Source organism: Diplotaxodon limnothrissa, linkage group LG19 (assembly GCF_057381915.1).
Source record: "Diplotaxodon limnothrissa isolate DT_005_m linkage group LG19, D_limnothrissa_male_GT1.1, whole genome shotgun sequence".
NCBI classification, from domain to species: domain Eukaryota; kingdom Metazoa; phylum Chordata; class Actinopteri; order Cichliformes; family Cichlidae; genus Diplotaxodon; species Diplotaxodon limnothrissa.
Genome location: NC_140614.1, coordinates 18,500,807 through 18,789,164, shown reverse-complemented (window position 1 = coordinate 18,789,164; position 288,358 = coordinate 18,500,807). Strand labels below are relative to the sequence as shown.

At 40.4% G+C, this 288,358-nt stretch overlaps 8 protein-coding genes across 12 annotated transcripts; 3 read left to right on the top strand and 5 right to left on the bottom strand.

Annotated features, from left to right (window-relative positions):
- Nucleotides 1-15,332: 15,332 nt before the first annotated feature.
- Nucleotides 15,333-99,871, top strand: daam2 (dishevelled associated activator of morphogenesis 2). The gene is made up of 26 exons (XM_085342381.1): nt 15,333-15,574; nt 29,452-29,738; nt 42,269-42,358; nt 55,712-55,786; nt 61,460-61,554; nt 71,352-71,685; nt 72,308-72,418; nt 72,968-73,071; nt 73,484-73,550; nt 73,645-73,762; nt 73,893-74,031; nt 76,577-76,635; nt 76,755-76,939; nt 77,044-77,349; nt 78,161-78,268; nt 79,632-79,661; nt 82,413-82,519; nt 84,341-84,425; nt 84,958-85,064; nt 85,808-85,896; nt 88,309-88,477; nt 89,415-89,522; nt 89,745-89,805; nt 90,110-90,241; nt 95,973-96,143; nt 96,233-99,871. Exons 2-26 carry the CDS (start codon nt 29,571-29,573, stop codon nt 96,443-96,445), a joined length of 3,231 nt encoding a protein of 1,076 aa, XP_085198507.1. The 5' UTR covers nt 15,333-15,574; nt 29,452-29,570; the 3' UTR covers nt 96,446-99,871.
- Nucleotides 99,872-105,100: 5,229 nt separating this feature from the next.
- Nucleotides 105,101-115,419, bottom strand: mocs1 (molybdenum cofactor synthesis 1). Of its 5 annotated transcripts, none has more exons than XM_085342428.1 (11): nt 115,206-115,419; nt 113,987-114,098; nt 113,506-113,673; nt 111,998-112,162; nt 110,606-110,667; nt 109,036-109,147; nt 108,823-108,935; nt 108,344-108,454; nt 106,965-107,085; nt 106,832-106,879; nt 105,101-106,594 (listed from the first exon to the last, which is right to left on the bottom strand). In XM_085342428.1, the coding sequence occupies exons 1-11, from the start codon at nt 115,398-115,400 to the stop codon at nt 105,525-105,527; spliced, it is 2,277 nt and encodes a 758-aa protein (XP_085198554.1). In that variant the 5' UTR covers nt 115,401-115,419; the 3' UTR covers nt 105,101-105,524. The 5 variants fall into 5 exon arrangements, with proteins under 5 accessions (XP_085198554.1, XP_085198555.1, XP_085198556.1 ...); XM_085342429.1 differs by having other exon boundaries at nt 105,101-106,591; XM_085342430.1 differs by having other exon boundaries at nt 113,987-114,095.
- Nucleotides 115,420-146,250: 30,831 nt separating this feature from the next.
- LOC146612011 (voltage-gated potassium channel regulatory subunit KCNF1-like) lies at nt 146,251-147,570 on the bottom strand. Its single transcript, XM_085343245.1, has one exon. It carries the CDS (start codon nt 147,568-147,570, stop codon nt 146,251-146,253), a length of 1,320 nt encoding a protein of 439 aa, XP_085199371.1.
- Nucleotides 147,571-156,002: 8,432 nt separating this feature from the next.
- Nucleotides 156,003-164,388, bottom strand: atp6v1c2 (ATPase H+ transporting V1 subunit C2). The gene is made up of 13 exons (XM_085342800.1): nt 164,257-164,388; nt 163,804-163,871; nt 162,016-162,098; nt 161,740-161,802; nt 161,478-161,572; nt 160,322-160,413; nt 160,123-160,218; nt 159,973-160,041; nt 158,453-158,545; nt 158,274-158,361; nt 158,101-158,198; nt 157,897-158,020; nt 156,003-156,092 (listed from the first exon to the last, which is right to left on the bottom strand). Exons 1-13 carry the CDS (start codon nt 164,386-164,388, stop codon nt 156,003-156,005), a joined length of 1,191 nt encoding a protein of 396 aa, XP_085198926.1.
- A 4,296-nt stretch (nt 164,389-168,684) lies between these two features.
- nol10 (nucleolar protein 10) lies at nt 168,685-185,649 on the top strand. The gene is made up of 21 exons (XM_085342660.1): nt 168,685-168,807; nt 169,905-169,950; nt 170,047-170,145; nt 171,260-171,337; nt 171,422-171,459; nt 171,573-171,709; nt 172,126-172,191; nt 172,294-172,354; nt 172,839-172,924; nt 173,131-173,209; nt 173,629-173,778; nt 173,883-173,949; nt 175,219-175,271; nt 179,347-179,473; nt 181,030-181,109; nt 181,223-181,321; nt 181,958-182,050; nt 182,194-182,370; nt 183,941-184,257; nt 184,468-184,570; nt 185,034-185,649. The coding sequence occupies exons 1-21, from the start codon at nt 168,742-168,744 to the stop codon at nt 185,172-185,174; spliced, it is 2,163 nt and encodes a 720-aa protein (XP_085198786.1). The 5' UTR covers nt 168,685-168,741; the 3' UTR covers nt 185,175-185,649.
- Nucleotides 185,650-200,344: 14,695 nt separating this feature from the next.
- On the top strand, nt 200,345-205,454 carry odc1 (ornithine decarboxylase 1). Its single transcript, XM_085379244.1, has 11 exons — nt 200,345-200,459; nt 201,268-201,416; nt 201,724-201,861; nt 201,972-202,145; nt 202,289-202,461; nt 202,540-202,756; nt 202,842-202,925; nt 203,042-203,204; nt 203,313-203,428; nt 203,507-203,721; nt 203,816-205,454. Exons 3-11 carry the CDS (start codon nt 201,760-201,762, stop codon nt 203,952-203,954), a joined length of 1,383 nt encoding a protein of 460 aa, XP_085235370.1. The 5' UTR covers nt 200,345-200,459; nt 201,268-201,416; nt 201,724-201,759; the 3' UTR covers nt 203,955-205,454.
- Nucleotides 205,455-206,548: 1,094 nt separating this feature from the next.
- LOC146612007 (G protein-coupled receptor family C group 6 member A-like) lies at nt 206,549-210,801 on the bottom strand. Its single transcript, XM_085343593.1, has 6 exons — nt 210,623-210,801; nt 210,246-210,540; nt 209,329-210,141; nt 208,763-208,975; nt 208,570-208,684; nt 206,549-207,477 (listed from the first exon to the last, which is right to left on the bottom strand). The coding sequence occupies exons 1-6, from the start codon at nt 210,784-210,786 to the stop codon at nt 206,549-206,551; spliced, it is 2,529 nt and encodes an 842-aa protein (XP_085199719.1). The 5' UTR covers nt 210,787-210,801.
- Nucleotides 210,802-233,214: 22,413 nt separating this feature from the next.
- LOC146612006 (uncharacterized) lies at nt 233,215-263,425 on the bottom strand. Its single transcript, XM_085342467.1, has 108 exons — nt 263,371-263,425; nt 263,256-263,272; nt 263,141-263,156; nt 262,940-262,961; nt 262,753-262,825; nt 262,451-262,594; nt 262,161-262,357; nt 261,349-261,452; nt 261,141-261,259; nt 260,871-261,038; nt 260,455-260,654; nt 260,244-260,356; nt 259,985-260,091; nt 259,610-259,777; nt 259,194-259,393; nt 258,983-259,095; nt 258,730-258,836; nt 258,445-258,621; nt 257,991-258,199; nt 257,799-257,893; nt 257,666-257,691; nt 257,431-257,452; nt 257,310-257,337; nt 257,117-257,201; nt 256,850-256,996; nt 256,551-256,762; nt 256,360-256,463; nt 256,152-256,270; nt 255,882-256,049; nt 255,466-255,665; nt 255,255-255,367; nt 254,996-255,102; nt 254,620-254,787; nt 254,206-254,405; nt 253,995-254,107; nt 253,736-253,842; nt 253,361-253,528; nt 252,945-253,144; nt 252,734-252,846; nt 252,481-252,587; nt 252,196-252,372; nt 251,742-251,950; nt 251,550-251,644; nt 251,417-251,442; nt 251,183-251,204; nt 251,062-251,089; nt 250,869-250,953; nt 250,602-250,748; nt 250,303-250,514; nt 250,112-250,215; nt 249,904-250,022; nt 249,634-249,801; nt 249,218-249,417; nt 249,007-249,119; nt 248,748-248,854; nt 248,372-248,539; nt 247,958-248,157; nt 247,747-247,859; nt 247,488-247,594; nt 247,113-247,280; nt 246,697-246,896; nt 246,486-246,598; nt 246,233-246,339; nt 245,948-246,124; nt 245,494-245,702; nt 245,302-245,396; nt 245,169-245,194; nt 244,965-244,986; nt 244,844-244,871; nt 244,651-244,735; nt 244,384-244,530; nt 244,085-244,296; nt 243,894-243,997; nt 243,686-243,804; nt 243,416-243,583; nt 243,000-243,199; nt 242,789-242,901; nt 242,530-242,636; nt 242,154-242,321; nt 241,740-241,939; nt 241,529-241,641; nt 241,270-241,376; nt 240,895-241,062; nt 240,479-240,678; nt 240,268-240,380; nt 240,015-240,121; nt 239,730-239,906; nt 239,276-239,484; nt 239,084-239,178; nt 238,951-238,976; nt 238,741-238,762; nt 238,620-238,647; nt 238,427-238,511; nt 238,160-238,306; nt 237,861-238,072; nt 237,670-237,773; nt 237,462-237,580; nt 237,192-237,359; nt 236,776-236,975; nt 236,565-236,677; nt 236,306-236,412; nt 235,930-236,097; nt 234,642-234,718; nt 234,378-234,540; nt 233,964-234,163; nt 233,753-233,865; nt 233,500-233,606; nt 233,215-233,391 (listed from the first exon to the last, which is right to left on the bottom strand). The coding sequence occupies exons 1-108, from the start codon at nt 263,423-263,425 to the stop codon at nt 233,215-233,217; spliced, it is 13,704 nt and encodes a 4,567-aa protein (XP_085198593.1).
- Between the last annotated feature and the right edge of the window lie 24,933 nt (nt 263,426-288,358).

Here is a 288,358-nt window from a genome sequence, read left to right as displayed (position 1 = left end):
CAGGCCCAGGATCCTCCAGCAGCCACCAGGCCCAGGCTCTTCCAGCAGCCACTAGGCCCAGGATCCTCCTGCTCCACCAGGCCCAGGAGCGTTAAGATGCCGCCTAAGAGGAGCAACGTTAATGAGGAGGAACTGGAGGACATAAAGAAATCCCTAAACTTTATGTCTGAAGAAATAACAACAATTTCAAAACAACAAAAACTGATACTCAATTTAATGGATGATATTAAAGAACTAAGAAGGCAGAGCGAGGAAAAGGACAAGAAGATTGCTATGCTGGAAGGACGGGTGTCAGATCTGGAACAATATTCAAGAGTAAATGATGTGATAGTGACAGGACTGGAAACCAAGCATCAGACATACGCACGGGTAGCAGCAGCAGAGAGAGGGGAGCCACCCGAGCAAGAGCTACGCTCTTTGGAAGAGCAGGTAATGGCCTTCTTTAAAAGCAAAGGTATAGAAATGGACAGTAAAAATATTGAGGGATGCCATCCTCTTCCGAGAAAAAATCAAATACCTGCCATTATCATTCGTTTTGTTAATAGAAAACAGAAAAAAGAACTGCTCAAGCAAGGAAGAAAGCTAAAAGGTACAAATGTTTATTTAAATGAACACCTAATCAAGAAAAATGCAGACATTGCAAGACAAGCAAGAATATTAAGAAAACAGAAGAAAATACAGTCAACTTGGACGTCAGACTGTAAAATATTCATTAAGTTAAATGGAACACCAGAGCAGGCTAAGGTTCTAGTCATCAAAGAGATGACGGAACTAGAAAAATATAACCGATAAATGCAAAGCAGTGCTAAATATGATGTGACCGTCCAAGTGCACAACCAACGCAGATGTCTGACAATTTTCAACTAACAACTCATATAGATATTGAAAATAAGACATTGATGTATGACAGCAACATAGATCCTGATTGTAATTTCTTTAACAATAAGACAAATGAATGCAATTATTATACAAATGAGCAACTTAAAAAGGAATTCAAGGTAGAACAGGGTATAACAATGGTTCACTTTAATAGTCGAAGCTTATATGCAAACTTTCAATCCATCAAAGACTACATAACACAGTTTGAACAGCCATTCAATGTGATAGCCATATCGGAGACCTGGATAACTCCTGGAAAAGAAGAAGACTTTAAAATAAATGGATATGAATTCCTTCATGTAGACAGGATCAACAAGAAAGGAGGTGGGGTGGCACTTTACATTGATAAAAACCTAAAGTACAAAAGAATGGGAAGAATGACAACTGTTATTGATGGAGTGATGGAATGTTTATCAGTGGAAATAATTATAGAAAAAAGGAAAAACCTAATTGTCAGTTGTGTATATATAGAACACCAGGATCTAAGATTGAGGTATTTAAGGATAATATGGAGGACTTATTTACAAATATAAATCAGAAAAGAATGTTTATTTGTGGGGACTTTAATATTGACTTATTGAATCCAAATCATAATAAGAGTACAGAAGAATTTATTGATTCCATGTACAGCATAGGTTTATTTCCACTGATAACAAGACCGACCAGAATAACATCTCATTGTGCAACTCTATTAGATAATATATTTACAAATATAATAGAAGGAAAGATAAAAAGTGGGCTGTTAATCAATGATATAAGTGACCATTTACCAGTCTTTGCATCGTATAATTGCCATTATAAAGTGAACAACGATGGACATAAGATTATTTACAAAAGAATAAGAACAGAAAAGACCTTAAATTGTCTTAGAAATGAACTTTTAAAGCAAGATTGGAATATTGTATATGAACAAACAGAAGTTAATAAAGCTTACGAAGGATTTTTAAGAACATTTAACACATTACTTGATAAAAACTGCCCAGTAATTGAAATCAATAGGAAACACAACTATGCAGGAAGACCATGGATGACAAAAGGACTACAAAATGCCAGCAAAAAAAAGAATACCTTATATCGAGAATTCATAAAAAAGAGAACAATAGAAACTGAAATGAAGTATAAAACTTACAAAAATAAATTAACTAATATAATGAGATCCTGTAAAAGAGAGTATTACATTAAAAGGTTAGAACACAATAAAGATAACACAAGAGATATATGGAATGTATTAAACAGAATAATCAAAAATGAATCAAGGAATAATGATTACCCTGGGTACTTTATAGAAGGGACAAGAAGTATTAATAACATGGAAGAGATAGTAAATGGCTTTAATGAATTCTTCGTAAACATAGGGCCAAAACTGGCAGAAGAAATAAAGGTTGATGGAATAGAAAGGGACACTGGTGAAAATATTGAAAGGAATAGTAGCTCAATGTTTTTAAGAGCAGTGGAAGAGAAAGAGATTTATGACATGGTTAGAGGACTTAAGAACAAAACCAGTACAGACTGGAATGATATTGATATGGTAACGGTAAAGACAGTTATTGATGGTATCGTAAAACCATTAAAATATATATTCAACTTGTCGTTTCAAAAAGGAGTTTTTCCACAAAAAATGAAAGTTGCTAAAGTTATTCCCATTTACAAAACCGGTGAAAGACATAATTTTACAAACTATAGACCAGTGTCAATACTCTCCCAGTTCTCTAAGATACTGGAAAAACTCTTCATAAAAAGATTTGACAGTTTTGTGGAAAAATATGAATTAATGACACATAGTCAGTATGGGTTCAGAAACAACAGATCAACAGCTTTGGCACTGATAGATTTAATGGAAAAGATAACGGAATGTATGGATAATAAGAGGTATGCGCTCGGAGTTTTCTTAGATCTAAAGAAGGCGTTTGATACTGTTAATCATGAAATTCTATTAAAAAAACTGGAAAAGTACGGGTTTAGGGGAGTGGTTTTGGAATGGTTAAAAAGCTATGTAGGGAATAGGCAACAATATGTACAAATAAATGAATATAAATCTAATTTGATGGATATAGCTTGTGGAGTACCTCAAGGTTCAATACTGGGTCCAAAAATGTTTATTATGTACTTAAATGATATCTGCAGAGTATCGGAGATTTTAAAGTTTGTAATATTTGCAGATGACACAAATATACTGTGTGCAGGTGGGGAATTGCCACAGGTTTTGGAAATGATCACACAGGAATTAACGATATTAAAGAAGTGGTTTGATATAAATAAATTATCATTGAATCTCGATAAAACCAAATTTATGCTGTTTGGAAACCAAAAGAAAAACATCGAAGTAGAAATATGTGTTGACAATGTATATTTAGAAAGAGTAAATGAAATAAAATTTCTTGGGGTGATCATTGACCACAAGCTCTGTTGGAAGCCACACATTACTTATGTTCGGGGGAAATTGGCACGGGGCATTGCCGTCCTGGGAAAAGCAAAGCATATGTTGGATCAGAAAGCACTGCACATTTTATACTGTGCTTTACTACTGCCATATATGAGCTACTGTGTAGAGGTCTGGGGAAACACATACAAAAGTAACACACAAACAATAACTATAATACAGAAAAGGGCCATTAGATTAATAAATAATGTAGGGTACAGGGACCATACAAATGCACTCTTTGTCAAAATGCAAGCTATTAAATTCCAAGACTTGGTGAAGCTTAAAACAGCGCAAATAATGTATAAAGTCAGAAATAAATTGCTTCCCAAAGAAATCTGTAAATTGTTCATAGAAAGAGAAGGTGGGTATAACTTAAGAGGGAAATGGAATTTAAAAATACAAAGTGCTAGAACAACTTTAAGAACTATGTCAATCTCAATTGCAGGAGTTAAATTATGGAACAGTCTAACAGAAGAAATAAAAGACAGTCAAAACATAAAACAGTTTAAAGTAAAATATAAAAACCTAATTTTAAATAAGTATAAGAATGAAGAAAACGGGGTTAACCCAGGACGGTAATGTTGCTGGTAATGGTGTTGCGGTTCTTTTTTGGTTGTTTTTTTGTTTTTTGTTTTGTTTTGGTTTGTTGTTTTTCCATAACTTGTGTATCTGCAAATATACACATTCTGTATTTTTCATATGAAAGAAACTATACTGTGGTGGGGCTTGCTAATTTCTTGTTTTTGATTTATGTATGTTATGTTTTGTTTTACTTCATATGTTTATATGTTTCATATGTTGTTTGTTTAATTTAAGACAAAAAAAAAAATTAAATGAATGAGAGGTAAAACTTGAGGGGGTAGGGACAAATAAGTAAATACTTCAGCCTACTCCTTTTCAAACAAATAATGGAATGATATTTTGTAATGATTGTGAAGGCACATGTTTGAAATGTTTGAAATAAAAATGAACTGAACTGAACTGAACTGAACTGAACATACACCCACCCTACCTGACGTGACCTTGCTTTCCTGACATTCTTTCCAAGATCTGGGGAAGAGGAAAGGTATCTGCTGATTGGAGGTTTGGCCCATGAAACAGAATGGATGGAAGAAGCCCTGCTGTGATTCATTTGCACACACAAACTGTCTTAGAGCGCCACTGACAAAGTATTAAAACAGGCGGTGAACATAAATCTGTCTGAATTCGTTTGGCTACTGGTCAGTGCTGTGCAGTACATTTCCCAGACTTGCCTTCTCTTCCTTTTAATCTTCATTAGAAGCAAACCTTCAGACATGATGGTGCATCGGTTATTTTTACTGTAGTGTATTCCTATCTGTGGTGTTCGACATTGCAAACACCTCTCTGGCTTGGGTTCCCTTTTTCACAATTGTCAAAACTCTTTAAGCTCCCCCGCAGAAAAGGCCTTCAAACAGGAAGCTGTTGACAGGTGAGGTCATTTAAATCACCCCCCCCCCCCCCCTTTTTTTTTTTTCATTGACCTACTGCATCCTTCCTTTCATTACATTCACAACAATCAATGCTCATAATTATTGAAATGGCTCCTTTGGACTGTGTTTTGAAAGGTTACCGAGTTCTCTTATATCACACCCTGCATCGCAACTTGGGGTCTCAGTGCTCCACAGTGGCCACCGTAATAATGCCAGTTCTCACTGCACGTCCTGGTGCTGTGGAAAGAAAAAGAAAACTCAGACTCATTGTTCTGTGAAGGAAACTCAGATGCAAGGAGAGGAAAGGCTGCAGGGGAAGAAGTACTGACCCACATTTTTGCTACAGTGTGCAATGGGATTCGAGGCCCAACCTGACCATTTAACTTTAATAGCATGTAATCGGAACAATGTGTGTTGATTGTATGCCGCCGGAGCAGATTAACCCAGATTTGTAGTGCAGGGGTCAAGGGTTTAGTTTTTTTTTGGGTTTTTTTCCCCAGTAGGTTTTCATCCCATGGGTGCCTGTGAGTCAGACACCTGTATATTGTGTGAGAGCTTCTCTTTACTTATAACTTGAACCCATATATCTGCAGTGATATACACTAAGGCATGAGTGAAGAAACATCTGCTTTGAATTTAAATAAATACAGTGACTTGGTGATGACTATAGTTTTTCAGTGTTGGTGGATGCTACATATGACTAAAGTGAGGATGGGCCTGACACTCAGGGAGCTTACATCTGCTGAACACTTCTGATTGTGTTAAACATTTCTGTAACTGAATGTATTTTACGTAACGGTGAAGGAAAAATACCCAAAAGAACGTGTCAAAACTGGAATAGTGCTTGCAGCATTGGTGGTGTATTGGAGAATCTGCCATCAATATCTGGGAGTGCATGTGTGTCCACTGCAAGGTCAGAGGTGCAGAGAGACCTTGGACTGCATGATTTCCTTTTGGTATCTCAGCATTAAGACCTGTCGTAGATGACACCCCGGCACCAGTTGCTAGGGATTGTTGGGAAAAACTGTATTTCCACACTGGTTGGTAAGTAGCTGTTGGGTGATGTTGGCAGTTGCTAGGAGAAACTGGACACAAAAAAGTGTCTGGTACTGCTCAGCAAAACTTGTAATTGGGTGACCTCAGAAATCTAAAAATCATTGTTTGCATGGAAGATGATGACTTGTGTGCAAGCACTCATTAAGTACTAAAGTAAAAGTTGTGCCCTTTGAAACATGTTGGTTGCACCAGTAAGGCCACTTGGAAAGTTATCAGACTTTTTGAAGTTATTAACATTTTGAAACAAATTATAAATTGTGAAAAGCTTGAAACAATTTGAACACTTGCCAAATGCAGTGCAGAGAATTTGGACATTCAAGTTGTCCTTGATACAGCATATGGCTTCAAAAAGCTGGTAAGATAGTGTAAACATTGAAACATGAACGTTCTATCCCAACCAACTTTAACATGAAAATAGCTGGTTGTAGGCTTGTAATTCCAACATGGATTAAAAGGGTTTGCGAGGTGATCCATCAAGCATGTATTTAGAATCATCCTGATCCCTTTATCTGGGATTTACACCAAATAAAAGTCCCTGGTGACGATTTGTTGTTGAACATACAGGGGAAACAATATAGTTTACAAAAAAATTAAACGCTAAAGCCATCATATATTTGTTCTGTCGAACATGGAACCTGTTAGAATAGAAGAACTGCCTCTATTGAAATGTATGAAAGGACTGCATATTCTTCAGAGTGAACGTGGCCTCATTTTTTTTTTTTCAAGTAAAAGGAATGAATTTAATCACTGGAAAGTCCTAATCAGCGTCTATGTGTAGAGTGGGCAGATTACAGCTGATGAGCATTGTAGAGAAAGACTTGTTTGTTAGCTTGATTTCATAAGCATGGCGGGTGTTTGGGTGTGTGTTTGTGTACACTTTTAGCTGCAGAACATAAAGCACGCAGCGCTCGATGGTAAGCATGTGTTACTGAGTGACCAGATGGATTTCATGGGCACATGGGGCCGTGCGTGCGTCTTCTGCTACAGGAGCTACCCCGGGCTCAGCTGGCTTTAATCAACACAATCATTTAGCCCTCGTGCGGGCAGTCGGTGCATACTGGAGCCCCTCAGCAACACTCCCTTTCACCACTGCTCTCTCAACATCCCTCTGCACCACATGGTGTGATAGCATATATATTTACATTGTCTCTCTTGTGCACACAGCAGTAACAAGATACACATGCGCGATTCTACACTCATTCTCACTCTGTTCATTCACTCAATCCAAACACCTACACGGCTTGTAGACTATACTCAGCTTCAGGGATAATCAGAGGTTATTATAACTTTAAGAAATCACTTATAATTTCTGCATGTTATAACCATTTAGGAAAAAATGCTGAATTATTATGAAGTTAGAGTAAAAGTGAGTGCATCCTGTAAGACAAGTAAAGCCATAATATTATTGCTATTATACTCCTAAAGCTTGCACACATACCACATTATGTGACCGCACACTATTAAGATGTGTCCATAATTTAGTTATTATGCTGCTACGCCTTATTAACTCCTGACCATAAGTTATTGATCCTGTAATTTTTTCCACCCACCAGATGATAGTCGTGATGCACCAAGATCAAATGTCGGTGTCTCAGGATAACTAATAATAATTAATATTGATGTGTAATAAACAATTTTGGATTGCTGTTTCCTATTTAATGGGCTATTTGGGATTTTTTGTGGTTGAACACTGATTTGGATGTTGAATACTGGCTGGAGTTTTGAAGCTTCAGTATGTTGCTCAATCAGGCTTAATAGTAGACTCAGTGATTCATTACTACAGAAACAAATGACTAATTCAACTGTTTATAGGTTTCAGCTTGTACCAGATTGAATTTGAATGTTTTAGGCTGTAGTGAGAGGGTATGTAGGGTGAGAAGTTTATTCTGCAGCCACAATATGTCTTTGTCCGCTGTGACATAGATGGGAAATAGAATGGATTGAGAAATTAAGATTGGGTTCCTATCATTTTAGCCTGGGTGTAATCTCCTCTCACTTGTTTGTATATGTCTCATAGCTTCCTGCGGACAGGGCTGAGTGTTGCTTATCAGCCGAAGCACCAGGACAGTCCCGACCCAGCCCTGAATGTATGCATCTTAAGGATGCTTTGCCTCGGTATCTAAACCGCTAAAGGATGTAACCCACTGGACAACAGTGTAATCCATGTGACCGTACGCTGCAGGATAACTTTTACGGCGCCCCCTCTCAGCTGGGGGACAGGATGTTGCAAAGGAAGAGCTGCTTGATTTAGCGGGGGAAGTAAATCAGTGTTACAACATGTTCGACCCTTCCCACCATATAAGAGGCAGCTGGACAAGGAGAGTCACTGTGTGGTTGGATGGAGCACGAGGCACGTGTGGTTCACTGACGCTATATAGTTCTCCACATAGACCTGTTGGATGCTTGTGGAGAAAAATCCTTAAAATCTGGTCCGTGCTTGCTAACTTTTATCCTCATCTGCCCATGAATGTGTTGACAGGTGTTCTGCTGCCTCTTAAATTTGCTGTTGCTTCTTGTTTTCTGAAACATTAAGACGTGATAACCACTGTTATTTGTGTTGGAATGAACAGTGGCTCAGAACAGACTGTTCTAACTTACTGTAGTGATAAACAGGAAGTGTTTGTTATTACTCTCTTATCCCGGGAGAGCTCGGAAGATGGTTTCACTGTGGTATAGTGCAACACCCAGCTGGGGCGTCATTCCAAGCATTACATTAAGCAAGACTGAGAGAAAAAGTTTTAAAAATGTCATTTATTCTCAGCTGCGGATCTCGCCGTAAACTGTAGCTTTGTTGGAGCCGTCGTGGCGAGCCCAGACCAAAGGCTTTGAGAGTAAAATTGGTGGGCTATTTTTAGGCAACCCACTTCCTCTGGTTTGTGATTAAAATCTTTAGAGAGAGGATGCTTGCTTGGTCACTTTGGCTTCAAAGTTTTGGTCAGTTGTTGCTTTTGCTGTCACAGCATGATGCAAGTACATAATTACAGCGGTATTTGATTTATGTGTGCACCAATCATTGCATCTCCTTGGGCACAACCTATCATTAGCTAATTAAAACATGGGAGCATGCTTTCTGTTTGTTTGAAGCGCTAACGTGATCACTGCACTGTCCAATGCAACGTGACCTTGGCTGATCAGACAGCACTGTCTGTGACCAGTGCTGCCAGTGGGTTCAAAGAGTTTCCCAGCCTTAACTAGAGGTGAAGGGTCAAGGAAAAAGGGTATGAGGCCTTGGATGCAGACGCGCACCTGTTCACATGGGGCCTCTGTTAGCGGAACAGATGACTCCCAGATGTTTTTATCTAGACACTATGACAGTCGTGACCATGTATGTCTGTGGGGTCAACCCCTTAAACTGCACTGTTTAGAATTGGACTTATGGTTACATTCACATAACTCTGACATTCACCGCCGTACATGGGCCTGTGTTTGAAGGGTGTAAAAGCCTTGATTTATGTTGCTTTGAATGGATACTAAGAAGTGACATTAAGGCACCTGGAACAGCTCAGGTGAAGGTGAAGTTTTGGGTTCAGTGAGTGGTCAGATTTGTGCTTTTTTATTTTTATTTTTTATGAATGGCAGGATAAGGAATTTTGATAAATTGTAATGTCATACAGCCACAGGAGGAGAGCCCCATGTTGCCAATATAACAGCAAGAGGAATATATCAAATTTGATTTTAAATGGAAGCATCTGGAAAAAGAGCAAAGGCCTTTCTTGTCTTCTTTTGTCATTATTTTTTACTGACAGCCTCTATTCTCACTTTTACAGTTTACACACCTGGACTCATTTTGGCAAAAAAGAGCTGTGAGAAGTGAAGCCGCCTTAAAAGCATGACCTTTTATACATCTTTGTATTTTCCATCTCATATTTCTAAAATTGAAGAGATTTGCTTGTACTGCTATAGACTCGTATAAGCTGATGTTTGGCACCAAATACTTTAAAAAGATTTTAAAAGAAGCAGAAGAAGATGGCAAAAAACCCCAAAAAATAATACTATAAGCAAGTTGCTTAGATGGACTGTACATCTTTCCAGGTAAGAGAGGGGGTAGAAGTTTTTTCTGATTTCTGCTAACATATACTTGAAATATAGTCACATAAAAGCACATTGGGGTTAGCAGATGTGTTTTTTAAACTAAATCTTTCCGTAGTGAACTGTATTTCACTCATACAGTGTGTGTTACTCAGAGACTTCCAATGTTAACTTGGAAACTTTGCAAGCTTGTTATATAAAGATGTCATAAGATGTGCGACTTATTGCAATATCTGATAAATGCCTTCAGCAGTCTTCAGGCTATTGATTGTAGCGTGAAACCAATCATTTGCTTTTGGGGGGGACAAAGTGTTGCTTGCACACTGACGTCAGTGTGAGAGTGGCTATTGCCAGAAATTCACAAATGGTTTGCAAATAGATGTCTCCCATGTTGTTTACCCAAACTTCAATATCTAAAGTCTTGGTCACACCTAGAAACGAGTTTTCAACACCAGATGGTAAGGGGGGGAAAGTGCATTTGCAGAGAGGTTGGTAAGTGGTTGCTGGAAGTTGCAAAAATTATAGACTGCCAGGGGGTAACTGGCTGGTCTCAATCTGTGAGACTGGGGCTTAACATCCTGCCCATCTTAGGAATTGGATAAAGTAGAAATAGCAAGGCTAATGATCTCCCTACTCAAAAAGTGCATCCATCTGGTAATCAGCATGTCCATGGCTCCAAGAATTCTACTTCTCCTCTGGTCCAGTTAGCAGTGTCCTTTCTATCCTTGGTTAGTTTGAGTTAAATTTGAGACAGCACAAATAGAATTATACAAACAAAATAATAATTAAAAATGAAAAAAGGAAAAAAAACATTAAATGCAAAAAGTGAATTAACCTACCAGCTTAAATTCTCATATTTCCAGAGTAAACAGCTGAAATTGTTAACCAGTCAAGAAGAAGAAACGCGCCATTGGCGCATTTCATTATGGTTACACTATGACATAATTTAGAAGTTATTCAAAGTCCAATAGCGACGGCCTTCATGCCCAGAGATCAAGGTATTACATCACTGGTTAACATGATGAAGCTGTCATGAGTCAGTCAGTGGAAAGCTAGACCATTGTCTAAACATGACAGCATGTAGCTGGCACATATCCAAGCAGACACTAGAGCCACTGTGGAAGCAGGCAGTTGGTTGACCTTTGACCCTGCCCAGTCTGCCTTTTAAACAAAAGAGCCATTCAGATACAGACTGCTTTTGCAGAACACAAAGGGGGGGGAAAAGCACTTGGTACAAATGAGAGGTAATTGTGTTGAAAAGCGTGTTTACTCTCATTTGAAGTTGGTAAAAGCAGGTGGATTGTCAAACATTTGTGATGGAAAGCCACAAAGAGTCGAGCTAGAAGAAGAAAGCATGAATTCATGCAACAGGGATATAAATAATAAGAGCAGGAAGAAATGTCACCATAAAAACAAAGTGACTTAAGTTAGATTTATGGTTGACTGCTTTGCTGTGATTAGGTTGCTTTTGTGCAGAGGCTTTTGAAAGATGGATAGTATACCGTTCCCCTGCATCATGATTTATAGCTAACATACAATTACACCATGTATAAAAATGTGCACTCATATTTATGCTGTCAAGAGTTCAGGGTTTTGAACAGCAGAAGTATTTTCTCAGGGGCAATTTATTTCTGCGTGGGTGTGAAAGAAAGTGCAAAGTGCTGTCACAAGGAATTCCTCGCCTAAACAAAATACAGTTAAATGAGAGCTGCCTGGTCTAAAGAAGCCCTAAATAATACATTAAGGAACAACACATCGTAAAGCATGACCGTTTGCCATGTTAGCTCTGGCAGCTGCTGGCTTGGAGCGCTGCACCAGCCACTTCTCTTCAGTGACAACCCTGGAAAGAGTCCTCCTGATGCCAATATCTGTAATTTCAAATGCCTCTTTACAGGCTTTTCTCTGGCTGTTATCAGGTTTGACTGCTGCTGCACGTTAGAGGGGTCTGCAGGAGAAAGTGTGGTTTATGAGCCTGGAGGAGACCACCTTGGGTGACCCACTTCTTCTCATCCAATATTCCATTCACCTTTCGTCCAGCGTAACACCAAGTGCCAAGTTCCCTTTTTTTCTTTCTGACTAAATTTAGCACTTGTTGGCCAGGCTGTGACTGTTTCTGTAATATGATGGTGAATTCTTTCTTAAAATATTACTTCATGAATGCTCCATATAGCGGGCACAGAAGGGTTTAGACCAATGATTTTAATTGTTAGACAGACTTTTGACAAATGATTTGAACTACTCTGTTCCTTTTTTGAATCAACCTTCACTCATTTCAATCTCTATAAATTCCTCAGTATGCAAATTTCTTCATTTCCTTTAGTTATAATTATCTTGAATGAGCTAAAATCTCATTTTTAATTCAGTTGATTTCCTTCAATACTTGAGATAATTTGTCCATTAGCTCCTGGTCATGCATTACCACTCCCTGGGGTACTCCTAATTGGGAATCACTGATTTGGAAAGCAGCTCAGGAAGTTTCGCCCAACTGACTGACAAGTGACAGGCAGATTTTAGGGGTAGCTGTGTGTCTTTTGGCAGCACACAGCTCAGCGGAGGAGAAAGCTCCCCGCCTCTCTCTTTGCAGCTGGTTTATCAGTCATGACATTTGCCATTCACTGTGGGTAAAGCCTAACCCTGCTTGAGTTGATATGAATATCCCAGGGTGAGGTTTACTGAAGCCAAGTTAGTAGAAGCTATGATCTGGAGTCATTTGTAAATGTGGAGGTACACATGAGTGTCTAAGCTCCTCTTTTCTTTCTTCCTGTAACATGTGTGCTATTCAGGGGTAATGAAAATCAGCAAACCCTCAAAGAAAAGGAGAACAGATGGAATAGAGAGCTTGTTGGATCTTTCACCCTCTCTCTTTTTTAGAGACCATGATTTTTATCACATGCATGCCAGGCCCATTCCATTTGCGTCAATTATCAGGCTGTGATGGATGATACAAGGGTTACTGGTACACTCAGCAATACTGGAGCCTGTGCTTACCCCAAATAACCCCGGAGGAATAGGCTATCTTCCCTCATTTTGGTGATGGAGAAGTTACCCTCTAGAGAGAGAGAGAGCGAAAGAGAGAGACGGAATGGAGAAGTGATGCAAACTAATGTCACTTTGACACTAGTGAACATCATGGAAACAAGCTGGTTCTGGCGCTCAGCTGGGTTAATGGATGTGTCCCCAGGGCTTCTTCAGGAATGCACCCAAGCATTACCGCCAGCAATTTGGTGTCATCTGTCTTCTGTCCCTAGAGAAAGATGATAAATGTTATTGTGACTGCCCCTTTCTCCACTCTTTAGCATATCAGTGGCTCCAGTTTGAGTGTGTGAATGTCTAAACAATAGTTTCAGTGGGTGGTGGTTCTGTCACAGAGAGTATAATAAACATAATAAATGAATCTAAATAAATATAAAAGTATAATACCAAAAGTATAAAAAGAAAATGTGCTGGATTTTAAATGTGCTGATTGCCAAAAATGTATCTAAGGGTTCAGTCCTGTAGGCCTAGAGACAGGATGGCGAACCCTTTGCAACCACAGGTCGCAAGGGAATAGACAAATGGTTGCTGACTATACAAAAGAACTCCTTTTGATTGCTTTGGTCTCTAGATACAACCGACATATTTCAAACTATGTTTGACTACAGCAATCTGCTAGTGACCAAAGCAATGACAAGGAGGTTTTAGTGCAGCACCATATACCTCTTTTCAACCATTTTCACACAGTAATTGCCAGCAACCACTAGGCAACTGGTTGGAGGTGTAATGGATACATTACACCTCTCCCGATTGACCTGTGGTTGCCGGGGGTTGCTGACTGGTCTCTAGGCCAGCCCTTTATCACTAAATCTAAATATGTGATTTTTTTTTTTTTCTAAATCAAACAATGAAAAAATAGATTGGGGGGAAAAGTATTTGGTATACTCTAATGGCCCCCAAGTAACAGTCCTTGTTTAGAATGTGGTCACTTGCTCTCATTTACAGTATATGCATGCATTTATACTGAAGTCAATATTAGAGACAAGCCAATACTTTTTCCAACTTGGTCAGCAGACAGGCAGTCCCATGAAAGATAAGACGACGGCATATGACCTCAGTCTGCATGACCCATGCCTTTAAAGTTACATCAATAGTATTGATGAGTCAGTTGTGGTCAGGAAGCTGTCGATGTCTAAAGATCACGATTGACATGTCAATGTTTTTTCAGACATATTGATCACTTTAGAATGCTCATACTCAGACTTGTCAGTGATGATGAAGCATACCATACTTTATCATATAATTATCTCTACAAGCGATGATAGTTTACTAAATGGATATTATGCTGCATACAATACAGATGTTTTGTTGAGGTAAATTTTCCAGTTAGCTGTAGTGCTTCTAAATGTAATGTTAGATGTAATATTATTTTATTTATTTATTTTTTTTGCAATTAGAAGAGTGGCCCCCTGCTGATAAATTAATGAAACTTGGATTTTTGTGGTCTTTGACTTTATTTTCTGGTGTTAATCTGGTGCTAGAAGCATTGGAAGCACAGTTGATGGGAAAGGGCGGGGCGGGGGGGCCATAAACTCTGATAAACTGCTGCATAGGTGTTTTATTTTGTCTGGCTGAAGGTTTGGGTGTAAGGAGGGGTGGAGATGAAGAGATGATGGTTTCTGTCTTTCACAGGAAGTCTCCGGTGTCTTGAAGTTTTTGTTCGCACTCTCTTGCCACTCATGTTATCACAAGTAACATACTTGAACTCCAATTCTCTGAACCCTCTGTGGTGTGGCCCTCCAGCTGATTTCCTCCCCACCCTTCAGCTCCTTTCCACCCTTCCACACATTACATTTGGCTGAGCTTATACTGCGAACTTGACCAAGCCAAGAGATCTTTGTGTATCAAGGTTTCTGACTCACCTTTTTCTCAATGAACACTGATGACTAAATCACAGGGAAATCCTTTTCCTGTCTGTGTCAAAGGGGTAATTCCTAATGGACAACGCCATATTTGGCACATCAGTTTATGGGCGTGTGTGCTTTTATGCATGTGTTAAAGATGAGAGGACGGGGCAGGAAAGAGGTTTCCTTTGGGTACTGTGTGAGATATCCCTACATCGACTGCTCATTTAGACCTAAATGTGTTGGGTGGAGTTGGAATTGCGGGCAGGCATAGGAAGCACAGGCCGTTGAGGGTCATTTCCTTTTAGCTTGCCCTCTCCCATGGCCTCTCATAACAGACACGCACAGATACTATAGTATAAGGTAAATGCATGTATGGTATATTCACTGAAAATCCATAACATTTTAGCTGACATCCACATGGATGCTGTCATATGCTGGAGCTGGAATCCAGAAGGGGAGGGGAAGGTAGATTAGTAATCCAAAGACAGAGAGACTGTGAGAGAGCGAGAGAGACAGAGCAGGAGAGGGAGGGGAGAGAGAGAGAGAGAGAGAGCGGGGACAATGTCAACAGCTCAGCTCCCAGCACAGTCAGCTGAAATCTAGAGCTCAGCTCAGAAGCTCGGAGAGGTGAAGCAGACGAAACTAAACGGCGTCTGTCAAACTCTGCAAACCCATGGAATTTGGTCATGAAGCTCCAAAAAGCAAAAACGGTTGCGTAGAAGCAGAAGATGCGGGATTGCTTTAAATTTTTCTTCTAACTTTTTTTTTTCTTTTGTGGAGTGCTTTTTTTTTTTTTTCATTTGCTAGTGAGGCAACACAGAGACGGTTCATCTCTTAGTGCAACCGGTCTGAAGTGGGTAAGTAGGCGATACTTGATCTGGATACTGATACTCTTAACCCTTCCCGGTCATTGTGAGTATTAGCTATTCGGTAGTCTTGTTCACCCATGACAGGCTACAGATGCTCATGCTGCTTAGTCCAGGCAGGAAAATTTGAAGATTTCTGCAGGCAATAAAATAAACATCAGGTAGGAGTGCTCATAGAGAGGAAGGGGGAAAAAAGACCTGGTGGGCAACAAGGGCTGCTGTTCCCCTGTGATAAAGTTTCCACATTTTGTGCTGTTGTGATTGGAGGGAAGGGCAGTATTTTACAATCGTTTTTCACTACAGTGGCTTTATAGCTCATAAACGGGAGCAAAAGTTGGGTTGTGAAATGAATGTGGTCTTGATGTTTGGGCTCGTTCTCCAACGGTGCTGACAGGACATCTTGCTGTACCCACATGTGTGCTGTTGCACTGTGTAAGAAACAGTTTTGGCTTAATAGTGATGCTTTTGGGTTCAGTTTGACATGAGATTCTAGAAGTTTTGGGAGTTTCATGATTTCATGGATGATCGGAGGCTCAGTGTTATTGCTGCTGCTGCAGATGTGAGTTGGAAGACATCAACATTTAGTTTCAACCAAATCACATTACAAGATGTCTAATGCACATTTCAGGGGAATTGTTCACATTTAAAAGACTGAAGGGTGATGGGATAGTATCATATGTAAAATGGATGCTATTTTGGGACCTAGATGATGAGTGATCACACATCTTCATCAATCACACAGTCATCTTCCATTCCATATTCCTCCCATGCAACCCATTATAGACACTGGGGGCTGAGTATGTATGGAAGACAGTTCTTTTTAACTGACAGTCCTTTCAAAGCTTCCTTAAGGGATGCCAGTACATGGCTACATGGCCCCTCAGAGCGGTGAAAATACCCAGCTTTACTCTTTTGGCTCGTCTGTCAGCTGTAAATCCTTTGCATGCTTTGAAAGCATGGTCATGTGAGTTCATTCACCAGCCGTCCAAATTTCCAACTAAGAAATTGATTAGGGATCCTTTCTTAGTCTCTTAACATCCCTCAAGGTTAAGGTTAGGACTAGGCATAGGCGTGGGATTTGGTGAAGGTTTACCCCTTTTTAAAAAAAAAAAAGAATTTTCATAGAAAACTCAAAATGAAAACCTTGCAAGAAACAACTTGTCCCAGAACATGTAAGATGTCATTTGAAACCGGCTGTTTGGCATGTGGCTAAAACAAACTTGACCCTAACCTTAGATGGATTGTTGGTGACATGATGGACGTAAAGGGGGTTAGGGTTTACTGAGGCATAAGTTTTATTTATGGAAAATCTTCCAACTAGATAATATAGCATTTTAGAGTGATGTTTTCTTTTCTGGAGACTTTTATACAGCTAATGCAGCAGTAAAAGCAATATGAAAAAACACGAGACACATGTTATTTCGGTAACACTCATGTAATTCATCCCTTTTGGTGTTTTGCATTTTAAGGTCACTGAACCAGAGGCAAAACTCATTTATATAGTCAAAGGGCCGTGTGTGTTTTTCTTTGATGTCTTTTTGCAGTGTGAACAGGATAGTATTTATTTCCACCACATTAAAAGCTTACTCTGCAGTCTGCTGGAAGACCTACATCCATGTGCGCTGGGGGGCAAACAGAGCGACAGTACTAAAAGATTCAGCGTGCCGGGAGAGCATTAACGAAAGTGTACATATACACCCTCTGCTGCCGTCAGCGCTCTCGGGGCTTTTCATATTTTATCGACCATTACGGATGCATGAACTGCTCTCTCAGGCTTAGAGGGAGTGTGAGGGGGAGTTATTAAGCAAGGGTTGGCCTTTTATCGCTTCAGCCCTGCTGCTGACTGGCAGCTCAATGGCCTGCTCATTAGGATAGGGACAGAGAGAAAAAAGAGATGAGCTCTGTAAAGTTGCTTGGACGTCAACTATCTGATCTTTTGGCCAGGATCATCTTCATGTTGCGTTCACATTAGAGTAGTTACAGTGTCTGGGGGGCAGAACCCTGGAAGATTTTAGGAAAAATGCTGCTAGTCCTCTCTCCCCTTCACTGGAAGTCCCCACACAGTGTGTGTCAAATGCTGCTATTGTATTTGTGCCAGTGACACACTTTCTGGGGCTTATGATGTGTAAGCATATCTCCTCTTTACAGTGCTTCAGTTCAGTACAGTATTACCGCAGGCTATTTTAAAAAGTGCTCGTCACTTTGGAGAGCTGTTCCTGTCTTCTTTGCTATAACTGTCTCGGCGGAGCATTCCAGACATTACCCAGAAGCCCTATGTCCTCTATGCTGCAGCTGTTGACCTCTCACCCAGGCAAGATTAGTAGCCATTCACATTGTAGTGCAAAGCATGAGAAGTCAGATCATTGCAAGGTGACAAAGGCACATCTACTTAATCGGAGAGCGCAGTTGTGAGCTGTAACATGTATGAAAACAAACTGGTTCAAGAGAACAATCTCTCTCAGTTTTACTGATGGAAATCGCTCATCCTCTCAAGAAGACAAGACTGCAGGGTGTTTGAGGAGCACAGTCTCTGAGAATTTCTGCATCTTTTCCCTCTTGAGAGTCATGGTAACTAGCTCTAAGATTTTACTAGTGCCAACTTTGTTCCCACTTATAATAACACGTCTTTAGCTAGACTGGGAGCTCGTGACTCTGGAACGTTCCTCCCAGATGAAATCAGAAAGCGATTTGACACGGCAGGATGGCGTTTTGGAGTTTGAAGGGAAGGGATGCCAAGTATTGGATTTCATTCTGAGCCCTGTTAATATGTGGGAATGTCAAGGACTTTGGAATGTGGCGTGGCTGACTTTCTTCTCATTCCCAGTATTAATAGCATAGATATCCCAGTGATCCGGTCTATTTGACGAGCAGAGATGTGCCCATTGGCTTTTTGTAGAAATGGGTCAACAGCATGGCTGTATTTTCTATTGCTGGCCTCTGTGCTTGATAGAACCTTCACCCGGAGCCAACATTAACATCTGCATTGTTTGAGTCTCACAAAACAACTGGCAGACTGATTTTTCCTTGTGCAACGTGGATGTCTTGCAGAATACAGTTACTAATCAGGGTTGAGCGACTGGATAAATGTATCTATGAATGTGTCAGTGCATTGCTGTTTTTATTTTTTTCCTTGATATTTTTCCATTAATTTTTATCATTTTTTGGTTTTGTCTTCCTGAGGGTGGGAAAAAGCAAACTGTAAAAATGTCTTTGAAAAGGATGCACTCTTCCAGTATATACGTTTGTGGTGCTAAACTAAAGTGTTGCAATTCTAGTACAGAACACCCAACAGTAAAAAAAAAGACAGGACTTTTGGGTTACCTGATGTACCTGATGTAGTTTTGCATCTTTGTTGACATGGTTGATCATTTTGTAAGTGCTGTCCTTTTGGTATTAAACACTGAGCGGAAAAAGTCTTTTACTCTACCAAATCTCCAAAATGTGCAGACAGGCTTTCAAAGTCATGTTAATCCCTTGTTAACGTGGCCCAAGATGTCTGTTGCTGGATGGCTTCTTATTTCAGCTTTTTTTTTTCTTTTTTCTTTTTCATGTAACCCGTGTCTGTGGTTCGTGGCTTCTGTGAAGGGGTTTACCATGTTTCTAATAATTTGCTTCAAACTGGAACTGTACATGGTTGGGTACTTAAAGGGTGCCCTGCACTGCTCTATGGAGCTGCTAGATTTGTTTTGGTTAAAGCAACAATTTAAAAGCACACTTGTAACAACCCCCTGGCAATTTATGTGGCCTGCACTGTTATAAATGTTCCTTGCATCAGGGAATTGCATTTTTTTTAATGAATCAGACTAAATGAAATGGCTATTAATGACATCCCTGGAGGATTGGAAAAATCTCCTACCCCCTCCCCTTTTTCCAGTGGTTGAGTTGAGGCATTTCCGCTTAATGGGTGAGATGGGTTACTGTGCCTCATGGCCTTGTTAAAACCAACTATGCTTATATGTTTGTTTTCAATGAGGCTAGAAGCTAATAGGACCTCTGAGAGAAAGAGATTAAAATTTACAATGTGATGGACTGATTGATCGGTAAAATGGCACAATGAGGACACCATGGGAAAGTCTGACGATTCTATTGTCTAGAATAACCAATTAACAGCATCCGAGTCCTCAGTTGACATATAGATGTAAAACGTAGGCTGCTCTAAGATGGTCTGTCAAGTTCATACACATAACCAGTAAAGACTCTATAACCATGGGCCAAATCCATATAATTACCCCATCCTTGCATTGGCTGTCTGACAGAGCTGTTTGTAAACAAAATAAAATGAAAAATGCCTCTGTCTAAATTTGATTGCTTTTGCCTTGGAGACAGTCTGGAAATATTTAAGCAACACTATTAACCACAAACCATTAAAGTAATTAATAATAATTGTGGTTGTGGGCAGTTTAAGTGGAGGTACTTTGTTTTCTTGGGGGGGGGTTACTGTATGGAAGCTACTTAAAAATGCCTGCTTTGTGTTATTCTGTGTTGTTCCATCTTTGTTAGTTTGTTGCGTCCATTGTGAGAAATGTGAGGGCGGCCATGAAATTCTTTGTACTTGTGGGTCATGTGTTTCAGAAGTGTTAATTCGCTACGAATTTTCCCAGTGAGTCAGTCTTGAGCCACACTACAGTCATGTGAGAAACGAAGTCTTTTGAGGCAGTGGGCCAAAAATGACCAAAGTGGAGATGTTTGGTCATAATGCAAACATCACAACACAGCACATCATACTAGCTGTCAAGCACAGTGGTGGAAGGTTGACAGTTTGGGCTTGTTGTGCAGACACAGGAAATGTTCATCTTGCATTCATTGACTTGATCATGCATTCTACTGAATACCAAAGTATTCTAGAGTCAAATTTGAGGCAATCTGTTTGACAGCTAAAGCTTTGTTGAAATTGGGTCATGCAAAAAGACAATGATCCCAAACACAAATACAGCAGAAAAGAAATAATAAAGCAGAGTAATTGATAAATAAATGAATCAAGGTCTTGCAGTAGATTCCAGAAATTCCAGATCTGTCCAGTTCAAATGCTGTGGCAGGACCTTAAGAGAGCTATGCATAAACAAATGTGTGCAAACCTCAGTGATTGCTGCTTAAGGTGGGTCTACATGCCACTGAATCATGGGGTTGTAGTTCACTTTTTACATAACTGCATAGAATCCTTTCTTTTTCACACGACTGTATGTCCTGGCTGAAGACACAACATCTTTGAATCAGTCATCAGCTGTCTTGCAGCTTCCCTTATCTGATCGCAGGACAGAAAGGAAGTGACTAAAGGGAGGACTTAGCAAAGAAATCAAGAAGGTTGTGAAGGAATTAGTTAAATTAGTAGGGGGTGAAGGGAAGGGTGGGTTTCCTATCTTCCGATTCTGAAGTCCTTTCCTGAAAGATGCACGTAGGCATACCAGCACAGACAACCCTAATCTGTAATGACCTTAAACTCTTGATGGCCATGTGTAGATCAAGGCTTGACTGTAACATTGTAGAGTCCATGAATCTGGCTTCAGTATTGTGTGAGTGAAAATATAGGAAGACTGTGTTGTCATCAAAAGTCACTCTTTATTTCCCTGTGCTCTCTGATAGTCAGATTGGACTTCACTTTATACAAAGCCAGAATTTATTTGTTTTTTTTTAAAAAGGAAAAAGGTGGTCAAAAGGTGACCAAAATCATGGACTTCCTGCTAAGTTCTGAAAATATCCAACTGTGAATTAAATCAGCTGGTGGGTGTACTCTGTTGTTGGTTTCAGAATAAACTAGTCATTCTGTTGCTTCTAGCTTTCTCTCTGAGTGAATCTTTTCTGTAGCCAAAAATACAGCACAATCTCCATCTTTAAATTCCATGGTGGTATGTCTTTGGTTATCTCTGTCAGGTGACTTCTTCAGAGCCCAAAACATGCTAATTAAGGACAACCGTCCTAATAGAAAAGGCCATTAATACTGGACAGGGAGAGCATGGTGTCATAGCTAAAAATAACTGTCCCCTTGAAGATCAGATGCACATTCACTTGCAGTGTTCTGACGGAGACTGCGCTAACCTACCCCATTGGGCCCCAGCAGAATTGTTCCAACCAAATCTGACCCATTGTCCAGGTCCACATGAGAAAGCCACTCGGTGTACAGACTCTCATGAAAGCGCTGTTGGCCTTCCAACATGAAATCCCTCGCAGAATGTGTGCTTTCAGAACAAGCACAGGAATGCAGCGCATGCAAATGTGCCGTGAAATAATGGCAGCTCCTCCGCTGTCAGCTCTGGTCATTTGTCAACTGAGGCTCTGCTAACCATGGAGCTCTAAACTGGATTTAGATGGGTGATGTCATGCTTCGGGAATGCATGTCACAATGTGTGTGGTGTACTGTGTATTTCTAATTTACAGTTTACGTTATTTAGATCACCAGTGGATCCTGTCTGTTATTCAAGCCAGTTGTTTCAGATTAATCATTATTTATTTCTATAATCTGACCACCCATGGTGCTAAACTGCCTGTAATTGAGGAAGTGATGCATTAATAAGATGACTTTAATCTCTGTTGGCAGAAAGAACAAACTTACATTTACATGTTTGCATGTATGTCTCTTGTAATGGGGGCGGGGGGGGGGGGGGGGGGTTCTTGCTTATATGTCACTGTTAAGTAAATGATTACAGCATAACCCCTCACTCTAACAGAATAAGATGTATGTGGTGTACATGCCCTCCCCGGGGCAGGAGCATGGGCCGTGGGTGGGCCACATCCTTGAGAAAGTGAATTTTCAGTGTCCCAGGTGATTTGGTTTGCAGCCAGTGGTTTTAGTGTGGGGAGAAAGGAATCAAAGGACAAACAGGCAGACGGTAAAAGGGGTTAGCAGGGCATGCTGCACAGGGCATGTCTGGGGCAACAACAGCCAAGGCTTAATTGTCTTCAGCGGCTGGGGTGAATCGCTACTTCCTGTTAAATTAATCAACACGAATAGTTCACATCCATATACAAGGACAGATGCAAGTTTTATGTATGAAAATATGACTACCAACAAATATGGAGACATGCAGCCAGGACAAGATTTCTGTTGCATTATCACACTTTGTGCTTGCACGTTCAGTTAACTTTTGTCAAACATTTGCTCTTCATTGTCATGAAATCCAGTGTAAGCATTTCTTAATTTCTGTTTATCTAGCCAAGTCTTTTCTTTTTTTAGAAAGATGGAATTTTTGGATTTTCTATGTTCAGCCGTCCCATTTGGTGATTGTTCTTGGAGCTAACCTCAAGTGGTTTCTTTCTTTACTATGATAAGTAATCAAGATGAGGTTGATTGAGCCATGTTTACTACCTCCCAGTAGATGATGCATGTCATTTCCAACACCAATTGGGAAACTCTATAATTAAAATTGTAATTAGAGTGCCACTGGAATTGAATTGAATCATGGCTGTTCCTCAGCATTTATTGGTGTCACTACATCAAGTAGGACATAAAGTGAAAAAAACCCCAACCTAATCCCACCTTTGCCATCTCTGTCCCTGCAGCTTGCTTCAACAATGCCACTTTTTCAGTCAATGGTTCATCTTGTTCCTGTCTGTGCCAGCGTGACACTGCTCTCCCATCCCTGGTACTGGCTTACATAAGCCCGCCTCCTGCATGGCCCAGCACCCCAAAGGAATGGTCCTCATTTGTGGGACCCAGAAACAATATGTGTGCAGCATAAATGTGCACCACACTCTTCCCTCTGATCTTTTATTCATTGCCTCTGTAAAACATAGTCAATGGCCTATCCTGCTTGTTATTTGTCTCGACTAGTTTTATTGTCGCTTTTTTCTCCTCCACCAAAACGCATTTGACTTCCATTCTTTCTCTCTAAGTATCTCAACTAGAATTCATGCATCCAATGCATCCATCAATGTGTTCACAAGCAAATGACAAAGATACTTGCAGATGTAAAGGTGGATAGAGGGGAAAAAAAAGAATGACAGGGGAATAAAAGAGTTGCAGGAACTCACTGTAGCATCTTTAAGGAGCGTGTATTGTGCAGAGTAAAAATGACCTCTCGGAGTAAGTGGACAATTCAGCTTGGAAGAGGAATGGGTGAAAAACAGATCTCGATTTTGATCTCATTTTGCATTTGGTTCGAACAGCTTTGTGTTGTTTGGCAGATGTTGTGGAGAGGGTTGAAATTATGCAGGCACAGATGTTTGATCTCTGCACAGATAGCCAGTGCTTCTCTTCTTCGGTCTTCTGCACACACACAAAATCCTGCAGCAGCAGCAGCAGCATGTCTCTCCTCACTGCGTTCCCCTCCTCCTCGTCCTCCTCGTCCTCCTCTTCCACTGACCTACTTCCTAACACTGTGGATGAAGGATGAGGTAGCAGGCTCAATGAGAAGTGGCAGCAATAGTATCTCCGTTCTTCCTCCCTTCTTCCTGTCTTTCCTTCCCTTGTCTCCTTCCCAGCTCTCTCTTTCTGCTCAGACCCTTCAGAGATACGGGAGCAGGTTTCTCACTCTCCTTGACATCTCTTGGTTTAAAGTGTCTGCTTACATTTGAATCTTATATTTGATTTTATTGCATGAGTGTCTGGCTATATAAATGGCATACAGCAGAATATGTCTGTTTTCATGACTTTTACAGACATGGCTGTGTGCGTACAGAAATTCTCTATCTTGACAAGCAGTGACAAATCTCTGCGCAACTATTCCCATTTCGACACAGATGTTTTGAGTCTGTAGAGGTCCACAAACCATTTGCTCTTCAGTGAAAGCTTCCTTTTCCATACATGCATCTGTTTCCCAGAGATGAGCAAAGGCGTGTTAGGAAGTCTCCGTGTGATTTAGGGTCGGCATTTTGGGTACAGCTTCATCTGTTTCCAAGAGAAGAATATGGACTCTCATAATCTTCTTAATAGTAAAAGTTTATCATTATAGTATTTCAAGTTTTTGGTTATTCTAAGTTTATTTTTATCCATGCTTTCCGCTCAGGTTTCAATTGTTCAGTTGTAATTGCAGGGACAGCGATGTGGCTTTAAGCGACATGCCCATAAGTCCAGGGCATCCATGTTGGTACTTCATTAGTAGGTGTTTATGTGGATGTATAGGAGCTGGTATAAAAATAGGGAGCACAGCAAAAGAAAATAAATGTTAGATGATAATGTTTCTTTTTAGCCAACCATGCATTTAAATAGATAAATCACTCCAAAAAGTTCATATTTTTCTGTTTCACACATTCCTTTCTTCCCAGTTGTGCTACATATTGGCTGCCTTCTCCTACCAAGCTACTCAAACCAAAACCAACAAACAGACTGAAAGCAAGAGAGAAGCAGCCTCATTCTTACCAGCTCCTCTAAAACTGTGTTTGCGTTTCCTTTCAGCTATACATTAATAAGCTAAGCAATAAGCTAAACATTTCCCGACTGTTGCCCAGAAAGAAAGCAAAGTGTACATATTGAGATATGCTCCCAGGCAGAAGTAACAGCTTGTCAAGGATGGAAAGCATTTAAATGGAAGGAACAGAACAGCAGAGAATGGGGATTAAAGATGGATGGAGTAGATGGTGAGCAGTGGCAAGGACAAATGACAGATGTTACTGCCAGAGGGGGGTTGATGAAAGGACTCCGTTCACCCTGAAAGAGAGGAATAATGGGAGATGACAGGGAGTGAAGAAATGAAAAGCTGGGGGATGAAGTAGGGCTCTCAGGTCACATATGGCAGTGGACACGGTCAATTTGGATTGTTTGTGTGGTGACTCCTTCATACAAAGCATAGTAAAGGTTACACAAATAGTCACGGGTATAGTCTTGGTTCTTTGTATTTGCCATACAGTATATACAGTATTTTTTCTGTGTATATAATGTTTGGATTCCTTGGCCCACTTTCCCGGGGCACAGGCTGGAAGCAGGCCAGCAGACCTGGTGCTGAGTGAAGACTGGCTGCACGTGGGGCTCAGTGGGAGAGTGAAGATAGAAATGCACACAGAGACACTGGACAGTGCATTTTGCTGAATGGCTTTAAAACCCCTGTAGAGCGGCCTCTTTTCCATTAGGCTCGGCCAGCTGTCGGCAGCAGCTATAACTAACTCCATACAATAAAGCTTTGGCACTGTGCTTATATCTTATACTAATAAAATGATAACAAGCTGTCACTGTTACAGTCTGAGGTAAACCAATCTCCTTGATTTATCTCCCTGATGGGGCCTTTATTCAAATTTTGCCACCTTGCCTTTTTAAAGTGCTGTTCTCTCTCATTTTTCCTCCTAACTCGCCACTATGAATTCTCATCTAAGTCCATATAAGGCGTGATCAAAAAGTGCTTGTAAAGATCATCATCTTGTGCAGCTCTGGACCATTTTCTGTACAGCTACTATTCTTCTAGCCTTTACATGTCCAGTTGTGTTTGGGCTTCTCCGATATGTCAAAACGTGATCATTCAATTTTATTTTCATTTTCAGGAAGTTGCGGGGAGGAAAATATGGCTAATAGGGCAGGTGGTGAACAAAGATTGTGTTGATGTGGGTAGAAAATAGGTTTCAGTGCACTCACAGCTGGCACCACCACATTTCAGGACATTTTCTGTGAGTGCTCCCCCTCAGACGTTGCAGTAGAACTCCACATTGACAGTTTCCCCCTTTACAGTACACAATGCTGTGATGAGCATGCTCCTGGCTCACATCATGTGTTGCCTTCAGGCTTAAAAAAACTCTGGACTCTTCAGGTTGAAACAGAAGTTGCTTTTTCCTCTCAGTGAACTTGCAGAGTGCTCAGTGTAAGTGGTTTGAACAGGGCTTCCAAGGAGCAATCTAAAAAAATGGCAGTGGAGCTGAAAGCTGTACAGACATGACACAAATTGCACAACAAATGGAAATATTTTGAGGATATTCCTGTTCCAGTGTGTGGTGACTAAAACATCTCTTCTGTTTTGTACACTTTACTGGCAGAGTATTACAGGTATTGTTTGTATGTTTAGAACTGTGGCTTTCTTTGTAGTTATACATATCATTCCATGATGTCCTTCAAAGTAGGTTGTTTATCCTTGAATTATATGTTGTGTAGCGTGTTGAAGTATCCCTCATATATAAAATATATGGACTCGGCTATTTTAAATATTTTTCCTATTGTGCATCTTAGTTATGTTCACATGGTGTGTGTGTAAGTGCAAGTGGAATGTCATGCATAATAACTGGAGAAAGCTTGAAAAAGTGCATTTTGGGTAAACCTTAAATTTGAAACATGGTAATTGGACTGGTTCTTATATAAGGCTTTCCTACTCTACTGGAGCATGCAAAGCATTTTATACAACGCGCCTCATTCACCCATTCTCGCCCATTTATACGAGCACTTTTTTCTCTGTTTTTTGTCCAACATTCATTCTCTGATAAGCATAAAGCAACTTGGGGTTCAGGATCTTGCCCAAGAATACTTTGACATGCAGACTGGAGCAGCCAGGGACTGAACCAGCAACCTTTCAAATGAATGGATGGACTTTTTTTTTTTAATGTAGTCATATTTTACCATTCTTGAATTTGGTATACAATGTACATAATATGTATAGATCGGATATATCACATCACTAAGGGGATTTTGGCTTGGATTGTGACTCTTAGAGTGGGTGTAAAAAGGATTTGGTTGTTATATAGGATGATCCAAACTGATCTAGAATAATGAATGGGAGATATCAGAGGTGAATAGGTGCACATAGCTCATTTTTAACCTTGAGCCAAGTTCAGTCCCCGCCTGATTTGAGCGGCGGCGGACTCTGGGATTGTCACCTCGGCTATCATAACACACATGCCGCTGTAGAGTTAAATATACTGCACACACAGGCACAAGATGCCACACATGCTGGAATTCACATTTGAAGCGCTGATGCAATGACTACCAAACAGTCCAAGTACTGGAAGGTGAATTACATGGAATAATTCCGAAATTAAGCCCACTGTTGGACACACAAGCATTTCCATGTTCAACAAACCAAAGAAAACTTTAAGTTGCTTTTTATTTAAAATAGCCTCCGGCTCATTCGTAGGTCTGCTCCTTCTGCCCTGAGAAGGATGACAGGTTCAAGGAGGCGGAAAAAACAAATGAACAAAAAAGATGAAAAGGGCAAAATGGAAATGTAGTGTTTTCTCTGTTCATTTTTTCCCCTTTAAGCGCTTGTCATGGGTCCAGGGCATTCATAAAGAATTTACCATGTGGCTCATTTTAGACCGTGCGGTGAGAACTCCTTCACTGAGCAAATCTGCATGTGAGAGAGTCATGATGTAGTAGATTGTGGCTTCTTCTGGAAACTGAGGTCATAAAGTTTCACTGCCATCTTGAACAGATGTGTGCAAAGCTCCAGATATTATTTAATGCTTGTCAGGATATGTGAGAATATCAATAGAAGCATAACACATGGGAGTAGTTGCTTAAAAAAATCTGGTCCTGCTTCTGCTTTCCAAACATCTTGGACACTTTTTGTAGTTCCCATAAATGGCTCCCAAATTGATTTCTTGGTCAAATGTTTCTGCTAGATTTGCATGCCTAAGGGTTTTGCACAACAGGCCCGAGGTCCTTTCATTCACAAATGCAGTTAACTGTTACATAAAGAAGCGCTCTGCCAACTGTGTGTGCATCTGATAGGACATAATACAGTGTAACGAGTGTGTTATTCACGCAGTGAAGACCACCCGGATTCTTTTCGTAGCATCAAGGAAATCCTCCAGGATGTTTTACACCATTCGATCCTCGCTCATGTTGGTAGAGGGTGTCACTCACTGTTGTCTAAGGGGGGGAGGCACTGCCAGGGCACAAAGACACACATGCACACAGGCAACAAATGCTGCACAGTCGCTATTGTACTCATGGACAAGAGCTTTCTTTGTTGTGGCATAAGAGCAACTAATGTCAAGACTCCTGTTGCCACACAGCGAGAATATCTCTACAATCCTTGGGACATGTTTTTAAGGACACAGTAAAGGCAATCTGGATAAAGAATAGGCTTGGATAAACTGTAAGTTAATGTGCATTTCCAGTCATTCTAGCAGTTTCTGTACATGGAACTGTATTGTTTATTTATGTGGTGGCTGTTGCTGCTCATATCTTCCTGTATTTATGCCAAACAAACAGGGCTCCGGGAAACATAAATGGCTTAACTTCCTGTGCACTACAAATAATTTCTTTGCAAGGAAACATCGACAGGAGACACAGGGCGTGTAGACCATCATAAGGCCTTAAAGATCTGGGAACATTATGAATCCTGTGCTGTATTTGACTGAGAATCAAATCAATAATTTATTGTGCGGGGAAAAATGTCATGCTCACTTGTCTTAGCGTGTTATAAATCTTGGACTGTAGGAGAGCAGCTTCACATGATTCACAGCACAGAATAACGTTTTTTTTTTTGTTTTTTTTTTTGTCTTATAAGATTTAGCATCTTGGTTCCTTCTTTGACTTAGACAAGCTGCTTTAGCTCCCTCAGCCCTCACCTGTAGTTTGAGCCAACTCTATTCTGATTGGCTGCATCTTTAAAACAGAAGGTTTGAACAACTGGTTGGTGGGGTTGTTGTGGTCACATTTGAGGACTGAGATGGAAGAAAGTGCAATCACTGTGTTGCAGATGTTGTAGGGGTACCAGAGAGTTAGGAGATTTTTGGGGTTAGGGATTAGGATTAGGGATTGATTTAAAAAATGTTTCCATTTTTCCCTGTTTCAATCCAAAAGTCGAATAGTTTGGAATAAATTATTATAGATTAAAGGCACTGCACGGGCCAGTGCACATCACTTATAACTTCCCAGATGCTGTGTTGCTCACCAGAGGTCACATGCTGTCCATCATTAAACTATTGAAATGTGTTGGTTAAAGATCCAGGAAACTTTAAATCCACTTTAAAGTAACTGAGAGCCATTTGCTTGGTCTTCTCTCTCTCTTTTCCAGATGATGCAACCTAGATAGCAGCCTCATCCTCCGCTCCACTCCCCCTCCCTGCCCCTTGGCCCCTTCCTCTATCTTCCTGGACCTGCACCGCCACTGCCACCTGTGTTACCACAGCCATCATGCCCCCCAGGAAGAGGACACGACAGGGCCTGGGCTTCCTGTGCTGCTTCGGCAGCAGCGAGCCCCCGGAGATCAACCTGAAGGACACCGTGCCACTGCAGCTGCTGGAGTTCAGTGCGCCCATGCCGCCTGCTGAGGAGCTGCATGCGCGTTTCTCCGAACTGGTGGTGAGTAAAGATAGATTCAACTTGATGAATGATTAAGTAAGCTGTTTTCACACTCACACAGGGCTGCCCTGAACTTTTCTAGGACTTCGTTTTGGATGTTAGTTTTTGTGATGCTGAATTGCGTTGATTTGTGAAGCAAGTAGGCATCACGTGCAGTGCCCCCTGCAGGCTCTATCAAGCCAGCATCCTTATCTAAACCAATATATAGAGTTGCAGGAGTACATCCTGATGATCAAGTGCAATCAAGGAGGGTGTTTCCTCTGGATGCTGCAATGCATTAGTCTTGCAAGCATTAAACGTCCAGGGGCTTCAGCAGGGGAGGAAAATTTATGAAAGTTTTTCACCTCTAAGCAGTTTGGAACTGAAGAAGCTTTTTGGATCGGAAATGAAACATCTTTAGAAAACTTAACAAAGTCTATTGTCCTTCTTATCAAGCTCTTAAGACTACCATAACCTGGATGACTGAGAACCTACACAGAAAACATTTATCCTGCTTTCAGACTGCTGTGCTTCCCATGTTTGTTTTTTGGTGGAGTTGAATTGGCTTTTAAAATCCCATGTAAAAACTGGAAAAACAGAGTGAAACACTGCTGCAGACAGTTCATGCACCAAATAGTAACATAAACTTATATATTAGTCTCCATGAAAGAGATTTGTGTGCTATTTAGTGGTTTCTCAGTCTCATGGCTGTTGAACAGAAGCCTTGCCCTTCTCCAAACATTTTACAAACTGGATAGTTTAAAGTGAAATCACATCTGTCATAAGAATTAATCCAGGATTTGTCCAGCCCAGTTCTTTTTCTTTTCCTGCTGCTCATTATACCAAACAATACGAGATCAGTGTCTCGAATTAGAAGGGGATTTCTTACAGAGGATGCCTTGATGGTTGGGTGAGGCCATGTCTCAATCGCCACTACAAATTCAGAAGCTCATCCTCTCCAGTATGCAGCCCACTCTTGCACTACAGTCCCTATCGTTGTTGGCAGAGGTTGATGTCTGGTCTCTGTGCCAGACTAGGATAACTGTACTTGCATGTGCCCATGGTGTGGACATGGATCAGGTCACAACTGCGTCAATGGAGAAGGCTGCTGTTCGTTTCAGCTGCCCTGCAAACAGGTCATGGCTTTACAGCTTTGCTGTTTCTGTCTCTCCATTTGCTCACTTCCAGTCTCTTGGTTGGTTTTGTTCCTGTCTGCCTCCATCACTCTCCTCAGATTTCCTGCTTCTCTCTGTCTCCCAACAATGTGTTGACTGGTGTGGCCACAGGACTGCTTCTGGCACTGCTGAGTGTTTGGGAATGCTAAACTTTACTGCCTGCAGGATATATCACTCCACTGTTAAATTCAATTCAGGGGATCAATGGAACTTCCGTTTATGATAAGAAAATTATTCAAGCTTATCAAAGCAGATGTTTCCCCAGTAGTGATTTTTTTTTCAAGCTAACTCACAGCATTATGCCCTGAATTTGTTCTTTAATAATGCATGAGCCATTAAAGCTTAGCTGCCTGTAGCTGCAGCATATTTATTGGCTTGATTGATGAAAATTCAAGCTTAAAAGCAATCAAGACACTGATTATCTCAATCAGGAGAGAGAAAAGCCTTTCATATTATACAGCTGTGAGGTCAACACAGTAATTTCTGAGGGATTAACAGGTTGCCCTTTGATATGCTGTACATGGCCGTACAAAAAAGTACTTAAACAAATTAGGCTTTGACATTAACGAAACCTCTTTAATGCCAGCAGAGACCAGTATTTCTGGGGTAAATTAAAAACATGCCGTCATATGGGAGCACTTAGCCAAATCATGGCAGTTTTTATGGTTGATAGGACTAAGTGACCCACAGCTTATTGTGCGGTAAATATTTCAGCTAAAAATGAAACTTACAGATTGATGTGCTGAATGAGAAGTAGGGAGGAAAGATTCGTCCCTGAGTTTAAAACCACTTGACTAGTTCAGAAAGATGATTCAGGGTTTTCTCATCGGACCAGGGCTCGTCCACTTTTGAAAAAACTGTAGTTCAGATAGTTGTTAGAGGGCCACTTTTGATGGCCTGTTTGTGCCTCACTGTAGGTTTCCATAACTAGATGCAACACTTAAAAATGCTTTGTGCAACAATGCAAATTACATTTTTTATGTTAGACACTTTTAAATTGGCAACATTGGCACATTACTTGGGGCTACAACCCCAATTTGAGGCAAGTGAAGTTATAGCATCTTTGAACAAATATGTTAATAAAATAAAAATGTATTTAACCGACTAGCATTTCTGATACCACCTATAAAGAGCAGCAATATTTGAATGCAAGTCGACTACTGTGCAGATCTCTAATTGAGAAAAGGTGCTGGATGATGAACAGAAACTTTACATCCTAGGATTTTCCAGGAACATCTAGCCTATAAAAGTGTCTGCAGGAAATTCTTAGGTAGACAGTCAGGGAACACGTTTTTTTTTTTTTTAAAGTTACTCTTCACATATTAGCAGTAAAGAAGCAATTTACACATGAAACTTGTGTTGTAGTTGTGCACACAGTAGCTTTAATATTTAGAATGTCTTAAAATTCAATAAAGAAAAATGATGCTCCAAAATAATGATCCCTCAGCCTGTAATAGCTGGATTCATGTCTAGTCTGACCAATGTACGACTGATTCTACCTAATAATGTTCATCTGGGTGAGCTATTGGTTCTGCACATCTGTTTTACTGATCCAGGAACCGACATGCTGACACAGATTTAACTGGGCATCCAAAAGTCTGTAGTACCAGACCTCTTGGAGTCAGCCAGCCCGGACACACTGATTGTTACTCAGGCAGAGAACTGATGTGGAGAGAGGTGGACCTATGTTGCATGGTAGGAAATAAAGAAAAATGAAGAAAAACACAACATAGTATGTTTCTGTGGCAACGGGCAATGGGGATTATTGTTAAATGAAAGCCTTTCCTGAGAAGGAGAATGAGACTCAATGGAGCCTCTGGAGTGGGAGCTACAGATCTGGGCCAAACGGAGGAGTAAACCACCTCCATGTGTCCTCACATTCATAATGGAGTCTTCTGCTGTGTCGAGAGACACGCGGTGCACACTCGGCTTACAGTGTGTGTGTGTGTGTGTGTGTGTGTGTGTGTGTGTGTGTGGGGAAGGAAAAACTTCAGCTGACTTTTGGACTGCTGTCCAGTTTTGGATGACAGTGGACTAGAATAGATATAACAGACGTATAACTGTGGCGATGAACCCTATTACCTCTTATGACATGAACAGTATTTTGGCCACTGTTGAAAGAAACGATATGAATTTGTGGCATTTCAAACCTACAGTATCCATGCCTACTTTCAGCAGCAGAATGATGTAAAAATATAGCAAATTATGCACAGTTTAATACTGTACATGCTGACATCTCTAAGGAAATATGAGAAAATATTACTAAAAGGCAACTGTACTTATTTTTGTAATATGAGACTGTATTTTTCCTTTGAGTGCAGAGACTTGTGATAATAAAATACAGTAAATTTTTCAAGTTGTTATTAATATTTTTTCTCATGTACAATATTTAACTGTTTACAAAAAAATATACAAGAAGCTTCTCTGCAGTTTTTTTTTCTTTTTTTTTCTTTTTTATAAACACATGAGAATAACAACTCATGCAAGTAGAGTTTAGTTTTTGTAAATCCAACAATGTGCTTGGAAACATTCCTCAGAGATTTTTGTCCATAGTGAAATGATAACATCACATAGTTGCTGCAGGATTGTCGGCTGCACATCCATGATGAAAATTTCCTCTTTCACCACATCCTATAGGTGCTCTAGTGGATTGTGGGGGCCATATAAGCACAAAGTCTTTGTCATTGTCAGTAAACCAGCTGATATGACATGACCTTTGTGACATGGTGCGTTATTCTGCTAGAAACGGCCATCAGAAGATCTCATGAGATGAGCATTGTTGTTGACCACATCCATCCCTTTATCACCTCAGTATACCCAAGTACAGTAAGAAGTAATGCTGTGATGCAGGCAAGGGCTCATCAACTCTCCCAAAGCCATGTTCAAAGTCACTTACATTACTTTTTTTCACCATTCTGATGCTCAGTTTAAACTTTAGCAAGTGATCTTGACCATGTCTATATGACTGAATTCACTGTGTTGCTCACATGTGTTTGGCTGGTTAGATATTTACATTAACCAGCAGTTGAACTGGTGAGTATGGCATGTATTGGATGATTATGTCACTTATTTTGTGTTAAGACTTTGATGTTGTGTTTGTGGGACTGCCTGCCAAACAACAAATAATCAAGTGAGACAAGGGTTCATAAACCCTGGCAAATCTGACTGGGACGTTTCTTACAGTCTTTTTTTTTGTTTTGTTTTTTACTTTATTAGAAGCCTCTGCCAACATTCCTGCTGTTTCATGATAAACGCAGGTGCTTGGTAATGTAGAAAAACAGAGAAGACATATTGTCTCCAGTTTATAGCTCACTAAGCTAATTTTTGCAGAATAAGCACATGTGGGATCCATCCTTGGTTACCTTGAGTAAACACGGACTCTCCTTTTTGAAATGTGGAACATCTCAACCCGGAGAAAGCCTGTAGGAAAAAAAACGTTTCCAAGTCTCTCATGGAGCCTCCTGTTCATGATGAAAAACTCAGCAAACTCATGCAAATGAACCTGGAAGCAATCCCCATGGATTCTGACACAATAAGTAAAGACCACATCTGAAGGGACTAATGGATCACATCAGTTAAAGTACACATTTGCAGCTGGCTGCACAGTTTCCTGATAGCAAATGCGCTGCAGTTCTGGGTTCTGTTTTTTTGGATCTGGGTGCATTTTAAATGGCTTTTTTCCACCAGTGCTTCAGGACTCTCACGCATAGTTGATATGTAGGCCATGTGGGTTGTCTGGCTGCGCACCAAAAACATTGACAGCTTTATTTTTGTTTATCGGGGCAATTCTCCGCTAACAACTTTTTATCAACAAACTTGAAATTACTCTCGTATTTGGGTAATTGAAAATGAGCTCTCCCTAATCATGTTGGGCACATTTCTCAGTGGTGGCAGTTCACTAAATCAAAATGAAAGTTTGGTTTCTACAAAGAGAAACCAAGTGTGAGGTTGTTTGGGGACAGCTAGACTTGGATTTACAAGTGTCAGCTAATAACAACAAACATTTGCCGTGGAAAGGTCAGCATATGGTGACAATGTGTGGACACATATGCAGCTACAGAGCTCTACTGAACCACGCCAAAGAAAAAAAATTGAGACAATAGAGAAAATGCCACTTCATCATCGACATAGTACTATTTATTTTTGCATACAAGTTGCAAAAAACTTGCATGCCACTCAGTGTGCTGTTATCCATGTGTTTTGAGCTGAGATGAGAGAGGATATTTATACAAATTGGTGCAACTGGATCAGGTCTACTAGTCGAACATCTGGCGAGTGCAGTTCTGGCAGGGTCAGATTAGTGTGCGTCTCTCTGCCCTCTTTTTGTCTGCTTTGTGTTTGTCTCTCTGTGTGTGGGAGCCTCGTTCCTTCTTTCTCTGTCCTGAGATTTGGGACAGTTTTAATCCAAACCGCACTGATCAGTCGTCCAGCTGTCCGCTGTCAGTCAATACATCTGGATGAACCAGCCTCTATTATCATCCTCTCCATGTGACTCTCAGTTGCTGATTTTAGAAGCAAGTAAATTTTGCAGTGGCGAATTTGTGTTTCCAGGAATAGCAGACTCGATAAAACATAAATGCTCTCTCCAGTGTGGCTTTTGAGCCCGGACACAGATCAGAAATGAATTGCATAACAGGAGGGAATGGAAATGTTCTTGTCCCTCTGGGCCACTGGGAGTGTGTTTCCTTCCCAGTGCATGCCCTGGATGCACCCTCTTTCCTCTCCTTCCTCCCTTCCTTCTTCCTATGCATTTCTCTGTGGAGCGATCTACCCATTTCTGATGCTCTCTGTTGTGAAGCCAGTGCTCACTGTCCTGTGCCAGTCTCATTATAAAAGTGGTCAAGCCCTGTTTGTATGAGGGGAGAAGCTGTAGGCTACTAACAGCTACTGACTGACTCATCAAAGCAAGGATACTCTGACTCATCTCAATGCTGCTAAGTGGAGCGAGCCTAATATGTGATGGTTTGTAGAGATGAATGATGTGACCAAATTAATTTCTCACCACGTCTTAAGACTAAAAAAGTCAATCTTTGATCTTTTCTTTGTTGTTGTTAATAACAGTACTGGTCTTTAGGAGTAATCAAGAGGCTGCGTCTGGTATATGAGGCTGACATACACACACAGGTAAACTCACTGAATCTTGTTTGGTTAATAATGGCAGCTATAGCTTCCTGTGGGTCCCCTTGAGGCCTCATATGACTTCCTGCCATCTTGCACGTCTTTCTTCTGCCTTCCTGTCTCGCCCAGAGATTGCTGGAGGATATATACGCACTGTGTGTGTGTGTGTGTGTGTGTGTGTGTGTGTGTGTGTGTGCACGCGTGTGTGTGTGTTACACCAGACTAATCCTCTGAGCCAGCACTGTAAGACTTTACATGAGGTAAAGACATTCATATCCACTCTGGAAATGCCACCTCATAGACGCACATGCATTGGAGAGGATGTCATTATTGGATTCCACATTTCCCATTTAGGTGGAACCCCACACACTTTCAGTCACAAAGACACACCCACTCCCACTCCAGTGCCAGTCATTCACACATTGTAACTCACTGACCTCTCATTCTTCCTGCACATTTTGCTTCCCTCCGGTTTCAGTGTCACGCCTATACTCCACATGTACACTGGTCATTTTTTTTTAAAGCAGAAGAGGTCTGCTTTAATGTTTTTTTTTTTATCTCTTATTTGCTATTCATGTTAAATAGACCAAAGTTTCTAATAATGAGGTGAGCGTATGTATAGTACAAGTAATGAGCCAAAAGCTCAGACTTCGGATTGCAGGGGTGGGGAAATCCAAGCCTCAAGGGCGGGTGTCCTGCAGGTTTTAGATATCACCCTTACCAAGCCTCTGGAGAACTTTAAGACATGTTGAGGAGGTAATTTAGCCATTTAAATCAGCTGTGTTGGATCAAGGACACATCCAAAACTTGCAGGAGTTCTAACCCCCCCTTTATTCTGTATCATGGGGCTTCACCCACCTGCTCTCCAAGCATTCTGTTTGCAAGGTAAAGCAGAAGATGGTTGGCTTAAAGTGGGAGGAGCTACAATGTCTTGGATCCACTGAGGGGCTTCACCAAGAGCCAGAATGAGATAAATAGGGATAATTTTGACCTCTGAATAATGCCACGGTACTCTAGAGTTCAAGAATAAAAATATGGAGCTGGAAATGAGCGGACTGGGTCCACTTCAAAGTAGGCATTTCCTCCTCTGTTCTTTGTCCACACGGCACCATGTCGACATGTATACTCAAGCATTAAGAACGTGCCAAACCAACAGGCTTTGATGTAGCCCTAACCCCAAAACCATGTCGGCCTATTAGTTAAAGCACTGACACTATGACTACACAAGGAATATTTTTAAAAGGTCAGTTGTTAGTTAAAAAATGTCTTTCCTTACCTTTTTCGCTCCCATTCTCTGGTCTGTACCCTCTGCCTCCACTCCCACACTTAATTTCTCTTCACTTAATGTTCTCCTGCAGCGGTACGGCTTTCATAGTTTCATACACAGCTTAGACTTCAATCGCATGACTCATCCCTCTGTCCTATTTTACATTCTTCCCATATGGTGGAGATAAATAATTCAAAGTCCCTGCAGACGTGTTTGAATCATCTGACGTGTGTTATTTCATACAAATTAATTTTATGTTGCTGTAGAAGTCTCAATATGTGCCAAATGTTTAAAGATATCTTCATCATTACGATTGCTGGCAGTATTGGAAAACCTTCTGCATCTATTTGCTTTAGGTTCGCTTAAGTTTGTGCATCACTCCTAATCTGTTTTTTTTTTTTTTTAAAGGAATAGTTGTGTTGTTGTCAGTTTAAGGTTAGGACGATTTAAATAATACCTTTTAATTAAGTTCATTTGTTCCATTACATGACTGGCATGGAAACTGAGTAGACAGGAAGTTTGGGTGTTTGCAATCCCCATAAAACACTGAAATCTACTTTACATCCATTTTACACATTACATTTTACATATTTTCTGGAGACTCTCTCCTCTCATACTGATGTCATAAAATAAAATACTGCTATATTCATATTCATATCTGGATGTTTAAATAATGCTGCCACTGGGGAAATGAAATGATTATTAAAGCAAAGGTCATTGCCTTCATTAGCTATGATTAGTTAGCTAAAAGCTAATGCACAGCTTGCATAAAAAGACCAGGCTACAGAGTAGATCACTGCAACACATAGGCACGGTTCAGGCGCTCTTTCCAGGCCTGAAAAGTGTGGAAGTGCCTGAAAACCTGCACTCTTGCATTTTGTCCCATGGTCACCTTTAAAGGATGAAGGAGGCTACACAGGGTGAGCATTCAGTGTCCCTCGATAACACAGTCAGTTCTGCCCTGCTGTCATGGTATCTGGATTCAAAGCACCATGATGATGATAGCAAAAACTGTTAGTTTGAGACTTCGCTAACTTATGGGTCACAGCAGCTGTGATCCAGATGTCATGTCACCTGACATCTATGATGAAGGAACTGTTCGTTCATTGCACCTTACTCTGTCCTTTTTATGCCTTGTTTCTATATTTGTTCTCATTATGCAGCTCTTAAAAATCCAGTTTTCTTCATTTGTATGCTGAATATGGAAATAGTTTTGCTTTGAATAACTGTCTGGGAACTTCCACTCCTTTTCATTTTATCTCAGGACATTTGAGAAGCCCAACAGTCTTTAGAAACAGGAAATTGAGTGACAGAGCTATCTGTCTGCATGCCTGCATGACACTCGGCGATTGCAACTGTAGCACTTCTTAAAAAATAAATACATTTGTCATATTATTAGATGGGGAGCTCGGGGTGAAATATGAAAGAAGGGCTTGGGAGGCCTTAGGTATGTATTTTCCCCTCTCAGACAGCAGGTGTAACAATATTAGCTTTGCTTTTGTTGAATTTCCAACTGAAGCTTGCTGGAGTGAGAAGACTGGGGTACTTCATGAAGTGGAAAGTAGTTTGGTTTTGTTTTGGAAAAATGAGAAAGGGACCGCATGCTCTTTGGGTGTTGTACTGGTCAGGAGATGCCATGTGATGTGGATGTGGTATTGGAGCACATTTTAAAGGTGATGGAGGGGGGGAACACGATGGGAAATTGCATAACTGGAAAGTGAAAAGTCCTCCTTACAGCTGGCATGACATGAACATTCCTACACCCAGTCGATGTCCTCATTTTCAACTTCATCTCTTTTTCCCCTTTCCTCGATTCTGACGCAGAACAGCACCGGCAGAGCCTGAGAAGTCAACATTATCCTGTTCATAAAGTCTTATGTAATCAATGAATTATATTTAAATGGAATACTATTGTAATCTATGCTCTTCTCACATAATTTCTTTCCATATAAGACCTTAAACTGAGAGGCCTGAGGAGTCTATACGGAGAACACAAAATAGCACAGAGGTCAGCTATGAACTGAGACAGGCTCAACTGCCATCTGGTTCAAATCCACGGGTCTCATTCTCATGATTTCCCCACCGGCTCTCTGCATTAGCTCCTCCAAAGACCAACAGCTTGGACAGCAGGGCTTTGACCCGGCGAGCAGGCGGCAGGCCAGAATGAGCTGCTTTCTTGTAGCCCATGGTTTCTTCCTTTCCACACTTGTTTTTGTGTCTGCTTAACGAATAAAGACCCAAATGGTGACAGAAATATCAATTTATGTCCCATTTTACAAATGAAAAAATATTTTTTCTTTTTAATGTATGTAATAGCAAATTAAGCCATTTATTTAAATGTGAGTTATGTTTTTTGATTTTAGCTGGGGCTCTTTCTGTTTAGAGTTTGTAGTCTCCCTGTACTTGCACGGCACAAGGACGTGCATTTTGGTGATTCAAAATTGCTCGTAAGTGTGAATGTGACTGTCAGGTCTCCACACTTGTCACTGTGACATTGTTCACAAGGTAGGTGCAATTAATCACCAAATAAATAAATAAAATAAAATAAAAAATACATACGGGTAGAGTGTGCTACAGACCAGAGGACAAATATGTAAATCAGATTTTGGGGTGAGCTTCCCCCTTGATACAGCCGGCCCTGTAGACCCACGATGATGAGCTCTGGGTGTGAATCATGCTGCTGAGATGAAAGCCACTTGAACTAAAGATTCTAAGGCTTCATTGTGGTTTCTACTTGTAATAGACCCTCTTGAAATTCACACCCATCGGATTTTCCCTTTTTTTTTTTTTTTTTCCTCTCTAACCCACAATAATGCTACTGCTGGTTAGCCCATTGAAAGGACGAGAGATGATGTCATCCTTCATAGTGTCCGATTCTTGGAATGCGGGCCACCTCAGCCCATCCTGCTGAAAAGCGATGAAAGCAAACCCTGCGAATCTGCTGGTCGGCTTTAAAGAGGCCCCACCTCTGCCACTGGTGGTCATCTTCATTCCAGGGGCCCCAGGAGGCTCGCCCTCTTCTCGTTTACGTCATCGTAGCAAAACTATTATGGTGAGATTAGCCTGAGCCGGAGCACAAAGCCCTGGTGATGTAGCCTCTAGTTGTCTCTTCTGTGCCAGCCCATTTCCAGAGCCACATAGCCTCCGGGTCTCTAACCCGAATGCATTTCTCTTTCTGCGTCCTTCCTTCATCTGACTCCCCTTCCTTTAAACTTTTCCTCCCCTGGCACACAGAGACTCATTTCCTGGGCTCATATGCATTTCAAAAGGTGCAGGAGGCTCCTTGTACTGAGCTGAAGAATTGAGTAGAGCAGCAGGATGAATATTAAAACACTTGTCTGTGGGAAGGAGATTTAAATGTGGCTGTGTAAACTCGACTCATTGCTTAAATGTCTGTGTTGTTATAGGGATAAGGAAACAACAGGGCTTCTAGGAATGTGTCCTGAGGGACGGGTTGATTATATTATGTCAGTCTTTAAATGCTACTGGGCTGTTATGTTTGTTTATTCTTAATCACTGTTTTTCTGCACATTTATTCTTGATGAGCTGCAATAAAAACACGAGCCTGTTTTGAAATGTTGGGATGTGTGCTGTGGTGAATGTTAAAAAAAAAGGAACGCAATAGTTTGCAAATCATTTGGAAGTTCTTGTTTGTTTTCTTCAAGAACATAAAATGTTGACACTGGGGGAAAAAAAATTGCTGCCATATTTTGGAAAGTATTTTTAAATGTGATACTAGAACAAAACAACAAGGCAATAAAGGCTAGAAATGTCTGTATTGCAAACCATCACATTTTATCACTACATCCGCAAATGCAATGTCAACCTCTAGCATGGAAGCTCACCTGAGGCTCGTTTCGGGCCTGAGCTCATTTGAGGTGGAGGCCAAGTGGAAAACTGTCCTCTAGTCTGACCAACCAGAATCTTAAATTCTATTTGACAGTCAAAGATGCTGAAGAGAAGCAGAGCCTTGTTATTAGCTTACAATTCAAAGTGTACATTATGATTGTATGGGGTGGGGGTGGGTGTTTATGCACATTGAATGAGTAACTTGTAAATGTGCGAAGGCACCATTAATGCTACATGGCTGCCCATCCAGGTGATGTGTTTTTCAGGGATGACATTGTGTATTTGAGACATTCTGGATTTCAGCAAGACCATACAAAACCTTCTGCTTGTATTCCAACATGCATGGCTCTTCATTAAAGGAGTTCGAGTTCTAAACTACTTGCAATCCATACTTGCTTGTAAAAAGTCTGGCTGTGATAAAAACTGTGATAAAAAGAAGCAGCTGAAATACTATGTCAAATTGAATGGGGGGAAATTTGGCTAAAGAACTTCAGCAAATAGTCTCCTCAGTTCCCACTCATAGGGTATTATTATAAGAAGATGTGATGACATGTAGTGGGAAGCATGCCACTGTCCCTGTTACTGAAATATATCAGTAGCATCAAATTCATTCCAGGGATATTTTATTCCAAGCATATTTGCACTGCACAAGACATAATGTGGATTGCACAACACTGGTCACTATATTCTTCATTTCCAGTTAATACTTGTACAGCTGCTGTTATTGTGTATATATTTATTTATATTTCTTCATACATTCTTATATAGTTCTATATTGTGTATTTTGTTGTACAGTTATTTTATTTTCAACTTTAATTTATATATTTTATCTTATTCTTTCCCAGTTAAATTTACCCTTCATTCTAATTTGTGTTGTACAGTTATTTCATTTTTAACCTTAATTTATATTTTATTCCTTCCTAGTTAAATTTACCCTTTTTAATTTTTCATATTTATTTCCTATCTTATTCATAGCCTTTTCCTTTTTTGTTTTCTTTAGGTCACGAGCAGTTGTCCAAGCATTTCACTACATATTGTACTGTGTATGACTGTGTACGTGACAAATAAAATTTGAATTTGAATTTTGAATTCAAAACAAAAACAAACTTTTTTCCTTCTTTTTTTGTTGTTGTTTTTTGCAGGATGAGCTGGATTTGACAGACAAGAACCGGGAGGCCATGTTTGCTCTGCCCGATGAGAAGAAATGGCAGATCTACTGCAGCAAGAAGAAGGTGAGTTGGCCTCTGCCGTCCTTTTTCGTACATGGGCTCTGATCTTTGGCTGGCCCTATATTGACTGGCTGCCTGAACCCACAGTTTAGGGCTAAACTGTCAGCAGTGAATGTTATTGAAGGCAGCCTTTTAACAATTTTCAATCAGCTCAGCCACACAGGCCACCTCTTTTCCAGCTTCTCATTTCTGCATTGACGTAAACATATGGACATATTATGCCAGCTATAGATTGCACAATATTTTCTGCAGGTTGTGGTTACATGCCACAACCTTTTTAAGGCCCTAATTCTCTATACGCAAGCAAGCAATTTCCTCATGCTGCCTATGAATTGTCCTCATACCGTAGACCACAAGAAAAAAATGGTTAGCCCTCTCTTTCACCCCTTTCCCCTCGCCAAAACAACGCTCGTTTTCTTCATACCCTTTAGCGTGTCTCTCCACAACAACTCTGGTCTCACTTTGTGGTCAAACATCCACCAGGAAATTACATTGTGCTTTAGGAGAATTCAGCCCCATCTCCATCCCTCAATTGCAAATTGAATAAATAGTTGTAAACCCTCTCCTGTGTTTTTTTTTTTTTTTTCTTTGCTGATTTGTTTTGTTGGCCGAGCGTTTGGTGTTGGAAGCAGAACTAGACCACTCCTTCCACTTTCCTGAGCATGCAAGCTTGACTTTGCTGATGTGATATGCTCTGACAACCTTTTTTAAAAGGGGTAAACACACTGCTTTGTGTGTGTACGCGTGTGTGTCTGTGCGCACCTGCGTGCGTAAAAGTCTCTGCTTGTATTGAGTTACTAGGAAAAAGAAGAGTAGTGGAACTGTGGTGTGTTCAGAGGGATGTCAAGGCGAGGATGGAAACTGGAGCACCGCGACAGTTTACAATGAAATGAAATGAAATGCCAGTTAAATTAATAGCAGAAGAAGTTGTAATCTTTTTATTTTTGTTATTATTGTTAAACCCTTATAAAACGATATTAAAGTCTTTATTTATTCATCTATCTATAGATGGAAGAGGCATATACTGTCATGGTCCTGGGCCATGTTGGCCCAGTATTCTTAGTTTTCTTGTATGTTTGTATTTTGTTCCCTATTTAGGCCATGTTTCCTGAGTCGCCCTGTTATGTTGTTCCCTGTGTGCTTTCCCTTTGTGACTCTCACCCCCTGTGTGCCCCTCTATGTATTCATGAGCCCTTGTCCCCTTTCGTGTTTTATTCCATGTTTTCCCCAGCCTGTTATGTCTGTGTTCTCCCCGTGCTCTCTCCTCCTGCCTGAACCTCTGTGTACTTCCTGTTTGACTCTGCCCGTCTCCCGTCAGTGTTATGTTCACCCCGCCCTGTCTCGTTATGGTTATCTGTGTCAGCTGTGTTCCCCGTGTGTTCCCACTTTCCTCGTTAACCCTCTGTGTATTTCTGTCTGCGTCTTCCTCTGTTCGGCGTCGCGTTCTCCCTCATGTTGTGTGTTATTCTCCCCGTGGTTCCTGGTACATCTCATGTTTAGTTTTTCCAGTTTAGTTCAGTACTGTTTTGTGTTTCACCTTTAAGCCAGCATTAAAACTGTGATCTTTAAGTTTATCCCCGTGTCTGTGAGTCTGCATCTTGGGTCCTTCTCCTGCCTGCCACACAACGAATCATGACATATACAATACATGTGTATGTGTTATCATTAGGTTTATTTTTGTGTTCACATTAGTAAGGGCCAGTCATGAACTAGATCTGTGGCGTCTGTCGCTTCGGTCCTGAAGGGTGATAATCGGGGAATAACCTGGTTTGCCCACATCATCAGTGTAATTCCCCCTTCTTATTTCATCCAGTTGAAGGACCGATGAGCTGATGCCATGGCAAAGCATCTGTCATCTGTCCGTTCTGTCACAGTTCACAATAAAACTTGCACACACTGATCCCCTAATGGGTCTTCATCCAAACTGTGCTCTTGGTCAAGGTTACATCTCTCTTTTTATGGGGACATTTCCATTTTTTTCACAAGAATCAATACTTCTACAGTATTGGTCAGATTTTACTGAAACTTCCACATAATTATCATCAGAAGAATAAAATCATGCTCATAAGTGTGTTCACTAAGCTGGGAAAGTATTAGATAAGAACATTTGAAAAAGTGATACAGAAAATGAGATGTACATATGATTCCTGGTACATGTGTATAAATTCAGAGTTGAGGGCCATCAAGAAGCCATTCTTAAGGAAAGGAAGCCAAACTACACAAGAACAAAATGAAAGCAGCAGGTTTGACAGAGTGCTAAATACAAATGTGAAATTTTTGGTTTGTCGGAGTACGGAGGATGTAAGGAGAGAGGTACCACAGTGAGTGTGTACAGCCATCTGTAAAACATGGTGGAGTCTGTGTCGTGGTTTGGGGCTGCATTTAAGTCAGTGGCATTTGAAATTTTTTCAAAACTGATGAAATTATGACAATCAGATTTTAAGCTTCATTTTTCAGCATGACGACGATTCCAAACACACTGCCAATGCAGTAAAAAGCATATCTGAATAGAAAAAACAAAGGATTAACACTATCGTTGCTCAACCGGGCTCACCACAGCTCAGATCTCAAAGGTATTGGAACACTGTGGGATCATCTTGACAGAGAGCAGAACAAAAGGCAGCGGACATTCAATAAGCTTTGACTGTTCTTCAAGAACCTTGAAGAACTAGGAAAGGAAAGGAAACACCCAGTGACATATATTTAAAATGCCATCTGAGTAAAACTGTAAAGATATGGGTGGTAGAGATAGTACATGTAGATCTGAGACCTGCCTGTATTCTTATTTGGTAGATCTACAGCAGTTGCTGTGCTATGATATCATATAAGAACTCTGATATAACCTTAGTATGCTTTGCACTTTAAATACCCTGCGTAGTAAGGAAAGATTTGAATTTCTGGCAGAATGTGAACCCACATAAAAGTTTTCTAATCCTCCGTATCAGTTATTGAATATCTCACAGAATAGCCACAGACATTTATAAGGATTCACTGTACAGTTGTAGAAGGCAGTGGAAACAAAGTGTTGGCAGCAGCCTGGGCATATTGGAACTCAAATGGTTTGCACTGTGCGGGTTCAGATGTAGGATATATTAGTTTGTCATTCCTCCCTCATCTCTGCTAGTCAGAAATAATTTCCTTTGTGAAGCTAAGGTAAAAAAAAAAAAGAAAGAAAAAAGAAATCAGCTGTGTATCCAGGCCAGGAAACAGAGAGCAAAACCAGGGTAACACTGAACAGCGGAAAGCCGGAGGAAAATCCAAACAAACCCTTTATTCATGGATAGAGGCGGCATAATGGAGAATGAGGGGGAAAAAACAACTGGTGTGCAATATCAGAATAATGACGTGTGTGTGTGTGTGTGTGTGTGTGTGTGTGTGTGTGTGTGTGTGTGTGTGTGTGTGTGTGTGTGTGTGTGTGTGTGTGTTGCCCTCACATGCACGCAATCGCACAAACATGAACCACCATATAGGAAGGAAAAATTGCATGTTATTCAAACACAAGTACAACATACAGCGTTGCCCTCTGTTGCAGAGAATTACAGCATGACAGTGATTTAAACAGAGAGCAGAATTTCCCCTCAGTCTCCCCTCTGAGACAAACACTACTCCCCTTGTTTCCTCCGGCCAACTGTCGGATCCAGTTGTTGTGGTTAGATAACACTTGGAGGCAGCCACCGAGGGTACAACAGACTAACTTTGTTCACCTGCAAAACAAACCGGTTAACACATTTGCAGCAAACTGTAATTAACAGTTCCATTTTGGCGCAGTCTTTTACTTCAGCTGAAGAACTGAAAGCTTCTTTGTGGGACAACAAATACGACTACGGGTCTAATAACAACAACAGATAGCCATGGATCACTTTACTGGGATCTCCTGTACTACAGCTTTCTCATGCAGTTATCTAATTGGGCAATCATGCGGCAGCAGGGCAATGCCTGTAATCATGGAGATGCAAGTCAGGAGCTTCAGATAATTACTGTTATTGCCAAATATCAGAATGAGGAAAAACATAGTGTTGTGGATAAATTTGACCTCTCCTGATGGCAGAAGCTCAGCCTGGTATCAACCTCTTGGCCTGTAGTTCATCTAATGGCCACTCAAGGCTAGCTCCAAAAGTGAGTCACTCCTAGGCTGTAGGCATCATGGGTGGTGTGGCACTCGGTGCTATTTTGACATGAGAAAACACATTTTCTCAGCAGCAGTGTTGGAACTGATGGCCTTAACGTGACCCTGTGAAATAACATCATTGTTTGTTGGTAAATTTAGGGCTATTCATTTAAAGATAAACTCAGTTTGTTATCACAGATTTCATCATAAATGCTCCTGCTGTGTAAACAGAGAGCTGAACGAGATCATAAAACAGACAGCGCCAAACTTTTTATGGACTTGAACACTTGCGGTGAAATAATGAGATATATAAATAATGGAATTCAAAACATTATAGCGCAAAAATTTAGATTAATGCAACCTTAGTATTAATGTTAGGTGGTTAGGCACTTCTCCTGTAACAGGAACGTGCAAACTTTCATGAGCAGTGATCTAAGAGAATTGGACGTAATTATGGTCTAGTGAAGAGTTCATCAGGCTTTACACTGATATCTCTGCTTCTGATCTCAGCCACCCAGTTGGCCACAGCTGGAGGTGCTGGGCGTTTATTGGTGTGTTTATCTGCAAAACATGGAGAGAGGGATTTGTTTTTGGTGCTGAGTACAAGTGAAACAGAAATGGCATGTGTAAATCCTTGAATAAGAGTACTGCATTCCTTGCTTGTAGTCGGGTTTGTGTGTGTGTATGCTTGTTTTTGCAAGCCTGACTTGTATCCTGCAGCCCTCAGGTACAGAACACGATGTAATATCCAATAGCTCCTGATAAGTGTTCAGTGCTGGGAGCCAAACAGGGTCTCCTGACTCCTATTAGCGCTGCACTGACACACAAACACACACTCACTCATGCTGTTTTCAGCTCATGATCACACAACATGTCCCTTTATCCGGGAGAAAACTAACAAAAGTAGTTACAAAACTGCTTTTGTTAACAAAACTGCCCTAAATTTCAATTAAATTAGGCTTTTCTGTTTGTTCCCCCAAATCACCCAGCTGGACGGTGTGCTATGATCTCCTGAAATGGCTTTCCCGTCTGTCTCCAATTATTAGCCACATGTGTTGAATCCCCATCACTTAATGTGACCCCAGGCGAAGAATTCTGCTTACTCTTAACATTTGCTACCTGCAGAAGTGTTACATAATCTTTCAGAATTCAATATCCTGTCCATTTCCTGCCTCCTTAGGTGAGACTTTATATCGCGGCTTCCTCAGATAAATATTCACCTCAGACCTACCGGTTCACTGGAATGTCGAATGATCCTCTCTCATTCCACGGGCGGTAACATATTGTCGTGACAGCTGGAGGAGAAAATATGGAGAAAATATTGACTCAAATAATTGCTATGGATAGACATGTAGGCATTAAGAAACTGCCATTGTAGTTACTGGGCAGCCCATCGCTTATGTCCTCTACTGTACATTACAGGAGCTACATGGAAAAATTCAGTGCATGCACTTATTTAATAACACTTCCTGCACAACTTCTGCCCCCCGCCCCCCCCAAAAAATGATGATGCACTAGATGAAATGGTGAAATAGAGATATAAATGTATATTTGATTCAGTGGATATGTCTTCGAAGCTTGACAACCCCCACCCACCCCCTGCAAAAAACCCAAAATGTTGCAAAGAAAAATGAATATGAGATGGAAACAGTTTGACATACTACTGAACACTTGAATCGACTGAGCTCGGCGAATTAACGTTTTTGCTGATGTTTTGTTGCAAAAAACACGTTTTGAAATCAGTCTTCTGCAGTGTGCTCCTTTTTGCTTATAAAGTTGTCTTTGAAAAAAGGGTATTTCACTCAGCACAGAGCTGCCTGCTGGTGCTGTCGGGATTTTGGATGGCTCATGAGAGTCCCCACATTATAGCCAGGGTCCCCCAGGGCCTCTCTGAGCAAATGGGAACAGAGTGTGAGGCGCCTCACAAGCAGGCCAATCGCCAGAGAAACTAGAGACCGCGTGGAAACATGTTAGCATGTCTCTGTGAGCCAATCTATAGATTCTGGCCCTGTCTCAGAACCAGAACAGTTGGACGGCATTTAAGTGAGTGACTGTGCCAAGATGGTTGCCAAAGCCAGGAGAAAATAGTTGGAAAATGTGAACATGCAAATGTGCTGTTGTCAGATGTGTGTTGGGCAAAACATGCGAACACGAGTGATGCTATCGGTTTGTCTTAGTTTGTAGCATGGTGCTATTTCTTTGTACCTTCCTCCCACACTCCTGCTTATCTTTAAAATTAAGAGCATTTGGTATAAGGTTGCCATTACACTTCAAAGTGCTTTGTTTTTAACTGTGGCCAATTGAGTATTTTGAATTCCACCCCCTGTTGTACGTGAAGTTCTGACTTGAAAGGTATATATGCATATAAATCAGTGAGCTCAATTATCATTGTCAGTGAAACTTTTTTAAGAGGTTTGAAATCTTAAAGACTGCTCGCTACATGACAGCAGGGAGGCTGAAATATGTAATTTCATCCTCTCTTTCAACAGGTGCCTCTGCAAACAGTACAGCCTGCCAAACAGACAGGGAAATAATCCTGAACGCTGGTTTTAGGCGGGTATTAGGGCCTTCAGAGAAACGATATATACCTCAACAGATGGTTGTAACAAGAGGAAAGGTTTACAGATACATACCTGATACACTGTTGGGGATTCCTGTCCTGCTATGCTTCAACCTGGGGTGTAAATCATAGTTAGTGTCACCAGACGTGGGTAATGTGTAAGTGTGTAACTGCTGCAGCAGAGTGATGGAATTGACCTTGAACTGCTGTGACTGAGTACACAGCTGGAATGTTTTTACCAAGGAGGGGACCAGAAGATCACTTGCATATAAAGATGTGCACTTACTCTCAGGGATTTGGGGTCACTTAGGAATGTTGTTGTTGAAAGAAAAACATCAAACTTGCATGTTTTTTGGCTGGGGAGACCTAAAGGAAACCACTGCCGTCACAGGGAGAACATCTGGTTCAAATGCAGAACGTTCTCAATATGAGGGAACAGTGCTAATAAATCATTTTAATGACATATGTAGGTAGATGTAAATATTAAAAGTCCAGATGCATATTAGGCTCCCTTACATCATTAGAAAAGCTGAATTCTTTGCTTATCATCTCAAATTATATTACCTTAAAAGTCACGAGACTATTCTTTTTCTAAGAAATGAAACTATTCCTTTGCTTTGTTAACACAATGTGCACTACTCACTTTACAGAACAGCATAAACTGGCCCTTACTGATACAACAAAAAAGGCTAAGTGAACATTAGGAAAACCTAAAACTGCTTATCTATTTTTCTCCACACAATCATCTCTGGACTTTACAGAGGATGGTCCAAAGCAAAGTGAGTGACAGTCCTCGGGTCCTACTAACTGTACCAGCCTGGGTATTGTTAATAATCATGCCCATCCCTTTATGACCACGTTGTGCCCATCTTCTGATGGCTGCTTCCAGCAGGATAACAAGTCACAATGCTCATGTCATTTCAAATGGCTCACTAGACTGCAATTCAGTAGAGCACCGTTGGGATGTGGGGAAACAGGAAATTTATATCATGTTTGTGCAGCCAATGGAAAAAATCTTGGGGGAACGTTTTCAGTATCTTGTTGAATCGATATCATTAAGAATTACTGCAGTTCCGAAAGCAAAAAGGGAGTTTGACTTGGTACTAGTGTGATGTGTCTGTGAGATCAATCAAGAATATTTAATTTGGGCTGGTCTATAGCTGAACCCTCAAAGATGCTCTATATGCCCAACAGTTTCCAGCTTTTTTAAAACAAAGCATAAGAGTAATTTTAACGTGTATTAAGCAAACTTGCATTAGTAAAGACAGCATGTCACTGGCGCCCATTAGTAATGCATCCTAAAATTGGGCTTATGGGAGTTTTACATAAACGATTTATGATGAATGACTTTATTAAACATTAACAGCAGGTTTGATGATATCTTGCTATATTTGTTTCAAAGCAAAGACATTTAAAAGTGACCCCAGACATTTGAGTAGTAGTGTAATGCAATAAGCACATTCATGCAAATGTTTACTCATGAAGACAAACACAATCTTCTCTTTCATATCCAGAGCCTGCTGTTCGCACCATTCAATGGTAATGAGCACTAATCTAGGAAGTCTGGCGTCTTATCACAAGGTTTTAAACAGTCATCAAGTGTGATTAACTTCCAGAATGATTTGATCAAGCAAGCAGAGCACAAGAACAAACTTACCATCACTTCACCTCTTAGAAATGTCGTGAAAGGGGCAGAAAATTGAGGAAGTGTGTGCACTGATATGACTAGACTGGCCGAAACAAACCTCATGCTGTCACTATTTTTCATTTGTCCAAAAACACGACGCAAATTATAGTACTTTACTTTAAGCTCATGAAACTGCCAAAGTAAATGTTACATTGGACCGTTTTTGAGGGTGTGTTGACGACTGTTATTCGGCTCGAGGGTCAGAAGGAGGCAGTTAAGTTGTTAATCTCAGCGTCAGGATCTGTCTGGCATCGCGTCCTGAATGTGTCAGCAGAACACTGGAAAACACAGTCTGAGTAGCACACTGAGTGCTATTGTTTTTGTTTTAGCCTAGCTTTAAATCCATGTTGGCAAAGAATGCTGGGGATCAGAAACAATGGTTATTATGAGGCCTGAAATCCACTTTAACCAAACTTAGACATAAGTATAGCTGCTAGAGCGTATGCGATTCATAAATAAGTGGAAATGCTGATTTTGCAGCTCTTTTTTATGCCCACATTTGAGCTTCAATTAGTTTCTGTAGATAATAAGAGGATTTTATATCTGGTGCTGGTCCCAGAAAAGAGTTTTTGTGGCTTAATCAACAGAAATGGGGCCACCATGCAAATATTGAAGCAGCATTTTAAATTATGGAGGGAATGGGTACTATAAAATATAGATTTTTTTTTTTCACATCAGGAAGGAACACAGAGACAACTGACTGCTTTCTACTGCAAGAATTCCTTTGAAGTTAATAAAGTTAGACCGAAAACAGACAAAGCATTAACTTTTTTTTTTTTTTTTTAAATAGAATTTATTCTTAAACTGATTTACGGCCTTGTAAAGTTGTATTCTTTTGTATTGGATTTATGCAGGTTTAATACCTTCATGTGCAGAAAATCTGCCTATGTGAACCTCTCTAATGCAGTGTTTGACCCTGCATAAAAAATCATTAAAAACATTTTCCCTGAAATTTGCAGAAGAAGAAAAATTCTAATATCCATCCATCCATCCATCCATCCATCCATCCATCCATCCATCCATCCATCCATCCATCGTCATCCGCTTTGTCCGGGGTCGGGTCGCGGGGGCAGCAGCCTAAGCAAAGAGGCCCAGACCTCCCTCTCCCCAGCCACCTCCTCCAGCTTGTCCGGGGGAATACCAAGGCGTTCCCAGGCCAGCCGAGAGATATAATCTCTCCAGCGTGTCCTGGGTCTGCCCCGGGGCCTCCTCCCGGTGGGACATGCCTGGAACACCTCACCCAGGAGGCGCCCAGGGGGCATCCTTGTCAGATGCCCGAACCACCTCAGCTGGCTCCTTTCGATGTGGAGCAGCAGCTGCTCTACTCTGAGCCCCTCCTGGATGGCCGAACTTCTCACCCTATCTCTAAGGGAGAGGCCAGCCACCCTTCGGAGGAAGCTCATTTCTGCCGCTTGTATCCGCGATCTCGTTCTTTCGGTCACTACCCACAGCTCGTGGCCATAGGTGAGGGTAGGGACGTAGATCGACCGGTAAATTGAGAGCTTCGCTTTTACACTCAGCTCCCTCTTCACCACGACGGACCGGTGCAACGTCCGCATTACTGCAGCTGCAGCCCCAATCCGTCTGTCGATCTCCGGCTCCCTTCTCCCATCACTCGCGAACAAGACCCCGAGATACTTGAACTCCTCCACTTGGGGCAGGAACTCATCCCCGACCCGGAGTGGGCACTCCACCCTTTTCCGGCTGAGAACCATGGCCTCAGATTTGGAGGTGCTGATCCTCATTCCCGCTGCTTCACACTCGGCTGCGAACCGTTCCAGTGCGAGCTGGAGGCCTTCACCCGATGAAGCCAACAGAACCACATCATCTGCAAAAATCAGAGATGAGATTCTGAGGCCACCAAAGCGAAAGCCCTCCGCCACTTGGCTGCGCCTAGAAATCCTGTCCATAAAAATTATGAACAGAACCGGAGACAAAGGGCAGCCCTGGCGAAGCCCATCACCCACCGGGAACGAGTCCGACTTATTGCCGGCAATGCGAACCAAGCTCTTGCAACGGTTGTATAGGGATCGAATGGCCCGTAGCAATGGGCCAGACACCCCATATTCCCGCAACACCTCCCACAGGACACCCCGAGGGACACGGTCGAATGCCTTCTCCAAGTCCACAAAACACATGTAGACTGGTTGGGCAAACTCCCATGCACCCTCAAGTATCCTGGAGAGGATAAAGAGCTGGTCCAGTGTTCCGCGACCAGGACGAAAACCGCATTGTTCCTCCTGTATCCGAGGTTCGACTAACGGACGAACTCTCCTTTCCAGCACCCTGGCATAGACTTTCCCAGGGAGGCTGAGGAGTGTGATCCCCCTGTAGTTGGAACACACCCTCCGGTCCCCTTTCTTAAAGATGGGGACCACCACCCCGGTCTGCCAGTCCACAGGTACTGCCCCTGATCTCCACGCAACATTGCAGAGGCGTGTCAACCAGGACAGCCCTACAACGTCCAGAGCCTTCAGGAACTCGGGGCGGACCTCATCAACACCAGGGGCTCTGCCACCAAGGAGTTGTTTAACTGCCTCAGTGACGTCGCCCCCGGAAATTGGCGGGTCATTCCCCTCATCCCCAGACTCTGCTTCCTCCTCGGAAGACGTGTCAGTGGGATTAAGGAGGTCCTTGAAGTATTCCTTCCACCGCCTGACAATTTTCTCAGTCGACGTCAGCAGCGCTCCGCCAGCACTATACACAGTGCAGGTAGAGCACCGCTTTCCCCTCCTGAGACGTCTGACGGTTTGCCAGAATCTCTTCGAGGCAGTCCGAAAGTCTTTTTCCATGGCCTCTCCGAACTCCTCCCACACCCGAGTTTTTGCTTCAGCCACTGCCCGAGCCGCATTCCGCTTGGCCTGTCGATACCTGTCGGCTGCCTCCGGAGTCCCACAGGCTAACCAAGCCCGATAGGACTCCTTCTTCAGCCTGGTGGCTCCCTTCACCTCTGGTGTCCACCATTTGGTTCGGGGATTACCACCACGGCAGGCACCCACCACCTTGCGGCCGCAGCTCAATGCAGCAGCTTCGGCAATGGAGACGCTGAACATGGTCCATTCGGACTCAATGTCCCCGGTCTCCCTCAGAATGCTGTTGAAGCTCTGCCGGAGGTGTGCGTTGAAGATCTCGCGGACTGGGGCCTCTGCTAGACGTTCCCAGCACACCCTCACTACGCGTTTAGGTGCACCAGGTCTGTCCAGCGTCCTCCCCCGCCACCTGATCCAACTCACCACCAGGTGGTGATCAGTTGACAGCTCAGCCCCTCTCTTTACCCGAGTGTCCAGAACATATGGTCACAGGTCTGCTGATACGATTACAAAATCGATCATCGACCTACGGCCTAGAGTGTCCTGGTGCCTAATTCTAATATTTATGTAGATATTTAAAATATACTTTAAGCTTTGGCAAAAACGTTATCATGCAAAGCTGTTCAAATTTGAGTTAATTCGGCACACTTTAACTTTCCAACTATTGTTGGCATACACACAGTAACAAAAACAACAATAATGCTCCACCAGTACACTAGGCTTAAGCTAAATAAGACCAGATGTGAATGAGGAACGTGGTCTCTGTACTCCCCCTTGTTTTGTTTGTTTGTGGCATCATGCATCCTCGAATTGGCCAGGACAAATTGATCTCAGGCAGAGCTATTTGAAAACAATTGTGCTGCACACTTCATTCCTCTGGGCAGTTCTTCTTTTGAATGAAGAATCTGAAATGTTGTGACCTAATTATTATAGACTGGCATGCCTGATCTATTTAGTCTTCATGTGGATGTTGACGTTTGTGGCCGAGGTAGAAAACAAAAGGGAGGGGCGGGCACAAACAGGAAACATATGGTCCAAAATAGAAAAGTCTGGTCCCCAGTGTGATGATGTCTTCTGTGGAAAAGACACATGATTGACAGAAGCAAAAATATTCACTCAGATTATTAGTATTATTTTTTTTAATATTTTCAAAAACTCATAATCTCATATCGCATACCCTACCCAAGAGGCTTTAGCTTGCCCACAGTTGCTGGGGATATGCAAGCCACTTTACAACCCACCTCCACCCCAGCAGTTTCTCTCTTAATTAATGCCATGTCTGTTGTGTTTAATGTCAGCTTTAGCTGCTTAGTTGGCAGCATTAATCAGTGGAAATAATATCTCACTACACAAAGTATCTGTCCTACTGATAATAACTTCCTTTCCTGACTGATGGAAAATAATATTGATATAATAGATGTGTTTCTTCACAATGCTTGGCTTAATAATCCAAATGTGGATCTAATAAATAAACTGAACTTTAAAACCAGCTGACTCTGGTTAAGTTTACTTCTGCACCCTAACTACCAGTATCAAGCTTTACTCATAGCTGTTTAGACTTGTTGCTGAATATGAGGCGTTTTCAGACGTTTTGTGCTAATTTAGCAGAGCCAACATGCTTAAATGAAATGCATTTGATTAGTGATTGTAACGTCTGTTCAGAAAATGATGGTTTGTGTTGGTAATTGTCATAACCAGTCATTACCATTAGTGAGTTGGCTGCTGCATTTCTAAACACCAGCTGCAATTGTCAAAGTAACAAAGGGTCTGTCTCCTATGGTAACTGGAAAGAAGATTTCAATTCAATTCAGATTTATTTATACGGCCTAAATCACAACATTTGCCTCAAGATGCTTTATATTGTAAAGTAAATAATAAATAAACAATAAATGGAAAAGTGCTTTTACATCGCAATATGATGCAAAGTGGAGGAATAAAATGCATAAAATATATTACCAAGCAACTACCATTAGCATACCGTCAATGCTTTGATAACCCAGGGTCTGCTGCCGGTGCTCAGGCCAGCTGACTGACATCTGAAATCTTGATAAAAGGAGCAAGAACCAACATGCTTAATTTTTGCTTCATAAAAAGAAATGGAATTTCTAACTGTGATCAGCATTTTAGCTTTGTGGGAAAGCGAATGTTTTTTGACTTGGTATTAAAGCACTTTCTTTGTGTCCATGTGCAGGAGCAAGAGGACCCCAACAAGCTGGCCACCAGCTGGCCCGACTACTACATCGACCGCATTAACTCCATGGCGGCTGTAAGTTAAACTGATTCTCCACTATTTTTAAAAAAGATAAGAGAAGACATATTCTGCTTTTGCTTAGTTTGCATCATATATGTACCAGGTACTCTCTTTAAACATCCATCCATCCATCTTCATCCGCTTTGTCCGGGGCCGGGTCGCGGGGGCAGCAGCCTAAGCAAAGAGGCCCAGACCTCCCTCTCCCCAGCCACCTCCTCCAGCTTATCCGGGGGAATACCAAGGCGTTCCCAGGCCAGCCGAGAGATATAATCTCTCCAGCGTGTCCTGGGTCTGCCCCGGGGCCTCCTCCCGGTGGGACATGCCTGGAACACCTCACCCAGGAGGCGCCCAGGGGGCATCCTTGTCAGATGCCCGAACCACCTCAGCTGGCTCCTTTCGATGTGGAGCAGCAGCTGCTCTGCTCTGAGCCCCTCCCGGATGGCCGAACCTCTCACCCTATCTCTAAGGGAGAGGCCAGCCACCCTTCGGAGGAAGCTCATTTCTGCCGCTTGTATCCGCGATCTCTTTAAACATCTGTCATAAAATGCCATAGAAATGGTTGTATGATGGTCATCTCAGGAATGCATATTACCCTAATAACTACCATTCAAGCATTGTGTTTGTGAGGGGCCAAATCTGCTTGCTTCCGACCACGCATGAAAAATATCAAGGGCCTATTAAGGGAACATAATAAGTCCCCTTTACAACAGCTTTAGGAGCATTGATGGTACTGAACTCTAGTTAATGCAGACCCCACAGAGGTCACTGTTCGCTCAGCCGTTCTCTCTTAGATATCTTGGCTGGCGTTTTATCATCTCCCTGCTGACTGCTTGTTATATTCACACGAGCACATTCCTTCGCTGTGACCCCAGCATTCACACACACTGCGATGACAAACAGGCCATTTCGGCGCTCAGCAGTTCAGTCAGTGGGAAATACTGTCAGACACATGGAGCAAAGCCAGGATGACAATATTCGTTAGTTCTAGACCGTGTGTCTGCCAATAAAAACGGTGTGATACCATCGCAGAGTTCGCTTCTGCTGTGATCCCCATGTCGCTTTAGACAGAAGTGTTGTTATATGATGTTGTATTATATCAAACCGACTGGTTCGTGCCAGCAGCCTCTCACCCCGAGTCCTTCTGTGAACGACAAGCTGCCTCCCAAATGTTTTGAGATCTTAAAACATGACATTTTAAGCGAGTCTCTTGAAAGGTGACACATAAGCACAAAATGTAGAGACTAGCCAAACCGTCCGACATGTTTGCATTCATAAATCTTTCCAGTGTGAGGTAGAACAAACGGTTGAACCTTAGCATACCATAAACACCGAGCTGAAACGTAACGGCATTTAATATCTGTTTATTGCCCTGCAGTTTGTCGAGCGTAGCTGTCGTCGGTTGCAATTTTTGCAGCTGTTTTTGTTTACTGCCTCCACTCCAGAGATGAGAACTGCTTCTGAACAGCACACTGCTACCTGAGCTGAGCGTAGAGGTCTGGAGAAACGATTTTTCAGTCTCTTTAAGGCTCAGACGCTTGACAGCACGCACACACACTCACACAAACCGTATTTTAAGTAGAGCAGGGAGAAAGTGCTGATTTGTGAGTTGCCAAGAATTTGAAATCCACCAGGGCTGTAGTGGAGCCACTGTGCTATTAGGTGTCAGACGCTCTGTCAGAGTTATGTTTCAGATGTTCTTTTCCTGTTTTTCCTGCAAAACACGGTGATTTTAAAAAGTCTACTGTACAGTACCAGAAGTTTTAAAAAGTTGACATCTATTGAAAATGCAGCCGCCCTTGCTTGAGACTTTTACAAAAAATGTGTCTGGAATAATATCAGGGAGAAACCTGGTTTCAAGCACAGTAGCGTCAGCTAATATTACATCAGTGGGTGACATGCATGAAAAAGATTTTACAACTTGTAGCAGTCTCCTTTTTGCACAAGCAGACCTACTTTAAGCTCCATTATTCACCGACTGATTTCCTCCCCTTCCTCTCCAACTGCATTTGGTCCACCACGGAGCTCCAAACGATCTTCAACATCATTTTAAAATTTGGAGGCACTCCACTCCTACCCCGTGACCTCATGTTTTGGCTCCGGCGCGATCTCACCGGGGTCGGCCCCTACACAGTAGCTGAGTTATTGGATGATCTCATTTTGCCGCCCGGAGAGATTACTGTACAACCGGCATCTTGATGTTCATTCATAAAATTGTGTCAGAGCCCTGAGGTTGTTCGTGGGCCACCGCGTGATAACTCAAACGCCCTTGTGACTCTGACAGGAGTTTCTGTAGCCCCGCTGTGCCCGAGTTGTATGCAGAGCTTCAGATCTCCCAGCTGGATCGTTTTTTCTGCAGAAATAAAGAAAAAGGAAAATGCATGAAGGTCTCAAACTTCTGGAAGTAATCACAAGACTGATTGATGGGATGAGATGAACTTTGATATGAACTGAGGTTCTGTGCTTTTTAGCAGGTTGATTAGGTGACACATTTTACAATGTACAGGATTAATTGTATTGCAAATAAACTGCATCGTGTTTTCATAATGTTTCGATTGGAAGCAGTATATCTTTGGAGCCATTCAGAATGATCTGTTAGCTAAATCTCTTTTATTACATTTATTTCTGGATATGATTTCATTAAGTTATTTTTTAATTAGTGTCCTCTGACCTGTAGTGCTATTTTCCAAATACTGTATTAATGTGAGTTGCTCAGTTTTAGAGATCTTTTTTACAAAACAGTCTAGCTCTGAAAAGCGGAGCCAAAGCAGAAGTATTTTAAACTTGCATGCTTTCTAGTTACCAGCAGGGGGGGGCTATTCTAGTCCGCTTTCAAAGAAGCGTATGAGAAAATGACCCTGCTGCTCGCATTGCCGGTGACTACGGCAAATGCTTACACGATGAGTTTATGGTCTCAGTTGCTAGTTCCAAGTCTGAATATGTTTATTTTATAAATTATGGTTCTGTTTACATCAAATACAATGATAAAGTTTGGGATTAGGTGACTGACAAGTTGCTACCATATGAGCGTGCAGTGTCCCTGACATCTGATGTTAGGTATTAAAAGAAAAACAGTCACTTCACTGCTTAAATGCAGGCTATGATAAATTACGAGAAATTTTTTTTTAGTCTGACGAGATATGAAACATAAACATATACGTTTACTTTTAATGCAACTTGACGTAAGCCTTCCAAATATCTTCTGATGGTGGAAGATACGATGGCAGCTGGATTTCACTAAATTATTTTGTTTTAGTTAACAAAATTTAGTTTGTCTTGGTTTAGATTAAACTCATCCCTTCTTTTTTTTTCCTTTTCTTTTCTTTTTCTTGGTTGATGCGTCAATGATCCACATGGCCCACATTAAGACTTCGATTAGTAGCATTCATCTTTGTTAACGACGCTCTTATGACTAGCTTAAAGGCATAGTTCTGGCTGGGGGGAGGGCATTTCCCATCATAAGGATTTAGGGAAGTACCGTCTGCTGGTTTACCAACTGGCTCTAATGATATCCTTATGTGCATGTTGGCCACAGGTACGGGTGAGCTTACTAATAGCAGATGTAGGAAGGAGCCATTTGGCTAGACTCACTGACACGGTGAACTGGCTCACAGCACGACCCAATCATTCACTCAGCCCAACACTTGTTGTGTCCAACTTCCCATTGACTATGAACACGCTCATTTAGAGCAACAGGAGCCAGAGCGTTTGGCACAGGGCTCCTGAACCATCTGTACTTGAGGCTAAGTCGACACGATGGATGTTTTGAGTGTACCGTTTCTATATTAAACACTCTCGCACACTGGACAGATCTGAGCTCTTGTTGGAAAATCAAACATTGGGTCAGGATTCAGTTAGATATGTCATGGTAGCTAGTTGGCAGTCTATAAAATAATTCTACAAACGGCGGGTGGGGGGTTGTGTGTTACTTTTTAAAGGGACAGTGCACCCCCAAATCAAATTTACCTATTCTTCCTCCGGTCTTTTATTTTTGCCTTGGTCTAAGTTGCCCAATGGCATTTGTCTATGACTCCTCAAAGCAACAAAAAGCTGCCTTAGTAGAACCAAACAACAGTGTCTCTTTCCAAGGTCCACAAACCTTGTTATACTGCGCTTTTAAACGCTTTCACACACACTCACACATCTGGGACGATTTGAGGTTAAGCACTTGTGCAAGCACCACTTGCAGACTGCAGGGGCTGGGTATTGAACCATCAAGCTAACTTTTAGGTTGATGGTTTTATTTGTTTTGTTTTTTTTGTAGTGGCTTGATCATCACAAGACAAGACTTATTTAGAAATGAATGAGCGAGCTGTACCAAAATTTTAAGGTTTAAAGTTTGAAAGCAATCGCAAACAAGTATCTTTTGAGGGAAATGAATGGGCAGCACTGTGACTGGCTGAAACATGCACTGTTTGGCCTCGGTGCCTCGGGGGGGTAATTCTTCCAAAAATATTCAAAAACAAGCATTTTGTAGGCTTGTAAAGAAAGATTTAGAGTCATTTCTGCTCTTCAATACTTAAGAAAATTAAACTCTCACAGACTGTGGCAAAATGTAACAAATTGCAAAATGCCTGGCTACGCCTTCATTAAAATCTCTGTAACTTTGCTGTGTTTCACTTCAGCAGCATCAGTCTTTGTACAGATAATGTCAATATGTTGATTCATGATGTTGTGGAGTTTATTGTGTACCGCAGGATATGTCCAAAGGTTTTATATGCTATAAAATACAGGAAAAAGAACAGAAATTAGGCAAGGAAAAAAAATTGTATTTTTCTATTTTCCATCCTCAGCTGCTTTGACAAACTAGCATCTGCTGTAATATTTACAACGCTGATGAAGTCTCACAAGTGTTAGCTTTATTTTGATACCAGGATTGTTTATACAGAGTTTGTAATTGCAGAGAAATACTTAATTCATTTTGGGCAGGAACCTCAGAATAGGTGCTTGAGTTCAAGGCAACTGGACTTCATTTTTAGGTTCTTGAAGAAGCCCTACATATTTAACCTCTCGTGGGGTTGTCACCTTAGACCAACTTCATCATCCACATCATCTTTTAGAACCAAAGAAGCCTTTTGCATGAGAAGTAAAATGTCTTAAAAACCTCAGAAAGAAATGCAGCTGCCTTCAGCTCAAGGACATAAGATCAGCCATTTGTTTTGTTGATTGGCTCTTTGCATTCAAGGTTGGGAGAACCACATCCTTAAGAATTTGAGTTGTTTAAGTCCATATTTCTCTGTTGTAATGTCTCATGTCAGGTAACATACAAGTCATGGTGTATTTCTTGCAGAAAACATATGCACAATGGTAATTGAGAGTGAAATCTCGTGCAGTGTTCCCAAAATTGCCATGTGGTTGCGTGCATTTGGTCTGTATCAACAGCCTACATAAATTAGCTTGTTGGACGAGAGATTCGACTGAACCACAAAAACCAAACAACCCCAATCAGTTGATGTTGTTTGTCTTCAGTTTTTGGTTTGTGTGAAATTGATTTTAAATTTTATTCTGAGCGGCATTAAAAAAGTCTTAAACCCAACTTTCCTCGGGCTGTAGGAGCCCTGCTCTAATTAAAAATGGAAAGTACCAAATTACTACCAGCAGGTAACATTCTCACTTGATGTAGAGTTGGAATTGAACTCTATGAATCTGTTATTTGTCCAGTGAAATCTCCATTTCTCTTCTTATCTGCAGATGCAGACTTTGTTTGCCTTTGACGAGGAGGAAATGGAAATGAGGAACAAGGTGGTGGAAGATCTGAAGACGGCACTTCGGACTCAGCCAATGAGGTGAGTGAAACTTAACTCTTCCATGTGACCTTCCCTTGGGCTGCACACAGCGCTGAGCTCTTTGCTCCATTCCTACAATTTAACTTGTTGAGGTTATACCACACACCGTAATCTGATTTAATAATGGATCTCGTGCTGCAGCGCAGTCTGTCTCTTGTCATGCTAAATGAGCCTATTCTTTACTTCAAACTGAAAAGTGATTAATTAAAGAAATTTTCAGTCGTCCACATTTACGCTATGGTCATTAGCGGCTTTTGGCCTCACTCGTCACCACAAAGAAATATTCAAGGACACTGGGCATCCCCCCAACACAAACCGCCTACGTCTCCCAGTCGGCACCTCCTTTGGAGCTGTCCATCAGCCCGTGCCATTCTTATGAAGCAGTGGTCTGCCCCAAAATGGGGGGTGTTGAGTGTTCTCAAGGACGGCTATAAAATGACAGGCCTCATGTGCAGAGTGACAAAAACTCAGGGCAGCTCTCACGTCTGGGTCGCGTCTGGGTTGTGTGGGTGTATTTGTAGGCCAAGTGTGTGTGGTTGTGTTTGCTCCATGTGCCGACATGTGGGGATCCAAAACAGAACAAAGCTGGTGAGAAGCAGACTCAGAGGTCTAGACAGAAGACAGGAAATCGTTTGAAACTTTCTGTTTTAGACTTTCTGGCCTTGAATGTGAATCTTTATTGGAATATTATAAGGATACCAGAAATTATTGTCAGTTCCAATAGCAGTGAAATCCCACTACTGATGATATCATGCCTCAATAAAACAAGTCAGTCCAATTTAACTTTAACAGATCTAGACCTCTGACTTTGAGCTGCTTAGATAAGTCTAATGTCTATTTTCTGTCTGATATAATCCTAATTATGAGGCACAGATGGAACAGTGGAGCTATGCTGGTAAGCTGGCACCAAATCAAGATAAACGGGGTTTACAAAGAATGATTTAATCTATGGTATTTCCTTATTAGTTAATGTAAGTTGACAGATAGCAGCTGAACAGGTAAAACATTACAACTAACTGTTTTATCATTTGCAGTTTTAATTTTGTATTTAAAAGAAATCTTCTGCTTAAGTCAGATGGGTTCTAAACATTTTTTTTCTTGTTTATCGTCATTAACATATAGCCTAATCAGTATTTATGTGCAAACAAACAAACTAAATGCAAGTCTCAAAGAGTCACTGTAGCTGAATATGGTGTTTTTAACATAATGTAAAAACAAAAAAACAGTAACATTAAGAATATATTTATAAAATGGACAACAACATGCTATATTTAAGTAATTAGTGGAATTTGCAGGTACTGGCAAAATTCTGGTAATAAAAATCACTGAGGTTTGAACGTGTGATATGATGATTGAAATAATTTGTTGGCAACTAAACAGGACAAATATATTTGTTGTGCTGCTGAATGAACAAATACAGATATATAGTAAACACTCTGTGACTTCTAACTCTTACTTACTGACCACACAAAAAAGAAAGTAATATGAATGCAAAGGTGCGCTCGAAGGTTCTGGATAAGTAAGGATTTATAATATATTTAAGGTCAGAGTTACACTTTTTTTCAAAGCTAATTAAATAAGATCAGCCCTGTTCATGTGGTAGACATCCTAAGCTGTATGTAGCTGACAGGGATGGGCTTTGAGTGTGCTCATTAAAGCTGATTTACAGCCTAAACCTGCTCTGATGATCTCACACTCATCCCACATGGGGACTACCGATGCTCTCTGTGTGCTCAGTGAAACTGAACTTTGAACACAGTTTCAGACACTGATAACCAGGAAAGAAAATCCTAATTAGTGGAAAAACTTCTTGCTGAGCTATATGTACTTTATGCCATTACCTGCTGTTGCGGCAAACAACATATCTGAATATATCGTCACAGTTTTCCTCCTTTGACATATTCAGGGTAGTAGGAATACTTATCCAAGTCTGAGGTAACAGGATTTGCACATTTGTGAAAATGCCATTTTAGTGCCTTGGGCTAATTTATTGAAGAAATTTTAAAGGGTTAGATGATGCAGTGCATTATGAAAGGAGTAGGTTTTCAGGAGGGGTTTGCACAGTTCATACTGCATTTGCAGTACATGATGAAAAAAATGTTGTAATTGTAGCAGGAAAGCAGGACGACTACTTGTAAACTTAAATTTACTTCAACATAAGCATCACTTTGGTGAGATGGCTATCTAGTCTCACAAACACTTGATAACGTTTACCCAGTGTTTATTTGGGAAGTACAGTTAATCTTCTGCAATTTTACAACCATAGTTTCTCTAAAGGCCAAACCCCAAAGTATTTGGCACTTGCAGAGCAACTCAATCCTTGAGAGGCCAAGTTAGGTTGTCATCTCTCTGCCATCATTACCACACTGTTGGTGCTGAGTTATTCCAGGTCTAAACTGACCCCCAGCTGGGCCTAATCATCAGGGAGGGTTTTTTGTACTGTTACGATGTTTTTAGAAACGAGCTACAACTAGCTAATGAATGTCATTAGCTTGGTGTTACCGTAAACTGTTTTTTACACACATAAAGCAGCCTGAAAGAATTAGAACAACAAAGTAGAAAAAAGAAGACCAGGTAAATGTTATGACTTGACACTTTAATTTGCTCAGTCCACTTTTCCATGATAGCGGTAGCCTAAATGATTCCCTGCTTGCTCCCTTTCTCCTATGCTAGGCAACTGTTGTGACTTTGCCACATAGTATGTTACATAAAATAAATGTAGATTTTTTTAAATACATATATTCAAGTGACACCCCACCTGATACCCCAGTGCAGTTCCACGTTCTCCTGTTTTTATTTTACCTAATTTATAGTTTAAGGCTTTTTTTTTATATGTCTCTTTTTCTCTATTCATTTCCTCGTAGTGTTGTATTCACTTATTTTACCTCATCAAAGGTGACTTTGCCAACACTATTCAGAGTCCACCTGCTCCCATGCTGTTCACAGAGTGAGTTATTGCTCATTAGCACGCAGATGTTTTAAAGTAGTGGAACAGCGATGCGGGCAGCAGGTGTGTTGCACAGAATATGGGTGTTCAGGGAAATGTCCAGCCAAGCATGGGCTTTGTGATGAACGGGCAGTTAAAGCGAAATGATGACTTTGTGCTTTGCTGTCTGGGATACATAAAGCAGAGCCTCACCTGCGCTGTGTGTCATTTCCTTGTCCCGTCGTGAATGTATAGAGTTTTTACGGCCTCATCTTGTGAGACACGGTGGTGTCTGTGCGTATTCGGCTTTGACTCATGCCCAGCTTTGGATGCCTGCCTGAAACTGCCTTGCTCCCTCCCTCCTTCACTTTGGAGAGGCAGCTGGGCCTGGTTGTGAAGAGGTGCCCTTGTTGCTACTCATGCTGCTCTGCAGGGCCACGGGACCCAAACACATTGTAGACATGCAGGGTGCCAGGCAGAGCACATCATCAGTAGGCCACCCACTTTCACTCACAGGCTGTTTTGCTGGTGACATGTTTCAATCAAGTGTTTGTTTGTGTGTGTGAACGTTATTTTAAGACTTGCACATTCTTTCTTCCTGACATTGCTACTTCAAGAGGACAGAATAATCTGGAAGGATCTTTTTGATCCTGGTTGATTTGGCTGTAGTTTCAGTTCCTGGAACAACAAACATGGATTTAATACTACAGGCCACAGAATTTGAGAGCAACAAAACAAACTGTTGTCGTTTTAATAATGAACTCAGCCTAAACGCAGCCGTAATCTGATTTCACAGTCTGGAAATACATCAGCTCGTCTGCTCACTTCAGGCTCTTGGGGCACCAGACAATTTGTCGGGGTCTCTGTTGCAGCCAGCAGGTATCCATGCCAACATTTCTGGCTTTTGCACCAGTCATTGTTTACCAAGACAGATAATTTGAAAATGCCAGTAATCACTTAACTCATCATTAGACAATAGTTGATCACTATCCAGTGCATTTCAGAAAATACCATCCCTGCTTTGCTCTTCATGCAAACTGATTTTCTACAAGAAAATGCAATGCAGAAATCTTCTGCTGCTTAAAATCTTTGGTCTCTTGCCTACAGATCACAGAGTTCAGTGGATGGAGTTTATTAAATGGGTAAGAAGTTGGTGTAGACTCTATCTCTTGTTTGTCTCTTGTTCCTGAAAGAGATCAAACTGATCTGCTGTCTTAAATTTTATAGATGATCAATAATGACCAGTAGTGGTAAACTCATTGACCAATATGTTGTGTAGCTACAGAACAAGGAAGTATATTTTTTGGATGAAAGCTACTAGAGACACACTAGCTGATTATAAGATACAAATATATGTAAATAACCCAAGGTTTCTGGGATCAAAGTGCTGGAAATAGAGGAAGTATGAGATGATGGTCTAGTAGTTGTGGTTGCTAGAGCATGGTGAGGTTTGTGGCTTTTGCTAGACGTCGTTCTAGATCTCATTAAGCACCAATTTCCGTTGGACAACATGCACTTAAATAAATTCCTAAATGTGAATTTTGGACTTGTTTAATTCCACAAAACCTAATCTATCAAACTAGTGGAAAGATGAGACCCAAAATCTAAAAGAAAAAACGACCCATGCATAAGTTTGTCCATGCCTTAAAATGTCAAAGGCTTAGTGTTTATTAAACTGAAGTTGGTAGGCTGGTGCAAGAAAAATGAAATCACTCAATAACAGAACAATTGGACTGTATCGATGCCTCCCTGTAAGAGGAGACCACAGGCGAAATATTCTTTCCCCTGTGAGTGATGCTGCACTTAATTTGCCATTTACCAGAAACCTTTTTTTGATGGTTGGAAACTAATTTAATGGCCCAGATGTCTTCATTCAAATATAAATGTGATTATTTCTAAGCAGCCATAAAAAAGGAGGCATTTTGAAAATGATTTCTTCCCCTCGAGTTAGCAGCTTATCACGCGTCCATGCCGGTAGTTATTGTTTTGTTTACCAGCTGTCAAATGGAGCTTGAAGCATCACACTGCGGTTGTGTATTTACTCACGTAAAGCTGAATCTCAACTCAAGTGGGCATGTGAGGGTAGACAGGCAAACACAAACTGCTGCAGCTATGTAGTTAAATGAAATATACACATTCTGGTGTGCATTTCCAGTTAGCGTCCAAATATTTGAATGTTTACTTGTGGTATTTTAACTATGCAGTTGGATATACTTTCATAATCACTGTTGATTTGTTGAGTCATCTGCACATCTGCACTGATGTTTATGTTCATGTTGATGAGCGTGCTTTGCGCTTCTAAGACGTGACCCTCCTCCATCATTGTCATTTCCGTTGCGACATAACTGCACGAGGACAGGAAACTGAGTTATCGTGGAGGTCACTGAGGCCATTCTGGCCCACAATGCATTGCACTCCCAGGCTCATGTCAGCAGAGCACTGTAGTGCTTCCCAAGGCGGCTCTCTGTGGACATTGTTTCTGCAAATCTGTTCCAGCAAGAATATTTACTCGAGTCGACTGCAGCCTTTCACCCTGCTCTTGTGTCAACAGCTCTTTGGATGTTTCGCTGCCATCACATACAAATATTATCCTTCAAAACATTTTGTCGACAGATCTCTCAAAGGTTCCGCTCAACAGAGGGTGAACTTTATATCTGTTTTCACATATTACCAAATACATTAGTGGGGGAGTAGAGTCTCACACCTTCAAAGAGTCTCAGATGGCGTGTTTGCTTCTCTTAGAGCGCTGATTTCTCTCCCTTTGGTACTTAGTAGTTCAACAGGAAATGGAAAGAAACGAGTGATGGCCAGGTGGACCATGCAGGCAGATTTGAACAGATGGAGAGTGGGGAAAAAGTGGAGTTGAGCACAGGGGTTATACTTCACTTTCACTTTAATCCCAAACGGCAACCTCATGGGTTAAAGCCAAAATGAAAAGACAAGAACTGAACACGTTTCTGCTCTTAGTGCCTATTTTTAATATAGTTATGGTTTGCTGTCCGGTTAAATGTACAAGCAAACCATGCAAGAAGTCTGTACTCTAGTTTTGGTAAGTGAAATTTTAGTATTTTATGTCCATGAAAAAGAAAAAGTAGTTGAGATCATCTTTTTTGCAAGCAGAAACCACATCCTCAATTAGATTTGACAGCATTTTTTGTAAGATAATAGCAGATGGAATCAGCATGGATGTGAGGCTAGGGTCTGGGAAATGCCTCAGTGAGGACTGGTGGCAGCTCATGGGCTGGGCCGATCCCCATGTACTAAAAAGGGGCGTGAGGGAGGGCGAGTGAGTCACGAAAATGAGAACAAGTCTTCTACAGTGCAGGAAAGCATACATTACTGGAGAACCAGAAGAGGAGTGTATGAGGTATGGTCCCAGTCCTGAAATTGAGATAAATTATCTTTAATACTTATACTTTATAGTTAATTTCCATTAGGTTTCCATTGAATTACCCTCTTTTGACCTACAAATACAAAGCTAATGTCTGTTAAAGAGAAACACAACTAATTTTACTTTTAGAAACCTGTTTGTAAGTATTGTATAAAACCTTTCTTTCCCCTGGGCAATGCTGGGTCTAGTCCATTAAATTACCCCACATGATGCCATTTGAGACATCATCATTAGTTGGGAAATAAAGGCTTCAACTCTGTGGGTGAATTAGAAAAAAAGTGATCTTATCTGATCGCCCTCGAACACTGCTGTGGTGTGGTCACATGATTTGTACTTCATATGAATTGAGTGTAAGGAGACAGTTGCCTTTTCTCACATGTGGCATAAAGCAGGAGATAGTCAGGTACATTTTCGCAACTGGAAATACTCCTGCTTCATGTAGGCTTGCTGTGGTGCCCTGGTAGATTTAGCAGGAGGTGAGACACATGAACTCAGTCATACACTAAAAATCTTTGAACAGATCAGAAACATCACACTGACTTTGTACAAGGAATCTTTGATCTGTATAATTTGTAGAAATGTTTGTGTGTGGAAAAAGTCACACACATATACACATGCAAGCACAACCAGTAAACCATGATATACTATATATGTACAAATCACAGGTGTGCACCTCAGATAGGGTTTGTATTGTAACTTCTATCTACATATGTGACAGTTTTATGCTCAACCCTTCATTTACCACATCGAGTAAAATGCGAGTAATGTTGATTATCGTATAACTTCTCCTAAAAGCCCTGCAGACACCTTGGTCACGGTTTAATCAGCACCTCTGGAGAACCTCCCGGGCTCTCGTTGTCTTTGGAGACCTTTTATAGTCGAACATGACGTGTGAAAATGCGTCTGGATATAGATGAGTGGGTGTCTGAAGGAGATGGTGAGTGTGCGTGTGATTAAGTGAGGGGTAAACGAGAGTTAGAAAGGCACATGATCACTTGAGTTTGTGTGTGTGGAAGTGTTGGCCTTTGATAAGTTTGTGTGGTTAGGCTTTGAGGCGAGAGCGAACTGTCGGCCAACTGTCTGCCACACACGGGTCATCCACAGTTCAAAAAGGCAGAATGTCTTGCAGCGAAAAATACGTTTGGTTGGAATGAAATTTAAATTTGAGCATCTGGATTAGCTTCCACACCGTCCTCTGCCTCTGGCTGAGGGGTTTTTATGCTTTTTAGATCAATACAGATACAAATTACAATGTTGTTTTAAAGATAGCAGCACTGAAACTCATTTAATAATGTAAGATAAAGCAAATATCTTAGGGCTTTTTTCAAATTTAAATCCGAGACTTTACCTTTGACCATCGCAGGCCTTGACTTTTTCCTGCTACTCTGTCGCTTTTGTTTAGCCTCATTCTGTTCCAAGTTTTATTTCTTGCTTCTTTCTTTCTTTCATCTGTGTGAAGACCTATTTGTGTGTGTATGTGTGTGTGTTTGGCTCAGCGTCAGTATTGTTCGGCAGCTCTGCCTGTGCTCATATTGTATGCAGTTGTTGAGCTTTCACTGCGGGTTTTGAAGTATGCAGCGGTTGTTCCAAGAGCAAAGGGGGGAAGACAGAAACCCGTGCGCGCCAGTCGGCTGAGCGTGAATGTCAGTGGAGAGGAGAAGACAAGAGGGGACTACAAAGTCAGAGGATATGGGATCCATTGATTCAAGTGCTCACTGGAGAGAAAATAAAGTGAGGAGGAGGAGAGAATTGTTGAATGTCAGCTTACTAGGTTTAGTAACGGTCCAGAGGATTAGTCACTGTTGAATGTTTTAAAGAGACATGCATGTATATTTTTACATGTATCTGCTTAAGCGCCCGCACGGGCATCGGGTTATGCTGCAAAGGTTATGTCGGTGCATACTGGGAAGCGAAGTGAAGCTGGCAGTGAGCGAAGTCTTGAATCTCGTCCACTCTTTTGAACCCAAACTCCAAGAACAACATCTGTCACCCTCAGCTTTCCATACATTAATCACAGCGATGTTCAGCTTAATTTCTCTTCCACTATGAAAGCTCTTTCTCTGAGGTGGGCTCTCGGTTCGTGGACAGGCGCGTGGCCGGCCAAAGGCTTGTCACTGATATAATGTGGAACTTAAAACAGTTGGCTTTGTTCTGACTTCACTGCTTCCACTGTCTGTGCTACATCTGACTCAATTCATATCTCATACGTTGGATTTCTTTTTCGTCACCGTGGTGCTGAGTGGAGACTGCAGCGTCTTCGCTCAAACAGGAAAGTCTGCTGAAAGGTTGCACGAGTGTTCTGAATGCATTGCCAAGAGAGGCTGACTGTATGCATGCGTGCATACTGTATGAGCCTGCTGAAGATCAGAGGATGATATCTCTTTAAGAGATTTACTGGACGTGCCAGGTTGAGTTTCTGTGAGTGCATCTGCTGGAAATCTGGGATTAATCATGTGTGAGCAGAGGAAGAGCTCTGGCCTCGTCATAAAGGATAATAAATAGATTTTTCTGCATTATATTTTTTCACATTTCTTTTGTGCCAAGACAGCAGTGGGAGGGGAATGGTCTGCATACTTCTAAAAGCGTCAAAACAATGTATTTGCTACAATGAATGGTAATAAATCTCAGCACCCTCTTGTCAGACTCTCGCTCTTTCCTCTCTGTCCCTTTGTCTTCTTGACTCCATGCTTCTTTCCTCTTCCTCTCCCCTTTCTTTTCTCCTTACAATCCCTTGTTTGTTTGAAGTAATTTATGAGGCCTATCAGGAATCTTAGCGAGTGGGAAGGTCATTTACAGTCCAGCCCCCACTGTGCTCGCTGGATGTGACATCCCTCACTGTTTACATGTCCTGCCTGCCACTCAACCAGTCTGCTTCTCATCCACAGAGGTCAATAGCTCACTGCTCTCTAATTAGTTCAGCCACTTGATGGTCAGCAGGAGAGAAGTGTCAAAATTGAGGATTTTTTTTCCTTCAAATGAGATAAATGTTAAAGTGAAGTCCATAAAGATATGTCCATAGTGAATCCCCAACCTTTTTCATCCATCTGTGAGCACAGAGGCACAAACACTTTCACTTTCATTATATTTGTCCAGTGCCAGTTCACCACTACTGGCCTCTAACAGAGTTTTATATTCTATGGCTACACTAGAGGGAGAAGAAAAACAAAAGATATGATCCCCTGTGAGCAAGACTTGAGTTTGCTTTAAAAAAGAAGAGAGAAAAGTGGAGCGCAGGAAAACTGTGATTAACAAACAGAAGGCAAAAACACAAACTGCAGGAGAGAAGGCATGGGAAGGGGTCTGGAGGAGAAAGGCCCAGTGTATCACCGGGAACTATGGAAGCAGAATTTCACTGTGTTGTTAAAATATGGGTTAGGTTACAGTTTTAGTATGAACCTTTGTCTTTATATTGTGCGTTGGTTGTAAACTAGCACACTGGCTCAGTCTTTACCCTGCGCTTTTCCTCCTGTCCTCCATTAGGTTTGTTACGCGTTTCATCGAGCTGGACGGCCTCACCTGCCTCCTCAACTTCCTGCGCAGCATGGACTACGAGACGTCGGAGAGCCGCGTCCACACCTCCGTCATCGGGTGCATCAAGGCGCTGATGAACAACTCGCAGGGCCGTGCACATGTCCTGGCCCACCCGCAGAGCATCAATACCATCTCACAGAGCCTCCGGACAGAGAACTTCAAGACCAAAGTGGCAGTACTGGAGATTCTTGGGGCGGTGTGCCTGGTGCCAGATGGACACAAGAAGGTGCTTCAAGCCATGGCACATTACCAGAAATATGCTGCTGAGAGGACTCGCTTCCAGGTAAGAGAAGCTTCTTTTGTTAGTATCTGAGGTTAACGCAGGGCCATGTCACGTGGCACATTCAGGCTTGAGGAGCCTTTGCTGACAGTGTGAGGCAGACATAGATTATGGGTAAAGGCAGACAAATATTTCTGGGTAATGCTAAAATAAATCAAGCTGCGGTCATTTTGATAAGTTGGAGAATTGTGCCTCAGACGGCTGGCCTTGGGTTACGTCAACACACGTGCGTTATTAAAGGCAGGTGAGGACATCTTAAGTTATGGAGGTCACAGTATGTGTAGTGCTTTAGTGACTAGCAGGACTGAATCAACAAACCACATCTCATACATCCCCTGGGGTGTGCGGTAAATCATGCCACCTTGGCTAAGCTAACACCACAGGAGCTGAGTGATTCAAACTTACGAGGGCTTTTAATGTTTCTTTGAATTATGATTAAGATACTAAAGAGTGCCAAAGGTCAGTTTAAGAGGCAAAGAAGGGGGCAAGAACTGAGAACAGCAGCCCTGTGCTGCTTGCCTGTTAAATTAAATATAGATTGAAATTACTATCCAATTAATTTCTTTTTTTTTCTCCGATCAAACGCACTTGCTGACTAACTTTGCCGTCTCCTCTGATCTTCCAGACGCTGCTGAATGAGCTGGACAAAAGTACAGGACGCTACAGAGACGAGGTCAACTTAAAGACCGCCATCATGTCTTTCATTAACGCCGTGCTCAACGCTGGGGCTGGAGAGGTCTGCATTCACAGCCTCATGCCTGTTAAACACACTCTAAATAACTGTATACAAAACTTAAGGAGTGTAACTCTCATGGAAAGAGATTTCTTAAATACTTGTAAGAATAGTCACTAAAGCATCAGGAGAGGCTGTTTTTTATGGTTCACAAATAGTAAAGTTTGTTTCATTCTGAGCTTAAAGGTAAATTGAGTGAAATATACGATAAAGTGCAGCCATGCTTTGACTATAGATGCAGTGGCATGGCTTTTGTTTGTGGATCATCATGAACAACATAGATGGTGTTTTCCTCTAAGAACTGTTGACTTTTTAGTTAAAGATTTTGTACCGAGTAAACACAAATAAAAGACAGGACCTGTTAGATAGCAGTGGGTTTTGGAATCAAAGTATTCTTTTTGTAATTATGCTAAAATGCTGCTTAAAGATGATATATACCAAGATACATGCAACACTTTTAAGATTCTGAGGTATCTGATGTCCCATTAAATATGACATATGGATTTATTACAGCTTCGTGTCCTCTCTTATTGTTTGATCCTTTATGTTCAGGACAACCTGGAGTTTCGCCTCCATCTAAGGTACGAGTTCCTGATGTTGGGCATACAGCCGGTCATCGAAAAGCTCAGAGAGCACGAAAACGCCACTTTGGATAGGTGAGTCACTGATGAAGAAATGGAAACTAAATCTTTGATGTGTTTTTAAAAATAACAAAACATCCCACCCTTTTCATTTAATTTTCCTAAAATGGAGTATCACTGCGGTACTGTTGTCTCAAACAGGGTTTATATGTTTATATGCTTGATTAAGATAATAGACGGGAGATCCAATCAAGACCAAATCAGATATAGTGAATCATGCTACCCTAGTACAGTCTAGGAATAGAAATAAGGAGCTGGAAATGAGGAGAGTAAGCCCTCTTTAACATTTGAAACTCTACAAAGAAATGCATTGTCCCCCAATGTTTACAAGCAGTTATTATTAACAAGTAATAAAATTCTAAAGGTAATTAAATAAATACAGAAGTTTGGGATCAAATGAAGGAACATTTTTTATCTCTCTGTTTAGGCATTTGGATTTCTTTGAGATGGTGCGAAACGAGGACGACTCTGAGCTGGCCAAAAGATTTGATATGGTGAGTTTTCCCTGGTTTGACATTAGTGTGTTCCTTTTAGATTGTAGGTAATTAAACAGCTGTGTGGTACCGATTCCTTCTGTTTACTCAACAGACCCATGTAGATACTAAAAGTGCTGGTGCCATGTTTGAGCTGATCAAGAAGAAGTTGAGCCACACTGATTCCTACCCACACCTCCTCTCCATCCTGCAACACTGTCTGCAGATGCCCTGTGAGTACTCACATTTACCTGGGGAGAAAAGACATCAAGTATTTCTAGGCTATACTTTGCTTCAGTGTTCATCTTTTTATATTGAGCTTTTTGAGCTTTTTATTCATGAAAAACCCCCCTAAAAAAACAGATAAGCGTAGTGGTGGCACCCTGCAGCACTGGCAGCTCTTAGACCGGATCCTCCAGCAGATCGTCATGCAGGACGACAAGGGAGAGGACCCTGATATCTCCCCTCTGGACAACTTCAATGTAAAGAACATCATTCGCATGTGAGTGAAATCTCTCATTAATCAACAGTGGACACGTGATCGCTAATGAAGCTTTTTACTATAGTAATGTATTTATATGACAGGATCTTGATTGATACCCTGCCAGGGCTGCTTGTACCTCATGCCCACTGGGAAAAGGTTGGAAATGATTGTTGCAAGTGATGATTCAAGTCAATCAACCACTCAATGCCTTTTTCAAAAGCTTCTCCTCATCCCCCAGTACTGTAAACACTCCAACTTTCTGAGAAAATCTTGTAGTTAATGCATTTAATCAGCATCACTAGCAACAGAGATCAAAGCCCTGATATCATGTGTTTCTTCTATATCAAAGATTGGGAGAGATAAACACTGGAATATGGTGTTTTAGTACAGAGGAGCATATACATATACAATAAACCACAGGGTTTTGCAGGCTATTGCAGAGGAGCACGTGGTAAAAGGGAGCAGGGAATGTAATTTTACAGGAAGCTGAGGTGATGTGAAGGTGGCAGCAGGGGGTCTTGGACTGAATCGGAGGAAACCTTGCTCTGTGCGTGAACTGGCATGGAAGTGGAAGCCAGAGATCAAAAGGAAATTGTTCTAATCGCATTAGGAGGGCTGTTGGGCCAAGTCAGCCATGTTTAGGTGCAGCGAGGCAGACAAGGGGGAAGCGTTATGGCTTGGAAGGAGAAGGTTTGCACAGCCAAATGATCATTGCTAAGTCAGGGTCTCGGTACATGACAAGTGCACACTGAATTTAGAGCTCTGTCTTTGCTGTAACTTGGTGCTGTCATTCTTCTCTTCAGTTCTCCTCATTTTTGTTATTTTTAAAAGCAAGCTTACCATAACAGATGAATGTGTTTAGTCTTTGTGGTGAAAGCACCATAAAACATGTAGCTTGGTGAAGTATTCACCCACTGTTGTTAGTGCAATCAGCACGCTTGAGCAGAATTCTTTCCAGTAGCGATCAGAATGCAAACTTGGATGCTGCATCTGAGCCTGGATGCCCATTGCTATCAACTGAAGATGCATCAGAATGGTTGAAACCTTCCCCTCACTTTACATTTGCTGCCAGCCTCTTCTTGTTTCCATAAACTCACTTCAAATAAATGTTGCCTGGAAAAAGCGTGCATAAGCTGAGATTTCCTTACCGGATCGGCTACACGCAGGAGGTCCTGACGGTTAACGGGTAAAAACATATGACTAGTGCCGTGTTAGCTCAGATGGTGGAGCGCATGTTAAAACAACTGTTAAAACAGCCGGGAGACAAAGTCATTCGTCATCTGTGGTCACTATGACGACGGCTCTGAATACTCACACGTGTGCCCGACCCCAGAATTGACGCTCTTGTACAAATCACATTTTTCCACAGTCATGCAAAAATGTTTATTTGACCAGTCAAGAAAAACTGATTGTGTCTTTTTGTTTTAATCAGTTGGATCCTTTTAAACACGACCACTTTAAAGGCCCCGAAACTGACTAATGCCCAGTTTGCTTTCCTGGTGTGAATTGATGCCTTTAAGTGTGAACCATCATCACAGTGGTATTATTGTCCTCTGTGTCATTCTATGGAGGACCAAAAGTGCCAAAATTATCCAAAACTTCCAAAACTATGAAAACCAAATAAATAAATATATGAATAAATTACAATTTATATTTACAATCTAAATCTTTACCTGTTGTTTTTTGGTTTAAATTGTTGAATAGATTATAAAAAATAATGAAAAATAAATGAAAGCAATATTTTAATTATTGTAACTATTGTATTTTAATATAATCATAGTTACATCTATTTTCTTAATGTATTATTTAACAAGTTAAGTTTAAAAAAACAAAAAACAAAATTTAAGTGGGTAAACTGATAAATTCACGCAAATAAATCAAAACACAGCAATTAATGGAAAAATAAATTTCTTCTTTTAAAAAATAATTATGTTTTTAATTATATTATTTATTATTACAATCCTATTTTTGGTGCATTGATTGTCTAATATTTTATGTATTTAGGCTCCTTGTTAAGAACAGCTTTTCTGTGAGTAGTGATGATGCAACATGTTTTTCTCTCAACTCTAGCCAAAGCTACCAGTGGAGCTCAAGGTTTCACTTTCCACTATTTCTCCTACAATTAAAAAAAAAATCCCACTAAATACAATATATTTATTAACTTACACTTATATCTCATATTTGTGTTTTTTGTTTACATGTACAATAATCGGCAATGCGCATTCCTTACCTCCTTAACCTTAATTTTAAAACTAAACATAACCTCAATCTGAGCCAAGAACCAGGAGTTAGAACTCATAACAGATAACTGACAGGTTTTATTTGAGCACTAATGCTGTATAACGATGCTTAAAAGAGGAAACCGCAACAAACCGGTCAATGCAGGAAATAAATCTCAATCCCTCTCGCAAAGATGAAGTAAAGCAGAAGTAACCCTGATCAATGGGTTTCTCAAATGTCCTGTATTGACATGTTTGGACTGAAGTTTCCTCTTATATGCAAGAATTCTTTGCAGACCAGTGTCCACTTTCTCTGTGCTTATTCTTGTCTGTCTGCCTCACAGGTTGGTCAATGAAAATGAGGTGAAACAATGGCGAGAACAAGCAGAGAAATTCAGAAAAGGTAAAGCTAAAGTTCACCAGAATCCATCATGGTTTTATCTTTCTTCTTGCCTGTATTCACTGTTATCCAAATCTGCTAACACCGTGCCAACCCATTGCTCCACCACTGTTTGATTTTAGAGCATGCAGAGCTGCTAGCTAAACTGGAGCGGAAAGAGCGGGAGTGTGAGACCAAAACGCAGGAAAAAGAGGACATGATGAAGACTTTGAACAAGATGAAGGATAAACTACAGCGTGAAGGTGTGGAGCTGCGCTCGGCCCGGGAACAAGTGCTAGACCTGTCGTCGCGCATCAATGACATCGCTGTGAGCTGCTAATGTTTAATGTTTAATTTATTCATCAATTTAAAGTAATTTGTAATCCCTTTTTTACGGTTTATTTAGTAACTGATCTTTCATTTGACCTCCAGCAGGGCGGAAATGTATCCTTCCCACCTCCCCCTCCTCCTCCTGGCGGCCCTATGCCTCCGCCTCCACTACCTATGACATGCGGCTTTCCTCCACCCCCACCTCCTCTACCATTCAGTTGCCCGCCTCCCCCACCTCCACCTCCTCCACCTGGGGCACCACCTCCTCCACCAGGAGCCCCACCTATTTTTGGAGCTCCGCCTCCTCCCATTCCCTCATCGTTTAACTCGATGAGCAGCATGCACTCCAAGTCCATCCCTCAGCCTTCACATCCTTTGAAGTCCTTCAACTGGGCCAAACTAGGAGAGGTGAGTGAACATGGAAAACTGCATTGTTAAACTAAAGGGTGGGGGTCATTCAAGCCATGGTTTTCCCAAAATTACATAAAAGGGTTGAACTATCGTTTGTGTATAAAAGGTGAACATGCCCGGCCATTAATTTTCTGACATATATATGTTTGTATATTGTTGTCAAAATAAGAAAATTTTCCTCTTTAGTACTTCTAGTATTACTTCTACTACTCTGAAATAGCAAAAATAAATATGAAGTGGATATGAATTATAATAAAACTCAAATCAGCACTTAAAGTGGACGTATTCTGCTTTCGCTGTCTACATTATCATTTTTGGACTCTTCTGGGCATAGACTGTATATAAAAGATGGAAAGATGGAGTCTCATTTTGAAGGCTCAACTTTGGCGTTCTGGTAACTTGCATATCTGCTTTGTGGAAATGTATTTTTTGGAACTTCTACATTTGCTTTTTCAGCCTCAGAGGTTTTCTTTTCTCCTTTTTTATGTAACACTGCATCTTCATTTCAGTTCACCTTCAGTTCATCATATTCTAGGTCCCATCTACCACTTCACTCAGCTTCTGTGCTCACAGTCTAAGCTGTCTGCCTCAGCAACCATGTAAGGATGTCCCCACTCTGTGACATCCCACAGAGGAGAGGATGAAAAAACATCCTGAAGTGGAGTGTTTAGAGCAGTCTGAAGCCTGAAAATTTTGTTTGTACATATGCTGACCTCATATTTTGAACTGTAACAGTTTTAAAATGAGCAGTTGTGAATGAATCAGTGTATATGCATGAACCTCTTATGTCACTCCACCCTGTTTTTAGAACATGGTCAATGGCACCATCTGGAGCGACATTGATGATCTGAGAGCTTTCAAGATCCTCGACCTGAAAGACATAGAGAAGATGTTTTCAGCATATCAGAGACAACAGGTTTGGATTTGTTTGGAAGTGGCTTGTAGTTTTATGACTTGGAAGTGAGTGTGAGAGTGTGTGCGTATAAGCAATTGTTTTGTGTGTGTGGAGTACCATATTGGCCTAGATTCTTGAACTGTGTGTATTACTGAAAGTGTGTGTGACAGGCTAAAGGGTGGGTTGTGTAAAAAGGAACTCTTGAGAGCGCCAAGGTCCAGCTCCGGGCTAACATGAGCAGCTGTTCACTGCTGAATGCCTTATTGTAGAGATGCCACAGAGCTGCTGCTTTGCACTAGTGTCTGCAGAGCATTTGTGTGAGACCTTGACTGGTTCTTCATGGGCTCATGAATCAGGGCGACATGTAGGAAACCGCTGAAGTCACGAGGAGTCACGATACAGGAAACTTTTTACCAAAGCTAAAATAAAGAGGGCATTCACTAAATCATGGCACTAACTAATAGGATAATTGTCTTGGTGGCAACACCATACAGTGCGGCGCAATTACACCCCTCTGTGCCACAAACTAATTGCACACCACTTGTCATGTGGTAATACTGGGTGGAATTACACCAACTGATATATTACACAGATTTAAATATGTTTAAGTGGAATGTTAATTTGCTCTAATTAGTTGGCTCAATGCAAAGTCTCTTTTGAAGCATTAAAATTGTTGAATTCCTTTGTAATGTATTTTACAGTGTCGCTTAAAAGCCTTCTGACAGCCTTAAGCCCATCCTCTCTTTGCAGGCTTTTATTAAAGAGGAATGGGTCACTTGAGGTTGTTTCTGACAGTGATTTACTGTGGGTATTTATTTATACAGAGCAGGTTTTTATTGGCACAGGCCAACGGTTAAATTCAGATCTCTATGGACGTAGCCACATAAAACCCAACATCTTCCTGGCTTTGACAACTCGATTCCATTTGGCTAGATTTGATTCAGCTGGGACAGTATTGCAGTGTTTATTCATGGCATAATTACTTATTTTAAGCTTGTCACTGGTCCTTCTACTTTAAAAATGGGCTTTTGTTTACATTTGCCCTCGGTAGGATTAGTTACCGCAGTCATTTTTCATGGTTGTGTTTTTCCACGTCAAGGCAGATGTAGATGCAATCAAAAGAATTCATTATAACAATCATGACCTCTTTGAGAAGACAGAAACCAAATTTATGCAGTACAGAGAGGTTTAGATTCATGAGCCCCTGATGACTCGGACGGTAGATGATTTTTCTCACAGAGGGCTTCCCGGCTTCAGCTTGTAGTGTGCGTAGTTATATTTCTTTGCTCTAGCCACCACCTTTTTTCTGCTTGATGTGCTAATCTTTGCATGTGTTTTCAATTTTTTTTTTGTGTCTTTCTGCACTCTTCGACTGCCTGGGCAGGACCTGCTCACTAACCAATCCTTCAAACAGGTGAGTTTAAATCCTCTAGCTTCTCAACCATCTTTATTTCTCTGTTATTTTCTCTTCTGCAACAAAGAAGCAGCCAGCCAGCTAGAATAGTGTAATGAATGGGTTTGAATGTATGAACTTTGATCGGCATACTTTAGCATCAAGATTTTGAATATTAATGATAAGTCATACAGTGTAAAAGTTATGACATAAAATTATCCTGTGCAGTTTCCTAATGCCAAAGCATTCTCATAGCTTAACGACAGAACACATGCACTGCAGCCCTGAACGTTTCTTAACATTATTATACCTAAATATGTTAGAACAAAAACATCAGTCAAATCAAATATCTCTCTAGCATTGTGTGGAGTTGATATGCAAAAACCACAGACTGTATATCAAAGATGGATGTGGCCATAGTGATATCACCTTTTGGCTTTGGGGACATTGTAAAGCTGTAAGATTAGCATTGCCATTACCACCATGCTGGCTTTTTGGAGCCAGAAGTTACTATATTTAGATGACAGTGGACTAATATGTTAGCAGCAAATGCGAGCTAGCTTGTTTGCAATAGACAGACCCACATATCTGCTAATTTTGCTAACAGACTAAGGAAACATTAAAACCAACCAGAACTGCTGTATGGTCCATACAATTGCACATCCAACAATCATATTAATTCCTAGATATTTATATTAGTAATTATCCAGAAGGCACCAATTTCACAAACATAGTGTAGCAAGACAGCTACAAGCATCCATTACCTATGTGGGCATATACCTCTCTAACAAAGCCGCCAATATCCAGGTGGAGAAGTTATTAAAAAAAGAAAAGAAATTAGGCACTGTAAAATTTTTATGAACCATTTTTTTTACCAAGCTGTACACATGTTTATGTTTGCTGTAAACTTAAATGGTTTAACATGCAAGTTTTTGCGGTTTGACACACTGTGGGAGCTAGCGATCACTAGTGGCCACTAGAGGCCACTAGAGGAACTGCAATTTTTTGTGTTGGCTTTGTTTTCAGCTTAATTCTAGGCTCTAGTACTACAAAGGCAGTAAAGAGAGGCAGAGGGCGTGGTGTTGGTCCAAATCAGATAAATGACTTTTAACCAGGAAACACAAGTTTGTGTGCCATTCGAGATCTTATCTTAATTACTTTTTTTCCATTCTCTGTTTGGTCAGTTTAGGCACCAAAGTGGTCACCTAGTATAAAAACCTATTGATTTTGTGTTTTGTTTTTGCTGAAACAGGCTTACGGTTTCTTTAAGATAATTGTTTTGGTTTTATGGCCCATGGTTTTGCAGTTTCCGTTCAATCTCACTGCCCTTGTTAGCACCATTTCCAGCCAAAGCTTTCTTCACCAAAAGAGTCTCGGTGAGTGGAGTAAAACCAAATTTAGCAACAACATTAACCAGTGAGCACGGTGGAGAATTTGGGGGGGGGAAAAAATCCTCAGAAAAATTAACTAAAAGTGGTCTTTTTTTTTATTTTTTTTATTTTTTTATTTTGAAGCCAGTTGGTCTCAGGTTTCTCCTGGCATCTCTCTAGAAGTGCAGAAAACTTCCAGCAAACTATCTTATGTCATACACGCTTCATAAATCAGATTATTTTCCACTGCTTTAAACTAAGGTTAATAATTCTCCAGTGTTAAAGATATGATTTTCATCACTGGATAATATAATGGTGCCAATACAAATGAGTAGAGGGTCCACATTAATCCCAATCATCACTGCCTTATTACTCCTTATCTTGCCTTTTTGTTATTGTGTTGATTACCATAATTACAATAATCATCTTTAATTTCTTTAATTATTCATTATAATCTCAGCTGGAAAAAGCCTGAATATGCAATTGTAAACGCCACATTTCCATCACTGTTACTTCATAGCTGTTAGAAAAGATAAAGTCTCCAGTTACACTTGGTTAAGTTGGCACAATAGCTTTCACCGCTTGTGCAGAGAGGGCTTTAGCAGTTTTCAGTGAATGGGAGTTGTCCCCCTAACCCGGTGCCAACCTCAGTTGGCTGCCAGGCACCTTGGGTCAGCACGGGCATGGAAAAACGACACTTTCTTTACAAGCCACATCTGTTTTACAAATGTCATACTCAACGACCTCAGGAAGAACATTTTCTGGCAGGGAGGAAAGCAGATCGGACCATAAATAGAATGCGTTTAACATGCAGTCCTCTCAGACATGTGTTCTTTCCCCTGGTGCATTTTAATACTACATTTGTGCAGAGCTTACAGAAATATCTGACTGGCTTACATCAAGCTATCAGCCATGTTTCCTGTTGCTCTGCAAAGTTTATAGGTTTGCCTGCATTGGATTTGCAATGGTGACTCACCAAAAAAATGTCCTCGCCCAAGACCTGCTGTAGAGTTTATTTATTTTTTTGTTCCACAGCTTGTGTCACATGTTTTCATGCCCCTTCCCATCCTGAGTCAAGGAGTTTATAATGTTTAATGAGATGTGCGTTATGGCCTCAGAAAACTGCAAAAACAGGTCGGGGGAATGACTAAAGTGTTTGGCCAGAGTGCAGCCTTTTAGTCTGAGTTTGATAAATGATTAAACAACTGCAACAAACTGTCTTTGGTAGTTTAAAGCAGAGTTTCGTGAATCTGTTCTAAATTATCACATTGTTAAACGCTCAGAAGGGGTCGTCTCTCAACCAGCTAAAGATGTCATGCAGATGCGAGGAAAAGACGTTACAGTGTGTACGCTTTGCATTTTATGCGAGCAAAACGTAATCTGTTTTTCTGTCTTTCTGCAGAAAGAGACTGGCTCGATGGATGACATATACGTCAGCACGCGGAAGGTCAAAGAGCTGTCAGTCATTGATGGCAGACGTGCACAGAATTGTGTCATCCTGCTTTCAAAGTAAGGGGCTTCGGCTTGAATGATTAATCATAGTGTATCGCATCATCAGTAAGCAGCTGATTAGCATCTGCTGTGAGATCTCGATGCGCTGCAACTTGCAAGGCTGCCTTTTGAGTTACTCTTATACAGATTACACTAACGTATGACATACATGTCAGTCTTCTGTAAATGCTGTAACAAATTGTAACTGTTATGCTAAAAAAGTCCGGCTTTATTTTTTTAATTTTTCTCTTGAATTAGACTTATAGATCCAGTTATTTCAAAGCTAAAGGTTTGTTTGTCCTCTCACATATACATGTATCGCTGACACCGGACTCTTCTCAGCATGCAAATCTCATATGAAGAATGTTGGCTTCATATTTGATTATTTTCTTCAATGAGACGGCTTTTATTTCTTTCTTTATTTTAACGAGCTTGAGAAGGTCTTTCATGCTTTTATTACATCCAGTCTCCACTACAGTCTGGAGAGATTATTGGTTTTATTTTGAAGTGTGCAGGCTTATTTCCTGATAGTTGAGAAGTAAATGTAGGAATATTTTTGCCTATGGTGACAGTGTTATATTGGATACCTCCTCATTAAATTAAGCAATAATTTTATAAAAAAATATTTAAAATATTATAAACAAGTGAAACATATAGCCTCAGGTTATTTCTCAGACCTGGAACACTCTTAAGCCTGGTTCGCTTAGGTCATTAAACCAGTAGCTTTTTAGTCCTGATTTCTAGATTCATGCCTAGTGTAACTCTAACTGGACCTTTTCACTTAGGCCTTTTTAATCTTTTCTTTTTACTCATATTCAGATCTTCTCTGGAAACCTATCTTTTCCAGCTAATTCCTTCAGCTTAGGTCCAACATGACTGTTTCCAAGACTTTCCCAGCTTTTTTTTTCCTGGACTACTTGCAGCATGTTTGTTGTTTTTATTTTATTTTATTTTATGTTTTTGCTTTGTTGTATTTGCAGTGGTTCGAGCTCACTCAGCCACAGTAATTATCTGCTAATTAGTTTTATAGTGCTGAAGAAATGGCCTCAGTGCAGACCACTGATAAATAAGTAACATTAGGTCAGGGGTTAGAGCACTAACTCTGTGTGGGAGCTGCTTGGAATGATGGCCTCATGCATCTAGAGCCAGAAATGTGTTTTTAATGGACACCTAGGCCATCTGTGAGTGTAACTCAATCCATACATCTTTATCTGAAAGCATTATATAGCTAAAGCAACATCTTGGAAAGTAATGTTCTGATTTCTACTGTGAAAATCCGGTCTATTATTACACATTCAGCTACAAGCAGACTCTACATTGAGTCGCTTACATTATATTAACTCGCATTTATTCAACCCTAGTCCCCCACCCAAGGGCTTTTGAATCCCTCTGCATCTGTACCCGAATCAATTGTCATCATTTAAGATCCACTTGGCAATATGGCTCCTATTTGTCTGTCTCCTAATAGCGCTGGTCCGAAGCCCTTTTGAGAATTTAAGCTCTACCCCCCTCTACAGATCAATACATATGCTTTCTGAGCTCTTTGTGTGTCTGACAAAACATCAGCGTGGTCCCTGAACTCCTTTTCGAGTCAATAGCAAATGACCCTGGGCTACAGACTAGACCCAAATGGGGTCAGCAGTTGGTCAATAAGGGGTTTGCTGCACAGACTAACAATGCTGTTATTGATTGCAACCCGGCTCAGTGATCAGATGCACTGAAAACAGCTGGCAGTGTTCCCGGGGTTTGTCACTGGTCCAGGCTGGTATTATGAGCAATGAGCTAGTCCACTAGTAGTTCTTTTACTGTAATAAAGTTGTTGTTTTTTTTACCCTTTAGATTAAAAATGAGCAATGAAGAAATCAAGAGGGCAATCCTGGAGATGGATGAGAGAGAAGAGCTTGCTAAAGATATGCTGGAGCAGGTATGGTCCAGTGAAAATAAGCTTTTCAGGTTTTTTGCGACTGGTTGGGTCAAAACAATGTCCCTATACTTGCTTTATTATGGGAAGAAAATGTAATTATTGATGATAATCAAGCTTCAAAGTCTGAGGCAATGTAAAAAAAAAAAAAAAAAAGTGAATAAAAGCAGAATGCAATAGTTAGTAAATCTTAATAATATATTTAGTTGGGATTGGTGCATTATTGTAAAGTAAAATAACAAGGTGAAACATTTCGCAAAGAGTAGAAGTAAAAAAATGAGACGTTGTTCACTGCATGGAGTTTAACAATAATGTGTCTAAATGTAAAATAAAGAAGAATTTGCAGATTATCTGCAGTTGCTAATTTCATGATTAGATTAAGAGCAGCCTGTGAAATCTTTGTACACAAGGCACAAAGCTACAATCTGTTGTTAAATATTGTTGCTCCACGGCATTAAAACAGACCCAATTCTGTCGTTTAAAATGCTGCCAACAGTCTTCTGCGTGAACTTTTGGATTCTTGTTGTCTTTCTAGCTTTTGAAGTTTGTCCCAGAGAAAAGTGATATCGACCTGTTGGAGGAGCACAAACATGAGCTGGAGAGAATGGCCCGAGCTGATCGCTTCCTCTTTGAGATGAGCAGGTAAACATAGTGTGATACTCAGCTTCAGGTAACAACATCCATGCTAGGTTAGGCGCATAATTCATATGTTTCACTGCAGTTTTAATTTACTAATTTTAAAGGAACTTAATTTCTAAGAAGCTGCAACAGATTTAATGCAAAAAGAAAAGATCATCCAGTCAGGGAATGGGTGCTAAATTGATAGCTTTCAATGCACGGAGACAAGGGTGGAATCCCAAACAAGCCTCAAGCTTGGGTGTGATTCTTTTTTTTAGCTGAAGAAACTAGTCTTGTTTTGACAACTGTAGTAACACCAATGCCTAAATCAATGCCTTTTTCCTGGATGCTGTTCTAGTTCTCAGAACTCGTTTTTTCCTGACAGACAAATCTATTTGTTTCCTTTTAATGAAATATCACCTTTCTGCTTTGTTTCCTCTGCTACTACCCTTTTGACCACATATCCGCTGGTCTGAGGAACACATCTGGGAATTAGTTAGTTCCTTTTTTTTGCAATTTAATATCCTGAGTCCCTCTTTGAAATCCCCCCCACCCCCTCCTTTGGTGAACTTTTGAGCAAGTTTAACAAATCCATTTGTCAACTCTCCATTTTGATAGGCGTTTATTGGATGATAATGCAGTGAAAACTGAGAGAGGGAGTTTTGCACAGTTGAGTGACTTCTAGCTTTGAACTTGGACTCCCCTGGAGACAGATGTAACTCACCTCCCCCCATTTCCCCCCTCTGTCACTCTTTTCTCCTCAACAGAATTGACCATTACCAGCAGAGACTGCAGGCTCTGTTCTTTAAGAAGAAGTTTGCAGAGCGTCTTGCTGAAACAAAGCCCAAGGTTGAAGGTAAGAACAAACATAACCTTACAGGCCACTGTAAGGTTATGTAAACATGAACTTTGTTTCTTGGATCCCCATTTTTGTATAAAACACATCAGTGACAGTTTCACTCGTGCAAACGGGAATTCACCTCCATTTGTGTTGCCCTGCTCAAACTTGTGCCAATGCCCGGTCATTGCATTGGCTTTCTATGTGCATGAAAATTTTGCTTCATGTTTTCATCAAGGCTTTTCTTGCTACTTCTCTCTGCACCATAGCTGCACATGTGCGCTGATGTGAGGAAACCAAATCCAGCAGGGATTTAAATTTTGTGGCAGCTAAAGGAAAAGAGAAATATGGTTAAAAAAATGTTTAATTATATGAACAGTGAAAAGCAAACAGTGAAAAATTAACTAGATTATTTGGCTTTTAAAACAGAACTGTAATGCCAGTGCCCCTCAGTGCTGCTGCTGAGTAATGAGAGGAAAAACAAAAACACACACAGTTGCCATAAAATGGAGTTATGTATTTGTGACCTATTTTTACAGATTATGTTGAGCAAGAATGGAGCTTGCAGCTGATTGCTTCAGATGAGATGGGGTGGAGACAGTCATAAAATATTGCATAATGGCAGCTTTTCCTTAGAAAGCCAGAAATATTAGTTGACCTTAGATTCGATTCATGCATCAGAACTGTCGTCAAACAGTCTTTTGACGCAGTTTGACAGAAAAATGGAAAAGAAGATTACATTTTCGAGCACTTATTTTCTTTTTAGGGCACACAGTTACACACCCAGAAACAAAACAACGTTTCCCACACTAGAAATGTCATCAGCCGCGAACACCAAGACCAAAGCTTTTTCACAATCCTACCTTTGAGTTAAATTTGTGTGTGCGTGTGCATGATGCGAGAGGACGGTCAACTATGTATGGGTTTTTTTCCCCCATCAAGCCAGCTTTCAGGTTACCAGGGAGGCTGTTTTGGAAAGCTGGCCTATGTTAAGAGGGGAGAGCGTCTCTTGTAAATGCTGCAGCTAACTTCAAAGAGTGAGGGAAAAGGCTTCCAGTGAGGTTCATAGCCATGTGTGCATGCACGTGCATGCACAGGGTGTGTTGTGACTGAGTCTCTTTGAGCCAGATCTACTTTAAAGACACTGCTCTGCTAATCCGGAATGTTTTTTCTGGCCTTTGATGAGCATCACATCACTTATGAGAGCAACGTTTTATTTGCTGACTGGTAGTTCAGCTTGTGTGTGCTGTGAGACATTTGTCAGATTGTCTGGGAACAAGTAAAATGTTACAGCTAATCACCAGTGATTGAAGTAGGAGCCAAAAAGCACAAAAAATCCTCATCCTCCTAGTGGTGAAAATCAATTGTCAACTGTCTTTAATGTCTTGCACAGCTTGCAGAGATTGTGTTTTATGTAGCATTAACACACATAATGAATACGGGCAAAATGCTTTTATTAACCACACATACAGCGCGTGTGTAACACTGTTACTGTTACTTAAGTGACATTTTGCATGTCATGTCCACAGTATTTATTCACTTTGGTCACATTCTAAAAATGTCACCGGTGTAGTAAAACATGCTTTTTAGTCATAAACAGCAGCTTCACTTCCGGTCCAGATCTCTCTGGATACAGACTTTATTTGTTTGCTTTTTTTGGATCCCCTCTTCTAAAATGAATTCGGCGCCTCTGCTTCTGATCCCTCGATGGACTGGAAATAAAGTACAGGCATCCTGTGAGTTGGTGGATCCACTCAGACCTCCAGAATCCCAAAATATTTGCAAACCACAGTTTGTGGATGACCGTAATAAAGTGTTCATCCCCTTTTATTATTCATGTTGCTTTGTCATATACTCTGCATGAGTCTATATTTCCCTGGACCACCCAGCAGGTTCAATAGAAGCCTTTCAGAACCCTGACAGCAGAGCCAGAAGACTGATTCCCATGCTGCATCACAGCACAAAGAACTGCAACAATAACAAGATGAAACTTGTTAATGATTTTCACATTCACACTGAGGTTTCCTCTGTGGAGACAGGGAACCACCTGCACTTTGCCAGACCTTGCAGCTCTCTGGAGGAAAGAGGCTGACACTACAGAGTTATGTTTGGAATATTCCCTCCCTCTGCTGTTTTATGGATGGATGGAAGGACTCGATGGGTTTCCCCACCGAGCTGCCCAGTTTTTTTGGGAAATATTGATCACTCATCATGAAGGATGTTAGAAATGAAGGAAAGGATGGTGATTTTTAGGTTGTATGCGTGTCTGTGGGTTTGAGTAGAGTAACAGAATGGAAGGAGATGGTGAAAGCCCAGAGTGTTATGTAATATGAAAAGCTGAGAGTGCACACATATCAGTCACCAGCTAAATGATGTCTCCAGCTGCAACCCTCTCTCTCTCTCTCTTTCTCCCTCTTCATTTTCCTACAGCCATCCTGAACGCGTCCAAGGAGGTGGTCCGGAGCAAACGTTTGACTCAGGTCCTGGAGGTGGTGCTGGCCTTCGGCAACTTCATGAACAAAGGCCAGAGAGGCAACGCCTTCGGGTTTAAGATCTCCAGCCTCAACAAGATCGCTGACACCAAGTCCAGCATAGACAGGTGGGCTGTCTTCAGTTAATCCACTTTGTTACAAGTGTTGACTTGTGCTGCGGGCCTGCTTGTTTATTGGAGTGACTACATTTGGATAAGTGCTTTAGTTTATTTGGATAGGTTAGTTGACAGTTTTAGCAATCTCGGTTAGCAAGTTGCATTTATAGGACTTATGGGTGCATAAAACGGATAGAAATGCTGAATAAAATCCAAGAATATTTCACTTTCTAAAAGCTGACAACAGACTTCTTGGATGGTCTGTCAGTACAGTTACCCGCACAGCAAGCATTAAAAGTTGTAGGTGCATTAAAAATTATCTAAAGAACACCAGCAGCACAAACATGCTCCCGAGATCTAGTTCAATGGTCTAACAGGCTGAGCTGAATCCTAGCAGGCAGCTAGCAACCACAGCTGGCTGTGTTTCCATCTACCTGTCAGTCAAAGAGCCCACGGCCCTAATAATTCAAACCTTAAGCCCTAATACAACTGAAACAAGTACATTTGTTTCCTTTTATTAGTTTACTTTACACCTTTGCCTTAGGATTAAGTATCTCAGCTCTGTCTCATGTTCATGTTGCAATTGCTTATCTTTAAATGGTAAAAAAAAACCTCTCAGATACTGATGTTGATTGTGCAAAGTTATACTAAATCCTAACTCAAGAGAGCTACTGCTTGCATCAGTTGCATGCACAGAACTGTGCCATGCTCAGCGGGTGCACTCACTGAGCACATCTATCAGTAAATATCATGTACTGCAACTCTTGTGCCAGTGCAATTTCTGTATATGTTGATGTATCTTATAGTTAGTATGGAAATAATAGCAAAGACCTGTGTTTTAAATAAAGTGAGCAAAAATAAAGGAGGCTATTCCTTATCCTTCCATAAATTACTTTGGTTAATTCTGTTTTGCTTGATTCTATTTTTCTTTTTATTTATTATTCGATAGGAACATAACCATGTTGCACTACTTGATCATGATCTTTGAGAAGAACTACCCGGACACGCTTCACATCCAGCAGGACCTCGGCAGCGTACAAGAAGCTGCCAAAGTCAAGTAAGTGTGCAATATTTCACTTGAGGGAAAAGAGCATTTCTCCCTCTGACTGCATGTGGTTACAGTAGGACCGTGTCAGCTGTTACTTGAGTAAAATTGTTTATGATTTTTAATATGTTGAGGAAATTCTTGATAAAAAGCAACAGACAATGTGAGTTGTGACACACATAAATAAACAGCTAACAAATGTTGTCTTCATATTTGTCTTTCCTTCTTCTGCAGTTTGTCAGAGTTGGAAAAAGAAGTGCATAGTATCAGAAGTGGACTGAAGGCACTGGAGGCGGTAAGTTGTTGTGCGTTTGTGTCACGCTCCCTCCCATCGGTTCTTCTCCTGTCTGTAATTATGTTTTCGAGTAGTGCAGAGATGGGCAGCAGGGCGAGGTGTTTAAATGCTGGTAATGTTCCACGCTCTGCGACACAGAAAGCGACATGTCATGTTTTCTGCCACACGCGAACACGAGCGCTACAGCACAAATACGCTCATCCGAGTTCCAAGAAAGCTCAAGTGAAACTAATTGTAATGAAGCATGCTTCAGCCTCAGAGACCGACCAATCACACGCCTCTCGTCTCGTTTTACCCGCATCAGGAGCTGCACTACCAGCAGAGCAGGACGAGGGAACGAGGGGATAAGTTTGTGGCCGTGATTGGTGACTTCATCACGGTGGCTGGCTTCAGCTTCTCTGAACTGGAGGACCAGCTGAGTGAAGCCAAGGACAAGGTAACCAAATATTTAACCGCTCATATTTGGGTCGTACTGTAAGTGTAAGTTCATATGAGCGTGTGGGTGGCGAGGCAACTTGCCAAGCTTTCATGTCAGAAAGACAGAATAGCAGGAAAGATGAAAATTACAGAAACTGATGGGGGGGAAAAGAAACTTCTGAGCATCCCTCTTTGTCCAGCGGGATGACTTTAGGCAGGTCGGGGAAACCCAGCATTGAAAGATTACCCCGTACTCCCCCCACGTCTTCTCTTTGTGTCTGTCTCTGAATGTTAGTGTTTTAAATCCACACACTTTTCTTTTTTACCACTGGGACAAATGCCCTTTGAACCATGCTGTCTCATGTATTGATGTATAGCAGGAGGTATGTAAGTTGAAGATATCAGTGGGACTTTGAGAATCCCAAAGTGTTGAAAAGATTTATGTGAACGCGTTATTTAATTTCCAGGCCTTGGGAGATCTGCTGCACATTTAGCATGTCGATTCTGGCACACTGAAACCTTATGAATCTTAGTATTAGCACATTTTATCATCAAAATTGTCTTCAAAAAGCCAACAAGTGGCATCACATTGTCCATTTGCATATTTTACATACAGTCTATGCCATGAACCAATTGAAAGGAGGACGTGTGTTTCAGGTTGAGCCTCGTCTTTGCTTAATTATTTGTTGAAGGAGGAGGTCAGTAAAAAAAAAAAAAAATGGAGGGAAAATGTTCTAGTTGGAATGTCACTGGAAGAGAAGGGGAGGATTTGGGCACCGCTGTAAAACAAAAAGACCTGTGTTCACCAGCCCAGACTGTGCCTGTGTGGTTGTTAAGTGGGGAGTCTGACACACTGATTCAGTGCTTGTCGAGGCCCTCTGACGCCCTGTTAAGTTTCCAGAGGAATAAAAAGATGGAAGCGTGGGCGTACGCTTCATCCTCAACAAGGTAGAAAACGACTAAATGGAGCAGGCAGCCTGCTGAGGCTCACACAGCATCCATGGCAACAAGCATGTCTGCATGCATGTCAGCGATGGAGATACACACAGTGGAAAAATCACTAGAAAGGATTACGGTTGTTCTTGTGAGTTATAGAGAGAGACGTTTCAAGAGGAGGGAATGGAATTATTTCAAAAAAGCCAGGATTGGTTTATATTAACAGTCAAAGATTTTATATAAAGATAAGCATATTTACCCCGTTTCACCCTTCTTTCTAACTCTAATATGGTCATTAATTTACAAAAGAAACATCATGTTGTGTTTAGTAAGACTTGAAACTAGCAGTGGAGACCTTTTTAACTGTTAAATGATCTTACAGAACAAGGTACATTTTCCTAAAGGCTTCTACACGATCATATTTTTACAACCAGACGAGACACCCCCTGCTGGCTGTTAGAAAGAATGCTTGTTTAAAAAACTCAGCACTGGCTTACATTTTCAGACCCATAAGTTAAGAATCAAAGCTTCATGTTTTGTCAAAAAAAAGTCAGAGAGAAAGCCAAGTGAATGAAAAATCAAAAGATTAAAAGAATTATGAGCAATAGTGGTAAAGGTGGCCTGTTGAAAAAGTTCAAGAACTAATGTGAATTTGGCCACCAAAAAGAACATTGCAGACTGTTCCTGGTCATCAATCTGCCTTCATAACAGAGCTTTTCAAGTCACTTTCATTGTTCATACAACCAAACCAGAGTCCCTGGATGTCTGGGTCCATTTGTTTTAAATGACGTTTTTTCTTTATACTGCTGCTAAACCTTCTCCAACGCTTTCTGAACTGTAGTTTTAATACAGTGCCTGTTTTGCCATCTTACAGGTACTTATTAACTCTGTCTATTAAGTCTTTAAAGATCCACATAATGACCACCCTGTAGAGACATGATCAAATTAATCCATCACAGCATTTTTCACATTTGCCTGTTGTTGTTGTTGTTGTTGTCATTATTATTATTATTATTATCCATCCATCAATCCTCTATCGCGTATCCTTTTCAGGGTCGCGGGGGGGCTGTAACCTATCCCACCTGTCTTAGGGCGAGAGGCAGGGGTACACCCTGGACAGGTCGCCAGTCTGTCGCAGGGCTAACACATAGACACAGACAAATTATTCGCGCTCACATTCACACCCACAGGCAATTCAGAGTTTCAAATTAACATATCCCCACTAACTGCATGTCTTTAGACTGTGGGAGGAAGCCGGAGTACCCAGAGAGAACCCAGGCACGGGGAGAACATACAAACTCCACACAGAAAGACCCCGACCTGATGATGGAATTGAACTCAGGACCTTCATGCTGTGAGGCAACAGTGTTAACCACCGTTATTGTTGTTGTCGTTGTTATTGTTAAAGTTAAAGGGTCTGCTTAAGCTTAACTTACCAGCTAGTAGACATATTTTGCTCTTTGCAGTTCTGTTAGAGCCTCTGACTATTTTAAGAAGTAAACAATTGCTAAATTATTTTGAGTCTGACTGGTTGCAGATATGGTAGACTCAAAATCAGAAGCATTGCTCAGATTGTAAGCATATATACCAAAATGAATGAAAGTTGTCTAGAACCTTTACTCATCTGGAAATACACCAGAAGATGTAACACTGATCGTCTTGCTACAAGTTTAAACTGGGAACCTTTAGGTTTCATTGAGCTGTTTTGGTGCCTACATGATCTTAGGCCAGCAGGTTGTTGTGGCTGATCAGTACTTGGATTTTGGAGTATCTGATGTTTAAGCATTGGAGGATGCTTGAGTCAGAGCCAGCACTCTTTTGAGTAGCCAGAGTTTTTCTCAGAAGTAATGTTTACTTTCTAAGTGCCTCTTTAGCTTGCTTGGCAGCATGTTCGTATTAGCCAATGCCTCCAGACAAATGACTTGGTGAGGCTGACTGTGCATATGCATCCTCCTCTCTGTCAGTTGGGGCTTTTTAGTGTGTCATGCTGTAATAAATGCCTCCATTCAGCAACTGTACTTACCCTAGGATTTCCTTTGACTATTTTTGTAATTAATTAATTAATTTTAAGGTGCATAAATTGCCTCTAAAAGCTGAGTACTGACAGCATTTATCACTTTTTGTGAAGCTGTATCATCTGCTTCTTTCAGCTGCTACCTTTAGGGTAGGGTATCTCTCTGATGTGCTCATTTCTAATGTTGTCCAATCTGGTCTCCAGACTCTCCTCCCTACTCTCACTAGAGATCATAATGTCATCTGCAAACATCAGAGTCTACAGAGACTTCTGCCCGACATCATCTGTCAACCTGTCCATCACTGTTGCAAACAAGAAGGAGCGTAGATCCCCAATGTAATCACATTCCCACTTTGAACCCATCTGTCACTCCTAGCATACACTTGTCCTTATACATGTCATACCCCAGTCTCACCTAACTTTCTCATAGAGCACAATGATTTCTCCCCTGGTACCCTAGCTCTAGATCCACAAAGACACAAAGCAACTGTTTCTGTTCTTCTCCATCAACATCTCATCTTCCAAAGCAAAAATTACATCTACGGTGCTTTTTCTAAGCATGAAAGCACACCGCTGCTCACTGATCATCAAAGGAGGACCGATCATCTCGTACAGGGTTTTCATGTTGGATAAAATATGATTTATCTAATGTGTAAACAGATCAGTCATATAGGTTTTCATAGAGTATTTTTGAACAACAAACACAGTTTTATTATTTATTTTTTTAAAGTCGTAATTTAAAATCTATTATTAATAAAAATAAGGCACAATAAATAATCAGAGAATGCAAAGAGATAATTGGCTCTCTCACAGAGCTTGCCTGTGTTTATTTTAGTGGTTGTGTGAAATGAGCTGCACAGTGTTGTAACTTCACATTCTTCATTTTATTGTGTGTGCAGGAGTACGTGTGTGTGTGCATGCGCGCGTGTGTGTGTTTACTCATTTAGCTCAGACCCAAGGGGACGAGAGGAAACAGATTTGACCAGACACATAATTACTAGGAGAGAGAGAGTGATGACGGTGGGGTTGCCATGGAGACTAGTACCATAATGACAGGATGGTTTTATCACAACACGAGGACCATTTACAGTATGATGCTAACCTCATATAAACTAGAGTCATGTTTACTGTCACTGAACTCTCCCTGAAGATGAGACAGAGGATAATAGCACAGTGCAGAAGAGAACAACAGAGGCTGTTTTTACCTAAAGGGTTTAACATGTACCATTTATTGTTTATTGTATTGAAATAAATCAACCAAAAGAGTAAATATATGAAGATTCTTTGTTAGTGATCTGAGATGAGATATATTTTATTTACCGTAAAAGCTGGGGAATTTTGACTTTAAATGTGACTCTGTGAGAATAGGAAGGAGTGAAACAAAAATGAATATGAAAGCAGTGATGAGGATGAAACTTTAATTTAGTGATGAAACTTTTATTAGAAGCTGGATCAGATGACCCTGAACCATCCTTAAGTTATGCTGCTATAGGCTCAGACTATTGGATGCTCCTCTTGATGCACACTCTCCTCTTTTCATTCTCTTTGTCTTCAGCATGGCATATATTTTCAACATTTGCCTGCTCCCATAGTTTGATTTCATTCTTTGTTGTTTTTGTTTTCTCTTCTCTTTTTCCCCGCATTTCCCACCATTCAAGTACTTACAATAAAAAGCACCATGAGATGGTTTGGTGCTGTATAAATAAAATAAAGTTCAACTGAAATTTAATTAACGAATGAGAGAGTACACTAATAACTAAGCTGAACTGGATTTTGAGAAATCACATGCATTTTCTTCAGCTGAGATTTCCATGGTGCCTTTAGCGATATCTAGGAAGTCAAAGTATGGATAAATACTCATGGTTTGGGTTTGGAGTTTTTCCAGGAGATCATGTTTTTCTCCGATGTTAAAAATGCATTGGGTTCATTCCCCCGTGCCCTTGACCTGGGCACAGGAGAATGAACCCTCAAAAGCCCCCAGGTGGCTTTTGAGGACTTGCTTCTCCTAACACTTGGGATGTTTTACATTTTCCCAATGGAGATAAATAAAGAATAACTACCCAGCTTGTTCTGTTCCAACCAAATGGCCAAAAAAAACCAGCTTCAAATGCGCTTTGCAGATTGTGCTTGAATGTAGCCTCACCCTGAGTGTATTTTGAAACTTTATTTTTGCAAAATTTATAAAAGTGCCCAAATGTTTGGGTTTTTTTTTTTCTTTCAGATGATAGAATGAACAGCTGCTACCCTTTTAAAGAATACTGACTCTCACTTTCACTCTTTCAGTGTGGCCTGTTTATCGTCTTAAACCAAATACATGTGTGACAGTTACGCTTTATGAAATCCAAATTTTTCCACAAATAACCTATCGCACATTATTTTGCAAAACTGGTCAGATGTGTTGCTAGTATCTGCCTCAAACCATGGCCTCTGCGCAGTACAGATTGTATCTTGTTGTGTTTTAGGACTGTGACTGGGCCTGTGTGTATGTGTGTGCGTGTAGTGGTCTGTAGTACTGCAGCACAAAGCTCAGTGTGGGAATGTAGAGCGTGTTTGGCCGCAGGCTTTGTCCTGGCGCAGAGCACCGAACAGCTTGAACAGAACTGGGTGGACATACGGTGGTCAAATCATGCAGTCATTTCTTACTCGTGTATGTGTGTGTGTGTGTTAATTTCCAGCATGAATGGCAGTAGATGAATTTGAAGAGCAGGCTCATATGCTCATGTCCAGCCTGTATAATGACGCATTTGGTTTCAATGTGTTTAAAATTGTTTATTAATGACGGTATATGTGCTTTGTGCAGTTTGCCAAATCTCTGAAGCACTTTGGGGAGGAAGAAGGGAGAATGCAGCCGGATGAGTTTTTCGGGATCTTCGACACCTTCTTGCAGTCGTTCACCGAAGCACGACAGGACCTCGAGAACATGCAGCGACGCAAGGATGAGGAGGAGCGGAGGGCCCGGATGGAGGCGATGGTGAGACACAGAAGCAGAGAATACACCTGAGGCAGTGATGACAGTTAATATTTTTTTTTCCAATAACTCTGTATTCTATTCCTAACCAGCTTAAGGATCAACGGGAGCGGGAACGACGGGCCAAAAAGAGCGGCACCACGGAAGAAGTCGGCGGGGAGTTTGACGACCTGGTTTCAGCTTTGCGCTCCGGCGAGGTCTTCGACAAAGACCTGAACAAGTTCAAGCGAAATCGCAAACGCTCTGTCAATCAGCTGGCGGAGGGTGGCGGCCGGGAAAGAACCGTCACCAAGGTTAACTACTAGGTCGGGGAACAGGAATAAAAAACCCCCACCTTAAATCTGCCATTGCGTTGAGCTTTTAACACCTTTAGTCCAGGTTGTGGGACAGTGACCGCTGACATTGTAGAGGATGTAAATAACAGCTGGATTGGACTTGCAAGAACGGCCGAGCCGTGTTGAAGGATGCAGCGCTCTCCTCTGATTGGTCTTGTAAAGCTATTTCCACTCCGTCTGTTCTGGATGTTACCAGGATGGACAAGTGGACACACCACTGTGACACATTAGCCCATGTCATTTGACCATATCCTTTAACACTGTGCTCAAGGCTCTCACTGTCTATCACCCCAGTCTTTTTCACTTTTCTCCCCCATTCACACATCCTCTGCAAGCTCTCCGGTGCTGAAAAAGCTCTGTCATTTAACTACTGGGCTTTAAAGCACACGGGACATTGGGATCGGACAGTCACACTGTATATAGTCACGAGGCAAAGACAAAGGATTGGTAAAAGGACTATGAAGCGTCTCCAGGCAGATTTCAGGAAAAAAGAAGCTGAAGGGAACTAAAAAATAACCTCGACCATCAGGTGTTCCCCAGAAAAGAGACTTCTCAACCACAGAAAGTCAAGGAGTCGACACGTCCCAGAATGATTTGTAGGCTTCTGAAGGAGTGAAGAAGGATCCAGATTCATACCAACATTCTCCAGGAAGGACGTGTCTATCCCGATGTGCTCAAGGAAACTTCTCAGCCTGATCCACCTGATTTAAAACATGACTGTGCCACATGGGTCAGGCCTCACCTTCACTCTGACCAACATCGTTCTGGCATTAACAGTGCCAAAGGAAAGAGAAAACTAATGTAAATGTATTAATACAAAACATACTGCAATTAGGCATTGATATATATTTATATTTAGATGCAGACAAGCTAATTGCAAAGAGGTCTTTTTTTATGTTTTGGGATTTTTGTACACGCAATGCATTATTTGTTGGTGTTGCAAGTTGGCGTTGAAGTGAATTTCTATACATTTTGCGCTTTATGTAAAAAAAGGAGAAAAAAAAAGAGGTAATCGCTCACACTTTTCACATCTGTACGTCTTGTTTGCACTGCAGCTTTTTTGTAAACTTTACACTCAGAAGTCCACAAGCCAATGACAGCGTCCTGTATGTTGTCAGATTATCTGTAACTAACATAATGAAGGAATGCCATGAAATTCATTTAAAGGCACAAGCTGCAGTTCCTTTACTGCAGTAAGGTTAAATTCTCACTCTATTCAGTATCTCTCTGCTTTCTTTTTTTAATTTTCAGCTTTTTCCGTGGTAGAGTCACACCGCACCATGTGATGAATCTCTCATTGTCATGTCAGGGTATAACAAAACACTTAAAGAAGGTAGGTGGGACACACACAGGAAAAAAACATCAGAGCATGTCATAGAAAAGAATTTGTACTTTCATCTTTTTCTCCAGCTTGTCAATCAAGTCAGTCAAATCAGGCCCACAAAGGGAAGCCAACCTCCTTTTTATAAGGTATTTGAAGTATTTAGAGCAGTAGGAGTGAGGCTGTAGTGTAATCAGTATTAACATCTGATTCTTTTTGAAAACAAAAATATATATATAGCAGTGCACATAGACTGTATTAAAAGATGGATGTAGCATCTATGATGTCACTCATTGGTTTTTGAAGTCCCATTATAAAGCCATCTTGTTCTTTTGCTTGTTTTTTGTTTTTCATTTTGTTTTGTTCTTTTAAGGGTTTTTTGTTTTGTTTTTTATTTTTTGGACCAGAAGTGACCATATTTGGATGAGAGGGTGGAGTGCTAATTTTTTAGCTAACATTTGCTTTAATTAGCAGTTATCTGTGTCTGCTAAGTAACATACAGATGAAGTACTAGAATTTAACTAGTTGTGAAAACTGGAGCACAGATAGTCTGTATGCAATTAACCAGACACCAATCAATGTCTCCAGTTTCCGGAGATGAAGCCTGCCAGATATCTGTCAGTAAAAGAGGCCACGGACCTGATAATAATTATATGTTTAACTTTAATAATGTTTAAATGGGGGAGTTACACAAACAAAATTGTTATAAAGTAGGAAAGTGGCTAAAAAGACCAAAACTATGTTTATTTTTGCTTTAAGCTGGTCATTTTAACATGGGAGTTTTATGGAGATTGACTCACTTTTGGAGCAAGCCTCCAGTGGTCATTAAAGGAATTGCAGTTTTGAGCACTGCGTTGGTTTGGTTTTGGCTTCAGCTTCGCTGCAGAATGTGTTCACACAAAGACGGCTCTAATCGTGGGGTGTAAAGTCAACATCAAGCATACATTTACATGTTAACCATCACATTCATTCAGAGTCAGAAGAGAGGTCTCGACCCACCATGTTTGTATTTCTAACAGCGACTTCCCCAGTTTGTCCTTTCTGGAGTTTTTCTGTTCTTCGTTGTGTAAACGTTCAGTTTTAAGTGCCTCTCATCCTGTTTTCACGTTTGTATTTGTGGCTTCCAAAGCAAACTTACAGAATTTGGTGGGGATATGGCGCCATCTTGTGGCCGATTATAGTGCACTTCACTGACCTCACAACCTGTCAAAAACAGCTCTACCCAGTATCTCCCAAATAACTTCAGCAGGTGCACTTAAATGTTTCCTCAGAAAGGTTTGGGGTTATGTGTTACCTGTGCACAGCTAAACTCACTCACTTCCTTTTATATGAGTTCTTCCACACTTTTAGTTCATTTTCTTCATTCACAGAGAAGCTACTGTGAGGTTAAAAAAAACATAACGTGAGACAGAAATTGTATCCCAGAGATTAACCAGTGAACCAAAATCACTTAAAACTTTCAGACACTTTTAAAATTTTAAAAGAGGATATTACTTGATTTTGTCTCAATAAACCAGCATCTTGTGTATATTTTAGTCCTTTTGTTTTCTAGCCTCTGATCCTTTTTGAGTTATACTTCATCAGATTCTTTAAACCCTTCATTCAGAGCTTTAACCCGTGTTGTAGTGCAGACTATTTCCTGAGGGGTATTGTCAGTATTAAAACCTTTGTGTTGCTACATGGTTGGATGTCTATTTGGCCATTGACTGGCTGATGATTTTTGATTTCTTTTTTTTTTTTTTGAGTGTAAAGATGGAAATAAGTAGCTTGTTTCAATGCACTTTGTTGATGGGACATTTCCATTTGCAGCGAGGGCTGAGGTCCCTCAAGAAACTAGAAGGGTGCAACGAAAGAGTGGTGCAAAATAAAAATAAAAAATTTAAAAGAAGAAGAAATTAAAGATGGTGTTTATAGGAAAGGGAGGAAAGTGAGGCTGAGTATCTGGCTGGGCCGCTTGGAACACTTTAAGAGTCTGTTGAATGGCAGAGATGGGATTTGTGGGGAAACTAAGAGGCGACTGTGGTACAGAGCAGGTCCTGTCTCCTGGTTTGGTGAGTCTGGAGAAAAAAAATTAAAAAGAGGGATTGGGGGGCGGTTGTGGGTGGGGTATTTTATGTCAATACCACATTTCTGTCATTACATGGTGTTGAGCTGCATGCCTAAAGATGGGTGCACAGAGTGTGAATTGTTTCTCCTTTCGTAGAAAACTGCTTGCAAACTGAAACACACCTGTTAAACCACAGCCTGTACTGCCTGAGAAAAGTTGCACCCGTTCTTCGAGCTTGTATAATTGTGAGGAGTCAGTATTTTCATGTTTGGAAGAAAAAGAAAAACGTACCCTCCACCTGAAAGATATACAGTTGGAGAAATAAAAAAAAAGCATTTTGTACACGTTTGTTGATGTTTGAGTTAAGATTAAAAAAAAGATGAAAACATGAGGAATGTTCCATTTTCCTGTAAATTGTACCTCTATTTATTTGCCTTATTTAGTTTGCTATATTTTGTATGTACACAACGCATTACGACAAATGTTATATTAAAAATCAGAATCATTAAACTGTGGTCCGTGTATGATGGATAGTTCTGACACTTGTATGAGAACGAGAAGCTTTTCTTTTGGTTTGTTTTTCATTTATTTTGTTTCGGTTTTGTTTTTTCTCTCTCACCCTGTGTCTTTTGTAGGGTTACAATAAACTTTTGTCCCTTACAACAAATTGTTTTTTTCTTTCCTTCACTCTCATTGGTTATGTCAAGCGTTTGGATCATGAGGAGGATGGGGAGATGCTTGTATTCATTTTGAGTTTAGTGGCAGCCATTCAAATCAAATTCCTGAAAAATGTCAGTGGTTTTCAAATTAACTTGTTCCAATGAGCTTAATTTTCTGATGGGATGTAGGAATAAAGTGGTCAAGTGTCTTAAGAAGATGGATGGATGATTTAACCCTCACGTCATACTTTAAAAAACTTACGTTCATCACCCTGGGGACCGTTTTCTGCCACGCCCGAAAAATGCTATAAAAAGATTATATATTCATATTTTTTTCCACTTTAAATTAGCCAGTCTTTTAAAACTACTTCTCCCTGAAATATTCATGTAAAGTTTTAATTATATTTCGGGGGTTTTAACCCTTTTAATCGCAGTTTAATTACATGAGCGCACCGTTTTTTTTAGCCCCCCAAAACAAAACGAAATATTAAAAAAAACAAACATTTGAAGTAATATTTGATTGTTATTATAATTAGGCCTTTAGATGGACTAAAGATTGGCACCAACCTTCATTTCGATCGCCCTTTTTTTTTTTTTTCAGGACCAGAAAATGGTCTCCAGGCGGCAAATGCTCCTCCTCTAGGCCGAAATCAGTGCATCCTCCCGGGTTAACTCGCGACGATGAACGGGGCATGTTGCGTCGGACTCCTTTTTCCAGCGCACACGTCCGATACCACGTCACAACAAATACGTCATTTCCTGTTGATTAAAAAAAAATGCACCCTCAAACGGTCCTAGGGGCCGAAAATGGTCCCGCCCGATCAGCGGGCGAAGCCGCTGCTGCACGCCGGAAATGAGGCTTCGTTTCCCGCAGGTCTGTTTAAGCAGCCCGCTGTTCTCCAGCCCGGGGTCAAATGTGGAGCAAGGGCGCCACCCGGTGGACAAATAAAAAAATTACAACTCTAAGGCCACTACTGCAAACGGAAACGGAAGCATTACCTATCACGATCGATTTGACCGTAATTTTTTTGCCGTGAAAAATAGCGTTTATAATGGGTTTCAATGGGGCACAAAACGGTCCCTAGGGTGTCAAGTGTGAGTATTTTTGCTGCTAAGCCGTGTTAGGCTGATGTAAGAAAATCAGACTGAAATTTTGAATTTTTTACAAAAACGAAACCGGGTGGCAAGTTTGGCTATGTTACACCCAACACAGCGGAAATGGCGTTCATACGAATGAAAAAAGTGGCACAAAAAGAGCCCAGTATGACGTGAGGGTTGTGAGCTTTATGAATACTCTCTGTGCATCTACATCATCCTGAGGAAAGTATTTGGCTCCAGTGATGAAGAAATAAAGTGGCTCCATCCAGGAAATGGTTATTTGTATGTTACTTTATTTATGCACAGGTCACAGCCTGCCTAAATCTTCCTTAACTGGAGCCAGGTTACGAGAGCCTATTGGACTGCAACTAAACTACAACCAAAACATTTTCCAAAGCACTCTACAAACCCCAGTTTGTGCCTCTCATTATGAAAAAGTGAAATTATTCAAGGTAACAAATGGTCCATGTTTAACCGCTGATGCTGATGAATGTTTGGTTTTTACCCTGATTGATCTTCGTTCTTAGTTTCAGCTTTGGTTACTGGTGCTGGATTTAAATTGTAAAAACATTCTGCATAATCTGCGTGTTTGAACCAATATTCAACCCATTTCTCGAGTTATTTCAGAGCAGAGCAGAACGTGTTGTATAAAATGACAGCATGGTGAATTACATTTCAGAAAGACTGATGATCACCTCTCACTGAAACAGATGACAGGTACAAATTTTGGGGGGCAAAGTGTGAGGTTTGCTCTTATATTAATCATTCTGATATGGTTGTTTTTGACGAGTTATTTAATGCTAAAGAAAGGGCGTGTGTTACCAAGACTTACAGAAACATAAAGTCATCACAGAGGCATCTGGAGTCCTCATTGCATACACACACATATGGATGAAAATTCCATCATCCTATTCACGTTGCAGCTCGGTATTTTCGTCTCTGGTTCCGCAACACCTGACGTGGACCTTATTAGAGTTCTCTCTCTGCGTTAAGCTTGGTTAGCGAGGACCTTTACTGGATACAAACACTGCAGGTGAGAATCAAACCTGCAACTCCTTTTCCAAAGGCATGGAGTCTTACCACTACACTATCCAGCTGCTTTTATTCCTGCTTTTATTTCTGTTTATTCATATATACATATATATATATATTGTAACAGGGAGAGTGTATGAAATAAGCTCTGCCTAAATAAAATGGCATATGTTACATTAAAAATAGAAAAGATGTGTGATAAAGGTACGCCTAGCCTGCCTCCAAACAGCTGAGAAAGAGGGAAGGCAAAATTGACACAACACACAGACAAGAGAGTTTCGTAGTGTAGAGACTAGAGTAGTGGTTAGACCACACGTCTTTGGAGCAGAGGATCGCAAGTTTGATTCCCACCTGGAGTGTCTGTATCCAGTAAGGGTCCTTAGACTAGAACTCCCCCCTACTAAGCGATCAACAGGGTCCGTGTCAGGTGTTGAGGAACCAGGGCACCCTGACAAGAAGGGAGGTACAAAATAAATGCTATGGCAAGGGGGAGCCAGGACGCCAGGTCAGGGGGAGTTATCATCACCCCCCACCCCCATATTAGGTCTGCTAGATGTTAATGCAGCACTGTGTACAATATCTATTGAGACTAACTAGATCACTACAATAGGGCAGCAGTAATCAGTAAGATGCTTGGCTGACAGGGCAGGAGGCTAAGATCAGGGTAGCACAGAGGGAGGTTGCAGAAGTACAGGACCCATACCTGAGATATGCCAATCAACAACTACACCAGAGAAATCAAAAGCAGGACCACAGAACCAAGGTGTCAACAGCTAGAGATGGATGCAGTGGCCATGATGATCCACTGGACAGCCAACATGAAGATTTTTGCTGTGCCCTGGAAGGAGAATACAGAACCAAGAATCCATATGAAGAGGGTCAGTGGACAGTCGGCCACTGTGATGGTCTCAGAGTCGAGTGGATCATCATGACCACTGCGTCCCTCTCCAGCTGCTGACACCTATGTTGACTACCTTGATCTTAGCCTCTAGCCCTTTTAGCCAAGCATCTCACTGATTACTGCTGCCCTATTGTAGTGATCTAATATGGGGGTGATGATAACGCCCCCTGACCTGGCATCCTGGCCATAGCATTTATTTTGTACCTCCCTTCTTGTCAGGGTGCCCTGGTTCCTCAACACCTGACACGGACCCTGTTGATCGCTTAGTAGGGGGGAGTTCTAGTCTAAGGACCCTTACTGGATACAGACACTCCAGGTGGGAATCAAACTTGCGATCCTCTGCTCCAAAGACGTGTAGTCTAACCACTACTCTAGTCTCTACACTACTATACTCTCTTGTCTGTGTGTTGTGTCAATTTTGCCTTCCCTCTTTCTCAGCTGTTTGGAGGCAGGCTAGGCGTACCTTTATCACACATCTTTTCTATTTTTAATGTAACATATGTCATTTTATTTAGGCAGATCTTATTTCATACACTCTCCCTGTTACAATATATATATATATATATATGAATAAACAGACATAAAAACAGAAATAAGAGCAGTTGGACAGTGTAGTGGTAAGACTCCATGCCTTTGGAATAGGAGTTGCAGGTTTGATTCTCACCTGCAGTGTTTGTATCCAGTAAAGGTCCTTGCTAACCAAGCTTAACGCAGAGAGAGAACTCTAATAAGGTCCACGTCAGGTGTTGCGGAACCAGAGACGAAAATACCGAGCTGCAACGTGAATAGGATGATGGAATTTTCATCCACATTGACAGCAAAACAGTGATTGCAGCATTCGGAAGAAGGGAATGAGCTAGAGACTAGCTACAGATTGGGTACCAAGCCATGTACAAGATGAGCTTTGATAACTATGCAGTCAGAAAACCAAGACTCCTTCATTTCAGTTTGTCCTTATAAACCTGCTATAATAAGTCGTAAGGCATTCATTTTACAAGCTATAAGACTTCGAGGCCAAAAATACCAGGATCGTCCCTTTTAGTGTTTCTTTATTAAGCTGAAAAACATAATGGAACAGGCTGTGTGTTGTAACCAGAGTGGAACCACCCTGTCAAGCCACACATTAGTCATTGTTATATCCAGTGGATGAACGTTATTATATAACCGGAGAATACTGCCATTCTCTGAGAGGGAAATGAACACAAAACATGCCATACTTCATTTTTAAAAAAAGAGATGTGTGATGATGTGAAGTGAATGCACAGTTAATGCAACCAATGAAAATCATAATAATCTTCAAAAACAAAAGAAAACGGCTGGTACAGACAGCACACAAGTGGAGGGAAGTTACAGGAACACAGACTTTAACAACATATTGAGCAATAATGGGTTAACGTACTGTGTAACGGGTTATTTGTGTTATCAGTCATTTGATAAGTTTATTTTACTACCATCCTCTACTTTAATGTAGTACAAATCTAGTTTGCAGTGTACTACAGAGGTAGGTAGAAAAACATCAAAACTAAAATTTCATATCCTAATTATCTAAAAAAAAAAAAAAGCAAGGTTAAAACAATCATAGTGGTAGTGTTAGTCACTGCAATAAAAAGCAAGTTAAGAAAAAGAGCAAGCGAGTATGGGACTGACTGGAATATGCACTGAAACGTTTGCTGCTCTCTTCTTTTGTTTGTGTTCAGTTTTCAAGTTTCATAAATTAAATTCTTTCAAATTTAAAAGCACATTATCAGTGCCATCTGCAATCAGTTTCTTCTTCACTCCAAAAACCTCCAGGGAGGACTATCAATGTAATACTTGTGCACCCTCTGGAGGGAAAAGCAGGAATTATGACACTGAAAATATTGATAAAACTTCAGTAAACTACATATTAGACAAAACGATTCAGACTAGGAGAGATAACTGCCCAACAGGATGTGTTTTTCATTGATGGCACAAAGTTTAATTTGTGGAAAACCATAGTGCAGTCTTTGATCTCATTCTTCCTGTTTTGAATGACGATGAAAGTCCTTTTTACCGCCTGTCTTACTGACGAGTTTTATATCCGTGATGATGATGTCATGGCTCACCGCCTTGCACATATCGTAGACGGTGAGCGCTGTTACAGAAGCAGCGGTCAGAGCCTCCATCTCCACTCCCGTCCTGCCCGTGGTGCGACATGTCGCTGTGATGACGACAGCATTAAGAAGCTCATCCAGGTGAAATGTGACAGCGGTGTGGTCTAAGGGTAAAGGGTGGCAGAGGGGGATGAGGGTGGAGGTCTGCTTCGAAGCCATGATGCCAGCCAACTGCGCCACAGTCAAGGCGTCGCCCTTGGCCAGCTGGTTATCTCGAAGCAGGCGGAAGGCGGTGGGGCCTAAGCTAACGGTGGCGCAGGCTACGGCTGTTCGACATGTGGGAAGTTTCCCCCCGACATCCACCATGGTGGCGCGGCCCTGGGCGTCTGTATGTGTCAGCTGAGCTTTGAGATCTGTTGTCTGGTTGCTCTCAGACTGTTTACAACTGGCAACCTTGTTGGAATTTTGACTGTGGCAGAATCTAACAGGGTGGTTTCTCTGATTTATTTTGGCATCTATCAGCAGTGTGCAAAAAACAGCTGCTCCTGGGGTCCTGGACACGTGGCTCGTCAGAACATTAGGACTCAGGGCTTGTGCGTTCCTGAGACAGACTTCATTAACATAGCTTGTGACATTTGTGCGTGTTCTGAAACATTCAGTCTTAGTGTGACAACTAATGTGATCATTATCAATCTCTGCAGAGGGAAGGGATGCTACTTCATTGTGGTTAGGTTTTTCTGTGTTGATATGCATCTTAACATGGGTACCCCCACTCATTAAGGTTCCAGAGCAGCAAACACTGGCTTCCTGTGTTAAGTTAGTGGAGTCTGAAAGGCACAAACAATCCTCTCTATTCAAGACTTTCCTGCTGCCTAAATGATGAGTTGTTGCTGGAGAGAGGAACGTGTCATTTTTAAGCTGGGAACTAATGGGGAAAGCCCTCTTGCTGTCTTGTAGCTTTGGCAGGAACGTCTGAGATGTGGTACCTGCTGGAAAACAAAAATAAATGAGTCAAGAATACTGACATAACTACTTTGGCTGCAACCACTTCTAAAACACTAGTTGGCAGCCCAGCAGTGTGAAGTTCAGCCATAGCTGAACTTTTTGATTCAACATTCCCTGATCTTTAAGAAGGAAAGTGCATGGATGTGGATCTGCTCCAATCCTAATACAAAACATTAAAGAAACACGAATGAGGTCTTTGTACGTACAGCTGTGTCACCCACCAATGAGGATCATAGGCCTGTTCTTCATCTGAGAGATACTGAACATGCCTGAAGAGAGAAAGAGGGATAAATTACAAATATTACAACAATCTGTGCGCATAATCCTAAAATTGTATGATGTATTGATTTCTACCTGCATGCTGTTTCTTCTTCCGGCCCACAGCAGCACCAATAATTTGCAGCAGCTCTTCATCAGACGCGCCAGAGCGTAAGACATCTCTGAGGGAGACCTCTGAGTTACCAAACAAACACACCTGAGAGAAGAGACGGACGGGAAAGAGTGAAAAGCTGTTTTCACAAATGCAATGCAGTCCAAATCCAAGATTAGACACCAAACATTAACTAAATGGCTCCCTGGAGTCTGTGTAAAAGTTCACTTTAATATCAAAAATTGCTTAAGAACTTAATAATAGATCAGTAGAGATAGTGGGAGAATAACCCACTTTTTATATTAAGCTAACAGCAGCAATAGCGTGCTTTATTCTGTAAGGTAAAAACTCGACAGTATTCTTAGAGAAAATCCCAACGATCAAGTGATCTGTTATGAACAAGCACTTTTGAGATGACGGGAAGGTAAAACTTCCTTTTAAACAGGGTCAGGGAGAGGCAGCCATCTGCTGCTGTGACGGGTTCTGGGGTAAGGGGAAAGAGAGAAGAAGAAAGAGAAGACAAAACAGAAAGAGAGCAGAAATAAAGCAGGACAAAACAGACTAAGGGAGAGATTAGACACGATTCAATGACATGCTGTAGTGGTATGTAACACGTGGGGATATAAAAGAGGTGAGAGGTGAAGAAATACTCAGTCTATGACATTGGTCTCGATACAAACCCAAACAAATGTTGTATAATTTAAGGAATTCAAATGCATCATAATAAACATTTCCTCTACTTTGCTCTGCAGCTCACTGTGGCCAATAGAAGACCTTCTGCCATATTCAGCTGAAGGCAGAGATGGCCTGTAGTGGACCTTACCAGTAGAAAGAGATGCCATCTTCCTATTGGGTAGACAGGCAGTCGTCATAGTTCACAGTGGTCAAAGTTACATTCTGCTGAACTTTGACCGTAGCGCCTACAAGAGCTCTGTAGTTGTGCTTGTATCCTGTTGCTTGGCGCAAACCACTGAAATCAGTGTTTCAGAGTGAAGTGTATGCAGCCTCCTCTACACCTTCAGTGTATATTGATTCTAATTAGTTAAAAGTTTTGTCTCAAAAACAAAGGGAATGACCAGAAGGAGAATCAAAGGACCTTAATGGTGAAGAAAAAGGGACACTGATACATGAAGGTGAAGAAAAATGTATAAAAGCAATAAGATTCTCATCAAAATTACGAAAAACTCAAGTAACAGCAAAAGATTCTGTCACTTATTAACAAATCACAAACCACCCTTTTTGCTCCACAACCTGCCGCCCACAAGCTCCGCCCATCTATAATTGCACACATGCATACATGAACATTTGTGCCATAGGACAATAACAGACCTCACGAACAGCTTTAAAGCTTTATCGGCTTTACCTTTAGGTTGCCGTCTGCAGTGATGCGTAAACGATTGCAGGAGCGACAGAAATGGTCGGACATGGAGGTGATGAAGCCCAGCTGACCTTTGAAGCCTGGCACTTTAAATGTCTGTTTCAAAACAGGGAAAAAAGTGAGAAATATACTTTCAAATGTTACAACCAGTGACAAAAAGTTCTTCATTGGACTCCGACACCTGAAACTTTGTTCACTTGGATGTTTTAGTTTAATGTGTTTAATTGGGTTGTCTTCTTTTTTGTTTTTAGGACTTGTGTTATAATCTGATGATGTTTTAAGCAGAAATATAGAAAAATCCTGCAGGTCTATTTGATCAGAGGGACTCGGATGTGTCGGAGAAAATGCACAGAGGAACACAAGAAACATGACTTTTTATTTTTCAGTATAAATATAATAATTAATCAACCATCTTTGTCAGGATTTCATCTCCAAAGTAATTTAGTACAGTTGGAGACACTGACCTTGGCTGTGTCTGTCTGTCCAGCTTGAAGCTTCTCCAGGTCGGGCCACTTCTGCCTGATGCGGTCCAGCATCTCCTGGTAGCTCACCATCTTCTTAAAGTTCCACTTGTTGCCTGCAGAGAGGAGACGAACCAGGAAGTGTGGGTTTAAACAATGGATGTTTAAAACATTTGCACGAGCATTTGAAACTCTTCATGGGGTGTGAGCACTTACCATCGAAGGGCATGTACTCTATAAAGCGCACCTCCAGAGGCTTCTTCTCTGTCAGTGCTGCAAAATCAAGCAGCTCATCCTCATTCAGGCCTCGCATGACCACGCAGTTGATCTACAAAGAGAAGTGAACAACAATAGGCCTCTGATTACTGAGCCATTATTTTCCTAACAAGCTGGTTATGTAACAACCGACAGAAAATGACTTACTGAAGATGTGTGGGCCAATATTTAATTATGTAACACAATAATAACAGCCTTATAAGACTTTGATGTACTATACATGAGAATTCATCCAGTGATGTTAATGACTGGAATAATTCACTATATTTTTAAAGTCTAAATTTTTCAAAAGGAGACCCGTCCACATAAGCTTTTTCTTGCCTTCTTAAAGAGTTGATAAATAACGTGAAAGTTTAAAACAGCATCATGTTTTATTTTAACTGTCTAGCAGATTTAATGTGACTCATTTGATGCTTAAAGATCTACAAATGAAGGTCCTTCACTGACCCAAGGCTGAACCACAACACTTCTTGATCAACATGCAGTCAGGGGCATCAAGCTAACCGCACAGCTTAGCAAAACAGAATGAAGAACAACAATTTTTTAGACTAGGTAATGGACATATAATGTTATTTTATGCTGGCATTCCTAAACTCCTGTAACAGAGAAGCCTTATAAAAATCACACTCTTCCTAAAGGGGAATCAGGTTACGAGAAGCTACTGGAGGAAACATATTAAACTACAACTAAAATCTGACAACTTCCAAAGCACTCTGCAAAACAGTTTGTGTCTCTCATTATGAACAAGTAAAAGGAATTGCTCATAATAGTGGTCATTGCTTGATTTTGGTTAACGGACTGATTCATATGCAGCATTTTTCTACTACTAACTAAGCACACGAAGTGTTTTATATGACTTGCCTCATTCACTCATTCAAACCCATTCATACAAGCACTTATTTCTGTTCTTTTCCTACATAAGTGCTTTATATCAAATATTCACACACATTCATACTCTGATGGATACATTGGAGAGCAAATTGGAGTAAGTATCTTGCCCAAGGATATTTGGCATGCCAACTGGATCAAACCACCAACATTTTTGGTGGTTTGATCCAGAGCAGAGCAGCTTTTGCAACATTTCTACTTGCTTAGGTTTCAGTGCGTTTGACTTCTCAGCGCCACAGTAGGATTGATCTTAGATCAGTACAAATGCCGGTCCCCAAGGCTCCATCCTCAGCCCCTTGTTGTTCTCTTGTTCCAGGCTTTCACTCTGACACATTATCCAAAAACACCATATGAAAGTCATCACAGGGAATTCACCTTTCCTAACCATGATTTTATTGTTTTCTCTCACTGATATTAGCTGATTATCTCAGTTTTTGGGCACTCTGCACTTGCTACATTTCTGCAACTGTGAAACACTTGTCCTGCAATTAAATCTTACCCATTTTAATACTTATATATAAACTGCAAAAATGTTAAACAGTAACAAAAAGGAAGACACTGAATCGTAGTGGGGATATTTTCCATAACAGAGACTTAATAATGAATGAAAATGAACAAATACCTTCACAGGACTGTAGCCCAATTCAATGGCCTTTTCAACGCCCTCCATTACTTTGTGAAACCCTGGAAAAGGCAAGTAGAAAATGAAATGTGACTAAGATTAACATTTTACATTAGGTGCATTAGTAATGCTACTAATAAATAATAATAGTAAAGTTTGTATGTTATTAAAATACGACTAAAGTTGAGAATGGTGTGTGATTGGAGGCAGGTTTTGAGAAATAAAAATGCACTGAATCATACAACAAAAACAAAGATCAGAACTAAGCTTTGTGGTTTCTGAAATGAGTGGTGCTTCCACACGAAAAGCTCGGCCTTGTCTGTTCTCCTCCACCTTTTAATGTCCGTAATTCACCACAAACCACTTGTATAGAAACATGTAATCCCTCCACAGCAGCTCAAGCTTTTGAAAAGCACACTGTCGAGGTCAGAGTCATTATTTGTTTTCACTTGCTCAAAACAATTAAATCAAAGCAGGATCTTTATGTAGGATGAGGCTTATGTTTTATTTACAGTTTGCATAACTGCAATTTGTCCTGAATAAAGAAAAGAAACAAGATTTCAACAGTAACTTCTATTACAAACACAAGAAGGCAGGTGCTGTAAATCCAGTTTTCTTTTCTCCGCTCTTCTTCATGTCCTAATCTCAGTTAGTCCATCTGTGTCTGCCTTTCACGAGCCAACCACCCATAGCTCTGCCCTGCTGTCACCTGCAGTGTTTACAGCTTACAGCCTTCTTCCCTAAGCTTGTGGGATGGACCCACAACAAAAACTACACTGATTTATGCCTATCATACACTAGAAGAAAAAGCTGAACTAGGGAAACACTAAAAAAAAGGAACAGTTTCATACATAAAGACAGTGAGAGTTTTTAGCCACACATGAAGAATATTAAATATGTTTAATTTCATCTGAAGTCAGTCAATCAGCCAATTATCTGGGCACACTTTGGGCCAGTTAGCACCAAATGAGCATTATTTAAACACTACAGCCTGTCCGAGTACAGTTGCTCAGTACCCATCACTTTATCACCACAGTAACAGTAACATCTCCCATCTTCTGACCGCTGCTTCCAGCAGGATAACACACCACGTCACAAAGCTAAAATCATGTAAAACTGGCATCTTAAACATCACAATGAGTTCATTATACTCAAATGGCCTCCACCATCACCAGATCACAATCTCCTTCATATTTTCTAAAGACGTAGGGATTTAGAAAATATCTCACTGACCATCTGACACTTTTGTGGTTATACACTCCTAAACTACAGCGTCAATCAGCTACAGCCTCGTGATGTCGCTTTTTTCCCTCCTCAATCTACGCACACTATTGGTGTTCTGATCATATGTCTCACACAGCTGACATTGATACACTGACGACGCTTCCATACCTTTCCGTCTGACAATAAACTCAAATTTGGCAGGAACTAATGAATCCAGGCTGATGTTGATCAGGTCCAATCCGGCGTCTTTAAGGTTTGGCAAAAGCCGAGCCAAGTTCATGCCATTGGTTGTCATGGCGATAGTCTTGAGGCCCTCCAACTTTCTGAGCTCAGCTGCAGAGTAGAAGTGGAAAGGCAAGACAGAATGAGAGAACTTTTACCTTTAAGGTTGAAATATTATATAACAGATGAGTTTATCCATACATAAATCAATCATTACAGCATGATAACAGAACAAAATCTTTAGCCATGTAAAGTGGATATCTTTATCTGTTACTATGCAGCATATTGTGCCACCGGGAAATTATGTTTCCTTGCTTGAATGCCTATCAATGAAAAAACTTCTTTAAATAAATTTATGGGTTATTAAAGTCTTTATTATCCATAACTAGTACAGTTACTCTGGTCATTTTGACATTAAGCAAAGATGATGCAGAATGAACTCACAAACACACACAGCACCACAATGCAACTAAATCCATCCAGTAAACCTAGCCAACTACCATTACTTGTAACCAGTAGATCTTTGTGGATCCTGTTTATAACTGTACACGCCACATCAGCGGTTCTGTGAGCCAACAAAAACAACACAACCAGCTTCACTGCAGCTTTTTCACGCTCCTCCTGTGAGACATTCAGCCTCTGTTCCTTGAGCTTTAAATCTCAGTGCAGTCGTTTCAGACTCTCATTCATGTGTTCTGCCTCCTCCTCATCTCCACCTTTATTCTGGATGCTCAATGTGCCTCATCAGAGTCTCCAACTCTAATCTCCATCAGCAATACTGTTGTGTATTTCTTCCTACCAATGTCGGCAAATCATTTATTAGTCAAACTCCACACTTCAATAAATTATATTCCGTTATTTCAAGCGATCCTCTTGCTTCCTGAAATAACTAGTGCAACCAAATCCAAGTTATGCATGAAGTCTCATGAGCCTCACACACAGCTAGTGGCAATCAATGGTCCTCTTTCCAAAAAGACCTGACCCACTAGTCCTGTCACACACCCTCATTCATTCACGACAGGCTTTTTCTTGCTGCAGAGGCTTCACTTACAAAGTTTAATTTAAAATCAGGCTGTAAAATTCAAATGATGCAATAATACATCATTAGACCAAAAACACAACTGTGGTGTAACAAATCATTTCCCCTTCCACAGAAACCCTTAAACTGAAGGCATGCATGCAAAATTGCTTCTCTTCACTTCAGCTGCAGTCAAGTCAGCAGAGTTAGCACATGAATCATCGGTCGCCTGGTTGCCAAAGCTGACTTGCTCCTCTGAAAACAGTGTCACTACATCATTTTAGTCATACGGTAAACTGAAGAAAGCAAGTTTATGTTTGCTACAAGCTGATCCAAAGTGTTAAAAAAGTGTGAAATGACTCAAAACAGCTTCCAAGTTGTTTTATTATTGAAAAAAAAAAAAGCCTGCACAAACTATTTTCTCCTTGTTTCTTACTGATAATATGGAGCACATCAGGTCTGATGAGCGGCTCCCCTCCAGTGAGGCGGATCTTGTCCACCCCCTCTTGGACGAAGAGGTGAGCCAGGGTCAGCACCTCAGAGGTGGATAGCAGCTGGCCCCGCGGTGTGAGCTTCACCCCCTCCTCTGGCATGCAGTACTGACCTAGAAATGAGAAAGATGAAAGATGTATTTTAGCCTACATTAGCGAGAATTCCTTCTTTTACTACGATAAATACTGAAGTAACACAACTAAATAAAAGGGAACGAGGGGACAAACCAAAAACTCTACTGTGCGGGAAAGAAAAACCTTTTCTTTCTCCAGTAGGTCAGCAGAATTTGGGCATTTTAGTGCACTTCTGTGAAAGGTTTACTAATTACGATGGTTAACTTGGTCTAATAATGTTGCTCCACTAGTGGGCTGGGAATGTAACAATGGTTTCTTGATAGGATCCACAGAAAATAAACATTTACTCACAGCGGAAGTTGCATTTTTCTGTGAGGGAGATTCGTAGGTAGTTGTGCCTGCGGCCAAAGTTGTCAGTCAAGAATGCTGAAAAGGGGAGTATGCGGTCATCCCTGAGCCTCTTCTGGGGAGGAAAAGAACCAGGAAAAGACACCGATCAAACTATATACCCTGGCATCACTGCAGTCTTATTTTGAATCAAACACAACAGCCCCTCTGAGTCCCATCATGCCAGAGACACAATAATGTCAGCTGAAGCCAAATCTGTGTCCCAGCTCCTGACCTTTGCCCATCACTCATGAGCACCTGCGGTTATGTCAAAAGTTACCAGTGTAAAAGCAAACCAGTGACTCAGCAGTTGCTCGGAGACACTGTTAATCAACAGGCTGATCATTTAACTGCACTGATCTTTTTAGACCTTCCCAAGTCCCTTCATTGTTTCTTAAGGTAAAAAGCTTCATATAAAAGCCACTTATGCACACTTTAGTCAATTTTTCCCTATTATTGCCATATCATAATTATTATAGTCACTGATGTAATATACACCTGCAACCCAGAGAGACACAGCAAGAAGATGAACAATGAATGCTACTCTGTTATTTGACTACTGGACATTCAGGAGCATGCTTGCTCTGTCAATCATCTCTGATTATCAAGCACATGGATAGAGTATGTATGAGGTAGAAACAATATTTTAAAGAAGTAGACTATCTCAATAACACCCTCTTAAACTGTTTATACTTTGGGCCTCCAAACGGTCCAAAAGATTCAAAATCTGTATCATCTAAAGCACAACTTCAATCCAAATAGAAAAAATTACTTTTAATCTCAACCAACTTTATTAGTTTATAACAATTCTTTTCCTACTTGCAACATGCTGGCTATCACATCTATCTTATCACATGATATCAAGTATGTAAAACTACAAAGCAGTGACAAACGTAAAGCAGGTGAGGTGTTGTTTCCCCCCTCTGATTGGTTCTCACAATCACGCCAAAAATACACCCCATGACCCCCTTTTATATCACAGCCACGCTGTCATAATGGATAACCATTTGGTTTAATATTTATTCCTTAGTTTAGTGTTTCCTGGGCCCAGTTTATAACCTGTTCAGGTTATAAGCTTCTCACCTTTACTCCTTAAAGGTTTCACTCAGCCTGCGACTCAACACAGACAGGACAATCTTAGCTGCAGGCCCGGCTTGTGTTACTGTTTTGGAGGTTGACTTACCTGTGTTGCCCTGGTTTTGAAGTTGGAACCAGCTATAGTCGAGTCTGTGAGTTCAAGTTCATTTTCCTCGTGCGTAACACCGGAACAGCTCCGCGCGATGCTTCTGTTCACGCGCCGTGCAAACAGTTTCCTAACACGTGTCAAAGCGCCGTTTCTGTCAAACAGACGGCAGCACATGCTAACAGGCGCAGCCATAGTTCAACCATTTGACAACTCCGAGGTCCTCTGTTTGCTCTTTCTCTCCGACCTGCAGTTCAACAACGTCTCTAACCAACCTGGACCAATCACAGTAACGGACGCATACCATGGTGCACTATGGGTAGTGTAGTCAAGGGTAACCAAAGATTTATTTATTTTTTTACATAGAAACCGCCAATGGAGGGTGGCACTGAGACAGGTTATTTCAGGGAACTAAAAGCAAATTAAAACTAGGAGTGAAAAATAAATAAATAATAAAAAGTCGATTTTAGACAAATATGAAACCTAGCTTAAACGCGCTGTGAGTTAACACAGCAAAGTTGTATTACCTCTTATGAAGTTCTTAAATCAGCCATCCTGCTATTATATTTAAAAAACAACAACAACAACAACAACAACAACAACATTTTTTTAGTAAAACCTAAACTAAAAAAAGAAAAACTAAAAACTAAAAATATTGTGTACTTGGACACAACTCGGACCTTGGAGAGGTAATACTGACAGATTATGTTCCCAAACAAAATAAGCAAAAGCAGCCTGTTGTAAGACACTTCTCTTCCTCATGGGTGCTGGTGTTCAGTGATCCAAACTGAATAACTCTTAAGGTGACAGTTCCCATGCTTGATCCTCTGAACCACACAAAATTTAATTTAACATGAGTGCCATCTAACTTATAAATAAGCTTTCTCCTTTAGGAAGGAAAAGAGTCTTGAAGGAAGTCAGGCTCGGGGCATGGTCCCATCCAAATCAGGTCTGGAAGAACCTCAGAGCTCTACAGTAATGATGTAAACTCAAAATAATCCCTATTACTTAAAGTACTTAGTCTGACCATGGTTTGTGACTTAGTATTTCTTAGTATTTCTAGTGCCCCGATCTTTGATGGATTCTCAGATATACTTTACATCTCAGTCTACTTGAATGTTATTATTCCTATTTTTTCCCCATCTTACATGCATATCTTTTATCTGTTTGTTTTAAATAAAGCTTAAGTTGCACATAGATGAAAACAAAATAAGTAACGTCTTTATGTGTGTTGACTTGGCAATTACATTATTTAGCAAGAAATATTGAGAGTAATTAGTTGAAAGCAAATTATAATACTTAATAGCTGCAGATGATGTGCTGAACTCTTGCTTGGTGCACAGTTTTGGTGTTTTTCATAACATCCTGTAGCAATGTGCATAGGCATTTGGCTTTTTCACCAGAAAAATTCACCCAAAAAATTAATTTAGTGCATAAAAATTACCAGAACTCTCAGCTCAGTGCATGAAAATGATGTGCTGGAATAGTCCAAACTTGACTAAACTAAAAGTAATATTTAACTGAATATGCAACAAACTGAAATAAATATTGAAAGTACTGTTTTGCATTTTTTTATGTTTTTTTTAACTACTGCAAAGTAAGAAAAAATTGGAAGCATCCTGCGGGAGTCTTCACTACTGGAATCAGTCAGCAGTTCACACCTTGCCCACTAGATGGAGATGCAATCACATGCGGAGCATTTAGGTGTTTAAACGTGAACCTGTTGGCTTAATCAGATGAATTAAATAGAAAAGGGAACATTTTGTGATTGGATTCATCTTTCAGACCTGCTCTCAGTATAATCTACACAACTCATACACATCAAAATAACAGACTGTGACTAGTAAATATTTAGTGTAGCAGGGGATATCAAGGTGACTTTTCTGGCTCTGAATACCTGTAAATCAACACCTTTTAGCAAATACAACTGCAAAACATTTATGTGAATTTTAAGCTCTCAGGCAATCCACAGCATAACTGTGAAAAAAAAAAAAAAACTCCCTCCCAGAGCTATAAATAGTAAGGCCAGCTGTTGAATCTGCAGACTTTCTGTTTCCCTGATGAGGGCTATTGTATTGCAATCAAGACACCTCGTTTGGACTAAAAAGCTCTTTGTCTGTGAAGTATATTTCTCAGCACCCCTGCTGAGTTCAACCCTGCCAGTAAATATGTATTTCCACAATACAAGTATATTTTGAAATAGGTGTGAACATACTGCGTGTTTAACGCTCTGTTCCTATAAAACACAGTTATACACCATGCAGTGCAACACAAGGAGAACCTGCAATAACATAAATACACACACATATGTGTGTGTATATATATATATACACATATGTGTGTACACATGTATGAGACTCTGCAGAGTGTCATTTTGTTTAAATCACGTCAGTGAGATGACACAAAATCAAACCTACCTCTCTAGTGTTCACAATGTCATACCCCTTAGATTTCCTTCTCAACAAATTTTCACTAGCTCAGTGCACACAGTGACAGTGAATCCATGCAGGTCATCAAGGGGTGATTTCAGGTATTAGTGTTTTGGGTCAGTGCACACAATTTTGCCTTTAATAGATTCACATTTTCATCAAAGCTTCATTTCATTTGACTTCGAAATACTACAGGAATATAGCAACTTGCAACTCAAGCACATATACTTTCCACCACCCTGAAGATGCAGACTGCCGCCTGGGATCTATTTGAGCTCTGCAGTGAGCAGATCCTCAACCAATCTAAAGGTTGTGAATTTCTTTTTTGTTTGTTGTTCTGATAGAGGCATAGAAAACCCTTACTTGTTCGATTCAGATCTTTATGGTCCAAGGTGGGAAAGTATTCTTGCACTAAGCATGAAAACATGTTTTAGCTTCTCTCTCTGAACCTAAATGTTTTGCAGATTTAATTATCTCTGTTTTATCGATGGACAATTCCTGATTATGATTTGACTTGCCTTGATAGTATTTCTCATCTGATTCTCCCATGTTTTAACATTTCCCAGTGGTGAAAATTAACTCAGTTAGTCAATGACTGTGTTTCAGTACAGTTTTGAGGTATTTAAATTAAAATTTTGTACAGCTTTATCCTTCTGTCCTTTTATTTTTATTTAACAGCTCTATTACTATTCACTATATTATTCAGTCCAAGATTTTGCACCACAAACTTGATTTGGTTTATAATATTTTTAATAGTACAGTCCCATGAAAAAGTATTTGACCCCCTGCTAATTTAATTCCCCCGCTCCCCTTTTGCTTATTTGTAAATTTGTCACAGTTAAATGTATCAGATCAACAGATCAAAATGAATGAACTTTGTCCCCAATTCACTGAATACTGTGGGGAAATGTAGCAGGAATATTTCCTGGAATTAAAGATCGTAACTCCTTATACACCATGGAAAATAAATACTAGGCCATGAACACATTCCACCTACAGGAGCTGCTCAGCTATGGAAACCCATGCCGTGAACCTCCAGCACACAGTTTTTGTGCTGATGTTAATGCCAGAGCTCTTAGAGCTCTGCAGTCATCGAGTCAGCAGAGGTTGGCAACTTTTAAACACTAAGCACCTCAGCAAACCCCACGCTGTAACTTTATGTGGTCTTTATGTGGGGCAGGGATAGCTCAGTAGGTAGAGTGGTGGCCCCATGACCGTGGCAACGGGACAGAAAACACCTGAATTCAAAGAGTTAAAAGTTGTGGCTTAATAATTTTGTTCGTATAATATAAATATATAAACAGACCAAGAGCAAATTTTAACTAAACACGTGAAAAAAATTAGTATAGAGACAGGATGGCCATCTATGTCAAGAATTGGTAGTCAGATATTTCATCTGTTTAATATCTATCCAGTGCATGTAAACATTGTGGGAATGGAAGCACGCTTAACATCACAATAATGAAAGTGGATTAAAAGAAATAGACCTGAAACCAGCTAACAGGGGTTCATTGTAAAGGTCTGATATTCATTGCAGTCTTGGTTTACCACTGTTGATGAATATTTACCTTTGCATAAAAATAGGCAGACCTTACACTGAAAATTCAGTGTTATGAAAGGGTTTTATCTCCATTTATCTCCTTATTTTAGTGATCAGCACATTTCTACTTTGGCTATTACACAGGTTTCTCATCTCTCTTAGCACCTGAAATGCATCCAGTTTCACAGACCTCTTCAGCTGGGCAGAAATCGCAGCCAACCAACAATCCTGTGAAACATGCTGATTTCTTCAGTACTCAAGAATATCACTAAAATGTACCTCTCTTTTTTTCCAAACTCCCTTTTCTTTTCTTTTTTAGCTCTTTCTTTACCCAACAGGTGACCATGCATGATTTTATGTTTTTTGTGTCTTTGGATTTTTAGTTTTTGGAAACATCAGTCGAAGCTCAAGGTTGGAAAAATTTGACAGGGTCTGTATTTAAAATGCAGGTTTTGCACACTGCATTCATAATGTGAGCAAAAATGTGCAACAAAACCCATGATAAGTGCATCAGTGTATTTATTAAACACAGCTAAAGGCTGAATGACTCTAGACAAATAATTATTCATCGAATTTCAAATGATGGCCATTTGCATCACAGAAAAGCTGTGAAATGCCGCTTTTTAGCAGATGCACAGAGACTTGTCAGAACCCTTAAACATCTGACACATGGCTTGTGTTACTGCTGTGGTCTGGCTAGGTGTGAGGAGTGCATTAGCACTCAACCAAAGCTGGAAGGGATGCATGTTGAAGCAATACCTTTCCCTCTCTTTGAATGTCTATGCCACTATTCTATCTTTTTAGTTAATGTTCATATTATTTCCATTGCTATTTTTCCACCAAACAGCAACCACAATTCCCAACAGAATCGTGGCAACACACCGAATAGTGTTTTGCGGTCTGCAGGCCTGTTGATGCCCTTGATTAGTTGGTAATTATCCTGTCATGACACAGCAATTAAACGGTGGTATTTAAAGCCAGCGCACAACGTGAAAGAGATTCCTCAAATAATAGGCTCACTTCCCACTCCCGTCCAGCAGCAATTCTCCTGCTCTGTGTGGGTGTGAGTTACTATTGAAATAAAGGGAACATGAATTTGCATATGGCTAACACCAAGTGGTTTAAAAGCTAATCTCAGGAGTTGTTTTTCCTGAGCGCTGTGTAAGAGTTTAATGTACTCGCCTTTTCGTTTAATTTATATATGAACTGAAAGAAATAAAACCTACCTACTACACCAACTATTTGTGTGTAGTGGAATAAATATATATTTGCTTTAAATATAAATATATTATAAAATCTTAACTGACATATCTCTTTATAATGTGAATACAGTGTAGACGATAGTCAAGCCATAATTTCTTTCTAGGAACTTTCTAAACAGACCTGAAAGATGGATAAATGCAGCCAAACAAACAATACCTCAGCATGATGATATCACTGCCATGCATCATGTTGTGTATTTAACTGTGTTAATTGTCTTTGCTTCATTTATTATAATTTGGTGCCCTCTTGGTCACATTAGGTATTCTGGGAGGTTTGTAATACCCAGCTAAGGCTAACAGCTAGCTAACACAATTGCATAGAGGTACAGTTTTAACCAAGTGAAATCTTGGCCCAGGCAAGCCTCTGCTATCACCTTGCTATTTGACTCAGTATGATTTGAGTATATTAAGTTAAGTTACTCAGTTAATAAGCTGTGTAGCTATGAATTATTTGTATGTTTAATACTAGCAAGTATAAATTAGCATGTGTATGCTAATGCGTTATCAGGAATAATGCTACTTCACTGAATGTTATTTTGAATTTATTTAGGCTACTTTGGGATTTATATTATTGCTATTTATGACAATGACACTCAGTCTCAGCGATAATGTTTATGCATGCTCAGTAAATGAAAAAAAAAAAAGTTCCCCTCACTCCCAAGGCGTAATATACCGATGATTTGTCAAGTCCCAAGGCGTTCCTGAGGAACACGAAAGGTGACCTTCCGCGTTATGCTACACGCCGGGTTATGGATGAAATCGAGTAGAATGATGCTACATGTTCCAGCCATAACCATAACCTTATCCCTAACTAGCACTTTAATGACGTTAGTGTTTTCCAAAGCGATTTAAGTAAAAATAAACATAAATGTGTAGATTCATTCCAAATGGTTCTCATGTTTCCTCTTTTTTCCGATCTCGTAATATAGGGACGTGTTAGGTGCCCGCAAGCATAATATATCAATGATTTGTCACCTAGCGTAAAATGTTACGCTTTAGGAGTGAAAACGTGTTGGAAAAAATATTGATCTGTATTGTTGTTTTGTGTTTATTTAGTTTTACAAAAAAAAAATTATCCTGTGCTTCCTAATGTTATAAAATGTTATAAAACAAATATGACTCCCCTCGCCTCATTACCTTCTGTATGTCTGCATCCTCTCCTCATCCTTTGTCGCATCCTCCCTCCTTGCCGTGTGTTCCCTTGGTCCATGTTTCCCAAAGTTATGTGCTCTGTTGCTCAGTGGTTTCCTCAGGTATCAGCTGAGATTAAAGCGAGACAGTTATTAGAAAATACTGATATTATCTAACATTTTTTTTAAAAAAGCATAAGCGGTGCAGAAAACCTCCCTCAAGTCAAAAACTCATGTTTTCTTTTATTTCTTTATTTTTTTTCAGTAATGGAAGCAAACTGCTTTGATTTGCCAGGTTGCAGTCACCTCACAGACACAAGTGATAGACAGAATTTGAGATTTTAGCTCACGATCAACAAACATCTAACATATAAAGAGGCATTTCTGTGAATTTGTACCATATCACATAAAATCAACATTCAGCTTTTGAGAAGGTGAGAGATTCTGCTTTATCAGCTACTATGACACAAGGACAGATGTGAGGATATTGCTCGAAAAATCGTGATACTTAAGGTGGCATCTGTGGTGTGATGGTTAATCCAGCCTTGCAAATTAAAGCAAAAGGGTGGCATGACAAAATGAACACATTATTCCTTCATAACTGCTCCACTTCAAGCTCCATATCTATATTTTCCTTGCAGAAGGTTTTTCTTAGAATAGAGCCTCAAGTATATATATTTTTCTGTCCACATTGGCCTTAATATGCTATTACATTCTCTGTACAAGATTCAGGAGAAAATAACTACTTATTTAGCTGCTAAAGGCTGCACTATGTACTCCAGTCTAGTTGCAAGCTTTGTGTTTGACATTTGCTGCTGGGCTGACAGCATGCTGCACGTTCTGAGGTTTTATTGTGGATTGAAAAAATGGAACAGGTAGAAAATCTCTATCAACAGCACTGATAGAATAGTTATTACGTTATTATTAAATACTCATTAAAGCAGGTTTAACTTTTGCTTCTTTATTTGTTATCGTTTCCTTTTATTTAACTATTTCCTGCCAAATCTTTTGTCGTATTCATAATCATTCATGTGTCTCTCCCGGTTTTCAATTTGAATGTAGTCAGTGAGTCCAGTAGCCATCAGAACTCATCAGAAAAAAACCCCCTGAAACTCAAATTCTGAAAGTATTAGGAAACGAGTTATTTTTATATGGTGATGAATGACTGGTGAGCGGCTTAAATGCAGAGACAGAGTATAGACCAGCAGCAACCACAGCAAGGAAACAGGCAGCCTTTTTAGGAAAGGTTAATCTCACCTTGCTTGTGTCTTAACAGGGATGCTTGCATATTTACCAAAAGTTGACTAAGCCATGTATCATATTTGCATATAATATGTATACCATAAAAAGCTACACAAAAACCAGTCAAATATCTAAAATCCACAAGCAACTTGGTGAGACTCCGTTTCTCAAGGAACCTTCAAAGGCTGTTCAAAGCTCTGTAGTCAAAGGACCAAACAAGTGAAGAAGCACTCCACCCAATTCAGTCAACACTAACTTAAACCTACAGCCCTACACACAATAAGTTGAACCACACGATCTGTTTCATTCCCTACGGCTAATATAGTCGCTTACAGGATCTGTCAACCGTACAGAGAATAGCTGCTCAAGTGCGTGGAAGACAGAAGCATACACAAATCATTAGAATGTTTAATAGATAACCAATAAATATTTCAGAGTTCTCGTGTGCAAGTTGATGCATTTTAATGTGCAAGTCTTTTTTCTTACAGTGCAGAGTGTTCGCTGAAGTGCAAATGTGCCTAATGTTCTCTAAGAGAGAATAGATTTTATTCAGGATCAGTAACAAAATACTTCTTCACTACACACATGAAACTTCTTTTTCGAGGTTTTGTTTTTGGCACAGCTCTGCTGAAACTCACGTCTCCTACAGAACAGGTGGATTTCCAACAACTTGCTGCAGGGTGGCAGTTAAAATCATTCTGCCCTCAAGCAAGATCTCTTTGTGTTTCTGGCACCAGTGATCAGTAAGCAGGTGGTGCAGGTCTATGAGGCTATTTAATCATTAGTCATCAGCATTTGTCATGCCATTTGGGATGCATGGAGCCTCCACAATTTTTGCTTTTATGGTGCAGGAAGTCGGGCATCCTCCTGTTCCCCACTGATTGGAACCTGCCAGGTTTGGAGATTTGATGCATACATCTCACTGAATGCCAGCCCAAAAGGAAAATGAGATTTTTAATGGTGTAAAATAATGATAATAAGAATAAATCTGTTCTTTCAGAAGCATAATGACTCCAGGCGTAGTTTTGGTTTTGGTCCTTTAAAGAAGCTCTTTCACCCAGCCACATTGAATCACCTTCATCCATTTGTGTGTAATTACCTGCTTTTAGCCTCTCAAAGTAAAACCATATAATATATCATTCTCCTTGGCCTGGAGTTTAAATGCATGTCAGAAATGGCAGAAAAAGGAGCTGTGTCTTTCTACAAGCTGCTCACGCATGGCAAATTACTTACTGAAATATTTCAGGCCCTTTAATGAGGAAAGGATTTTGTTGAAGATTGTGGGAGGCCAGTTATTAACATGTCACAGTTCAGGCTTTTTTGTCATCTGCCAAGAACACCAGGACAAAAACATGACAGCTGAGATGTTATGATGGAAGATGACTAGAGACAATCTGATGTTTTTCAGACTCCATCAATCTGAGTAATGGCACATGGCATTGTCAACTCATCACCCATTACATGCCCACAAAGTACCTTAAATTATTGAGCGTGTTGCTTTTTAACGCTGGCGATGGCAGCGATGACAATCAATCTGCAAGTCAGGTAACGAGACATATGCACTTCAATTTTGGGGAGCCGACAGTGCTTTCCCCGTATATAAAAAGGAGGGAGGACAGATTAAGATGACCATTTCCAAAGCTGTATCACCAATGAAGCATCCACCAGTAGATGCTAAGGTCACTGGGACAACCACTGGAGACATATAAATAGCTTCTGAAATATTGTGGCCTATAGCGAGATGCTATCATGCATTTTATAATACTATATGAATGCCATATAACAGTTTATCACTACAGAATGGCAGGAAGGTGACTTTCTCGTTTATGCTCCTAACAGCACCATCAGTCTGGTCTCAGAAGGAAAGACTGCTGAGATAAAAGTGCAGTAAACTGTTTTTTTCCCTGCCAGAGAACACCACAGCTTTTTAAATATTCTCCCTTTTTTACAGTTTCATAAAATTGGGAAAACGGTTAATTACAAAAATACAACATACATAAGTACACTTTGCTCATACAGCACATGTGGTTGTCTATATATGCATTGGCATGGAGCGCCTAGTTAAGAATTTGATTGAACAATTCGACGTCATTCACACATTAGGACTATGCAATATGGCGAAATATATCAGATGATGATCATCCATTGTCCATTGTTTCCTATTATACTCTAGCATATATTCCTTGCTGTCCCAAAATACAGTTTGCTGCAGGGGTCTCAAACTCCAGTCCTCGAGGGCCGGTGTCCTGAAACTTTTCCATGTGTCCCTGTTGCAACACACCTGAAGACAATTAGTAGGTCATTAGCAAGAGTATAGAACTTGACTGCATGCTCAAGTGGCAACCCATAACCATACTCAAGTAAATTTAAGTAAATGTTTGGAAAAATGTACTTCTAAAAGTATTTTTATTGCACCACGTTCGTTCACTCATGAGCTGCTGTAGCATTAATCAAATGGCTGAATTGCCATCTCAGCATGCAGCCAAGTTCTATAGTCTTGCTAATGACCTACTAATTGTATTCAGGTGTGCTGCAACAGGGACACATGGAAAAGTTACAGGACACCGGCCCTCGAGGACTGGAGTTTAAGACCCCTGCTTTACTGCAATGCTTCTTAGTTTATTTAGATGAGGCTTGCAGTAGTCACCATGGCGCCACAGAAGGACCATCAAAATAAATTGAGGTCCTCATTCAGAAATGATTGGCTACCTCTGTAGGTTATGAAATGTTATGAAAATTATGGCACAAACTGCTCCCCACCACAGACACCAACACAATTAACCTCTTGTGCTATCTATGCAAGAATTATGTGAAAGAGTGTGGAGAGAGTTTACGAATGAGAAGCAAAAAGAGCCATCAGCTGCAGAGTCAAATGTCAGAACAAGCTTTTGCTGGCATATCATATAATTAAGACTCCTAAGGATAATAGCGACAACTTCTATCAATAGATATATGGTGTTGTGCACTTACCAAAACACTCGACTCCAGGTATACAATGACCAACCGAAAACATTTCTTACAAGTCAATTTGCCTTGTTTATATTACGACTGTTAGGCCAAAGTAGTGAAGGAAATCTACAGCATAGCGTACTATGCTGCAACAAAAGATAAGTGAATGAGTTTAATGGTGCACTTTATCAGAGACTGGACACTCTGCAGTCATTGTCAGTCGGAAAACCCAGACTATACTGTAATTTAGAAGAAAGCGGACTGAACATTGCACATACATGAGAAAAGAATGACGAAAACACAACAAAGACCAAAGGGAGATTCAGACAATGTACAGGGCAGAGGGGACACACCTGAGGAACGTGGCTGAAAGGAATCTAGCTGACAGGAGACAGGAAGTAAAGCAGCACGTAACATGCATGGGTTAAAAGACTGTCAAAACAGGAAACACAACACACCGAGAGCCAGACATACAAACTAGACATAGGGAGAGAGTAACAGAACACAGACACATGACAGGGACCACAGATGAACATAACCAAATATACCAACAGAGAGATATGACAGAATACAAACAGACCCACAGACTAAGCCTGACATGGGACTGTAAACCACACTCGGCCCAAAGGTAAACAAGCACTGAGACCTGACAGGCGCAGAAACACAGACTGACACAGAGACGGAAAAGTAATCAAACATGGACACATGACTGATTTCTACAGAGGGTGCATGGAGGTGAGACTAGGACAGAAGACATGGGGACACAGCTGGAGGGACAGGCAAGAATACAATGCAAGCAAAACTACGGACTACGTAGTAAAACTTCACAGCATCCACCAATAGATATTAAACCCTGTGTACATTAATATACTTTATATTATTTTGTAAATTTTAGTTGTCACATGAACAGGACAGACCATGTGCACATGTTTTTGATGAGTTGTAGGATGACATATGCAAAGATATACTTACATATGGACATGTGCTGTTTCCTTGTAAAAGAGCTTAACTGACAAAAATGTCTTTTTTCAGCCACCTACATTTTCTTGCAAGGGTACAATTAAATTTTTTTTACAAAACAGAACATTTCTTCCCCTTTCTCAGGTCAGTTTAAAAAATATATCTAACACATTCATACTGTCTCCTTCACAGAAAGTTTCCCCATTAAAAAAAGAGAGAACACAATTTCTCAAAGTCCAAACTCTTACCGGGGTTTTAATCTGTCAAACGCAGCTTCTTGTTTTTCCCCATTTTGGCTACTAATAGTCTGTCTCTGCACCATCGACCTTGACACAACTGAGCTGGAAAACGAGTCTTTCTTTATATGTAATTATTAGCTTTGTAGGTCGGGGGAAGATATCTCTATTGACAAGGGATAAACACACCAATCAATATCATCCAGAGCCGCTGTTCTTTTGACTCAGGGACACCCCATTGTTCTGTTTTTTACTTAAAGCTCTAGCTCTGGGATGCGAGGCCTCCTGGAACATGCGCTGCGTCTCTGAAGTTAATCCCCATGCTGTTTATCGGTTCTCATCCAGAGTGGGTGTTAGCCACAAGAGATCCCTTTGGAAAATGCTGGGACATAAAGATGTTCAGAGGCAGGCAGCAGGACAGCTGTAAAATCATCATTTGTCAGACATCAGATGATAAGAGTGGTTTGGGATGGAGGATTTGCCTTATGATGCAGTGCTGCAAATGCACATTGATTACAGATACTGATTCTGTAATCACATGGTTCCCACTCCCAGGCAGTGGAGAGGTTAAGACGATCATGCTGACTGAGCATTGCAGTCATTAAACTTTTCTATTGTTTTCCGTTGTATTCAGCATGAATTGTAAATTTAATTTCCTGAGATACTGCATAAGAAAATGTCTTGTACAACACTGTAGACATATTCTTTTGAAATATAGTTAAATGGCTAGTACTGCTTTTACGGTATTGATTGACTGATTGATTGAAATGTGTGGACAGATGCGAAACATTAAACAAGACCTATGATCATTTTCCTTATTCGCTCATATACAGTATGTTCTATATATTCATATATATTCTTTTGGTAGTGAATACTCATATTAAACACATAATGAGGTCAGATTATCTACAAGAAATGCCAATCAGGAAGGTGTTTCAGAAACTAAGTGAGGGGATAACCCATATGGTCATTTTAAAAAACTGGCATGGTTGTGCCGGTCCATTTGGATGACCATGCAGAGTTTTGCAGACCATTGTCTATATGTTATAGGTTATCACTCGGGTGGAGAGATAAAATATGTAGAAAAAAATAGTAATGTGGGCTTTTGCTTAGCCTCTAGCTTCAAGGTTAAGGGTATACTCACTGACTTATGGCCCACTGATCCTCAGCATACTGCTTCGTCCCTTTCCCATCCTTTTGCATCTTTACAGGAGCTATTATTAACTCCTCAGAGGTGAAGCACTTTCTAGTTCTCAGAGATTAATGAAAAGGTAGTCAGCACGTGAATAATTTAGGTTTGCCCTCTTCATTCATTGCTGAACTCAGTTTTGGACATATTTAACCCCAGAGTTTCTCCTCCTTTGATCTGAGAGCGCTACAGGAATTTTTTTATTTTAATTTTAGTGCGCAATTTTAGAATCAGAAGCTGTAAACAAATGAATAAATTATGAGTAAAAACAGAAAAATATGGTAATCGGAGAGAAATGTAATTTCTATGAATGACTGAACTTTAAAACTGCCAAGCCTCAGCAGCTAAGCTCCGCTTATAATTTCTAGAAATGCTTGGAATGCAATTATGGAAATATTTGCAAGCAGTTCAAACATCATGCTTTAACTTCAGCACTGAGAATATTCTTTGGGTCTTACCTATTAGAAACTTTAGTGTACAGCCATCAGTTTCTAGAGTTTTCCCAGTTCTTAAAGTTAGAGCAAGCATATACACATCATCTCAAGTGACAGGAAACGTCATGGTTTTGGATTTTGATGTAGTTTTGCTTCTTTTTTTTTTTGAAATTGTGGCCAACCAGTCAGTTTTTTGGATACTAAATGAGGGAAATGACTCTGCATGGCAACCATAATGAGCTGCTCTAACTCTTTAAATACTAAGAAAAGGTGTTTCCTTTATTACACATGTAAACAGAGAAGGCTTCTGGAAGAAGATAATGCTGCCCCATTATTCATGCAACACCATTTCAACGCACCATTTGCACAAACAAATGCTCAAAATATCTTTTATGTGATGCCTAAATTGTAAAGATTAATTTGTAGCCTGCATATACATTCTGAGCCTTCAGCTACAGGCTGTTAAGCTCACCGCCAAACTCTGAACATTATGCTGCTGTGATAAAAATCTGCTTCTTATGAAGTTGCATAACATACCACACGTGATGCTAATTCATCTGAGTTGACTAATTTTCTGTCTCTGTGAGCACCTCTGAAGTGGGCTGGAAATGTTTAGCCAAGGGTGAAGAAAATGTTTTTGGGGTCATGGTGTCACATGGTGTGTGATGTGTCAAAGAAATGTTTTCTTTTAGATTTAACATTTACTTATAATCAGACTTTAACACTATTAAGATATTGTAATGGAAAGAGTGCAAACTGTGTTTGAAGCCCACACAGAATTTTCTCCCATACAGCCTGTTTCTAAACACAACAAGCAGCTGTTTCCCACAAATAAGCCACAAAATCAGCTTACAGCTTGATATTAATACTTAATGCATTGGGCGAGTGTGTGTTTAAACGTAGTGTATTAGAATGTGGATGTGGTTAACCCAGTGCGTGATTCAAAATGTGCAGGGAACAGCAGGAAAGCTGCAATGTAGATTAGAGAAGAGATTTTGACTTGCTATACAAAGAAAAGAACAAGAGTACTAACGAGTGAAGAGTGTGTACTGAGAAGGTGGAAGGAGTTCTTTGAGGATCTCATGAATTTAAAAAAAATGAGAGCAAGGAAAACAGATAGAGGAAGGTTAGTGAATCAGGAAGTGAAAAGGAGGAAATGAGGGCAGCTATGAAGAGGATGAAGAGCGGAAAGACTGTGGGATGACATACCTGTGTAGGTATCTGTAGGAGAGAGGGCACTGGACATTTTAACCAGATTATTTAACGCTATCCTGGAGTGTGAAAGGATGATTTTCACTTCACAAATAGGGGTGATGTGCAGAGCTGTTGAGTACAGGGGGATAAAGCTGATGAACCATACCATGGAGATATGGGCAAAAAGTATTAAAACGAGCTTAAGAAGAGAGGTAATGATCAGTGAGCAGCAGTATGGCTTCCTGCTGAGAAAAGCACTGCAGATGTAAGTTGTATCTTTGAGAGTGTTGATGGAGAAAGATAGAAGACGTCAGAAGGAGTTGCACTGTGTCATTGTAGATCTAAATAAACAATATGATAGGCTGCCATGAGAGGAACTGTGGTACTGCTTGAGGATGGTGCAGGAGATGTATGAGGACTGTGTGACAGTAGTGTGGTGTGCAGCAGGAGTAAAAGGTGGGTTCACGTTGGGGGTGGAATTACATCAAGAATCAGCTCTGAGCCCCTGCTTGCAAGACTTCTTCTTCCGTGATGGATGAATAGCCACTAAATCTTGATAAAAATTGCACTCTGTCATTACCATTCTCCAACAAGGTGGAAGTTAAGGTGGATATTTAGAAATGGTTTGATTAAAATGTAAAAATTTGCAAACATGGTGGAACTCCCCAACCCTGTGCATTACACCAGTTACCCATGAAGTGTAGAAAAGGCACTGAGGCAAATCACATTTAAGAAAACATGTCTTTGAGGTGACCGGTTATCATAGAGAATACTGGTATTTTACCGGTGATTTTTTTCAGCTTTTTAAAAGTTTAATTTTATCATTCAGTGACGAAGGTGTTCTGATAGTTTGCTCATCATGTTGTTCGGTGTCTTTGTTTTTACACTTAAAGAAATGTGACTTCTAGGTTCAGAAACAAACCACTTGTTTTAAAAGCCTTGTAATAAATCTTTGCAAATGAGAATGCCCCTCTAGTTTATACTGGTGCTTTTTTCTACTATAGCATGTGAAAATGTTATACAAATGTGCAGCATGCAGGCTCCGGCTCTGAGGTTGCCTGGGCAACTTTTGCACCTCATGTGAAATGTATTCATTTCACAATAATAACATATGAGAATATATAAACGAACCTACGAACCAGAAGGATGTGGGAACTTTCTGCACACTCTTTTTTTCTGTTTCAGGATTTAGTAAAGCTGGAAGGAGGATATGTTAATGTAAAATGTGAATATAGAGGTGGTATCTCAGCAGGAGAAAGCTTCATCTGCCCTCAAGGAAAGAACAAGCTCTATCTCAAACCGTCCCCTTTTAGTTGTTTGTCCCCTGGTGTTCAGAGCGCTGGAAATGCACCGATGTACATACAGCCCAAAGTACAGCATGGAATAAAATATTCCCATTCTTCCCTGAAGGAAACATTTTGCATGGTCACAGCAGCTCTGCAGCTTTGACATTTTAAAGAGCAATTTGCAAGAAACGGATGTGAATAAGAAGTGAGCTCAACCATGTGACTGAGTTTCCCTCCTGTCCCCAATGATATTTAGAAAAGCTCAGCGCCCAGAACAGTAGAGCTCAGAACATATTATCCTCAGTCGGGTTTTCTCAAGAATCACAAAGTTGTGTGTTTGCCATGGCTGAGGGAGTGCTAATTTCTTATAGGATGATTAACAAACGCACAAACAGATGATAGCTCCTTAACAGCTTTACTTAACTGAGGATCACCAGCCAAAAAAATTGTCATCGTATGAGAACAAAAGGCAGGGGGAACCTTTAAGATGTTATATCTCCTTCATGGGAGGAACACAAAGGAGCAATGACAACTAAAAAAGCTTTCAGTGCAACTTTTTAAAGTGTGGCTTTGTCCTAATGGCAGAAAACCTTTTTCTATCACTTACTTCTTTTTGTATCGTGCATCAGCTTCTAATTTGTCCACATTCTGAGAATGGCACATCTTCTGTTTACAGCATTATTTTTATTTTTTGCATTTTCAAGTTCTTCTAGTTCCTCTTCTTCTTCTCATTTTAGGCGTCACCTCAGCATCATCTGCCTCCCAAACATCCACAGCATGTTTTCCCTCACTATATCCTTCTCTGAAAGTCTTGAGCCACTGCCATTGAAAAACTTCACCCTTTCAGCTCTGCTACCTCCAACTCACCTCCTGTCTTTATGGTAGTCCCACCGTTTCCAAACCATAAATGTAAACTCTTGCTGCTAACCTTCTGTCACCAGTCACCCCAACATTCGTCTCCACCCACTCCATCTCTCTTCTTCGTCTCTCTTTAATGCCAGGAATGACATTAAAGGTGAGAGAGAGAAAGAATCACAACACAACCAGCACAAAAGCAGCTAAAACTGGTCAACTGAAACAGCACAGAAATTTAGACTCTATGAGAATTAAACTACCTTAAACAACATATTGACTCATCTCTGTGAGATAGAGGAGGTTACACACTTGTGAGTAAATTTTTTGTGCCGTGCTTGTTGCCTCTGCGTTTATAGTTGAACACCTGCTCTGACAGTGACAGCGGTCTATTTCTCCCGACCTCTGTGTGTTGTTATGTCTGATCAGGATGAGAGGGTGAGCAGCGGGAGGATTTGGAGATACTTGTTCTGCTTTTTGCACTAAAATGACTTTTCTTTACTGTGATTTGGGTGGGCAAGACAACCTGCTTTAAGCTGAACCTAATTAAGTAGTATTTAGTACATAACCTAAGGAGTGATTCAAAATAAAAGTAACAAGCAAAAACACAAAATATCTTCTGAGAGCAAAGAGCAAACACAAAGGAAAATAAAGAGCAAACCACATATGTCCCAAAGGGATTCATTCCATAAACACCCCTTTGGTTTCCGAAAGCTTGAGTTTTATTGCTCTTTAAAATTGGATACTTATCTCATGGTATCTGACAGAAGAGCAGCATTTAACACCTTGGCATGAAAGCGTTTTGAGAGGTTGTCTGATTATACCAGCTGCCACTTTATGCACACGTCTCGTCTTGCTCACCTGGCACAAACGGATTTTGCAGAATCCTCTGTCAGAAAATGACAACAAAGCCTTTGTGCATTAAAATGTGATGCAAAGGGGCCCTGACCCATGTGACAAGTTGACAGTAAGAATAAGTTGGACAAGTAGTTTTAAGGGTTTGTCAGAGCTCTGCCAGGGTGTGCCGAATATTAGAACATTACACGTGTCAGTCCACAGCCACACAGCACAGCGGACCACCTCTCAACCCCTGCCAGCAGTGGCATTTCCAGAGAGAACATGCATTATTGACCAAGAAGTGCTTTGCAAAACTAAAAAAGAGAGGCACAGAGAGTCTCCAGCGTCGGCACTTGAAAACATTCTCTGAAAGAGGCGAGCTGCCCTAAAAAGTAGACGGGGTCACCAGCTGTGAGCAAGTGGGGTCCAACGAAGAGTACAAAGCAGTTATTGAGTGGGTAAGGCTGAGTGCTCTCAATCTGTCTGAAAGGTCACCATCCTGCCGCTTTCGCCGATTAAAATTCTAAAGATCAATAAATTAGCTGTCAGAAGGAGTTTTGAATCAAAGCAGTCTCCACCTCAAAGTTACATTTCCCCATTTTCCCCTTTAGACTGAAGCGGTTGTTGAGAACGCCAAAGTCGAGTTCACCCTGAAAGATTCTGAAACTGAATAAAAGGAACACGTGATTCTGTTTCAGTATGTCGGCAATAAGCACGCACGCACGCAAGCACGCACACACACACACACACACACACACACACACGCACACGCATACACACACACACACACACACACACACGCGCACACACACACACACGCACACACACACACACACACACACACACACGCACACACACGCACACGCATACACACACACACACACACACACGCATACACACACACACACACACACACACACACGCACACACACACACACACAGCAGCAAAGACTCAAATGAAACTCACAAAAATAACACACTTGCACAATTTGTGTTTCCCTGAAAGACACCGCCAGAAATATATTAACAGCTTGAGTCACTCCACAAGTAATCCAACACTGGTGAGTCTCCCTCTGTCGCCTCGAAGCACATCTAACGTCTAGCAGTACTACCCAGTGACACCAGTGATTAAAACCTAAGTACTTGGTGTTAATCTTTAAAATGATCAAAACTACAACAGGCGCCTTAAATCTTTCATCAGATCAAATGCCACTGGGCTGTAATACTATTATTCTTATAGCACCAGTGGATGAGTAGGACCACTTGCAGAATATAACTTAATACAGATATTACAGTTTTTGCCCGTTGCTTGAACACTATAAACCCATGCTTAGACTAAAGTAACACAACGTGAAGCTGTTGTTACCATACCTCAAACACATGTACCCCTACCTTAAACAAAAGCGCTGCTTTGCACCCCAGTGCCAATTATGCAACACACCTACTCCCTCATGCAACACACATGGTCCTGCATGCTACACTCTATTTCATACATAAGACACTTCGCTCACAAAATGAAATCTCAGGGTGCCATTCGGAAAACACATGTATCCAAAATACAAAACACATCGGGTAATTGCAACCACTCAAATACACACCTGAAGGCACCTACTTGCAAAACCGAACACCAATTAGCCAACTACAAAAAGCCCTCAGCGTAGCCATTCCAAGAACTTTGCAAGCATGGATGGAGGGAGAGCAAGAGGATATTTACCCCGGTGCCTAGCGGGAGAGGACATTGCTTGCGATGTTGATGAGGTCCTGTGGCCAGACCCCAACAGACGGCGGGATCCATGAGCCCACTTATGCACAATTGTCATGGTTTTTTGTGTTTACAGTATAGTGTTTTTTCTATTGCAGTACTATTGTGTTGTTGTTGTTTTATTTGCTGTACCTGTATTCATGGTACTGCAATGTACAGTATTGAGTAGGTCTATTTGCCTTTATGGTTGTTTGGAAATGTGTCTCCTGTAAATGTGCCTTCTGAATAAACAATGGGAATCAAGGACTGCAGTGTTTTATGTACAGCAGACTAGTGTGTTCCCCCTGATCTGTGAGTGTTTGCATATGGTGCAGGTATGTGTCATTTTGTCAACAGAGTTACATTTTGACAAAGGAATGTTAGGTTTTGACAGCAGAGTTTAGGTTTTGGGAGTAGAGTTCCAATTTGGCACAGATGTGAATAGTATATTTCCCAGTGTTGTGTCATGTGTACTTGTGTGTACAGTTTTGGCACAGCGAGCGGGGTTTTGCAAAATGTGTTCAAGCAGTGGGCAAAAACTGTAAGGTACTTTACAGAAGAACAGACTGAGTGCAATTGTACGTTATTCATAATTTATATTTATTTAAGTATTTATATGTTAAGCTGCTACTTTCTGCTTCGTCTCTGCTATTTTGAGGCGAATTTGTTTAATTTTTTACAGTTTTTTCTGATTGCTTAAGCACATGTTATGTAACTATTGGCTAATTTAGCAAAACTCTACACACAAATAAAACAACCTGTCACCCAATTATCCAAACATTTTAGTTCTCTTGCAAAAGCAAACACAGCTAGATTAACTCTTCACACCTTTGTAAAAATGGTGTTTCCGTATCAAACAGTACACACAAGCCATCATCTACTAAGCACACAATGCGCCAACTGCACACCGATGGTATGAATACAAAACACATCTGGCGTTTGCCTTCCCTGTGCACAAGGTAGGCCATGTCAGTTTGAGCTCATACTTCTGTCATAGATCCATAAGCATGGAGGGATCCAAACTTCAAGTACTGGTGTTTAGTCAAACACATCAAAACAAACACAAGTGTTTATTTCCAAGTATAGGATTATTTGCAATCGCCATAATGACTATATGGGTTACGTGGTCTGCAGTGAACATGCTTCCTCTGCCCCCTCCTCGTCTTCCTCTTGCTCCTCCTTGTCCTTGTCGTCCTCTTCATCCTACTTCTTCACCTCCACGTCCTCTTCCTCGGCCTCCTCTACTTCTCACTCTTTCTGCTCCCACCATTGTACTCCGCACACACAGCTTACCTGTATTATAGTGCTTAGGCTGATTGCAAAGTGAACGAATTATCTAAGAAAGTTTTCACATGTGAAAGTGTGCCAGACAGTTGGCAAATTAGTGTTAATGATAGCCATACATGTGTATACTTTTGCTAGGAGTGTGTTGGAAATTTGGAAATTGAGTGTTGTGCAGTGAATTGTGCCTACAGTCTTGCAAAGTGTGTGTTACAAAATTGCAAACTGAGTGCAAAGCAGTTTTTGTGCTTTTAGTTTTGCACACTCAGTGAGTGGTTTTGCTATAAGTCTGACTAGTTTTAGAAATTGTGCTACAGGAATCACAGTTAGTGTTTAGGCATTCGGTAAAAACTGTAATATTAAGATATTTGCATATTTTTTAATATAAATGTATTAATATTTTTAAAGCTACTAATAATCATATTGATGTTATCAGAAAGAATTTAAGAGAGACATCAGGGCACACATAGAATCCTAAAAATATAACTTCCTAATAGGGAAAAAAACTTTAAAAAATCCTGTTTTGAGTGTTACGACTGTGACCGTAATTGTGTGTGAATTTGAGTGTCCAGGTGCTCCTCCGGGATTGGTGCATCCAGGGTGGATGGATCACACCGACTGGCTGACGACTGGGAGGCAGCGGATAAGAAGAGACCGCCAGGGACTGCCAATTCATTCATCCTCGGCCCAACCCAACCGGCAGACCGTTCACTGTGTCATACTATGTTAATGTAAGAGCATGTAGGGGTGGACCGCCTTTTTGGTTGATCAGTTTTCTCCTGTTTTTGTTAGGCAGGGAGGAAAGTGATTGTCGTTTGGTTTAGTTCTTTTGAGTAGGTAAGTTGCGTTTATTCCTGAGATAGGTTACTTTTGTTTGTTGTTTTGGCCTTGGGTTCACCCTGAAGTTATGATGCTCCCTTCCTTTGTTTAACTGCACCTTGTTGTAAATAAATCACTGTCACAAAATATTAAGTGTGTGACGTGCTGCTTGGGGTTGGACGGGGATGGATCACCCTTTATGTTGTGGTCTGGCCGCGCCTAGACGGGTCATAACATGAGGAAAAGTGAAAGTTTTTAAACTTTTTTGTGACCATGGAAATTTAATTTAATATAAAAATAAAATGCTGCCTAGACACGTGTCTGCAGCTGTCTCAAAATCAGAGTTGTGAGACTTGCTTCTAGTAGGACCTTGATATTACATTGTGATATTATGAATAACTCTACTCAGCAGTATGCAAGTAACTACAGTCATCTTCAGTAAATTCACTCCAAGGTCAGACTGTGCAGTAAAAAGTCTGACATCTCATACAGAGAATTTGCAAACAAATTCAAGAGCTACATTTCAGACTCTATGGGCCTCAGTTAATGTGTTTAATGTTAAATTTTAAAACAGTACAGTTAGGATGTTTGACCACAATGCACAGCGCCATGTATGGAGAACTCGACACAGCACAAACTCCTCATACCAGCTGTCAAGCACGGTGATGGAGGGGTGATGATTTGGGCTTGTTTCTAGCCACAAGACCCTGAAACTGAATGAAAGGGATTTGGAGTCAACAGACAAACTCAAAACATCCAGGATTTATTGAACAGGCAACAAGAATTATTTGAGAGGAGGTAAGAGGAGTAAAAACTGACTGCTGGTACACGGGCATCCAGACAGGTGAGTTGGACGCAACAGGGCAGGCAGGTGAAGTTAACTGGAGATTTCAGCAAACAAGTGAGAAACCAGAACTGCAGGAAGGACATGGACAGGCAACTAAGAGGCAAATGGAGAAATGAGGTTAATGAATGGAATATTAGGTTAACAAAGACAGAGCATAATTACCACCATGGTTAGCATAATGATCAGGTAGAGATCATCAGCTGTGGTAAAGATCATAGCTGATGAAGAGGCTTGGAACAGACGTAAAAGGACATCTGAAAGAGATTAAACTGAGAATGGCCTTGAAAAATGAGCGAGAGAGAGAGAGAGAAATAGAGAAACTAAAACTCCCAGCCAGCCTTGATCTGTATTCTAGAGTCACATGTCCGACCATCTGTTCAACTTCAGCTAAAACTTTCCACAGCATGTCTTTCATCCTGTCTTCCTTCTCTCACCCCAACCGGTCGCAGCAGATGGCCGCCCCTCCCTGAGCCTGGTTCTGCTGGAGGTTTCTTCCTGTTAAAAGGGAGTTTTTCCTTCCCACTGTCGCCAAAGTGCTTGCTCATAGGGGGTCATATGATTGTTGGGTTTTTCTCTGTATCTATGAAGCGCCTTGAGGCGTTGTGATTTGGTGCTATATAAATAAAATTGAATTGAATAGAATTGAGTTAGCTGAATTGAGTCATGCAATGGAACAACGACCCCATGCTCATGAGGAACTCTGCAACAGCAAAGACTGAAGGTGTTGCAACGGCCCAGTCAAAGTCCAGACCTCGGCTGTGCTGGGACCTTAGAAGAGCTGTGCATAAACAATGGATCACAAATCTCAATGAATGGAAGAGACGTTGTAACAGTGCAACAGATTAGGTGAAATTGTTCAAGATGTGAAAAAAACATATATTTCAAGTATTTAAATATTACTGTGTTAATTTTTTAAGCAGTCAAAACCTCATATAGCATCACGAATAGCACACCAGTTCCCCACCCTGGTCAAAATCAGCATTTTTGGCAGTAATTTTGAAATCAACACAACACAATCAACAGTGCTCAGACTGCAGTTTGTTGGTTTTATATATTATGCATAAAATGTTTGTAATGTGAGGAATAGTGCATTGTTTATACTGTGTAGGTGAGAAAAGGAACCTTTATTTAGTGCAGTTAATCTTTTAACATTCACCAAATCACTGGTGCAGCTGTGTTTTAGCTTTCAGCCCCTAGTTTTCATATTTTACCTTTTCAAATACCCTCTAAGACGAACCTAAACCCAAGTGGAAGCTTCTTTCATTTTTTTGCATCTTAAAAAAAGGTTCTAATTGCATCCAAAAGTATAAATAATCTTATTAGCCAAACTGTGCTCATTTAAACACCTGTGTTTCTCTTCCCCATCAAGTATCAAACACTGAGCACAGGTGTAGCAGCCAGGATCCTTGACATTAGTTTAACACATAGATAACACAGATCCAGATCATGCTATGCATTTACTGCTTGCGCACTTAAAAATCCTGGTGGGAATTTGAATAAAAGTGTGAAATAAGCATTGCTCTTCAGATGGTAACCTGTCTCCCAGTGCAGTGCTGATATCTGATCAAGTGGAAGGAATCTTATTACACAGAGACTTGCTTAGATTTCAAGTAATACAACCCTGTTTCCTATTTTCATCTCCAGCTCAGTAGCACCTTAAAAATATCTGTAATGATTCATTCCTCTGACGTGCATTAGATGGGGGGAAAAAACCCACCTTGTTGCTCTATTAAATCTATTACAATAAACTGCGGAGTGCATTCAATGTGGGAGTCCAGTCTGAAAGCAAAAAGCTTCGATGAGGCAGAATAATAAGAGCAAGACTGTTATTTAAAGACTGGAGCCATGACAACAGAAGACCACTGCTGGCGAAGGAAATTAGTTGTCCTTTTTTGAGAGTGAATTAAGAGCAGATGGGTACGTGATGCTCTAATGTTATGCATGATATTCTCTAAAGGACATAAGGTTTACTTTTAAATTGAGTACAATGAACTCGACTGACACCAACACTTTTCTCTGTTTTGTCTCACTAGACAGCAAAATCAAAGAGCTGCATGTTTAAATCGAACAACCCTTTAAATCTGACACATCGCAGTCATATTTGCAGGAACAAACCCCGAGGCAGAAGTGTTGCTGCAGACTGGTGAGAGGGTCTAGGATCTAAGATGCAAGAGTTGGCTTTGTTGAGCTGATGTTCTATTATTATAATGTCAAACCCAGAAAAAGACATGCACACTGCAGAGCCTAACAGGAAAATCTAAGATTTGCATAGTTGGGATTGGTTGTTTTCCTTGCAGTTTTTGTTTTCCCACACACAGAGTGGAAAAGAGAATAATTTCTTTTGTTGGATCAGTGTGTGATGATGTTGAAAATACACATCTTTTCTTAATACTATAGTTTCAGGTAGTTTCCACACACCCCTAAAAATGAACTGGTCAGAGTAGTACAGATGTTATAGCAGTTTTTTTAAGTAGTGGTATACTTCCAAGAGTTCAGGCTTGATTAACAGAAGAAAGGCTCAATCATATGGATTTTAAGAGAATGTAGGAAGAAAGAAAAATGTCTGGAATACAAAATAGAATAGAATAGTCAGAAAAACACTGGAATAGGATAAGATGATAAGAATAAAAATAAGATACTACACAAATTGATCTAATTTTTATACGCGTGTATTCACTAAATTTAAAAAAAAAAAGCCAAACAACAAACTCCTACAACAACAACAAACTCCATAGCTGAAAAATGAAGCCCACGCTGAAGTGACAAAGACTGCAGTTCTTCTAATGTCCACTTGAGGCAGAAGTCAGTCACCACAGATTTTTCTCTTAAAATCCTGACTTTACAGCAATAATAAATATGTTTACAGCCTGTTAAGGGGCAGGGATTTCTGACTTCATATACACACAAAGTTTGCGCTATTACTTCCGCAAAGAACATTATGTTTGTGGTAGGGTTTGTGTTTATGTGATTCTTCCTAAAATCAAAACTGCTCAAGAGGCAACCACATAGAAGCATTAAATTAGGTAGATTTTTTTTTAGGTTCTGGTGAGTTTAGTGTAAGATTGGAAAGGACTCCTTCAGTTTTTTTCTAGGCTAACAATATATTGTGTTCGGAGAAATCAACAGATGATAGTCATGTGCACAGCTGTGAACTCAAGCAAAGGAAACTCCAGTGCACACCAGGGATGTCTAGATCATCTCCATTTATCCATAATGTGTTTAGCAAGAACAAAAAAAGAAACACATACAGGCCCTTTTGTTTTCCTCTAAGATCTAGTTGCCACGTGAGACTCATTTTGCTGCATTATATTTCTTTAAAAGTACCTGAAAAAAATGAGCATGGGAGAATTCAGCTACCTAAACCCACTCCTACATGCATGCATTACTAGATTACTGTTACCAATGGAGCTAATTAAAAATAGCAACTTTACCATCAAGATCCACATGGTGACTCTGAGGTTGGGGATTGTGGGAGATATCTGGTGTGAAGCATCAAAGCTCCCTGGGGCAATCCAGGTTCGATAAGGAGGCTCTTGAGTCTCTGATGTTTGTTTACAGGTTGCCAATGATCAAACATATCTGAGGGGAAATAGATGAATTATATCCTCCTGTTTAGAGCAGATTTTCTGATCCACCTTTGAAGGTCGCTGCAGACTCTGGTCAGCAACTTGTAAATCAAACCTGAATGTGTCCCTGCCATGCGGTGGGAGTGAGACTGAGTCATCTGTAATGGTTGCTGATGCATAACATATTAAGTGCTATATTTGGCTGAAGTCAGCTAAGTAATATCAATTTCCCTTCATCCTTACACACACACTATGTGATGAACAGTTAAAAATTTACCTCCAAAGTCCAGCACACATTTAGAAAAAATCTGAAGGTGCAAACTTTTGAGTCACACGCCCTGAAAACATGACAGCACAAACATTTTACATAGTGCTTTCTGAGCCAGTGAAGCTGACAGATCATCATCTGAGACGGAGGATGAGGAGGTGGAGGCAGGACAGTGGAGTGAGAAGGAGACGGAGAGGAACAGCAGGTGGGGTGGGGTGATTTTCCGCACTCAGTGTGTGTGTGTGTGGGTGTATGTAGCTTTACTTTGAAGTGTTTTCCCAGCGGGGATGGCAGTTTCTAACAGACCACTGCACTGTTTCGTGTCAAATGCAATGCACAAGGAGAGATAAGCACGGAAAACTTAAAGACCAGCATGAAGATGAAGATCCAGACAGGCAGCTAGATGTACACAAAGGCACACACACAGCTAGACAGACACACACACAGGATCAACAGTTTCATTGATTTATATCACAGAAAATACTGACCCGTTCCTGCACATATCCTGCACCCACTCTCAGTGGTAAAGCATTTTTCGGGTCTGGCTAATCAAGCAGTTATTGTTATATTTCCTGTGCATGCCTGCAGGAAGAAACAAACAATGGGAGCTTAAAAGCAGCAGCTGTAGGATTGTTTAGAAATCAGCAGAAAAATTTGTCAAGGTCTCAGAGGCGTGCATTTTTAGAACCTTAATTTTGCAATTTTGTTCTGTTAAACTTTCTTTACTTCATCATTTTTGGCATCTCTGCTACTCTGTGTGTAATCTGTGTGAATGGATGTGCCAGTTTGCCGAGCTAACCATGTTGTGGTTCAAATGCACAGAAACTATGTGATATACTTTTACTGAATATGTTTCACTTGGGAGCCTTTCAATGCTTATACACTTGGAGCCATGTCACCAAAAGATGTCAGTATGAATGTTGAAACATATTTTGTGTGGATTTTTTGAGGATTAAACCTTTCCTCTGTTTTTCCAACACATTATTTGTTTGGTCTGACTTCTTTGAACTGTGCACTTGCACAAAGAGTGCAAGTGCACAAAGGCATGATGGCCTTTGTGCACTTGCACTCTTTGTGTTCCCTTTGCTCTTTTGTGTATTTGTGCACTTTTGGATTTCTGTTTTTCTTGACTCAGTCCTGTGGACTTTGTGTGCCAGGTAGTAAGCTTCCATCAGCTATCAAAACGTCCTTTCTATTGTGTTTGTATGCCTCATGTGTCCTGCATTTCAGTCCTCACTCTTAAAAATCAAAACAGACGCACTAAACACATAAATAAAAATTGTACATAAATGATGGACATAGTCACCACCCACATCATGATTTTCCTTGATTTTGATTCTAACAGTCTCTATCTAGGGAAAGTTTGAGGGACTAAGGGGCACTGCACACTCAGGCAGTAGCACTCAGCTGCAAGGTAGCCACACCCCAAAGCAAACCCTGCTTTTTGATTCTAATATGGCTATGATTAATAAAATAAAAAACATGTTGCATTGAAAAAGAGTTAAAAGCAAGAAAATGTTAACTGAGGTCATCTATCTATCTATCTATCTTGGATAGGTGGATCTATCTATAGATAGATAAATACAGTTTGACATACTGGACATGAAAAAGAATTTAACTTTAAGCCATTTTTCACACCCAAAAACTGAGTCTGTATATTTCATATACAATCTGTCAGTACTTTACACACCATCTTTTGTTTATACTCTTGTTTCCAGTTCTTGTATCTGGGCCAAGCTACAAGAATTTATTCATCTACAATCACTTTATCCAACACTGCAAGCATGCTACCAGACAGAAATATCATGCATATCATCTTTAAACCAGGACTGTTTCTCCTGCAGAACTGAATCATTTTACCCATGAGTTGGGCAGACCTAGTTTGCATGAAAATTAATTAAAAGCCCCCCTTTCCATCCTGTCAGCCCCTGCAACGTGACAAGGCCATATGTGTAATTACAACACAGCCTTCATTGAGTGAAGAGGCAGCCCACTACGACTGAAATGGATGCAGCATTTGTTGTGCTTCATTTCTGTTGCATCAAATCTGGACATTTCGAGTTGCTGTTGAGAATTTTTAGAACAGGCTCTGTAACATCAGTCTTTACTGACTCATTGTTAAAGGGATGTTATTTACTGGAGCTTTTCAAGTCTCACTCTAGCCTGGTGATGGAACAGAGGGAGAAATTTTATTTCAAAATTCTCCCGAGTATCTCTGATCTGTGGAGCCTGCGGTTGTTTGGTTTTGCAGCAAAGTTGTTGAGCTGTTAGTGACAGAATGTAGGAACGTTTGCTTCAGGCGAAACCTTAAAAAATATTGTATAGGGCTTAAAAATTATTTGCACTATGAATTCAGTTTTTCATCCAGAAAAGGAGATTCATGTCCCTGCGAAGTGAGTAAAACAAGCAATTTTATACATCTAATCAACTACATAAATAAAGTCATGTAAGATTGACAAACACAACACACAGAACTGATCCAGTCTTAACTAAAAGTCTCACTATTGTAAACCTCCTCTTTCCCTCTTGCTGCTATCCTTCTGTCACAAATCACCCCTGACACTCATCTCCACCCACTACACTCTGTCTGCACTCTCTTCTCCACCTTTCTTCTTCACTACTCAGTTGACTCCAGTTATTTAAACTCATCCACCGTCACTATCTCTGGTCTTCCCAGCCTCACTATTACATGCGTCTCCCTGTCATTCACACACAAGCACACAGTCTTGCTACTACTGACATATAATGGAATATAATGGAACTAAATAATCCTTCCCTTTTACTGCTCGAGACATCAAAGAAATACGTTTTGAAAAACCCAGAAATTTCTCTTTTCAGAAATCATGACCTGACTCATGAAAACCAAGTTCTATTTTTATTCTAGTTATTTAAAAATATATTTAAAAGGTCACCTGAGCACCAGTATCAAATGTAAAGTAATGTATAATTTCTAATGTGTTTTCCATTCTTTTTTTTTTTTGTTCTTTTGGGGTGGCTGGAGGTCAGGAGGTAGAGTGGTTCTATTCCTGGTTGTATCCTTGGGACTGAACCTCAAGCTGTTTTCCGTATGTGTGTGAGATTAGATAGAAAGTGCTTAGGTGTAGAAAAACAAATGCTTGTATGAAAGGATGAATAACGTATGTTGTATAAAAAGCTTTGAGTTCTCAAGTAAAGTAGAAAAGCACTATATTAAAACCATATGTCCCCAAAGCTGTGACACGAACACTAAAATGATCTAGCAGCACAGGCCAGAGGAAAATATGCGAATTTGACTTTTGGTGATAAACTGTCCATTTAAAACAGGTGTCAAACCTACAGTCATAAATAGCCCATCATTTCAGGCTACTGAATAGTTTAGCAAATGGCAAAAATTGCAGAGAACCAGGCAGCAATTTTGGATTTCTGCTGTATTTTGCATCAAGGAGCATTGTGTTGCAGGTCCTGAAAAACGATCCATCATGAGAGTGGTCATCCAATTTTGATCTGAGTCAGAGATCTGAGTCATTGTCAGTTTTCGATCCTTCTCGCTGGCGAAGATTTTAACCATTACTTGCCATTCAGCACTGAGGTGAGATCACCGCTCCAATACGCTGTGCCATGCCTCGGTAAACTGACTAAACGTGGAAAAGCTCAGATTTATTGCTTTATCTTTCTTCCCTATTATTTTCCTATCACACTCTTTATCAGGTGTTTGATGGCTCTTGAAATGTGAATGTTTTCAAAATGTACTTCTTTACAGTAAAAGAAATGGGGAGAATTGGAGGTTTTTGAGATTGTAAAATGAAATTACACTGTGCTGGATGCAGCCCATGAACTAAAATGACTTCTATTAAAGAACAGGTTCACATTTTAACTTTGATTTGCACACATTGCAAACAGCTGTAGAAAACAGTATACTAATGTGATTATATTTTCTGATGATATGGTCATTCTTAACCAAAGATTCAAATATTGCTATTTAAAAATTAGATTGAAAGGATTGGTGTAAGAAGCACAGCCCGATGTTTAAATGAATAGAAAACCGAGAAAGGTATCTTTGTTCCAAGATCTGTTAGAGATCACAGTCTGACTTTAATTAGCAAAGAAAAGGCTGAACAGGTGACAGCATTTAAGTATCTAGCTGTACACTTTGATTGTCAGTTACAGTGGGTTGTATGTGTGTGCATGAATTAGTCAGTGCTTGCATTTATTGAGAAGACTCAGGGTCCATAGCATGGATAAATGCATTGTGTTACTATTTTATAGGGCAACTGTTGAATCTATTGTATTTTATAGCATTACTACAGGCTTTGGTAACCTTTCTACCAAGCTCAGATCCCAAATTCAAAATTGGATTAAAAGGGCTGGAAAGATAATTGAACTGCTCCCTCCAGGAGATATTTGAAGGGTCAGTGATAAAGCAGAGTCTGAAAGTCACTAAGGATAAAAATCACATCCTTTGTAAAGAACATGAATCGATGCCCTCAGGAAAAAGGTACAAGGTACCAAACTGTAACATAAATAGGTACAAATTTTCTATGGTCCTTTTATAAATCTAATTATTCTCCCAGAGACAAAGACTAATCTAATTGTTTGTCATGCTGGTATTTAACTAAACTGAGTGTATGACGAACTGATTTGCCTTTATTCTCATTCATATTGATGTAATGATTTTCTGAGGACATGCACAATATTTTTTCACATGCAGAAGCTTTAATTCTGTGCCAACAATCTTCACAATGACAAAAGGAGATAAACGGGCCACAAGCAAAAGCAACACATTGAAAATGGCCCAAACAAAGCGACAGAGGACTAAAGACAATTATGTTACTCTGTATAGGCGTTGAGTTCATAAAAAAGAATTATCTGGGGGCCTTTGATATATTTACTAAATATAACGAATTAATTATTTTTTTCTTTAATCTTTTGTTTCGGTCACACCTCAGTTAATAAATTCCTGCTTCAGTCTTTGTTTCTTTTTTCTTCTCAGAGTTTTCCTTTCTCCTAATAGCTATTTCTCCTGCGCGTCTCCTTGCCGGACTTTAGCTCCATCAGCTCCACTTCATGCTTCGCCGCTGTCTCCAGAACTTTCTGCTTGTTGTAGAAGATGACAAAGTTGTTAATGATGGGGTGGATGGGCAGCGCGATGGCTATCACCCCGCACAGAAAGCTCACGGCTGCGTTGCACTTGCCCAGAGTGGTTTTGGGGTAGATATCGCCATAGCCCACTGTGGTCATTGTGATGATGGCCCACCAAAAAGATTGCGGGATGCTCCGGAATAAAGTCTCCGGGTGGCTTTGCTCCATAGTGTAGGCCAGCGCTGAGAACACGAAGATGCCCACGCCCATATACATAAGCAGCAGCCCCAGCTCTTTGAGGCTGTTCTTCAGCGCGTAAGTCAGAGTTTGCAGTCCAGAGGAGTGGCGCGCCAACTTGAAAATACGCGCGATGCGCATGATGCGGAGGGCCTGGACAGCTTGCTGTACGTTTGCCAGCTCCATGATGGATGTGGTGCCGAGGTAAGTCAGGGCCAGGACCACGTAGAAAGGCATGATGGCCATAAAGTCTATGATGTTCATGATGGAGAGCGCAAAGCGCAGCTTGTTTGGTGACGAGGCAAGGCGCAGAAAGAATTCCGCGGTGAACCACAACATGCACACCGTCTCGATCGCCTCCAGAGTCGGATGCTCCACCAGTTTCCCTTCAGCGTCCATCACCTGGAGCTCCGGGATGGTCCCCACACACATCACCACTGCCGAGACCAAGATGAAAAGGAAGGATGCGATAGCGATGATGCGCGCCGGCAAAGAGGAATCCGGCTTCTCCATCAGCCTCCAAAGGAACCTCTGGCAACGCTGGGTGCGCGTGATGCACTGATCCACCTCCATATCCTCCAAAATGACTTTAACTTTGTTTGCAATTTCTTTCAGCTCTTCCTCCTTCTCACTTAAGTAACTTTTACAGCATTCATCTAAAACATTTTGGTCTATTTTCCAAAACTCCATCTCTTTGATGAAGCAGATGGGGCAAATGCCGCGTTTGATGTGGATTTCATCAAAGTAATAAACGTCGATGATGCACTTGAACGCGTCGGGATCTCGATCAAAGTAAAACTCCTTTCTGCCCGGATCGAAGTCATCGCAAAGTGTCGAGATAAGTTCGGAATTCTGAGTTGAGCAGTTCACCAACTCAGCCAGTCTGCTCTCCGGGTAGCGGTTCAAAACATCCCCGAAAAGCACCACTCTGACTCCGCCGATGTTCACAGCAATCTCCCCTTCGGCGCACAAACCAGCTCTGTAGTTTGGCTTCGGAATTGTCCACATTTTATCAACTGATCAATACTTGTTGATCCTAAAATGCAAAAATGAAGCTTACTAACCGGAGTTAATGCCCATGATGGCTTGCGCGTAAAATGCTTCTCTTCCAGACTGCTTGGCGCACTGAATGGCAGAGTTAGAGCAGCCAGCTTTTTCTAACGCTCTCTCTCTCTCTCTCCCTCGCTCTCTTTTTTTCACACACACGGACTAAGAGAGAACAACCTCAACATCTATCATCTCTATCGCAGGCCTCCCTTTTATCACTGCAGTAATACAGTAAAGCTTTTGGCCCTAAATAAAGCCCAGAAACAATTAAACAACACAATTAACTATTAAACACACAAACTGTGCAGAATGGCTTTATATCCTTATTCTTCACTTGATACTTTTCTAAATTTAACATTTCCACACTGTGCATCATAGAATGGAATTAATCCACCAATCAGCTCCTGTACTGTCTCCAAAGGTAATCTTACAGCAGGAAACATGATATTATTTATATCAGACATCAGATAAAATGGTTCATGCACACAGCAGAGACAGTGCACTCTCTGGTGACCATGTACTGAATAACAATTCAACTGTAGAAAGTAACTGAATACATTTACTCAAGTATTTCATTTAAACGCAATTATTATTTTTTTGTATCACTTTCACTTGACTATTTACAATTTATGCTACTTTAAGGAAGCACTAGCTATATTTTTTCATGATCCTAATGTTTTTGTCTTTGTGATTGACTGCAAAAACTGATCAATTAATTAATCAATAACAAAAAACAGTATCTTCCATAGGTGAGGTCTGCTAGTGGACTCGTATCCATTGGAGTAACTTTGCGGTTGAGTTTTTTCCTTTTCCTTAGTATAAGTTACACTGTGCACGTAAACTCCAAATCTCAGTTTCAGAAGCTGGTAAGTCCTTACTCTGATTACAAGGTGCCAACATGAGCTGAGGTTATTGCGGTGCCTGCAGGTGATTCTTGGTTTCTGTTGTATGTGTATAGGTTTTACCTTCCCTGTGCTCATGAGTGTTTTCCTTTTACAGGTGTAAACCAAAAGCAGGAGACTTCTCTATTTCAAATTTTAGCTCCTTGTGTGGTGTTTTGTATTTTTACTTCTCTTCACTGTTCTTTTTTCATCCTTGATATTGTTTCAGTTGAGTTTACCCACACCTTATTATCCCACTTCCTGGCGTGTACGTATACATATAGACTGTGTGTTCTCTTTCAGTAAGGATGTCATCTAATCTTTCTCCCTTTCCAATCTTTCCTGTGTTTAGTTTATTTGGTTAGTTTATTGGAGTTTTTATTCCCTCCAACTGTGCAGTGCTTTTGGCTTTCTATATTTTCTCATTGCAGATTTTTCTTTGGTGTAATCTGACTCAAGCTTCACACTGGTCCACATAAAACACCATATAAGAATCCAAGGCCAAACAAGAATTAGTCATAAGTTCAACAGTAAAAAAAAAGTAAGCATTTGACAAAACTATATTTTCTTCTTTGGTGTGCTGTTAATCATCTTACAAAACCTGAAATGCAGCTTGTGACCCTTGTGAGCTCATGTTAGGAACCCCTGAAGTAAACTAGTACTGCTATATACTACTAGTGGTACAAAGAGTATTTTCATCCAGTTAGCAACATGTTTAGATGATATTTTTTTCTTCTTATTAACACATTAAATACATGCAAAGGTCCTCTTTATTATCACTACTGCAGAGGTGCATGCTGCTGTAGTATGCTTACAATTATGACAAACTTCATATTTAATCCACACTGTGAATGTTTACCTTCTCATACCTGTTGCAGCACAAAATTTACCTTCTGCATCACAGACGATACTGAGTCCCCAAACGTAATCTTGTAATAGGCAACACATGGATCAGATATTATTTATATCAGAGGAAAAACTTGTGGGCGTGCATACTGCTAAATGCAACCAGATGCATTAGGATATCTTGGCATCTTAGCAATTGCTGGCATATTGCATTTCACATATTTGCTACTGGGGCATATGAAATCTTAGTAAACCATACAAAATCAATCAACATACTAAACAGAATGATAGTATTGGAAAATGCACCACTGGTCTCCAGCTGTTGAGCAGAGTTGGCTGCAGATGTCTGTTAAGCACTTGATCACAGCCCACCTTAAAGCCTAAGAAAACCGAATTACGGTAGTGTTTTTCCACACGCTGCATGTTGTTATTGCAAAAATGTCAGTACTGCTTTAATTGGCAACACCACCTGGTGATTGTACACACTATAAAAAATATACTGGCTAATTAAAAAAAAAACTGATTAGAAATTTTACTCTGAATATTGACCGCTCTACCTACTGAGCTATCCCTGCCCGTGGGTTGTTACAACATGGTGACTACTTTCAAAGTGAACCTGTTTTGCTTTTCTTTATTGTTTTTAGATACATGTACAGTTCCAGTAGTGGATATTCATAGTGAATGGCAAAAGGAGCTCTTTTCTCACCCTTGTATTTGTGTGATATCACTGAGGGGAAATTCCAAATATGGTCATTTCAGGCACACAGATCTGGCTCTGAACACAGCAGCCTCACTCACCTGCTCTCAAAGTTTCTATTTATGAAAGGCAACGAGTGAGAAAAAAGATGGTTTAAAAAGGGGGAGTTGTAAAGGGGGGAGGATCTAAGAAGCTGCACCAAGGCCTGATATAGCATAGGTGTGAACTGTGAATCATGCAAAAGTACTTTATTTCACTAGCTGGGCCCACGTCGTCATTTTAGGTTTGACAGCGTTTTAGTAGGTAAAGGTGAATGCTTGGACATGAATTGAGCTGCGGTTTGGGGAAGGCCTTGAAGGGGACTGGCGACGGCTCCTGGGCCTGGCAGATCCCCAAAGAAGGCACCCCCTAGAAGCAGTAACAACTGTGCGATACGAAGGTCGAAGACGTCAGCGGAATAATTTGATTTTTCGATTCGACTTATTTATACAGCACCGGGGTGCTTAGCTGGTTAATTACTTCAGATAAGTTAGCAATAACGACTGAGCTGATTTCTGAATTAACAGAAGTGACAGCACCAGCTCGGGAAGAGTTAATGAATTGAAAGTATGGGCTCAAAATGTGGTCATAAATATTTTGTACTTGTAAAAAAGATTTGTATGTGTAAAAAAGATTTGTGTGTGCGTAAAAAAGATTTGTATGTGTAAAAAGAATTTGTGTATGTGTAAAAAAGATTTGTGTGTGTGTAAAAAAGATTTGTATGTGTAAAAAAGATTTGTGTGTGCGTAAAAAAGATTTGTATGTGTAAAAAAGATTTGTGTGTGCGTAAAAAAGATTTGTGTGTGGACTTAGAAAAAAAACCCCTGCAAGTTACAAGTACGGATTTTTGACCCTATTTTTCTTCCCTTCATCTGATTGGTCAATGTCATGTCAATCACAAATGTAACAATCCAATCAGAGAACAGATGGGTTTGGCTGTCGGAGGGGCGCTTTTTTGAACTGCAGGTCCTTGAAGGGTGATACCGTTTGAAGCTGGAGGATCGCTATATAAATATCCGATAGCAGCTAGGTCCCCTAACTTTCAGTAGCTGTTGAAAGGAAAAGGTTGTGGTATATCAGTGGTTAGAAATAACATTATTGCTTTAGGATTAGTTTAAAAAAAAGTCAGGGCTGACCCAGGACCATTGCTGTGAGTCACAGTGCACAGCATAAAAGTCCTTTCACATCGGACGCAGGATGTGCTGCTAATGCTAACTGCTAACTAAAAGCAAAGGATCCAGAATTTGTTACGCTGGCTGCTGGGCTCTGTGGGTTTTTGCAGCAGCTCTACCTGTACTAGATGCACCTGCTCCTTGTCGTTTTTATCTCTGACTTTATGTCCTCTACAAGAGTTTGTTTTTTTTGCTAGTTCTTCAAATGTTCAATAAAAACATGTATGCTAATTCATAACGAAGAAAGCTTTGTAATAAAGACTGTCATTTCCAAAACACTGCCCGCCCCCACCCCGCGGTCCGCAGCGCTGTTGAAAAGGCTGTGGAAGTCCCTGTATTAAACACATAGACCTGTGACATAAAAATCACCAAACTTGGACGACCACAGACTGTTTTCCTTCGTGGTGATGAAGGAAAACGCTGGGTTGGCATGTAAAAGGGCATTTATTCCCTTCAAAGACCTGCAGTTCAAAAAAAGCGCCCCTCGACAGCCAAACCCATCTGTTCTCTGATTGGATTGTTACATTTGTGATTGACATGACATTGACCAATCAGATGAAGGGAAGAAAAATAGGGTCAAAAATCCGTACTTGTAACTTGCAGGGTTTTTTTTTCTAAGTCCACACACAAATCTTTTTTACGCACACACAAATCTTTTTTACACATACAAATCTTTTTTACGCACACACAAATCTTTTTTACGCACACACAAATTCTTTTTACACATACAAATATTTTTTACACATACAAATCTTTTTTACGCACACACAAATTCTTTTTACACATACAAATCTTTTTTACGCACACACAAATCTTTTTTACACATACAAATCTTTTTTACAAGTACAAAATATTTATGACCACATTTTGAGCCCATATGAAAGACTGATTAGAGGAAAATAATCCGTATAATAATAACCCCCAAAATCGTCCGAGAGCAGAGTGCGAGTCCACTGGACTTCGTGGGAGATGATAAGCCGTTCAGACGCAGTCAGAACTGTGAGTCGACTTAGAGAGCAGTCTCGAATGATTGTGTCGAGGGTGAATGCCTGATGATGCTAGTGAAAGCACATGAGAAATGAAGGGACGCCATGAAGAATTATGTGCACGACGCAGTTTGGATGTCTTAAAAGGAGCAATAGAGGACAGAACCTGGCATCTCGGTACCACGAAGGTTCACCTTTCCTTTGCTAAGGCAGGAAAGATGGCAGCGAAACTGGCATTGCGGTGCAGAAAGCATGCTGCTGCATTTGCGAATGAGGGATAAAGAGAGAACCTGGCATCTCGGTGCCAGAAGGGTTTACTACTGCTTTGCAATAACGGATGCAGAGAAACTGGCAACGTGGTGGAAGAAGATTGCTGCTGTGATTACGAATGATGGATATAGAAGGAACCAGCTTGAAGGATTCTCTAGCCATGATGGATGGACAGGAACTGGCAACTCAGGGGTAAGAAGCTTGTCACTGCGGTTTGCACATGGCAGATATAGCAAGAACCTAACACCACTGTGCTAGAAGGGTTTGCTGCTGCTTGCAATGATAGAAGCGGAGAAACTGGCAGTTCGGTAGTAGGGAAGCTAGATGCTGCATGCAAATGGGGGATGAAGAAAAACCTGGCAACCTGGTGCCTTTTTATTTATTTGTCTATGCAGACAACTGCCAATCCGATGGTAGAAAAGCTGCTGCTGCTTTCGCGAATGAGGGATAAAGGAACCTGGCAACCCGGTGCCGACATTTGCTATGGAGTTTAGCCGAGGAGGGAAGAGGCAGTGAACCTTGAAACTCTGTGCCCGAAGCATGCTGCATTTGCTACGGAGGGAAGGAGTACTGGCAACTCTGTGCCCTTTTTTCCCCCCTTAACTATGCTGAGAAACTGGCAACCCGATGGTCGAAAAGCTTGCTGCTGCTTTTGCGAACGAAGGAGAAAGGAACTTGGCAACCCGGTGCAGAAATTTGCGAAGGATGGATGGGTGGCTGAGAACCTGGCAACCCGGTGCCAAGGTTTGTTGCAGAGTTTTGCAGATGAGAGGTTGGGAACCTGGCCACTCAGTGCTGACGTTTGCTGCAGAGTTTAGGTTGGGAACCTGGCAACTCTGTGCCAGGTTTGTTGCAGAATTTTGTGGAGGAGGGATGAGCGGCTGAGAGGCTGGCAACCCAGTGCGATGTTTGCTGCAGAGTTTAGCAGAAGAGGGTTGAGTGGCCGAGAACCTGTAGCAGAGGAGGGATGAGTAGCCGAGAACCTGTAGCAGAGGAGGGATGAGTGGCCGAGAACCTGTAGCAGAGGAGGGATGAGTGGCCGAGAACCTGGCAACTCGGTGCCAACATTTGCTGCAGAGTTCAGCAGATGAGAGTTTGGGAACCTGGCAACTCGGTGCCAAGGTTTGCTGCAAAGTTTAGCAGAGGAGGGATGAGTGGCTGCAAACCTGGCAACTCGTTGCCCACGTTTGCTGCGGAGTGTGTGTGTGTGTGTGTGTGTGTGTGTGTGTGTGTGTATGTGTGTGTGTGTGTGTGTGTGTGTGTGTGTGTGTTCTTTCCTGAGAAACTGGCAATTAAGTGGTAGGGAGCTTGCTGCTGCGTTTGCGAATGGCGGACAGGGAAGAACTGGGCAACCCAGTGCCAACTTGGATGAGCATTTAGCAAAAGGAGGGATGGAAACATCACGACGATGGAGAACAGTTGAGAGTATGGCGCTAGCGACAGATTTCCAGCTTGCATTAAATGGTGTTAGTGGGAACGAGAACAGAGCTGAGCTTCCCCCTGCTACCTGGCGCTGGCGGGTGGGTGGAGCTGTTGGAGCTGCGATTTGTTTGGAAGCGTGGATTCGGCGCTGGTGGCTAACTCGCCCGGCCTGTGACCCGTTTCGGAGCAACATGAGAGGAGCTGTGAGTTCTGCTGGCGGGCGACTTCGCTGGTTTTCGCTGAAGTGGCGGGCGGCCGGAGTTACTTCATGACTGGATTTAGCGGAGATAAACCGACTGGATGGATGGATGTAGCAGACCGTATGTAGGGTGGCGAGAAAACTGCTAGAAGGTCCTCAGCATTCGGTTTTTTGGAAGCGCCGCCGGAGGAAAAGCGATGGATGCCGAGCTTGAGTAGTTATTAACGTAAAATTACATTACTCCTAAGAGATGAGCTGTTTTTAAAGGTATTCGCCAAGAATGGACCCTGTTTGCACGTAAACGACAATGAACAGTTTGCTGAACTGGGGGGAACCTATCCGGTTGTTCAGTCTGACGTCACTAGCCGTGTCTGGGTCTAAACTCCGCTGCAGGTCCATATATCAAACGATCACTATGGCATTACTGAGAGTTGAAAAACTGTCTAAAGTCTTCATCTTTAATAAAATGATCAGCGTTCTGCTCTGCCAGGTGTAACAATTGAGTTTAACATCCAGGCATCCATGAAAACGGAATTTATGACATTTAACGGAGTTAGAAGTTAGCAGGGAGATAGCTCGCTAGCTTCTATCTAAATACAATATAGCATGTCCTGACTGCGGGGTTTTGGAAACAAATTAAAACGTACAGCTCTGTTATCACTTCCAACATAAATGAAGACAGAAAGCTAAACAGCAGTGACGTTTGTAGGGTTACTGAAGTTTGGCTAGCTGGTATATAATGATGTGCTACGTGACCGCTAGCGACACAGCTATGTTAGCATAATATAAACAAGCTAACTTTTTTCCCACTCGATAAAAGTTACCGTGAGTGTTCTCGGTGGTCAGGAACAAATGTAATCGCATGGCAGGATGCTGTAAAAGGACCAAACTTCAGCCAGGAGAACAACTGAGATAATCCATCCACAATACGAGGTTAGTCATTCATATACTGCTGCATGGGCTGGGCTGTAGTTACATCCTAAGGTTTTAAAAACTGAGCTTAAATAAATGATTAGCGGTAATAAAAGCCGAGGGAGGTCAACAGTGATCACTGACTGTTTTAGGAGCTTTTTGAGATCAAATAGAAGAAAATACATAACATTAAACATGTTAACAACACAAATGCCATATTAAACGCAGACTACTTTAGACCCGGAAGTAGGATTCGTCGCGTCATCACTGAACAACCGGATATATAGATGACAACCGGAAGGAGCGTGTTTGGAGGCGTGGTCCCGCTCCTGAAATTCCGATACATAATCTCCAGAATCCAGAAAAACACTATGGAGTTGAAAATGAGCAGAACGGCCCCACTTTAAGATTTTGAGACTTGCAACACATGAACATTCTGATCTAAATTGGGTCACAAGTGATGTTTTTATACAGATTCATGAATCCATTCTCTGGATAATGCATTTCTAAATGTACTAGGCTGTCTTGCAGAATAACAGGCAATGGTGAATGAAGAAATCCATTTTATTTGTGCAAGCTGTAAGATTTCTAGAAATAATGTGCTCACCTAAAATGTTTGAAACCGACATTAATATTTACAGTACATATAGTTTTAAAATGAATCCCTGAAAAAAAAATCCCTCTGATATTACACATATTTTAAGGTTTTCCACAATTCCATGTGCAGCACATGACAAACACAGGACACGTGCAGCTTGCTTTGTGGTGAAGACAACCCAAGGATTATTTACACCTTCCTGTATTTACACCTTACATCTTTCTCCTTTAAGGGAAATGTTGAAAACAATATATTTATATTCTCCGGTTTTATTTTAGCCATCGGGGTCTTTATGTTTCTGGCTGTGAGTGACTGAATGGGAACAAACCACAGCTTGTGGGTGCTTGCTCTTTCAGTCTTGCTGTTGACAGCTAGCTGATGTCCAACACGTTGGTGCTGATATGAAAGCAGATGTAGGAGAAGTACTCCTGCTGACAGAGTCCTGGGATGTCACAGCTCACCTGTTTGCAGATCAGACACAGAAAACAGTCACGCACACACTGAACCAGCAGCAGTGTTTCACTAAATTCAGCTTGAGTTTGTATGTTTTTATTATTTCCTTTTTCTCTCTGTTGTCTCGAAGGTCACGAGTGAACTTGACTGAGAGATATGTTATTTCCTGCTGACTGCTGACAGGTTCTTCCTCACTCAGACATCAACAATCTGGGAAAGCACTTCACTTGTTGGTCTGTCACTGATCTTATATAACGATACAATTTTACCCAATAAACTATTTGCAATAATTCTGTCATGTTCTTGGGTCTTTTGCCGTTTTTTGGTCATTTGGGTTCTGCTGTTGTTAAATATCTTCAGTTTATTTCTTAGTTTGTTCCCGTGTTTAGTTACTTCCTGTTTTATTTTATTACTTATTTGTCTCTAGTGCTTTGTATTAAGTTTCACATCCCTTGTCTCGTTGCCTCAGTTGGGTTCAGCTGTCCTCCCAGGTGTCTCTTGTTTGCATTAATCACCTTGTATCCATATTCCTTCAATTTGTGTGGGGTCTTCGTTTTGTTCTCCCTCATGGTTCTGTGTGTGGCCCTGCTCTGTTTCACTAGTTATTGGATTTCTCATTCCTGTCCAGCTTTTATTTTCTATTTTGTATGAGTGCAGCATTAAACCTGTGTTTGACTTTATTCCTGTCTCCTGTGTTTCTGCATTTGCATCCAAATCCTGCCTGCAGCAGATGCACATCATGCACAATTAATTTGTGAAAACATTTAGCTTTAAGTTATTTGTTGTTGCTTGAGTCTTGATTTCAAAATGTTTAATATTTTTAACCTAAAAAAAACAAAAAAAAAACAGGCTACATGAAAAGGTTCAGGTAAAAATTTACATTTTACATCACCAAGCAGCAAAATAACTGTGCACATTGAGGAAAGTGCTTACAGTCAAACCCAGAGAAGTAAAAGCTGTTACAACAGTTAAAAGGGGTCCAAGAGTACACTACGAATGTTCCACTGTTCAAAAATGAAATCTCATACTTCTGTCTGTGCTACTTTTGTAGAAACACTCTTATTTAAAAAGTAAACTACAGCAAGTTTCCAATCAAATTAAATAGCAAATAATTCAACTGTTATGAGATTGCATATTGTTGAAAAAAATAAGGTTTGAAATTTTTAAATAATGTCTACCTGCAAAAAGCTCATTTTTAGTTTATCAGGATTAGTTCAGGCAGGCCATCAAGTCGAGCACTCCCAGCAAATGAGCTCATCTGTAACACAGTGCAGATCAGATTCTCCTACGTATCTATTTGATAAGCTGATTTAACCTGGCCACGGTTGTTGTGAGCCACCTTGCTGCCTAACTCTACCCAAACTCATAATTTTGAGGCTCTGTTTGATTTACTGAGTCACACAAAAGCTTCACTTGGATACACCATGTTTCCCATTAGTGTTAACAGTTTTTTTTAAAGAACAACATTAAGGTGGACATTTCATCTTTTACTAAGGAAAGTATCATGGGTATGTTTGCAAAAGACAACACAATGAATACCGTACAAAATGGCCCAGATCATTCCTTCCACTAATTTTCAGATATCTGTGTCTGTGTGATAAATCTATGTAGCACACAACTGACGAGGCCAGCATTAGATGACAACTTCATGCTTTCATCCATATATGGTCCCTCCCAGCTTCAACAAACAAGATGTTGTCAGTTAAATCCCTCAATTTGTGGCTTTTCCAACTAATGTTGGTGCATCCATCTTCTGTATGTCTGTGCTTTACATTACTATAATGACAACATTATAACACTATGGCTTCTTACATCAGTAATGCTGGCGGTGGGGTCCAGATGCACAAACAGTGAAGCGAGTTCTTCTTTGAGTTTCTTCGAGTGCTTCCTGTCAGTCTGCAGTAGAAGAGCCTGATAATTCACAGGTAACCCATACCTGAAAGGCAATATCATCACATGAATCAATCGCGAGCCTTCTTCACGAAAAAAAAATCATCACTGTCATCAGGTGCCGACCTCAGGACTGATTCCACAAACACCCGCAATGCTTTCAAGTGAATCCAGGCAACAAACACTTCACTGAAATTCACCTTCAGCCAGCGTACAAAGATTCCCTGTGAAAGAGAGAAGCGCATTAATAAAACATAAAAAAAAAAACCTTCAGAGAGTGTGTGTAATGTTTGACTCACATATTGCTCCTTTTTGTGAAAACTAAGCTGCATAATCTCCCGCTGTTTCTGCTCCTCCAGATCAAAGCTGTAGTCCCGCACAAAGAACCTGTGTGGACCAGAGGCTACACTTTGGTAATTCAAACAGACAACACAGATTTGACTATATTGGGTGTTTTCTGTCACACCATCCTGCTTACTTGCTTTCCTGGGCTTTGGCTTTGAATTCACACACAGCTCTTTTGAAAAGTGTCACTGAGAAGACTCCCCCCTCTCCGTTCTCGTACAGCTTCCTGACAGTCACATAAGACAACAATAGAAAAGATGTAGCAACAAGGTAAAAGACAACAAGGAGTAAGTCAAGTAGTGTTTACTTGCATTTGAACTTATTGCTGCAGGTTCATTTCAAGTCTGTGTTTATTAAGCCAATATAAAGCGCCTTGAAGCAACTGTTGGCGCTATATAAATAACGCTGAATTGAATTATATGGAATTTGTCATGAGTCCTTAACAGACTGATCACAATGTAATAGCAGGTTGATAGGATTTACATGGGCAAAATCAGGTTCACTGTAAGAAAAACACTCATCGGCCACTTTGTTAGGTAAACCAAGTAGTAGGGTCAGAATTTGGCATAAACAACATGAAAGCATGGATCCATCTTGCATTGTCATCAGGCTTGTGGTGGTGGTGTAATGGTGTGGGGGATATTATCTTGGCAAACTAACTGAGTATCATCTGAACACCTGTTGCTGACCATGTCCATTGCTTTATGACCACAGTGTACCCATCTGCTGATGGCTGCTTCCAATGCTTGCATGACAGTGAGTTCACTGTACTCAAATGGCCTCCACAGTCACCAGATCTCAATCAAATAGAGCACCTTTGGGATGCAGTGGAATGAGGTTTTGCATCATGGATGTTAGCTGACAAATCTGACGCATGTGCGTGATGCTGTCCTGTCAATATGGACCAAAATCTCTGAGAAATGTTTCCAGCATTTTGCTGAATCTACACCAGTACAACAAGTTATACCTAATATAGTGGCCAGTAAGTGTATGAATGTTACAAAAACTAAGATGGAATGTGGAGTGTTATTTTCTAGAAGTTAAACAATTATCAATTTAGCTGTCTAGGCCTTATACTGACAAAAGAGTGTCTTACAAGTGATAAGTAGATTTCTTGGATCAGGGGTGCCTCCAAGGGGGGCAAAGGGGGCACTGGCCACCTCCCAAAATTTGCTGGCCCCCCCAGTGGCTCTTCCTGGCAAGATTGTCCTATGTTGGTAACAATTTTAACAAACATGAGCACAAGTGATAGGAAGACACCCTACATTGAGTTGAAACATTAACTTGCGATTTATTTATGCATATACAATTTTTGTCATTGGTATTGTGTCACTTGGTATGACCCTCACAATTTCCCCTTCCTGTTTTGGATGAAATTATTTTTTTTTTATAGAAATTGGATTATTTCCTGCACGTCAGCTATGACAAAGTTATTTTTTTCATGTCAACTTTAACATTTTACTTGTCAAAAAAGACATTTTCTTTTCGCTGCTGCAGATCCAGGCCAAAAGACTCTTACTTTCTGCCGGTAATGAAACACCTGCGGTTACTTAGCCTGACCTTTTGGATGCTGAGAGCAGCTACCGGTGCACTTGTACTTGGATCGAGTAGAATTGTTTGTCTCATGGCCAAGAGTGCATAAAGACAGCTCACCTGCTCGACCGCGGAACCACAAATTTTGACAACGACTCGTAACTCCTCTCCCATTGCGAGTAGCTCCCTCTGTGACCAGAAAATATGCAGAAACAAACATTTTAATATTAAGACTATCCCAGAAAAACATAGTCATGTTGTGTCACTGACCGGGCCACCACTACCAGCAGAGTGGTGAGGTACTCTGAGACCACCAGGTCTTCTTTCCTCACGACATCATTCAGACTGCAAGTTTGTAAATTGCCACTGCAGAGACAGAAATTCCACTTTAGTATGTAGATATGTAAACATGCATATCTATAGATAATGTAGGGATTTATTTCTATTTAATATAACTAATGTTTCTCACTCTAGTTTGTGCTCGAGGTTTTGCAAGCTCGCTTTCACACTGTTGTACGCTGCAGAACGTGATTTTAACTCTGCCTCCACCTGCGAAACTTCCTGAAACACATGCAGGTGTTAAAACTTGGGTAGGCAACATGTTTCTACCATCTGAGAGGGAACTAGAATCATGTAGCTGCTTCAGAATTTGTTTTCAGCCTTTGGAAAAGCTTTGGTTTTTGCCAAATGTCTTTTCAGAGTTTATAATTAGAATAAAGTGTTGGAAATGGTTAAAAACAGAGGACTTTGAAGTGGAGGAACAAAGTCTGAATTAAGTGTGATGTCAAAAATCAGCAGTGACTTGTTCTGGTGGACAGAGCTTAAACAGGAGAAGCTGTAAAAGTAGTGCTCACTTTCAATTTTAGGAGTATTTTTTCTCCCTCGTAGTATTTAGCTTTAACAGCACACACATCAAATATGTAATGCGTTTACTAAATACAGAAACAATTTTAAGACAATGTAACCTGCAAGTTTATCTTTATTCTACTGATGTCAGCGTTAATCTCGTTAAAATGACGTTAACGCCATAACCCCATTAACATGGCAAGTCTCCGTTAGCGAGTTAGCGCATATTGCCCCGTGCGTGGGGCTGCATGGCGTCAACGCATTAGTGTGGTTAGCTCGTTAATGTGTTAGCTGACAGCACTACTTTATTCATTTTAAATGTAACTGAATGTAGTGAAATTACAATCTAGTAGTACAATCTAGTTTACTCTGCCATTAGTAGGATTTCTGTGACACACTGTGTAAAGAGTTGTTCAATATCTAGTGTAACTCTGGCTTGAAAATATGAAAATGTAAGAGTTTGTTGTGATGATTGTTAGCTGTGGTTTATTTATAGCCTCGTGTTGGGATTTTACTACTGCTTTTATGCTTCAAATATCAGAAAAGTGAGTCAGTTCATTAAGATTATGAATAAAATATGTAAGTAACTTCTAATGTAAACATTTTATAACATCGCCCAGTCATATAAAACTGCATATGAAGGTATGCTAACAGGTAAATATGTTAGCATGTGAACTGTGACTTTGCTGTGTTTTTTGTGTCTTGACAAGAGTTTAGTTATAAATTGCTGTCATATTTATGTCATTAATTATCATCCCCACTTTTTTATGATGTTGTACCTTGTTGATGATTTCTGCCAGACTGGAGAGAGTTAGAGATGTAGGATATTTTGCTTTGTCCCACTGAAACTTGATCATGAAGTTCATCAAGTCAACTAAGAGAGAGAGGAAAAAACACAAGTTGTGTATCCAAATGACACAACTTTAAACACACCTAGGGTTTGGTATGTCTTTAAAAAAAAAATCAAGCAGATACTACAGATGTGGTTTATAATAGGAGTCACACAGAACTGCACTCCAGCTCAAAGAGCAGATAAAATACCCCTCAGAGACTTGAGGTAAGCTTTCAGGGGTGACAGGGCTGCTCTCTGGTTCTTGCTGTGGTCTGATGGGGGAGAGTAATCAGACATGCTGGTTAGCCTGGTCTGCTGTTGTTCTCTCCTACAGCCTGCAAGCATTAGTCTACAGTAAAAGCATCAGGCCTTTAATGGAGTTTTTCAGTAGCTGTTAGTCTTAATAGCAGTGTGTATGTGGCCTGTATCCAGTTTTACTATGAGATAATTAACACTCTCAGCGTGTGTGTTTGTGTGTGACTCACCTCCATTGGCCAAAGCATTTTCCAGCACTTTGTCACTAGACTCCAGCACCTCCTTCATACACTGGCATGTTTTTTTGATCACACTGACCAGGCGACAGGAGAAACACCATCATTACACAGTGTTTATATGTTTTGCATAAAGTTCCTGCACAATGAACTGCTGATGTAGAAACATCTCAGACTGAAGAAAAAGTAAGGAATAAAACTAAAGAAATCTTTTTGCATTAAAGACTTCCCCTGATGCTCTGCTTGCTTGCTTGCCTAACTTGTCTCTGTGCAGATCTCTACACTGTCCAGAGCTCCTCAAGTGTGACGTAACTGTTTTCTGTCCTTGGTTTGCCTGTTGCCTGTTTTCAAGCCTCTTATATAGTTTCGCAAGTGTACCAGTTGCTCGAGTGAGCTCGGTTTTAGCAATGATTTTGCTCACTTAGCTTAGTTTTTCATAAATCTTGCTGAGGTGTTTCAAGGACACCCGCTTGCTTGCCTATACGTCATATTTCTATTCTTCAGTAAGTCAGAAACAGACCGTCACAGAGAAGTGTTCCTGTTAGATTCTATTATAGATGGCCGTAGTTTCCAGGTCTGGAAAATTAAGCCAAAACGGAAGTGCCTCGCACCTGCATTCTTTCAAATGGCCAGCAAGGCCTGAGTCCACTGGCTGCCAAAAGGCTTCTGGTAGTATAAACGTCTATGGGGGAAAAAGTCCACAACTCTCATCTAAACACTTTCCTGATCAATTGATGGGCTTAATGGCTAGTTTAAAGTCTTTATTTGGTACATAACTGTAATTATTTGAATCAGATAGGAGGGTTATTTATGTTATGAATTCACTGCAAGCAGTAATACACATACAATCACATCCAAATTCTTTCAATGGTTGTGCAACTGTTTAATTAAATGGCAAAATTATGATATCAAAAAAGTCTGGGCTCCACGCTTCATATTAAGACTTCAGTGGATGACATCACCAGGGTCTGTCCATCCATCCATCCTCAGGGTTTTCAGGGTTGCAGATGGCTGCATTTACCAGCAACATAAGTTATGCTTACTTTTTTACTTAGTGAAGTTCTTTCTTACATTTTCATTGTGCAATTCAACATTTCAACACCTGAAAATACTGACATTCACACCTCTTTGTGGTTTTTTGTTTTGTTTTTTTCCATGTTCTATGTTTTCCATGTAACTCAAACTGCATTTCTTATATTTGAGATTTTACTTTTCAATAGACAAAAACTGATAATTAAATTCTTACTGTTTTCGCTAGTAAGATATTAATTACTTAGTAGTGAATTATAGGTTTCATAGTTTTAATTAATGCAACTAGTCTAAAGTATCTGCTGTCATAATTAAAGTTTTGTTATGATTTTCACTTTTCCTAGCATTTAAATCTGTTTTTCTGGCCCATGTCCTGCTTTTCCCAGTTTGTTTCCTTATTTTTTTCAGTCGCATAAGTAAATTTTTAACTTTAGTTGGATTTATGGGGTTCTTTGTGTTTAAGTTCTTACCTTTAATACTCATTTTACTTTAGGGTGAACTGTCTCTTTAAAGTCTGCACTGTGTCAGCTCAAATGCACCAGCAGTGAATTTAAAAGCAGGAGGGAAAACTAACCGATAGCTGCCCCTGACCATCAATTAATCATGGCACAGACTGCACAGGAGCTCAGAATCATTGGGTCTTAATGAGGAACAAAGCCGCACATGAAAATGCAAACATGCGATGATTAATGAGACAAACGTATTCATTAATCAGCAGGAACAGATTGAGAGCAGCACATTCAGCTTTTTTACCTTTCAGCCAGCGTGTCGAGTTTGGAAAGATCATCTGACACGCTGAGCAGACTGTCCAGTACTCCCACCTGAGGTCACGGCACACACAGCACAGTTAATGTTACTGCAACCTGCGTTTAATAAATCTGACTTCATAAGACCCTGCATTTACAATCACTACATCTAAAGCTGCTTAATGTCTGAACTCTTGATGATACGGAAATGCATTTCCTGGAAGACAAGATGCTCATTGATCACGTTGAGTGAAACGATTCAGATGGAAATTTTGCCTCAAACTGTAGAGAGCAACCTGAGCCTTTACCTCTTCATCAGAGAAAGACACCAAACACCATCACTCTCCTGTACTGCTACAAACACAGAGTTAACACACACTCGCGCCACTTACTCTTTGTTTTTGTTAGGGCTGAGACACAATACCATTTTTTTTATCATTCAGATGATGCACATCCTCACCTTAAGATCTGGAATGGAGAACTTGCAGCAGGAGGAGGCCAGGTTGGTTTTGACAATGGTGCGCTTGAGTTTCTCTACACTGGTTAAACTTGTTTTGTCCAGTGGAACAGAAATCAGCCAAAAGTCCGTCATGACTTCCCACAGGTACTGCCTTTGGCACCAAACTGTGATCCTTAGCAGACAAACTTATAATAACATGAACTCTACCACTGAAATATGTAGAGTCTTATTCTAAGGCAGATTTGTAAAATGGCATGATTCACCTGTGCTCAGGATTTTGTTCTTTCAGCTCTTGCCTTGATAATGCAATAAAGGAAAGAGGAACCTCTTTTCAGAGCAGAGGCTTACCTTCAGGTTATCTTCATGACTGTGCTGTGCCTGTCCCCGTGTGAGTGTTGGAGAGTCTGAGCAGCAGCTCCACCTGAGACTGGCTGACAGCCAGCCCACTGTCCTCTGCTGTCTGTCACCAGAAGCAGTTACATCACTCCAGGTGATCTGAGCACAAAACAAAATAGTCGCCATTTTTGTGTGTGTTTGTGTGGATGTGGCTGACTAATATATCGATGAGCGCGAAGAATATAAGTCCAATTCGTAAAGATAAACATAAAGATCTGATTAAAATGAATCGGACGGTTCAAGAATGGTATGATCTTTTTGATGCCAACAAATAATCTCTGTATAATCTCTTGTACATATTTCTAATTTCACAAAGGAAGTTTGGCTTATATATACAGTGGAGGTAAAAAGCTGAAGTACTTACCAGAAACATAAACAACATCCTCCAAAATGAAGCCAACCGTTATTTACTGCATTACAATAACACTGAAGCAACATTCAAAGTTCCACCCATGATAAGATAAAAGAGGAAAAATATAAGGAAGAGGATATAAAGGCAAGTATTCAAGAGCCTCAGACAATAAACTCACAAATAAACCTCTTCAAGCTCATTTTTAATTTGGACAAAATGCCAATGTTATTAAGAACATTTAAATGATACAGTCCAATTGTATATGTGAAATAGCCCATTAGCCTGAACACTGGAGCGCTGTTAAATAAATGACCCGACCACTTCTGTTCAATGAACATATCACATTTCATTTAGCAAAAATAATAATTTAGATATGTATAATTATAAATGAAAACTATAAGAAGAATAAGAAAAAAAGAATAAGAATAAAATAGTCTACAATATTCAACTGAAATGTGAAATGTATAGTGCTTAAACTCTTACAAAAACAAAGAGTCCACATTCTGGACTCTTTGCTCTACAGCTAGATTTTTATGAGATTGTACATTTTGGCATTAAAGGAAATGAAACTCCAGCTAAGGAGCCATAAAAAGCATTTTCATTGATTTAGTTTTCAGCTTCAGACAGAAGTCAACAATATAATCAAGTAGAAATTGAAGGAAACATGGCGATAGCAAAGGGAAATAGGTAAGAAAAGGATGATGGTTTCACATCGGTGCGTTGGTGGTTCTTTGTGTCTGGGGGTGGGCTCACTCCTTGGCGGCTGCTTATCGGGGCCTGGAGCCTGGGGCTCGCTCGGGCCACTTCGGAGGTGGGGTGCCCCCGGCGTCTCGGCCTGGGGCTCGGTCACTCAGGCACAGCTGGCTGCCGGCGGAGCTCACAGGCGCGTCACTGCAACTCCCCCTGGCTTCTGCTCCGCGGCTGCTGAGTGAGCCCTCATCTGGGACTCTCCTCAGCTCTTTCTGGGACAGTGGCGCGGCTGCCCCTCTGTTGGTCTTCCTTGGTCTCTTGTGTTCTGGGGGCCTCTTGTCTGGAGTTTTGATCTCCTCCATACCTGCTTCATGCCCTGGAGGAGGGGGCTGTGGCCCCCCCACACCCTCTAGCAGATCATTACATGAAGGAACCTTTTAAAAAAACAAGCGCGTCCATACTCACAGGTGTACACACGGGTGATCACACCCACAAACTACACCCTTTTTGGCTCCTACCTCAAAGCACACTGTGTTCTGTTGATCTTATGTGCTGCACAATAATGTTTAATATTTAGTATTTACTGTCATATTCCCATATATCATTGTGATGTTGTTTATTCTATTACTCTTGTTTTCTTTTTTCTTTCTCAGCAGGTGATCCAGGTGATCGATATATGCATTTTCTTTTTCTTTCTTTTTTTCCTGCCCATTCTGTTGGTTTTTGTTTTTTGCCCTTCTCCCCCGTCCCTCTTCTCGGCTGTTTTTCTTTCCCCCAGTCAAGTCTGTCCCGTATTCAGCAAGTGAAAATAAAATAAACAATAAAAGGTGAATCAAATGGACCATTATGGCAAGGCTGGGATGGTCAATTTGGTAAAGTAAATCCGTTGGGCATCTTTCTTTGCCTTTAGACAACAATTCTGATGGCAAAAGAGCCAAACGGGACAGGCAAAAGAAAAAAAAAATAGGATGATGGTTTCACAGAAATGGAAGGAAAGGAGAAACTGGGATGTATAAGAAGGAGTATAAAACAATAAACTATTATCAAGACTCGGATTTGAAGACATTGGATTAAATTTAACATAATTTATATCTATTTATAGCTTTTTCCCCCCCTCATCTTGACTCTCTAACTTTACCTCCAAAATAGTCAACCTAAGCTGTCCTGCTGATGTACTCATTTCCAATCTTTTTCATTCTGATCACTCTCAATGAAAACAGATCTGCCACCTCCTGTCTTTTTGTTAGTACCACCATCTCCAAACCTTACATCACAGCAGGTCTCACTACCATCTTGGAACCTTTTTCTTTCACTCTTGCTGCTATTCTTCTGTCACAAATTACCCCTGACACTCATCTCCACCCACTCATCCCTGCCTGTCTCCCTTCTTTACCTCTCTCTTGCACTGTCCATTGCTTTGAATTGACCCCAGGTATTTCACTTGTACACCTTCTCTACCTCTACTTATAGCAGCTTCTCCTTTTTACCTGTCTCCCTCTCATTCACACATATATTCTGTCTTGCTTTTACTGACTTTCATTCCTCTTCCAATCAGAGGATAACTGCAAATCTCCAGACTCTTTCCCACCTACTCTCACTACAGATCACAATGTTGTCTTCTAACATCATAGTCCATGGAGACCCCTGCCTGACCTCATCTGTCAGCCTGTCCATCACCACCGCAAACAAGAATGGGCTCAGAGCCAATCCCTAATGTAATCCCACCTCCACCTTGAACCCATCTGTCACCCCGCACACCTAACCACAGTGTCACTGTCCTCATACATGTCCTGCATCGCCCTCACATACTTCTCTGACACTTCTGGCTTCCTCATGCAGTACCACAGTTCTGCTCTTAGCATCCTATCATATTATTTATGTAGATCGACAAAGAAACAATGCAACTCCTTATGGCCTTTTCTATGCTTCTCCTTCAACACTCTCAAAGCAAACATTAAATCTGTAGTGATTTTATTCAGCAGGAAGCCATACTGCTGCTCATTGATCATTACCTCTCTTCTTTAGCTTGTTTCAGCAACTCTTTCCCATATATCCGTGGTATGGTTCATCAGCTTTATCCCCATGTAGTACATGTAGTACATTTCCATCTCTGTCCTTAATCACTCCAACCTGTTGCACATTCTTTTCAAATTGGTCTTGCTGCCTTTAGCCAATCATTATAAATTGTCTCCTTCTTTAGTGTCCAACCTAACCTCACTATAAGCCATTTCCTTTGGCTTCACCACCTCTCTATTTGTTGTACCTAGGTTCCTAGTACACATGTCTTCTTTCTTCATCTTCTGGACATCCTTCCTTTGAATAATCTAAGGAGCTTGGAAAGAAAAACGACTGGACTTCCTTAAGTGTTTTCTTTCCAAGCTCCTTAGATTACCATGGCCTGGATGACTGAGAACCTACACAGACATCCTCCTTTGAATACTTTACTGAATACATTATTCATAACAGGGCAGCAAAATACAGGAGAATGTGACTGGGCTTTCTCTTTCTTTTGAATCCAGCAGTTTGTTATTTACCAACAACAAACAGGAAGAACCCTTTCGCTATACGCTATTGTTTTATTTATTTAAAAGGGACAGTGAAGTTTAACAAAGTCCAATTACAAAACACAAAACTGATGTAACGCACATAAGTTTATAGCTATTGCTAATTTTCAACCATTGTCCCTTGTTGGGCTTACAATCACAATACATACATTATACAATTATAATGCTCTGTTTTTGTTTTGTTTTGTTGTCTATTTTTAACTAAAGTTAAACTACATTTTAAATTAAACACAGCTAGTTAAAACAGGTATATGATACATACAAAAAATAACTATATATGTGTATTAAATAGTGAAAAACAACGTAGCTAACTGGTCGTTTTTCAACCTCTCGGAACTTTGTGTAGTCTGTGCAGTTTCTACTCGGACCCAGTTTCTCTAAACTCACCTCCACTTCCTGTTTTTGCTCCTCTAGTAGCAACGTGGGTTCAGCACAGCTCACCGGTGTGTAGCAGCAGCATCAGTGTTATGCTCTCGTTCTACAATGCAGGTTTCCAGCGTGAATGATGTCAAAATTTACAATTTAAGCTACGGGAAGTCTCTTCCAGAGGTAAGAAGCACACTTCCTGCTCCTGATGTCCTTCATGTCATACCTGTGAAGTTACTGCTTACCTTCACCATAGCCGGCTAACCAAGCTAGCCGTAAGATGAGTGTTCTTAACACTGTATTAATGAAATGTCATAGCTGGATTCATACTTATTAACACCGCCATTTAATGAAATTATTCATATAAATAAATGGAAAAAATCTGCCGCTGCTTGGAAGAGGTTCACTGACGTAGATGAGGTCATACTCCGAAGATTTAATCAAAGTTTATCTGTATTTACAGCAGCGATAGTTGTTATTATTTGGGTATTATCACGGATCAAAGGTCTAACATTTCAGATACTACATGAGAATTGGGTAAAACGTTAAAATGTCTATTTAGCAGTTACAAACTTTATTTATAGGCATCTTTCAGGCAGGTTAGTGCAGATCAATGTGCTCCACAGACACAGTAAAATGTGGTAAAACTGAGCAAATGATAAATTAAAAAGACAAAAGATCATAATATAAAATAAAATGCTCATTAATTAAGGGAGCCTGTTGAAACGGTTAATGTATCTGATTAGGATGCTTTCTGCATACGATGAATAAAGTCCACCTTTAGTCTTCTTTTAAGTTTTCTTCTACATGTTGAGAACAAAATACAGCCGGACCACCTCAACCAGGAATCAGTAAAAGACAAGGAATACAACTGAGATGTTGGTGTTGTCCAAGTGGTGATGTCAAGCTCATTCGGAGAAAAACAGAATTTTGAGATAACTAACTGCTCTTTTTTTTTTAAGGTGATTAAGTCCATACATATGCTTCTTTCCATATTCAAAACAGCCGCGTCCTTGTGTTTTCTTTTTTCAATTTCTGACAGTCTGCTCGCTGAGACAGATTCTCTATTAAAGGGTTACCGTTGATGTCACCTGACAGTTGCGGCTCCATTTGAGAGCTTTCTTACTGTTGACCCTGTTTACTATTTAGGTTACCTTTTTTACCTTCTATGTAGCTTTATTTTTGTGACCTGCCATCAAACTAAGAGAAGAGGAAGCAGTTGTGTTGTTGAATGTTATTCTTTATGCTAAATCCTGATCACCTTTGTGTTGTTAACACAGTGGCTGTCGGACAGGAAGAAGAGACAGTTGCAAAAGAAAGATGTCGGTGAGTTGACAGCTATAATTACAGTTTCACACACAGATTGATTTCCTTCTAAATGTTTGTCTTTACTCACACGCTTCTGTTCTTTGCATTACTCAGAAATTCAGCGCAGGATTGAACTCATCCAGGACTTTGAGATGCCCACAGTGTGCACCTCCATCAAAGTGTCCCGGGATGGTCAGTTCATCCTGGCAGCAGGTAAAAGATATAAAGCTATATTTCCACCTAAAAGTCTTTTATTCTCAAAACTCTGGAATAACTCTAGAAGTCCATGAATTTATCAGAGTCAATCAAAATCAGAATACTTAATTAATCTCTGAGGAAAGTATGTAGTTAAAAGCTTTCTTCAGACCGTTGTTAGTCTGCAGTTCTTAAACAATTCTTAGGCAAATTAATTGGCTTCATATAGAAAAATAAAACAAAAACAAAAGCTTCGGTCTTTACTAGTCATCCTTGTCTAAAGCTGTGTCTTGATTTCAGAGCTGTCGGAGCAGAGAGCATTAATTTCACATTCTGAAAAAGCTCAGCTGAGCTAGCGCACTTTAGGTAGCAGATTTCTCTGATATTGCAATAAACGTATCAGTGCTCTGCTCAAGTTGCAGTGCCATGATAGTAACGAGCAGTTTCTGCATCACACTGAAATCCCTGAATAAAGCATTTTTTGTTGCTAACTGACAGACATGCTCCTGTAGCAGAGGCACACATCCTGCAGAAACTGAGCAAGGAGCCTAAACCACTTGCACAAATAAGGAAAAAGGTGGCCAAAGTGATGGTTACAGTAAAAGGGCAAGGTTGGCAAACAGCACTCGATGACAAAGCTGATGTCAAATTGATATCACACCTGCCATTTCTGCATGTTGTGCACCTCTCGATTTTATAACCTGGTGTGTTGTGACATTGCTGTGAAAGCTGGCAGCGCCGTGAGTGTACCATTGTGTCAGTTTTTACTACCATTTTAATAATACATCAGTACAGATAGTCAGAGATTCGTACGTTTTGCAGGGGGAGATGTTGCAATTGTTAGAAAACATGGGACTTTGTGGAAACTGTATGTGTGAGTCTTAATTTGAAATTTAACAATGTTAATTTTAAAAAAAGCCTATTTACCATGAGGCAGGTTGAAAGTTAAAAAGTTAAAGTGATCATCTTGTCTTTTTAGTATCCTTATAACTATTGTCACAGCCAAAGGTGCCAGAGGATCATTACATCTCCCAAGTTCACGCAGCAGAACCATCACTTAGTGTCATCTTAAAGTAATACTGCCCGAGTCCAGGGATGCCTACAGGATCAAATCTTTTTTTTTTTGTTCTAGGCACTTACAAACCAAGGATTCGCTGCTATGACACCTACCAGCTGTCCCTGAAGTTTGAGCGCTGTCTAGATTCAGATGGTAAGTTTTTAGACTCCGGCTTTGCTCAGCTCCGATTACTGGACAGTGACTAAATTTCATTATTGTCTTTTCTTCCTCTGAAAGTCGTGGCCTTTGACATCCTGTCTGACGACTACTCCAAGGTGCGGGCGGCCCTTTTATTTTGACATGTTGAGTTTTTTCAGCATTTTTAAATTCTGATAGTTCAAAACTCACTCTGCTTTTTTGTTTGTTTTTGTCATTCTTCTCTGTGCAGTTGGTGTTTCTGCACTGTGACCGCCATGTAGAATTTCACTCTCAACATGGACACTACTACAAGACTCGTATTCCCAAGTTTGGTCGGGACTTTTCCTACCACTATCCCTCCTGTGATCTCTACTTTGTGGGGGCGAGGTGAGAACACAGTCGGATTAAGAGTCCTCGGGTGCATGATATAGCAGTCAGCTAGCAAAGTTAAAGCATTAATAGGGTTCAGCATTTGCAAAAATCCACTACTTTGTCTGTAAAAGAGCAATTTAACATATAATAGAAGGCAGGAAGTCCTCAGACATGCCAAGAATCCCCGAGTTAGTTTGTGCAGGAGAGTGGACAAAAGCACCTAGAAGGGGGTGAAGGTACGCATGTTACTTGTGAGTTTAAAGTGCCGAGTGCAATGTTTGTCTTCCCTGTTACACCAGAGCTTTTTGCTTTACAGTGATGATAAAAGATTTAGTGGTAAAAATGTATATCAAAATATAAATCTGGCAGTTTTAGGATATTTTATTTATTTCTGTCTCTCAATTAATTAGTGTGGTTGTTTTCACTTTCAGTTCAGAGGTTTTCAGACTGAACTTGGAGCAGGGACGTTTCCTTAACTCTCTTCAGACTGATGCTGTGTAAGTGTTTTCTGCTTCAGTGAAAAGGTTTTATGTGTGTCGGTACTAACGATATTAACTCCTCAGCCAATCTTTGTTTTTTTCCCTGGACTTCTCAAACAGGGAGAACAACGTGTGCGATATCAACCCCATCCACCATTTGTTTGCCACAGGATCCTCTGAGGTAAGTGTGAAACGGTGACTGTCTCCTTTTAATGCTAATATAAGGTTGTTATTATTTAGTTGTTTATATTGTTTTTGCACTTTACATAATCGGTTCTCATTGTGCCACCAGTGCTTGGGCTTACTTACATTATGTTTCTCTTTTCAAGAGGTCACTAGCTACAGTAGAAAAATTAGCTCCATACTGAATAATGTATTAATTTTTTTCCCTTTTGAATTTCTCAGCGGTAGATCTTTCTCTTCTCGCCTCTGCTCGGTATTGTTTGTTAAAAAGAATCACACACCAGCTGGGCTGACAAAAATAAGTGTTTCACATGATTTCTGGGTGTTAAAGTTCAAATCGTTGCCTCTCACATAAAATTTAGAGCTGCCTACGGAACTTGCCTATTATAGCTTTTCAATAGTTTTAAAGTTGTTTAGTTAATTAGAAAAGCTCAGATTTTCACTTGTGCGACTCTCTGACTTTTCTTCTGCCGGCTCACCAGGGACGGGTCGAGTGCTGGGACCCCAGAGTCCGTAACCGTGTGGGCAAGCTGGACTGTGCCCTGAGTAGCCTCGCCGAAGGAACAGAGTAAGGAGCAAACTGTCACGCTCAGAAAGCTGATCTCAGCCTGACGACGCATATGCAGCCACATGGCACTTTTCACCACAGCCTGCATGAAAACCATGCTGCAAGCTATGTGTCATTATGGCATAAAACACAAATATCCAGCTTCTTATCCTGTTTCTGTGTGTTTTACCCCATCTTTAAATGGTATTCTCTGGAACTGTCGACAGAGTTCAAGCTCTGCCGTCCATCAGTGCGCTGAAGTTTAACAGCTCCCTCACCATGGCGGTCGGCACCACCACTGGTCAGGTGAGCCTAAACATTCATGTTACCAGAAGGATAGCTTCTTTTTCTTTATCTATGTTATTGCTAATCTCAAAACAGCATTTTCTGTTGAACAGCAGTCAAAAATCACCTTACAGTTCTGTGGCTGCATTCTTCTCTGCTTCTTTTGTGTTTGTTTGTTGTTGTGAGCTGTCAGCTCCCCACAGGCTGCGAAGTTACTGTGACTAATCAGCTGACAATTAGGTGGCTGATGTCATGCAGTTTGCTAACAAGTTAACGCAAGTTCAGTTTTCAGTAAAAGGTCAAGGGATGAGCTTTTGGTTAATCATGTAGATGCTTTCTCATGCCTTTAATTGCACTTCTCTTTGTTTTGGTTTTTACATTTGGCAGACAGCTTCATCCAGGATTCTGACAGCTCTCTTTACCTTTCTGATCTCTTGCAGGTGCTGCTGTATGACCTGCGCTCCAGTCAGCCGCTTCTAGTCAAAGATCACCTATACAACCTGCCAATCAACTCCCTCAACTTCCACAATCAGCTGGACTTGGTTGTGTCTTCTGACTCCAAGATCATAAAAATCTGGAACAAAGACACTGTAAGTAACAGCCATCAGTTACAGATCATTGCGCTTTCACTATGTGGATCACAAGAAACTCATGCTCACTCTCATCTTTCATCCATCTTATATCTTTTCCACAGGGAAAGTTGTTCTCCTCCATACAGCCTCAGACCAACATCAACGGTGTTTGCGTCTACCCAAATTCAGGTGAGAATTAAGTTGTGGAAGCTGGAAACAAAGTTTGAGGAGAGCAGTCGCAGAACATCAAGAATGCATCTGCTTGACCACTACATGAACCAACACTGCAGATGTAGCACTGCAGAAATATTCAATAGGATGTTTCCCACATAGAGTCTAACTGTGGCTGCAGCTGTGAGCTGTGGAGGGTGGTCAATGTCAGTTCAGTTCAAGGTGCTTTATTAAGCTTCAGGATTTCCAATTAAGCAAGAATGATGCGATTATTTTAATATTTAATTTGATATAATGATTAATTATATGCGTGTGCTGCTTTCATATAGCGGTGAACTTGCTGTCCTCCGTGTCTCCATTTCTGTTCCCTCTTTGATCTCTTAAAGTTTTTTTTCTGGTTTGATCAAGCGTTCGGCATCTGAAAAAAATTACTTTTATCATTATCCACTTGCATGACCTGTTGATTTTTAACTAGCAGCTGTATACAGATCAACCTCATTGCCCCAGCTATATTTACTTTAATTTGAAGTTATCCTCCCTAACGCCACTCCTTGCATTCTTAATATTACAATATCAGATAACTGCACATAAATATGCAGCAGTGATACGTTCTTGAACTCCTGATCGATTGTTATCGGGAGTCGGGTTTAAGGTGCTGTGCTTTTCATTAAATTAATACAAATGTATAAAATTCACAGGTGGTGGTGGGTGGGTGGCTTAAGCTTTGGCTGTCTTTTAATATGCCTGCAGGTATATTAAAATACAGCCAAAGCTTAAACCCATCTAGAAACCCACTGAAGCAAAAACATTGTGGAAACTCTGCAGTGTGTTGAAGCGCAACCAGCAGCTTTTATGCATGACTAAATAGGCCTATGAATGAAACAGTAATGATTCCTGTAAGTTAAGCTGGTATTTAAAACGAGAGTTTTTTGTGCAGCTCCACCTCTGGGTGGCGCCATCTTATTGTAGAGCTCCCACACTTTTACTGTGTGATAGGCAGTGTGTACAAGGGGAATAAAACCTCAGATTTTTCTATAACTTATAGTGATGTTCTCTAAAGCTGTTGAAAAGCAGCACCAGCTTCTTGAGTTTCTTCTGTTTTTGTTCATTTTCGCTGCCTGAATGTTTTTTTTAACTCTTCATTATTAGAGCAGAAATGGGTTTTGCCATTACGATATGAAAATTCAGATCCCAGACAGTCTTTCATATACCAGTGCTGAAGGAACTTGACCTATAAATTACTAGATGAGGTTTTAACTGTTGCTCTGCTCTCTGGTTCATGAGCAGGTATGCTCTTCACTGCCAATGAAGATCCCAAGATGAACACGTTCTACATCCCAGTGAGTACAGAGACATTTATATTCTCATACACCAGTCACATTTATATTTACAGTACACCAAAGAATGATTCATGTTGCAGCTTTTCACACAGCTTTGCAATGCAAGGTCACCTTTAGGAGCTGGCCAAAGAGTGCGCACGTGCCATTTGTTTTCTGTCACCGAGCGAGTCATTGTCAACCCTGTGGGGCGGGGATGAACTGCAGGTGTGACACACAATGATGTGAAAAATAAGAAGAAGCAAACACGAGTTTGTTGATGGTGTTTTTGCTGGTTTATAAAAATCCTGATGTGAGGCCTGTTAACTTTTTCCCAGCTTCAATAGTGAAGCATGCCTGAAAAGCATGGGATCAGACTTCTCACGAGGCCTCTGCTTAATGAGTAATTGTTCCTATCAACAGTCTGTTCTGGAACTGATATGATCTTACCTCATGTGATATTGTCAGTGCATGCACGCGCATCTGTGGATGCGTGTGTGTGCATATGTGTGTACAGTCAACTAGGGTTTGCTTTGTGTAAATGGGTTCTTTCCAGCCCTGATTTCCATGCATGTGGTAAACTTTGGTCCTTTTGTCCTATGAGAAAAGGTGAGTCTGTCATTGTTTGAACATACAAGCCGAAAACCTTACCTGATTTAAAATTAGCCGACCTCCCATTCAGTATCATCTTCTAAGGCATGTCCCGACATTTTCCAGGACAGTTGCTGTTTTTAGACAGCACCATGGAAGTCCTGTTTTGACCTCTTATACTGAGCGCTCTGTGATTTCACCACGAATCCCAAACTTGGGCAGAGAGCAACTGGCCCAAAGTTCATATCAAATATCATCCCTGGTAATGAGAGCTAGCTCTCTAGTCAAGGAAGAGTCTTTCTACTGCAACTCTGCAGTAGAAAGAGAGCACTCATTGGAAGCGATCAGTTTGTTTTGTTTTTTTGCCCACACCAACACAATCTTTGCTCACCACCTAACAATTTTGCCCCCTCAATATCATGATCTGGCTCATGGAAGTCAACAGAGGAGATATAATATGTACATAAATGCAGACATGCGAGAGGCTACTTGTGATCACACCTGTCAGCTGCTCAGGCCAGGGAAGTGATGCTGAAATCACTTGATTTCTTAAAGAGGTGGTATTGCAGAAAAGTTGGACCTGTAGCTGATTTGGAAGAAAATCTTAAAGTAGACTAAAACATAATTGAAAAAGATCATATTACATGTGATTTTTGGTGTTGACATGTTTATGAAAAAGCAGATCTGAGTCACAGATTAGCAAACATTAGAAACAAATGGTTGTTTTCTTTAAAAGCTCATTTCAACACTTTTCCTATTTCCCAGGATTTAACAGTAGAATGCTGTTGGTGTGACTTCAGGGCATTTTCAACCAAACTGACATTTTCTGAACCAAAAAGGGTTCTCGTCTCCACATGTGACCCCTGATGATCTCTGTTAGCTCTGTTAGCTCAGGAGTGATGTGACTAAACAATGACAGGGACACTGGACTTTGACCTCAGTGGTGTGACATCATCGGACTTCGAATCAGTTACTCCTTACTCAGCATTTCGATCAGCGTTCTCCAGTCGAAATATTTGAACTTTGAGAACTCGGTCACTACAAAGTGAAGAAGACGTGCCTTCAGTTTATTGAAGCAAGCCATGATATAAACAGATGACTGAGTTTGAAATGTACACGTGACAAAAGCAGAAAATGAAAGTAAGCATTTGGTATGATCATCCTTGTAATTCCACACAGCCTGCACACTCAGCTTTCTTCAGTTCTTTCTTGTACATTCTTTAAGTAGTTTTCAGGAGGAGTTCTCCAGACTTCTTGAAGGATATTCAAAGCTCTTCTTTGGATGTTGGCTGTCTTTTGTTCTGCTCTCTGTCAAGATGATCTCACACTACTTTAATAATTTCGAGTTCTGGGCTCTGCGGTGAACAGTCTGTGACTGATAGCTTTCCCTTGTGTATTTTCCTATCCTAGCAGTTGTTTTACTGCACTGGCAGTGTGTTTGGGATAGTTGTCATGATGAAGGTTGAAGCTGTTGCCAATCAGACACTTCTTAGACGGTTGCATGGTGGATTAAAATCTGATGGTACTTTATTGTGTTCATAATTCCTTAAATTTTGATCAGATTTCTAACTGATAAAAAGCCCCAAACCACAATCATCAAAGACGGTGACAATCACCAACTCCCACCTAACCGCCTCCATAGATATTTACAACTAACTTTCTTTCTTTCTTTCTTTCTTTCTTTCTTTCTTTCTTTCTTTCTTTCTTTCTTTTAGATTTGTTACTTGTTTTGTCCTCAACTTGTCTGGTTTCATCATTCCTTTTAAGAAAATTACAAAAACTGTTATCTTTTTACATTTTTTGTAGATTCTACTAAAGACATGGAAACAAACAATGTGTTTTTACAACAGGCTGCTAAAAACCAAAGTACACAAAGATAGTTTACTTTGGTTCTTTGTCTGTTATGTGTAGACACACCACTGAATCATCATTTGAGTTACATGCCTTTTTTATGCTTGAATGATTCATAGGTCAGTGTTAAGTAGCTTATAAATCAACAAAACACTCCTCTGAATATGATAAGTCACAAGGACTGCACTGAAAATCGGTGAAAAAAAAGCCTAAATTAAAAAAAAAAAAAGTCTGGCTCCCTGGAAGCAAAATGTAAAGAAATGAAGTGTGGCTCAATTTTTTGCACAGTAGTGAATGTCAGAGTGTGACAGATTTAAGTGTCTGCATTAGATGGTGAGCGTGGGGCTCTGGGCAGATATGTGCGCCTGCAAATATTCTTTTGTGATGTGTGGATTTTTCCTCAAAAGTGCTACAATACAGTGCATCACTATGCACTATACACTTTAAGCTGATCACAAAAAAAGCAGGACTGTGCATCTGCGGTATCTGCAGCTGTCCCCATTGTATATTTTAAAAGCTGTTTCCTGTTGGGTGTTTTGCATGTTTGCCTAAAAATAACTGCAAAGAATAATCGGGTCTTATTTGTAAACCCTTACTGACCTGAAGCTCTTTAGGTTGTTCGTAATGTTAGTTGTCTACATTTGAGAAAGTAGAGAATGGTGCCCAGTGAATTTTCGAGTGGTCACATGTGTTTGCTGGTCACCATTATGCTGTCCTGGCTGGAAGCAAATTTAACCTTAAGTTATATAATATCTTCAAGAAAACCTCAGTTTTCTCAACTCTGGTGTCACACTTTCTGTTTTATGTTATGGCTTATGAGCTGGTTCATAGTAAAAGAGTTCTGCAAGTTAGTGACAGTACTGCCAATTTCCACTTTTTGGATACCAGGAAGTTTTACCTAACAGGGGGCTGTCTGGTGTTTGGACCCTGAGACTTGTACTACAATCAACATATATGCTTTAACTAACATCAGCTTTAACTGATTGTCTTCAAAATCAATGTTTATGAAAACTTTACTGAGAAATGCTTGGAACAGAGGTTCTGTGGTGGAGACACATAAATCCATCTTCATGGGAGTCACAAGCTAGTCTACGTCTACTGCTGGTCCCAAACTCAAATAATTGACAAAGCTGTCTCCGTAAGGGCATCCAATGTAAAATTGGTGCCAAATCAATGTGCGTGTCCACACGCTGTGGCAACCCCTCGGGGTAAGAAGGAAGCAGCTGGTTCTTAGTGCTTTTCTATTCTAGTGGAGCACCGATTCATACACTTTTTTTTCCTATACCCAAGTCCTTTCTGTCTAACATTTAAACAAGTTCATATTCTGATGACCAATTTGGGTTTCTTGGGTGATTTTTTTTTCTTCTTCTTCTTCTTCTTTTTTTTTTTTACTTTTGTGAACACACAAAAGGATTGTTTTTAAAACTACATACTCAAAAAGCGATTTCTCGACCTTTTGCTACTCTGCATTTCCTGTATCACCAGTGTTGCATTGCAAGTCGTTACAATTCCCTGAAAACCCTTAAGGACATTTATTTTCTGCTGTAATGGAAACATGACCTGGCTGAGTTGGGCTATTTTTTTTCTAACAACAAACAGTACTCAACAGTCTAAATCTGAACCAAGCGGGTGGATGTGTTTTTGTGTGTGTGTTTAGGCTCTGGGCCCAGCACCTCGATGGTGCTCCTTCCTAGACAACCTAACAGAGGAGCTGGAGGAGAGCCCGGAGAGCACGGTGTATGATGACTACAAGTTTGTCACTCGGAAGGACCTGGAAAATCTGGGTGAGACCTCATTACCTTAATTGTACCTCATGAAACTGCAGAGCACTTGGAGTAAATCAGCCCAAATTTGAGCACTTTTAAAGCAAAAAAAAATCCTCAATCTAAGTGTGCAATTTTTGCTTTGGCTCTTTTGGTTAGAAAGCAAAGAGAGCTCAAGAGATCTTTACACAAAGAGTGACTTTAATACCAGCCCTGATAGTTATATCCAAAACTATGAATCAGTGTGAGCCACTTCGCCGCCTAGGGGGGTTAGTTTGAGTGGCTAGACTGTCTAAGTAGAGGCCACGGGAATGATTGAAATGCTTTAGGTAAGAGAAGTAGGGTGTAGGGGTAAGAGAGGGGGAGCATGAAGGGTCAAAGGAGTGGATATTGGATGGGTTGAATGAACACTGGAATGCAGGCTCAGCAGGAAAGAGATCAAATGACAAGAAGTAGAAAGATGATTGGCTGATGTGTGATAAAAGAAGAGGAGGGAGTAGGCAGGGGAACAGCACTGTTGGTATACAGGAGCCATGTAATGCGGCCCTGTTATGTAACATGTCCATATTGAGTACAGCACACTTGTGAAAGTTTCTGAGAAGAGCAAGTTCCTCATCATTCAGCTTGTAAGAGTGTGTCCTTGTCTACACACGCTATTACACACTTCCTGTGATGGCCCATCACAGGAAGTGTGTAATAAAAAAGTTGCACACCTTAAAAGTTGCACAAATACTCCCATCATGGGAGTATTTGTGCAACTTTTAAGGTGAAGTCAGGCGTGGAAAGAAGGTCAATATTGACCATTTCCATATTCATTTACTCACACGTTCACTGGGGTCTGAAAAATTTATTGAGAAGTCTTGAAATGTGACAAAACCAAAGTTTTTAGATATATAATTTTATGAAGTAAAAATATGTTAATGTTTAAAAAAGGACTAAAGTGCAGATCTGTTGTAATCGTAATACAGAATAGTATAGAGGTAGGTCACAAAGATTTTTGCAGTTCATCCTGAAGGGAAGATGAATGTGTGAAATTCGATCCAGTACCTGAGACATTTCACTGATCCACAAACAGTCGCCTCTCGTTAGGAGAAGGGGAAAGCACGAAAGCCCTCATCTTACTACATTTAGAGCCAGTCAGTGTTACAAATCTTAAGACGGATGGGGACGGGAGGAATAGATGTATATCTTAACCAGTGTTTAGGTAAACAGGTGTTGTTGTTGTAAACAAATTTAAATTTTCTGGTTTGCTTTTCTTTTTTCTTTTCTTCTCACGTTCAATAAAATCATTTGGGTTCATCTTCTGGGCACCATGAACGTGTATTTACTGAAAGATTTCATACTAAACCACAAAGTTTCTCCTCTTGATGGTGACACAGGAAGTCAGTCAGTGACACACGTCATTAGAATTTATTCTCTGGTTACTGTCAATGTCTCAGTCGCATTATGTGGCAATCAGTATATGGAATATCGGTAGACATATTTTTTAGCGTTACATTTAGTAGATGTATAACTACAGCAGATTGTATTTGCAAAAAATGTGTGTGTTTATTTATTTTTTTTAATTTCATGGCCAGGTTTGACTCACCTGATCGGATCATCCCTCCTGAGAGCTTACATGCACGGTTTCTTCATGGACATAAGACTTTATCATAAGGTATCATCCTTTTTGTGTACATCTCAGACTTTTGTCAGGACTTGTTCAATTCAAACTGATCCTAACGTGACACACTAAACCTAAACTGCAAATGTTTATTTGCTTGGCCGTAGGTTAAAGGTATGGTCAATCCTTTTGCGTACGAGGAATATCGCAAGGATAAGATTCGCCAGAAGATCGAGGAGGCCCGAACACAGAGAGTTCAGGTTAAGGTGAGAGTTTAGTTTTTCTGCTAGTTGCTATGGAAATGTCAGGTCTCATTTTACTGGCTTTTTCATGTTCAGTACTGAAACATCATAGTTAGAAGATGAATCAACAATCAGCATTTGCTGTCTAAGAAACAGCTATAGCCTCTGAATTTCATTATGGTCGAGCAAACATTCAGATTTAAGTCCATTTAGTCCATATTTGACTGGTTTGGTGCAACAGCTGTAGCAGAATAAACATAATTCATCTCCTTCTTACAATGTCAGCGTGTGACTCCTGTGACAGTCTGTGTTTATCACTCTTTTCCCTCCATGCCCTCATACAACACTTTTCTGTGTAGTATTTATTATGATCAATCTGTTTTTGAAAATATGACCTGAATAAATAAGATTCAGAGCTAAAAATCCCGATAACCTGTTGAATCAGCTACATAAAAAGAATTCCACAGAGTTAAAATACCCATTAAACTGGATTGTACTGGATTGAAGTTCAAAACTTTACTCACATCCTGTCACACTAAGTGCAAAAGCTAATAAATGGTAGGTTAATTTGAGGAATGTGTGATTCACTCTTCAAACTGATTGGATCATTTTCTCTCCGTTCTCGTGTGTGCTAAGTACAATTTGTTCTCTCTGAAACAGAAACTGCCGAAGGTGAACAAGGAGTTAGCTCTTAAACTGATGGAGGAGGGTGATGACGAAGCAGAGGTGGTTTCCAGGAAAAAGAAGGGCAAGGTAGAAAAACAAGATTACAACATCAATGTTTTTGATTAATTGTGAATGTACACGGTGTATTCAGAGATCATAATGTTCTTCCAGGCAGCTTCGTAGAATTCATGACGTAATGTTCCTCTTTGTTGACTTTTTCCAAACCGCAGGCTCTCCCCAGCATCCTGGGAGACGACCGTTTCAAGGTGATGTTCGAAAACTCAGACTACCAGGTGGATGAGCAGAGCGAGGAGTTCCGCCTGCTCAACCCCATCGTCTCCAAAGTCGGCCAGAAAAGGAAGAAGAAGCTGCGGCTGCTAGCTCAGCAGGCTGCTGTTTCCGAGCAGGTAAAATGGTTTCCAAGCAGGTAAACGACACAGTGTTTTACTGCACGAGCAGGTAACACTGCATCGTTTTACTGAGATGGCCTGTTGTGTGTGGAGGCCATGGAATTCAAAGGTTTTTTTGACCAGTTCCTATTTTAGTTTTTACCCCTCAGCCATAAAAGGCTGGCAATAGCCCATCAGTCAGGTGGGTGTGCAACACTGACACCCAAATTTGTGGATGCGATAACTTGAGAATGAAGCAACCTAGGAGTTTCAAGCACCACAGGTGCATCTACTAAAAATTTAAACGAGTCTGAGTCTCGGTGACCTTGACCTTAAGGTTAGCGGGCAGGTTTTTTTGCAAATTTTGTGAAAATGATAACTCGAAAACAAGGTGATGTAGGATTTCAAAATTCATAACTTGGGTACATTTACTAGGAGGCTGAGGGTACCACTGGCCACCGCCAGTATTTTCTAACTCTGGCTTACCAATTATTTATGTTCACAATAAAAGTTTAACTATTTAACAACATTATTTCTAAAATAGGTTAAAGGGCTTTTTTGCACAGTTACCAAGTGTTGATCTATAACTGTGTTAAATATATTCCTCACTTTAAGGATGTCAGCATTTGGCTCAACTTAAAAAAACAGTGTCCTAATTTGTTAAAATAAAATAAATGAAAAGGACCTTTTATTTATGATCAACTGGTTTCTCCCTGCCCTGCTCTCAGTCTCATTATGATTACATCTTAGTACTCATGGAGAGAAATAAGACAAAAACAGCTAAAGAGTTCATTGATTGGAGGATAACACATATACACACATATGTAACAGAAAACACAAAAGCGAGGGAGTGATTGCAGTTACATTTAAACCCCCCAAGCATCCAAAGAAGAACAATTGTTTGTTGTAGGTGTAAAATACCTTAATAGCCCTGAACCTTTACTGTTAGCTTCCTCAATGCCATGTTGGCTCTCTTACTGATGACATGAGGCAATGTAAAGACACAACATAGACCTGCATGCATAATTAGAGCTTTTAGAGCAGCAATGGGACTGATATCAATTTCAACTACTCACTGGTCATATGCCATGTTTACACAGGTTCAGGTGGTTGTCATATCTCGTTTGTTTCAATCTGCACCACAGAAATGTGGTTCAAACTCTTACAGAAGTGCTTGAGAGCCGAAAGGATGGGCTAATCAGATGGGCACAAAATCAGATACAGCTATGGCTAATTTGGTGTGCAACAATGGACGATCAGCTGAAAAACCAGCTGATCCCAGTCACCAGCAGACTGGTGTATGTGCAGTGTTCAGGCCTTTTAGAAAGCAAGTATGTGCTGAAACTTTTGCACAAAAGAAAAAGGGGGGGTGTAACTAAACAGTGGCTTTTCAGATTTATTTCCATTATTAGAACCAGCGCATTACTAATCCCTCTGGACATGATCACATGTTTTTCTGTTGTTTACAAGCCTCACTGAGCCAGCTGTGTATACACGTGCTGTGTTTTCTTGATATATTGGAAGATGAGGGCCCAGGAAGCAGATCACATCAGTGATTTTTTTGTTGCTCTGCTTCATCTCCCTGCAGGTGCCTGAAGATAACGACGAGGAGCCAGAGGGGCGAGCCAGCTCCGAGGAGGAGAGCTCTGACGATGACAAAAGCTGGGTGGAGGAGGTGAGGGAGCAGCGGAGGTTGCTTCGGCAGGAGGACAGAGACCGCCGGCGGCAGGAGAGGAAGGACGCAGACCGCAACACTGTCCTTGTGGAGAGGGAGCAGAACGGAGGAGAAGAATGCTCAAATGTGGCTGAGAGCAAGAAGACGAGTCAGCCGCAGTTTTATCAGATCAAAGCTGGCGAGGAGTTCAGAAGTTTTAATGACATGGCCCGCAAGCAGAAACTACAGAAGTATGTCTTTGGAAATGTACCCTGTGTTACATGACTTATTGTTTGAGACACTCTTTGAAACCCAAATTGCTTCAGGGTTTGCAGCTGTTAAAGGCAGAGAATCACCCCACCTGTAAAGTATTAATAGTCTGTGTCCTAACGCTTTATGACAACGCTCTGTCTGTACTGTTTTGTATATTGTGCCTGACGATCATGCGTTCCTTCTTCTAGGACTTCTCTGGAGGAGCGGCTAAAGTTAGAGGAGCACTCCGAAACCAGTGGCACGGCTGACACCGCAGTGGGCAGCAAACAGCTGACCTTCACTCTCAAAAAGGTACACTGCTTACTTAATCATCACAATCCCTCACAAAGGAGCAAATAATGGAGACACTTATGTCTCCAGGATCCAGAACTTAAATCTGGAAAATGTTCATAAGATGAAGGTTTTTAAAAAAAAAAGAGAGATTTAACCACTGACTCTATACATTTATCTCCCAGTGAGATAAATGTATAAATGTAAGGTTACTTGGATAATCCTTAAGAAGAACAATCCCTCTCCTCAATTGAGCATTACTTAATGTCAAATTCGCCCATGTCTGGATGACATTTCGCTGGTCTGAAGTCATCTCATTGTCAGACAAAGCAAGCTAAAGCGCTTTTAGAGAAAATGCAGAGAGGGTTGTTGGTATATGATTGGTTCTTCACCTTAAACAAGTCAGTAAATACATCATCAATCTGCAGGTAGAATCGCAGCACTTGCATTTGTTTAACATCCATCCTCCTGTCCTCCTCTGCAGTCGGAGCAGCAGAAGAAGCAGCAGCAAGCGGAGCGGGAGCACCACGAAGAGAGGAAGAAGCTGAGGCGCTCCGCCGGACACTTGAGCAGCATCAGGGGCCGCGGGAGAGGCTGGGGCGGCAGAGGACGAGGCCGCCATTGACTGACGCCTAACTGGCAGAAACCTTGCCCTGAAGTCAGAGTTGAATAGTTTGTTCCATTAACTCAGCTCTGGCAGTCGTCTTCAAGAGTAGAAGTATTGTACTGACTTTAAGCTTTTAATCAGTGGTGGGAAGGCTGGAGACGTGCTGCAGAGACTGGTACTGCTGCACAGACGAGCCCGTCCCTCTCCTGGGTGGTCTGGGTCATGTGTTTACCTGTTCTCTGCTAATTCAGAGCATATTAAAAAAAGAGAGATTACCCATGTCGCTGTCTGTATGAATATAATGCCAGGCCATTATCCATAAGTACCCTGACTGCATATATTTTAGCAGGAGGGCCCAGGAGAAATTAAACACAGAGAGCTGAGAGGACTTGGCATGTAGCTGCTTTCTGTGGCGTCGTTTCTTAAAGTGGCTCCGTGGTGGAGCCTGCTTCAGCTAAAGAAGAATGGAATGTGTGGAATGAAAATGTAATTGTTTTTTATTAATGCAGAAACATTGTTAAGCCAACACTGAATTAGAAACATTTGTACTACATTATATTATATTTGGTACATTTGCCTGTCTCCATTGTTTTTACTGTTGAAAATCAAAATATAAAATAATCTGCCAGAATATTGGAGCCTCCCTCCTTTGCAGCAGATCACTCCCTACTTGTGTGAGAGAAGAGGAGAACAAATGAATGAGGAGACCTTCTTCCCCTTCCCCAAATACAACTGCAGTTCTTGGAAACTGGAGGCCTTCCCATCAGTCCTTCCCATCCCCCAACCTGCTGATGGTGTGAACCCCCTCTATTCCAGCAGTGGCTCTTTTCAAATGTGAAAGGGGGCTGTTTTCTGCACTCGGCGTGGTAACCCCAACCATTTGATGTTACCACGCCTCTGCACCACAATCCATCAGGTTTGTGACAGCGTGGATAGTATCTCATGCAGGAGAAATCCATTTCAGACACATACTTCACCCTGAAAAGTTGCTGCAGAAGCCTCATAATCTGTACTCTGTATAGACGAATAGTTTAAAATGAACAAAATGTAAGTGAGAAAAAATACACCTAAACATTAATATTGTATTTACATGATTAAACGTAACATGGGGATTTTGTTATTAAACAAAGATAACCTGAGTTATCTCAGTCCTTTATTTATCCAGGTAAAAAAAATCCCATTGAGATTAAAAATCTAATTTCCAAGAGAGACCTGGCATCATGGCAACAAAAGTCAAAATACAAATACCACATAAGTATATAACATTTAAAACAAATACAATATTATGTACAAATGTGAAAAATAAAATAACATCAAATTAAGAGTGACTTTAAGAACAAAAGTAAAAGAGTTATTTTCTTGTTCCTTTAATGGACTTAAACTCCCTCAAGGTAACCAATTCTGATCATTTCAGTTCCTTCTGCAGATTATTCCAGGAAGCAGGGGCAGCGTATTTAAAAGCCGTATTTAATACAATCAATTGTATGATATTGTGAGAACGAAGGCTGTATTGGTTGTGGTTTTTACACATATAAACACATAAATAAGATGGAACCAGCCCAAGGAGAGATTTATAGATAAAGATCAACCAATGGGAGAATCTTCGAATATGCAAAGATGGACATTTAGCAGCAGCATACAAAGAACAATGATGTACACGATTTCCATAACCAGTAATAAAACGTACAGCACAATGGTACACAGTATCCAACCTCTTTAGGTAGTGGGCGGATGCATTCATTAAAAGCAGGTCACCATAATCTAATAAAGGTAAAAAAGTTGCATGAATCAAATGTTTTCTTACTTGGAGGGAGAAACAGGATTGATTTCTAAAAACACAACTGCACAAAGTGCAGTTTTTAAATGAAGTTTTCATTTTCTAAGGGAAAAAAAAAACATCCAAACCTACCTGGCCCTGTGTGAAAAAAGTAACTGTCCTCTAAACCTAATAACTGGTTGTTTCACCGTTGGCAGCAAGAACTGCAATCAAGCGTTTGCGATAAACTGGCACTGAGTCTTTCACATGGCTGTGGAGGAGTTTTGGCTCACTGTTGCATGACCCTAAACATCCTTTTTAAGGTCAAACCAAAGCACCTCAATCACTGCTCCTGCATAACTCAAGTGCAGTTGAACTTTAGGGTAGGAGTTCTCAGGGATCATCAAGATGTTTTTGGCAAATATGACAGAAACTTTTGTGTCCTTTGTGGTCAGCAGTGGTTTTCTCCTTGGAACTTTCCCATGGGTGCCATTTTCGACCAGTCTCTCTTTTCTTGTTGAATCGTGAACACTGACCTTAACTGAAGCACGTGAGGCCTGCCGTGCTCTAGATGTTGGTCTGGATTCTTTTGTGATCTCCTGAATGAATCATCATTGTGGTCTTTGAGTGATTTCGGTTGGACGGCCACCCCTGGAAAGGTCCACCAAGCTTGAAAGTTTTCTCCATTTGTGGATCATGATTCTCACTGTCGTTCACTTGAGTCGCAAAACCGTAGAAATGTCTTGGAAACCCTTTTCAGATCTTTATTTGTGATTTAACAAGGCGCAGCCTTTACTTTTTCACACAAGGTCAGGTAGGTTTGGATAGCGGTTTCTCCTTAATGAATAAAATCATTATATTCACGAATGATATTTGTCTAATATTAAAATTTGTTTAGGCATGACAAATATAAAAGAAATTAGAAATAAGGAAGGTGATAAATACTTTTTCACAGCACTGTAGGCATGGACGTTGGGTCTCTAGTTGTCTACCACTAAGGTAGTGGTACAGGATGGGGTGTATGTGGATCAGGCTTGTTTAGAATCTGGGTCAACATCCAGCAATTTGATTCACTGACTCAGAGCTTTTTATAAGCAGTTTTTTTTTTTTTTGCTGCAGACAGAAGCCCTGGTGAAGGAGGCTGAAACTCAATAAAAGACACATTTTTGTTTTATTTTTTATTTTTTTTGGAATCGCATCTGTAAACGGAAGGTCGCCGGTTCGATCCCTGGGCTCTCTGTCCTGGTCGTTGTGTCCCTGGGCAAGACACTTTACCCTACTTGCCTACTGGTGTTGGCCAGAGGGGCCGATGGCGCGATATGGCAGCCTCGCTTCTGTCAGTCTGCCCCAGGGCAGCTGTGGCTACAACTGTAGCTTGCCTCCACTATTCATTGTGAATGAATAGTGGTATTGTAAAGCGCTTTGGGTGCCTAGAAAAGCGCTATATAAATCCAATCCATTTACTCTTAAGTCAAACTATATATGAATTGTTAATAGGTCCAGAGGTGTTTTAAGGGTGTTTTAATGCCTTAGTATGGAGATGGTTTTCTTTTCTCTACCCATATGACAAATTTTATCAGTGCTTCCACATCTACCTCCCCCCCATACCTCCCCAAGATATCAAATTATGATTTTAATCTTAAGTTTTCCCTTTACTCGAAATGAGGACGTGCTCCTTTAATCCTCTCAATTTGTAAATAGATCCAGGTGTAATATACTTTTAAAACTTTTCCAGGGTGAACGGGAAGCTTTAGGCTTGTGTAAGTGTGCAATAAAGGCTTTGTGACGAGACCCCTTTGTTTGGGGACACTGCTAACGTTTCTCGTTGAACAAATAAACATTTTTTTTTAATGTCATCTGGTGTAGTACCAGCCAGATTGGCCTCATTTTTTTTCACAATGCTTTGGCTTCACCATGACTACTGGCAATTAGGCCACAAGAACTGGGTCAGCCAGTGCCAGCAGAGAGAAAAAAGAACCTGAATGTAAGATGAAACATCATGCAGGTCATCATGAGGTGTGAATTTAATTTTGGGTTATGGAAGGTATTTTTACATCTGCTAGAAAAGTTATGTGTGTGGTTAATTTTTTTGTTTCGCTGTATAGAAGATATAGAAAATATCATAAACTAATCTGGGGACTTTATGCATGCTGGACTTAAAAGCCTCAGACTTCTCTGGTTTTTCCATGTAATGATCAATGAAAATCTCAGATTGGTTGTAGAATAGTGGCCCCTTGTTTGTTTCCGATTTAATTTTATGTTTTACATTTCTGATAAATATTTGTGCATCCAGTGGTTAAGGACAGCAATGGAAAGGTACTAATGAGTGAAGAGAGTGTTGAGAAGACGGAAGGAGTTCATGAAGAAAATAAGAAAGGAGGGTGGATCAGGATTACTAAAGAGGAATTGAGGAAAGCTATTAAGAAAAGTGTGTGTTCATGCTAAAAGCCAGATTTACAGTCTGTATTGGTGGACAACTCAAGAACCTGTCAGTTTAGCTATTAAATGGTGTGAACAGGGGCATTTCTACAGCTGTCAATACTGAATATGTATATGTAGGATTTTCCCTCTCAGATTGCAAAACATTTTGTGGGGTAAAGTTGAACCCACAACAAAGAAAACCATGTTATATTTTTCTCCTGACAGAACTGTATTATGATCGTTGAATTTATTAGTACTAGGATGCGGGACTGTTTAAAGCTGTGAGTGCTTTGCCAAAGACTATAGCTCTCTGTATCCTCACCACCATGTTTAGAGCAGAGCCCCAACATGTTTCTGGTCTCAGTACTACTTTTTATGAAACAATGTAGAAAGTAACAAAGAGCGATGGATGAAAGGGAAGAATATTTGCCCAAAACAAGATTCATAGTAGCCATGGATGCATTACATACCATAAACGTACCTTTCACGCTCAACAGAGGAGTTTGTAGTGTTTCAGGTTTTTAATTACATTTTTACAAACGGTAAATGTACTGGTTCTCATATTGTAGTCTTCTACTCTACCTGTGCATTCATACAAGCACTTTTTTCTATACGTAAGTGCTTTCTATCTAACATTCATACTCCGATGGATGTATCGGAGAGCAACTTTGGGTTAGTAACTTGCCCAAGGATATTTGACATGCAAACTGGAGCAGCCAGGGATCAAACCACCAACCTTCCGATTAGTAGATGACCTGCTCTACCGCTTCAGCTACAAATACCCAACAAAGACATTGCTCCACACTGAAATCTGCAGAGTACAAAAGCCCTTGCATGTTTTTAATCAGCAGTGTGCACACACAGCTCTATAACATCACAATTTGGCTTTTATGTATAATTTTTTTAATACTCCATTATTCTTTTACATATCACGTTGACCTGCCTATAGAAATGCGTAATAATGTGATTCATGTTAGAATACTGCGTAAATCTTACCAATGTGTAATTCAGGTGTTCTTGAATGTAATTCGGGATTTTGAAGAAATCATTGTTGCACAGGGAAATGTGAGTCAGAATTTTTCCTTCAGATACCTGCATCTTCATGGCATGCAGTACAAATGTGTGCGCTTAGACATGCGGTACATGTGACAAAATAACATTAACTTCATTCATTTTATGATTATTAGGATTTGATTATAAATAATGCTTTGTGCTGTTCTATAAATCCCACATGTCAGCTGTTGGACACAGATTAGTGGTTTATTAACACAGGATTTTGCCCATATATTAAAATATACAGGTTCTCCTTCTACAACCTCACATTGATCTCAACTGACATACTGTTTCTGGAGAGACATGCATGTGTAAAACCTGCACTTGCACTGCAGTGTTTTTGTTCTATATTGCTTGCGTTCTTGTTGGGTCTTCTTAACTTAATAAGTTGCATTCCTCTTTGTATGAACTGTGTTGGTCATTATTGAAATGAAGTGGCTATGATAGTGGTCATAAATTTACACATTGTTACTAGATTACATGCAAAACCTTCTGCTCTCATCCAGCCAGGAATCTCAGTAATTTGAACTGCTTAGTAAATTTGGCCCTCAGTAGTACAGTGTGTGCAGTTAGGTATGAAATCCACTTCTAGATCCTGGTGCCAGTTGTCCATCTTCACCAAACAACCAAGGCTTCACAGCACCAACTGCAACTCTTACATGGTCAGCGGGGATGTGAAAATCAATTAGATGTACAATAGTGCCATTTTTCTTTAAATTTATTACATGCCAACTCGGTGTGATTCTGCAGGCCTCAGTAGGTGGCTTATTATTTATGCAACATTTTGTACTTTCATCCTAAGTTTCATAGACTAAATAGTAAAACTGTGATGCATGAAGTGTAAAGCTTTAAGCCTTCTCTTCAGTCTGGGACTTTTTCTGCGAAAGGATCAAAGGAGTGAAATGTGCTGATGCAGCAGCCTGTCCGCAGAGCTTCAGGCCAACCCAGGACGCATAAAAAAAATCTTGCAGTGACAATACCTACACTCTTTTTTTTCTTTTTCGAGGTCTCAGTCCTCACACCACCATGCGAACAAACGCCGAGCAACTCAACCCTGAAAGAAGAAAAATTGATGAGTCAGCAGAGAACAAGCTGAAACAACCCACTGACAAGTGGGCAAGTAGAGCATAAATATGTTCAAAGGCATGATAATAATGTTTTTTATTATACTGGATTTTGAAATTAGATTTGAAATTATTTCTTAATTGGTTGTGGTAATTTTGTAAATTTGACATGTTTAAGATAAGAAACGTCCTTTTATTGCGACTTTTTGTATTCTGGAAATCATGAACAGCTCTCAGATTTTACCAGACTGTTCTCATTCCTGGTCCAAATAACAATGTTATGTCAAAGCTGACAGTGAGACTAAGTTAGGCACAAGTTATTGGGCTGCTGCGCATGATTCACTCAGCTATGCCAATAATGACACATCGCTATAACTGCCGACTTGTCTCAACAATGAAGCTTACTGTTATAAGGACATGTTTTACCCCAAACCACAGTCTTGCTGGTTGTCCGAAGCTAATCAGTGAATAAAAGTGTAACCCTCCAAATATTTTGACTCACTGTGTTGTCTTCGTGCATAGTCATGTATTAATACATAAAACAAAAACATGTTGCACCTTCTGCATAATGGTCCATCCATCCATTTTCTTACACTTATCCGAGGCCAGGTTGCAGGTGCAGCAGCTCAAGCAGAGAAGCCCAGACCTTCCTCTCCCCAGCCACCTCCTCTAGCTCCTCTAACACCAAGGCGTTCCCAGGCCAGCCAAGAGATATAATCTCTCCAGCGTACAGGTGCCCAGGAGGCATCCTTGTCTGATGCCTGAACCACCTCAACTGGCTCCTTTCAATGTGAAGGTGCAGCGGCTCTCTGAGCCCCTCCCGAATGGCTGAAATTCTCGCCCTATCTCTAAGGGAGAAGGCAGCCAGCCTTCGGGGGAAGCCAATTTCCATCCTTGTATCCGTGATCTCGTTCTTTCGGTCACTACCCACAGCTCGTGACCATAGGTGAGGGCAGGGATATAGATCGACTGGTAAATTGAGAGCTTCGCTTTTACACTCAGCTCTCTCTTCACCACAACAGACCGGTACAGCATCCGCATCACTGCACCGGCAGCACCAATCCGTCTGTCGATCTCCGGCTCCCTTTTTCAGTCACTCGTGAACAAGACCCCAAGATACTTACACTCCTCCACTTGGGGCAGGAACTCGTCCCTGACCCGGAGTGGGCACTCCACCCTTTTCCGGCTGAGGACCATGGCCTCAGATTTGGAGGTACTGATTCTCATTCCCGCTGTTTCACAGTTGGCTGCAAGGCGAGCTGGAGGCCATTACCTGATGAAGCCAACAGAACCACATCATCTGCAAAAAGCAGGGATGAGATCCTGAGACCACCCAAGTGAAAGCCTTCCACCACTTGGCAACGCCTAGCTCCAAAGTACGGTATGGACCAATACTTTATCCAAACATGGTAATTTCTGGCTCCAAAAATTTAACATGATGGAGACAAAAATGCTTATTTTGCGAGACTTCAAATACAGTGGACACTGTCATCTTTTATATACAGTCTTTGGCTGTGATGTGCCAATGTGACACCTCGATATGTCCTAGGTGGCAGACATTATTTTATGGGGACTCTGCAAAACCATCTTGCCCCTTGTGTGTCTTTCTCACATACTTCGACGTTAGAGATCCACCTGTCCTTACTGGATTCCTACGAGCTAGAACTTCATGGAACCAGCAGCTCTGGAAAGACATAACAGTCTTCATCTTTCAGATCACTTTTTTCATGATACTTTTTTTACTTCTCCTCCATTTGAATAATTCCAAAATCAACCTGCAGCTACAAATTCACTGAGTGGTGTCCACTAAAAACGATTAAGATTTAATCTTGAGTACATTCATCTACGAGTTGACACAGCTTGCCTGGAATGCAGGAATAGGATCACATCAGTGATTCTTGTCAATGAACAGCCAGTCAGCAAGCACTCACAAGAACAAACCTTTAATTGCCTTTTTTTTTTAATGTATTGTGGTAACACGCCTCACTTTAAAGTCAAACCTAAATTACAAGCCTCTCCATGCCTGTGGATTTAATGGAAATGCAAATACATTCTTTCACTGGAATTTCTTAGTCATACTCAGTAGTCCCATTCTTGTTTTATCTTGCTTTATTTCAGTATGCAATACTGTAATAAAACTAGTTCTGACAGTAGGGTGTGTAACCTCACTCCTCCTGTAAAAGGTGCCTAGTTGTGTTGCAATCATTTTAGCTCTAGGCAGCGGTCGGGTTGGATTCTGTGGTCTCACCTGAGCTTTAAGTTAATTAAATTATCTGCATGTTTTGTTGCAAGTCACACTGTCTAAACTGAAATGAAGCAATGTAAACAAACACCGCAGGTACCATCCACTACACCAAATGGTATGCAGGGAAACATTAAGATTCCCGGTCTGATCCTCAGTCTGAGCCGGAAAGGTCGAGTCCATTTAAATGGATGAGTGAATTAGCTGTTGCTTTAGACAACAGATTTATACAAAGTGAATGTACATTCGCTTGTTATCCTGTTCTTTATTTTTTTTTATTTTTGTCAAGTCATAATTAATAACTGCAGTTGCAACTCTGGTCAAAGCTCAAAAGACAAAAGCAGTTCAAGCATGACCTGAAAGAAGAATAATTCTTCTTTTTCTTGTGAAAAAACAAAGTTATATATTTTGCTTCAGAACCTAAAAAAAGTACTTAGGCAAGAGCACAGAAGGCAAAGTGATAGATGGATGGAATCAGAAACAAAATATTCCAGAACCATGAGAGCAATTAGTAGCTCAAATTCTCGACTATTAAGAACTACTGAGAATGCTTGCTGGCGAGGAGACAAGGGGTGGCCCATTCAGCTGTCACGCATCAGTAATATTCATAGAACCAGTGTTACATCTAGTAACAACTTAATTCAAGTGGAACTTTGGAACCTTGGTGACAGAAATACTTCCTCTTAAACCTGTTTCTCTTAAACCTTGGGCAAGGGGAAGGTTACACCCAGGACAGGTCTCCAGTTTATCGCAGAGTTTTACATTTTTATTTTATTTAAATATTAAGTTATCTTTAAAGCTTTATCAACAATTAAAATTGAAGAGTTAATAAAGTTCTGTATTTTCTAATTAGTTTTTATTTTAGTGCTGTCAATAGATTTAAAAAATAACTAATTAATCACATAATTTTCTGTAATATAATCGCGATGAATCGCAAATACTTGATTAATAGCTTGGTTGCATTTAGATTTTTTTCAACTTTATATTTAAGCTTGTAACTGACATTTGAAGTAAATGCAGAATAAATACAAAGAATGTATGCTCTAATTCAAAAAGAATTTGAATAGTTTTCTTAAATCTTTTAACACAGGGTCTCTCCTGTGAAATACAACTTTAAAAAATTAAAATGTTTAATCAGATTCATCGCAGCGTTACTGTGGATTAATTTTGATTAATCACGATTAAATATCATTCATTTTTATTCTATATTATTCTATATTTATTTTTGCTTTTTGCAGACTCACGAAAAAAGGGAAAATATGCGCTCTTAACATGTTTATTGAACATCATGAACATTTATCTTAACAAAAAACTCTGTAAACATTTATCCACTCTCTCTCTGTCACTCTTGGGGGAAGCACTTCAAGTCCTTGAAAAGAGGAACCAAAGCTATGTAAAGTGCATGTTCTCAACAATATTAAAATGGCCTGTATTTGTATAGCGCTTTACTAGTCCCTAAGAACCCCAAAGCGCTTTACACATTCAGTCATTCACCCATTCACTCACACATTCACACACTGTTGATGGCAAGCTACACTGTAGCCACAGCTGCCCTGGGGCGCACTGACAGAGGCGAAAAACTAAAACTAATAGTGAAACTAATAAGAGGTGTATTAATAGGTCTGCCGTTTGTTGCAATTCACTTGGTATTGTGTCAGTACTGAGCAGGCTGACGCATTAGCCAAAGTCCTAGCAGCATCGCAGACTAACGTATGCTTCGTGTCAATGTGATATTTGAAGCTGGAAGTGCTTCGATGAAAAGAAAATTCCTTCTTGCACAATGTGCATAATACTTTATGTCGGTTGATTGTTCCGTCTTGTTTGGTTTTTTTAAACTCAAATTTCCCATTGAGAGGGCCAGTATGCGTTTATCATCTTCCCTATTGAGTTGACTGGTTCAACTGCCAGTCACTACAAGATCAACTGCCCATTTGCGCATGTGCGATGGTAACTCTACTTGGACAAACTGCTCTAAATGCTTTGACAGAAACATTTCAGGTATTTTGAGTCATTCTGCACTTCAGATGCGTTAATTGCGTTAAAAATTTTAATCACATTGACCGTGATGGCGGATTAATTTGCGTTAACGCGTTAATTTTGACAGCAGTATTTGATTTATTTATTTTTACTTTTTGTTTTTAATTCAGTCTAGCTCCATTTAGTTTTCAGAGTAGTTTTTTTTATTTCAGTTTAGCTTTTATTAGTTTCCCTATTAGTTTTAGTTTTTTTTTAAATTATTACTGTATGGAGGGCATGCATCAGAGGCAAGATGTAGGTGGACTATAGGTGGACTTTCCAGTAGACAGTAGACATCCAGTCTCTATCAATGACTCATCAGGTAAGTTGTAATAACATTTTTTTTTTTTACCAAGCTGACAGATATTAGAACTAAAAATATTTCCTTTACATTTTTTATATTATTTTGTTTTTATAATTTATATTAAAAAAATTATGTTTGGATTTATCCTTATGGCACCCATACAAAAATGATTTGGCTCCCTGTAAAGGATCCAAATAAATGTATGTTGTCTTGGCCTTTTTAATAGAAATGCTCTCAAACTGTAACACTAGTTCAAACCAGACTGCAGTCCATTCTTGTGAGAAAACTGAAAATTCTTTTCTTATTCTCAACTGCTTATTATTCTCCCATCCCAACGATGGACTCTTCTCACTGTTGAGGTCTGGGAAGCGCTTCCGCTCCCTTAAGGCCAAAACAGAGAGAATGAGGAGGAGCTTCTTCCCCCAGGCTATTCGGGCCCTGAACCAGGTGTAGGACTGGACTCTCCCAAACACGTCACTATAAGACTGGACTCTCACACACGTCACCACACGCACCACCACACATTTCCTATAATCCTATAATTCCTATAATTTATAATCCTTATCTTTATAATTTCTTCTGCTATTTGCACATTCTTTCCTGTAAATTCCTAAGTTAATTTGTAAATTTTTGTAGTAAACTGTAAATTGTAAATATTGTAAAACTTTTCTTCTGTCATTTAATGGTCGGGCATTGTACAGCTACAAGCATTTCACCCCCATGTCATACTGTGTATGGTTGTGTGTGTGTGACAAATAAAATTTGAATTTGAATTTGAATTTGAATTTGCTGCAGAAACATACACAGAAACTCTAAAACTGTCAGTCTGTCAGCTGATCTGTGCACAACGAAAAGCAAAAGAAATGAAGAGAAATAACAAAGCCAGATACAGCGATCCACGCAGGCACCAAAGCCCTTAACACTGTGCTGTATCTTGTGGGTGGCCAGTAACAATTATGCTCCTTGTTTTTGGTAAGGCCTTGGAAATGTGGGGGAGAGGCCACACTGGTACACAGACGTGCTAACGGAAAGTCCAGACAAAGCGAGATACAGACATTACAGGAAGAGGAGAAGGAGAGGGGAGAATCATGGGCAATTTGTGGGAAAAAAAATTACAAGAAATGAATAGCTGGAGTGCATGGAAGTAGTTTGCTATAAATGTTGCTTTAATGTTCTTTTGTTTTTGATCTTGTGATTTTGAAGAAGCTGATAAACATCTCCTGAAAATTAATTTGTCCCCATGTGTGCCCACTTCCTGCCTGACAGGCATGGGGCTGAAAAGGACGTGAGTCCTCCCTGCATGCCTACTGGAAGTTCAGATTCAGGGCACGACTATAAGGAAAACTGCCGTGTATGAAAATAACTGAAGATTATGTCATCATGCAAGGTTGCTGCTAAACCTCACTTTAACTTTCTGACCAATCCACAAAGGGCTTCACTTTGTAGGTTTTTGGAATAACTTACATCATTCACCAGCCCTGTAGAAGATTTGAAAGGAAACTCTGTAGTGCAAAGAGTAAAATACTGTCCTGATTACAGCCTCAAGACCTGGAAAAGATATTAACTTAAGCCCACAGAAACAGTATGTGGTCCTCACGAAGTCCTAAAGTTTCCTGCAAAATGCCTGTGCAACATTTCCACATGTACTATTGGGTCACACTAACCAAATCCTTCGTTTTCCTCCATTTAGTAATGTCTGCTTGCAAACCAAATGTCTATGAAAGCAACCTTTGGACTGATTAGACTGTGCAATGAGGGGAAAATGTCTGGAGTCTGGCTAAAAAGCATTTTACTGCCTTGAAGTAGAAGCTTCATGAAAGTATTCTTTTCAATCCTGAACACTATTTTTAGTGGGATGTGTATTTTTCTATTCACAGAAAGTTTTTTTCTGAACTAAGCTGGACATAAAAATGTGCCATCATTCTGTGAAAATGGGGGATTACGTAAACAGCAGCTGTAATTACACTGTTACAATTACCACTGTGGTGCTGTACAAAGGGAAAATTACACAAATATTGTCTCACTGTCTAAATACTTATTCACCCAATTGCATATATATATATACACACAACACCTGACTTCACAGAGCTGCTCTGGCATCTGTGCTTGTGTTGACACTTCTGAGTCATCCTGTGATCTCCTTTAATCTCATTATACAGGTCAGGACGTCAGAGTGCGTCTAAACAGACTGCCGTCAGGTCACGGTCTGAGATTGTGCTGCCAATGAGACACAACACACTGCTGCAGTCTGGCAGCATAAATGAGCATCTCTGTGATTAACACAAAATCAAGTGTACGATATATGACAAGAATATATTAGTATCTCCGAGTATCAGTTTATTAGTATATTAGACACAGATCAGTAACTCATCAGCCTAGCTTGTCTTACTAACATTAAAAGTTAAGGCATAATGCTAGTGGATTTGTTTATTTGCTTTTATTGTTATTCATTCCCCATTTTGAATCATAAAAACAAAGATAACATAAATTTATTTAAAAGAAAACCCCAGCTTTCTATGTTAGCACTTTAAACCTAATGGCTAACAAGCTTACAATTGTCAACCAGTGAGTACACCCAGGTTTATCCTGCACTGATGGACTATAATTTACAAAATTAAAAGCAGGTTTTAGTCGACATGACCTAATATTAGTGATTGAGCCCAAACGTCACCAGAAAATTGTTTACCTAGCTCAAAGATGAAGAGAGCGGTAGATTGTTTTTTTATACAACTGAAAGTCTTTTTGGAACAAGATGATTCGCCCACTGCTAACCAGTAAAATGAATACAGGTTTAAGGCGTCACTTTTAAGACCTCAAATCTACGTCCGTGAGTTGTATCCTGTCTTTGGCCTATGCTCTCTGGGCCCTGAAAGTGATACAAGGCTTTCATCTAGTATGGACTCTTCCAAACAGTCTTCTAAAACATTTACATGTGATGATGATGCCAAAGTCCTTTCCACTTTATTAGAAAATTCCTTCGGCACATAATGAATCATGGTTAAATATAAACCTGTTATAACAAAGCAGGCAAAAAGGAGACCTTTTAAATGCTATAATTGTTTTGACCAGCCACTTATCTCGTGTAGTGATATGAGAGTGATATGAGACTTGAGAGTTTACTCTTTTTTTCTCCAGTAAATCATTATGGGAATCATTAAAACACACAGGTTACTTGTGTTTCTGTTACTGTAGAACAATCAATTTGCTGCTTCAACTGTGATGTATGCCATGCAATTGATGCTCAGAGTTAAGGAAAAATCATGCTGAACAAAAAATTTGAATTTGCCTTTGGACTGGTTGTATAAATTGATTTGGTTGCACTTTCTAACAGAGCTTAAATATAGATTTTAACCCTGAAGATTTCAAGCAGTGCACCTCATAAGTTATGTGGGACTGAAAGTGCTGTAAACAATAACATATAAATAAAATAAATGGAGGGTTACAATGTGCCACGTTTTGGCACACTGCAATATCCTCTAAGGTTGTTAAACTTGTAAAATATTAAAATTTTGAATGGCTTCATAAAGGAAATTACTAAATTATTGTACAAAAAACAAACAAAACAGCTGCTTCTGCTGAGGTTTTTTTTAAGATAAGATAAGATAAGATAAGATAAGATAAGATAAGACAAGATAACCTTTATTAGTTCCACATGTGGGAGATTTGTTTTGTCACAGCAGGAAGTGGACAGTGCAAAAGTTATGAAGTTATGAATAAATACAATACACAACTGTACAGAATCGAATAAATAAAATACTATATACAGTAGAATAAAATAGAATAAAATATACAATAGGATAAAAATAGAATACAAATGCTGTATACAACTGAGTAAAAAATACAACGATGCCAGAAAATGAGTATTGCACTTAGTGTTATTGCATATGTGTGGATGTGTGTGTTTGATTAGTTGAAATGTGTGTGTTTGATCAGTTTTTCCCGGATTTGACATATTTTATATGGAACGAGCCAGTAAATTTAAATTTGAGGTTTAATTCAAATCTATTGTGTCTTGTGTCTAAATCTATGTAAGAATTCATTTACATCTATAGTTTTCCATGGTTGTGTGTTTTGTTTTTAATGTCTCATGGAGAGGTTATTTAATATATAGTATATATGCACGCTATTACAAAAGCTTTAGTTACCTTTGTTAATGATGTGTGTGTCATAAACCAAGTTTGTCTTTCCCACCATGTGGATGAAGGGGACAAGACTAAACCGGTTCCTATGTGGATGCGAGGCCGGTTCCAGCTGGCTGCGTTGCCGCGGAAACGCGCGCTCTATAAATACTGCCGGGCTCTCGTGCCGGCTTACACTCAGTTCCATCTGTATTTGAGAGGTTGCGCTTCTGGCAACGAGCTTCGTCGTAAAGGGGAACTGCTTTATTTCTTTTTTTTATCCCAGCTTTTGGGTCTAATGGACAAACTCTTTGTAAATGCTTTTTAAGGTAAGTAAGGGTCTTTTGGTGAATTATCCTTCAATGGAAGTCTTTTTTTTTCTTTGACTAAATAGTCTTTAGCTTAGATTAAATGGCAGGGTTTTTTTAGTTGTCGCGAACACATGAACAGTTTTGACATGTTATGTATTCCTATGTTATTTTATAGTAATTGAAATGTTGGTTTAATTCCAAACTGTGTTGCTGTGGATCTTAGAGTGTTAACAAACAGCACTACGTGGCCAGCGAAACAGATGGGGTGGTTAGCTTGTTAGCATTATCCTTTTTGTGTGTGTGCCTGAACAATAAAAGTACCCTCCGAGAGGTTGGCTTGTGATGGATGTTTTTTTTTTTTTGGGTCCTTTATGTTTGGTTGCGAGACTTTAGGTGAGTAAAGTTAAACTGTCTTGCCTGTTATTCATGTAACAAAGCGCGTTAGTTAATGGTAACCAAAAATTGCCTCATGGCACGAATGTGGCTAAGCGGAACCGGTATAGTGACGTCGGCGTTAAATGTTAGTCACTGATTGGCTACTTTTCGTGCTCTTCATGTAACTTAGAGCAGGGACGTTTTTGTAATTGGGTAAATTCTTGAATAGGCGGAACACTCTTTTCTTTGAATGACTTTTTCCTGTGCAATATCCTGAATTATGAAACCCCAGTGCCATTAGAGACTAAAGTTAAGTGCGTGTATTTTAAACATGCCTGAAGTCTCAGAAATGCTAGTTTTAATAGAATAACTGGTAGTCATGTGTTAAACTGAAGTGTCATCATTTCATTAATGAGCTTTTTGTTAAACTGTCAACTGCTCCTGTTTGCAGAATCTTCACTCAAGGAAATCACACACTGGCTACTCAGCAGGCCCTGGCCTTGAGTCTTATTTGAAAGGGTTTAACTTCACTGGTGAGCCACCTTGGCTTCTCTGCACCTGAGTGACAACAACACCAAATTCCATTTCTTTCATATCAAAGTAAGTGTTCCACATCTGGTTATTTGAAACACTGCGTTGTCATCTGGGCATGACTTTCAGATAATATTGTATCAAAAACACCTGTTCACTTGGTGCTTTGAGAATTTTTTTTTCCTAATTTTTTTTAATGTAACTTTGCACTGTCCACTGCTGTAACAAAACAAATTTCCCACACGTGGGACTAATAAAGGTTATCTTATCTTATTACTCATCTGTGGAATATGAAGGGGACTTTAGTAACTGAAAACATAGAGGACATGGTGTTCTCAAAGTGGCATGTAATCTCAGTATAGTTTCTTTTTTCCAGTTCACCAGTGACCATTCTAAAGGACTTCTTGCAACCATGAACACTGCCACGCCCACTGACTTTGACTTGTCTTTCCTCGATGAGGGTTTCTCTGCTCGTGACATTGTTGAGCAGAAGATCAATGAGTCGTCCATGACGGTAAGCATCCTGTGCTGGCACTGATGCACTAATATTAAAAGTACAGTCTAGTTTATTGTGTAATTAATCATGTATTGATTTTTATTTTTTATTTTCCCCACCTGTTACAGGATGACAGGGATGCCTTTTATGTCTGCGACTTGGGGGACGTGGTAAAGAAACACCTGCGCTGGGCTCGGGCTTTGCCTCGTGTTAGACCTTTCTATGCTGTCAAATGCAACGACGGCCGGGCTGTGGTGATGACACTGGCGACCCTCGGAACAGGCTTTGACTGTGCAAGCAAGGTAGGCTTTGAAACTGCTTTCATAGCATTAGATGATCTCACAACAATGCAGTACAAAGCACTCCTGAAGATTAGCTGAAATTGCATTGGCAGCTTGTATTTTTAAGTTGGCACTGTCTCATTGTTGACTTTGCTGCCCTCTAGACGGAGATTCAGCTGGTTCAGTCTCTGGGAGTCGATCCAAGCAGAATAATCTATGCTAACCCCTGCAAGCAGGTTTCTCAGATAAAATATGCATCTGCCCACGGGGTCCAGATGATGACCTTTGATAGTGAGGTGGAACTCATGAAGGTGGCGCGCTGCCATGACAATGCCAAGTAAGACTTTTTCTGTCTCCAACAAAGAGTCTTTGTCTTTGTTTATTTATTTCTCACCTCTTAACTCTTTGTGTTCAGGTTGGTTCTCCGTATTGCCACAGATGACTCGAAGGCAGTTTGCCGTCTGAGCGTGAAGTTTGGGGCCCCTCTCAAAGCTTGTCGAGGTCTCTTGGAGCGTGCCAAAGAGCTGGGGCTTGACGTGATTGGTGTCAGCTTCCATGTTGGCAGTGGCTGCACCGACCCGGAAACCTATACCCAGGCTATCGCAGATGCACGCTGTGTGTTTGATACAGGGGTAGGTTTTGACTGAAATGCACACACAGCTGCAATTATGTGGATTTTTATAAAGCCAACTTAACCCTGTTTGTTGTGAACTCTAGGCTGAGTTGGGCTTCAACATGGATCTCCTGGACATTGGAGGTGGTTTTCCTGGGTCAGACAATACAGAGCTTAAATTTGAAGAGGTAACTGCTTTATTATAATAAATGGTATGGGTCACATTTATGCATTTGAACTTTTTTTAAATGTCATATTCAGAAAATGCAAAAGTTTAACATGTAGATGTGGATACTTCTCTTAGATCACAGGAGTAATCAACCCAGCCCTGGATAAGTATTTTCCTGTTGACTGTGGTGTTAACATAATTGCCGAGCCTGGGCGCTTCTATGTGGCCTCTGCTTACACACTGGTTGTGAACATCATTGCCAAGAAAGTCATCATGGATGAGGAGTTTGCCTCTGATGGTAAAGATTATGCTTTCTACTAGCATCATCCTTTGATTTTATAAAAAAAAAAAAAAAAAGTTTCTTACTGGTTATACTGATGTGATGAAATTAATTTTACCTCCACAGAGGAAGATGAAGGGACCAGTGACAGGACTCTTATGTACTATGTCAACGATGGAGTGTATGGATCTTTCAATTGCATTCTTTATGACCACGCTCACTGTCTGCCAACCCTGCATAAGGTATATAAAAAGGCATTAGTTAATCTTTAAATATAAAAAAGGTGAAACCTGTGTAACACATGTATATTCCTGTTTTAGAAGCCAAAGCCAGATGAAGTGATGTACCCCTGCAGCATCTGGGGCCCAACATGTGACGGTCTGGACCGCATTGTCGAGCAGTGTAGCCTGCCTGACATGCAGGTGGGCGACTGGTTGGTGTTTGAGAACATGGGCGCCTACACAGTGGCGGCAGCCTCCACCTTCAACGGCTTCCAGAGACCCGACATTCACTACGTCATGTCACGTCCTACCTGGTGAGTCGGTATCACAAGGGCTCAAAGTGTGGCTAAATGATTCATAAGAGGGAAATTTTGCAGCTTTAATGTAACATTTATTATTGTCTTTCAGGAAACTTGTGCAGCAGATCTGTTCACAGGGCATCCCAGCACCTGCAGAAGAGTCATACCTGTTTGAAGTGCCTGCCTGTTGTGGCAGAGAGAGCAGCTTGGATCTGTCTGCTGAGCCTTGCCAGGCCCATGTGATTTAAATATGCAGTATGTTTGTCACATTTAGCATCAGTTTATGGACAAGGGTTCTGTGTATAAGGAGTTTTATTTTCTTGTTTTTCTTCCCTGTTACCTAAAATGTACAGTGCTTAACAAATTTATCACACCACTAGTCATAAAAACCAAGCACAGATCCTTACTGTCACATTTATCAGGCAGATTCCACCGTGCCAGTCTGAGTCCGAGGTAATCAAACCTAATATTTAACCACTGAAACCTTTCCGTTCAGGAATTCAAGTGAATGACTGACATTTGTCATTTTAACAATATAGCCTTTTTATTTTTTATTTTTTTCCCTTCTGCTCCATGATGGCAATAATTACCTCTTGGCATTAAATATTTTGATTAAACAGATTACACATACTGGTAGATGAAACATTACAGAAACAAATTATCTTTGGCACTTGCACTAGTATTAATTAGGGCAGCTGTGGCATAAACCTTCCACTGGATGGTGCTCTAAACTTTTTAAGCACTGTATGTGAACTTTTCCAGGCCAGTTACTTAACAGAATGAGAGGGATGTGTCGCAGACATTTCAGTTCTTTATGGAAGCTCGAGATCAATCCTGAATGAAATGAGGCTGAATCACACTCTGTGTCTCTGTTGGTTCCAGGTACAGTGCAAAGCTCTGTACTTGAATTTGCTGCTGTAGGTTTCCCAGCAGAGTCTGTAAGCGCTTGAGTACTGTAGTTCACAATGAACCTATTTAAACTGGAATAGTATAGGGAGGGAATTTGTATGGACTTGCAGCACTGGAACCTGATTTGGAAACAAATTTTTTGAGCAGACTTGACAGCACAGTGTAAGAAGGCAGATTTATTAAAGATCCAGAGGCTTCGATTTGGTGCACTGTTTTGTGTGGTAATTATGTTTTATTAAATATATCTTTTTGTGGGTTAACTGGGGGAAATGAATTTCTGTCTCCTTTATCTTAAGTGAGCCCTCTGGTAGCCTTCTTTCTGTAGTACTCAAATTCAATCTGGATTTTTAGTATTCAATATCAAGTTCTCATTTATTTATTATATTTATAAGAAGTCAGGGAATGTGCACCCTTTTGTTAAACTGCTGTTCTGTCTACAGCTGAAGGAACATCCTCAGCTGGTAACTTGCACAGAGGCAATGGTGTGTGGTTTTAAATTCCTCAAAAGTGGCTGCTATATTATTTAAGTTTTCCATGATCTCGACTCCTGTAAAGAACATACCCCCCACCCCAAGAGTGTTAATCCTCAAGATGACAAAGCTTATTTATTTGTCAGCAGTTATTTAGTGCTTGTTCTATCAAAGCTTCTCTGTAGATTTTGACTATAACCTGTATTTCCTGTATACATTTTGAATATGACTCACATGGCATGATATATGCATGAATCATACTCTGCATGTTGAAACAGCATATATAATGTATATACACAACAGACTTCAGAGACTACCCAAAAGTCAACATCAATCTTAAAGATTAACACTTGAGCACAGGGACTCAAAGCAGACTGCCCTTCTCCTCTTTTTTTTTTTTTGTTAAATTTAATTTGTTTTCCAGTTATCGTATTAATGAGCAGAAGCAGTGTTTTAACTATACATTTGAAATGGATATGAAAGAGATGGGAATGCATATTCATAACGCTTTCCTATGGAAACTGAAGTTTTGTATTTTTTTAAATAAATAAATGACCCACCTTAGTGTTTGTCGTTTTCTTCTCCTTTTGCACAAATATAAATGAAAAACCATTTAGTGGCTGAGGGGGGGGAAGAGTTTTACTTTAACTTTGCATGCAGTTAATAGGAGTAGTGATAGAGGATGATCCCCTGAAACTCCACTGCCCCCTCCCACCCACCAGTTTAACAGTATGAGTCAACATTGTCTTTTTCAGGAAGTTGGCCATTTTTACGTGTTGCGCAGCTGTTTTATGTGTGAGCTGTGGGGCGTGCGGAGTGTCTAAGAGAAATATCCACACGCCATGACCAATGGGGATCGTACCTGTACATATGGAATATGTAACTGTGTGGAGAGATAGTCTCAATATGCTAGAGAACTTACATTGGGTGGTGGTCTAACAAATTTGTTAAGGACTAAACACACGTGTGTTTATATAAATATTTGAACATCATGGCAATGCACTTTTCATTATTTCTTTAAACAGTTCCTTGCGATTGCACAGCATACATCTTTAATGATTGTAGAAAACAATTAAGTGCACAAATTTGAATTTATTTTGGATTTTTAAGGAAAATAGGATTAAAACTATACATTTAGCCTATAAAATGGCAACTATACAAACTCATCCATGTTAGCAGATTTTAAGAGCTATGATTTCTTCACCCAAAGTTACCAAACCTAAAGTTTTTCTACTAGATGTATATGACTATATATCTAACAACTAGTAAAAAAAAACAACTGTTTGAGGTTTTTTTTTTAGTTCTGCAGCATTTTATTGGCCTACACAGTGAAAACTCCCGTGTATGTGAATGAGATGAAATACTTTATTTCCATCCAACCAAGAAAGTCATGATTTCATCATAGGAGGACAGATTCTTTTGCAGATCAGTATTATTTATAACTCCTACATGAAAGTGTGAGTCTATGACTGCACCACAGATATGCCCTTCCGTTCATAATGCTTCCTAATGTACTCAGTGATGGCGCTCTCATGATTAAGCTCTTTCCTGAACAACATAATATGACACTTGGGAGCCAAGTGACAGCCGAGAACGCTGAAGCATGAAGTGAGGATGGCTGCACTTTGTACGGCAGGTTTGTACTTCCCTGTTAAGGTCAGATAAATTGGGAGGAAGATAATCCAGATGACCACAAACAGCAGCATACTGATGGTGATTAAAGATGCATTTTTGTACAAATCCGGCAACTGTTTACCTTTGAATGCGAACACCAAACAAATAAAGCCCAAGAAAGCGTTGTAGGCTAACATTGCTATAAAGTATTCAAGGGATTGTGTCTCACACTGCTGCAGAATGGTCTCTTTCCCTGGCATCTCTTTAGGAATTGGTGGATTTACGATCAGCCATGAGACAGACAGGGCCAGCTGGATCCCAGAGACAATAGTAACTACCAACAGCGGCTTATTCAGCTTCTTTACCCAAGACCCTACGTTAAGGTTAAAGTTGAAAGCTACCAAGATCTGAAGCAAGTTAGCTAGAATGCAAGAGATACAAACGGTGAAGGATACACCAAAGAGAGGCACACCTACACAGTGAATCTTCTCAGTAGGTTTGCCTATGAAGGTGAATGTAAGACAGAAGCCAGCCACCAAGGAAAAAAGCTCCAGAAAACACAAATAACCTCCAACTGCATTTACAATGGGAGTTTTAAAATATACTGCAAACAGAACAGCAAACACAACGGTAGTAATGATCCCGACGACTGCAAGGGAGCTGATAATGACTGAGAAGGGATCGGTCCAGAGGAGAAATTCATCCGTTTTGTTGAAACACTGATCCCTCTGTTCAGGAATTGAATATTGGTAGTCAGTGCAGCTCTTGCATGCTGAACCTGCAGAGGAAATACAAACATAAATAGCATAAGGGAAGAGGAAAATATTTTCTGACTCAATGTAAAGATTAAAATAATTTGATAAGGAGCAAGGGGGGAAACCCCTGCATTAAGAAAAATGTGCTTTTACGTGTGGAAGGGCCAAACTACATTATCACAGAGCAGCAGCGTGAGAGATCAGAGGATATTTGCAAATTAATGCAAAACTGGCTTTGGATATTTTGGGAGAGAAGACAGACAAGAGTATATGCGTCTAATATGTGTTCATCTAATAAGTACAACAGTTATTACATTTTTAGTATATAAACTTTTTAAATTCCTGAGCTCCATGTCAGTGACAGTCAAAAAACAACTCCAGAAAATCAAACAAGAAGCATCTCTTTTTCACATGACTGTAAGTGTAAAACAGGTGCATTACAAGGTTTTCAGTCAGATTTTGTAAAGTGTATCTACCTTAACATGATGTCAAATTTTTTAGTTTAATATGTATTATTTAATCTTTGCCATTTATTTTATGAGATTTAAGTGTTCGCAGAAATACATCTACATACAAGTATGCTAAAGTTGTTTTAAGTTATTGTTATCCTTTCTTTGGAACAAGCTGCCTTTTGATCATCTGTCAATAGATTTGAAAACAGACCTTTTTTATCCACGCTTATTAAGTGTTTTTTATTTTGGTATGTTTTGTTTTGTTTGTTTTTTTAAAAATTATATTTTGTTGCTTTTGCCACCTTAAGGGATTGTAAACTTACATGTTTTTTTTTAAATATTTTTGTCTTCTGTTAAATGCATTAAGTTTAGATGTAAAGAAGTGTTAAATCTAAATAAAGTTGCCATTGCCAGAATAAACTATTTCGTATAACTTGCCCACATTAAGTTGAAATACTAATTTTCTGTTTGAATTAGCTTTCATATTTGAATTTTTTCAGCAAAAACTTTCTTATCTAAAACTTAATATGGAAATAAACTCTTCAGCTGTCACTAAATAATATTTGTTTGCTACATTACTATCAGAATGAGCTGCTGAAGTGCATACAATCAATTTTTGCCTGTATAATTGAACTTTATCAATATTTGTAATAAAAGACTTACCGTTTCCAGGGGAAAACGTGCCATCAGCACATGAAACGCAAACTTTACAACAGATTTTTCTCTCCGTTAGTTCTTGTCCTGGATCACATGTTTTCGCACAGTTATATGCTGAGCCCTATGGAGGAAACAGTACACATACATGATGCTCATAAATTATTATGGGTAATAAATGAATGTTGAAATTTCATCTCACCGTCTGATTTATCAAGTGTACAAGAGACTCTGGGACTTTTGTAATTTTTCCATTCGGAAGGTATTCTCCAATAGTTTGTATTTGTACACCCTTGTTGAATTCAGACATATTCCAGTATACAATATCATATCCCAAACTGGGATCTCCATCACTATTAAAAAAGATATGTGTGGTTCCCACAGTAAAGTTTACTTTCTGGATTTCTGAGAGAAGCTGTGGAAACAATATGAACATAAATCAACCAAGACACTTGCTTAAACTGTACAAAATACAAAGAATAAAGAGAACTTTTAAGGGGGTATGTGTTGGACTGTTTCCGTGTTGGAAGTGATGACTTGCGCAATCCTACACCATGAAGACATTACCCATAAAATGAGAAATTATTAAAACATTACACACAAAAACAGGGCAAGCTGTCACAGTTATATTATATTTTAAGCCAAGGTCATCAACTCCTGGTCCAAGTATTATACTTTGACATAAAAAACTTGGTAAATGTCTTAAATTAATCAACAGCAAAACAACAACAACAACAACAAAACAATTAAAAAACATCTTTCCTGTACCTCTGATGCTGTGAATTTGGAGCTACGTTCACAATGATGGTCATCACACTTAAGCAAGTGTCTGAGCCCCTCACCAATGACTTGAACAGCTAAATAGATATTGTAAGATTCTTCCTTGTCAATGCAATTAGCCAAGAAGCTTGTTCCCAGACATTGATTAGATTCCAGCTGATAGTTTAGCGAGCAATTATTTACTTTTACTTCTTCAGACTGATTTGAACAAAGTGGATGCTGCGTCAGGTAATATTCGACAAAGGCGTTTTTTTGAGTTCCATTAAAAATCGACATGACGTAGTCTTTAAAGCCAGGCACCTCAATCTGCTTAAATATGAACCCAAAAACTTGTCCGGCAAGTTGGATGTCTGGAATTGCAAAGATCTTTGGAGAGCTAGACCATGTATCACTTGCAATCCAAGTTCTGTTGAATTTATGTTTAATCGCTTCTTTCAGGATGATTTCAACATTAATCTCCTTTGTGAAGAGGATGATGGCTTCAGCGGAGGAGTTTTTGATTTTTTCCAGTAGTTCAGTCAGCTCAGTTTGGGTCTTAGCACCATTTATATTAAAATCAGCAGACAAGATGTGAACAAATTCAATGCAGATATTGGTTTTGCTGAAAGTTTTCACAAGGCTATCACTACCATACTTCCCGTACTCATCATCACTTCCCACAATAATCACTGTTTGCCAATAAAATGTCTTCACCAGCTCAACCATACCCCTCGTCTGATATTCATCACTAGGCACTGTTCGTAGAAATGTAGGGAACTTGTACTTCCTGCTGAGCACCTCACTAGTCGATCCATAACTAATCTGTTAAAAGACATAAAATAGGTAAATTCACCAATATTCATACCAGGTTAGATTCTCATATTTCCGAGGTTTGTAAGGCAGTATCAGATAAAGAAAAAACAAACCTGGGCAACTGAAGACAGAGCAACAAGTCGTGCAACAGCTATCGATGCTTCTGAGGTCCTCTCACCAATCACAACCTTGGTTTTGGGTTCAGGTAACTTGGACTGAGCATCTGCTGGCACTAAACAGCTTTGCGGGTCTGACTGATTCTTCAGCAGCTGGAGAGTTGCTCTCAAGGCGAGGCCAACATCTCCACAAGTGTCATAGATGTCGTATCCTATCGTGATGTTAGGTAGGTTGAGTTCTCTGATGGCGTATATCATCACTTGACTACGGAGGAACATTTGTATGTCATAGCTGCAAAAATGGACAGAATACAGATTAAATTCATCATTCATTTATTCACAGTAATGAGCTGATGAACTAAGGCAGTACTTACTCCTGACAGAAGAGAGGTCCAGAAGTGTCAGTCCTATTGGTTTTTAAGTGAATGGGGAAAAGTCCTCCAATGATGATATTCCCAGGATAGTATACACGTAGGAGACCATTCTCTCCTAAACAGGAATGAAACACGCTCATGACAAATAGCTGTATGAAGAACATTGTGGATCCGCAGAGATACAGATGTGCATTAGTTGTTTCTGGTGAGTATAAACTGGCCCACAAACACTAGCTGTTTTAAATTTCCCCTCATGGATTATTTGCATGGTCAAACAGAGTCTTTGTAACTCTATGCAAAACAGTCTGTCTTCCTAAATTCTTCCAAATACAAAAACACCAAGATGATTTGAATCACTCATAGAAAAGGACTCATTCGTGGACAGGCCTGAGTAATGGTTTAATTGTTTTTAGATTACAGAAAATAAGCAATGTTAAGGCTCGATGTCAAGGATTACTCTCTACTTTCTATCAGCCACAGTTGGTTTTGGCTGACAATGACTAAGTGGTGAGTCTACAACTGACAGGGTCACCTATTATGTGCCAAAGGTTAGATGTCAACCTGAACTTTGGTCCTTTTATGTTTTTAAAAGATTCTTAAACAAACAAATAAATAAAAGCTTCATACAAAGAAAATCCAGTAAATTAAATGCTGTTGTTAAACTATGGGATTATAATTATAATTCAACAATGAACTGTTCAGTTTGGATTATATCAACCATAAAATGATTTTTACATTTAAGTCATACAGAATAGATATTAGAGCCTTAAACAGGCTGACTTCTGCTAAATGGGTCAAACTGGGCAGAAAGTATACAAACACGTAACATCCTTATACAATATGATGTAACACCATAGATCAACTTACCTCAGAATATATAAAGCATATAAACATACAAACATTCTATCACCATGTTGGAACTGGAAGTCCAACATGGTGATAGAACCAGACATGTGTCACAAATTAATCTGGCTGTAGGCTATGGCACTTGGAGCTAGTTTGAGTGCACACAGAGTAAACTGCACGCTTTAGTCATGAGGCTAAATCACAGAAATCAGAGGGGAATGATAACGTAGACAAGATTCACCAGATCGTTGACTTTTGCTGTTCTGTAAACAGCATCAGCATGGTGACATTTATGTGGTCAACTCGTGCATGAGAACAACACCAGGTAAACTCACGACAGTATTAAATATTTTACTGTCCAAGAGCAATAAGAGTGATGGGCCGTGTCACAAATGTCACAGATCAAATGAATGAACGAGCCTTTATTTATCACTTAAAATTGGACTTAGTAAAATTGGACCCCTTCCGACCATACATACATTACACAAACATCACATTGGGCAGACAGGTCAGAACAGGTAGCTTTTAGAAAAATAAGCAATGAAATGTGCAACACAATAGGGGAGAGGAGGAGAAAAAAAGAGAACTCTACCCATCAGTTTGAGAACAGAAAACAAAAACTCCTCAGCACAAAAAGCACATGGATCTTCATGGATCTTTGCGCCATTAAAAAACACACATGACAAGCAACAGGGGTGGGTATGGGGTATGTGAGTGAGCCGGTGTAGACAGCAGCATCCAGTCCTGCTGCATCTCTCTGCTGGTCCAGTTGACCTGCTGACTGCATAGGGAAGGAGCAAGCATTGAACACTCTTCCAGCCAGGGAAATTGGCACGGGCATTGCCGTCCTGGGGATAGCAAAGCAAATCTTGGATCAGAAAGCACTGTGCATATAGGAGCTACTGTGTAGAGGTCTGGGGAAACACATAAAAGTAATACACAAAAAATAACTATAATACAGAAAAGGGCCATTAGATTAATAAATAATGTGGGGTACAGGGACCATACAAATGCACTCTTTCTCAAAATGCAAGCTTTTAAATTCCAAGACTTGGTGAAGTTTAAAGCAGGGCCAATAATACATAAAGTAAGAAATAAAATGTTTCCAAAATAAATTTGTAAATTGTTTCTAGAAAAAGAAGGTGAGTATACCTTACATTGTTAATGGAATTTAAAAATACAAAGTGCTAGAACAACTTTTAAAATTATGTCTATCTCAATAGCAGGAGTTAAATTATGGAAATAGATAAATAGAATATAAAAAAACAAATTTTAAACAAATATTAGAATGAAGCAAACAAGGTTAACCCAGGACGGTAGTGGTGTTCTTTTTTTATTTTTTCATAAATTGTGAATCTGCAAATTTACTTTCTTGTTTTTGTTTTATGTATGTAAGTTTGTTTTGTTTTTCTTTTGCTTTATATGTTGTTTAATTTAAGACTAAAAGAAAATTAAATGAGTGAGAGGTAAAACGTGAGGGGGTAGAGCCAAATAATTCTGCCTACTCCTTTTCAAACAAAAAACTGGAATGGTATTTTTTAATGATTCTGAATGTACATGTTTGAAATAAAAATGAACTGAACTGAGCTGATGCTGAAAGAAGACAGTTGACCAAAAAGCTCGGTGATAGGAAAGTTGGTTGATTTATTTCGTAAGAAGTAGGGAAGTGAAAGTTATCTGGCCATTTATTTTTTAAGGCACACTCATTTGAATTATTTGTTGACATTTCAGTCCCCACTCCACACCAGTTGATGGCGGTAATGCACCATGCTGTTTGCCAATAAACAATATAAAGAGGAAGATGGACGACCTTTCCGATCCGATACCAAATAAAATTCAGGGTAGTATTGATGATACTGATCTGATACTGATACTTTGTACAAAAACTTTTTTTATTTATTGTATCTTTTATTGTATCTCAAATTATAGTGTCATAATGATTACAGGACATCAGATTACTTGTTCTTATCACTTAATAATGCAGAATTCATCATATAGAAATAAAAAAAACTGAAGTTGTGCACTATTTGAACACCTTGCCTGCCTGCAGCACTAAAGGACTCCGTGAGAGACGTCTGTCTCGCCCTAGCAGCACCTGTCCCTCTAAATCTGCTGACAGTCTGCTCAGACTGATGAACCCAGATTTCTCATGATAAAGGAAAGTTTATCTAGTAGTTCTCTAACACTCACTCAACACAGTAGTACAGGCTGTTGAGACTAGTGATGGGTCATTCTCGAACGAAATGGCTCTTAGAGCCGGCTCATTGACGTGAACGACGCGAGCCGGCTCCTTATCGCGAGCCGTCACGTGGGTTTTTTTTTTTTCTTTCTCTCAGCCTCTCTCTCGCACTTTTTTTCCGCTTCACTCCGCACGCGAGCCTTGTGCTTTATGCTGGGCAGAGGGGGGAGGGGCGGTAAATACACTCAGTAGCACAGCGACAGACCCAGAGGAAGAGAGAGAGAAAGAGAGCCAGGGACAACAACGTCACATTAGAAAGGTATAGTAATCATCCACAACTATTTTCGGTTGCAGATGATAAAGGATTCAGAAAGTTTATTCATGCAGGCCCCTATGACAGAGAATATGCACCTTCTTTTGTTTTCATATTTTAATTTATATTTGTGTTGTGGTTTACAGTGTTTTGTGTTGTTTCACTTTAAATTTGTAAAAGGAAAAAGCTGAAAATTTAAATAGTTAAAAGTTGAAATGTGAATAGTTGATTTTTGTATTATATGATTTATTTATTACATTTTATGTGGAGTGAATAAATAAAAGTATATTTAAGGTGGCCCCTAGAGACAAAGCACATACAAACTTCAAATCACGTACGAACTCTGAAGCATGTACAAACTCCAAAACACATAAAAACACGTACAAACTCCAAAACACGTAAAAACTCCAAAAGACGTAAAAACTCCGAAGCACGTAAAAACTCAGAAGCACATAAAAACTCCGAAGCACATAAAAACTCAAAACACGTACAAAAGACAACAGAAGTGCTCCAGGATGCTGGGCGCAGTGTTGAGCTTTTGTTATCTTGTGGCTACACAAACCAGCAAGTACCAACGACCGGATTTGGTGTGTGGTAGTAACAGGTAAATGAACTTTTTTTTAAAATAATTTGAATATATATGAGTGCCTGTGTATAAATACAGAAACAATACACACATGCTTTCAATTGTGTAATTTAAGTGATCTAGTAGCTCTGCTTTGGAAGTTCAGTTCATGCTAGAATTGTGTTTTGAAGTTTGTACGTGTTTTGTCTCTAGGGGCCACCGCATATATTTATATATAAACATATATAACTAAAACCACTTTTTTTTTACGTTAGTAATTCCTTTTGTGCATAATTTCATATTATTGTTAATAATAAATTAATTAAAGCAACAAAACAACCCGAAGAGCCGGTTCGGAGCCGAAAGAGCCGGTTCGGAGCCGAAAGAGCCGGCTCTCTAAAAAGAGCCGGAAATCCCATCACTAGTTGAGACTGTCCTGATTTTAGTTAATTTATTCAAAGCACCTGAGCTGATTTCCTGATTAGTGTGTGATGTCACGGGAGGGGGCGTGGTCACGATTTTTGGTCGAGCCGCCATCTTAGTAGGCCAAACAAAGGGCTACAAGATCTAAAGCACAGGGAAACATCAACTATGGCTCATACTTGCCGTGTTGTCGGTTGCAGTTTTAGATCGCACGATCGGGAAGGGAATAAGCTAGAAAATGGGCTCTCTTTTTATCGTTTCCCCTCCTGGAAGCAACGCGAGGGATCTCATGTTACCAGACGAAGACGTCAGGCTTGGATAGCAGCGGTGAGACGAGTTGATATCGAGCTCTCTGCCACCATTTTTGTTGGTGTGCTCCTGACATTTTTATTCTGGTAAGTTCTAAAGAAATTCATATTGCTCTTTGTTGGCTTTTAATTTTATTTTCAATGCGCTGAGGTCATAGAAAATTAGAACAAACATCCTAATGTGTGATGCAGCAGAACTGTGTTCTGTTTATGGAGTAGCTTATCGGTGACAACTCCAGAGTAGCAAGTGGAATTTGCCTTTTTTGCGGGCGGCTCCTTTTGCCTTTCACTGCAGACGGTGTGTTTCTGTTTTCAGGAGAAGTCAGGTGGCCAGAGGTGCTACTGGTTGATTCGAGTCGCTCTCTGAAATCGGAGTAATAAAAACGTAGGAGGGGAACGATAACGACGACAAGAGTCTCCCGATCGTTTACTGTGTCTGTCCTGTGAACAGTGTTGGGTAAGTTACTTTAAATTAGTAACTTAGTCACATTACTAGTTACTTCTATCAAAAGTAACTCAGTTACTTCAAGTTACTCGTTACTTTCAGAGTAACTAGTTACTAGGGAAAGTAACTTTGGTTTTACTCAGAATTCTCTTGTTAATGTGTTGCTTCCGTAACTGGATACCCAGCAAGATTGCCAGTCTTCTAGCTTGCTTACTTGCCACAAGTGCACTGTGCCACCTACCAATAGAAAGGAAAAAATAATGTGCACATTTCCACGAGAGAAATCCCACGCCTGATTCTATCCTAGCCTGCTCAGGACCTGCAGCCCCACAAGGCTGCAGGTCCTGATGGCATCCCCGGGCGTGTTCTCAGAGCGTGTTCTGGGGAGCTTGCAGGAGTGCTCACAGACATATTCAATCTGTCCTTGGCCCACGCTGTGGTACCGGCCTGCTTCAAATCCACCTCCATCGTCCCGATACCCAAAAACTCCAACCCATCTTGCCTCAATGACTACCGCCCAGTAGCACTCACCCCCATCATCACTAAGTGCTTAGAGCAGCTGGTCCTAGCACACTTCAAATCCTGTCTCCCCCCCACCCTGGACCCCCACCAATTCGCATACCGCCAGAACAGGAGCACAGAGGATGCAGTCTCCATCGCACTGCACTCTGTCCTCTCACACCTGGACAACAACAACACCTACGCCAGAATGCTGTTTATAGACTTCAGTTCAGCATTCAATACAATCCACCCCTCACAACTCATCAGGAAACTGACAGACCTGGGCATCAGTTCCCTCATCTGCAAATGGTTACTGGACTTCCTGACCAACCGCCCCCAACATGTCCGGCTGGATAACCGCTGCTCATCTACCATCACGATGAACACCGGTGTACCACAAGGCTGTGTGATGAGCCCTTTCCTCTACTCCCTCTTCACCCACGACTGCAGACCTGCTGATGGTTCCAACACCATCACTAAATTTGCAGATGACACCACGGTGATTGGCCTCATCAGTGACAACGATGAGGCCGCCTACAGGGAGGAGGTGGATCGTCTGGCTGAGTGGTGCGACAGAAACAACCTGCTGCTTAACACCGAGAAGACCAAGGAGCTCATCGTGGACTACAGGAGGAATGCTGACCCACATCCACCCATCCACATTAAGGGGATGGCTGTGGAGCGTGTGAGCAGCTTCAAGTTCCTGGGAGTCCACATCTCTGAGGATCTCACCTGGACGACCAACTGCTCCAAGCTGGTCAAGAAGGCTCACCAGCGCCTCTTCTTCTTGAGGACTCTGAGGAAGAACCACCTGTCCTCAGACATCCTGGTGAACTTCTATCGCTGCACCATCGAGAGCATCCTGACCAACTGTATAACAGTCTGGTACGGGAACTGCTCTGCCTCGGACCGGAAGGCGTTGCAGAGGGTCGTGAAAACTGCCCAGCGCATCGCCGGAGCACCACTTCCTGCCATAAAAGACATCTACAGGAAGCGGTGTCTGAAAGGGGCTGGGAAAATCATCAAAGACCCCAGTCACCCATCACATGGACTCTTCACCCTCCTGCCCTCTGGGAGGCGCTACAGCAGCCTCTGGACTAAGACCACCAGGTACCGGAACAGCTTCTTCCCCACAGCTGTCAGACTCCTGAACTCTGCCTCCTGACATCTGACCCACGTTAACTCATGGACTGAACATACACACACCCACAATGGACAACTATACCCTCAAACACACAATAATAACATGGACTGAACCACCACTCACAACCACTAGCACTTTATATAGCCTCTGTAGGAATTATATCTCACTTATCTTAACTGCACTACTGTATAGCTCTGTGTAAATAATCATTCTGTACATTCGATAATTCTTAACCCTACAACTGTTTACAACTTGCATAGTTCCCATTTCTGTATAACTGTATATCTCAGATTTCTGTAAAGTTATTTATTTCATATTCTGTATAGTTTTTCATATTTATATCCTGTTCATATCCTGTACATAGCTTGTACTCACTACAGCCTGTACATACTTATAGTTATAGAATATTCACAACATACTTCATACCGTGTACATTATGACATACCATAATAGACCCATTTCTGTAATATACTCACATATCTATATTATTGCTAATATATATTGTAATATATCTATATCACTAAAGCACTTCTGGATGGATGCAAACTGCATTTCGTTGCCCTGTACCTGTGCATGTGCAATGACAATAAAGTTGAATTCTATTCTATTCTATTCTATTTTTACATCCAACACAAAAACTGCAGTCGAGGTGCTTTCGATTGTACTCAGAACTCGGAAATTCTGCCTTCTGAATAGGAAGATGTAGGTAACACCAGACTGCAGATGAGCTGCATACAGAGGTGGACTGGGACAAAAAAAATCGTCCTGGGCATTTTGACTAGAGACCGGCTCACCATTATAGGAAAAATCATAAAGCCTTTGAATGAAAATAAACACTGTTGTGACAGTGATGTACACTGTTTTGATGGTATATATGCATCAATCTATCAATCGTTTGTTGCAAGACTCAGATAATTATTTTTTTAAAAGTGAGACATTTTAAATGAGAATAAGAAAGTATTTCCTTCTGCCCCCCTTTCCCTTTTAATGCCCTACATGGACCCCTGGCAACACTTTGCTAGACCTGCCCCTGCACAGTTACCAGCTGTCAGCTACTTAGAAAAGGATCCTGGTGTTATTTGTCTCTCAGAAACAGTTCATAACTTCCCTTCAACTCATTCATGTCACCTAAAAGGTAAACCTGTTTCTCCATCACCTCTTCAGCTCTGATGATCCAGTAAGGACATCTCCTGGTTTCATCTTCATGTTTCCCTCTCATCACATAACCAAACCGATATCATGACCAGCAGCTTTACAGCTGTGGCTCCAGCAAACATCAGCTGATACTAGAAATTAATATTAAACAAATTCTAACAACAGCTGATCAAACGTGCTGCTGTTGTTTAGCGCAACATCCGCTGGTTTCCTCTTTCTGGCGCGAAGTGGGCGATAAATAAACAAGAGAGAAAAGCCGATCAGCTGATCATTGATCAGTTTCATGATTGAAGTAGAAACAGGAGAGGGAGGGTGAGAGGATGAGAGAAGAAGAGGCAGCTGTGCAGCGTAACGACAGAATAACTCCAGCTTTGTGTCTTTTTTCATTGTAGCTGAAGTCCGGGACAAACTGTGTTCCTTTTCACCTCAATACGAAACGCATGATATTTTCTCTGAATATGAGACGATTCCGTTTTTTACGGGACGGTTGGCAACTCTAATAATTAACAAAATAAAGTTCAAAATAAAGTTCAACATCAGTAACATAGCACCCACCCAGATGTATAGAAACTCCGTCATGCTAGCTAGCACTCAGTACGAAAAAGTCAGCATAACGAAAATAAACTCCACCTAAACTTGGTTCATATCTGACCCAGATGGACTGCAGGTTATAACTTCTTACCTGAAGTTCAGTTCACCTGGCACTCTCGGACCAGCGGCCGCTTCGGGTCTCTCCTCTTGCCTCCCTTTTCCTTCATCCACCTGCTGGCTTCCACAACTTGCTAATGTTATTGAATCTGTGGAAGCGCCGCAATAGCCACCACACGAAGTAACGAATAACGAGCCTATCTAAATCCCAGTAACTCTGTATATTTTTATATGTAACTCTGTATATTTTGTTTACTCTATTTAATTTGTAAAATATGTGTATACACACACACACGTAGAAAAATATTTAGTATACACATCCAGAAATGCATATACTATTATATATTGTACATATATTTATTAGTTTCAGATGTAGCCATTCTTGTATTTTGCTTGTTTACATTATTGTATTTTGCACAACTCTGCTGCTTGTGAAGCTCGCACACAAGAATTTCACTCACATGTACTGTACCAATGTACCTGCACATGTGATGTGACAATAAAAGTGATTTGATTTGATTTGATTTGTAACGAGTAGGGCTGGGCCATATTATACCGTTCACGGTAATACCGGTATAATGTTAGGCAACGATAGGAAAATGAAATATCGCAATAGAATGGGAGTAAAACGCGCATGCGCAGTGCCTTTGTTTTCATACACACGTGGCCGATTGTTGAGTGAAACAGATGAACCAGAATTGGTTTGTAAAAATGGTGCAACTTCAGTGATGTGGAACTGGTTTGGTGTTTGTCCGTCAGATACACGACAAAGCACATTTTTTTGCAGAACATGCAAGCGGCCGTCGTTATTGTCATATTTGTCGAACTAAGATGCTCTTAAATCTGGGAGTAATCTGGGTCCTAAACTCTGTATGCTTCAGGTCAAACAACACTGCAGCATCACTGAGAGTTAAAAACTGTCTAAATTCTTTCATCTTTAATAAAACGATCAGCATTGCTGCTTTACCAGGTGAAACTATGAAGTTTAACTTCCAGGCATCCATGAAAACAAAAGTTATTACATTTAACGGAGTTAGAAGTTAGCAGGAAGCTAGCGGAAGTTAGCTCGCTAGTTTCGCTAGTTACCTAAGCATGATATTGCATGTTCTGACGGAGAGATTTCTGAAAAAAATCAAACGTACAGCTCTGCTATCACTTCCAACATAAATGAAGACAGGAAACTAAACAGCAGTGACGTTTGTAGGGTTACTGAAGTTGGGCTAGCTGGTATATAATGATGTGCTACGTGATCGCTAGCGACACAGCTATGTTAGCATAACATAAACAGTGAAGCTGGAGGACGAACACTAACACTTTTCCACTTATAAAAGTTAACGTGAAGGTTCCTCATGGTTAGAAACAAATGCAATCGCATGGCAGGATGCTGTAAACGGACCAAACTTCAGTCAGGAGAACAACTGAGATAATCCATCCACAATACGAGGTTAGTTATTAATATACTGCAACAACATGGGAATAGAGCAGCTGCCAGAGAATTCAACATTAATGAATCAATGGTACAGAAGTGGAGAAAGCAAGAAGAATGAGTTTAATAAAGTTTGATTTATCTGACTGCTTTGTTTCGCTTAATGTGCCTTATAATCCTGTGCACCTTATGGTCCGAAAAATGCGTACTGCACACTGCAGTTTAATGTTGCAAAGCACCTCTTTTTAACTTCAGTGGATATTATACATGGTTATGCTCAGGATATGTCAGCCCATTTCTACTGGAAATGCCTTTTGGTTAAACTTTCAGCAAGGAATTTGCATTGGCACTGTTACATTTTGATAAAGCTTTAATGTACATAAAAACCAGCTTCTTGTTTAAGTGAAAATAAATGGAAGGTTGTATTTTGCGCTAGTAATGTTGTGGAGTTGTATTTTGTCTCGCATCAATTATATCGTCAGTTATATCGTTATCGCAAATTTGCAAATATATATCGTGATAAATATTTTTGGCCATATCGCCCTGCTCTAGTAACGAGTAACGCGTTCCCGGTTTTGGCATAATAACTAGTTACCGTGCTCGTTACCACAATAATAACGTAGTTACTGTAACGCGTTACTTAATAACACGTTAGTCCCAACACTGCCTGTGAACAACATCGGCGTTTGCTGTGGCTCATGAGAACATTTGCTGTGGCGCATGAGAATATCACCCTGTAAACTCCTGACATTTTTAAACATTTTGTTGTTCAACAGCATCAAGACAGACAGAGTGTGTTTTGAGATAACCTCACAAGTGTCACAGATGACACATTTGGTGTTTATTTGCTGGTTTGTTGGTAGCAGCTCCTGAAACGCAAGTCTGCCACACATAGGGTTGCCAACTCCCTGAAAAATAAATAAGGGACACCTCGTGGCCAGGGCCGGGCGACCCAGTTGTCTTCACTCTTCCCAGTGTGGTGAATTTTCTAGCTCTTTTTTTGTGTGTGAAATTATTTTTTTTAACCCTTTGACTTGAATTTGATTTAAGTAGATGTGTATTCTTTGTGATATGAACACATGTGAAACAAATGATCATTTAGCCATTTATTTTTAGCTCAAAATGACAACATTAACACAATAAAACAGGTCTCCTTCTTAAACAGAAGCCTGTCATGCTTAACTTTTGAGAATATAAGTAAATCTTTCTTTAAAAGAACTCTGTCCTGCTTAACTTAAAATAATAGAAAACAATAGAAAGAAAAACATTCTTGTAACAGTGCACATTTAGTGCATTTAGTACAATTGGCTTCAGTTGAGGTATTATTTCAGCTTTTCTAATGCTAATCAGCTGCTCCTGTTTGTAAACCCGCTTGTTCCCATGATTACGCATCATAACTCATCATCATTATTCATCTATGTATTACTTTTATGTATTAGTCATCAATTTGTTGTAATCATCTATCCTTGCAGTTGTTTATTACACAAAATAAGTTATATTATCACACTTCTGGCCACATAGCGCTGATATTCACTGCACATGCCCATATTAACTTTTTCCAGCCAGGTGTTTTCCTTTTCCCATTCTTCCCTTTCTCTGAGGGGAACAAACATTGCTGCTCTAATGCTGGGCTTACACTGTGCGGTTTTAGGCCCATTTTTAGCCGATTTTTGAGTGATCGGACCGATTTTGGCCTTTATCGTGCATCGTGTAGTATACGTGGGGTAACGAGAAGTGATTAACACCTCACGACCAGCTCCCGATCATCAATCGCTCGTGAGGGTCTCACCACAGCCGCTCACACTGCTCGCGCGCAAACACGTAAACGTTGGTGTAAAAGATGGAGCAGCACGGCTGTGCAGCGTGTGATCTGGACACAAGCGATGGAGGCACAACTTGTAGAACTTTGGAAAGCTCATCCGAGCCTTTTCGATGTGGCATCACAAAATTATCACGACCACAACAACCGTGAAAATAGTTGGATTTACATTGCTGCTCAGTCACAGCTGCCTGATCAGTGTTTTTCATTAGCAATTTAGCAAAGTTGATGGTGGTGGTGTGTGTGTCTGTGTGAGTGTAAGACGGAGAGAGAGAGCGCGACAGATTTTCTGTTATAACCTTCATTTTATGGAGGCACAGTGTGAGCACTCAGGTCGCATCAGAGCATCGGACCGTATAGTGTGAGACCTGCATCGTGACCTACCAACTTCTAACCCCTGCAAGTCAATCGTGCAGTTTGAGCAGGAGCTGAATAACGCGACTGAAAAAATCGCACAGTGTCTGCCCAGCTTTAGGTTTACTGTCGTCCGAGACTTGCACCGCAGTGTCGGCGTTTGTTTCCCTGTTGGCCATGCTTCTTGTTGTGGTCATCTGTTGTCTTCCGGTATTTTCTCCGTAAGCGACCTTTCCTCGACCAATGAGATGAGCGGTAATCTGAATTGTCATACTCGAATTGTCATAAGTGTGCTGTTAGCTCATTGGTCACAAAGCAGGAGAGGGGCTGGGAATTATGTTTTCAAACAAAGCGTTAATTCCATTAAAAGTTATAGACTACTTTTGATTCTCACTGTATTACGGGACAAAGTGCGTCCCTTATTAGCTCAATACGGGACGTGTACTTTTGTTTCGAAATACGGGACGATTCCGTATTTTAAGGGACGGTTGGCAACCCTAGCCACACATCTGTTCAACCAAATCCAGTTAATCTGAGACGCCAGATCTGGGCCGATGGTGCAGTCCAGTACTTCAGCTAGAATGAAAAAGACACAAAGCTGGAGTTATTCTGTGTCTTTATGCTGCACAGCTGTTTCTTCTTCTCTCATTCTCTCCCCCTCCCTCCCCTGTTGTTATTTCAATCATGAAACTGATCAATGATCAGCTGATCGCCTTTTCTGTCCCAAATCCCGTCTTTCTTGTTTGTTTATCGCTCACTTTGCGCCAGAAAGAAGAAAGCGGATGTCGCATTAAACAACAGCAGCACAGTCTGATAAGCTGTTGTTAAAATTTGTTTAATATTAATTTCTAGTATCAGCTGATGTTTGCTGGAGCCACAGCTGTAAAAGCTGCTGGTCATGATATCGTTTGGATATGTGGTGAGAGGGAAACATGAAGATGAAACCAGGAGATGTCCTTACTGAATCATCAGAGCTGAAGAGGTGATGGAGTAATAGGGTTACCTTTTAGGTGACATGAAGGGAAGTTATGAACTGTTTCTGAGAGACAAATAACACCAGGATCCTTTTTTACGCTGATAGCTGGTAACTGTGCAGGGGCGGCTCTAGCAAAGTGTTGCCAGGGGGCCAAGTAGGGCATTAATAGGGAGCGGGGGGCACAAAGAAATTCTCTTCTTCCTTATTCTTATTTAAAATGTCTCACTTTCAACAAATAATTATCTGAATCTTACAACAAATGTTTTCATGAGATGTATAGAAATCCATTATTGTACATAGTAATTTAATTTCCTCAGAAATAAGTACTGTATATGATGCCAGTATTTTCCCACGTTTTCTAGATTCTGTACCAGTACTGTGTAAAATGCCATCAAAAAGTCAGTTTAGTTTTATTCTTTCTCACCTGTCTTTCTGTCTCCTTTCATTTTTAAGGACAATGCATTTTATTTCTATTTTAATTTAAGGGCCCTAGTAGTTGTTTAGCTGTGAAACTGTTATTGTTGAAACTAAAGTCACAGTTAACTGAAATTTCTGTGTTATGATTATTCGCACTCATGTCCAGCTCCTCCCCGAACCTAGAGTGAGGTGTACTTACCCAGGAGTGGGTTACATTTATATGTGTGTGTGTGTGTGTGTGTGTGTGTGTGTGTGTGTGTGTGTGTATGTATGTATGTATGTGTGTATATATATATATATATATATATATATATATATATATATATATATATATATATATATGTATATTACGTATATATATTAGGGGTGCAAACGATACACAAAATTCACGGTTCGGTTCGATACTTTGGTGTCACGGTTCGATATTTTTTCGATACAAAAAAAAATGTTCATGCCTTTTTAATTTTTCATTTATTAAATTTTCACGGCACATTCCGCACCACATCTCTCTGCGTTCATCATTTGTTTGAAGCCAGCTCACCTCCTGCAACTACTTTTCCGAGAATATGTGCTTTTTTTGTGGTTCGGACTCCTGACATTTCTTTGGAGGTGGAGGAACATCACAGTAATTGCTTAAAGGAGCTTGCTTCTTCGACATCTTTAAGAGTTCTAAACAAATGTCTGTCCTCCTGAAAATCTTATGTACGCAAACACGTGTTGCAACTTCTTATCTTGTGCGCGTTTTTTATTTTGACAGCGAATGCGCACCTGCAGACCACTTATGTGCAGCCCTGGTTATTTAGCTTGTCATATTGCAGCCACAGAAATTCTTTTGTCCATGAAACCATAAAGCTGCACTTTCTTTTTGCCTTATACTCTGATTTGTCCTAACTTTTCCGTTTTGTGGTAAGCTTTTCTTTGGCTGTCACGTCTTCACCCTGACCTGTCTTATTTGGCTCAGCAGAACTAAAATATATATCCTGCTGTTTTTACACACGCACTCACATAACGCTCAGCGATTCTCTGCGCGATCAACCTCTCACATGTTTAAGCTTGCTGCGGGAGATTTCACTTGTCATGTTTGCATAGTAAGCTAACGATTGATAAGACGATGTCAGAGGAATTGGTGCGCAAATTATCATCACTCACCAATCAGTGCTGTCGCTCTCTATACACAGTTCGCGCGATTGCAAAGTGAAAGCAAAAAACAAGCGCAAATTCAAACGCGATTTCAATATGTCACATATTGACAGTGGCTCACCGATGCCAATGACATAATTACCCAGCTACATTTCCGAAAGAATGCAAAAGCATTGACATATATTTTTCCTTCCTACGATAGGCTGACGGGCAGGGAAGAGATAGATTTTGGTAGCCCAACTGGAAAAATCTGTGTGAGCCCTGTATCTGATTGAGGAATCACTCATCTTTGGAAAAGAGTTTATTACAGAGAAATGTCTCTTTCCAAAATAAAAGCTATACTATACGCTTCTTCTGGGCTATATTCTCAGCAGCATATTAAACATATCAGGTCCCCATAAGGAGAATCATGTGCTAACGGCTGTCTAAATGACTCGGGTAAAGTTTGTAGCATGCGTGCTTGTTGTTTGTCGGCGTAAATGTGCAGTCATATTCGTTGTGTTCCCACTAGTGCTGTCAGCGTAAATCTCGTTGAAATGACGTTAACGCCACAACACGGCAAATCTCCGTTAATGAGCTACCGCGGATCACCCCGTGCGTGGGGCTGGACGGCCAACACGTTAACGAGCTAACTGCGCTAACACACTAGCTCCCACCCATGTAATTGAGCATTGCGTGGCACATCCAACATACTGTTTTACTTTAGTCCATGACACGCTTACCTTCAGGGTCATACGTCATATGAAAACCAAAATAGTTCCAAACGCCGGATCCGAATGAGGGTGGGGGAGGTTCAATTTGCCATGTTGCAAGGAGAGATTAACTTCTGTCTCGCTAGCTTGCCCTGCGCTCAGTGAATCTGCGTTTGACTACTCCGCCTAGGCTGCACTGTCGAGCGCAGATCCACTGAGCGCTCAACACAGAAAGCATCGTCAGAAGGAAAGTTGATAAAATAAATTAAAAATTTTGTATTGTTTGATACATATGCGTACTGAACCGAAAGCACTGCATCGAACGGTTCAATATCGATACGAGTATCGTTGCACCCCTAATAAATATATATAAAAAAGAAATAAAAGTCCCTTTACCCTTTTTAACCTTTTGCATAAGCATGCGAGTAGAATTAGTATAATATATTTTTCTGTTACTTGAAGACTTCACGGAGTGAAGTTTGTTGTCTGGCTATACAGCAATGACATTGGAATGTCGTTCGGACTGGAGAAGTGTAGTCGGATGGTAACAAAGAGAGGGAAGGTAGTCAGAACTGAGGGGATTGAACTACCAGAAGGCAACATTGCAGACATAGAGGACAGTTACAAGTACCTGGGGATGGGATGCGAATGGGAACCATGAAGAGGCCGCTAGAAAAGCTGCAACCACCAAGTACCTGCAGAGGGTCAGGCAAGTCCTGAGGAGTCAGCTGAATGGTAAGAACAAGATCCGGGCCATCAACACGTACGCCCTGCCCGTGATCAGGTACCCTGCTGGGGTAATAGGCTGGCCAAAGGAGGAGATAGAAGCCACTGACATAAAGACAAGAAAGCTCCTTACCATGCATGGAGGGTTTCACCCCAAGTCCAGCACCCTGAGGCTGTACGCTAAGCGGAATGAAGAGGGCCGGGGACTGGTGAGTGTCAGCACCACAGTCCAGGATGAGACAACGAACATCCAAGAATACATTGGGAAGATGGCCCCAACTGACCGAGTGCTCAGTGAATACCTCAGGCAGCAGAAACCCAAGAAAGAGGAGGGAGACGAGGAACCATCATGGAAGGACAGGCCCCTGCACGGTATGTACCACTGGCAGATAGAGGAGGTGGCTGATATCCAGAAATCCTACCAGTGGCTGGACAAAGCTGGACTGAAAGACAGCACAGAGGCACTAATCATGGCAGCACAAGAACAAGCTCTGAGCACAAGATCCATAGAGGCTGGGGTCTATCACACCAGGCAAGACCCCAGGTGCAGGCTGTGTAAAGATGCCCCAGAGACAATCCAGCACATAACAGCAGGGTGCAAGATGCTAGCAGGCAAGGCATACATGGAACGCCATAACCAAGTGGCCGGCATAGTGTACAGGAACATCTGTGCCGAGTATAACCTGGAAGTCCCGAGGTCAAAATGGGAGATGCCCCCAAGGGTGGTGGAGAATGACCGAGCTAAGATCCTGTGGGACTTCCAGATACAGACGGACAAAATGGTGGTGGCTAACCAACCGGACATAGTGGTGGGAGACAAACAGAAGAAGACAGCCGTAGTGATCGATGTAGCGGTTCCGAATGACAGCAATATCAGGAAGAAGGAACACGAGAAGCTGGAGAAATACCAAGGGCTCAGAGAAGAGCTCGAGAGGATGTGGAGGGTGAAGGTAACGGTGGTCCCCGTGGTAATCGGAGCACTAGGTGCGGTGACTCCCAAGCTAGGCGAGTGGCTCCAGCAGATCCCGGGAATAACATCGGAGATCTCTGTCCAGAAGAGCGCAGTCCTGGGAACAGCTAAGATACTGCGCAGGACCCTCAAGCTCCCAGGCCTCTGGTAGAGGACCCGAGCTTGAAGGATAAACCGCCCGCAGGGGCGTGCTGGGTGTTTTTTTTTTTTTGGTTTTTTTATTTATTTATTTATACACACACCAGTTTGTACCTGCTTACGAACTGGTTTGGTGACTTTGACCAGGGGCCTGGGGGAACCCATGGCATACCTAGGTTTCCGCCTGTACTGACCCTCACGCAAAACAGGTGGAATTAAGACACAGTTCCAAAAGCAAACACAACTGATCAGTGCTGAGAGTGTCCTGTTGCTGAGGTTGGGGTGATCCTGTAATCTCTTGCTGGAACATGCATCACTTGCAATCCACGTTCTATTGACTCTGTGTTTAATAGCTGCTTCCAGGATGATTTCTGCATTAGTCTCCTTTGTGAAGATGATGATGGCCTCAGCAGAAGAGTTTTGAATTTTTTCCAGTAGTTCATTCAGCTCAGTTTTGTCCATGCTATTATTGTTTGTCGTAAAATCAGCGGACAAGATGTGAACAAATTCAATGCAGATCCTCTTGTTGTTGAAGTTGTCTTGAAGGCTATCACTGCCATATTTCCCATACTCATCATCACTTCCCACAATAATCACTGTTTTCCAATGGAATATCTTCACCAGCTCAACAATACCTCTTGTCTGATATTTGTCACTAGGCACGGTTCGCAGAAAAGTGGGAAACTTGAACTTGCTGCAAGATTGACAGAAGGCAGATTAAATTCACAAATCATCTATTTGACACTAATGAGCTGATGAACTCAGCCTGTACTTACTCACTACAGGAGAGAGGTGCAGAAGTGTTAGTCCTTGTTCTGCCCTCCCTGTATGTTGATGCCCAGTTTGGCAGATAGATAAACAGTTCTTCAAAAGGAGAGGCAAAGGCTTCCAGTTCTCATTGCAGGGTTTATTTGTCTCCCTAATGAAGGCACTGTAAATAAGCATATATTTCTCATGCTCCAGTACAGCCAACTTCAGAGCTAATATTTTGTGTGCTGGTATCAACTTGGCCAGACTCCATGAACTTTTCCTATATTTACTAGAGAAACTTGAGTACACAAACCCGCTTCCTCCCCCTAGTGGGGTGGTGGAGCTACTGCACCCCAGCAGTGGCAGCACAGTCCTATTAGTTTTTAAATGAATGGGGAAAAGTCCACCAATGATGATATTCCCAGGAGAGTATGCACGGAGAAAACTATTCTGTCCTAAAGAGGAGTGAAACACACTCATGACAAATAACCACATTAAAAACATCATGGATACGCACAGGTAGAACATTTACATGTGTCTATCTTCTCTTTTCAGTATGACCAGGTTCCTGTACAGCAGCTATATAAAAAACTTCTACTCGTTTATCATTTGCATCATCAGATTGTTTCTGTAACGCAATCCAAATGAGTTCCTCTTTAATCTTCCAAACACGAAAAGACCAAGATGATTTGAATTTGTCACAGACAATGATGTCTAGGTTTTAGTTTCAACATGTTAAAATAAATTAAAAACATTTTTTCCAAGTTTTTCTAAATGATAATACATAACATATTCAAACAGGAGTAGAAATAGGCATAAATACGGTGGCCCTGAGAGGCCAAACGGACTGCAACTTCAGAAAACACTTGCAAAAAGAAAAATGCTGCAAAAAGAAAAATGTTGCAAAAAGAAAAATACCTGCAAAAAGAAAAATGCTGCTGAAAGAAAAATACCTGCAAAAAGAAAAATGCTTCAAAAAGAAAAATACCTGGAAAAAGAAAAAAACCTGCAAAAAGAAAAACGCTGCTCTTGCTCTTGACGAAGGCGGTCGCACTTTTCTCCTCTCCTCCTCTCCCTTAGCTTCCCTGCTTAGCCTCTTAGTCTCGTGTTTTTTGTATTACTTTTCCCTGGAACATTCTCTCACAGTCTGTTCTCTAAAACCTAAAAGAGGAATTATGGATTGGATCAACTGGTCTCTGGGCTTGGGTGAGCCTGAGTGCTGAAGATATCTACCTATTTGGAACCATGGTAACAGGGTTCTGACAGATCGGAGCTGGCTTGGCCCTGACTTATCGAAGAATTAAGAAAGCGAAACCGGCTGTTCAAACCCCCACAAGGCTGCCCGCTGGGATTGGAACAATGGGAGAGGCGTGAGTTTCTCAAAATGGGCTCATTGAGTGCAGCACGGATAAGATCTTGGAGAGGCTACAGCTGCTGTGAATACTCAGAATAAGATCTCTGACTGCAGACTGGATACATCTCGGAAGGGCTAGCTCGGAATAACATCTCTGGGCGCTTGAGAGAGATTGAGAGACCAGTGTTGGACTGTAGAACTGCTTTGAAATTCATATGAGCTGTTCGCACTAAAGTAAAAAGCACCATCACTTCATGCGGATACCCCTTTGGTGCCAGCTGCGGTCTCAAGGCTGGAGCTGAACAACAACACCCTGATAACGACTGTGTTTAGTCTGTTCCTTCCCATTCCATGCAAGGCCACCTGGGTTGGCTGGAAGACTGTTTACTTAGCCTAGCAGGGCGAAGGACACTGTCTCAGCTGAACTCTGGACACGCACACACATACATATACACTGATATGCACACACTCATCCCCCCTCCCTTTCCAAACGCCTTTGACGCTTATTCCCTTCCGATGCTGACGGTGGATCAAGGAGGCCAGCGCACGCAGGCCCGCATGTACTGTCTAATTCAGCGGTCTCTCACCCTTTACCCACCCCTGTTGCTTGTCATGTGTTTCTTTGGTGTATTAACAATTTTTTTTCATGTGCTATGTGCAGAGGTGTTTTTTACTGTTCTCAAACTGATCTCCCTGTTGGAGCTCAGTCTGGGGGGAGTTTTTTTTTTTTCTCCTTATCTTTCCTCATGTGGTGCATTTTCCATTGTTATACCTCTCTGACCTGTCTTCCCCATGTGATGTTTTGTGTAACGTATGTATGGTCGGAGGGTAAGATGGCGCTGCCATTGCGTGCAATAGGTCGGCAGCCTTAACATGAAATTTCCCCTTGTGGGACTAATAAAGGTATATCAAATCAAATCAAATAATCATTCAATAATAATCATTACTCAGTCAAATATTATGAACGCAAAGAACTGGTTTCAAAAACTAAAGGAAGAAACAGCAATTAGTTCTGATCTAATCTGCTTTAAAAAATCCAGAAACGATGGGGAAAAAGAGAAGAAATACTCCACAATAAACTTAGTTTTAAATGGTTGCTGTTAGCATTTGCACGCATTTAATAAAATAAATCATGTGCATTTAAATGAATGGTATATTTATGGTTTTGGAAAGTAAACTTGAACATGACAAGAACAGAAACAAAAAAAGAGTTTAAGTCACCTCTGCAGTCACCACATATAAATACAATAGGACATCATGTTTGCACTGAAGCACCGCAGCAATTTCCTAATGTTGTAAACCTGCTCAACATTTGGCAATAAACCCCATTCTGATTCTGATTCTGATCTTTGGGATTTTGTTGAACAGGAAATTCACATCATGTTGACACATCTGCAAAAGTTACATGATGCTGCCAAGTTCTCTGGGGAATATTTCCTTGGTGAATTTGTGCAATTAAGTATTGAGGCAGTAAGGGAGGATTCAGGCTCACCTGGTCCAGCCCTAACTATATGCTTTAAGAAATAACCATGCTCATCTCTCCAGTGGTGACATAGAGGCCAAGTGTCAGAAATCACCTGCCTGATTCAGTTCCCTTTTTATAAAGGGATATTTTTACCAACTGTATTTGAATAATATGCAAAATGCATTTTATTTGCATTGTAAATATTTTTGCTGTATTGAGGCAGTTCTGAAAGAGGTCCAACCAGTATTAGCAAGCTGTACTCAGAGAGCATATTGTACATTTATTTTATAACATTTATAATGTGCTTAAATGGTTGTAAATGAGAACACTTGGTTTTAGTTGTTTTTTCTGATTTTAAAAAAGCATCTATCTATGTCATTAAGCTGATAAAAGAAAAAAAATGGTATTTTGTCCGAGGCCTTTTTCTTCTTTAGCATTTTGTCCCTTACATGCAAAAAATTGAAAAGTACTTCTGGGTATTTGTTCCACTTTAATCATGCATTTCCATCCAGGAATTAATTTCCATCTAGGGAGTGGTCCAGGGTGACAATGTCTCGATTCACAGGGCACGGTGTTTACAATGTCCATGAATGGTTCATTCACTGAGTTCGGGGACTAGTGCCAAGTTAAGTAACAAGGACACCTGCTATACCTTCTCCCTTTCATGCAAGCTCAGCATGCTGTGACTGAATGACACACGCACATTGCCTTTTTTTATTTTACAGATTGCACATCCTTGATTCCTCTTTTTGACCCCTCTCCTTGCATTTCAGAGCCTCCTGCAGAGATGGAAGCAGAGGAGGTGAGGAAGATATCCTACAAGAGGACTTGAGGAAACAGGCATTTAACAAAATGAGGCATCTTTGCTTTGTAGCTTCATTTCTAAGTGTTGTCAGTTCAATATGACGTTTGGCACAGCTGTACCATAAACTGTGTTCTTATAACCCAACAACACCTATAGTTGGCATTTGCTGTTAAAGAAGTAACAGTTCTCCAAACTTAAAGTCACAATGTATGTATAAACATACGGAAAGTGACCACAATTAGAATCATAATCAAAACACCAAATTATTGAATATATTTAATTCAATTCAATTCAATTCAATTTATATAGCACCAAATCAGAACAACAGTCACCTCAAAGTGCTTTATATTGTAAGGTAGGCCCTACAATAATACATACAGAGAAAAACCCAACAATCAAATGACCCCCTACGAGCGAGCACTTTGTTTTTGTTTTGTTTTTGTGTTGGTTTTTTTTTTTTTTTTTTTTTTGCCTGTCCCGTTTGGTTCTTTTGCCATCAGAATTATTGTCTAAAGGCGAAGAAAGATGCCCAACGGATTTACTTTACCAAATGGACCCTCCCAGCCGTGCTGTAATGGTCTATTTGATTCACCTTTTATTGTTTATTTTATTTTTTATTTTCACTAGATAAGGGACAGACTTGAATGATGAAAAGAGAGGGGAGAAAGAAAGAGGGAAAGAAAAACAGCGGAGAAGAGGGACGGGGATAAAGGGCAAAAAACAAAAACCAACAAAATAAGCAGACAAAAAATACATATATCAATCACCTGGATCACCTGTTGAGAATGAAACAAGAAAACAAGCAGAAGAAAATGAGAGCAATAGAATAAACAACATCATGATGATTTATGTGAATATAACAGTAAATGCTATTTATTAAACGTTATTGTGTAAGATCGACAGCGCACAGTGTGCTTTGAGGTAGGAGCCAAAAAGGGTGTCGTTTGTGTCTGTGAGCACCCGTGTGTACACCTGTGAGCATGAACGCGCTTGTCCCAGAAAGAGCTGATGAGAGTCCCAGATGAGGGCTCACTCAGCAGCCGCGCTTTGCAAGAGCCTGGAAGAATTGGTTGAGCTTCTCATAATCACAGGTCTCTGTCAAGCTTCTCAACACCTCCTTTACAAAACATGCGTCATTTAAAGCTCCACTTTTTGGATCTAGGATTAGATCAGCCTTCTGCGATGGTGAAAGAACGTCCAAAACTGCCAGCTATGGATACAAAAAAGTAGAATTCATGAAATGCATGTCTTTTGTATGATTTCCAGAATTTTGCTTTGCTATTCTCAAGAAAGACAGGAAGAGTAATATGAAGATTACCGTAGAGATGTTGAAGTCTTTGAGGTCAGAGTATGATGTATATTGGATCAATGGACCCAGATTTGCTTTAACCCATTGGGCATCACTCTCATTTTGTTGCCTGCAAGCTAAGACATGCAGACAAAAGTTAGGATGTGCTCAATTTAGCAAGGTTTGTGACTGGTAGACATGAAAGAATTTAAGTTTTTTGTCTGAGTGCTTTTCTAGACATTTCACACTGGAAAGCACATAACGCACCCTATGTCTGCCCTACCTGGCTCATTGATGGCATTGTCAGCATTTCTTAGGTAGCCCAGCAGACCATGTGTGATCTCTTGCCGTCTGTACAGTGGCATCTCCTGGATAACTAAAGCCAACCCACTCACACTGCAACAGTTGAAAGAAAACATTCTCATGCTGTTCTTTGTCACTATTGTCATTTTCATTTACAACAAAATCTTGATTGCTCCAAGAAAGCTACTCACATGACTTGGTAGTTTGTGCAGCTGATGGTTGTGGTTGTGTTTATCAGCATTTCTGGAGTAAAACTGGCAAGGATAGGAATCAGTTTCACATGGAACCAAAGTTCATAGTCGTTTGTCGTGAAAGTGGAGAAATGTGGACTGATGATGATGAAGGTCGTATTCATGACCCGATCTCTCACAACAGGCTGGAAATGTGGGGTCTGTCATATTAAAGTGGAAAAAGACATAAGCAAATGTGAGATTGCATGTTTGAAGTACACTCATACAACATGGTACAAAGGCTGTAACCATTCGTTTTCTAAGATACAATAGCCAACAATGGATGTAGCGGTTGAGACCAATTTTTTATTCTGTTTATCTCTGGAATCAAATATCCGCATTGTCCTCCTTCACCCTTTTAGGAGGCTAGCCTACCTGTCCATTGGCTGTCAGCTGTGTCAGGAATTCATCCACATTTTTTAGAGCGTTGCCCTGTTCAAGTTGTTCAAACACAAGATCAATAAAATCTGTGTTATTTGAGGCTCCAGAGCTCAGTAGCAGCTGTGCCACCTCAGAGGTCACGGCCGGGTCCGCGACCCTGTCGATCAAAAAATGCAGTATAAGACAATCACCCATTGATTGTCTAGCCTTTTTGACGGGAGTCCGAATCCCCGCGGAAGGCCAACTCCGGGCTAAAACCTAACCACGCGTCCGCGATTAGGGGTCAGTGCCACCTGCTGGACGAACTGCATTCCTAGGAGACCGCGTCTCCAGTCCTAAATAAATTTACTTGTTTTAAAAGCCTCACGGTGAGCTCTCAGCCCCCCCGTTTAATTATCTGAAGCCCAAAACCGCGTTTTTGCTACCCAATTAAAACCAAATGCCCTACACTAGCTGCTGATCTGGCTGGCACCCAGTCAACTTTCCTTCAAACTCTTTAAACCGTATTAAATTAAACACATAACCTCTTAACTCAAAATTCACCCCCAAAATAAACAGCAATGAATTTAGTCAGACTAATATACCCTATTTTAAACCTAATTAGTCAAGATCACTATGGACCAACGCCAGAAGCCTATACTGAGTGAATATTATTTAATTAAATTTAGTTTTAACTTCCAATATAGCGCCTTTGGATAAAAATCAACAGGCGGCACTCACCTTTTTTATGTCGCCTGGCGGCACTCAGATAGGCTGCTGGCCTTCGCCCCTGTTTGTCACCCACACGATAGCTGCAAGCTCCCCTCCTCCCCAACCGGAGTTTCGGCACCAAGTTGTTACGTCTGGTTCAGTTTGGGTAAGAAGGAAAAACAGCCGAGTCCGTGTAGGTGACAAACATAGTGATTTTATTACATACTTCTAAGACAGAAGCATGGGAAGACAAGCGTACAGCCACAGATCTCCAAAGAGTGGACCGTTCCCCATCCTTATATAAACCCATGATGACATCACACAGTTAGACCTTACTGGAAATGATAACAGTCTCCCCATAGTCCAAAGTTCTCCTTATACAAACATCAGATGATACTTTAGAGAAAAACAAGTGTGTGACATGTCATGTTGTGCAGTTCTGTGAGCCTGTGTGTCCAACTAGAGAATGTCCTGACATGACCTCCCTGTGTAAATAAGGGTGAACGTGCGTGTTTACATAACTCTCTATGTGCATGTTCTGATGTAGGCCTGCAAATGAATTAGAACAAGGTCCTGCTGGACCCTCCAGTTATGGACGGTGAATACAATGCTGTGGATACCATTTGAGACTTGATTACAATGATGATAACCTGCATACATTAATCTTTACTCAGATTACCATAGATATAAAACAAAGATTATACTGTCATCAGATTCCACAATGGTAAATGATTAATGATTGATACTTCTAATTATAACTGTGATCATAAGAATACAAAATAAAATATCTCCTGGTCACACTCTGGAATCAAATATCCGCATTGTCCTCCTTCACCCTTTTAGGAGGCTAGCCTACCTGTCCATTGGCTGTCAGCTGTGTCAGGAATTCATCCACATTTTTTAGAGCGTTGCCCTGTTCAAGTTGTTCAAACACAAGATCAATAAAATCTGTGTTATTTGAGGCTCCAGAGCTCAGTAGCAGCTGTGCCACCTCAGAGGGATTGAGCGTCGACAACAATCCAGCCTACAACAGGGAATCAACATAATATCAGACAGCAGTAATGACCAATGCTGTGGGTAAAGGATTACAGTTTGCAACCAAAGAAAGTGTGTTCTATGATTTGCTTGTACTTTTTGATATGGCAAAATAAACTCCTGTGTTTGTCTTCTTAAGTCTACAATTTTGTTTTCCTGCTCTTAAGGGAGGACTAGAAGTGCAATGTAGGGCTTACCGTAGAGATGTTGAAGTCTTTGAGGTCAGAGTACGCTGTATATTGGACGAATGGACCCAGATTTGCTTTAACCCATTGGGCATCACTCTCATTTTGTTGCCTGCAAGCTAAGGCATGCAAACAAAAGTTAGGATGTGCTCAATTTAGGAAGGTTTCTGACTGGTAGACATGAAAGAATTTGTGGGCAAGTTTTTTGTCTGAGTGCTTTTCAAGACATTTCACACTGGAAAGCACATAACGCACCCTATGTCTGCCCTACCTGGCTCATTGATGGCATTTTCAGCATTTCTTAGATAGCCCAGCAGACCATGTGTGATCTCTTGCCGTCTGTACAGTGGCATCTCCTGGATAACTAAAGCCAACCCACTCACACTGCAACAGTTGAAAGAAAACGTTCTCATGCTGTTCTTTGTCACTATTGTCATTTTCATTTGCAACAAAATCTTGATTGCTCCAAGAAAGCTACTCACATGACTTGGTAGTTTGTGCAGCTGATTTTTGTGGTTGTGTTTATCAGCATTTCTGGAGTAAAACTGGCAAGGATAGGAATCAGTTTCACATGGAACCAAAGTTCATAGTCGTTTGTCGTGAAAGTGGAGAAATGTGGACTGATGACGATGAAGGTCGTATTCATGATCCGATCTCTCACAACAGGCTGGAAAATTGGCATCTGTGAAATTGAGGTGGAAAAGAAGCTAAGCAATACAGAGACTGCATGTTGCAAATGTACTCATACAACATGGCACAAAGGCTGCAAGCAATTCTTTTCTATGATAGACTCCTTGAAGACTTGTGTAGCGGTTTAGCAAATGTCTTATTCTGTCTTATCCTGCTGGAATAAAACACCAGGATTGTCCTGCTTCACCCTTTTAGAAGCCTAGCATACCTGTCCATTGGCTGTCAGTTGTGTGAGGAATCCATCCACATTTTTTAGAGCGTTGCCCTCTTGCAGTCGCTCAAACACACGATCAATCAAATCTGTGTTATTGGAGGCTCCCAAACTCAGTACCAGCTGTGCCATCTGAGAAGGACTAAGGACTGACAACAATTCAGCCTACAAAAGAGAACCAGCATAATATAAGACAGCAGTCATGGAAATGTTCTGGGTAAAAGAATTCCGTTTACAGGAAGATGTACATCTGCAGTTGGCACTCACAGTGGACAAATTAGGATTGAAGGCTTGCAAGTCCTGCACAGTTGCAAAATCAGAGAAGTCGCCAAGGTTTGCCTTTAACCACGCTTGGCTCCCCGTGATAGATGAGACACAGCCAGGATCTGCAGAAAAAGCAAGAAAGTTATTGACAGGGTAATATACCACATGATGTCATGGAAAAACCAAAGTGAGCTTGAGTTTCTCCTTTTACCTGTTGAGTCATTTCTTGACAAGAACGGTTTGATGAAGTGAGTGAAGACTGCTTGCTGTGTGTCTCTGTCCATGGATGCCTTTTGGCTTCCAAATGCCTGAATGCTACATTTGAGAGAAAGCTTTCAACATCTAAACTTCTAGTCAACTGCAAGTTTGCAGAATAGAGCAATATGTCTCATATTTACTTACACAGTCTGGTATGTCTGGCAGCTGAAGTTTTTGGAGCTAAGGCAAAATAGGAAGTTGAAAGATGGAACGGCCAGAAACGGACGGATCTTTGTTTTGAACCAGCTGGTAATGAACTCCTCACTCTGTAGTTGTGCCTGGTTGAAGTTGTCAATTCTCACTTCTCCAAGAGCCTCGAGCACATTTGACGAGGTCGGGTAAGTGTTGTTGCTGGCCTTGAATTGGCAGAAAAATAATTGTAGCTGGACCCAAACTTCACGCAGGGAAACGGCAATATTGTGAAAATGTGATTTTGTACTTACCATGTTAGCAAATGTCTCAAGGGCCTGGTCCAGTACAGCAGAGGCTTTTTGGAAGAAAAGCTTCCAGACTTCTACTGGGTATATGTTTTGGCTTTTCAGTGTGCAGTTCAGCAGTGTGACCAAGTTGCTGGATGTGAGATAGGGAGCCTTGAAAAAGAAAATTGACAAAGAATACAGCCATTTTGTCAGAGCTCATGGAGATTTGTCTCAGAACCATAATGGGGCAAAATCCATGTTCTGTTTTTGGAGTTTAAAAAGGAATCTTACAGAGGAACAGGCATGTTCTGTGATGGTGAAATTGCACAGGGCTGCCGAGGAATTGCCAGCTGACAGGATTTGTTCAAGCTTTGAACTGTGGAAAAAACACAATAAATTGGAATCCAATGCCCCCTTATTTGCACTGTGTTAACGAATTTTACCTAGACAGAATCAACATTGAACAAAACGGCATTTCACCCACCCATCAACTCCATCACAAATGAGATTCACTGTGAAAAGAGAATGGTTGTGTGTCAGATAATAGTCCTTCAGAATGCATTTATATCCTTTGAGTTGAAATGTCTACTTTTAGACAGACTTACCATGAACTGGGGTCACCTTGCACTGAAGACAAAGAAAATATGATTGTTAGTATAGTGGAAACATCTTCTTCAAGTGTAAATACCTTGACTTTGTCACAGTTGGCCCAATTAGTGTGCCAAACCTGGATCAACTATTGGATAACCCATGTAAGACACCCCCCCCCAACACACACACACACACACACACACACCCCAAAAAACTAATCTTACCACAAAGGAAGCTGGAACTGAGCAGCCTGTTTGGGAAGAAAAAGAAAGGAAACAAATCAATGGAGTAGTCATTACAGTGCTGGTACTGGGCTTTTGAGAAAAGTTTAGTCAGGAAAGCCTATTTGCCACATACGTGGGAATGTGTCCTGGAGGTACTGCTTGCTTGATCTCACGCCCTGTGAAAGGTCCAGTGGCAATGCTGCCAAACTCTGCGCAAGACCATCGTATCTAAAGGAAGAAAAGAATTCATTGTGACTTGTCAGGAGCCTCAGCTTGGCATTGTGCACACCCAAATGTCTAACTGTGGATATCAGAAATATCTTACATAGCCTGGTAGGATTCACAGGTGATGTTACTGGGGATCACCCGCAAGCTGCTAGGAAGGATGCTCGCCATCACAGGAACCAAATAAACCTGGAACCACTGTTGATAGTCTTCTGGCTGAAAGTCTTTAAGCTGAGGAGCAAGGGCTGTCAAGGTCAGGTTCAAAATGGTGTCTCGCACATCTGGATTTTGGATGAAGGTGACATTTCTCTGAAAAGAGAAGGGGATCATAATAAGGTCAGAGAGGAAGTCCTGAAGTCTTTGTGGAAATGTGGAGGTGAGGGGGAGCTTATCTAAACTAAATCTTTGTACTTCTGTACAGCAGGGATGCCTCAAGGCATGAAGCATATCAGAAATGGATCATTTTGAGTTAAACACTTGAGCAGGCTTATGAAAGAACACTGTTAACATTTGTTGATGTTTGCACTGAGGTAAGGTTACCAAGGAGAATTCACCTGCTTGTTGATGTTTGCAAAAGCCTGGAAGAATTGGTTGAGCTGCTCATAATCACTGGTCTCTGTCAAGCTTGTCAACACCTCCCTTACAACATTTGCATTGTTTAAAGCACCACTGTTTGGATCTAGGATTAGTTCAGCCTTCTGCGATGGTGAAAGAACGTCCAGAACTGTCAGCTATGGATACAAAAAAGTAGAATTCATGAAATGCATGTCTTTTGTATAATTTCCAGAATTTTGCCTTGCTATTCTCAAGAAAGACAGGAAGAGTAATATGAAGATTACCGTAGAGATGTTGAAGTCTTTGAGGTCAGAGTACGCTGAATATTGAATGAATGGACCCAGATTTGCTTTAACCCATTGGGCATCGCTCTCATTTTGTTGCCTGCAAGCTAAGACATGCAGACAAAAGTTAAGATGTGCTCAATTTAGGAAGGTTTCTGACTGGTAGACATGAAAGAATTTAAGTTTTTTGTCTGAGTGCTTTTCTAGACATTTCACACTGGAAAGCACATAACACACCCTATGTCTGCCCTACCTGGCTCATTGATGGCATTGTCAGCATTTCTTAGGTAGCCCAGCAGACCATGTGTGATCTCTTGCCGTCTGTACAGTGGCATCTCCTGGATAACTAAAGCCAACCCACTCACACTGCAACAGTTGAAAGAAAACGTTCTCATGCTGTTCTTTGTCACTATTGTCATTTTCTGTTACAACAAAATCTTGATTGCTCCAAGAAAGCTACTCACATGACTTGGTAGTTCGTGCAGCTGATGGTTGTGGTTGTGTTTATCAGCATTTCTGGAGTAAAACTGGCAAGGATAGGAATCAGTTTCACATGGAACCAAAGTTCATAGTCGTTTGTCGTGAAAGTGGAGAAATGTGGACTGATGATGATGAAGGTCGTATTCATGACCCGATCTCTCACAACAGGCTGGAAATGTGGGGTCTGTCATATTAAAGTGGAAAAAGACATAAGCAAATGTGAGATTGCATGTTGGAAGTACACTCATACAACATGGTACAAAGGCTGTAACCATTTGTTTTCTAAGATACAATAGCCAACAATAGATGTAGCGGTTGAGACCGATGTTTTATTCTGTATTTACTTCTGGAATCAAATATCCGCATTGTCCTCCTTCACCCTTTTAGGAGGCTAGCCTACCTGTCCATTGGCTGTCAGCTGTGTCAGGAATTCATCCACATTTTTTAGAGCATTGCCCTGTTCAAGTTGTTCAAACACAAGATCAATAAAATCTGTGTTATTTGAGGCTCCAGAGCTCAGTAGCAGCTGTGCCACCTCAGAGGGATTGAGCGTCGACAACAATCCAGCCTACAACAAGGAATCAACATAATATCAGACAGCAGTAATGACCAATGCTGTGGGTAAAGGATTACAGTTTGCAACCAAAGAAAGTGTGCTCTATGATTTGCTTGTATTTTTTATATGGCAAAATAAACTCCTGTGTTTGTCTTCTTAAGTCTACAATTTTGTTTTTCTGCTCTTAAGGGAGGACTAGAAGTGCAATGTAGGGCTTACCGTAGAGATGTTGAAGTCTTTGAGGTCAGAGTACGCTGTATATTGGACGAATGGACCCAGCTTTGCTTTAACCCATTGGGCATCGCTCTCATTTTGTTGCCTGCAAGCTAAGGCATGCAAACAAAAGTTAGGATGTGCTCAATTTAGGAAGGTTTCTGACTGGTAGACATGAAAGAATTTGTGGGCAAGTTTTTTGTCTGAGTGCTTTTCAAGACATTTCACACTGGAAAGCACATAACGCACCCTATGTCTGCCCTACCTGGCTCATTGATGGCATTGTCAGCATTTCTTAGGTAGCCCAGCAGACCATGTGTGATCTCTTGCCGTCTGTACAGTGGCATCTCCTGGATAACTAAAGCCAACCCACTCACACTGCAACAGTTGAAAGAAAACATTCTCATGCTGTTCTTTGTCACTATTGTCATTTTCATTTACAACAAAATCTTGATTGCTCCAAGAAAGCTACTCACATGACTTGGTAGTTTGTGCAGCTGATGGTTGTGGTTGTGTTTATCAGCATTTCTGGAGTAAAACTGGCAAGGATAGGAATCAGTTTCACATGGAACCAAAGTTCATAGTCGTTTGTCGTGAAAGTGGAGAAATGTGGACTGATGATGATGAAGGTCGTATTCATGACCCGATCTCTCACAACAGGCTGGAAATGTGGGGTCTGTCATATTAAAGTGGAAAAAGACATAAGCTAATGTGAGATTGCATGTTTGAAGTACACTCATACAACATGGTACAAAGGCTGTAACCATTTGTTTTCTAAGATACAATAGCCAACAATGGATGTAGCGGTTGAGACCGATTTTTTATTCTGTTTATCTCTGGAATCAAATATCCGCATTGTCCTCCTTCACCCTTTTAGGAGGCTAGCCTACCTGTCCATTGGCTGTCAGCTGTGTCAGGAATTCATCCACATTTTTTAGAGCGTTGCCCTGTTCAAGTTGTTCAAACACAAGATCAATAAAATCTGTGTTATTTGAGGCTCCAGAGCTCAGTAGCAGCTGTGCCACCTCAGAGGGATTGAGCGTCGACAACAATCCAGCCTACAACAGGGAATCAACATAATATCAGACAGCAGTAATGACCAATGCTGTGGGTAAAGGATTACAGTTTGCAACCAAAGAAAGTGTGTTCTATGATTTGCTTGTACTTTTTGATATGGCAAAATAAACTCCTGTGTTTGTCTTCTTAAGTCTACAATTTTGTTTTCCTGCTCTTAAGGGAGGACTAGAAGTGCAATGTAGGGCTTACCGTAGAGATGTTGAAGTCTTTGAGGTCAGAGTACGCTGTATATTGGACGAATGGACCCAGATTTGCTTTAACCCATTGGGCATCACTCTCATTTTGTTGCCTGCAAGCTAAGGCATGCAAACAAAAGTTAGGATGTGCTCAATTTAGGAAGGTTTCTGACTGGTAGACATGAAAGAATTTGTGGGCAAGTTTTTTGTCTGAGTGCTTTTCAAGACATTTCACACTGGAAAGCACATAACGCACCCTATGTCTGCCCTACCTGGCTCATTGATGGCATTTTCAGCATTTCTTAGATAGCCCAGCAGACCATGTGTGATCTCTTGCCGTCTGTACAGTGGCATCTCCTGGATAACTAAAGCCAACCCACTCACACTGCAACAGTTGAAAGAAAACGTTCTCATGCTGTTCTTTGTCACTATTGTCATTTTCATTTGCAACAAAATCTTGATTGCTCCAAGAAAGCTACTCACATGACTTGGTAGTTTGTGCAGCTGATTTTTGTGGTTGTGTTTATCAGCATTTCTGGAGTAAAACTGGCAAGGATAGGAATCAGTTTCACATGGAACCAAAGTTCATAGTCGTTTGTCGTGAAAGTGGAGAAATGTGGACTGATGATGATGAAGGTCGTATTCATGACCCGATCTCTCACAACAGGCTGGAAAATTGGCATCTGTGAAATTGAGGTGGAAAAGAAGCTAAGCAATACAGAGACTGCATGTTGCAAATGTACTCATACAACATGGTACAAAGGCTGCAAGCAATTCTTTTCTATGATAGACTCCTTGAAGACTTGTGTAGCGGTTTAGCAAATGTCTTATTCTGTCTTATCCTGCTGGAATAAAACACCAGGATTGTCCTGCTTCACCCTTTTAGAAGCCTAGCATACCTGTCCATTGGCTGTCAGTTGTGTGAGGAATCCATCCACATTTTTTAGAGCGTTGCCCTCTTGCAGTCGCTCAAACACACGATCAATCAAATCTGTGTTATTGGAGGCTCCCAAACTCAGTACCAGCTGTGCCATCTGAGAAGGACTAAAGACTGACAACAATTCAGCCTACAAAAGAGAACCAGCATAATATAAGACAGCAGTCATGGAAATGTTCTGGGTAAAAGAATTCCGTTTACAGGAAGATGTACATCTGCAGTTGGCACTCACAGTGGACAAATTAGGATTGAAGGCTTGCAAGTCCTGCACAGTTGCAAAATCAGAGAAGTCGCCAAGGTTTGCCTTTAGCCACGCTTGGCTCCCCGTGATAGATGAGACACAGCCAGGATCTGCAGAAAAAGCAAGAAAGTTATTGACAGGGTAATATACCACATGTTGTCATGGAAAAACCAAAGTGAGCTTGAGTTTCTCCTTTTACCTGTTGAGTCATTTCTTGACAAGAACGGTTTGATGAAGTGAGTGAAGACTGCTTGCTGTGTGTCTCTGTCCATGGATGCCTTTTGGCTTCCAAATGCCTGAATGCTACATTTGAGAGAAAGCTTTCAACATCTAAACTTCTAGTCAACTGCAAGTTTGCAGAATAGAGCAATATGTCTCATATTTACTTACACAGTCTGGTATGTCTGGCAGCTGAAGTTTTTGGAGCTAAGGCAAAATAGGAAGTTGAAAGATGGAACGGCCAGAAACGGACGGATCTTTGTTTTGAACCAGCTGGTAATGAACTCCTCACTCTGTAGTTGTGCCTGGTTGAAGTTGTCAATTCTCACTTCTCCAAGAGCCTCGAGCACATTTGACGAGGTCGGGTAAGTGTTGTTGCTGGCCTTGAATTGGCAGAAAAATAATTGTAGCTGGACCCAAACTTCACGCAGGGAAACGGCAATATTGTGAAAATGTGATTTTGTACTTACCATGTTAGCAAATGTCTCAAGGGCCTGGTCCAGTACAGCAGAGGCTTTTTGGAAGAAAAGCTTCCAGACTTCTACTGGGTATATGTTTTGGCTTTTCAGTGTGCAGTTCAGCAGTGTGACCAAGTTGCTGGATGTGAGATAGGGAGCCTTGAAAAAGAAAATTGACAAAGAATACAGCCATTTTGTCAGAGCTCATGGAGATTTGTCTCAGAACCATAATGGGGCAAAATCCATGTTCTGTTTTTGGAGTTTAAAAAGGAATCTTACAGAGGAACAGGCATGTTCTGTGATGGTGAAATTGCACAGGGCTGCCGAGGAATTGCCAGCTGACAGGATTTGTTCAAGTTTTGAACTGTGGAAAAAACACAATAAATTGAAATCCAATGCCCCCTTATTTGCACTGTGTTAACGAATTTTACCTAGACAGAATCAACATTGAACAAAACGGCATTTCACCCACCCATCAACTCCATCACAAATGAGATTCACTGTGAAAAGAGAATGGTTGTGTGTCAGATAATAGTCCTTCAGAATGCATTTATATCCTTAGAGTTGAAATGTCTACTTTTAGACAGACTCACCATGAACTGGGGTCACCTTGCACTGAAGACAAAGAAAATATGATTGTTAGTATAGTGGAAACATCTTCTTCAAGTGTAAATACCTTGACTTTGTCACAGTTGGCCCAATTAGTGTGCCAAACCTGGATCAACTATTGGATAACCCATGTAAGACACCCCCCCCCCCCCCCAACACACACACACCCCCCAAAAAACTAATCTTACCACAAAGGAAGCTGGAACTGAGCAGCCTGTTTGGGAAGAAAAAGAAAGGAAACAAATCAATGGAGTAGTCATTACAGTGCTGGTACTGGGCTTTTGAGAAAAGTTTAGTCAGGAAAGCCTATTTGCCACATACGTGGGAATGTGTCCTGGAGGTACTGCTTGCTTGATCTCACGCCCTGTGAAAGGTCCAGTGGCAATGCTGCCAAACTCTGCGCAAGACCATCGTATCTAAAGGAAGAAAAGAATTCATTGTGACTTGTCAGGAGCCTCAGCTTGGCATTGTGCACACCCAAATGTCTAACTGTGGATATCAGAAATATCTTACATAGCCTGGTAGGATTCACAGGTGATGTTACTGGGGATCACCCGCAAGCTGCTAGGAAGGATGCTCGCCATCACAGGAACCAAATAAACCTGGAACCACTGTTGATAGTCTTCTGGCTGAAAGTCTTTAAGCTGAGGAGCAAGGGCTGTCAAGGTCAGGTTCAAAATGGTGTCTCGCACATCTGGATTTTGGATGAAGGTGACATTTCTCTGAAAAGAGAAGGGGATCATAATAAGGTCAGAGAGGAAGTCCTGAAGTCTTTGTGGAAATGTGGAGGTGAGGGGGAGCTTATCTAAACTAAATCTTTGTACTTCTGTACAGCAGGGATGCCTCAAGGCATGAAGCATATCAGAAATGGATCATTTTGAGTTAAACACTTGAGCAGGCTTATGAAAGAACACTGTTAACATTTGTTGATGTTTGCACTGAGGTAAGGTTACCAACGAGAATTCACCTGCTTGTTGATGTTTGCAAAAGCCTGGAAGAATTGGTTGAGCTGCTCATAATCACTGGTCTCTGTCAAGCTTGTCAACACCTCCCTTACAACATTTGCATTGTTTAAAGCACCACTGTTTGGATCTAGGATTAGTTCAGCCTTCTGCGATGGTGAAAGAACATCCAGAACTGTCAGCTATGGATACAAAAAAGTAGAATTCATGAAATGCATGTCTTTTGTATAATTTCCAGAATTTTGCTTTGCTATTCTCAAGAAAGACAGGAAGAGTAATATGAAGATTACCGTAGAGATGTTGAAGTCTTTGAGGTCAGAGTACGCTGAATATTGGATGAATGGACCCAGATTTGCTTTAACCCATTGGGCATCACTCTCATTTTGTTGCCTGCAAGCTAAGACACGCAGACAAAACTTAAGATGTGCTCAATTTAGGAAGGTTTGTGACTGGTAGACATGAAAGAATTTAAGTTTTTTGTCTGAGTGCTTTTCTAGACATTTCACACTGGAAAGCACATAACACACCCTATGTCTGCCCTACCTGGCTCATTGATGGCATTGTCAGCATTTCTTAGGTAGCCCAGCAGACCATGTGTGATCTCTTGCCGTCTGTACAGTGGCATCTCCTGGATAACTAAAGCCAACCCACTCACACTGCAACAGTTGAAAGAAAACGTTCTCATGCTGTTCTTTGTCACTATTGTCATTTTCTGTTACAACAAAATCTTGATTGCTCCAAGAAAGCTACTCACATGACTTGGTAGTTCGTGCAGCTGATTTTTGTGGTTGTGTTTATCAGCATTTCTGGAGTAAAACTGGCAAGGATAGGAATCAGTTTCACATGGAACCAAAGTTCATAGTCGTTTGTCGTGAAAGTGGAGAAATGTGGACTGATGATGATGAAGGTCGTATTCATGACCCGATCTCTCACAACAGGCTGGAAATGTGGGCTCTGTCATGTTAAAGTGGAAAAAGACATAAGCAAATGTGAGATTGCATGTTGGAAGTACACTCATACAACATGGTACAAAGGCTGTAACCATTTGTTTTCTAAGATACAATAGCCAACAATGGATGTAGCGGTTGAGACCGATGTTTTATTCTGTATTTACTTCTGGAATCAAATATCCGCATTGTCCTCCTTCACCCTTTTAGGAGGCTAGCCTACCTGTCCATTGGCTGTCAGCTGTGTCAGGAATTCATCCACATTTTTTAGAGCGTTGCCCTGTTCAAGTTGTTCAAACACAAGATCAATAAAATCTGTGTTATTTGAGGCTCCAGAGCTCAGTAGCAGCTGTGCCACCTCAGAGGGATTGAGCGTTGACAACAATCCAGCCTACAACAGGGAATCAACATAATATCAGACAGCAGTAATGACCAATGCTGTGGGTAAAGGATTACAGTTTGCAACCAAAGAAAGTGTGCTCTATGATTTGCTTGTATTTTTTATATGGCAAAATAAACTCCTGTGTTTGTCTTCTTAAGTCTACAATTTTGTTTTTCTGCTCTTAAGGGAGGACTAGAAGTGCAATGTAGGGCTTACCGTAGAGATGTTGAAGTCTTTGAGGTCAGAGTACGCTGTATATTGGACGAATGGACCCAGATTTGCTTTAACCCATTGGGCATCACTCTCATTTTGTTGCCTGCAAGCTAAGGCATGCAAACAAAAGTTAGGATGTGCTCAATTTAGGAAGGTTTCTGACTGGTAGACATGAAAGAATTTGTGGGCAAGTTTTTTGTCTGAGTGCTTTTCAAGACATTTCACACTGGAAAGCACATAACGCACCCTATGTCTGCCCTACCTGGCTCATTGATGGCATTGTCAGCATTTCTTAGGTAGCCCAGCAGACCATGTGTGATCTCTTGCCGTCTATACAGTGGCATCTCCTGGATAACTAAAGCCAACCCACTCACACTGCAACAGTTGAAAGAAAACGTTCTCATGCTGTTCTTTGTCACTATTGTCATTTTCATTTACAACAAAATCTTGATTGCTCCAAGAAAGCTACTCACATGACTTGGTAGTTTGTGCAGCTGATGGTTGTGGTTGTGTTTATCAGCATTTCTGGAGTAAAACTGGCAAGGATAGGAATCAGTTTCACATGGAACCAAAGTTCATAGTCGTTTGTCGTGAAAGTGGAGAAATGTGGACTGATGATGATGAAGGTCGTATTCATGACCCGATCTCTCACAACAGGCTGGAAATGTGGGGTCTGTCATATTAAAGTGGAAAAAGACATAAGCAAATGTGAGATTGCATGTTTGAAGTACACTCATACAACATGGTACAAAGGCTGTAACCATTTGTTTTCTAAGATACAATAGCCAACAATGGATGTAGCGGTTGAGACCGATTTTTTATTCTGTTTATCTCTGGAATCAAATATCCGCATTGTCCTCCTTCACCCTTTTAGGAGGCTAGCCTACCTGTCCATTGGCTGTCAGCTGTGTCAGGAATTCATCCACATTTTTTAGAGCGTTGCCCTGTTCAAGTTGTTCAAACACAAGATCAATAAAATCTGTGTTATTTGAGGCTCCAGAGCTCAGTAGCAGCTGTGCCACCTCAGAGGGATTGAGCGTCGACAACAATCCAGCCTACAACAGGGAATCAACATAATATCAGACAGCAGTAATGACCAATGCTGTGGGTAAAGGATTACAGTTTGCAACCAAAGAAAGTGTGCTCTATGATTTGCTTGTACTTTTTGATATGGCAAAATAAACTCCTGTGTTTGTCTTCTTAAGTCTACAATTTTGTTTTCCTGCTCTTAAGGGAGGACTAGAAGTGCAATGTAGGGCTTACCGTAGAGATGTTGAAGTCTTTGAGGTCAGAGTACGCTGTATATTGGACGAATGGACCCAGATTTGCTTTAACCCATTGGGCATCACTCTCATTTTGTTGCCTGCAAGCTAAGGCATGCAAACAAAAGTTAGGATGTGCTCAATTTAGGAAGGTTTCTGACTGGTAGACATGAAAGAATTTGTGGGCAAGTTTTTTGTCTGAGTGCTTTTCAAGACATTTCACACTGGAAAGCACATAACGCACCCTATGTCTGCCCTACCTGGCTCATTGATGGCATTTTCAGCATTTCTTAGATAGCCCAGCAGACCATGTGTGATCTCTTGCCGTCTGTACAGTGGCATCTCCTGGATAACTAAAGCCAACCCACTCACACTGCAACAGTTGAAAGAAAACGTTCTCATGCTGTTCTTTGTCACTATTGTCATTTTCATTTGCAACAAAATCTTGATTGCTCCAAGAAAGCTACTCACATGACTTGGTAGTTTGTGCAGCTGATTTTTGTGGTTGTGTTTATCAGCATTTCTGGAGTAAAACTGGCAAGGATAGGAATCAGTTTCACATGGAACCAAAGTTCATAGTCGTTTGTCGTGAAAGTGGAGAAATGTGGACTGATGATGATGAAGGTCGTATTCATGACCCGATCTCTCACAACAGGCTGGAAAATTGGCATCTGTGAAATTGAGGTGGAAAAGAAGCTAAGCAATACAGAGACTGCATGTTGCAAATGTACTCATACAACATGGTACAAAGGCTGCAAGCAATTCTTTTCTATGATAGACTCCTTGAAGACTTGTGTAGCGGTTTAGCAAATGTCTTATTCTGTCTTATCCTGCTGGAATAAAACACCAGGATTGTCCTCCTTCACCCTTTTAGAAGCCTAGCATACCTGTCCATTGGCTGTCAGTTGTGTGAGGAATCCATCCACGTTTTTTAGAGCGTTGCCCTCTTGCAGTCGCTCAAACACACGATCAATCAAATCTGTGTTATTGGAGGCTCCCAAACTCAGTACCAGCTGTGCCATCTGAGAAGGACTAAAGACTGACAACAATTCAGCCTACAAAAGAGAACCAGCATAATATAAGACAGCAGTCATGGAAATGTTCTGGGTAAAAGAATTCCGTTTACAGGAAGATGTACATCTGCAGTTGGCACTCACAGTGGACAAATTAGGATTGAAGGCTTGCAAGTCCTGCACAGTTGCAAAATCAGAGAAGTCGCCAAGGTTTGCCTTTAGCCACGCTTGGCTCCCCGTGATAGATGAGACACAGCCAGGATCTGCAGAAAAAGCAAGAAAGTTATTGACAGGGTAATATACCACATGTTGTCATGGAAAAACCAAAGTGAGCTTGAGTTTCTCCTTTTACCTGTTGAGTCATTTCTTGACAAGAACGGTTTGATGAAGTGAGTGAAGACTGCTTGCTGTGTGTCTCTGTCCATGGATGCCTTTTGGCTTCCAAATGCCTGAATGCTACATTTGAGAGAAAGCTTTCAACATCTAAACTTCTAGTCAACTGCAAGTTTGCAGAATAGAGCAATATGTCTCATATTTACTTACACAGTCTGGTATGTCTGGCAGCTGAAGTTTTTGGAGCTAAGGCAAAATAGGAAGTTGAAAGATGGAACGGCCAGAAACGGACGGATCTTTGTTTTGAACCAGCTGGTAATGAACTCCTCACTCTGTAGTTGTGCCTGGTTGAAGTTGTCAATTCTCACTTCTCCAAGAGCCTCGAGCACATTTGACGAGGTCGGGTAAGTGTTGTTGCTGGCCTTGAATTGGCAGAAAAATAATTGTAGCTGGACCCAAACTTCACGCAGGGAAACGGCAATATTGTGAAAATGTGATTTTGTACTTACCATGTTAGCAAATGTCTCAAGGGCCTGGTCCAGTACAGCAGAGGCTTTTTGGAAGAAAAGCTTCCAGACTTCTACTGGGTATATGTTTTGGCTTTTCAGTGTGCAGTTCAGCAGTGTGACCAAGTTGCTGGATGTGAGATAGGGAGCCTTGAAAAAGAAAATTGACAAAGAATACAGCCATTTTGTCAGAGCTCATGGAGATTTGTCTCAGGACCATAATGGGGCAAAATCCATGTTCTGTTTTTGGAGTTTAAAAAGGAATCTTACAGAGGAACAGGCATGTTCTGTGATGGTGAAATTGCACAGGGCTGCCGAGGAATTGCCAGCTGACAGGATTTGTTCAAGTTTTGAACTGTGGAAAAAACACAATAAATTGAAATCCAATGTCCCCTTAATTGCACTGTGTTAACGAATTTTACCTAGACAGAATCAACATTGAACAAAACGGCATTTCACCCACCCATCAACTCCATCACAAATGAGATTCACTGTGAAAAGAGAATGGTTGTGTGTCAGATAATAGTCCTTCAGAATACATTTGTATCCTTAGAGTTGAAATGTCTACTTTTAGACAGACTTACCATGAACTGGGGTCACCTTGCACTGAAGACAAAGAAAATATGATTGTTAGTATAGTGGAAACATCTTCTTCAAGTGTAAATACCTTGACTTTGTCACAGTTGGCCCAATTAGTGTGCCAAACCTGGATCAACTATTGGATAACCCATGCAAGACACCCCCCCACCCCCCCACCCCCCACACACACACACACACACACACACACACACACACACACCCCAAAAAACTAATCTTACCACAAAGGAAGCTGGAACTGAGCAGCCTGTTTGGGAAGAAAAAGAAAGGAAATAAATCAATGGAGTAGTCATTACAGTGCTGGTACTGGGCTTTTGAGAAAAGTTTAGTCAGGAAAGCCTATTTGCCACATACGTGGGAATGTGTCCTGGAGGTACTGCTTGCTTGATCTCACGCCCTGTGAAAGGTCCAGTGGCAATGCTGCCAAACTCTGCGCAAGACCATCGTATCTAAAGGAAGAAAAGAATTCATTGTGACTTGTCAGGAGCCTCAGCTTGGCATTGTGCACACCCAAATGTCTAACTGTGGATATCAGAAATATCTTACATAGCCTGGTAGGATTCACAGGTGATGTTACTGGGGATCACCCGCAAGCTGCTAGGAAGGATGCTCGCCATCACAGGAACCAAATAAACCTGGAACCACTGTTGATAGTCTTCTGGCTGAAAGTCTTTAAGCTGAGGAGCAAGGGCTGTCAAGGTCAGGTTCAAAATGGTGTCTCGCACATCTGGATTTTGGATGAAGGTGACATTTCTCTGAAAAGAGAAGGGGATCATAATAAGGTCAGAGAGGAAGTCCTGAAGTCTTTGTGGAAATGTGGAGGTGAGGGGGAGCTTATCTAAACTAAATCTTTGTACTTCTGTACAGCAGGGATGCCTCAAGGCATGAAGCATATCAGAAATGGATCATTTTGAGTTAAACACTTGAGCAGGCTTATGAAAGAACACTGTTAACATTTGTTGATGTTTGCACTGAGGTAAGGTTACCAATGAGAATTCACCTGCTTGTTGATGTTTGCAAAAGCCTGGAAGAATTGGTTGAGCTGCTCATAATCACTGGTCTCTGTCAAGCTTGTCAACACCTCCCTTACAACATGTGCATCGTTTAAAGCACCACTGTTTGGATCTAGGATTAGTTCAGCCTTCTGCGATGGTGAAAGAACGTCCAGAACTGTCAGCTATGGATACAAAAAAGTAGAATTCATGAAATGCATGTCTTTTGTATAATTTCCAGAATTTTGCTTTGCTATTCTCAAGAAAGACAGGAAGAGTAATATGAAGATTACCGTAGAGATGTTGAAGTCTTTGAGGTCAGAGTACGCTGAATATTGGATGAATGGACCCAGATTTGCTTTAACCCATTGGGCATCGCTCTCATTTTGTTGCCTGCAAGCTAAGACACGCAGACAAAACTTAAGATGTGCTCAATTTAGGAAGGTTTCTGACTGGTAGACATGAAAGAATTTAAGTTTTTTGTCTGAGTGCTTTTCTAGACATTTCACACTGGAAAGCACATAACGCACCCTATGTCTGCCCTACCTGGCTCATTGATGGCATTGTCAGCATTTCTTAGGTAGCCCAGCAGACCATGTGTGATCTCTTGCCGTCTGTACAGTGGCATCTCCTGGATAACTAAAGCCAACCCACTCACACTGCAACAGTTGAAAGAAAACGTTCTCATGCTGTTCTTTGTCACTATTGTCATTTTCATTTACAACAAAATCTTGATTGCTCCAAGAAAGCTACTCACATGACTTGGTAGTTCGTGCAGCTGATTTTTGTGGTTGCGTTTATGAGCATTTCTGGAGTAAAACTGGCAAGGATAGGAATCAGTTTCACATGGAACCAAAGTTCATAGTCGTTTGTCGTGAAAGTGGAGAAATGTGGACTGATGATGATGAAGGTCGTATTCATGACCCGATCTCTCACAACAGGCTGGAAATGTGGGGTCTGTCATATTAAAGTGGAAAAAGACATAAGCAAATGTGAGATTGCATGTTGGAAGTACACCCATACAACATGGTACAAAGGCTGTAACCATTTGTTTTCTAAGATACAATAGCCAACAATGGATGTAGCGGTTGAGACCGATGTGTTATTCTGTATTTACTTCTGGAATCAAATATCCGCATTGTCCTCCTTCACCCTTTTAGGAGGCTAGCCTACCTGTCCATTGGCTGTCAGCTGTGTCAGGAATTCATCCACATTTTTTAGAGCGTTGCCCTGTTCAAGTTGTTCAAACACAAGATCAATAAAATCTGTGTTATTTGAGGCTCCAGAGCTCAGTAGCAGCTGTGCCACCTCAGAGGGATTGAGCGTTGACAACAATCCAGCCTACAACAGGGAATCAACATAATATCAGACAGCAGTAATGACCAATGCTGTGGGTAAAGGATTACAGTTTGCAACCAAAGAAAGTGTGTTCTATGATTTGCTTGTATTTTTTATATGGCAAAATAAACTCCTGTGTTTGTCTTCTTAAGTCTACAATTTTGTTTTCCTGTTCTTAAGGGAGGACTAGAAGTGCAATGTAGGGCTTACCGTAGAGATGTTGAAGTCTTTGAGGTCAGAGTACGCTGTATATTGGACGAATGGACCCAGCTTTGCTTTAACCCATTGGGCATCACTCTCATTTTGTTGCCTGCAAGCTAAGGCATGCAAACAAAAGTTAGGATGTGCTCAATTTAGGAAAGTTTCTGACAGGTAGACATGAAAGAATTTGTGGGCAAGTTTTTTGTCTGAGTGCTTTTCAAGACATTTCACACTGGAAAGCACATAACGCACCCTATGTTTGCCCTACCTGGCTCATTGATGGCATTGTCAGCATTTCTTAGGTAGCCCAGCAGACCATGTGTGATCTCTTGCCGTCTGTACAGTGACATCTCCTGGATAACTAAAGCCAACCCACTCACACTGCAACAGTTGAAAGAAAACGTTCTCATGCTGTTCTTTGTCACTATTATCATTTTCATTTGCAACAAAATCTTGATTGCTCCAAGAAAGCTACTCACATGACTTGGTAGTTTGTGCAGCTGATGGTTGTGGTTGCGTTTATGAGCATTTCTGGAGTAAAACTGGCAAGGATAGGAATCAGTTTCACATGGAACCAAAGTTCATAGTCGTTTGTCGTGAAAGTGGAGAAATGTGGACTGATGATGATGAAGGTCGTATTCATGACCCGATCTCTCACAACAGGCTGGAAATGTGGGGTCTGTCATATTAAAGTGGAAAAAGACATAAGCAAATGTGAGATTGCATGTTGGAAGTACACCCATACAACATGGTACAAAGGCTGTAACCATTTGTTTTCTAAGATACAATAGCCAACAATGGATGTAGCGGTTGAGACCGATGTTTTATTCTGTTTACTTCTGGAATCAAATATCCGCATTGTCCTCCTTCACCCTTTTAGGAGGCTAGCCTACCTGTCCATTGGCTGTCAGCTGTGTCAGGAATTCATCCACATTTTTTAGAGCGTTGCCCTGTTCAAGTTGTTCAAACACAAGATCAATAAAATCTGTGTTATTTGAGGCTCCAGAGCTCAGTAGCAGCTGTGCCACCTCAGAGGGATTGAGCGTCGACAACAATCCAGCCTACAACAGGGAATCAACATAATATCAGACAGCAGTAATGACCAATGCTGTGGGTAAAGGATTACAGTTTGCAACCAAAGAAAGTGTGCTCTATGATTTGCTTGTACTTTTTGATATGGCAAAATAAACTCCTGTGTTTGTCTTCTTAAGTCTACAATTTTGTTTTCCTGTTCTTAAGGGAGGACTAGAAGTGCAATGTAGGGCTTACCGTAGAGATGTTGAAGTCTTTGAGGTCAGAGTACGCTGTATATTGGACGAATGGACCCAGATTTGCTTTAACCCATTGGGCATCACTCTCATTTTGTTGCCTGCAAGCTAAGGCATGCAAACAAAAGTTAGGATGTGCTCAATTTAGGAAGGTTTCTGACTGGTAGACATGAAAGAATTTGTGGGCAAGTTTTTTGTCTGAGTGCTTTTCAAGACATTTCACACTGGAAAGCACATAACGCACCCTATGTCTGCCCTACCTGGCTCATTGATGGCATTTTCAGCATTTCTTAGATAGCCCAGCAGACCATGTGTGATCTCTTGCCGTCTGTACAGTGGCATCTCCTGGATAACTAAAGCCAACCCACTCACACTGCAACAGTTGAAAGAAAACGTTCTCATGCTGTTCTTTGTCACTATTGTCATTTTCATTTGCAACAAAATCTTGATTGCTCCAAGAAAGCTACTCACATGACTTGGTAGTTTGTGCAGCTGATTTTTGTGGTTGTGTTTATCAGCATTTCTGGAGTAAAACTGGCAAGGATAGGAATCAGTTTCACATGGAACCAAAGTTCATAGTCGTTTGTCGTGAAAGTGGAGAAATGTGGACTGATGATGATGAAGGTCGTATTCATGACCCGATCTCTCACAACAGGCTGGAAAATTGGCATCTGTGAAATTGAGGTGGAAAAGAAGCTAAGCAATACAGAGACTGCATGTTGCAAATGTACTCATACAACATGGTACAAAGGCTGCAAGCAATTCTTTTCTATGATAGACTCCTTGAAGACTTGTGTAGCGGTTTAGCAAATGTCTTATTCTGTCTTATCCTGCTGGAATAAAACACCAGGATTGTCCTCCTTCACCCTTTTAGAAGCCTAGCATACCTGTCCATTGGCTGTCAGTTGTGTGAGGAATCCATCCACGTTTTTTAGAGCGTTGCCCTCTTGCAGTCGCTCAAACACACGATCAATCAAATCTGTGTTATTGGAGGCTCCCAAACTCAGTACCAGCTGTGCCATCTGAGAAGGACTAAAGACTGACAACAATTCAGCCTACAAAAGAGAACCAGCATAATATAAGACAGCAGTCATGGAAATGTTCTGGGTAAAAGAATTCCGTTTACAGGAAGATGTACATCTGCAGTTGGCACTCACAGTGGACAAATTAGGATTGAAGGCTTGCAAGTCCTGCACAGTTGCAAAATCAGAGAAGTCGCCAAGGTTTGCCTTTAGCCACGCTTGGCTCCCCGTGATAGATGAGACACAGCCAGGATCTGCAGAAAAAGCAAGAAAGTTATTGACAGGGTAATATACCACATGTTGTCATGGAAAAACCAAAGTGAGCTTGAGTTTCTCCTTTTACCTGTTGAGTCATTTCTTGACAAGAACGGTTTGATGAAGTGAGTGAAGACTGCTTGCTGTGTGTCTCTGTCCATGGATGCCTTTTGGCTTCCAAATGCCTGAATGCTACATTTGAGAGAAAGCTTTCAACATCTAAACTTCTAGTCAACTGCAAGTTTGCAGAATAGAGCAATATGTCTCATATTTACTTACACAGTCTGGTATGTCTGGCAGCTGAAGTTTTTGGAGCTAAGGCAAAATAGGAAGTTGAAAGATGGAACGGCCAGAAACGGACGGATCTTTGTTTTGAACCAGCTGGTAATGAACTCCTCACTCTGTAGTTGTGCCTGGTTGAAGTTGTCAATTCTCACTTCTCCAAGAGCCTCGAGCACATTTGATGAGGTCGGGTAAGTGTTGTTGCTGGCCTTGAATTGGCAGAAAAATAATTGTAGGTGGACCCAAATTTCACGCAGGGAAACGGCAATATTGTGAAAATGTGATTTTGTACTTACCATGTTAGCAAATGTCTCAAGGGCCTGGTCCAGTACAGCAGAGGCTTTTTGGAAGAAAAGCTTCCAGACTTCTACTGGGTATATGTTTTGGCTTTTCAGTGTGCAGTTCAGCAGTGTGACCAAGTTGCTGGATGTGAGATAGGGAGCCTTGAAAAAGAAAATTGACAAAGAATACAGCCATTTTGTCAGAGCTCATGGAGATTTGTCTCAGGACCATAATGGGGCAAAATCCATGTTCTGTTTTTGGAGTTTAAAAAGGAATCTTACAGAGGAACAGGCATGTTCTGTGATGGTGAAATTGCACAGGGCTGCCGAGGAATTGCCAGCTGACAGGATTTGTTCAAGTTTTGAACTGTGGAAAAAACACAATAAATTGAAATCCAATGTCCCCTTAATTGCACTGTGTTAACGAATTTTACCTAGACAGAATCAACATTGAACAAAACGGCATTTCACCCACCCATCAACTCCATCACAAATGAGATTCACTGTGAAAAGAGAATGGTTGTGTGTCAGATAATAGTCCTTCAGAATACATTTGTATCCTTAGAGTTGAAATGTCTACTTTTAGACAGACTTACCATGAACTGGGGTCACCTTGCACTGAAGACAAAGAAAATATGATTGTTAGTATAGTGGAAACATCTTCTTCAAGTGTAAATACCTTGACTTTGTCACAGTTGGCCCAATTAGTGTGCCAAACCTGGATCAACTATTGGATAACCCATGCAAGACACCCCCCCACCCCCCCACCCCCCCCCCCACACACACACACACACACACACACACACACACACCCCAAAAAACTAATCTTACCACAAAGGAAGCTGGAACTGAGCAGCCTGTTTGGGAAGAAAAAGAAAGGAAATAAATCAATGGAGTAGTCATTACAGTGCTGGTACTGGGCTTTTGAGAAAAGTTTAGTCAGGAAAGCCTATTTGCCACATACGTGGGAATGTGTCCTGGAGGTACTGCTTGCTTGATCTCACGCCCTGTGAAAGGTCCAGTGGCAATGCTGCCAAACTCTGCGCAAGACCATCGTATCTAAAGGAAGAAAAGAATTCATTGTGACTTGTCAGGAGCCTCAGCTTGGCATTGTGCACACCCAAATGTCTAACTGTGGATATCAGAAATATCTTACATAGCCTGGTAGGATTCACAGGTGATGTTACTGGGGATCACCCGCAAGCTGCTAGGAAGGATGCTCGCCATCACAGGAACCAAATAAACCTGGAACCACTGTTGATAGTCTTCTGGCTGAAAGTCTTTAAGCTGAGGAGCAAGGGCTGTCAAGGTCAGGTTCAAAATGGTGTCTCGCACATCTGGATTTTGGATGAAGGTGACATTTCTCTGAAAAGAGAAGGGGATCATAATAAGGTCAGAGAGGAAGTCCTGAAGTCTTTGTGGAAATGTGGAGGTGAGGGGGAGCTTATCTAAACTAAATCTTTGTACTTCTGTACAGCAGGGATGCCTCAAGGCATGAAGCATATCAGAAATGGATCATTTTGAGTTAAACACTTGAGCAGGCTTATGAAAGAACACTGTTAACATTTGTTGATGTTTGCACTGAGGTAAGGTTACCAAGGAGAATTCACCTGCTTGTTGATGTTTGCAAAAGCCTGGAAGAATTGGTTGAGCTGCTCATAATCACTGGTCTCTGTCAAGCTTGTCAACACCTCCCTTACAACATGTGCATCGTTTAAAGCACCACTGTTTGGATCTAGGATTAGTTCAGCCTTCTGCGATGGTGAAAGAACGTCCAGAACTGTCAGCTATGGATACAAAAAAGTAGAATTCATGAAATGCATGTCTTTTGTATAATTTCCAGAATTTTGCTTTGCTATTCTCAAGAAAGACAGGAAGAGTAATATGAAGATTACCGTAGAGATGTTGAAGTCTTTGAGGTCAGAGTACGCTGAATATTGGATGAATGGACCCAGATTTGCTTTAACCCATTGGGCATCGCTCTCATTTTGTTGCCTGCAAGCTAAGACACGCAGACAAAACTTAAGATGTGCTCAATTTAGGAAGGTTTCTGACTGGTAGACATGAAAGAATTTAAGTTTTTTGTCTGAGTGCTTTTCTAGACATTTCACACTGGAAAGCACATAACACACCCTATGTCTGCCCTACCTGGCTCATTGATGGCATTGTCAGCATTTCTTAGGTAGCCCAGCAGACCATGTGTGATCTCTTGCCGTCTGTACAGTGGCATCTCCTGGATAACTAAAGCCAACCCACTCACACTGCAACAGTTGAAAGAAAACGTTCTCATGCTGTTCTTTGTCACTATTGTCATTTTCATTTACAACAAAATCTTGATTGCTCCAAGAAAGCTACTCACATGACTTGGTAGTTCGTGCAGCTGATTTTTGTGGTTGCGTTTATGAGCATTTCTGGAGTAAAACTGGCAAGGATAGGAATCAGTTTCACATGGAACCAAAGTTCATAGTCGTTTGTCGTGAAAGTGGAGAAATGTGGACTGATGATGATGAAGGTCGTATTCATGACCCGATCTCTCACAACAGGCTGGAAATGTGGGGTCTGTCATATTAAAGTGGAAAAAGACATAAGCAAATGTGAGATTGCATGTTGGAAGTACACCCATACAACATGGTACAAAGGCTGTAACCATTTGTTTTCTAAGATACAATAGCCAACAATGGATGTAGCGGTTGAGACCGATGTGTTATTCTGTATTTACTTCTGGAATCAAATATCCGCATTGTCCTCCTTCACCCTTTTAGGAGGCTAGCCTACCTGTCCATTGGCTGTCAGCTGTGTCAGGAATTCATCCACATTTTTTAGAGCGTTGCCCTGTTCAAGTTGTTCAAACACAAGATCAATAAAATCTGTGTTATTTGAGGCTCCAGAGCTCAGTAGCAGCTGTGCCACCTCAGAGGGATTGAGCGTTGACAACAATCCAGCCTACAACAGGGAATCAACATAATATCAGACAGCAGTAATGACCAATGCTGTGGGTAAAGGATTACAGTTTGCAACCAAAGAAAGTGTGCTCTATGATTTGCTTGTATTTTTTATATGGCAAAATAAACTCCTGTGTTTGTCTTCTTAAGTCTACAATTTTGTTTTCCTGTTCTTAAGGGAGGACTAGAAGTGCAATGTAGGGCTTACCGTAGAGATGTTGAAGTCTTTGAGGTCAGAGTACGCTGTATATTGGACGAATGGACCCAGATTTGCTTTAACCCATTGGGCATCACTCTCATTTTGTTGCCTGCAAGCTAAGGCATGCAAACAAAAGTTAGGATGTGCTCAATTTAGGAAGGTTTCTGACAGGTAGACATGAAAGAATTTGTGGGCAAGTTTTTTGTCTGAGTGCTTTTCAAGACATTTCACACTGGAAAGCACATAACGCACCCTATGTCTGCCCTACCTGGCTCATTGATGGCATTTTCAGCATTTCTTAGATAGCCCAGCAGACCATGTGTGATCTCTTGCCGTCTGTACAGTGACATCTCCTGGATAACTAAAGCCAACCCACTCACACTGCAACAGTTGAAAGAAAACGTTCTCATGCTGTTCTTTGTCACTATTGTCATTTTCATTTGCAACAAAATCTTGATTGCTCCAAGAAAGCTACTCACATGACTTGGTAGTTCATGCAGCTGATTTTTGTGGTTGCGTTTATGAGCATTTCTGGAGTAAAACTGGCAAGGATAGGAATCAGTTTCACATGGAACCAAAGTTCATAGTCATTTGTCGTGAAAGTGGAGAAATGTGGACTGATGATGATGAAGGTCGTATTCATGATCCGATCTCTCACAACAGGCTGGAAAATTGGCATCTGTGAAATTGAGGTGGAAAAGAAGCTAAGCAATACAGAGACTGCATGTTGCAAATGTACTCATACAACACAGCACAAAGGCTGCAAGCAATTCTTTTCTATGATAGACTCCTTGAAGACTTGTGTAGCGGTTTAGCAAATGTCTTATTCTGTCTTATCCTGCTGGAATAAAACACCAGGATTGTCCTCCTTCACCCTTTTAGAAGCCTAGCATACCTGTCCATTGGCTGTCAGTTGTGTGAGGAATCCATCCACATTTTTTAGAGCGTTGCCCTCTTGCAGTCGCTCAAACACACGATCAATCAAATCTGTGTTATTGGAGGCTCCCAAACTCAGTACCAGCTGTGCCACCTGAGAAGGACTGAGGACTGACAACAATTCAGCCTACAAAAGAGAACCAGCATAATATAAGACAGCAGTCATGGAAATGTTCTGGGTAAAAGAATTCCGTTTACAGGAAGATGTACATCTGCAGTTGGCACTCACAGTGGACAAATTAGGATTGAAGGCTTGCAAGTCCTGCACAGTTGCAAAATCAGAGAAGTCGCCAAGGTTTGCCTTTAGCCACGCTTGGCTCCCCGTGATAGATGAGACACAGCCAGGATCTGCAGAAAAAGCAAGAAAGTTATTGACAGGGTAATATACCACATGATGTCATGGAAAAACCAAAGTGAGCTTGAGTTTCTCCTTTTACCTGTTGAGTCATTTCTTGACAAGAACGGTTTGATGAAGTAAGTGAAGACTGCTTGCTGTGTGTCTCTGTCCATGGATGCCTTTTGGCTTCCAAATGCCTGAATGCTACATTTGAGAGAAAGCTTTCAATAACTAATTACTCAACATATTCAAAATTCAACATAATTCAATCACAAACATTTCAAACTTAAATCCCATTGATATTTTAAATCATCGTAATCAACAAATTGGTACATTTTGTCACAACCTCTTCTACACAGAATAAGACCTTTTTTTCTTTCGTTTATTCATCCACACTTTCATTTCCTTTGATAATTTGCTAATTTCATATGGTATTCTAATATGGGATAGTGAACTCTTTTAACCTCAGTCTTTTCATGTCTGGAAAAGTTTCCAACCGCGTTTTACATCGTGGGTAGCAATTTTCAGTTGAAATTCTCCTATTGACTTGTTTTCAATTACATAATTTTTGAATCATTATATAACATTCTTATTTTAAAGAAAACAGCTTCACGAACGACCACCTTATATTAAGGTCTATGCCTCTTCTACAACAGCTGGGTCACACAGTCATAACTTGTTTGGTCTGACTTGTAATTTAACAATCAGGTGATACACATATTTCTTTCTTCCTTTTAGTAGTGATTTCAGTGGACTTTGGGACCCTGACATCAACATTCAATGCAATACACAGTGAGAAATGTGTTACATGTTAGAATATTCAATTAAAATTGTTTATGTCTTTAATGATTTCCATAAGCAGTTAACAGCAGTCACCAGCAATAATTGGTAAAATGGAATTTATTCACTTACATCTCTTGGAAAGAGGTGCAGCTGAAGTTCTGCTTGCTGAGCTGGTTTAGGAAGTTTCCATTGACATAAGGCAAAAGAGGAATCATCTTCACAGAGAACCACAGCCTGATGAATTCGGGGTCACTGTCATTACCCAAACGAAGGCTGTCCAGAACTCCAAATATATCCAGAACATCAAATCCAGGGACATTGTTGTTCTGTTACAAGACAAATTTGCCATTTACCATTCTTAAAAGCTGTTACATGTTTTACACCTACACTATACTGAAGTAAAGCATTAGCTCATTTACCAGGTCAAAGAACACTTGTAAAGTCGACTCTACAATCTGCCTGAGATTTTGTTCCACCATCCTCGACTTTTCATCTGTTAAGCTTGCATTTTTACCCCTTTTACAGGATAGCTCGCCTGTCAGTGTGTCCACTGCAGCAGAGATCTAAGAACACATAGACCAGGTGAAAGGACTGGGTTACTGTCAGTAACTTAGCACAAGGGGGAGTCATTTATCAACAATGCTTTGTGGTGACATTTAATAATTTAAGGTTTAAAGATGAATTTATCATTTTTTACTCAAATTAATTCCAAAAGGCTTACTCTTTGAATGGCATCTTGTAGATTTGCTGCATGGCAAGTTTCCTGGAAACCGTTGGTATGAGTGGTGGCTTTGCTTAAAGAAGAAAAAACACGGTAACAGAAATGAATAATAAAGTCATCTTTAACTAAAATAACATCCCTGGAATGTATTATGTCTACAAATTGTTATTTGAGTTTGCATGCCTACCTGTTTTCAGATAAACCTGGTCCTATAAAATGCAAAAAAGAAAATGAATGAACACATGTATTAACATTTTCAAATTAATAATTAATGGAAAATGGATAAGAATGATGTTAATGGATTAACTTTTAAAAGAGGAAAAAGGTGACATTTTATTTTATATCCATATAAAATTGCATATGGTTTATATGTATAAAAAAAACTTACCTTCTGTTGTGTTGGACTGTAATGTAAATTTATAGAAGAACATGTTAATTCAGTATTTCATTGCATTTCATTGTTTTTGATTTAATTATTTAATCTTGAAAAAAAAAACACTTACAGTTGCAGAGACCAGTCCTGACATACATACAATAGATTTTTTTATAAAAAAGAAAAGTGTTAGATAAGGATATATATTCTATTAAATGACTAATTGAATGTTCAGAGATACTTACCAATGCCAATAGATGACAGTAGCAGAACTTGCACTGACATTCTTATGCCACCCATCGTGAGAACTCAGTTCTCACTTTTTTTTTGTGCCCCTCAGTTGATTTTCAGATTATTTAATTTTTATTTTAGATAAAGATGTAAAGTGATACTGGAAAAGAAAAATGAAGTGATAAAAGTGCATTTTAATTATTGCAGTGCATTAGATCTAAGAATTGTTGATACAGAAACTCAATAGTAAAGAACATAAAAGTATGACGTTTGAATGACATGTTATACATACACAATACATACATTTTCTTTTTAATCCCTCCAAAGCTAAAAGCAAGATTAAATAGTATGGATTATTTCTTACTTCTGTATAGTGATTATAAATTAATAACAGAGTATATCAGAAAGCAAGATAAGCCATAGAAAGATGTTTAACTGGTTGAACTCACCTCTCGAACTCCTTCACTCTGTGAGAGAAGACTGAAGATCGCTGTTAGTGGTGAAGCAGGTATATACTGGGTGGAGTAAAAGAAAATTAGAGCAGATGAAGCAAAACATGCTGAGAATGTTCTAAAAGATTCCATTGGGTAAACACATTGCCAAACACTGTGCACAAACAGTATGGACTACACTTTGGATAGATGATCATTATTCAGTCAACAGAACATGAAATTTGCGAAATATGATTAAGGACTGTTGATATGTAAATGCTTTGTTTATAACTACCTACAACGGAGATAAAGGAAATGTTATGATTTTGGATAAAGTTTGGCAAAATCAATGTTTATGGCTAAAAAGAAAACAAAAAGGATATCATTTTGGGTTACCTAGACCTCCTTTTTTCCACCTCAGTCTCACATTACTCAGCAACTGCTGAGTAATAAAATTGTTACCCCTTATGAAGGCAGTCCATCGTTACCTTTTAGAGTTTACATATACTGTAGTGGTACTGGCAATAATTTCGATGCAAGCATGAACTGTCTATTCCCTGATTTGGTCTTCAATCTAGCCTCCATTGCTTTTTTCTTCCTTCACCTAGGCACCTAGGCAAATCTCATGCATCTCAAATAATAATCTCGTTACCTGAAAATATCCTCAATTCTGTGTCCTTATCACTGACATTTCCCAGATTTGGTACCTGATATGCTTTTAGGATCTTATACACAAGTCTAGCATAAATCTCTGTTCTGTAATTGCCATGAAAATTCTGGACTATCTGCTTGAATGCTTCCTAAGCTTTTAATTCAGCTGGCTTTTTCTTTTGAACTCATCATTAAGCATTAGTTCATGGACTTTAGGAAAAGATTTCAAAAACACCTTCCTTAATTTTGACTTTACTTTTCTTGAGACCAAACATACTTCTTAAAAGCTGAAACACATCACTGTTTCTGCCCAGTCACTGTAGTTGTTCAGTACTTGGAAGATCACAAAGAACTTGCTTCTGGGCTCAACAAACACTAGTACAACCGGGTTGATGAGTTTCAATGTTATGCAAAATCTACGTAGGCTACATGAGTGTCGTTTGGACCTGTTGTTGACATGGTTATATTTTTGACTATAAAACTGGTCAGAAAGTTATACTGATACGTCCCAACAAAACCATTCACAAAATTTACAATAAAACAGTAACATCGTCAAGTTTTGGTTTTACGACCGAAAGTAAAGTGAAGCTGTGCAATTACTGTTGTGTCATTACTAAATTATTAAAACTGTTACTCCTTTCGATGTGGAGGAAGCAGCAGCTTTACTCTGAGCCCCTCTTGGATGACTGAACTTCTCACCTTATCTCTGAGGAAGAGGCCGGCCACCCTTTGGAGAAAGTCCATTTCCGCTGCTTGCATCCGCGATCTTGTTTTTTCGGTTAGTACCCACAGCTCGTGACCATAGGTGAGGGTAGTGTCGTAGATCGACTAGTAAATTGAGAGCTTCGCTTTTACACTCAGCTCCCTCTTCACCACAACAGACTGGTGCAGCGTCCACTGCGGCTGCAGCACCAATCCGTCTGTTGATCTCCTGCTCCCTTCTCCCGTCACTCGCGAACAAGACCCCGAGATACTCAAACTCCTCCACTTAGGGCAGGAACTCGTCCCGGACCTGGAGTGGGCACTCCACCCTTTTCCGTATGAGGACCATGGCCTCAGATTTGGAGGTGCTGATTCTCATTCCCACTGCTTCACACTCGGCTGCAAACCGTTCCAGTGCGAGCTGGAGGCCATCACCCGATGAAGCCAACAGAACCAGAAAAGCAGAGATGAGATTCTGAGACCAAAGTGCTTTTCAAGACACTCAAAGACACCTTACAAGCAATTAAATACCTAAAGAAGTCACTGTGATGAGTAATGAAATGTTTATCCCACTGAAAACGCTACTTCCAGATGAACTTTTGGGGAAATAACTACCAAAATCACAATATGCAAGAGGTTCCAACAGTTGGAAAACATCATATAATTAAAAAGTCAGCAATAAAGAATCAAAGAGAATAGGAACGCTTGATAAGATGTGTTTTAACATTGGCTTTGGAGATAGGGGGTCAATAATGCAAATGTGGTGTGAAAGAGTTCCAAATATGAGGCACCACTTGGCTGAAAGCTCATAGTGTTCAGATAGTCAGGCGAGCAGGGAATATAACAAGATTCATTAAAATCCTGAATCGATTTTTTAATATAAATTTATTTTGCCCGAAATGATCTCTGGTGACATCTCACAAAATTTCAAGAACCACCAAACAGTTAAGACAGTAAATGAGAGCAGGTACACGGATTCTGCACATAGACTTAAACACACAGCGCGACCCGCGGATCAGAATCAGTTAGATGTCGCCTTTCTCACGGTCGGGGCTGAAAGCCGACAGCTCGCTGATTCTGATCTGTCGGCGGGTCCGCGCTTTGTGTTCACGCCCTTTATGCGCTGATTCTAAAGCTGTTAGTTTGATGTCTCTCCAAACAATATTGACCGAACCAGCAGCAAAAGAAGATCCAAACGCTTCACATAAACATCGTCATGAATTCATTCTTACTTTTACTGTTTTGCTTCCATCGTGATGCGCAGCTCTCTCTCTCTCTCTCTCTCTCTCTCTCTCTCTCTCTCTCTCTCCCTCTCTCTCTCTCTCTCTCTGTACTTCAAGAACAGTTTCCCTTTCTTCATTATTCGCTTGCTTGTTACGCACTACAACAGTCTACTGTTGTTTACAGCGCTGTCGGCCGCTGTTTTTTTCCCTTTTTACATTCTTCCGAAAAGAAAACCTCATTTCTGCTGTTGAATACTGAACAAATTTAAACTTTTTAAAATTATTCAAAATGCAAAATGCTTAGCCGTGTCTCTAATAAAACCGCTGTAACGTCAGAGGTAATGTTCATTAATTAATGGTTTTCTTTCGTTTTTGATGTACTGCTGAATATTTTTATAAAATCCCAGGCCAGGAAAATCACCTTCATGTTTTTCTGTGTTTTATCCTCAGCTACTTTGACACAAAGGCATCTGCTGTGACGCTCACACCTGTGATAAAGTCTTGCGTGTGTCAGCTTCCTTTTTATTGATACAAAAATATGTAAATATACTGAATTATAATATTTCTGACTGTCAAAATTTCCCAGATTTAAATCGAATCGAATCGAATCGAATTAAATCGAATTGTGGATCGAATCGATTCGGGACCTTGTGAATCGGAATTGAATCGATTCTAGAAATCAGTGACGATACCCAGCCCTACCTACTACACCCCCACCATTTGTCTTCAGTATGGGTGTCAGACATGTTAAAATCCAGTGGCACCAAGGCATTATACAATAAAATAATGTGATTAATACATAAATAAAAGAAATTCCTATACAATCGCATATTCACCTATTAACATTTTCCTTTTGTTTGCTTTGTTCATTTGTCTCTTTTAATTCTATTTTTTTTTTATACTTTTTCAACATGTTCAAAATAAAGATTCAATCAATCAATCAATCAAACATTCCAACGTAGCACTTAATCTTTGATGCCAGTAACTCTAATGTGTTAAAAGATGACACGCCTAAAAAGCAAAACAGTTAAACCTGTTTTTTCAGGTGCAATTACTGTTGTGTCATTACTAAATTATTGACAGTGTTACTGTTCTTCACCCCTGTGACACCCATGCAGCAGGATTCCCATTCAAACACATTTTCACATATTGTCTAAAAAGAAGTAGGGAAAAGGGGTAGTATAATCTTTGGAACCCAGAATTGTAAACGTCTTATTGTGACGTTGTTGTTGATCAATGGTCATGACAATTTGCATATTAATGATCAAGAATCTGACCTCACTGCCCATGTTTCATTCAGTGGTGCTAGTTTCAGTCATTTTGCAAAGGTACTGTTTATAAGGTTGGGGAAACCTCCAGTCAGCTGAGACTCAAGAAGTCACTTGGAGGAGTGACAAAACGTTTCTCCCGCTGAAAACGTTACGTCTAGATGAACAGAATTAATGTTTTTGGGATTTCCTCACCTGGATGATTGAGCATGCATCAAGACGTTGAAAATTTGGTACATTCTAGAAAAACTAATTTTCACTTTCTTATGTGCATTGCCATCACTTATTAATATCGTATAGTTATCAGATGTTCAGTGATAACGTTTGTTGCCCAGGAGATGCAAAGAGTTGTGAAAATTTTGAGAGGGTTTTGATGTTTATGTTATATCTATTGTGCAAAACCTTCAGGAATAGCGTTACAAAAGACTACATTTTTCAAATGCTCACTGAAATGCACACTGAAAGACTGCACAAAGCTAAGGAGAAGCTATCACAATCTTCAAAGCACAAGCCGGTCATTGGTAAGGTAAGATAAGATAATATCTATGGCCAATGTTGGGAAATTACTGTTTTGTGTGTTGTGTATATATTATGTGTTGTGAAAAATATGAAAAACAAAATTGCTCAGTAAAAGAAATACAATATAGTATGGAACATTACAAAATACACTTAAGAAAAAGTGAAGAGCTCAGTAAACCAAAGTCAAAATATGATACAATAAGGAGCTTAAATCGAAAGTTACTGCTGGTGCTATGAGAGGTTAAAGATTTCCTGTATTTTTCCATCTTTCTGGCAGTGGCACTCAACTGTGTTCAAGTGCTCAGCTACATGAGCATGCATCAGAGTAGGTCAAGGATTTAGATGAATTTTCAATTAAATTCAATTCAATTTTATTTATATAGCGCCAAATCACAACAAAAGTTGCCTCAAGGCGCTTTATATTGTACAGTAGATACAGAGAAAAACCCAACAATCAACAATGACCCCCTATGCGCAAGCACTTTGGTGACAGTGGGAAGGAAAAACTCCCTTTTAACAGGAAGAAACCTCCGACAGAACCAGGCTCAGGGAGGGGCGGCCAGAGATTAATAACAGATATGATTCAATGCAGAGAGGTCTATTAACACATAGTGAGTGAGAAAGGTGACTGGAAAGGAAAATTTTAAAAAACATCTATTTAAAACAATCTATTTAAAATAAGAGCAAGCCTTTCACTATAGATACCTAAATAATATCCTGCGTGAACTCTACCCAGATTTCATATAATAACTTCTATAAGTTCTAGAAAAAGGTACGTCTTTACCAGTTAGTTGTAATCTGCAGTGGACTGTTTTAGTCAGTAAACTCTCGATGGATAATAACTGACACCTATTCATACTTACAGCATGAAGGTGCAAGCATCTTCCATCTTTTGCTTTCTTGAAAGCATGTCATATAAACTCCAAATGGGATTATGTGCATGCTCATATGACTGACTGATGTGAGTATTTGCTACATATGTGAGATATTTTTTTCATCACTGATTCATTAGTTTGGGAAAACAAAGCAGCTCCATGAAACTAATCATTGGCTTTAATGCTGGGTGAGGGAATGAGGTTTGCGGCTAAAACGTAAGAAAGTCATGAACTGATTAAAGCAGAACTACAGCTTTATTAAGGCTAGAGATCTCATTGGCCACTGCACACTGTTCTGTATTCAGTGTTAAGCAACAATGATGCATTGTGGGTAATGTGACAAAACCAGTTGTGTCATGCAGAAAAGTGAGACGGCTGCAAGGAGTTTTTGTAATACTGCCTACTGGAGCAGTGTTATACTCTAGCTACAGTCATATGAATAAATTGAATGGATATCATTGACTTTCCCAGCATACTTGTACAAGTAAAAACTTGTTTGTCTTTGAAATACTTTATATATATAACCCAACAAGAATAATTTCATCAAGAGTGGACTAAGCTATCCTGCAACTGTCTACCATCTACAAATAGACAGTTGCAGGATAGCTTAGTCCACTCTTACATCATATCAGTCACACAATTCTAGAGAATAGTCAACAACTTCCTGTTAAAGTTTTTGGTTTTCAGAGAAACAGCCCATGCATCTTTGTGAACAGTTTCCCACCTGTGAATGCCAGCAACCTCCTGCAACCATTTACCAACCAGTCAGGAAATATATTCTATAGACTAATAAAGGATAGAGGGTCGCTGACTGGTCTCTAGGCCTGTGTAACTGAGGCCTGCCATGACTGGACCAAAGAGTATGAATATTTTCTAGCAGCTGATGGGTTTGATCTTTATTTAGGATTAGTAGAATCTATAAGTTTTTACTGATTGAATAATTACTTAGAAACCTGCAGACATATTACTATAAAAGAATGTGCGGGGGCAGCTGAAGGCACGATAACTGGCCCCTGGTATCGGTCACGGCCACCTCCTATAGCTCAGTCCTGCAAAGCAAGTAGCTTCTCCTCATCGGTTTTAACTGATCAGATAGATGCAAATTCTCATATAAAAATCTGTGAATTGAGGTTATTCTCTTCTGGGAAGATTGACTCCAGCTAACTATTTTACAGCCTATCAAATTTCTAAACAGAAGAGATCCATGTACATGATAATTTTTAATTGTTCAGTGCTTTAATAAATAATAATCATAATAAAGTGTTTTAACTGGTGATTCCTCAAGGTGGATAAACAAACAAACACGTTAGCACAACAGGTGGTTACCTGGGAGTCATTAACCAGTCTTGAGACTTAGTTACTATTTTAGCAATCAATTTCACAGTGACTGTCAAACAACCAGCTGCAACCAGCTGTGGAATAAACATTTTTCCCATGCAACCACTGGTTGCTACAAGTGACTAGAGTATCTTCTTTTTGACATCCTAAACAAATATTTGTACGTTTTCCCCTTATCTAGCTCATTTAGGTTTGTTAAGCTTTTTTGTGCATTGGGCCAGTGTTGAATATATTAGCATGTCATTTCATGCCACATTTCTATTGGTTAGTGGTTAGATTTGTATTGTGGAAGCATTATTCATGGTCATTCTATGTAAGATCCATTACCTAAAATGCCACATTTTTCATAGACGATACGTATTTCTACACTTATCAGTGTTACACTGTATCATTTACTTAACAAAAAATGTCTCAAAATGAAGGAGCAAAAGAAGGTACTTCCCATCACTCAACAGTGTGTATTATGGCCTTCAGCAGCAAAATAACTTTGTTAGTTCCTCATGTTCTTGTAGAAGACTTTTGGGTCACTCTTCTTTAAAATGCTGTTCATTAAAGTTTGAAGGCATTTGTTTATCCACATCTCTCCTAAGACCCTCCTACAGCATGTGAATCTGGTTGAGGTCTGGACAGTTTCTGGATAATTACGACACCTTGGGATCATTTTGCTATTGCATGATAGAATTTCAGCCAAGCTTTAGATGGCCTCAAATTTGACTCTAGATCACTTTGGTACAGTATACATAGGAGTTCTTGGTCTACTTTATGACTGTACAGGTCCTGTGACTGCAAAACAGACATTCCACCACCATGTTTTACAGACAGTATGGGATGTTTGTTTTTCTCCAAACATCTCAGCTATCCAGACAAAATTTTTACAGAGGTCTTGTGGTTTATCAACTTTAGAAACTTAAATCCTCCTTTCTCCTGGCGAGCCTTCCGTTACTTGCTCAGGCTTTCTTCTGATTGTACTGTCACGAACTCAAACATTTATCATGCTAACTGAGGAAAGTACAGTCTTGAACTTACGTATTATCTGCACTCTGCATGGTCTGACCTTGGGAAGAATTTGCTGAGACAAAAACTTCTAGGAAGATTGAATGTTCTTGAATGTTTTTTGGTTGCGCTGTACTTTCTTTTTAACATGACAGGAACGACAGAAAAAAAAATCACTCATTTTACTTTAGAATTTACTTTTTTAGAAAATACCAGAGGAATGTAGATATTCTTACAGCAACATAGCTATTTAAACAAAGGCACTATATTTCACACATGGTGTCAGAAAATAAGACTTATATAAATCAGTAAGAAAGATGTACCACGGAGGTTTCCTACTGCACATTTGACCTGTTTGTAGTTATAATTTCGCAGAATAATTCCACCAGTGTTTATTTTTAGACCAGTGTTTTAGTTCCCACACACACCCAGCACATTTTTTTACTCTGATTGTTTAATGAAGTCAGCGAATGAAATTGTGTTGTTTCTTTATTTACTGAGGTAAATCCTTGGAACCAGATGCTGTTAGGAATTCTAAATTGAAACCCTGCCTTGATGAGGCTCAACAAGATGACTCATATAGCAGCCTCAGGAAAGTTTTAAATACCTACATTAGGAGTACACCAGAACTTATAACACAAACAAAAAATGGTCACATAAGACAGGAGGAGTCAACAAAAGTTCTCCACCTCTTTAGAAATAATAAGGATTGTTTCACAAGGTCTCTCATTTTTATTGCATATTCCCCAAAAGAGTAATCTCTGAAACTCTGCTGTCTAACACAATCAATAGATTTGATTGGTGGTCTTGAAGTATTTCTCTGGCATCTGTCTATACTATGTGTCTGCAGCCATGAAAGTCAGAAAGCAGAGCAGTAGGCAAAAGTGTCCAAAATACCTCATCTGAGAGAAGGGATTTTGCCTGATGAACTGTTGTGAAAAAGTCTATCAGTGTTACCACTAGTAATGTCAAAGTATTAATATCTATATCCTTTATTTATTCAGGTAGGTCTCACTGAGATTAATAATGTGTGAAGACAGTTATGGCCTAGTGGGCTTTGAGATCTACAACTTAATATACTAAAAAGCTTTGTGTAAAGCTTTTCAAAATATAATTACAAAGTTGTTTACAGAATAATAAAATAGAGCTCCAAGAAGGATACAATGGTTATAACAGCAACAACTATTGAAATTATATAACTGTTCACTGACCATGAGATCCCTCAGATATCAGGTGTGAGGTGTAGACGAAGCTAAGAATATTTCATAGAGGCTGCAAGGTAACTGAATATAGACAGCTCCTGTATTGTTATCAGTAAGACTTGCCTGTAACTTCATTACCTGAAAAGGGCAAATTATGTGCCAATTATTTTATTCCCACTTTCGTGACCACTTATTCTTGAAGTTGTGGCAGAGTCTGAAAGGCATCACATGTAACGCAATGTGATAGGTGGAGTACACACTGGGCAGGTTGCCAGTTAGTCACAAGGCCATAATAGAGAGACAGAGACGCACACTCGAATCTGCACATATGGGCAATTTAGAAAGGGCAGTTAACCTAACGTCTTGATGCAAGCTCATTGTGTTATCAGGACATTGCCACACAGAACTAACACCTTCCCAACAGACACAGCAGCCATGGAAGAGAAAATGCAGTGTTGGTGCTAAGTGCCAAGAAAATTGCTGCGAATTATACATTGGTGAAACTAGCTAAGCGAATGGCACAACAAAAAAGTGTCACCTTGTGCTACTTTTATATGCAGAGGGATTTTGGTCAACTCAATGACTGCGAGGTGATGCCCAGGTCCAAATCATTACTTCTCCACCACTGTGCTGACAGTTGGCATGGTGTTTGGCTTTCTCCAAATGTGGTGCTGTGTATTATGACCAAACATCTTCAATTTGGTCTCATCTGTAAAAAAACAGATTACTCTACAAGTCTTGTGGTTTTATCAAATGTTGCTTTACAAACCTAAGCAGTGCTGCCATGTTTATCAGAGAAGCTTTCTCATGAAAACCCTCCCAAACGAGCTGTGCTTGTTCAGTGTTTTTTCTTTTTGTGCTGTCATTAATTTTAACATTTGAACATTCATTCATACAATCCTTATCTGTTGGGGACTTAAATGTAGTTTAATACTAGTAATATTAGAAAAAACAAAAACATCAGCGCCTTTGTTCTTGCCATGTGAATGGGCCAACTCTTTTTAAAAAATAACTGTAAGAAATACTTGATTAAAACAAAACAAAACTTAAATACACATGTCTGAAGTCATAGTTAATGATTCTTGATCATGTGAAGGATAAACTAAAGCTAAATTCTTAAATTCTTAAATGTTTATCAATCTCCCCTCAGCAGGCTTTTTGATACATAAAAAAAAAAAATTATATCTATATATATATATATATATATATATATATATATATATATATATATATATATATATATATATATATATATATATATATATATATACATATATATATAGTAAATGTATATATATATATATATATATATATATATATATATATATATATATATATAGTAAATGTATGTATACAGGACGTCTTTGTCTTTTGCTTAGACTGTGGGTGTTTTTCTGGTGCAACATATTTAGTTGAACTTACTACATTTTAACCAGATATCAGTCAAAATTCCAATATTGGTTACTTTCTATAAATGTAGAAGACAGATTTTTTTTATTTCTTTTCTGTGCGTGTTGGATGAGGTCACGATGAAGAGAGTTACAGAAAGAATAATAAAACTTTTCACAGCTTTGTTTCTTGCACTTCTAGGTAGCATGCAAAGTGTTTTCTGTGTTGAGTGGCATCACACAACAAGGCAGACCGGTGCAACCAATACGTTTTTGGCACTCAGGACGTGAAACAGGTGGCTTGTATGAGTCATTTGGACAGATTTCAGAAAAGGATTGTATATTATTCCCATTACTGGAAAAGGCTGTTTTGCATCCACTGTATTAGCAGTGTTGCTCAGAATTCTGCTGTGAGGCTTCTTTTAAATACGCACATGTCACACTCCAGCTGCACTGGCTCTCCTTTAAATTCAGACTCCACTTTTGGAATTGGATTTTGGCCTTTAGAGTGCTGCATGGTCATCAGGGCCCTACTGGCTATGCATCACACCGAAGGAGACAAACCTCTTGCAACACTGGCACTCTCTCCCTCTGAGCGAAAAACTCATCTTTATGAACTTGCTTTAGTTTTTACATTCTAGCAGTTTGTTTTGAAGCACTTTGTAATGTTTCTTGAAAGGTGCTTGGGAGAGTGTGTTCAGGGTGTGGTGTCAGGAAAGGGAGGCTGACTCACACACCTGACCGCCATCATCTGAATTCAATTCAATTCAATTTTATTTATATAGCGCCAAATCAAAACAAAAGTCTCCTCAAGGCGCTTCATAGATACAGAGAAAAACCCAACAATCATATGACCCCCTATGAGCAAGCACTTTGGCAACAGTGGGAAGGAAAAACTCCCTTTTAACAGGAAGAAACCTCCGGCAGAACCAGGCTCAGGTAGGGACGGCCATCTGCTGCGACCGGTTGGGGTGAGAGAAGGAAGACAGGATGAAAGACATGCTGTGGAAGAGAGACAGAGGTTAATAACAGATATGATTCAGTGCAGAGAGGTCTATTAATACATAGTGAGTGAGAAAGGTGACTGGAAAGGAAAAACTCAATGCATCATGGGAATCCCCCGGCAGCCTACGACTATTGCAGCATAACTAAGGGAGGATTCAGGGTCACCTGGTCCAGCCCTAACTATATGCTTTAGCAAAAAGGAAAGTTTTAAGCCTAATCTTAAAAGTAGAGATAGTGTCTGTCTCCCGAATCCAAACTGGAAGCTGGTTCCACAGAAGAGGGGCCTGAAAACTGAAGGCTCTGCCTCCCATTCTACTTTTAAATACTCTAGGAACAACAAGTAGGCCTGCAGAGCAAGAGTGAAGTGCTCTAATAGGGTGATATGGTACTACAAGGTCATTAAGATAAGATGGGGCATGATTATTTAAGACCTTGTATGTGAGGAGCAGGATTTTGAATTCAATTCTGGATTTAACAGGAAGCCAATGAAGGGAAGCCAAAACAGGAGAAATATGCTCTCTCTTTCTAGTCCCTGTCAGTACTCTTGCTGCAGCATTTTGGATTAGCTGAAGGCTTTTCAGCGAGTTTTTTGGACATCCTGATAATAATGAATTACAGTAGTCCAGCCTGGAAGTAATAAATGCATGAACTAGTTTTTCAGCGTCACTCTGAGACAGGATATTTCTAATTTTAGAGATGTTGCGCAAATGGAAGAACGCAGTCTTACATATTTGTTTAATATGTGCGTTGAAGGACATGTCCTGGTCAAAAATGACTCCAAGGTTCCTCACAGCGTTACTGGAGGCCAAGGTAATGCCATCCAGAGTAAGAATCTGGTTAGATACCATATTTCTAAGATTTTCAGAGCCGAGTACAATAACCTCAGTTTTATCTGAATTAAGAAGCAGAAAGTTAGCAGCAATCCAGGTCTTTATGTCTTTAAGACATTCCTGCAGTTTAACTAATTGGTGTGTGTTATCTGGCTTCATGGACAGATAGAGCTGGGTGTCATCTGCATAGCAGTGAAAATTTATGCTATGTCTTCTAATGATGCTGCCTAAGGGAAGCATGTATAATGTAAACAGAATTGGTCCTAGAACTGAACCCTGTGGAACACCATAATTGACCTTAGTGTGTGAAGAGGACTCTCCATTTACATGTGCAAATTGGAGTCTATTAGACAGATATGATACAAACCACTGCAGCACAGTACCTGTAATACCTACAGCGTGTTCTAATCGCTCTAATAGGATATTATGGTCAACAGTATCGAACGCTGCACTAAGGTCTAGCAGGACAAGCACAGAGATGAGTCCACTGTCAGAGGCCATAAGAAGATCATTTGTAACCTTCACTAAAGCTGTTTCTGTGCTGTGATGAGCTCGGAAACCTGACTGAAACTCTTCAAATAAGCCATTCCTCTGCAGATGATCTGTTAGCTGTTTGACAACTACTCTTTCAAGGATTTTTGATATGAAAGGAAGGTTGGAGATTGGCCTATAATTAGCTAAGACTGCTGGGTCTAGAGATGGCTTTTTGAGTAAAGGTTTAACTACAGCCAGCTTGAAGGCCTGTGGTACATAGCCGATTATTAGAGATAGGTTGATCATATTTAAGATCGAAGAATTAATTAATGGCAGGACTTCTTTGAGCAGTTTTGTAGGAATGGGGTCTAAAAGACACGTTGATGGTTTGGAGAAAGTAATTATTGAAGTTAACTCAGAAAGATCAATTGGAGAAAAAGAGTCTAACTTAACATCAATGGTACTAAAAGTAGCTGTAGATAATATTACATCTGTGGGATGATTATTGGTAATTTTTTCTCTAATGATAAAAAATTTATTTGTGAAGAAGTTCATGAAATCATTACTAGTTAACGTTAAAGGGATGGTTGGCTCAAAAGAGCTCTGACTTTTTGTCAGCCTGGCTACAGTGCTGAAGAGAAACCTGGGGTTGTTCTTATTTTCTTCAATCAGTGACGAATAGTAAGATGTTCTGGCTTTGCGGAGGGCTTTCTTATAAAACAACAAACTATTTCTCCAGGCTAAATGATGATCCTCTAAATTTGTAACACGCCATTTCCTCTCCAGCTTACGAGTCATCTGCTTTAGGCTACGTGTTTGAGAATTATACCACGGAGTCAGGTACTTCTGATTAGAGACCTTAGTTTTCACAGGAGCTACAGTATCCAGAGTCGTACGTAGTAAGGAGGTAAAATTATTAACAAAATAATCGACCTCTGTTGGAGTAGCGTTCAGATAGCTGCTCTGCTCTATGTTGGTACAGGGCATTGAAGATGATAACAGTGGGTGGATTATATTCTTAAACTTAGTTACAGCGCTTTCAGAAAGACATCTACTGTGATAAAGTCTGCTCTCCACTGCTGTGTAATCAATTATTGTAAATGTAAATGTTATCAGGAAATGATCAGACAGGAGAGGGTTTTCAGGAAACACTGTTAAATGTTCAGTTTCTATGCCATATGTTAAAACAAGATCTAGAGTGTGATTAAAGTGGTGGGTGGGTTCTTTTACATTTTGAGAGAAGCCAATTGAGTCTAATAACAGATTAAATGCCATGTTGAGGCTGTCATTTTTAGCATCTACATGGATGTTAAAATCACCCACAATAATTATTTTATCTGAGCTCAGAACTAAATCAGATATAAAGTCTGAGAAATCAGACAGAAACTCTGTGTAAGGCCCAGGTGGACGATAGATGATAACAAGCAAGACTGGTTTCTGAGTTTGAAAGCTGAGGTGAACAAGGCTAAGCATCAGGCTTTCAAATGAATTAAAAGTCTGTCTTGGTCTTTCATTAATTAATAGGCTGGTGTGAAAAATTGCTGCCACACCGCCCCCTCGGCCTGTGCTTCAAGATTTCTGGTAGTTAGAATGACTCGGAGGTGTTGATTCATTTAAACTAACATAATCATCCTGCTCCAACCAGGTTTCTGTAAGGCAGAGTAAATCGATTTGTTGATCAATTATTAAGTCATGTACTAACAGAGACTTGGAGGAGAGAGACCTAATATTTAATAATCCACATTTCACTGTTTTACTCTTTGGTTCAGATGTGGATACTGTATTGTTCTTTCTTTGTAATTGGTTATGTTTAAGTTGTTTGTTGCTGGTTTTTAGTTTGTTCTTTGTCTTTTTGGGAGCTGACACAGTCTCTATGGAGATGGATTTTGGGAGGGGGGGTAGCAGGAGGAGAGAAGCTGCAGAGAGGCGTGTAAGACTGCAACTCTGCTTCCTAGTCCCAACTCTGGATAGTCATATTTTGGGGGGTTTAATAAATTTGTCCATATTTCTAGAAATGAGAGCTGCTCCATCCAAAGTCAATCAAAACGCACACACCCCTGCTAGCATAACTTTAAGACAGACAAGTGTTGTTTTACTGTGCACACCCAATTTACCAGAGTAAACTGAAACTCTTGACAGTTATGAAAAATGTGACAGGCAATATTTCTTTCAGTAGATCGACAGACTCTCAAGTACCGACAAACACAATATGAAATTTTGTCCAGGAACTTGTGCATTAAGACGCTCACTATTACTGCTTTGGAGAAGTTCTGTACTTTATTATTTTGCATCTTGTGTTTTAAATCTCGTCATGTTAATCAATTTAATCATATCAAATCAAATTCACATTGCCTTGATTAGAGTAAAGCTAGCTTAAGATTAAATTGAGATGATGTTTATTGTACTTGACCTAAGCCCACCCGTAACCACTTTAGTTAAAGCATTTGTTTAACATGAAAGGCAATACAGCGCAGTGACAAAGTATCCTTCTGTACTGATTTCTTACTTTATATTTGTTTGGAAGTTTTTAATATTAGATAAAAGTAACTCAAATAAAAATAAAATGCAGCTTTTAAATGAAGATGTAATTTATTAAGTGAAAAATGTTTCCAAACGTACCTGGTCATATGTGAAAAAGTAATTGCCCCCTAAACTTATTACCTGGTTCTGCTCATGGATGCCATTTTTGACAAGTCTCTTTTTTATTTTGTTGTATCAGGAACACTGAAATTAACTAAGATAAGTGAGCCTGCAGTTCTTTAGATGTTTTTCTGGGTTCTTTTGGGACCTTATGGATAAGTTATCAATGCACTCTTGGAGTAATAAGTCTTGTAACCCTTTCCAGACTGATAGATGTCAGTGGTTTTATTTCTCACCTGTTTTTAAGTTTCTTCAAATCATGGAATGATGTATTGCATTTTGTTCTATTTAAAAGATTTCTTGGTTTACCAGGTCTGGCAGTTGTCAGGTGTAGGTGTGGCAAGTGAAACTTAATGCAGCTTTATAAAAAAACATTGTTAATCACAGTTGATTCGTGATTTAACTGTCATGGTCCCTGTGCCTCACCAGCTGATCCTGTATTAGGCAACATGTTTTTTCTCTCTCTCTCTCTCACCTGCCGGGGCGGTGCTCATTATGGGCTCCCGCCCCTGGCCCACGCACCTGCTGCCTATCGGGATGATCACTAGGCCGATTTAAGACAGCAGCACTGTGTCACTCGTCGCTGGATCGTTGAGCTATCAGCGTCAGTCGCTCAGTAGTTTGAGAATCAGAATCTGTGAGTTCTTTCCGTCTGTTCGCCTCTAACTAAAGTTTCTGTGTACAGATCTTTCCCGGACCTTTCCCTGCCTGCCTGTCATCCCGTGGATGAGTGAGTGGCTTTCTGTTTCCCCAGTGTGGGGAGTGAAGAGAGAGAGCCTTTGGAAGGCGTCTGATTCGCGTCTTTCCCCTCACATACCCCGGAACCCTGGACCCCCCTCCCCTCCCTCCAGCACGTTGTAAATAGCATCACCTGGTGTCGTTGTGTAAATAAACTGATTGTTAACTCTGTAAAGATTCCCGGTCTGCGCCTGAGTCCGTTAACTAAAACGTGACATTAACTAGCTGGTCATTTACTTTTTCACACAGTGCCTGGTAGGTTTGGACAGCCTTTTTTCTCCCCATCAGTGAAGTCAACATTTAAATCATTTTGTATTTACTCGCATTAGCATTGTCTGATATAAAAATTTATTTGATGATCTGAAACATTTAAATGCGACATATACAAAAGAAAACTAATAAATGAGAAACAGGAAAAGTACTTTTATTTAGTGTTAGGAGAGAAACTGTACGCTTAAAACATAGTCTTGTAAAAATTAGCAGATAGCAACTGGTTAACTTAACACAAGTACAGGGTTCACAGTGTGAAATTGAAACAGCCAATCTATTAATGATTGACACAGCCATTGGGATGTTCTCCATTACTTTGTGGAGTCCTGTTTTAAAGGTTCAAGTTTAGCACTAAGTCATTATAGCCACCAATTTAGTTTGGTTTTGTTTGTAATCTGAAGTCACCTTATTTGAATTAGAGAACCGAAATGTAGCCCAACATATTGTGAAAAACGTTGTTGGGCTACATTAATGAGCTGCTGACCTCGGATTCACTAAATATAAAAATGAGAAGTATAAGTTTAAATCACAAAAACCCTGTTTGCGTTTTGGGTTCTGTCACTTATCCTACAGTTTTCCTTTAACTCAGATTTTCCTAATCAGTCTGACTTTATGTAAATGAGAATGTTTTATGCTGTTTACATGCATAATAATAAGTATGTATATTTTTAATGGTCTATATTGATATACTTATAAGGGATCAGGCAAAATTCTACTATTATACATCTGTTCACAGGTTGGTTTTATTTGAAAGAGTCATTGGAGCCAAGTTTATTTGATATCAGCTGTTGCCAACTTAAGAGGAAACCAACCTGAAACCATTCATCATTTTTTATGTCTATAATGACAGCTTAATAAGAATGAGCTAAGTGAGAACAACCTGAATGTTTAAGATTGCTGACATAACAGTGAGAGACCCACCTACATTTTGACACTGACAATCTATCAGTGTAAACCTCCAATCAAATTAATCCTTTTGATCACTGAGGTTTAATGTTGACGGAGTTCTCGTAATGGTATCTTATTGCGTATTTTATAGTAAGAACATCTTCTGAGAAACACAAACATTTCCCCAGCATTAAACGAATGTGTTCATAGAAAAAACATACAAATATTTTAATTGTCTTCCTAGAATTACGAACTGCACAGACAAGATTTCAGAACAGAAAAATGCTTTAGTGAGTGCAACGTGATTGCCAAGTTTTGATTAGTGGTGAGGAATTCTCTTATAGTATTCCCACAAATACCTGAAAACATGAAGGAACGTTTTTTTGTTTGTTTGTTTTTTTAAAAACAGACCAAAAAACAAAACAATGACCGGATTCACAAAAAATGAGAAAACATTTTGTTTACTGTGACAGCCTGAAAGAGGCAGTGGAATGTCTGTGGTGCTCAACCAAATCCTACAAAGGTGGATCTGCATTATAAAGTATATTTCAATGTGAATCCCTCACATAAAGTACTGCAGGTAAAAATCAAGTAGATAGTTCATAAATAGTTTACATACCTGTTACATTGTGGAGGTTGATTACACCATCGATTGCCCATGCAAACTATGACAGCGGCACCCTTTAATGTGAAACCATGGTAACAAGAGTATAGAGCAACCAGTTTTCGAGATGTAGAGGACAAGATATAATCTCCATTGTTGACCTGTTTAGGAAGGCCACACCGTTTTAAGTCTGGAATTGGGTAAAATTTTCTCGTTAATATGTGGCAGAAAAAAGGAAACCAATTTAAGGCAATGATTTTTTAAATAATAGGCGAAAGATTCGCCAAAAATTTCACAGGCTGACCTTCGCCCATTTCGTCTTTCCAAGCTTCCAAATTCATTGAGGGTATCTGATCACAGGAGACATAATGAGATGGATACTTCCCCAATCTGAAAGGATCAAGAGGAACATCCCTATGTCGCTATTATCACAGATTAGATGGGATAGAGAAAATTTTAAAAGTTCCTCCTTCTGTTGCTGGGTAAACACACCATCAGCTTCCCACCAAAACCTGAAAATGAAAAATACACAAGTTTCACTGAAGCCTTGATTTCATTTGACTGTTCAACCTAGACAAATCTTATTTACCTGTCACCATCACGGAGCACTTTCATCTGCCTTCCAATCAGGCAAGCAAAGAGAGGACCAGTTCTTGAGCCAGGCAAAAGCCTTTCAACAAGTCCTCCTGGATATACATCGATGTTGTCGGGATGTTTGTATATGTCAAGTATTCTCTTAGCAACCCTGGAGTCTCCCACGGCCAGTGACAAATCATCCAATGTCTTAATGTGCTGCAATCCACAGAATTCCCTCCAATCATTGTATCCTGAAAAGGAATTTTAGCACAGTGTCATTTAAAAGTGAATATATTCATTTAAATTTGGATGTCTTGTCAAGAGTTCTCTTTATGAAGACTACGTACAGGAAGCTATTAAAGCTTAGCTAGAAACAGGAAGAAATGGGACGCCAGCTGTCCAAATAAAACCCATTCAGCAGAACTGCTAGAGCTCACTGCAGCATCTTTTCTCTGATTTCTCTGACACAAAAATGTGATCTTGACCAAATGAAAACAACCCATTGATTTAAAACTAAAGTCTAAGATTGTCTGTCTTGTTTTTAGTGGTGCACAAAGTTGTCTTTCTTATGTCGTATTTTTTTTTATATTTTTAAAAAAAGCTTTTGCTTAAATTAAGGCTGTCATTGACTAGAAGTTAAAGACATATAAAGATAAAAATAAAGAGAGTGATAAAGATAGCCTTGATAACCATTTTACTAAAAGTTCCAGGGAAAAGGCATGGTCCTTGGATATGAGATTTAGCACAGCTGCACTGGAACTGCAAAAAGCTTTTTTCACATTGGTAATAACAATTCACAAGAGTCTGATGTGTAAAGTCAGTGGAGTTAAACTAGGCAATGCAAGGTTTTGGCACCTTTCAGACACAGGGCAATTCAAAATGCTTCAAAAGATTTAAGTACAGTAAAAAAAAGATTAAACTTGCATGGAAAGTCAATAGAATGCATTGCAAAAAAATAGAAAAACCTTGACCTATGAGTGAGCACGAATGCCACAGGCTTTCCTGCTATAGGCATAGGTGCTCTATTAATCTAAACTAGCACTTTTTACAGCTTTAAATATATTCTCATGCAGCATTATATCCAGTGTTGGGACTAACGCGTTATTAAGTAACGCGTTACAGTAACTACGTTATTATTGTGGTAACGAGCACGGTAACTAGTTATTATGCCAAAATCAGGAACGCGTTAGTCGTTACTGGGATTTAGATAGGGTCGTTACTCGTTACTTCGTGTGGTGGCTATCGCGGAGCTTCCACAGATTCAGTAACATTAGCAAGTGGTGGAGGCCAGCAGGTGGATGAAGGAAAAGTGACGCAGAAGGAAAAGAGACCCGAGGCGGCCGCCGGTCCAAGTGTGAACTGAACTTCAGGTAAGAAGTTATGACCTGCAGTCTCTCTGGGTCAGATATAAACCAAGTTTAGGTGGAGTTTATTTTCGTTATTCTGACCTTTTCCGTACTGCGTGCTAGCTAGCATGACGGAGTTTCTATACAGCTGGGTGGGTGCTATGAAGTTAATGATGTTGAACTTTATTTTGTTCATAAGTTATTAGAGTTGCCAACCGTCCCGTCTGGTATTCAGAGAAAATATTACGCGTTTCTTATTGAGGTGAAAACGAACAGTTTGTCCCGTAATTCAGCTACAATGAAAAAGGCACAAAGCTGGAGTTATTCTGTGTCTTTACCAGTGTTGCCAACTCCTCAGTAAGGAAAATCGCTATTGGCTGTCCTAAAAGTCGCTAGAAGTCGCTAAATGACGTCATCGCCTAATTTGCATAATTGATCATGCTAATCTAATTGTAACCTATGCTGTTGGAGAGAGAAATAACATCGTGGAAGAGACATAAAGTGAGTAAAAAACGTCCTAAATGCATTTAGAGTTTATTTAGAACTAGAAATTAAATTTCTTTTAGCAATTATTGTTTTTTTTAATGTCACAATTCCAACCCTGCTCCTTTACCCGGGCTTGGACCGGCAAAAGTGACCCGAAACAGGCACTCTGGTGGAGTTACTTTGTGTGTGTGTGTGTGTTTATAAGTAGTTTTAAACCTTGTGATCCACAAAACAGCATAAGAGTAAAAGAAGAACTGACTGCGTTACAGCACCTGCTGCTTGTTGAGAGTAAAAGCGATATGCGCTTTCACGTCTTTTTTTAGCGACTTTCTTTAGAAAAAAAGTCGCTAAGGGGTCTGAAAACTCGCTAAATATAGCGACAAAGTCGCTAAGTTGTCAACACTGGTCTTTACGCTGCACAGCTGCCTCTTCTTTCATTCTCCCCCTCCCTCTCCTGTTTCTACTTCAATCATGAAAACTGATCAATGATCAGCTGATCGGCTCTCTTGTTTGTTTATCGCCCACTTTGCGCCGAAAGAGGAAACCAGCGGATGTCGCGCTAAACAACAGCAGCACGTTTAAGCTTGATCAGCTATTGTTAGAATTTATTTAATATTAATTTCTAGTATCAGCTGATGTTTGCTGGAGCCACAGCTGCAAAAAAGCTGCTGGTCATGATATCAGTTTGGATATCTGGTGAGAGGGAAACATGAAGATGAAACCAGGAGATGTCCTTATTGGATCATCAGAGCTGAACAGGTGATGGAGAAACAGGTTTACCTTTTAGGTGACATGAATGAGTTGAAGGAAAGGGAACTGTTTCTGAGAGACAAATAACACCAGGATCCTTTTTAGGTAGCTGACAGCTGGTAACTGTGCAGGGTCGGGTCTAGCAAAGTGTTGCCAGGGGGCCATCTAGGGCATTAACAGGGAAAGGGGGACACAAAGATATACTTTTCTTTCTTATTCTCATTTAAAATGTCTAGCTTTTAAAAAAAATAATTATCTGAATCTTACAACAAACGATTGATAGATTGATGCATATATACCATCAAAACAGTGTACATCACTGTCACAACAGTGTTTATTTTCATTCAAAGGCTTTATGATTTTTCCTATAATGGTGGGCCAGTCTCTAGTCAAAATGCCTGGGCCGATTTTCTGTCCCAGTCCAGCCATGTATGCAGCTCATCTGCAGTCTGGTGTTGCCTACATCTTCCTATTCAGAAGGCAGAATTTCTGAGTTCTGAGTACAATCGAAAGCACCACGACTGCAGTTTTTGTGTTGGATGTAAAAGGCGCACATGACGCTGTGACGTAGGCTAGAATCATGGCAGCAGTCAATGACGGTCCAGGCGTGGGATTTCTCTCGTGGAAATATGCACATTATCTTTTCCTTTCTATTGGTAGGTGGCACAGTGCACTTGTGGCAAGTAAGCAAGCTAGAAGACTGGCAAAGTTATGGAAGAAACACATTACAGTTTTTGCCCGTTGCTTGAACACATTTGGCAAAACGTCGCTCATTGTGCCAAAACTCTAAACACAAGTAAACACGACACAACACTGGGAAATATACCATACACATCTGTGCCAAAATGAAACTCCACTCCCAAAACCTAAACTCTGCTGTCAAAACCTAACATTCCTCTGTCAAAATGTAACTCTGTTGACAAAATGACACATACTTGCATCATATGCAAACACTTACAGATCAGGGGGAACACACTAGTCTTCTTTACATAAAACACTGCAGTCCTTGATTTCCATTGTGTATTCAGAAGGCACATTTACAGGAGACACATTTCCAAACAACCAAAAACGCAAATAGACCTACTCAATAGTGTACATCGCAGTACCATGAATTCAGATAAAGCAAAAAAAAAAAAAACCACAACACAATAATACTGCAATAGAAAAAACACTATACTGTAAACACAAAAAACCATGACAATTGTGCATAAGTGGGCTCATGGATCCCGCCGTCTGTTGGGGTCTGGCCACAGGACCTCATCAACATCGCAAGCAGTGTCCTCTCCCGCTGGGCACCGGGGAAAATATCCTCTTGCATGTCGAAACCCTGTCACTGTTCCTCTCGAATGGGACTCTGTAGAGCTGCTTCATGGTGATGCTGTGTTTACCCAAGATGCGTCTGATGGTGGTGATGCTCACATGGTTTATGTTGCTGAACACTCGCCTGTCTGCAAGTATTTTCCGTCGTAGCTGGTGGAGACGGATGGCATTGTCTGCCCTCACTAGGTCCACAACGGCAAGTTCCTGCTGTTGTGTGAACAGGCGTTGCCGTCCTCCCCCAGAAGGTCTTCGGGTCATTCTGGAGGAATACAACCACATATTGTCATCGGTTTGCTTATTTTTCTTACAGTACTTTACTGTATGTACTGTGTCATCCACTGTACAACACTGTACTTCAATATAAGGAATCAGCCACTTTGGCTGCAAAAGGAGCATTAGCACCCCGTACACTTGATATGGTAATGTGATATACTGTAGAACAGTGCTATGAAACCATCTGAGTAGAGCAGAAGGTATGGAGGTGAAGACATACCTGTTTTCTAGTCGGAATGTTCGTATTACAGATGCCACTGTGAAGCGGCTTAGATGTGGGTGGACTCTCTGCCCAGCTTCCCTCATAGTCAGGCCATGGTTGATGACATGGTCCACCAAAGTTGCTCTTATTTCATCAGAAATATGGGTCCGTTCATGGCCTCTTCGGCCTTCTCCTCCTCTTCCTCCTCCTCCTCTACCTCTTCCTCTTCCTCTTGCTCTCCCTCCATCCATGCTTGCAAAGTTCTTGAAATGGCTACGCTGAGGGCTTTTTGTAGTTGGCTTATTGGTGTTCGGTTTTGCAAGTACGTGCCTTCAGGTGTGTATTTGAGTGGTTGCAATTATCCGATGTGTTTTGTATTTTGGATACATGTGTTTTCCGAATGGCACCCTGAGATTTCATTTTGTGAGCGAAGTGTCTTATGTATGAAATAGAGTGTAGCATGCAGGACCATGTGTGTTGCATAAAGGGGTAGGTGTGTTGCATAAAGGAGTAGGAGTGTTGCATAATTGGTACTGGGGTGCAAAGCAGCGCTTTTGTTTAAGGTATGGGTACATGTGTTTGAGGTATGGTAACAAAAGCTTCACGTTGTGTTACTTTAGTCTGAGCATGGGTTTATAGTGTTCAAGCAACGGGCAAAAACTGTAACAAGAGAATTCTGAGTAAAACCAAAGTTACTTTCCCTAGTAACTAGTTACTTTGAAAGTAACGAGTAACTTGAAGTAACTGAGTTACTTTTAAGAGAAGTAACTAGTAATGTAACTAAGTTACTATTTTAAAGTAACTTACCCAACACTGATTATATCACAAAATTAGCATTCAGTTTCTTTTCAAAGGCATGAAATATGAAATAACCAGATAACTTTGAGAACACATCATATACAGATCAACTGTTGAAAATGTTGAAAAGAATAGCTAAATTTCCATTTTGTCAAACATTACTTGTAAAGCAATTAATACTTTTTAAATTATTTGTTCTCACTTTCATCTTACTCCCTTTTCAAGTTATCGCAAAGCTCTTTTTTCCCCCTCAAGTACAGATGTTGTATTTTAAGTGAATAACAGATTGTGTTCCAGGAGAATCAGTCTGTGCATATTTTCAGTCATTTTCCCTTTGAGATTTCCTGTCATGTAATAACGTAACTAAGTTGATGCTAGCTTCCCATTCTATAGCTTTAACATTATTGCTAAATGCTAAAGAAAAGTACTGTGACAAAAACGAATGAAAAGAAAAAAGGGAAGCATGTAGAGTGCAGGTGAGAGAATCAAGTGATATTACTTTCTGATTTCCTGAGTTCGTGTCATCATGGAAGCTGGAAGAAATGCCAGACTGCAGGGCAAGTAAAATCCACTTGATTGATATGATTATTAAACTGCCTATCTGATTTAATTATTTATTAACTCAAGATGCAGGAAGCCAGTGGCTGGCGACCTATCCAGGATGTACCCCGCCGTTCTCCCTATGACAGCTACTGTAGATTGGTTCATTCATGGATGGGTGGATCCTGCTTAACGTGTGCTTATCACAATCAACCACTGCTGGGCTGCTGTGGACAGTGACTTTAATATCTAAACTTCTTAAATATAAAAAGTTATGGGTTGTTTTTTTTTTTCTTTCTTTTAATTTGAGGGGTTATCTGTCTCTGAATGAGTTATGCTGCTCTGTAGAAATCCTGGTCAGTAAGGATTGTAGTCCTATAATAGAGCTCAAAAAAATGAAAATGTAAATACACTTTTACTGCTTCCGCTTCAATTAACAGATTAAGTAGAAGTCAGGTGTTGCTATATAAAAAGTTTAGCAAAACAGAAGCAGAAATAAAATACAAAAGCAGAAATTTTGGAGGTTTCCTGTTTTTAGAGCCACATGAATGAAACACATTCATGACAAATAATGGGCAACAGCTGTTATAAAAGGTTATGACATTCTCACCATTGTCAGACAGTCTTTCTAACTTGATGCAAATTTTTCCTCTTTCTTAACTGTGATCACTT

Bases quoted from the DNA above. Each gene is read 5' to 3' on its own strand.
- LOC146612007 (XM_085343593.1), bottom strand. From the start codon at position 210,786: ATGTTCTTCATACAGCTATTTGTCATGAGCGTGTTTCATTCCTGTTTA. The intron at 210,541-210,622 runs GTAAGTACTGCC...CCATTTTTGCAG, and splicing joins GGACCTCTCTTCTGTCAGGA to CTATGACATACAAATGTTCC. The intron at 208,685-208,762 runs GTGAGATGAAAT...TTTCCTCCATAG, and splicing joins TACACTTGATAAATCAGACG to GGCTCAGCATATAACTGTGC.
- atp6v1c2 (XM_085342800.1), bottom strand. From the start codon at position 164,388: ATGACGGACTTTTGGCTGATTTCTGTTCCACTGGACAAAACAAGTTTA. The intron at 162,099-163,803 runs GTAAAAAAGCTG...TCGCCTGGTCAG, and splicing joins CTCGACACGCTGGCTGAAAG to TGTGATCAAAAAAACATGCC. The intron at 158,021-158,100 runs GTCGGCACCTGA...ATTGCCTTTCAG, and splicing joins TTTGTGGAATCAGTCCTGAG to GTATGGGTTACCTGTGAATT.
- odc1 (XM_085379244.1), top strand. From the start codon at position 201,760: ATGAACACTGCCACGCCCACTGACTTTGACTTGTCTTTCCTCGATGAG. The intron at 203,429-203,506 runs GTATATAAAAAG...TTCCTGTTTTAG, and splicing joins GTCTGCCAACCCTGCATAAG to AAGCCAAAGCCAGATGAAGT. The intron at 203,722-203,815 runs GTGAGTCGGTAT...ATTGTCTTTCAG, and splicing joins GTCATGTCACGTCCTACCTG to GAAACTTGTGCAGCAGATCT.
- LOC146612011 (XM_085343245.1), bottom strand. From the start codon at position 147,570: ATGTGGACAATTCCGAAGCCAAACTACAGAGCTGGTTTGTGCGCCGAA.
- daam2 (XM_085342381.1), top strand. From the start codon at position 29,571: ATGCCCCCCAGGAAGAGGACACGACAGGGCCTGGGCTTCCTGTGCTGC. The intron at 42,359-55,711 runs GTGAGTTGGCCT...GTCCATGTGCAG, and splicing joins TCTACTGCAGCAAGAAGAAG to GAGCAAGAGGACCCCAACAA. The intron at 88,478-89,414 runs GTGGGCTGTCTT...ATTATTCGATAG, and splicing joins ACCAAGTCCAGCATAGACAG to GAACATAACCATGTTGCACT.
- nol10 (XM_085342660.1), top strand. From the start codon at position 168,742: ATGCAGGTTTCCAGCGTGAATGATGTCAAAATTTACAATTTAAGCTAC. The intron at 172,355-172,838 runs GTAAGTGTGAAA...CCGGCTCACCAG, and splicing joins TTGCCACAGGATCCTCTGAG to GGACGGGTCGAGTGCTGGGA. The intron at 184,258-184,467 runs GTATGTCTTTGG...TCCTTCTTCTAG, and splicing joins CGCAAGCAGAAACTACAGAA to GACTTCTCTGGAGGAGCGGC.
- LOC146612006 (XM_085342467.1), bottom strand. From the start codon at position 263,425: ATGGGTGGCATAAGAATGTCAGTGCAAGTTCTGCTACTGTCATCTATT. The intron at 244,987-245,168 runs GTAAGATTAGTT...CTTTGTCTTCAG, and splicing joins CAGTTCCAGCTTCCTTTGTG to TGCAAGGTGACCCCAGTTCA. The intron at 234,164-234,377 runs GTAGGCTAGCCT...TTAATATGACAG, and splicing joins AGCTGACAGCCAATGGACAG to ACCCCACATTTCCAGCCTGT.
- mocs1 (XM_085342428.1), bottom strand. From the start codon at position 115,400: ATGGCTGCGCCTGTTAGCATGTGCTGCCGTCTGTTTGACAGAAACGGC. The intron at 108,936-109,035 runs GTAAGTGCTCAC...TCCTCTCTGCAG, and splicing joins AGAGTACATGCCCTTCGATG to GCAACAAGTGGAACTTTAAG. The intron at 108,455-108,822 runs GTCAGTGTCTCC...GTTTTGAAACAG, and splicing joins GACAGACAGACACAGCCAAG to ACATTTAAAGTGCCAGGCTT.